This window comes from Macaca thibetana, chromosome 11 (assembly GCF_024542745.1).
Source record: "Macaca thibetana thibetana isolate TM-01 chromosome 11, ASM2454274v1, whole genome shotgun sequence".
Lineage (NCBI taxonomy): Eukaryota > Metazoa > Chordata > Mammalia > Primates > Cercopithecidae > Macaca > Macaca thibetana.
Genome location: NC_065588.1, coordinates 36,405,211 through 36,652,508, shown reverse-complemented (window position 1 = coordinate 36,652,508; position 247,298 = coordinate 36,405,211). Strand labels below are relative to the sequence as shown.

Genomic DNA, 247,298 nt, shown 5'->3' with positions numbered 1-247,298 from the left:
TTGTTGGAATGAGCCAGGGATCCAGCCTTCAAACCCTGCCCTGGCTAAACTCAATCCTATAGGTAAACTTATCAAGTACCATGGTTTTAAGATTATCTAGGGTTCAGAAATGACTCCCCAATGTGTATTTCTAATACAAACCATTCCTTGAACTTCAGACTCAGTTACCCAGCCCTCTCTATGGGATCTCTATTTGATTATTCAGTAAACATCTTTAAGTTAATATATGTAAAGCTCTTCCCCACAAACTCCTCTCCCAGTGTTTCCCATCTCAGAAAATGGTCACGTTTCAATTATTCAGAACCAAAACCTTGGAGCCATCACTATGTCTTTTCTATCCCATCCTTTCCACATCTCACTTCCTCGCTGCTACTGCCATGGCCCTCACCAACATCATCTTTTGCCTGAACTACTAAAACATCCAAATGATCCATCTCCCTACTTTCTCGTTTGTATTCCTCACACTACCATGCATACTACAAGGATTAGTAGTGATCCTTGTAACATTTCAATCTGGTCATGTCAATTTCCTGCTCGAGACTTAAAAATAACTCCAGTGTCCTCCCCATGGCCTTCAATGTCCTCTACAGCTGACCCTTGCCTCCTTTCCATACCGTATTTCCAACCATTTTCCTCTCATCCACTCCTCTAGCAACCATACCCACTTGGGAAAATGTCAACCGTACTCCCAAGTCAGTGCCTTTGAACTCAAGTTTGCATTGTCTGGAATACTTCTTCCCCAGGCATTTATAAGGCATGCCTTCTCATTCTTTTCATGTCTAAAGTCCATAACCGCTTTCTCAGAGAGGCTTGCTCAAAAACTCAATCTAGAATAGTCTTTTCCTGCCTGGTTCCAATTCTGTCTATCCCTTTCCCTGCATTTTTTTGCTGCTTGTATGAGAGTATAATAGTATATTATAGTAGTTTGCTTAACTAAAAGCAGTCTCGCTCATCATAATATAAGCTCCATGAGGGTACAGACTTCAAAAAAAATATTATCTCATCAATACTCAGAACAGTGTCTCCTACATAGTGAGCACTCGATAAATACTTGTTGAAGGAATCAGTGAGGTTCCTCAGGACCCACACTTCTAATACAATACCCTTAACACATAACAGATGAAGTGAACCATTCCGAACCACCTTACCTATTAGATCCCAGGAACATGTATTATAAAGAACTGTGCTGCGTACCCAAATTCCAATGAAGGTACATATTCAAAGTCTCACTTTAGCATATATAGCAACATTGACATATCCAAAGAGCAGAGCTGACACAGGATCACCAGATCACATGGTACCTACAAAAGGAAGAACAGATACAAAATGTGGTCAGTAGCTAAAGCAATCACTTTTCAGTGAAGGAAACATGGGTCACGATTTCAAGTTTCACAATTGCATTGACTGGGTTTTTTTGTGGTGGAAAATACTGTTTCAAGACACCTCAATTCATTTGTTTTGGCACAATACTTCCCAAATAGCGGTTACATTATGGGTTCCCATGAAGCCTGTTTATGATGAGAGACTGATAATCTCGTGAAATAATCTTTATGAAATTTTCTCAACAGTTGATCATTTTTTATTCCATTAGTCAAAATCATACTGTGTTTTTAGAATCTGTCACATGAGGACAATGAAGGACCCATCTCAAAAGGCCCCAATGGGACCAACATGTATAAATAATCACAACATTGAGTAAGGTATATGTGCCTTATTCTCATTATTGGGATTTAACACAGAATTATAAGAAAGTGCAAATCCATTAACAAAGTGTTTATTTAGTTTTAATAGTCTACCATATTCACATCCATGTTTCTCTTTTTGTTGATGACCTGGCACCAGAAATATTGGACTATTACTGGAGTTCTGAGGAGCTAGGCTGGGGCTGGAATGCCTAGGTATGGATGTACGGTCTGCAGCAGGTGGATTTAAGGATGTCCTGAAAAAGGGATTTCAAGGGAATAAAGAAAATTACGTACTGGGCCTGAATACAAAGTGACTATGAGGAGGGTACAGGGTAATGAGAAAAAAACAAAAATCCAAGCAAGAATGTTCAGAGAGGAGGCTAGAGGCAAAACATAGGCATGCTTCTTGGATCGCAAGGGAAAATCTGCTAATCTCTTTTATGGGGTGCTGTTCACCTTGTCTATGCATAATAAGGGGACAGTTAAGGGCCCTGACGTGGCTTCTCATATCTCCTCCTAAAGATATAATAGTTTAACCTATAGAATTTTGAAACCAAGATCAGCCTCGACAGGCTTGTATTAATCAAACATGGGAGGGCAGATATCTTTTCAAGCTACTGGTTTCATTTCCTTAGGATATATGCCCGTTAGTGGAATTTATGCCCAGTAGTGGATTATATGATGGTTCTATTTTTTCCTTTTTTGAGGAATCTCTATACATTTTTCCAGAATGGCTATACCAATTTACATCCCTACCAACAAAGTTTAATAATTCCCCTTTCTCCACATCCTCACCAGCAATTTTTTATAGTAGCAATTCTAACGGGTGAGGTAATATCTCATTGTGGTTTTGATTTGCATTTTCCTGATGATTAGTGGTGTTGAACATTTTTTCCATATACCTGTTGGCCATTTGTATGTCTTCTTTTGAGAAATGTCTATTCATATCTTTTGCCCATTTTTAAATTGAATTATCAGGTTTCTTTGCTATTTAGTTGTTTGATTTCCTTACATAATCTGGATATCAACCTCTTGTCAGATGCAGAATTTGTGAATTTCTCCCATTCTGTAGGTTGTTTCTTCATGCTGCTGTTTGTTTCCTTTGCTGTGCAAAAGTTTTTGAGTTTGATGTGATTTCATTTGTTGATATTTGCTTTTGTTGCCTGTGCTTTTGAGGTCTTATTAAAAAAGAATTCTTTCCCAGACCAATGTCATAAAGTTTTCCCCTACATTTGTTTCTACTAGTTTAGAATTTTCAGGTATTACACTTAAGTTTTCAGTCTATTTTGAGTTTACTTTTTTGTAAGTGATAAGAGATAGGAATCTACTTTCATTCTTCTGGAAATGGATAGGCAGTTTTCTCAGTACCACATATTAAAGGGACTGTCCTTTCCCCAATGTGCATTCTTGGCAACTTTGTAGAAAATCAATTGGCTATAAATACATGAATTTATTTTGGAGTTCTGTATTCTGTTCCATTGGTCTATTTTTATTCCAATACCATACTACTTTGGTTAATATTGCTTTGTAGTATATTTCAAAGTCAGGTAGTGTGATGCCTCCAGCTTTGTTCCTTTTTCTTAATCTTGCTTTGGCTATTCAGGGTCTTTTGTGGTTACACACAAATTTCAGGATTGTTTTTTCTATTTCTGTGAAATATCTCACTGGTATTTTGACATAGATTGCATTGTATCTGTAGACTGCTTTGGGTAGTATGGATATCTTGGCAACATTAATTTTTTAATCTCTAAACATTGGATATCTTTTTATGTATTAGTGTCCTCTTCAATTTCTTTCCTCAGTGTTTTGTAGTTTTCATTATAGAGATCTTGGCTATTTTATTCATGGTTTTTTTTTGGTAGTGACTGTAAGTAAATAGGATTCCTTTCTTTATTTGTTTTTCAGATAGTTTGCTGTTGATATATAGATGATTACTGAATATATTTCCAAGGGAAATGAAATCAGTATGTCAAAGATACATCTTCACTCCCATCACAATAGCTGAGACAGAAAATCAACCTGAGTGGCCACCAACAAATAAATGGATAGATTTTAAAATGTGGTATATACACACAATAGAATACTCTTCAGTTATTAAAAAAAAACATGAAATCCTGTCATTTGCGACAATATGGATTAACCTAGATAACATTATGTTAAGAAAATAAGCCAAGGACAGAAGGACAAATATCACATTGTCTCACTTATATGTGGAATGTCAATTATTGATACTACAGAAGTAGAAAGTAGAATAGTGGTTAACAGAGGGTAGGAGAGCAGGGAGAAGGGTACAAAGGTATAGTTAGGAGAAAGAAATTCTGGTGCTCCATTGCACAGCAGGATACTATAGTCCAAAACAATGTATTGTATAAAATATTTTAAAATACCCAAAAAGGAGGATTTTGAAAATTCTGACCACAAAAAATGACAAGTGTTTGAGGTAATGGATATGGTAATTACTCTGATTTGATCATTACACAATGTATATATGTATCCAAACATCACAATATACCCCATAAATATGTACAACTATTATGTGTCAATTAAAAACAAAATAAAACTTTTAAGAAGAAATAATGGCATAAATCTGTTCATTCTTCTGATAGTTTGAGTGTATATTTTGCTTTTTAGACATTTATATAAAGTAATAGTTGTCTGCCTTAAGAATACTTTCTTGAAATTTATAAATTGCTGTTTTAAAATATATCCTGGCTAACACAGTGAAACCCTGTCTATACTAAAAATACACACACACACACACACACACACACACACAGAAAATTAGCCATGTGCAGTGGCACGTGCCTGTAGTCCCAGCTATTCGGGAGACTGAGGCAGAAGAATAACTTGAATCCGGGAGGCGGAGGTTGCAGTGAGCTGAGATGGCACCACTGTACTCCAGCCTGGGCAACAGACGGAGATTCTTGTCTGGAAAAAAAAAAAAAAAAAGAAAAAAAAAAAGCTAAACAAACAAAAAACATATCATCACTCCTAGTTAATTCCTTACTAATCAGATAAACAAATGAAACTATTTTTCCTTGGCAATTGCATCTCATTCCTATATTCTTTCTTGCATGACAGTTTATAGTTTCCTTCTTGGGTCCCTGAAGGTCTTATTCAGTCTGGCCTAGCCCAAAGCCCATATTTGCCTTCAGTGTTGCTTTTTTATATAAGGCAAGATAAATATTGTAAATTAATTTTTGGTCACAGTTCTCCACTTCTTCCTGTACTCATTTTCATTTTCATGTAACTTTACAATTCCTTCCATAAAAAAAAAAATGAGTATACTCTGCTGCCCCTTGAGTTTGGATTTGGCCATGTAACCTACTTTTGTCAGTGCTTTAACAGACTTGATGCAGGCTATGTGCATGGGTAGTTAGGCATGCCCCCTTAACCTTGTGCCTCTGCCATCACTGCGAGAAGATGCTGAGGACACGTGGAGGAAAGCCATCCAGCTAATATGAAATATGGAGCTAAGCTACCTGGGATGACCTGCAAATGTGTGATCTAGAAAGAATGTTGTTGTTTGCCACTGAAGTTTTGAGTTTGTTATGTAACAATAGTTGTCTGTTACACAGACCAAGAGTTGACTCCTTTCCACTCTCAATTCATTCAATTCATTCATTCATTCATCTATTCAAAATTCTTTTTTTTTTTTTTTTTTTTTTTTTTTTTGACATGGAGTCTCTCTCTGTCACCCAGGCTGGAGTGCAGTGGCATCATCTCGGCTCACTGCAGTCTCTACCTCCCAGGTTCAAGCGATTCTCCTGACTCAGCTTCCCAAGTAGCTAGGACTACAGGTGTGTGCCACCATGCTTAGCTAATTTTTTGTATTTTTAGTATTGACGGGGTTTCTAGCCAGCATGGTCTCGAACTCCTGACCTCCTGATCCGCCCACCTTGGCCTCCCAAATTGCTGAGATTACAGGCATGAGCCACTGTGCCCAGCCTCAAAATTCTTATTTTCTACTCTGTGCCATTCACTGTTTGATTCAGATATTGTGTAAAAATGTGTATAAGCATATATACACACTATATATCTTAATGCATACACACATATATACACACATATATGTATGTGTATAAATTTCATGGTTCATACATCTGTATATCTATATATGTATATATAATATACATATATATGTATTAGTTTCTTATTTTTGCCATAACAAACTACCAAATTACTACCAAAATGGGTCTCACTGGGCAAAAATCAAGGTGTAGGTAGGGCTGTATTTCTTTCTCAAGGTGCTAGAAGAAAACCTTTTTCTTGCCCTTTTTAAGCTTTCAGAGGCTACTTACATTCTTTGGCTTATGTCCCTCTCTCTTCATCTTCAAAGTCAGCCATGTTGGGCTGAGTCTTTCTCACACTGCTGTCTCTGGTTCTCTCTTTTCTGTCTCCATCTTCACTCATAAGAACCCTTGTGATTACATTGGACCCACCCAGTTAATTCAGGATTATCTTTCATCTCAACATGAGCTAATTGGCAACCTTAATTCATCTGCAACCTTAATTCCACCTTGCCATGTAACTTAACATATTCACAGGTTCCAGAGTTTAGGATATGAATATCTTTGGGGAGTCTTTATTTTGCCTACTGCAATACCTAAAGTCATATATTAAATCCTTAGGACCAGATGTATTTTGCAGTTCAGGATTTTTAGGATTTAAAGATAACACTCTCAGTAGTGTCTGCAACAGCATCCCATAATCAAGCACATTAATCTTTCTGCAAGAAACGTGTGAATATTCACCCCAAGTGAAATAAATAAAGACTATAAATAGCCTCATGTCGGTTGAGGTCAGGTTTTGTCACCAAATGATTTCAGTTCAAGTCAGGATTTTGTTGCCAAATAAGCTATAAAAAACACTTGGGTTTTGAACTTTGGGGATTACAAAAGTGCAGATAGTATACATGCATAAAATGTGATGGGAAATATGCAAAAATATTAATACTCATCCTACATTCTAAATATTTCTTAGTCTTGATCCCTGGCTTCTTTTCTTAACTTTCAAGTGAATGCCACTCAAAACCTAAATACTAGTCCAAAAAAGCCATAAACACGTTTTGCCTGTTTTTGAACTTTTAAAAATTAGAATCATGTAGTACATATTATTTTGTGTCTGACTTATTTGCCTTCATAGTATTTTGTGTACAATTCATCCACATTCTTGCATGTAGTTATAGTTTTTTTCATTCCCATCGATTTATTTAGTATTCCATTCTGTGAATGTACCCTAGTGTATTCATCTACTCCAATATTGATGGACATTCAAGTTGTCTCTATTTGAGACTACTATTATTAGTGCTGCTCTGAACATTCTTATTAAACATATGGGCACATTTCTGCTGGGTATATACCTAAGAGTAAAATTTCTGGGCCATAGAGTTCCAGATGCTTTGTTTTAATGAATACTCTAAGCAGTTTTCCAAAACTATTGAATTCATGTACTGTTTGTTTAATCAGGGGTGAGGGGACAAATAAAGATATAAAATAAAGAAAAATTCTGTTTGTTTCCCGGAAAGAACACTGGATTGTATCACCAGTGACTTATGTTTCAGGTCTGACCTTGCCACTAACCAACTGTGTGGCCTTGGACAGTCACCTAATTTCTCAAGGCTGAGTTTTCTTATCTTTAAATTCGACAGTTGGAGTGGAAGGCTGCATGTGAACCTTCCAATCTCTGAATCTAGCTTTAAGGGACAATACAGTAGAGATTCCAAAATAATTTTATTCAGCCGGGCGCGGCGGCTCATGCCTGTAATCCCAGCACTTGGGGAGGCCGAGGCGGGCGGGTCACTAGGTCAGGAGATCAAGACCATCCTGGCTAACACGGTGAAACTCCGTCTCTACTAAAAAAATACAAAAAACTAGCCGGGTGAAGTGGCGGGTGCCTATAGTCCCAGCTACTCCGGAGGCTGAGGCAGGAGTATGGCGTGAACCCGGGAGGCAGAGCTTGCAGTGAGCCGAGATCGCGCCACTGCACTCCAGCCTGGGAGACAGAGCGAGACTTTGTCTCAAAAAAAAAATTATTCACTGTTTCATTCACTCGTTCACTTATTCTACAAATATTTATTAAGTATCCAACATGATGGAGACAGATACAAAAAAGTACATTTAGCAAAGGTTAATGGGGGTTGTAAAAAAAAAAATAAAAAAAAGGCACATATAGGACACATGAGTGTCCTAAAGTTGTTTAATGAAGTTGCTGCCTCAGCATCCACTTTTAGGCCCGACATGAGTGGTTTGAAACCCAGTCCTACCCTGTCACTTTTGGCCTAGTTAAAATTTCTCCCACTGCGGTTGTTTGAGATATAGCCCACCTATTCCTTATCTCACTAACTCAAAACCCAACACACCCCACAGCTGCTACCATGATAAAATCTAATGGTCAACACCGGAGTCATGTAAATAGGTTTCCACACTTGCTCGTCTTTTCTTAAACTAGCCAATCCACAACCTCAAGGAAGTGCCTAAAAGGTAACACCATGGACCTTAATAAAGGCATAGTCCCACAAGTTTCACTCCCTTTCACTCCCCATCCACTGGTTGAGCTCCTTGTCACCTCCAGTCTTCCTGTCAGCCTCCTGCCAGTGCCCCTAGCCTCTCTGGGATCTGTAAGTAATACATTTCTGTTTCATACATTTTGGTTTTACCTGCAAATGTGTCTCACCTGAAGGACACACTGGAACCTAACTTTCCCTCAGTAAGGGCTCTCCTAGAGAGTGTATATCTTGGCTTATGCCCACTCTCGACAGAGAGACCTCAAGACCAAATGAGAAAGGAACTATAACAATGGGAATCACAGCAATGAGGCATCTGAAGACAGAGAGGCCCTTCTACTGGGGGAGGGTAGGAAAAGATAGGCATTCTGGGAGAGAGGCGGCTGTCAAAGAAAACTGCTTCAATTAGCTCAAACTGAAAAAAAAAAAATCCAGTAAAAAGGATGGAAGGAAATCTCTCTCTTTGCAGGAATAAAACAGCTTGGGCTCTGAAAATGGCACATTTGTGGGTTTATTCTCTCTGTGACTCTTTTTCCATAGGAAATCGTCTCTCAGTTCTGCTTCTTTCCAGACTTATTTCTCTTCTTTAATACTCTTAGTTCCTGCTTTCCCATTATTTCCATTTTCATGTGTGCTTGGCTTGCTGGTGTCAATTATGCCCACTGTTATCTGGTCTTTTCATTCCCATCACCACCATTGGTTTGTCCCATTCAGTACAGTATCTGCTTTTGCACTTCCTGAAACTGTTTTGTATAGCCCTTCAGTATTCCAAATCCAAATTCCTGGGAAAGAGAATCTGAGGAGCCTTGGCTGAACCAGTTACTTACCCTGATCCAGTTATCTGTGCCCAGGATGGAGCAGAGATTTTTGATAAGTAACATTTCTTTTCCAGGAGGTAGGCATTCTCATGAGAAAGGGCTTGTGGCACACAAGCAATGATAGGTGAGTTTGCTGGATCTGACCGGCAGACCCTGGCCGAGTGATGGATGGAAAAAAGTACACAGACACAGGCTTTTTGCCTGGCTGCATGTCTAGGGGACTGGGCCACGTACAGACACCCAGGAGGGTGCCATAAAGAGTCACAGCAGCCGCAGCCATGACAATTCAGCACTGCAGGCATTTAGTTAGCACAGATTGAAAGATAAAGGCTTTGAGTCAACACACCTTGTGGGTAATTAACATGGTCGCCCCCTAGCCCCCACCCACCTCCCACTCCACAACCACCCCCTAAGATACCAGTCCTGCTTGCAGATGATTAAAGACCAGGTTCCAAGGCCTAAGTAAACTAATCCAAATCAATTCCTTTACACTTCCTTGTTATCTACCTTTTGCTCTCAGGCTCCGGATAAGAGAATTTGGCTACCTTCAGCCAAATTATCTTTCGAAGCTTTTGCAAAACCTCGGCTTTCCAAAAAGATTTGCATTTTTCCTATAATTTCTCCCACCACCTTGACTGATCTCCTACGTGAGTTCATATTTATCATATGGACAAGGTAGGGAAGAAAAAATTATAAATGATAACACAGATGAGATAGAAGGACATGTTCAAGCAAATGAAAGCACTTGAATATGATTATTTGGAACAAAGCATGCTTAGATATTTAGGGAAATTAAGAAATAGAAGAAAACTGAAAAGATTGAAGACAGTTGTGGTCTCTTCCTTCACATACTGTGACGAGTGAAGACCACCCAGCATAAAGAATCTTTTCACAGAAGGATGAGCACCAAAAGGAGTAGGTTAATGAATTTGCACTGAAACAAAAAATAGAAAGCATAAAAGGTGACATTGAGGGTGAAATCATTTGTATATCCTAGACTAATTCTTTAATTATTTGATTGTGGTTTAGGAGAACTATCTGCTAATTCTACTATTCTTTAATATGCAAAATGTGGTGTGCAGAAAGGCATTGTTTTCTATGCTCCTATCATGATGAAATTTAACCATGGATTATAAATTACCATTGGTACTTGCTAATTTGCTGTTGTGTCTATGTTTTCTTAGTTTTTAATCAAACAAAATAAGTTTCTCGTAACAAGAGAGAAGATCTCTGCAGAAATACATGTCAAATCTTTCAGAGAATGTTGAACAAGTACTGAAGGTTCAAACCTCAGGAGAATTCCTCCTACTTAGCCCTGCCATGGCAATAGACAAAGGTTTCCATAATATTGTATACATTAGTTGCTGGGTCAATGGGAAATAAATTAACCTGCCATACTCTTGCTCTAGAGAATTTATTAACTTGTCCAAGCAGTAGATAAAATAGTTTCTAAAGTCCTTCAAATGTGCATTTACTGGTCTTCTGTCCTTTTATAGAACTGAATGTCATAAAGGAAGAACCTATTTGCCCATACTTACTCTTAATTCTTTTAAACGTCTCTGTTTAAGAATTGAAAATGTATACATTGAAGAAAAAGAACTTGGAAGTACTGACTGTTGTATTGTGTTGTGTGCTGGTTGTTTACTTTTGATTACTAGTAAATATGATTACTAGTCACTCAAGATTTAGATCTGGGATGATTTGGATCCTACTTTCTCTTTACACTACAGTTTAGGTATTATTATGTTCACTTATTCCTTGAAATCCAGTCTCCTTAGGAAAATGTTACCGAGCCTTGATTATTTTAATTGATTTTATTCTGTAAATATTTTCTCCCTTTTCTAATCAATCAAATTTAGAAAATGAATTATTAGCCCTATCTTCAGCATAAAATATTAAACAGTTTTTGACAGTTTGTTCGGATTTAAATTTGATCCACATAATAAAGTAAAATAACTCACATACATACAGGACTAGAGAAATCTAAAATATTATTATTATTTATAGACATTTACAATAATTCATCCTCAGTGGAGCAAACATCAGTTATGCCCCACTGCCCTTGTTCCACATTTCTTCATGACAGAGATCATGACTAATTTGGATTGATTGTGTCAGCTTGAATTATGACCAACTCATCAGCTGGATTACTGACCTAAAGGTAGGTAAATGCAAGTTGAGAGTTTAGAGAAGACAAAAATGTATCTGGATAATTTGACAGTTTTCATATTTAGCTGCAAGCAATCATGACTCAGTTGTGATCTGTATTCAGGAATACTTCATTGAGTAACAATATGAAAAACACATCTGTAAACCAAATGATGCATTTCATAAGTTTCTTCCTTATGAATACATAATATATAAATGCTAAGTTTAACATTTGATGTTTCTTCTCTTACCCTTTTTCCAATCCATTTTCCACACAGCCACCAGTAGGTATGTATATAGGTAGATAGATGAAATTATAATTATAATAAAATTAAAAAGCCATACTTGACATATAACACCTCAAACATTTGGCACCTGCCTGCTCTCCAACCTCATCTCAGGACATTATCTGACTTAATAAATTGAGCAACATGAGCCATTTGCTGTTTTTTGCTTGTTTGTTTGTTTTCTGAAGATGGCAAGCTTTCCTTGTTTCTTCTGCCTGTAATTCTTTTCTCAGTACTCAGCATACCCTGCACTTTCTCATCTTTCAGGTCTTATCTGAAATCTCGTCTCCTTAGAGAGGCCCTGTGTTGTGTGTCATATTTAAAGTAGGTTCCTTTTGATCTCCTTTGTAATCACATCATATAACCATCGATGAATGTAGGAACATGCTCATGGTCCACTTACAGGGCATGAGACACAGATGCTTAACTGAAAGTTGTTGAATAAATGGATATTTAGTAATTATGATGATGCGTAAACAGAATGAGTATTCATCTGCTTTCTTGAGATACATTTATTCCTAGTAAAATGTCAGAATAACTTAAATAAGCACAGTTTTCCCCATTATCTCCTTTATAATATTTACATTCTCCATGCCCCTTTTTTCCCAAAGGTATTAAAATGAACTCTAAAAATCTGACAAAATGTCTCCTCACGGTACAAAACTAGGACAAAGCTTGTCTCTTCTCAGATCCTGTATAATTTTATATCAAATGGTTAGAGCTATAAAATTCATTGTTTATCTTTGGTGAGACAGCCAAGTAACTTAGATGTGAGCATGGGCATAATTATTATCTATTATCATCTATGTCCTGTCTTTCCTGTTCTGTCTTTTGTATTTTGGTTGTTTGGCACTAGTACAGAAATGTCTAAACCAGACCCTGGGTATGGCTTTTCAAAGGTTATGAATGAATGGACAGGGTCCTGACCTCCAAAATTCCCACTTTGGCTCCTAACTCAGTTCACCCACTTGTCAGGCCCTCAGTGTATATGATAGTGTTTTCTTACTCACAGCTGGATACTCTTGGTATTGAAATCTGTTCTTACTCCTTATCCACCCTTTCCAACATTTGCTAGGATCTTACCCAAACCACACATAGGCTTTTTATTGAAAGCTCTTGTAAATAATCTTATTGCAGGAAGATGGGGGTATAATTAAAGTTTTAAAAGAAGAATTATTACTAAAGGATTCATGTATACAACAGTAATTTAGGCTTCTCTCCAAAAAAATATAAAACAACTGAGAAGTAAGTCTCTCCAATATGCATTTATAGATTTAAATATCATATAAAATATTTGTGTCTCCCCAAAATTCATATGTTGGAATCCTGACCTCTACAGTAATGATGTTAGGAGGTGGAGACTTTAGGAGGTGATTAGGTCATGGGAGTGGAACCCTAATTAATGGGATAATCATCCTTATAAAAGACACCAGAGGCCGGGCACGGTGGCTCACACCTGTAATCCTAGCACTTTGGGAGGCCAAGACAGGTGGATTGCTTGAGGCCAGGAGTTCAAAACCAGCCTGGTCAACATGGTGAAACCGTGTCTCTACTAAAAATACAAAAAATTAGCCGGGCGTGGTAGTGGGCGCCTGTAATCCCAGCTACTCAGGAGGCTGAGCCGGGAGAATCGCTTGAACCCAGGAGGTGGAAGTTGCAATGAGTTATGATCATGTCACTGTGCTCCAGCCTCAGCAACAAGAGAGAAACTCCATCTCAAAAAAAAAAAAAAAATCACCAGAGAGAGACTTGTCACCCCTTATACCAGGTGAGGACACAGGGATAAAGTGCTGTCTATAAAAATGGGAAGTTAGCTCTCACAAGACAGCCAATCTGCTAGGACCTTTTTTCATAACTGTAGGCAATAAGTTTCTACTGTTAATAATCCATCCAGGCTGTGGTATTTTGGTACAGGAGCCCAAATGAACTAAGATAGTAGTATTTGACCATTTGACCCACAAAACCAGAAACTTGGTATAACTAAACCAAAGACTTAACACTTCCTCTATGCAAAGTGCTTGCAAGATTATGTTGTGCCCATAGGACATTAACTTCCAATGTATCATGATTTTTAAAGTAAATAACCTACAAACTATTCCAAAGGAATTTTTTGATCCAATTATCATGATCTTACAAAGAAATAGCCTACAGACTATTCCAAAAGAATTTGTTGAGCTTCAACCATGTCACAGACTCATTTCCCTTCAATATTTTGGTGAAAGGGAAATCGAGAAAATATATAAGTAGCTATGTTGTTGGGAATACCTACCAAAACAGGTGCAGTAAATGTGACTGTGGCACTTAACCTGTACATCTCAAACTCCATGGGCAGGCTTGCCCATTTTTGCTCTATGTAAATTAATTGAATATGCCTATTATGACAGCAATGTCAGACAGCGAAACTTTGAAGATGGCACAAAAATAAATCTCATTTGTATTGAAATATGCAAGAACCTTTGACTTGTGAATGTATAAGCACATAATCAGGGCAATAAAGCATTCTACAGTGCTGAAGGACAGTCAAGGCACTGGCGTAGTAACAGTAAGGGTAAGATGCTCTCCTCACCCTGTGAGCTGTTGTCACACTGAGTGTGAATATCCTGCAATGTTAATAGACTCGTTTTGTATCTTCTCGGGTCTTTAAATCCCTTAAAGTGTTCAGATAGTGACTATAATAGTTGAAATATCGAATGTGCACAGAAATATTGAGAACCTAGTATAAGTTTCCTATAAAAAGAAGAAAACACAGTCTGGGCGTTTCTCTGAAATATAAGTGATTTTATTTCAAGTCATTGTGTAGTCAAAGCCTGACATTATTCCCCTTGTACCACATTGTCTCTAGAGAATCCCTTTTGCCAAATTCCACCCAGCATGTGACATAAGAAGCACACAAGAATATCACTGTTTTTTGTCCTAGAGTATTCTAAAGCAAATGATTTTACTACTAAATAGGAAAATGAATATATCTAACAGATAAGGGTTAAAAAAGAAAGCACAATCACAATAGCATCATTACAACCAATGTAATTAATATCAGTTCCTTCATATCACTTAGTATACAATCTATGCTCAATTTTTTTTTGTCTCAAAAATATCTTATTATGGTTGATATATTCAAATCAGGACCCAGACCACAGCTACACACACATTTAATTTGTGATTCTTATGTCCGTTTTAATATATATCATTTCCTCCTCCTTTATAATTCTATTACTGAAAAATCTGGGTCATTATTTCTGGTTTCTTCACTACTTGTAATATGAATACTAAAAAAGTGTAACAGGAGGTGTCAGCCTTTATAAAGTCATTCTCAATCTTTTACACAGTGGTATAAGCAGCCATTGGTGGTCATTGTCTAGATCCATTATTTTACTAGGAGCCTAAAATGCCTATTTTTGCATTCTATCATTTCTCCTATGTGTGTTAGTTTCCATTACAAAGAAATTTCTCTCATCAACTATTCGGTTTCTTACCTGTACGTATAGAACTGACTGTGAAAATACTTGATTCTTTCTGCTTATCAATTTCTAGAAAAACAAATTGATATCCAGAAACTGTTGAAATAGAAACTTTAGATTAGATAAATTTAACAGAGATTTTTGAGCAGCACTCAAAAGTGGAAAAGGTTCAGTGAGCTCTACTTCAGCAGAGTGAGCAGTGGGGCTTTTATGGGTTGAACACAGAAGTAAACAAATTGTCCTATTGGCCACAGCTAGGCATTTGCCTTATTTGGGTACATAACGGGATGAGAGGCATTTGTGATGTTTTTTGCAATCTACCACACCATGCATGGCCAAACCCACTACTCTCATATGGGTGTTTTGCATTAATAATCTGCTTCTCCTTTTGCCTTCATATAAACAATTGTCTTTATATCAGTTCGTTTGTTATTTAAAAAACATAAACCAAAACATGGCACTTCTCTTTTTAAACAAGCTTCAATGGTTTCTAATCATAGTGACGATAAAACCGAACTACTTGCTACATTGTGCCTTACATGGTCAGTTCCTTGACTTCCTCTTTGACAAAAACTCATATCATTATTTCCTTAGTGCACTGATCTTCTTTCTGTTCCCACGTTAGAACCCTTACTGATATGGTTTGGCTGTGTCCTCACCAAAAATCTTATCTTGAATTATAATCCCCATGTGTCAAGAGCGGGACCAGGTGGAGGTAATCGGATCATAGGGGTAGTTCCCTCATGCTGTTCTCATGATAGTGAGTGAGTCTCATGAAATTTGATGGATTTATAAGCATCAGTCATTTCCCCTGCTTGCACCCACTCTGTCCTGCCACTCTGTGATGACGGTGTCTGCTCCGCCTTTGCCTTACACCATGATTACAAGTTTCCTGAGGCCTCGCCAGCAATGTGGAACTGTAAGTCAATTAAGCCTCTTTCCTTTATAAATTACCCAGTCTTGTGTATTTCTTTATAGTAGTGTGAGAATGAACTAATACAGTAATTTGGTATTGAGGTAGTGGGGCATTGCTATAAGATAATTGAGAATGTGAAAGTAGCTTTGGAACTGGGTAACAGGGAGAGGTTGCAACAGTTTGAAGGATGCAGAAGAAGACAGAAATATGTGGGAAAGTTTGGAACTTCCTAGAGATTTGAATGGCTTTGACCAAAATGCTGATAGTTATATGGACAATGAAGTTCAACCTGAGGTGGTCTTAGACAGAGATGAGGAACTTGTTCGGAACTGGAGTAAAGGTCACTTTTGCTATGCTTTAGCAAAGAGACTGGTAGCATTTTGCCACTGCCCTTGAGATCTGTGAAACTTTTAACTTCAGAGAGATGATTTAGCATATATGGTGGAAGAAATTTCTAAGTGGCAAAGTGTTCAAGAGGAAGCAGTACATAAATGTTTGGAAATTTTGCAGCCTGATAATGCAATAGAAAAGAAAAACCCATTTTCTGGGGAGAAATTCAAGCCCACTACAGATATTTACATAAGAAATGAGAAGCATAATGTTAATCACCAAGACAAGGGGGAAAATGTCTCTAGAGCATGTCAGAGACTTCACAGCAGCCACTCCCGTCACAAGCCTGGAGGCTTAGGAGGGAAAAATGGTTTTATGGGCCAAGCCCAGGGCCACACTGCTGCTGATCTGGGCAGCCTCAGGACTTGGCACCCGGCATCCTAGCCATGGCTAAAAGGGGCCAAGGTATAGCTGGGGTCATTGCTTCAGAGAGTGCAAGCTCCAAGCCTTAGTGACTTACACTTGGGTGTTGGGCCTGCAGGTGAACAGAAGTCAAGAACTGAGATTTGAGAACCTCTGCCTAGACATCGGGATGTATGGAAATGCCTTGATGTCCAGGAATAAGTCTGCTGCAGGGGTGGAGCCCTCGTGGGAACCTCTGCTAGGGCAGTGTAGAAGGAAATGTGGGGTTGGAGCCCTCACACAGAGTCCTCACTGAGGCACTGTCTAGTGGAGCTGTGAGAAGAGGGCCACCATCCTCAAGACTCCAAAATGGTAGATCCACTGAAGCATACACTTGGCACTTGGAAAAGCCACAGGTACTCAACACCAGCTGTGAAAGCAGTCAGAAGGAGAGATGTACCCTGCAAAGCCACAGGGGCAGAGCTACCCAAGACCATGGGAGCCCAACTCTTGCATTTGCCTGATCTGGATGTGAGACATGGAGTCAAAGGGGATAATTTTGGAACTTTAAGATTTAATGACTTCCCTACCAGACTTTAGACTTGCATGGGGCCTGTAGCCCCTTCATTTTGGCCAGTTTCTCCCATTTGGAATGGGTGTATTTACCCAATGGCTGTACCCCCATTTTATCTAGGAAGTAACTAACTTGCTTCCAATTTTAAAGGCTCATAGGTGAGAAGGACTTGCCTTGTCTCAGATGAGACTTTGGACTTGGACTTTTGGGTTAATGCTGGAATAAGCTAAGAGTTTGGGGGACTGTTGGAAAGGCATAATTGTGTTTTGAAATGTGAGGAGATTTGAGAGGGGCCAGGGGTGGAATGATATGGTTTGGCTGTGTCCCACCCAAAATCTGATCTTGAAATGTAATTTTCACATGTCATGGAGGTAACCAGATCATAGGGGTGGTTTTACTCATACTGTTCTTGTGATAGTGAGTGAATCTCATGGGATCTGGTGGTTTCATAAGTATCTGGCATTTCTCCTGCTTGCGCTCTCACTCTGTCTTGCCACCTTGTGAAGAAGGTGCGTGCTTCTCCTTGGCCTTCTGCCATGATTGTAAGTTTCCTGAGTCCTCACCAGCAATGCAGAACTGTGAGTCAGTTGAACCTATTTCCTTTGTAAATTACCCAGTCTCAGGTATTTCTTTATAGTAGTGTGAGAACAGACTAATGCGCTTACTCTAGCTTCTTCTACCTGCACTGTTTATCACATTTATCTTCAAATGTCTCCTTTTTTCTTGTTATTCAAGCATCAGGGAGACCTTCTGAGGTGGGGTATATATCACTAATGTTGTGGCTTTTTTGCTCCCATATTTCAGTGAGGGGAGGGAGTGGCACCCAGCAGTTCCTTCATTCCCATAGCTTGGCAAGTGGGCATATGTGGTGCCCAGTGCCTTTTTCAATCCCATATGTCAGCAAGCAGGAGAGAGTGGCACCCAGTGGCTTCTTCCCTCCTGTTGTTTGGCAAGACAGTTACAGTTAATTTATTCCTGCTGTCTGCAGCTTGGCAGTCAGTAGCATTACAGCTCTTTCACTCCCACCATTTGGAAAGTTCCAGGTTCTTGCCCCACAACCGAGAGGAATGAGGTACATGGACACTGTGGAATGAATAATGCCAATAGAGTTTTACTGAGTGAAAGAAAAGCCCTCAACAGTGAGAGTGGACCTGAAGTGAATAGCTGTCTGTGAGCCTGAGTCTGGCGCTTTTATGGGCTTAGAATAGGGAATTGGGTGCTGATTCATCCATGAGTGGTCTTGGAAAAGGGACTAGTTGATTGGTTAAAAGACATCATTCAGAAGGAACCAGTTAAGAGGGAGTAGGTAAGACAGGGAAGTCCTCACTTCAGTTGTGGACTCTATCTGGAATTGGCAGTTTGGTTTTCAGGCTTTCAGCCCTTGACTTGAAGGTTGGGTTTCACTGGAGACCCATTTCTGTCTGCCTAGGAATTTGCCTGTCTCCTGTTGCTATCACTAGCACATACCTCTTTTTGCTAGGCACATGGATGATCATATGTCCAAACTCTGCTGAAAATGACAAGGACATTGGATCAGCTCTGGTTACTAGACTGTGAGCAGAAATAAAATGTGTCATTTCTGGGTTGAGTCACTGGGAATATTCTAATCTCACTTCTTTCTTTCCATCACAACTGGATGGTCTTATATTGAGATGTCAACGAGATTAAAGTGATCTTGATTGCTGAGTCATTACATGGAGGATTACTGTCTTGGAGAGTTTACAAAACTCATAGTAGACTTTGCATAAGTGAGAAACTTTTGTAATAAGCCACTATGATTTTGGAGTTAATTTTTTAATGACAGCATATCCTAGCCTGGCCTGATACATTTAGTACACAGTATTAAGTTGTTTGTTTGTTTGTTTGGAGACAGGGTGTTGCTTTGTCCCTGAGGCTGGAGTGCAATGACCTGATCATGGCTCACTACAGCCTCAAACCCCTAAGCTCAAGCAGTCTTCCTACCTCAGCCTCCCAAGTAGCTGGGACTTCAGGTGTGTGCCACTATGCTTGGCTAATTTTCTTTATTTTTAGTAGAGATGAGGTCTCACTGTGTTGCCCAGCCTGGTCTTGAACTTCTGAGCTCAAGCAATTTCCCACCTTGGCCTCCCAAGGTGCTAAGATAACAGGCATGAGCCACCACACCAGGTCTGTTTTAAGTAACTTCATCATGCTCTCACTTTCTGTCTTAGCAATGTGTTTCATTTTTCTCAGAGCTCCTATTTATTTATTTCCTATTATTCACACTATATGTAAATTACTGGATATATTTATTATATATACTAGTAGCACATAAACTATATGTAAACTGTACTACTATTCTGAACTAGAAGTAAACTCTGTATAAGGAATCTTTGTTTATGAGTCACTGTATTTTCAAGGCCTAGAATAGTAGCTGTTCAGTAAATAATTATTAAACAAATCAATGTGGTGTCTATTACATAATACTCTCTGGTGCAGATTGGATTTTACAACTGGACATGATTTGAAAAGCAAAATTGAACAGTAGGTGAATTCTCAGCCAAATATATTATGGGACATTAATGCTAACTTTAATGATGTCTTTTGATAACTTTCCAATTACAAAGTGTGTCAAGACAACTAGAATGCTCATTTCATTATTAGAAGCAGGTGGATACATAGGCATAATGAAAAACGTAAGAGAAATAGCTACACAAACATGCAGGCAGTATTTCACTGACACTCCATTTATTTCTTTTCTGAGACAGCCATACAATAATTGACCATAGACTTGGTATTCAGTTCACTGAAATAGATTCAAATATAGGGAATTAGGAAGATAGGGAAACACTTTGTTTCCTTGTCTGACCTCTATTACCATCCAAAGAGAAGGGAATATTTCATATATGCCACTGGGACAAGCCTGGCTAACAGTATCAGGGCAGCTTGTATCCCACTCTTATTTTTCCTTAAGCATGTAGCTCTCTCATGACCCTCATAAAAGAAATAGTTGATGCTTCATGAAGATTCTGGCATCAATAAGACCTCAATCTCAAATAGGTTAAATGTAATTCTAACCTACAAACAAAATAGGTCTATTTATGCCTGAAGTCCTTATGGACAGGCTTATATTCTTTGTCACAAGACTTCAGGGCCCCATGCAAATCAAACAATATGGCTGGACAACTCTTTCAATGACCTTCAATAATCTATAACAGAAAAGGTGTTTCGTGAGCATTGTATAATGGGGGAGTTATTGCCCAGGGCAATAGAATTCTTTTGAGGGCAGTATTGCCTAAGTAACGTGCTAGTTTAACAAAATTACCTGAGCCAAAATATGTTGGGAAATCAAGGCACACTACAGGTAAGAGAGAAGAAGAGTGTTTCCTAATAGCAGAATCCAAGACCCAGAGAGTGAGGTGGAGGGGAGAAAAGGAGGAGGAGGAAGGGGAAGGAGGAGGTGAAATAGCAAAATAATAAGGCCAACCCTCTGAGATGGTGCTATTTGGCGAGTGGCCAAGAAAGAGGTTCAGGCTCTAGAAAAATAGAGCCAAGAAAGAGGTTCAGGTTCTCAGAGGTTCTATTTTCCTAGAGGCTGAACCTCTTTCTTGGCCAGTCACCAAAATTGGAGAACAAAATGAGTCTAGATTTCAGGAACAAGATGAAAGTTCAGGTAGCAGAGTTGAGGCACAAAGTCAATGCCAAACTAGCAACAATTGTGTAGAAAGTTGGGTGGGAGCTGGTGCTAGAGGTGGAACTGACCCTGTTGATGCAGGACTGTAACTGGAGGTCGGCATCAAGTAACTCCAGCCCTGGAGAGGGTAAGAGAGAGTGGGAGAACCAGCCAGGGTCTCTGAGAGATGAGAGAAGTAAAGCAGGGAAAGCAGTAAGAATGGCATTACATGTGACTAGCTAGCATTTTCTAAGGAAATCCCAAACATCAAGGATCTCATTTAATCCTTACAACCACCCTATGAATTAGCTGGTGTCTTTATGCCATGGATAAAAAGAGAGAATGAACGATGATGTTGGTCCCTTCCTTTATCCTACACGGTAACAAATTTGGAATTTTCTTGCTGGCAAGTTTGGATTCCTACATATAGGTGAAAGAGAAATTGGCTTTTGATAATTCCAGAAAGATGGCAGTTCTATCTCAATTATTTACCAACCAGCCTAACAATAGAAATAAAATGAACAAAGATGATTTCCAAAACAAATTACTTCAATTTTGAAAATAGAACCATGGAACATTGTTTACAGGGACATAATAAAATTATTATAAAAGTAATTTAAAATTTTTAGATAGTTATTAAAATAGTGATATTAGCAAGACTGTCACATTTAGAGCATAATGAAATTTTGCGTTGACCTGTATTGCTACCATCTTCTCAATTCCCAAAGCTTGACATATTTCTTTATGACAAAACTTGATTATGATAATACCCTTGTCTAATTGTAGATATTCTTACGAATTACTATCATGAAATAGTTATTTCCTATATACTTAAGAATGTTACGTCTATTTCTGTTTTGTCAATTTCTCTAAGTAGAGATAAAGTAAGCAGTACGCAAATCAGTTCATAGAACTGTCGTAAGCTGCTTTGCAAGGTTGAGGAAAAGCAGAATAATCACAGATTGCAAAAATATGATAGCAGATGTTTATACAACCTCAAACCTCAGAAGTAAATATTTTTATTCTGTTTTACAAATAAGAAAATTGGGTATAAAAGGGTTAAATAGCCTATTAGAATGGCTACAATTTAAAAAGACAATAATAAGCATTGATACGGATGTAGAGAAACATTGCTAATGGGAATGTAAAATGGTGCAGTCACTTTGGAAAACAGTTCAGCAGTTCCTCAAAATGTTAAAGATAGAGATACCATATGACCCAGCAATTCTACTGCGAGATATATACCCAGGAGAATTGAAAATATATATCCACATGAACATGAATTTTCATAGAAACATTACTCATAATGGCTAAAATATGGAAACAATGAAATATCTACAAATGAATAAACAAAATATATATCCAAATAATGAAATATTATTTAGCAGTATAAAGGAATGACATACTGATGTATGCAACAAAGATGAACCTGGAAAACATTATGCTAAGTGGAAGAAGCCAGGCACAAAAGGTCGCATATTGTATGATTCCATTTATATAAAATGTCTAGAATTGGCAAATCTGTAGAAATAGAATGTAGCTTAGTGTTTGCCAGAGACTTGGGGTGTGGGAGGATGGGCAGTGCCTGCTAATCAGTATTGGGTTTACTTTTGGAGTGATGAAATATTCTGGAATTATATAGAAGTGAGGGTTGCACAACCTTGTGAATATGCTAACACCCACTGAATGGCACACTTTAAAAGGATGAATTTTATGGTATGTGAGTTACATCTCAGTAAGTATGTTATTTTTTAAGCAAGGCTAAGTTATATAGCATTAGGTAGGGGGAACCGATATTTGGACCAAGGCAGTCTGGCTCCATAGCCTGCATATTTAACTGCTCCACATTCTATATCTCTAGTGAGAAGACATATACTAGGAGATGTCACCTTCTCATTTATTTACTCCAAGAATATAATTTAGTATATGAAGAATGGCCAGCTTGAATGCAGGCAATTTTCCATGAATAGTTTTCTTAAAACAGAGTTTTTAACAATAATTAATTAGTTATAATTAATTTTAATTACTAACAAGAACCTTCAATTTCACTGCAAAAAAAATATTTGATGAGTATATTCCTAGATAAGTAACTGAATTGTTTAACTGGCTGCCTTTGTTAGATTTTTTCATTCAAATCTCAACAAATGTTTATTGATTACCTACTCTATGCCACGTCCTCTTCTAGGTATTAGAGGCAGGGCTGTGGGATAGAGATACAAACCTCCTGCCCTCTGAAAACTTACTTTAAAAGGGATAATAAAAACAAATAAATGTTAACAATAACTGTAATTAAAAGTATATATAGGGCTACCAACTGTAGAAAGGCAGATGATGAAAAGAGAGTGACTAGTATATGGGGGGTGGATTATAGGCAGAGAAAAAGATAGAATAGTCAGAAATATTGAGTTTTCAAAGTGTTTCGACAAAATTACAGTTCTATATTTTGAGTGTCAGTAATTAACTTTACTCCTTGTCATCAATTTTACAGTAGGATCAGTTGTCTTTTGAGCCTATTAAAATAGTCTCATTGTGGGAGGCCGAGACGGGCGGATCACGAGGCCAGGAGATCGAGAGACGATCCCGGCTAACACGGTGAAACCCCATCTCTACTAAAAAATACAAAAAACTAGCCGGGCGAGGTGGCGGGCGCCTGTAGTCCCAGCTACTCGGGAGGCTGAGGCAGGAGAACGGCGTAAACCCGGGAGGCGGAGCTTGCAGTGAGCTGAGATCCGGCCACTGCACTCCAGCCTGGGTGACAGAGCAAGACTCCGTCTCAAAAAAAAAAAAAAAAAAAAAAAAAAAAAAAATAGTCTCATTGGCATATAGGAAAGTAAATATTTTTTATTTGTACAACCGAAGGGGGAAAGGGAATGAGAGATAGGGTAGTAGAGGAGGCTTCACACAATTTAGTTCATTTCGAAGCCACCATCAAAGACTTGAAAGACATAGGTAGGCCGCTTTCTCTACCTTCCCCGTTAAATTCTCAGACTTGAATGCTACAAATAATTGATGGACTCTAGAGAATGATGTTAAATTCCTATAAGCAGCACAGGTTGTGCTCCCTAGGAGCAGATTCTAAGATGGAGATTTACATGCAGGAGCTTCGTTATAAAGTGTTATTGGAATCCAAATTTGTGGAAGAGAAGGAAGGAAACAAGATTGGGAGGAGGGAGAAGTCAAGGCATCGTGCATCTTCAGTGAAAGCCCCAGCAACTTACTGAGTAAAGAATTCGTAGACCAAGTTGGGGAGAGAGTGCTCAGCCTTTCCACTTTCCCCTACCATTCACCTGATGCCCCCTTTTTTCTCCAGAAGGTGGACATATCAGTGGGGGACGTGTCTGTCTTTAGCTGAGGCAAACCCCTAAGGAGGCTGACAACTGAAAGCAGTCTTCTGGCAGCACTCTCAGCAGCTGTGGAATAAACCCTGTTTTTCTGAAGGGGAATCTGAGCAGTGCATCACAATATCCCTCACAATAAACTTAGTCTGATCATGACTCAAACTGTAGCTGTTTTTCTAGATGTTTCTGTTACTAAATGGAACAATATGGCCCCTGGAATTTTACTCGCAAAAACTGATTTAGCTACCTGCTTTCTGATCTACTGAAATGGACCTCTCAGGATGAAATTCATAAATCTGTATTTTTATGAAGATCCCCAATGATTATAGACCCTCATTCTGGAAGCATTTGTTGTGGTTCCAGACAGTTGTGTCTCTCATTCTGGTCAATGGAATGTTAGTGGAAGTACGTGTGCCACTTCTGAGTTTTGCCCTCAGAGGAGGAGGAGCACACACTCACCTCTCCCATTCTACTTTCCTGTTGATTGGAATAAGAATGAGATGGTAGCAGCTAGTGGGAACCATTGTGGGTCAACAAGATGGAAGCTGGACAGTGCATTCTGCAATAAGACTGAAGAGACTAGGCACAGTCATGCCCCTCTGGGTCACCTACCCAGTTTTGTGTATGAGAGAGAAATACCTTTCTTTTTAAAGTCACTGTTATATTGGCTTTTTCTGTAATCAGCTTAAATCTTAGTAATATGAAGATAGTGGGTCCTCATTGAAGTGAAGGACATGCTCTCACACTTTGTTCACCTACATTAGGAAATAGACCCTAGTGGATTTTGGAAACATCAAGATTGATGGATTAGTGGATTTTGGATTTTGGATTTTGGAAACATCAAGAAACCTATACGGATATAAATGTCTTTCTTAGGTCTACTCACTGGATGACCTAAGACCTGATAACTCTAGAGGGACTCAGACAAAATATAAGATCAGTTCAGATTATCGAGGTTTTGGTAAAAGCTACCTCAATGTTTAACTCATAATCTGTGTTGATCCAATGGTTCTAGAAGAATCTGTAACAGAAAAGTAAAACCTAGCAGAGGGGCCAATGACGAGTCGTAAAATGGTCATAGCAATAGCAGCTTCAGAGCTTTGGGAGCAAGACCACGCTACCTCCTGAGGCAGTTCTTCTATTTTCAGCAAATACTAGCTTTCTGCCAATACTAAAATAACAGGTGACTGTGAACCAAAACCCCTCATCCTGGAGGGGGCATTAGCTTTTCTATGTTGCCATAGATTTGGGCATTCTCAGCAGCAATCCATCATCAATCCAAAGTCATATATACAGAATAGAGTCCATTCAGGTCTCAAAGGCACAAGTCAGAAGGTCAGATCCAAGCAATCATTTCTTAAGGCTCACAATGCACTACTATCTGGCTGCCACATTTCTCTGAATTAATGCCTTTTGCTTAGAGGAGGAATTGCTTATAACCATTTAACACAGGATGAAAAGACTCAAAGCTAGATTGCCTACAGACCCAGTGTCAGTGAAAAGTGAGCCTACCTTAGGAGTGCTGTGAACAACAACTGTAAAGGAAAATTCTCTATAGCCACTGTGCTTGGCAGAAGATTGGCCTGAAGTCAGGATTCACACTGATTTCTCAGACACAGCAAATAATTTGTATAGATAGCGCAGGACTTGAGGAGAGAAAAAATGGAGAATGTCAAGAAGGGTTGGGGGAATTGTATGAATAATTCAGAATATATCCATACCTGAACGTAAGTGGATGCTTAAAGAAGAAGGTAGCAATTGTAGCAGGAATGAGGGTCATACATGGGTTCAGCAGCCTAAATTCCCTCCACTGAAGCCACTTGGGATACCACCATGCCAATAATCATGGTACTGTGATATAAATGGAAGACAGTGATCTTCCATTTTCATACTATCATGTCACTCAGATACTTGGTAAAAAGGAGACAACTTTGATCCTTTTCTGGTGGTGGGAAGACAGCATTTATTTTCTCTGAGATACCCAAGTATGGATTGGCATTTCCTTTTTATGTCTAATATGCCTAGACTAGCACTTCTATCTATAGGCTTATTGAATACTTTATTCATGCCGTGAAATGCTGTGCAGCACTGCTTCTAACCAAAGGAATTTATTTTCAAGTGAAGAAAAGTTCATACAGCATCAAATCAAAGAAAAGAAAGTTGCATACATACATCAATAAATGTATTATACTTTATTATTCACAGATGGTAAACCTTAAAGATTAGCCTACTGAGCCCTCCACTCTGATACCAGCTGAGGGATACTACCCTGTGAAGTTGGTGTGCTGTTGGCAGGATGTAATATATTAGCTGGACCAGAAATCAACATTCATTTTATCTCCCTTGTTCTGAAACTCCCAGCTAGCCATTTGGGGTCTCTCATAAGTCTAAAGCAGGCTTACTAAGCAGAAAATGCTGTCAGCTTATTATCTGGGATGATTAATTCTATTAGGTGAAAATAGAGCTGCTACCACGTGGTAAGGACTGTAATGTGGGTATAATGTTGACTCTCTGCTCTATTTACTATTTCCTGAGGTAAAAGCTATTAAAGAAACTCCTGCAACCGCAGCCATTTGGATTTTCAAGGGCTCATGCTCCTCATAATTTTGTGAGATGATGAACTCTGGTATGCATTGAGAGGAAGGAAAACCTGCAACCAGTGATAGACATAGAGGAAAGCCAAAGGCCCTGGGACTGGCTGTAGAAGTGAGACCTGTAATGCCCACTCATAAGGAATTGTTATCCACCTTCGGTGGCAATTACCAATATACTAACACATCTATTTCCTTCTCCACCATTAGACATACAGTGTTTGATGATAGTTAAATTTACCACTAGTCAAAGTGATATAGAAAAGTAAGAACTGGTTCATCAATAGGTTATGATAATTTGGGTTTGCCTTCATGTTAGGAAGGGGGTAAGAGTGTTAATAACTGCACACATTTTACCTATGTAAATCATTTATCCAAGGCACATTTGAATATATATGTTCAGGAAGAAGGAGGTGTGTGAAATAACAAGGCAGTAGAATGTATTAAAGATGACAGCCATAATATTAGTCAACCTCAACCTCTCCCTTTTTTATTTTTTTGGATGGAGACTTGCTCTGTCACCAGGCTGGCATTCAGTGGTGCGATCTTGGCTTACTGCAACCTCTCACCTCCTGGTTCAAGTGATTCTCCTGCCTCAGCCTCCTGAGTAGCTGAGACTACAGGCGCATGCCACCATGCCCAGCTAATTTTTGTATTTTTTAGTAGAGATGGCGTTTTACCATGTTGGCCAGGATGGTCTCGATTTCTTTGACCTCTTGATCTGCCTGCCTCAGTCTAATCTCTCTTTTTAGCTACCTACTTCACTGGTACACAATATACAAGCACAGGACTGAGTTAGATAGAGAAAGATATTTATTTTGGTTTTGGCCTTGCTGAGTTTGTGGTACCTATAGAGCATCCAGTGAGAGGTGTTAAATTCAAAGTTGTATCAATGTGTCTGAAACTCAGAGGTTGAGGTTGGTGATACAGACTGGAAATCCTCAACGTGTAAATACATCTGCTTAAATTGATGAAATTGGACAAGGACTGAGTAAAATGACAAGCAGAACAGGATGCAACTGGAAAACTAAACTTTAGAGGACTGGCAGAAATAAAGCTGTCCACACAATGTAGGAGCATTAATTTTAAATGATGTCACACAAAGAAAAAAGAAATGATGTCATAGAAACAAGGAGAAAAATGTCTCAAGAAAGGAAGAATGGAAACGCTGTCAGACCCTGTAGGCAGAATTATAAGAAGGTCACTAGTGTCCTAGCAGGAGGAGTTGTAGTAGGATGGGAGGAGTGATGCAACTGGCATAGGAAGTGAGAAAAGAAAACCAAGTCTACATTTTCAATAAGTGAAGGAAATGAAACAGGAGAAGGACATAAGAAGCTGAAGGATAAAAGGGAAATATATTGAAGAGTCATGATATGATCCAGTTTCTGCTAGACTTGCAGAATTCGTTTTGCTGTAAAATAAATACCCTTGCTCATGAATTGCTTGTCAGGTTGTTTATTTTTCAGATCCAGTCCACGAGAGAGCAAAATTCCTCATAATGAGAACTCATTGTTTTGAGTGAGATACAAATGTTTAGTTATTCCCACTATTTTAATGATTATTTTTCCTCACTTATAAATACCAGGCCTGTTAAAACTGGGAAGGTGATGTCAGCATTAACTGTACGTGAAAGTCGTATATGGTTGGCATATGTCTAAACAAGAGCAGGTTGTGATATGCCTGTATTGGTAAGGGATTGTACTCCCATCAGGACAGTCAAGTACAATGTCTCTGAGTTCATAGTTTTCTTCTCGGCAGCAAAGGCATGAATGTTCCAAGAGTAAGGTATCATAATTGTACCTAAAAGAAAAATTCAGTAATAAACATTTTTAGAATTTTAAAGATAAACTGACATCATTACTCAAACAGTAATTGTCTAAGTGACTTAGCAAGCCTTGTAACCAATTTATTCTTTTTCTAGACCTTGCATTTCCCCTGTCACTGTAAAGCTCTGATGTTTCTCAGTGATAAGAAATCTGAAAAGAAGTTATAATCTCATAATTGGAGCATTATGGTGAAAAAGTAAACTAAATAAAATGTTAAATATAACTTAATATGAGATTATTATCTCTATATTAATCTATACATAAAAGTGTACATAAAGGAAAAACATACTATCTAAATTTCAAGTGTAAGTAATTCAAGAAATTCACTTCTTTGCTTAAATATTTTCTGTAGTCACTGTATGAAGATGAGTACATTTGTTACAAAGGTATCATGCTTGGCATATTTAGAAAACTACTTCGGAATGACTCATCACTATTTTAAGTGAATATTTTAGTTCTCAGATCTTAATATCTTAGATTCTTCTTTCATTTGGTCCTTATAACAAAATAGTATTGCCCTCACATAAAAGTTTTTCCATGTAATATTTTAAAAGGTTCATTTTCTCCACAAGGTTACAAAGTTAACACACGATACACATTCAAAGAACTCACTTGACAGTCTTTTCACATTCCCCTGCGCATTTTGCCATCTGAACTCTTTTCTTGCAACCACTGTAGATAACAGTCACATTCACAAAGGAAGATCTGCAATTATTCTTACCTAAAACGAAAAGGAAAAGAGAGTCAGAAGAGAGGTTTAACATTAACAATTGCTAACCCTCCATTTTCTTAACCTATAAATAATAGCAACTACTTCACAACATGATTGAGGAGATTAACCATCTCAGCACCATTACAAGGTAGCTGGTTAATACTCAGATTACTGGTATCTTGTTCCTGTTATCACTATCACACTATCACAGGTGAAGGGGTTGAGGGGAGAAGTAAGAGGAAGGGAGAGGGGAAGAAATGGGCAGACGGATTATTTTGACATCCATCAAAAACAGGGGTGGATGAATTATTTTTGACATCCATTTTCTCATCACTGATTATCCTTATGATCTAATACACCATTTACAACACAACTTGCTGATGTCAAAAGAACAAGCTAATCTTTTCCATGAAAATTACATTTGTTCCCTTGTAAACATTGTTTTTTACTGAGAAGAATGTTGCAGTCAACATGAATACATAGCCATAATACATTATGTACAAATATCCAATGGAAGTTTACACAGATAGGCTAGGTTACCTGTTGTGTTAAAAATACAAGATACTTTCTCTTAATGATCTGCCATTTTGTTTTAAAGAAATTAAACTTTTGTCAACAGCTTACATGTTTCTCTGTGCAGAACTTAACTTTACTCACATGTATAGCAACATTTTTTGGAATCATAGATTCTGTCCTCCTGTAGGGGTAAGAAAAAAGATAAAAACGAGAAACGTTGTTCTAAATTTTTCTGTAAATAATACAACACTTCTTAATTGGTTAAAATGCATCACATCACAGAGAGGAAATGGAACAGATGGACAATCTTACCCCAGATCTACTAAGCAAAAGGCAGGAAAGGAGACACACCAGCTTAGTAATAAAAATATGACTAAAATTTTTCAACAATGGGCAAAGGAAAAATAAGCTTTAAACTGAATTCTTGTTAAAGATAACATTAAATAATATTAGATTATTTCTCACTTACTGAAAAATGCTTTAACAATAATATTACTACTACATACTAGAAACTCACAATTAGAAGCTGCACCTTTGAGAAATTGATAGGTTTAAAATTATAACAAAGTAAAAGCATGATAAATACTGAAATCCGGTATTAGAGCTCGAAAATAAAACATTAAACCATATTATCAATTATATCTTCAGAAAGAAAAATGATAACTTAAACCTCCCTTAATAATTGAAACTTAAGCATTCATTAATATAAAACTCAGCCATACTTGGGGAGCACAGAAATGGAGAGCACTGTGACACAAAGAAAGATCTAAAGTACCCAGACATGATTATATAGAAAAATTGGTATCCTTATAGATAATTATTTGAGCTATTTTTAAAAGTTAGTGAGTTTTTTAGTTTAGAAATAGCAAAATGCTTTCTATAATAACTGACTCCTTCTAGATGAGCACTAAATTAAGTTTTATAAAGCCTGCAAAGCATGAGAGCCTTTCTTGATATGAAAAAAACTATATACTTAACAATAAAAGATGAGCATGTCTGGAATCACCTGGGCTCTGGATATAATGCATTTGTTTAAAGAGCTATACGATCTACCAGATATTTATGTCTGATAGCCAGACACAAATATTTTCTAATGAGATTGAAGACAGGTTGATTTTTCTTTTTTTGAGAGGAAGTCTTACTCTTGTTCCCCAGGCTAGAGTGCAGTGCTCGGCTCACTGCAACCTCCGCCTGCTGGGCTCAAGCTATTCTCCTGCCTCAGCCTCCTGAGTAGCTGGGATTACAGGCACCTGCCACCACGCCTGGCTAATTTTTATATTTTTAGTAGACACGAGGTTTCACCATGTTGGCCAGGCTTGTCTCGAACTCCTGACCTCAGGTGATCCGCACGCCTCGGCCTCCCAAAGTGCTGGGATTACAGGTGTGAGCCACTGCACCCAGCCAGAGTTTGATATGAGAACTGAACCTCAGTGTTCATTAGTTAAGATGACTTACTTCTGCACACCAGGTCTGCTCTGGGCAGTCCTGGACTACTGCAGCAAAGCCAGTGTCTTTGCAGGAATAGGAGACACAGGGGTTGCTGGGGTCATCGAATGAAGCACCAATCTGGGAGGAAAAGAGGAGGACAAAAACAAAATAATTATTCACCTTGATTTCTTTTAGAGGTTTGCAAGAATATCAGTTTAAAAATTCAAATTCATGTTTAGTGATTTTCCAGAGGCACTTTGTCATTAGGTTAATAGTAAAGAAAAGATGGTTTGAAAGTCTTTCACTTCCATGAATAAACCAAATTTGTTCATTGAGACACAAAATGTGTCAAGATTCTCAATCCTCAAATGAAGATTCACCAACAGATACTCTATTATATTTTCAAGAAATTTTCAAGACAGGTTTTTTTATAGTGATCAAGCACTTAATTGTTATGTTCTAAGCTTAAGGGGAAACGAGAAATTTAAGTGGGGGAAAAATGGCACAAAATAGGCTTATCATATTAAAACAAATGACAAGTCTCACAAGATGTCTTGCTTCTATCTTGGCCTATATTCCTATACTTTTAAAGCTCTCTGCTGTTACTTTATAATTAGCTTATGTTAAATATTCAAACAACAGTTTGAGAAACTGCGTTTATTTCACGGCCTCAACAAGATGAACTTTCTGATAAATTGGAATTTTACTATAAATGATCAGAAGAAAACTTTCCTTTTGTTTCTTAAATATCATCATATTTTTTGTTAAAAAACTACCACAGGTTTAAGTCAGATCAACTTTGGAAACTAAAAATTTAAGAAGTCCAGGTAGAAATGTGAGTGTGATAAATGGGTTATCAAAGTAAAACTCTCATAGGATGTTTTATCTATTGCCTAATATACCACATATATTTCATTTTAGATTTTTTAATATTTACTATCACCATTTCAAGTGTGTTAATATCAATTTGAGAATCATCTGATTTTTATGGCTTCGTTATACTTTTTTCTAAAAAGTTAAATTACTGTCCAAAATGTCAAATTAGTTGTCAAAATCCAGCCTTGAATATATTGTGTTGCTGTAGCTGCATAATAGAGTTCTAGCCCTTTGGGTTTTCTTATTTGATCTCTGACAGCTTGACCATCTGATCTTTCTGGTTATAATTACAGTTTGACTCTGTTCATTGATTTGAATGTTACAAAGTATGTCTTCTCCATCTGGCAAGGCCCATGGGAAATTTTGTTCAGAAGCTCTACTGCTGAGTAGTTAATGATCAAGAATTATGTTTTCCTCCTTTGAAGAGTCCTGGTGAGTGTTACATTTGATGTTCCTTTGGAAGTGGGTGTGGGGAAAAAAATGAATGGATTCCAATCCGTTGTTACTAGGGTTAAAAAAATATGTATACATACATATATATTTATTATGTAATTTCTTTTATATATATAATATATATACTTACATATATTATATATATAAAATAGGCTAAAAGTCCCTTAATATAGCCGAGTATTAAATTTATTCATATAATTAACAAAAACATTTTAATGAAGAAAAGACCTTACCTCATAGTCAGTATTGTTAAACAAACATGTTCTTGGTTCTGAAAAATAAATATATTGTTTTATTCTAAAATACTATAATTCTATTTATAAAACAGAAATTGTAGATGAGATCATACATAGCAACCAACTGTAATGTTTCTACCCATAATATCATAGTCTTCCTTTAATTTACTGATTATATTCATAACTTAATTCTGGGTGTCCCCCATTCTGAAGATGGTAAGTTTTAAGAACACAAATATTATTATACTAATTCTGTACTATTTATTACACCTGTCTAGTATTATGTTTGACAAAACTGGTAGCTCAAAAAGTATCTCTTGAATATGTTAATAAACAACCAGTGAACATATTCAATTAAAATAATGTATTATGAATACACACCACAGTATCCAATTTCACAGCAGGTGTCATTATATTGGAACTTCACAAGCTTTTCACCGGTTTTGCATGTGGGTGGAGAAGGGCACTCCTCAGGTTTACAGTCTATAGTCTTTGCATCAGTACAGGTACATCTGTGGCAATTGGCAGTCCATATGTCTCCAGGCTACATATACAAACCAAGTTTAGACTTCTATTCAAATACAGGAATTAGAGCACATTTGGATTAAAGTAGAGCAAAACTGTGTACTTACAGATTTCTCTTCTCCCAGTGGACCGTGACAAACTGTTAACATAAATGATAAATGGTAATTAAATTTGGCAAAATATAACCATCTGTTATTTATAGATAACCACCAGGTGGCCAATACTGTAACTGGCATTAGGATTTCAGAGTCACAGAATTATACAAGATTTTATGGTGCCTTAAGGTGAATAAAATCAAGTCCACCTGCTTTAAGCAAACTGTTACCAACAGGCATATCCTATTTTTATAAATCTCAGCAAAGCATAATTCTTCATTTCTCCTGGCAGTGGTCAATCAATCTTATGGCTACTAACTGACTTACTGTTTTGCAGTCTGACTTCTGCTTTTCCAATCCTACAAGTCACCATGGCTTCATAATTACCAGACCCAAGGGCCCTGTCTCAGTTTAAGTTATCTGCCATAGTTGACATTGTTCATTCTTACCTTCTTGAAAAATGTTCTCCTTTCTTCAGATTTAATACTCTGAAATTTTTGTCTTCACTGGCAGTTTGTCTTATTCCCTCTCATTTTGCCTCTAACTCTTTCCTCTATCTCCACAATGTGCACCGTAACATCAAAAGAATGACTCTAAAATGTCCAGCTCCAGCCCAGATCTCTCTCATAGCTTTGGAGCCAGTTCTCTCTCTACCTCTAGACAGAATCCTGGCAGACCTATAGAAACCCAAAACTCGATGTGCACACAACAGATTGTATCATCTTCCCCCCAAAACCAGCTTCTCTTCTAGACTGGCTTCCTTCTCTACAGATAGAACTATACTTTCAATCATTCAAGCTTAAAATCAAGGAGCCATTTGAGTTCTTCTATCACTGGCATCAAATCTACTGCCAAATCCTGTATCTCACATTCATTTCTTCCTTTCCTTATTCTACTTGCTACAATGCCACTCCAAGATCTTACTACGTTTTTGATCTAGCATATTCTACTGGTATTTTTTAGGGGATTACTCTGACTCATATCTCGTTCTGATCCAATCAGGTAACGTGATTTTTCTAAAGCCTAATTCTCATCTCATTACTACTTTGATGGTCCCTTATAGTTGTGTATAAACAAACACTTTATTCTAGCAGTCTAGCTTTCGAGGGCTCTCATATTGTGACTCAAACTGACCTTCTCAACTTTATCTCACTTCTCTCATTTACATGCCCTGGGCTGGTCTGTTTGTGTTCTCAAATATCAATATTGTAAAGAAATTCCTGGAGATACCTTAAAATATACAACACAAGTGACAGACAATATGCACTCTATATATAATACATAGTTTATATTTTTACTTTGAAATTTATTTTCTGCCTGATATTAAATTTGCTATTTCTCTGAAGACCTTCCTTTTCCCACTATGTACTAAGGTCAGAGAATTATTTTTTAGTAATTTTTTTTGAAGATCTGACTACTTTTTTATTTATTTATTTTTATTTTTTTATACTTTAAGTTCTAGGGTACATGTGCACAATGTGCAGGTTTATTACATATGTATACATGTGCCATGTTGGTGTGCTGCACCCATTAACTCGTCATTTACGTTAGGTATAACTCCTAATGTTATCCCTTCCCCCTCGTGCCACCCCACGACAGGCCCCAGTGTGTGATGTTCCCCACCCTGTGTCCAAGCGTTCTCATTGTGCAATTCCCACCTATGAGTGAGAACATGCAGTGTTTTGTTTTTTGTCCTTGCGATAGTTTGCTGGGAATGATGGTTTCCAGCTTCATCCATGTCCCTACAAAGGACATGAACTTATCCTTTTTTTATGGCTGCATATTTTTTAGTAATTTTGTTTATTTGCTACAAAGTTCCTTAAAATTACTTAACTCTGGCTAAACGGATTTTTTCTACTATAGCTCATCCCTCAAGTTGAAATTATCTAGTTTAAAAAGGTGCTTACTATCAAGTGACAATATTTTGGTTAAGGTATCATAATTATATGAAACATTTAGTAGGTAAACCTTGTTTTGATCTGAGTAACAAGGTATATTTGTTTGGTTTGGTTTCATTGGTTTGTGAAGGAGGAAATGAACTATTTACTCACTATTAGGGGAATAAAAGCTAAGTTAATCCAATACATGTTTTCCTATTTTATAACATTTCCATGGCTGGTGACTTTTATTAGCAGGACCTCTGAAATTTGATTGATGAGAGTAGCCATTAATGCAGAGCAATTCTGAAGTCGTGGTACTCTTACCTGGAGCGGGTGGAAGTGAGGCTAGACATTCTGTGTAAAGACAGGAACCTTAAGTTAGTCTCTGAAGTTACTGGAATAGTATTGTGGCAAGTATAGTTATCTAATTCATTATTCCATTGCTGAAAATAATTGTCTACATAGCTAGTCTTACAAATCGATATATTCCCATCTATCTCCCCGTCCTGCTCCTCGCTGCATTTGAAATTCCATTGTACAGTGTTTCCTTTGGACCTCATATTTTAATGAGAGAAAAATATAAGTATCAAAAAGAGAAAACATCAAAGTAAACTCTTCAAAATTTTTTGAAGGCAGTTCTAATGAATAGGACAAAAAGATTTAAAAAGGGAAAATGATAATTCTGCTACAGTATAAAATGAGTATTAATTACCCAGTTTTAGTCATTTAAAAACCTTTATTCTCCTTATCTTCTTGAAATACTTCAATTTTGCTCTATCTTCTCCCCCAACAAATGCTTTAAACTGGCAATATGTATCTTTTTTAGCCTTTACACATCATATATTTTGGTCAATCCAACAATTCACTCATAAATTTCAAACTCTATTCCGAAACTTCTAAAAACAAAATGAATATTTTATGCAATCTGGCCAGTCGCAGTGGCTCACGCCTGTAATTGCAGCACTTTGTGAGGCCGAGGTGGGCAGATCACTTGAGGCCAGGAGTTTGAGACCAGCCTGGCCAACATGGTGAAACTGCATCTCTACTAAAAATACAAAAAGTAGATGGGTATGGTGGTGCTTGTCTGTAGTCCCAGCAACCAGGGAGGCTGAGGCAGGATAATTGCTTGAACCCAAGAGACAGAGCTTGCAGTGAGCCGAGATCACGCCATTGCACTCCAGCCTGGGCAACAGAGCAAGATTCTGTTTAAATATGTATATATATATCTCTCTCTCTTACACACACACACACACACACACGTTTTTCTTGGTAGGTTGAGATATATATGTGTGTGTGTGTATTTATATATATACACACACACGAGATATATATATACACACACACATACACACACGTATATGTATACATATGTGTGTATATGTGTATATATGTGTGTGTGTGTGTGTATATATATATCTCAACCTACCAAGAAAAAGGCTGACCTAGGAGCAACAGAATATTTGAAGAGAACTTAAAATTTCTACATGTTTAGGTAAAGTGATCCCAACAACTAATAGGCCCAAAATATAGATTACAAAATGAATTAAAGGTATGGAAATTTGGGTAATCAAATATTTCCAACTCTTTACGTAGGGAGGCTAAGCCAGGTGCTAATTATGGATGCTTAGCAAAGTAACAGAAACCAGCAACAAGAGAGAAAAAAGATCAGTTAGGCATGAATACAAGAGAAAATATTCCCTGACCAGGATTGCAAGCGTTTGTTGGAGATATTTGTAAGAGGAGCCACAGAGAACAGTCTCCTAATCACCACATTTGTATCAGAGTAATTTCTCAACTATCTGATCATGTCAGGCTCTTGATCAAATCCTTAATGGTATCCCATTACTATAAGGATAAAGCCTTGTTGAAGTTTGGTTCTTCATAAAATTTCCTCTACTTACGTTTTTGCTCTCATTTCTTCCCTGAACCTTACGCAGTCATTGCCAACATCTGGTTGATTCCTGAACTCCCCCATGAGGTCTTATATCTTTATCTTTTCCAGGGCTGTTTGGCAGGAATACCCTCCCCATCCATGCCAATGTTAAACTCAATCATGCCATTTCTCATGCCTTTACTCCACACTACCAATTAATAAGCAGAAATTAACACTACTCTCACTCCACCCCCGGAACCACATATTTTGTGCATATTTTTGGTATCACTAAATATATACTATCTGTGCCCAAAATAATCTCTTCCTCCCACACACACAGAATAAAAAATGGCAAGTGCTGCATCCTGCTGATGTTTTTGCTTTTAATGTCTGCTAGAGAGTTTAGCACATATAAGGTACTAAAGAAATATTAGTTGACATAGTAACAAAGAAATTAGGGCTTTTCCTATACTGACCTGTTTTACTTTCAGTTTCTACTTCTCTGGTTGCCACGACAGTGGTTTCTGAGAGGAAATAAATGGATGGTATTGTGATTTTAAAAATTAGAATAACCTACACATATCAAGTCTGTGTTTATGTACATGCCCAAATGATGGCACAAATTCATACTCAAGGAAAGCTTTGTGTGGAACAGACAATTTATTCCAGTTCATTTGGGTCATCTGATTTTACCTGACTGGGGTACTTGTGGTCTTGTTGGCACTCCAGCTGGAACCAAGGTGGAGCCTCGCAAAAGGAAATATAAGACATTTTAGGACTAGCACCCTTCATAATACCCTGCTCAGAATTCTCAATCTGCATGAAGAAGTCTTTAGGAGGGGAGCCCCAGTGGAAACCTAAACCAAAAACTCCCAGAGGGGGGAAAAAAAAAGTATCCTTAGTATAATTTCAAAGTTGTGTTCTAAGAGGAAGTTGAATGCCATCATCCTGGCCTCGGTCTTTCACTTCTCTCCTACCTCTCTCCTCCTAACTCAACTTCTTATGTATAATCAAAGCCACACTGAATACTCACCTGTTTGCACTCCAGTTCCAGAAGTTATTTTGACTCCTGTGGAAGCAGTGACTGCTTAAAAAGGAACAAAAGTGGTGAGTACAGGGGACTGGAGAAGCTAAAGCTTAACTTCATTTTAAAAAAATGTTTTATTCTTCATGTTTTAGATGGACAGAAAAAAACTATGTATTTTGTACATGATGTTCTGAAGAACTACATTATGCCACCCTCTTAGCACTTTTCAAGAATATATTATTAACTATAGTCACGATCTTGTGCAATAGATCTCTTGAATTTACTCCTCCTGTCTAAATGAAATCTTGTATCCTTTCACCAACGTCTCCCCACCATACCCCTCCCCATATATACAACTACCCCAACCACTGGTAACCATCATCCTACTCTTTACTTCTGTGAGAACTGCAGATAAGCTATCCTGTCTTCTGAGGGGCCACCGAGACAAATGCATTTATTACTATTTGACTTACCTGTGGTAGGAGGTCCAGGAGCAGTGGTTTCGTTAGATGCTTCCTTGGAAGGACCTAAAATGAGCAAGGGAAGAGCAATACACTTTTTCTGATCTCAGAAGAGCATTTACTTAAGACACCTCCACGTGGAACAAGAGTCTCAAAGCAGTTGGAATACACTAACACATCTACTAATGCTAGCTCACGCCCCTGCCGTGGAAACACTAAGAACTTCCTATTGTAGCAATCCCTTGTTCACAGAGGTGAAGTGAAGATTCTTCTTTGACCCTGATACATGTTTCTCTTGTGGGTTTCCTTTCTCTAAGTGATGAGAGCTTTTCTCACACTTTACTCTATACATGTTTCACTTCTGGTGCCCCTTCTCTAAATGACAAGAGTTTTTCTCACGCCTAACTCTTCATGTAACTTGGTTTCTTGGTTCTCCTGTATTAATTTTGGAGGGAGAGAGTGGGAAAAAATGAGAAAATGAGAGACCTAATGTTGCCCTTAGCTTAACTACATTTTAGACAGGTTTGTTCCTAGCTATTGGCTCTTAACCTCCCTTTTCTTATTTACTTTAGAAAACTTGCCTTACTTTTAAATTCTTCCTCTGCCCCTTTGAGATGTAAATCTTCTCCCACTCTCTTGTCAATCTTACAATTCATAAATATCTTTCTCAAGGACCTGACAGCCACTCTTTTGAAATATAATTATCAAGAAAAATAATGTCTCTATCTCCCAATCTCTGTGGGAGGGCAGGGGCCTAACTTTGACCTGATTAAGTGCCAATTACCAAACACAGATGGCCTAATCGTATACGTTGAAGTCTCTCCAAACATTCTTCATTACTTTTCCACTAGCTTAGCCAAGCACTAAACAATTCTCCTGCCTTTTGCTTTATCAGAGCTGAGTTCAGTCTCTCTCCCCTATTGCAATGGTTTTGACACTTACTGTAGTAGTCTTGAACAAAGTCTTCTTTGCCTGTTTAACTACATCTGGTGCAATTTTATTTTGCAGTTGAAGTGTGACATTCATTCATAGAGATAAATACTGCCTATCTGTATTGACTTTGTAAACAGTATTTACTTTGGTGTTAAAGACACAGAAATGTTGAGCATGTAGTCTTCATTTGAGACAATAATTTATATTACCTGTGATGGAAGTTTCTGGGATTCCAGTGATTCCACTTGATATTACAGTGGTGCCTGCAAAGGAAAATGAGGGCAAATTCATATCAGCCACAGCCCTTATTCCTATCCTCGGAGATCAACATGAGGAACAGAAAGCAACTCAGATGACATTCTGGGCCAGTGCTGCAGCTAGCCCACAGGGCACCTTGTGAATTACAGACACACAGATAACTCCTCTGGACAGATGAGAATTCATGGATTTCAGTGTCTGCTCTCTCCTTTAGTGGTGCCCTGTGTGCCTTCACAGCCTGACCTGGGGACTCTGGCATGAGCCTGAGAAACCCCAAAACAAGAAAACAACCATAGATGGCTAGGAAATGTAAATTCCCTAATGGAACTTCCTGAGTCTTATCTTTACCCCCAATATTTCCCTATGCTGAAGCAATGGATAGGAGTCATTAATGAGAACCCAGTGGAGTTAAACAGATTTAACTACTGACATACACTCATTTAACCCTAAGAAAGGCAAAGAAGAATGAGGTAGGAATTGATGTGTGGACGCTACAGTCAGTTCCACAGAAGGGATCTTAGTTTTCCAGCCTTAGGTTCTTGTAGCTACCTACTAAATATTTACATACCTGTGTTTGAACTTCCAGAAATAATAATGCTAGAGGCTACCTCAGTGGTGCCTGTAATAAGAGGGAAGGACACAACGCCTTTCCCATCATCGGAAATGTATGGCTTTTCCACATAACCTGGTTTCTCTGAAGCAACAGAAAACAATTTAACAAGTTTTCTTGCACTAAATGCTAAGCCTAGCATGTTTTCCAATTGACTCTTTCATAATTGTATGTTCAAGGGAAATATGGGAAAGTCACAATTGCCTCATATATCTCATTTCTCTAGATCTAGAATCATCCAGACTTCAATTACTAAATTTGAGAATGTGTTTCTTATACACACATGATTTACCTCCAGTAAAAATTTTCTACAGTAAATGTAAGAAAAGGGACAAGTACTCCATAGAAAGAAAACCAGAAAACAAAGTGTGTGTAAACTTGTGATCAAAGATTAAATATGTAAATCAAAGCCTTAATCAGCACAATTACCTGCATCTATTGAATAATCTCTTAATCCGCAAAATTACCTGCATCCATTATGGTAATCTCACCTTCTTGGCTGCTGGTGACTCCTGTTGATCCTGGGGTATTGCCTGACAAGACCAAGGGAGTAAAGAAAGGATGTGTCTAGATAATTATTAATACATCTACAATATATCTTGGAAAAATCAGATAATTGGTCTAGGTTGGCCTCACGATCTCTTATTAAAGGGAAAGCAACCACCTTCCAGCCACATTCATTTTCATTCAAAATCTGTATGTAGCAAACTCAAATGGAAAAATCGTGGAGAATCTAAAATGTGAAAAAACTCACCTGATGAAATTTCCGCTTCAGTGGTTCCAACATAACCTTTAAAAGTTGTGGCCTCTGTAAGAGCAACTTAAGAAAAGTGGAAAAGATGGAGAGTTTGTCAACATGAAAATGATATGGCAATAGATGATGTTGTTATGAGATAATTTACTAGTTTTATTAATGTTTTTAATTTTTGTGCATACATAGTAGATATATATACTTATGGGGTACATGAGATGTTTTGATACAGGCACGCAATGTGAAATAAGAACATCATTAAGAATGGGGTATCCATCCATTGAGCTACAAACAATCCAATTACACTGCTAACTGAGAGCCATTTAAAGGAGAATTCCTTTCACTACTTGACTTACCTGTTCTGAAACCTCCAGGTAAGGCTGTTGTCCCAGAGCCTGTCACAGTGTAGCCTTGGATGAGAGGGAGAAGGAAGAGGAGGTAATATGAGCAGAGTCTGATAGGATAGAAATCATGGTTTAGAACAAATCCATGTGTTTCTGTGAGATAATGCATTCCTTCTCCAGGATTCCTTTCCCAAGAGGTAAACTAAACATGGTTTTCCCCGTTTTATAGTGTTCATTTTGGTTAGCTTCAGTCCTCTGGGATCTTTCTTTTCCAAGTTAGCATCATGAACGAGGGCCTTTCCCATCCTCACCTTTTTCAATTCCCCATGCTCACCTGTTTTACTTTCAGTAGGTTGGCTTCTCCCTGAAATTATGTTGGTGATCCCTAAAGGTTAAAAAATGAAAAAGATTGAGAATCTTAATATTTTAATTCTTTCAAGAGAGTTTCCCCCCTTCTACTTTCTACTTTCAAAGTTTCATAACTATGAGGCTAGGTTCTCTGAAAAAATGAAATATTAAAAAATATGTCCCCCGCAAATTCTGGCTGATCCTGTTTGAGATTCTGAATCCCAAAATTAGAGGCAATATGGTCTCCTGGTATAACATGGTGTATCCCAGTACTTCAGTACACAGTGCTAAGTCAAACACATTGGAAATTGCTAAACCAGAACTCCTCTCCTTTTCAGGCTCTTTGCCTATGTCCACCCTTTATGTCCTGGAGAGCCCAAGGAACTCTTTGCCTGTTTTCTCTTCTCCCTGTATGTAAATAACATACAGTGGGTTATTTAGGGCTAATATAACCCTAAATAACTCATCAGTACCCATAGTTTCAAATATTATTTGTAAGCAAATGACTGACAAATCTCTATCCCAGTACAGGCTTCTCGTCTGGGCCCCAGTCACCTTCATCAACTCTTCTGGACATCACTACCTGGAAACCTCAGAGTAATTTGAATTCAAATGATCACAATCAGACCTTACTGTATCACTTATCAAATATTTTTATTTCCTCTAGTATATTCACAAACTTGGTAGATGGCACCATCACCTATCCACCCAAGCACTCAAATCATGAACTAGAAGTCAGCTAAATTTATTCCTCTCCTTTATCTCCTCAGCCACACTTGTTGATTCTAACTGGCTAACATATTGTACACTCTTTCTGCCTCTGTATCCCCTTATGACTAGCTTATTTCAGTCCCTAACCATCTGTCATTTCCAAGAGATTTCAAACTATACAACATACCTCCACCCTTACTCTTACTCTCTTTCATATCAATCTTCTACCTGTGAGTAATTAATATTCCCAAAAAATACAACCTGGGCATGATAGTTAACCTATTTTAAAATCCCTTCTCATTGCCCATGAATCAACGTTTTAATTTTTGGTGTTATAATTGAGCCCAATATTATAATAGTCTCATAGAATATAGAATTGATGAGTGATTTTTTTCTTCATTTCATGATATTTCTGTCCCAACTTTGTAATCTAGAAGCTCCAAAAACTTCTCAACATTCCCTCTTTCAATGCTCTCTCAACATCTGGGTTGCGTTCCACAAGTATATTGTATTATTGTATTATAGTTCCCTGAAAATTCCATACTGTTTTACATCCCCCAGACATTTGAATAGAAAAGAGAAAATATTCTTTTCCATCATCATTTTTTCAAGTAAACAAAAGACGCCCAAGATGCCTTAAGTTTATTTCAGTCATCTTTTATTTATCCAGCCTGGAAATCTTGGTTAGTGGTGGCTTTATTTGATATGACAGTAGTATGAGCAAAGACAAGTGTGGAAATATTTTACCTAAAAAGATTCCTGTCCCCATTTAGGTATCTACTTCTGAGAAGCTATGTCCTAACAATGATGTTCCTAATTAAATCTTTAGTCCAGGGTATTCGACAGCATTAATATGACCACCTTCAACGGACTTCAATAAGTCTTCAAATGAAAAGTTTTATCATCTCCTGTCAGGGCCTAAATTTCACTAGTAATTAATGAAATCCTCTGTAATTAATTTCTAGTAGTGGTATTATTTAGTAATTAAGTTGTAGTTCCTGGTAGTAGAGGAAAAAGTTGAGATGACTTAAGTTTGAAATCTGGAAAATATTTCATGTTTTAGTAGAAGACATATTCTCAAAGAAGATGGCCTTTTGCCTGAGGTACTCATAGACAGCTTTCTTTTGTAACTTTGACTAATCCTTGTTGAAATTTCCAGCAAGTGTGATGAAAGAAGATATTCCAGGGGATTTGAAATGAAAATGAAATTGAGGGAAAGATAGTAAAACAGAGAGAGAGAGAGAGACCATAGTAATGACTTTTTTTTTTAACCCAGAGAATAGCATAGACTTGGAAAAATACGCATTTCTTATAAGCCATCCAAGGGCTTCTCTATGCAAAGAAAAACAAAAACCACATTTTCTCCTAGGCTTTCTCATCTCCCAAAACCAACTGTGGCAAAACTGTCATTCTGGAGCCCCTTTGCTGTGGTTAAATACTTTGGAAAGCAGTGCTTTTTCTTTGCTCATCAGTTTTACTTCCTGCGGTGTGGCTCCCTCATGTTTCAATAGGGACTTCTTGGAAGTGTGGGGTGATTTTTTTAAATTAAATTTATTGGAACCTTATTCATGAGGATAAACCCATGAGAATAGGTTTAATACGCAATAGAAGTCCAAGATGGGCAAATTAAACATCTTTGCTAACCAAGATATGGCGTTTTCTAGGCTCCTGAAAACTCCAACTGACCATATGAAGGCAAGATGGATAAAGGATACGGAATAACACATCATTCTTAGTTTCATAAATATCACATCTAAAAAGCTGGTGTGGAGTGGCAAATTGGAATAAAACAAAAACAAACAAACAAAAAACAAGACCCATCCATCTGCTGTCTTCAAGAGCTCCATCTCACATGTAATTATACCCACAGAGTTAAAATAAAGAAACAAGGATCTATGATGCAAAAGGAAAACAAAAAAGATCAGAAGTTGCTATTCTTAGATAAAACAGACTTTAAACCAACAACAGCAAAAAAGGACAAAGAAGGGCATTACATAGTGATAAAGTGTTCAATTCAAGAAGACAAATTAACTATTCTAGACATATATGCACCCAGCATTGGGATATCCAGATTCATAATGCAAGTACTTCTAGACCTGCAAAAAGACAGCTGCACAGTAATAGTGGGGGACTCCAACACCCTATTGACGCATTAGGTAGATCATCAGGGCAGAAAATGAACAAAGAAATTCTTGTGCTCACTTCAGCAGCACATATACTAAAATTGGAATGATACAGAGAATATTAACATGGCCCTGCTTTAAGGATGACACAAAAATTCATGAGGCATTTCATATTTTTCAAAGATACAGCATACCAGAATCTCTGGGTCACAACTAAAGCAGTGTTAAGAGGGAAATTTATAGCGCCAAATGCCCGCATTAAACTGTTAGAAAGATCTCAAAGTAACAATGTAACATCACACCTACAGGTACTAGAGAAACAAAACCAAAGCAACCTCAAAACTATCAGAAAACAAGAAACAACAAAAATCACAGCTGAACTGAAAAAAAAAAATTAAGATGTGAAAAACCATACAAAATATCAATGAATCTAGCAGTTTGTTTCTTGAAAGAATAAATAAAATTGATAGACCACCATCTAGACTAATAAAGAGGATCCAAATAAACGCAATCAGAAATGACAAAGGAAATATTACCAGACTCCATAGAATTACAAAAAAAAAAAAAAAAAAAAAAAACCTCCCAGAAACTACCACAAATGCATCTATGCACACAAACTAGAAAACCTGGAAGAAATGAATTCTTGGAAACATATAACCTCCCAAGATTGAACCAGGAAGAAATTAAATTCCTAGACAGACCAATAAAGCGTTCTGAAATTGAATCAGCAATCAAAAGCCTACCAACCAGAAAAAGCCCAGGACCAGACAGATTCACAGATACATACTACCAGATGAATAAAGAAGAGCTGGTACCATTCCTAATGAAACTATTCCAAAAAATTTAGAAGGAGAAATTCCTCCCTAACTCACTCTATGAAGCCAGCATCATTCTGATACCAAAACCTAATGGAGACACGACAAAAAAAGAAAATTTCAACACAATAATCTTGATGAACATAGATGCAAAAATTCTCAACAAAATACTAGCCAACTAAATCCAGCAGCATATCAAAAAGTTAATGCACCATGATCAAGTAGGCTTTATCCCTGGGATGCAAGTTTGGGTCAACATACACAAATGTATGTACCAATAAATGTGATTTACCATATAAAGCTAAAAACAAAAACCACATGATCATCTCAATAGATGCAGAAAAGGCTTTTGATAATATTGAATATCCCTTTATGTTAAATACTCATGAAACACTAGGTATTGAAGGAATATACCTCCAAATAATAAGAGTCATCTATGACAAATCCTCAGCCAACATCATACTGAATTGGCAAAAGTTGGAAGCATTCCCCTTGAGAACTGGAACAAGACAAGGATGCCAACTCTCCCCACTCATATTCAACACAGTACTAGAAGTCCTAGCCAGAGCAATCAGACCAGAGAAATAAATAAAAGGCATCTGAATAGGAAGGAAATAAGTCAAACTATCTTTGTTGGCAGAAGATATTATTCTATACCTAGAAAACCCCATAGTCTCTGCCCAAAAAACCTAGATCTGATCAACAACTTTAGCAAAGTTTCAAGACACAAAATAAGTGTGCAAAAATTAGTAGCATTTTTATACATCAACAACATCAAGGCTGAGAGCCAAATCAAAAAAGACAATCCTATTCACAATAGCCACAAAAAATAAAATACCTAGGAATACAGCTAACCAGGGAGGCAGAAGAGCCCTACAATAAGAACTACAAAACACTGCTGAAAGAAATCAGAGATGATACAAATAGAAAAACATTTTATGTTCATGGATAGGAAGAATTAATATTATCAAAATGGCCACACTGCCCAAAGCAATTTACAGATTCAATGCTATTTAAATCTACCAATGACATTCTTCACAAAATTAGAAAAAAAAAATCTATTGTAAAATTCATATGGAACCAAAAAGGAGCTTAACTAAGGAAATCCCAAGCAAAAACAGCAAAACTAGAGGTATAACATTACCCAACTTCAAACTATATTACAATGCTACAGTAACCAAAACAGCATGGTATTGGTACAAAAACAGACACACAGACCAATGGAACAGAATACAGAGCCCAGATATTATGTTATACGCCTACAACCATCTGATCTTTGACAAAGCCAACAAAAACAAGCAATGAGGAAATGGCTCCCTATTCAATAAATGGTGCTGGCATAACTGGCTAGCCATGCAGGAGATTGAAGCTGAACCCCTTTCCTTACACCATATAAAAAAATCAACTCAAGATAGATTAAAGGCTTTAATGCAAAACCTAAAATTATGAAAACCCTGGAATATAATCTAGGAAATGTCATTTTGGATATAGGCCCTGGCAGAGATTTCATAACAAAGATGCCAAATACAATTGCAACAAAAACAAAACTTGACAAATGGAACCTAATTCAACTAAAGAATTTCTGCACAGCAAAAGAAACTATCAACAGGTTAACAGACAACCTACAGAATGGAAGAAAATATTTGCAAACTATGCATCTGACAAAGATCTAATATCCAGAACCTACAAGGAATGTAAACAAATTAACCAGCAAAAAACAACCCTATTAAAAAGTGGCCAAAGTACACAAACAGCTCTTTTTCATAAGGCATACACACATATGACAAGCATATGAGAACATTCACATTACTAATCATTAGAGAAGTGCAAATCAAAACCACAATGAAATACCATCTCACACCAGTCAGAATGGCTATTATGAAAAAGTCAAAAACAAAACAAAACAAAAAAAAAAACAGATGCTGGTAAAGCTGCAGAGGAAAGGGAATTGATCGTTGATGTGGATGTAAATTAATCCAGCCACTATGGAAAGCAGTCTGGAGATTTCTCAAAGAACTTAAAACAGAATCACCAATTGACCCAGCAATCCCATTAGTGGGTATCTATCCAAAAGAAAACAAATCGTTCTACCAAAAAGACACATTCATTTGCACATTCATCGCAGGGTTATTCACAATAGCAGAGACATGGAATCGACCTAGGTTCCCATCAATGATGGACTGGATTTTAAAAATGTAGTGTATACACACCATGGAACATTATACAACCATAAGAAAGAACAAAATTATGTCCTTTGCAGCAACACAGATGGAGCTAGAATGCAGCTGGAGGCCATTATCCTATGTGAATTAATGCAGGAACAGAAAAACAAATACTGCATGTTCTTACAAGTGGGAGCTAAACACTGGATACTCATGGATATACGGATAGCAACAATACACACTGGGGACCACTATAAAGGGGAAGAAGAAGGGGGCGTTGAAAAATTGACTATTGGGTACTCTGCTCAGTACCTGGATGACGGGATCATTCATACTCCAAACCTAAGCATCATGCAATACGCTCAGGACATGTAACAAACCTACACATGTACCCCCCTGCCGAATCTAAAATAAAAGTTGAAAAAATTTAAAATATAAAAAAAAGACTAGTGTATGGAGAAAATCCACGTGAAGAGCAAGGTCCCAAGCTTGATTTACCTGACATGTCTCTTCAAGTGAAATACAAAATCCTGTTTCAGCTCATCTTCCCATTCATTCATCACTACCACAAACTCAAGCAAAGAATTGTTGAGAACCCAAAACAAACCACTCACCAGTTGCCATTCCAACTCCAGTGGCAACTCCAATGCCTGTAGAAGTCGTAGCCTCTGAGAAGAAATAGGAGAAAGTGGTATAGAATGCAGACATTTGGAAAAACGAGTAACAGTCTTACTTTATGTAATATCCCTGTGGGAGCCATCAGGTCCCCAGAAGTTCACATAGGCAGGTTTCTTCAACTCTTTTATGACTCACTTGTGTTGGAACTCCCAGATACAATGGTTGTGCCAGTAGTTATCCCAGTGGTAACTGCAATCACAAGAGGAGAGAATCAATTTATGAATTCCTTTTCATCTAAAATTAGGATTTGGTTTAGAAAAAAATAATAGGTTTCTCAAGTGAACTAAAAGGTTTATATCAGGAACTTTTTTGCCTTAAGTGATATATTAGGCATGTTCTCAGGATGTCATTGTATTGCAAATAAGCAGCAATTCACAAGGAGTAAACTATTTATATACCAGTAATTTGTATACAATGATTGAGGAAAACGTCCACTAAGTTCATTATAGCCAATTTGATTTAGTTTAAGATGAAAAGAAAAAAATAATTATTTGATTGCTAGTGCCCACCTATTTTACTTCCAGCCTCAGTGGTTCCACCATTGCCCAAAGAAGTTGTGGCTTCTAAGTGAAGGGAGAAAAGAAGTAAATTCAGAAGAATCCTATAACTGAGAAAATCCCGTGGTATTCCCATGGTACGGTAGAGAGTGTGTATGTTTCTGGGGAGGGACTCAGTCATATTCCATGACTAAAACCCCTCATTCCCTATTAGGTTACCTGTGTTGGAACTTCCAGATGCAACTGTTGTGCCAGAGACTATACCAGTGGTACCTAAAGCAGGGAGAGGGAAAGAGAGACCCCAAATTGTGATGCATTTACCATCCCAAGAAGAACATGGACGCCAATGACTGTCTATGACTTGAAAGCAGCAGAAAGCTTGTGCTATCCTGTCATCATGAAGTGTGTTCTCCATTTTTAAATTCAGAGTCACAGTAAACATATTAGTTTGTAGTCCAGCCTTGATTATTTGGCTCCTTAGAGTTTAATGTCAGAGGTTTCGGGGTATTTTTCACGCTTACCTATTTCACTTCCAGGGTTTGACCTCTCAGATGTGCCGCTGGTAGCTTCTAGTGACAAGAAATGAAAACAATATTTGTGTAAAGGTATTCAACTGCATTCAATAAACTTATAACATCCAAATTCCAAAATATGACAGATCTAAACCTCTAGAGTAACTTCTATCACCTCTGCTGCCTTAAATAGAACAATATGGATTTATATTTCCTCTGTATGTACTGGGTAATAGCTTAAATGTTAAAAGGGGAATCTTTCTGGACTCTGAGCCTCTTTTTCTATAATTGTAGTATAAGGTTTGGCCCCAGGAGAAATGATATGATTTTTATAAATACAAGCTTTGTTTAACAAATATCTCTATGAAAAGGCAAAAGCCCAATGTAGATTTGTAGAAACTCAAGAGTTGCCAATTCTTTGGCCAGGCGCAGTGGCTCACACTTGTTATCCCAGCACATTGGGAGGCCAAGAAAGGCAGATCACTTGAGGCCAGGAGTTCAAGACCAGCCTGGCCAACATGGTGAAACCCCATATCTACTAAAAATACAAAAAAAAAAAAAAAAGATAGCTTGGTGTGGTGGTGCACACCTGTAATCCCAGCTACTTGAGTGGCTGAGGTAAGAGAATTGCTTGAACCCTGGAGGTGGAATTTGCAGTAGGCTGAGGTCATACCACTGCACTCCAGCCTGGGCTGGAGACTATCTCAAGAGTGAGACTATCTCAAGAAAAAAATAATATATACATTTGTCATTTTTTCTCATTTCTCATTTTTTCTCATGTATATTAATGTGTGTGTATATATATATTTATTTGTGTGTGTGTGTGTGTGTGTGTATATATATTTGCCAATTCCACTTTTATTGATTATGCTTCCTTCCATGGAAGTTATATCTTCTGAGAATAAAAAGGAAGAAAGTAGTGAGGGCTAACAGAAAATCATCAAAAGACATAATGTGCCATTGCTGCAGAGTTAGCACCCAACCAAAAAAAAAAAAAAAAAACCAACAGTATCTGTTTCCTCATTGACTCACCTGTGTTGACACTGCTAGGTGAGATGGTGTTGCCAGAGACCACTGCAGTAGTACCTAAAAACAAAATGGAAGGGTACCACTATATCAATTGTTTTCTTATAATAAAAGCCCATTCTATAATAGAATGAAGCAACGACAGAATTCTTTATTATGCAAGAAAAAAACATTTTCAGGGACAGCTTGTTCCAAAGTTATTTTGTATTTTGCAAATGTAATGCTCCATTCTCACTATAAACTTGGTGGGGGAAGGGTGCAATGTGAGGTAGTGGTGGAGTCTCAATGAGAACGTCTCTTTTTCTGGACTCAATGTCAGGAAAACAAAGGTACTTTACTTACCTAGTGGAATGCTAGTGACTTGGCTACCTGATACCCCTAGAAAAAGGAACAAAGCAGGACTGATTACCTGTTGAATTTTCATTTGGGTAAAATATTGGTATCGTAGAAATTGTAGTAGTCTAAAAGAGTTGAGATGTGACAAAAGAGTGTAGCGGTATAGTGTAGTGGTGATTTAGTATCATGGTTAAGAGGATGGATTTTGAAGCCAGAGTGCCTGAGTTGAAATCTGTTGTTTGCTCGCTGTGTGATCTTCATTCAGTTAGTGAATATCTTTGAGCCATAGGTTTTTCTCATCTGGAAAGTCTGTGAGAACAATAATGCTTACCTCACAATTTGGGATGAGGGATAAAAGAAATAATAATGAGAAAAACGTGGAGTAGTGCCTGGAACATAGTTCATGCTAGAAAGTGTTAACTACTATGGCTATTATTTTAAGTGAAAAGTGGACAGGTTAGGAAGCTCGTGTGCTCACCTGTATTCATTCCACTTCCTGTGGTCTCAGTGCCTCTAAAGGACGTCATAGCTTCTTAGAGAGGAAAGGTAGGAAAATATGAAGTGAGAGGAATTAGCATTGTGAGGAAAGTGAAGGATGCACTGTTCTTGATAACAGTGCCACGGGAGGCACTTTACTAGTAAATCATTCTGTGGAGTCTCACCAGCTGGCTGGCTCACCCGTGTTTGAACTCCCAGGTTTAGATGTGTTGCCAGAAGCTACCCTAGTCTTTCTCTGTCACCCAGGCTGGAGTGCAATGGCACAATCTCTCACTGTAACCTCCGCCTCCCAGGTTCAAGTGATCCTCCTGCCTCAGCCTCCTGAGTAGCTGGGATTACAGGCTCATGCCACCACACCTGGCTAATTTTTGTATTTTTAGTAGAGAAGAGGTTTCACCATGTTGGCCAGGCTGGTCTCTAACTACTGACCTCAGGTGATCCACCCACCTCGGCCTCCCAAACTGCTGGGACTACAGGTGTGAGCCATCGTGCCTGGCCTGTGTTTTCTCATGCATAGTTTTATTCTCAAATCAAAAAAAGATACAAATTCCTCAAAAGAGGACTCCATTTGTCTGGAATTCAATGGCAGTAAGAAAAGTGGCCCTCTTTCCTGCCATTTTTACCTATTGTGCTTCCAGTTCCTTGGTTTGCTGACCCTCTAGTGGTAGCTCTTAAAAGGATAAAAATAGAAAAACTTTGGAATATAAATGTAGACTAGAGTTATAGGGATAACTACGGTACATTTCAGTCATTATTGTGCTCAAGGAAAAATATATCGTTCGAGGCAAATCTGTGTGCATTTTGGCCTTCTGTTGACCTGAAATAGAATCCTCTGAGCCAGTAATTCATTTTTCTGATATACCTAAAATGAAGATAACTAAAATGGAAAAAGAAAACTTTTCATACAATTATCACTTTCACTCTCATTTGCAGAGACTTATATATGTGAGGCTTGGCCCTGGAAATGGAAGGAAATTTGCCCAAGTTAATTCAAAATTAAGTAATAAAACGCTGATCTTAGATGAGAGTTCCTCAAAAGCTCCTCCTTGAAAAACTATCCTATTAAGAAGCAAAGTATAATTGTAATTTATTATCACTCAAAAGTCATACATGCATGCACAAATACACACCATTAATTCTCACCTGTCTTCCATCCCACTACAGTGGTTCTATGGACTCCTGTGGAAGTTGTGGCTTCTGGAAGAAAAAGAGAAGCAACGAGTAAAGGATGAGGACTTAGAAGGATGGGGAAATATACTGTGATGCTCTTATAGAAGAAGAGCAATGTGAAAGACATTTTTGCCATCTTATTTCCAGAAAGGGAGCTTTCTTCTCAGCTTGTTAGCCTACCTGTACTGGAACTTCCAGGTGCAACAGCCGTGCTCAAGGCCACACCAGTAGTGCCTGAAATGAGAAGGTTATGGTGTTATAAAGAATCTTTTGCATGGAGGCAGTCTAGGTATAAACTAAATCTGTATTTCCAGGGCCATATCACTCATATTGTACACTGGCCAGCTCCAGGAGGCACCATTCACACAGCCTGCTTTGTCTATTTGGCAGTCCTTTGAGCATGTTCTTCCACTGGCCTTTTTGTTCCTGGATTGAATTATATATTTTTCCTATATTTTAATTATTTCATTCATTCAATAAATATTTATTGGGCCCTGTTTAGTACTAGGGATCATTGAACAGAGACTTTTTTCTCAAGAAGCCTACCTTTTAGTAGGCTTTCCAAGCATATATAATATAAAACCCTCAAATGTGAGACAAAAGAATTTCTTTAACATATTTGCCTGTTTTACTTCCAGTGACTTGATTGTCTGATGCATCAGAGGTGGTTCCTGATGACTGAAAGTAGGAAAAACGATTCTGAGTATGTTTTGACCTATAATCAATCACTGAGGCAACCCTTCAGCAACTTAATACTTAAATCTCAGGATGGAGAGCAAACCATTTCTGAATTCATTTTAGTCATCTGTTCACCTGAGACAGACCTTCTGGGCCAGTCTTGACTCCTGCTGATTCTGTAGTAATATCTATAATATCCACTGGGTTAATTGTCCAGGGAATTACTGCTCCTGCTACCCTCTCCAGAAATCTATGTCCTAAGGCCAGGCATTGGAAAAGGCTGGTTCACAAGTCAGCTCAGGGGTTTGGATGGGAGGACCTGCCCTCCCTATACGATAATCTTTCAGATCCAGAGGCAAACTCATGATACTACTTAATGGCCATGCTAACCTTTGAGACCCCTAGCTCTCAGTGATTTCACAACAGTGACTCTGATTACTTCTAAGGAAGCTTTGGCCTCTGCAAGAGGAAATGAAGCAGAAAGGATGTTTGGGGTTACATATTCCTCCTTGAAATTAAACAAGTGATGACTGCCATTGAAAATATTCACTTACCTATAACAGAACTTCCAGGTGCAACAGTTGTGTGAGAGATGATGCCACTGGAACCTGGAATCACTAAGAGAAGGAAACTTACATCATTTCCTTTACATTAATAGAAGGGCTAAGAAGAAAAACATATGTTTTTTGTTAACTCAGAGGGCGTATTCCATTATTCCTCATACACCTTTCAACAAGGATACTTCATTCAAAAAAAAAAAAAAAAAGCCAAGGCTAAGGACTCACATTAGAAGTATCCTTATTATCTGAATACTGGTAAATATCAGGAAGATATTTATACTTTCCCATGCTCACCTGTTTGACTGCTGGAGAGTTGGCTCCCCAGTGCAGTGGTCATGGATCCTGTCAAAGAGAAAAGAGAGAGAATATTCTGCTATCTATAAATGTAAAAATTTTGGTAAAACACTAATATTCTGAAATTTGGGGGCTTGGACAAAGATTTCCGTAGGAAATCACTCTGTATTTATTTCAATCAATTTGAATTGTTAGAACTATTTTACAAACTTCCCATTTTCACCTGAGACTGTTACTGCTTCAGTGATTTTAGAGAAAGTTATAGCCTCTGAGAAAAAGGGAAAAAGAATAGCGGTGAGGTCAAAGATTTGAAGAATCTGAGAACTCATGGTAGGATCACCCAGGCAGAGACACCTCATTGAGGAGCCCTTCCCAAGCAGTGGTTTCTCCCAGCCTGGTGCTTTACCTGAGTTGGAGCTCCCAGGGGTGACTGTTGTCCCAGAGGGCACTCCAGCTGTGCCTAGGAAGGAAAGAAAGAAAAAAGATCAACAGATTGACACATTTGTAACCCTTAGAAGAATGTGGCCAGCATCATGTCTACCTGGACCTTGGAGCAGCAAAAGATGCTTCCTGGACCTATAACTGACAGGAGGTGGTATTTTCTATGTTTACCGTGTGCCTTTGTAAGGCCAAGGTTAATGCAGTGGCTAATGTGCCTGCTCTGATTATTTTTGCCAAGATTGAAAGTCATATCAAAGATGTTCTCCAAGTTTACCTGTCTTACTTCCTGGTGTTCTGGTGGTGGCTCCTAATGAAAAGGAAAAGAGAGAGGAAGAAGGAGGAGGAGGAGGAAGAGGAAGAAAAGGGAGAAAAGAAAGAAGAAAGGAAAGTTTGAATTTTTACCCCTGAACTAAAATGTGACATCTTAATGATTTCTCTGCTGAATACAAGTCAGTACTGTAATGATACACACACTGAGTTATTTTCAAAGGAAAAACCTTTTCAGAGCCAGAGCTACTGTAACTCTCCTCTCTAGAGGCCTCGAACCCTGAGGCTAGTCCTAGAGAAGAAAAAGCCTTTTGGAAATTTGGGCCCAAGTTGTTCCAAATCTGAAAGGAAATCCTGGTTGCTTTGAAATAGCTTCAAAAGGAAAGGAAAAACTCTATTCCACATTAAAGAGATTATTTGCATAATCTATTCAACCCTTCTATAATTTACAATTATTCCAAAATAAGTTCATTGAAAAAAATGTTTCCTCTAACAAATTTATCAAAATACAACAGTAAATAATGAAACCCCCATAATCTTCACCTGATTTTATTTCTGCTCCAGTGGTGCTACTTCCTCCTAGGAAAATTGTGGTCTCTTAAAGATGGAAAGAAAACTAAAATTAATTGAGTGCTAAGAAAAAGGGATGAGCTAAGCTGATATCATTACATGAGAGAAGCCCAGTTCAAAATGTCTTGCCACCTACTAAGTTAGAAAAGAAAGTTTCCTGACTGTAAAGGTGATGTAAACCTTCAATTCACAGGGGTATTTTTTTAAAATGGGGAATGAAAGAATTTTAACTCATATGGTTATTAGACTTTAGGTAGTTCTTAATTGGAATAAGATATATAAACCTCTTAATAAAAATGGTTATAGAAAGGAACTCATCAATGATAGATAAGCTCACTACTATTATCATCATTTTCATTGATTTAAGTATTAGAATTTCCTTTTTTTAAAATTATACTTTAAGTTCTAGGGTACATGTGCACAACGTGCAGGTTTGTTACATATGTATACATGTGCCATGTTGGTGTGCTGCACCCATTAACTTGTCATTTACATTAGGTATATCACCTAATGCTATCCCTCCCTCCCCACCCCCACCCCATGACAGGCCCTGGTGTGTGATGTTCCCCACCCTGTGTCCAAGTGTTCTTGCTGTTCAATTCCCACCTATGAGTGAGAAACATGCGGTGTTTGGTTTTTTTGTCCTTGCAATAGTTTGCTGAGAATGATGGTTTCCAGCTTCATCTATGTCCTTACAAAGGACATGAACTCATCCTTTTGTATGACTGCATAGTATTCCACGGTGTATATGTGCCACATTTTCTTAATCCAGTCTATCATTGATGGACACTGGGGTTGGTTCCAAGTCTTTGCTATTGTGAATAGTGGTACAATAAACATACATGTGCATGTGTCTTTACAGCAGCATGATTTATAATCCTTTGGGTATATCCCCAGTAATGGGATGGCTCGGTCAAATCGTATTTCTAGTTCTAGATCCTTGAGGAATTGCCACACTGTCTTCCACAATGGTTGAACTAGTTTACAGTCCCACCAACAGTGTAAAAGTGTTCCTATTTCTCCACAACCTCTCCAGCACCTGTTGTTTCCTGACTTTTTAATGATTGCCATTCTAACTGGTGTGAGATGGTATCTCATTGTGGTTTTGATTTGCATTTCTCTGATGGCGAGTGATGATGAACATTTTTTCATGTGTCTGTTGGGTGTATAAATGTCTTCTTTTGAGAAGTGTCTGTTCATATCCTTTGCCCACTTTGGGATGGGGTTGTTTGATTTTTTTCGTGTAAATTTGTTTGAGTTTCTGTAGATTCTGGATATTAGCCTTTTGTCAGATGAGTAGATTGCAAAAATTTTCTCCCATTCTGTAGGCTGCCTGTTCACTCTGATGGTAGTTTCTTTTGCTGTGCAGAAGCTCTTTAGTTTAATGAGATCCCATTTGTCAATTTTGGCTTTTGTTGCCATTGCTTTTGGTGTTTTAGACATGAAGTCCTTGCCCATGCCTATGTCCTGAATGGTATTACCTAGGTTTTCTTCTAGGGTTTTTATGGTTTTAGATCTAACATTTAAGTCTTTACTCCATCTTGAATTATTTTTTTGTCTAAGGTATAAGGAAGGGATCCAGTTTTAGCTTTCTATATATGGTTAGCCAGTTTTCCCAGCACCATTTATTAAATAGGGAATTCTTTCCCCATTTCTTGTTTTCATCAAGTCTATCAAAGATCAGATGGTTGTTGACGTGTGATATTATTTCTGAGGGCTCTGTTCTGTTCCATTGGTCTATATCTCTGTTTTGGTACCAGTACCATGTGCAAGAATTTTGCCAGAGGGAGTGGGGACAATCTCAGGGCTGGCCACAAATTGCCTTTGCTTGGATGTCCTCTCTTCAAAAAAAAACAAAAAAATTGCCAGCACCTACCACATTGGAACTTGGAATTAGAAAGTGACAGGATTCATTATCTTTATTCTTTGCCCAAAATAAGAAAGAAAATGGCTTAGGATGAAGGTGAGGAAACTGTGTTTTCTCAATGTGCCAACAAGCTCTTTTTTAGATGTTTCTAGACCCAGGAGTTGAATCTGTATATGTCTTCCATGCACCATTTCTATCTCAGAAAACTTAATGACAAAATTTCATTATCTCAATTACTTCCTTTAGATATCAATGAGAGAAAGAAAGACATTTCTCTCCAATCACCCAACTGATTCTCTGTGCCTCAGCTCCATGGTGAAGTCTCCCTGAAGCAGAGGAAAGGACGATGAAGGAGGCTGAGTGTCACATTTGGTAATTAGGTAAAATCCTGCCAATATGATAATGCTTGTTCTGATAATACTCTTCACAGGAAGTACAAACATTAGATGTGATTCAGGCAACGTTGTCTACTGAGAAGCAGGTCGTGCTTCATCAGGGCTCACCTGCAGTGGGTCCAGTGCCAGTCACTCTGCTTGCTCCTGGAGAAGTTGTAGCTGCTGAGAGAGTGAAAAAAGTATGGAAAACATTCTGGGATTTAGAAAGGGAATGGTCCGCTTTTGCACAGAGGCAGCAAAAGGAAAGACACATTATTGTAGAAAGCATCCAAGAAATGGCTCTGTGCCAAATTGTGTACTTACCTGTGCTGAAACTTCCAGGAGCAACTGTTGTGCCAGGTGCCACCCCAGAGGTGCCTGAAACACAGAGGGATTGAGGTGACCATGAGTGAGTAAGTCAAATGAACACCTGACTCTAAAAGGTATATACTATATTTATTTCCTATACGAGAAGTCATTTTCCCTGAGGATATGGCAGTTAGTGAACTAGATGCATTTGCTGGTTGTCAGTGCTTCACAACTAGAGCAGATAGACAGTGTCCTCAGCTTCAGGCACTTTTGGAGTTTGATAAGAGGGAAACTAGATGGATTTCCCCAGTGCTTACCTGCTTGCTTTCCTGGTGCTGCAGTGATGCCTGCTGTGAGATAGAAAGGAGGGGGGAAATGTTTTAAATGTGCTGAAACCATCAGATGTAGGAGAAGATAAAAAGCAAGAAAATGTGTAAGCATGCACACACATATAAGCGCATGCGTCCTGGGTCCATGAGGCTCTTTTGTATTTCACACACTTTCATGGAAAACTTTCTGAATTCCACCTCAAGTGCTAGTGACAGTTGTAACATGAATGGAGAAATTCCATTCCATCCTTAGACATAAAGCTGTCAGTCTCCATTCTAGAATTATTATAATTCAAAAAAAATTGTATCTCTACCAGCAAAACTATCTTGAATCATTTCCAGCATCCCTAAATAAAACACAGACTCTCTCATGCAAAGCTTAAGAGACCTAATACTTATGATGCCAAATCAGGGGCTGTTTCTTCTCACCGGTTTTGAATCCAGTTCCAGAAGTACCAGTCTCTTCAATGGAAGTTGTGGCCTCTGAGGGAAGAAAGAGAGTGGTAAAGTCTATGAATGTGGAACACTGGGAGAGGATACTCGGGTGAGATTTTATCATAGCAGCCCTAAAATACATAGAATGACATTTGACATTAAGTACAACACATTAGAACTTCCAGATATAATGGTCATTCTAGAAGATTCTCCCGTGATACCTGAAATGGAAAAAGAAAATGGAAATGGAATAATAGAGCATTGTCTCCCAAATTAAGCTTGGAAGGATCAACATGGCAACCCTAAAGCACTGAAGCCCTTTCCTGAGAACATTCTATTTCTATAATGAATGGAAAATGAACAACTTCCTAGCACTTCATTTTCCAGGCCAACCAGAGATGAATGTGTTGCTACTGGGTTTCTCTTTCACTATGTCACAAGGGTAGAATAGAGTTTAAATCACCCTAATCTGTTTGCCTTCTAGGAGCATATCCCCCTTGTATGACAGAGGTGCCTACGAGGAAACAAAGCATAATTTTATCTTTATAAGTAGAACTCTTTGATACAACTTGGGGCGTTTTATAATCAGTTGTCTTCATGAAGCTTTCTGGTGAGGGGAGAGAGGAAACAAACATCTTGTAAAAGTAAATGAGAAAAATGACAGAAAGTGTCAAGCTGCGGGTGGAAAAGTACACTGGGAAAACAAGGACTGGAAGTTCTGGAAGGTTGGAATACATGCAATAGACTCTCAAGCCTCCTATCAGAAAAAAATGTCTCCATAAGCCAGGATACTGGAGATAGCCTGGCTGAGCCCTTTGGGGTCATGGAATCACAAGCAAAATCACGGGCCAGGTAGATATGACATAATATGGCCCCAGAGAAAATCCCCCTCCCTCAAAAACCTTCATGTTATTGTTCACTGCAGCCACCCAAATAGAGAGATGAGAGCAGGCCTCAGCCTGACAAGCTCACCTGGTGGGCCTGCTCGGGTGGTCCGGTTGCCTCCTGAGAAAGTTGTGACCTCTGAGAGAGAAAGGAATTGGAGGTATAATGACTACACATGACATTCTGTGGCTCTCAGAGACTAGACTGCTCAGCAGGTCGTGATTAGAATTCCTGACCTGTTTGGGCACTTCCAGTTTCCAGAGTTTTGCCAGAGATGCCCTCAGTAGTACCTGAAATAAGAAAAGATTATGGGTGGTCAGTTGGTCAATTTGTCCTCCTTAATGATATGAGAATAAGCTATTAAAGGAAAAAGAAAATACTTATTTGCATTAATATACTAAAAATTTATTTTTCTGGATTTTGTATTTTAGGAGTTAATCCATTTACTGCCCATGGAACATACAGTTTCCTCAGCAAGTTTACAAACATCACAACTGAGGCCCTTTTTTAAGGTTTAGACACAGGAAGATAGATTTGGGCTCAAGTCACCTCTATAACTATCAGGGAATGGGTCCCATGATGCCCTGATCAAGTGCCTTTAAGCCCAAGGCAGATATAAGGAGGGAAAGTTGAAATTTATGAACCATATTTAATGATGTTAAATGTTGAACACCTGCTGAATTTGTGTCTAATATGCCAGATACAGGAATGAATGAGTTCTGCTATATTTCTAGCAACACATGGGAAACTTACAAATTACACTTAGTTCCTTAGGAGAGCTCACCTGTGACTATTTCAGCACTTGTTATTCCACTTTCTCCTACAGAGGTTGTGGTCTCTGAAAAAGATGGAAAGAATAGCAGTGAGGGCAAAGATTAGAAGAATCTGAGAAAAGTATGGTAGAATTGCCCAGGCAGACACCCCACTGAGGAGCCCTTTCCAAGCAGTGGTTCCTCCCAGCCTGGTGCTTTACCTGAGTTGGAGCTCCCAGGGGCAGCTGTTGTAGCAGAGGGCACTCCAGCTGTGCCTAGGTAGGAAAAAAGAGAAAGATGGGCACTCTTTTGTAATGCTTAGAAGAATGTGGTAAGCAACATGCCTGTCTTTGACTTTGCAGCAGGAAAAGACACTTCCTGGACCTATAACTGACAGGAGGACAGACATGTTTTGTGTTTTCTGTGTGCCTTTGCAAGGCCAAGGATAATATGACTGCCCTGATGACTTATTTTTGCCAATGTTGAAGGTCATATAAAAGGCATTTGTGAAATCTACCTGTCTTACTTCCTGGTGCTCCAGTGGTGGCTCCTAACGAAAAGATAAAAAAGAAGAAGAAGGATGAGAAGGAAAGAAAGAGAAAGGAGAAAAAAAGAAAATTTTGAATTTTTATCTCTGAAGTGAAGTGTGACAACCTAATGGTTTCTATGCTGAATACAAGTCAATACTATGATGATAAACAGACTATGCTCTTCTCAAAGGGAAATAATTGCAGAGCTGAAGCTACTGCAACTGTTCTCTCCAGAGGCCTAGAACCCTGAAGTTAGTCTCTAAGAAGGGAAAGCCTTCAGGAAATTTGGGCCCACATGTTTACAAATCCAGATCTAAGAAGAAATTCTGTTTCCCCTGAAATATTACAGCCTTAAAAGAAATTTAGAACTGCAGTCCACATTAAAGTTATTCTTTGCATCATCAATGCAAATTTTCTGTAACTTAAAAACTCATTGTTAAAAAATGTTTCCTCTAAGAAATCTATCAAAATACAACAATAAATAATGAATACTACAACATATTTACCTGATTTTATTTCAGTTCTAGTGGTGCCAATTCCACCTAGGGAAGTTGTAGTCTCTTAAAGATGGAAAGAAAACCAAAATTAATTGAGTATTAAGGAAGAGGGATGAGCTAAGTGGATGTCAAGACATGCAATAAGCCTAAATCAAAATATCTTGTCACCTACTATTAAGTCACAAGAGAAATCTTTCTGACTGTAAACGTGATGGAAACCTTCAATATCCAAGTATAATTGTTAAATGGTGAGGTAAAACATTTTCAAATCATATTGTTCTTAATTGAAATGTAAGTGTTTCTTAATTGGAATAAGTTATTTAAACTCAATTTCAAAAGGTATACGGTCAGAACTCATAAATGATTGATATGCTTATTACTATTATCATCACTATTTATTGCTTTAAATATTAGATTTTTCACGTGCAAGAAGTTTGCCAATGGCTGCCACATTGAAAGTTGGAATTAGAAAGTGATAGGAATCAAAATCTGAATTCTTTACCCATAATAAGAATGAACATGTCATATAATGAAGGTGTGGGAACTATGTGTTTTCTCAAAGTGCCAAGAAGCTCTTTTCAGTGGTTTCTAGAACCAAGATTTAACCTACATATGTTTTCCGTGCACCATTTCTGTCTCACAGAAAATTTAATGACAAAACTTTCCATAACTCAATTATTTCCTCTAGATATCAATGAGAGAAATAAAAACATGTCTCTCCAATCACACAACTGATTCTCAGTGCCTTAGCTTCATGGTGAAGTCTCCTTGGAACAGAAGAAAGAAAAATAAAGGAATTTGAGTGTCGGGCCTTTAGTCATTTAGGTAATATCCTGACTATCTGGTAATCCATGTTCAGAAAAGACTCTTTACACAAAGTACAAATACTGCATGTGATTGAGGCAATGTCTACTGAGAAGGAGGTAGTGGATTGTCCGTGCTTACTCGAAGTGGTTCTAACCCCAGTCATTCCACTTGCTCCAGGAGAAGGTGTGGCTGCTGGCAGAGGAAGGACATGAATAGAAAAGATTCAGAGGGCATGGAATGGAATGGTGATGCTTCTGCATTGAAACACTCAAAGACATTATGGCAAGCACCCATGAAGGGATTCCCCATCACACAGTGGACTCACCTGTGCTGAAACTTCCAGGGGCAACTGTTGTGCCAGGCGCCACCACAGAGGTGCCTGAAACACAAAGGGATTGAGGGGACCATAGTGATTCAGTAAGTTCCAGGAAGGCCCAAATCTTAAAGGGATATGCTGTATTTATGTATTTATTTATTTCCTACAACATACATCTCTCTCTGAGCATGAGACTGATGGTGAACAATATATATTTGCCTGCTTTCAAAAATTCATAACCAAAGCACATAGAAAATGTTTCCAACTTCAAGCACAACTACAAAGTTGATAAAAGGGAAACTAGATGCATTTTCTCGATGCTCACCTGCTTGCCTCCCTGGGACCGAAGTGATGCCTACTGTGAGGTACGTAAGAAGAAAGAAAAAAGATTTAAATGTGTTGAAACTTCAGATGTTGGAGAAAATTTTGGGAAAGCCAATTGTAAGATACATACACACATATGCATGCATGCACCCTGGTTCCATGGGGCTCTTTCCTACCTCACACACATTCACACATGTACACACAGAAAACTATCTGGCTTCCAGCTCAAATGCTGGTGGTAATAGTAACACAATGGGAAAACCCTTCCCATCCTCAGCCTCAATAGAGGGAGACTCAATTTTACAATAAGTAGCCTTTCAAAAAAGATTTCTCCCTAGTAACAAACCTATATTGAATCACTTGCAGTGCCTATAAAAACCACAAACACCCTCAAGGAAAGTTAAAAGACCTAATCTAGATGACCCCAAATTATGCACTTTTTAGTCTCACCAGTTTTGAATACAGTTCTGGAAGGACCAGTCTCTTCAATGGAAGTTGTGGGCTCTGAGGAAAGAAATAGAGTAGGGAAGTCTGTGAATTTGGAATACTGAGAGGAGATACTGGGGCGTTATTTTATCACAGCAACCCTAAAAGAGATATCATTACATCTGACGTTAAATATGAGGCACTTTATTCTTGTTAAGCTATGTGTGTTAGAACTCCCAGATATAATGGTTGTTCCAGAAGATTCTCCTAAAAAGAAAAAGGGGTAAATGCAGCAATATTTTCTTCCCATTTATGCTTGGAAGCATCAATGTGGCCCTAAAGCACTGGAAGCCCTTTCCTGAGGATACTCTGTCTCTACAGTGAATGGAAAATGAACAACTTCTAGCACTTCATTTTCCTTGGCCAAACTGAGATGGATGTGTTGCTGCTGGGTTTCCCTTTTACTATAAGGCAAAGGTAGACAAGGGTTTAAATCACCCTGACCTGTTTCCCTTCCAGGGACATATCCTTCTGATGTGCCAGAAGTGCCTACAGGAGAAATACAGCATGGTTTTAACCTTAAGCAGGACTCTTTGATACAGCTAGGGGCATTTAAATAATCGTTGACTTCACAAAGTTTTCTCATGAGGGGAGAGAGAAAATCAACATCATGTATAGCTAAATGAGAAAAAGGATAGAAAGTGTCCAGCTGTGGGTGGAAAGGTAAATTGGGTAAAGGACAGCTGGACATCCTGGAAGGATGGGATAAGTGTAATAGACTCCCAAGCCTCTTCATATCAGAAAAAAATGTCTCCATAAGTCAAGATACTGAAGACAGCCTGGCTGAGCCATCTGAGATCATGGAATCACAAGCAGAATAACCGACCACATATAGGACACAATATGGCCCCAGAGAAAATCCCCCTCCCTCAAAAGCCTTCACATTATTTGTTCCCTGTATCCACCCAGAGAGAGAGATGATGAGAGCCTCAGGCCTCAGCCTAACAAGCTCACCTCCTGATGGTCCTGCTCGGGTGGTTCCGCTGCCTCCTGAGAAAGTTGTGGCCTCTGAGAAAGAAAGGAATTGGATGTATGAAGACTGCACAGGACATTCTGGGGCCCCATAAGCTGTATTGCCCAGGGTGCCATGTTCAGAATTCCTGACCTGTGTGGGTACTTTCAGCTGCCAGAGTTTTGCCCTCAGTAATACCTGAAATAAGAGAGGATTGTGATTAGTTGGTCAATCTGTTGTCATTAATGAAACGGCTATAGACTCCTATAGAAAAAAACATTTTTTGTTAAACACACCAGAAAATTTATTTCTCTAGAGTTTTTGTCTTGTTTTGTTTTGTTTTGTTTTTAAGAGTTAATCCATATACTGCCCATGGAACATATAGTTCCTTTGGCAAGTTTATAGAGAAAGTCCTCTACCATGGAGTTCCTTATTTAGGGTATTGTTACAGATAGAGAGATTTGGGCCCACATCACCTCTATAACTGTCAGGGAATGGGCTCCATGATGCCCTGATGAAGGGTCCTTAGACCCACAGCACAAGACATAAGGAGGAAATGTTGATGTGTCTGAACTATATTTATTGATGTTAAATATTGATCATCTGCTAAATGTTTTTCTAATATGCCAAATATGGGAAATTCAGATTTTGCCATATTCTAGCAAGACATGGAAAATCATAGCAATGTATACTTAGTTCCTTAACTGAGCTCACCTGTGGTTATTTCAGCCCTTGTTTTTCCACTTTCTCTTAAAGCAGTCATGGCCTCTGCAAAAGAGGGAAAAAGAATAGCAGTGAGGGCAAAGGTTTGAAGAATCTGAGAAAAGCATGGTAGGATCACCCAGGCAGACACCTCACTGGGGAGCCCTTTCCAAGTACTGGTTCCTCCCAGTCTGGTGCTTTACCTGAGTTAGAGGTTCCAGGGGCAACTGTTGTCACAGAGGGCACTCCAGCTGTGCCTAGATAGGAAAGAAAAGAGAAAGATCAACACAGAGACCCTTTTATGACCCTTGAAAGAATGCGGCTGACAGCATGTCCATCTGTGACTTCAGAGCAGGAAAAGATGCTTCCTGGTCCTATAACTGACAGGAGAGGCATTTTTCATGTGTATTGTGTTCCTTGGCAAGGCCGAGGTTAACACAATGGCTAATATGCTTGTCCTTTTTTTTTTTTTTTTTTTTTTTTTTTTTGCCAATGTTGAAGGTCATTTGAAAGGCTTTCCCAAGTTTACCTGTCTTACTTCCTGGTGCTCCGGAGGTGGCTCCTAATGAAAAGAAAAAGAGAAGGAGAAGAAGGAGGAGGAAAGAAAGAGAAATAAGGAAGAAAAAATATTTTTGAATTTTTATCTCCAAACTAAAATATGGGCATCTTAATGATTTCTACACTGATTTGAAGCTAGTACACTAATGTTATATAGACTATGCTCTTTTCAAAGGGAAAACCATTTCAGAGCCAGAGCTGTTATTGTAACCCTCCTCTGCAGAGTCCTAGACCCCTGAGGTTAGTATCTGAAAAAGAAAAAGCCTTTAGGAAATTTGGGCCCACATATTTACAAATCCAAATCCAAGAAGAATCTCTGTTCCCCTTAAAATATTACAGCTTTAAAGGAAATTTAAAACCACTTCCACATTAAGGTGATTTTTGCATTATCAATGCAAATTTTCTGTAACTTAAAATTATTTCAAAATTAAAAGATCATTAAAAATGTTTTTCTCTACAAAATCTATCAAAATACAACAATAAATATAAATACCCTAAAGTCTACCTGATTTTATTTCTGCTCCAGTGGTGCCACCTCCTCCTAGGGAAGTTGTGGTTTCTTAAAGATGAAAAGAAAACTAAAATTAATTCAGTATTAAGGAAGAGGGATGAGCAAGTGGATGTCACTACATGAGATAGGCCCAATTCAAAATGTCTTGTCACCTACTATTAAGTCAGAAAAGAAGACCTACTGACTGTAAAAGTGATGGAAACCTTTAATACACACATTTAATTGTTAAAATGGGGAGATAAAACATTTTAACTCACATGGTTCTTAGTTGGACCTTAGTTATTTCTTAATTGGAATAAGATATGTAAAATTCTTAATAAAAAAGCGTATATAGTAAGGAACGCATAAATGATAGATACGCTCACTATTATCATCATCATTATTTATTGCTTTAAATATTATACTTTTCATGTGCAAGAATTTTGCCAGTGGCTACCAAAAATGTACTTGGTATTAGAGAACAATGGGAATCAATATCTCAATCTTTACCCATAATGAGAAAAAAATGGCCTACGATGGGGTTAGGGAGCCATGTTTTCTCAGCATGTCAACAAGCTCTTTTCAGAGGTTCTAGAATCAAGAGTTAATTTATATATGTTCTTCACACCATTTACATCTCATGGAATATTTAATGACAACCATTCCAAAAACTCAATTACTTCCTTTAGATATCAATGAGAGTAAGATATTTCTTTCTAATCACTCAACTGATTCTCAGTGCCTTAGCTCCATGCTGAAGTCTCTTTGAGGCAGAGGAAAGGAAGATAAAAGAGTCTGAGGATCTGACATTTGGTTATTACGTAAAATCCTGCCTATCCAGTAATCTGTGTTCAGAAAATGCTCTTCACAGGAGGCACAAACAGTAGATGTCATTCAGATAACCTTGTCTACTGGGAAGCAGTTAGTAGTTCATCAGTGGTTACCTTCAGCGGGTCCAGCCCCAGTGGTTCTACTTGCTCCAGGAGAAATTGTGGCTACTGAGAAAGGAGGGACATAAATGAAAAAGATTCAGGGGCCTAGGGATGGAATGGTGGTGCTTCTGCATATAAGCACCAGAGGAAAGACATTATTGTAGCAAGCACTCAAGAAACGATTCCTGTGGAATCAGTAAAGAAACTGTGGACTCACCTGTGCTGAAACTTCCAGGGGCAACTGTTGTGCCAGGTGCCACCACAGAGGTGCCTGAAAACACATTATATCTCTTTTAGAGTCAGGTCTTCATTTGACTTACTGACCATTATGACTCAGTAAGTCAAGTGAAGACCTGACTCTGAAAGGGATATAATGTATTTATTTGCCATAACTGAAATCTCTCTTTTTGAGGTTATGGCAGAGGGTGAACTAAGTGTATTTGCTTGCATTCGACAATTCATAACCAAAGCAAATAGAGAAATACTGTTTGCAACTTCAGGTGCTTCTCCTGGAAATTTAATAAAAGGGAAACTAGATGCATTTCCCTAAGGCTGACAAACTTGCTCCCCTGGCACTGCAGTGATGCCTGCTATGAGATAGAAAGTAGGGGAAATAAGTTTTAATTGTGCTGCAAACTAGATGTAGGACAAAATATTGGCAAAGCAAAGTTTTATCCATATACAGATACACACATATGCATGCATGCATCCTGGTTCCATGGGCTTTTTTTCTATTTCACACACACACACTCACACACACACACGGAAAACATTCTGAATTCCAGCGCCAATTCTGGTGATAGGTGTAATACCGGGGGAGACATCTCAACCCATTCTCAGACCTGAAGCAGTGAGGCTCAATTCTAGAATTAGTAGATTTCCAAAAAAATTTATCTCTATAGCAAATTCATTTTTAATTACTTGCAATGTACCTAAATAAAATATAAACACTCTTAGGAGAAGCTTGATTCCTAATCTTGATGACCCTAAATCATGGACTGTTGATTCTTACCACTTTTGAAGCCAGTTCCAGAAGTACCAGTCCCTTTTGTGGAAGTTGTGGCCTCTGAGGGAAAAAAAAAAAAAGTAGGAGAATAGTGACATCCGGGAATTTGGAATACCACAGAGGATATTGGGGTATTCTTTTATAATAGCAGCCCTAAAAGAGATATCATGACATCTGACATGAAATAAGAGGCATTCCCTTCTTGTTAAGCTACCTGTGTTAGAACTTCCAGATATAATGGTCGTTCCAGACAATTCTCCAGTGGTACCTAAAATGCCAAAAAAGGGAAATGGAGTAATAGATCATTATCTCCCCAGGTTAGCTTGGAAGCATCCGTGTGTGGCCCTAAAGTACTGGAAGCCCTTTCCTGAGGACACTGTATCCCTGTAGAGAATGGAAAATGAGCAATCTCCAAGCACTTGATTTTCCAGGCCAACCTGGGCTGTGTGTGTTGCTACTGGGTTTCCCTTTCTCTATGAGGCAAGGGAAGAATAGGGCTTAAATCACCCTGACCTGTTTCCCTTCCAGGAACATATCCCCCTGGCGTAACAGAGGTGCCTACAGGAGAAACAAAGCACAATTCTATACTTATAAGCAGGACTCTTTGATACAACTTGGAGCATTTTAATAATCAGTTGTTTTCATGAAGTTTTATAGGAGGGGAGAGAGGAAACAAATATCATGTGTAAGTAAAAGAGAAAAATGATAGAAAGTGTCTCAAACCGTGGGTGGAAAGGAAAACTGGGTAAGGAGAGTTGAAAGTCCTGGAAAGTTGGAATATATGCAATATACTCTCAAACAATCAGAAAAAAATTGTTTCCATAAGCCAGGACATCGAAGACAGCCTGACTGAGACACCTGAAGTCATGAATTCACAAGCAGAATAACTGACCAGGTTGATATGACAAACTATGGCCACAGAGAAAACGCAGGACCCTCCCTCAAAAGACTTTCACTGCATTACTATTCATGACTGTTCACTGCAGCCACCCAGATCGAGAGCTGATGAGAGCCCCAGGCCTCAGCCTGACAAGCTCACCTCCTGGTGGTCCTGCTCGGGTGGTCCCGCTGCCTCCTGGGAAAGTTGTGGCCTCTGAGAGAGAAAGGAATTGGAAGTATAAAGATTGGACAGGACATTCTGTTTGTTTCCCAAAGCCGATATTGCCGAAGGGGCCATATGCAGAATTCCTGACCTGTGTGAGCACTTCCAGGTTCCAGAACTTTGCCAGAGGTGCCCTCAGTAGTACCTGAAATAAGAAAGGTGGTCAGCTGATCAATCTGTTGCTTCTCATGAAATGGGCATGGGCTCTTAAAGGAAAGATAATAACTTTGTTTCTTCAATATACCAGTACATTTATTTCTCTGGGCTTTCTAGTTTTAAGAGTTTATCCATATATTGCTCGTGGAACATATAATTCCCTCAACGAGTTTACACTGAAAGTCCTCCACCACTGAGATCCTTTTTTAGGATTTAGTTACAGGGAGATAGATTCAGGCCAAGTCACCTCTATAACTGCAAGGGAATGGGCCCCATGCTAGCCTGATGAAGAGGCCTTTGACACAGGGAACAAGACACAAGGAGGGAACATTGAAGTGTTGGAACCCTATCTATTGATGTTAAATATTGAACATCTGCTAAATATTTGTAATATGCCAAATGTTGAAAAGCCAAAGAATTTTGCTGTATTTCAAGTGAGACATGGGAAGTTATTACAAAGTACACTTAGTTCCTTAACGGAGCTCACCTGTGATTATTTCCCCACTTGTTTTTCCATTTTCTCCTATAGAAGTTGTAGCTTCTGCAAATGAGAGAAGAGGAATAACAATGAGGACAAAGATTTGAAGAATCTGAGAAGAGTATGGTAGGATCACCCAGGCAGACAACTCACTGAGGAGCCCTTCCAAAGCAGTGGTTCCTCCTAGCCTGGTGCTTTACCTGAGTTGGAGCTCCCAGGGGCAACTGTTGTACCAGAGGAACCTGCAGCTGTGCCTAGGTGGGAAAAAAGAAAAAGATCAACACAGGAACAATTTTGTGATCCCTGGAAGAATGGCGGTAACAAGTCTATCTGTGACTTTGAAACAGCAAAAGATACTTTCTGAACCTGTAACTGACAGAAATATAGACGTGTTTCATGTCTACCATTTGCCTTTGTGAAGCCAAGTTTAACACCATGGCCAATATACCTGCCAATCTTTGCCAAGATTAAAGGTCATATCAAAGGCTTTTTCCATATTTACCTGTTTTACTTCCTGGTGCTCCAGTAGTGGCTCCTAACGAAAAGAAAAAGAAGGGAGAAGAGAAGGAGGAGGAAGATAAGAGGAGTAGGAAGAGGAGAAGGAAGAGAAAGAAGAGAAGGACGAGGCAGAGGAGGAAAAAAAGAAGCCGGGGGAGAAGAAGCAAGAGTAGGAAGCAGAGGAGAGGAGGAGAAAGACGAGAAGGAAGAGGAGAAAAAGGATGAAGAAGAGAGAGAAAAAGAAGAAGAAAGAGGATTAGGTAGAGAAGGAGGAGAAGAAAGGAACAGGAGAAAAGGAAGACAGAGGAACAGGAAGACAAGAAAAAGGAGGAGGAGGCAGAGAAGGAAGAAGAAGAAAGATTTAGAATTTTTTCTTTGAACTAAAATGTGACATCTTAATGATTTCTCTGCTGAATAAAAATCAGTACTGTAATGTAACACAGACTAAGCTCCTTTCACAGGAAGAACCATTTCAGAGCCAGAGCTATTATATCTGCTCTCTCAAGAGGCCTAGAACCCAAGGGTTAGTCCCTGAGAAGGGAAAGCCATTAGGAACTTTGGGGCCAAGTAGTTTCAAATCCGAATCCAAAAAGTATTGCTGGTTTCCCCGAAATACTATAGCCCCCAAAGGATATAAAAACTGCATTCCACATGAAAGGATTTTTGCTTTATCTTTGCGTATTTTACATAATGTAATATTTCAAAATAAAAGGCTTGTTTTCCCTAAGAAATCCATGAACTTGGAATCAAACTATAACAATAAATAATGAAAATACCCAAATCTTCACCTGATTTTATTCCTGCTCCGGTGGTACCACTTCCTCCTAGGGAAGCTGTGGTCTCTTAAAGATGGAGAGAAAACCAAAATTAATTGAGTATGGAGGAAGACGGGTGAGTTAAGCTGATGAGACTACGTGAGACAAATACAATTCAAAATGTCTTATCATCTACCACTAAGTCAGAAAAGAAGCCCTTTTCCATGTAAAAGTGTTTATCTTCAAGACACAAGTTTAATTGTCCATTTTGAACTCATGGATCTTCTTTGGACCTTAGGTAGTTGCAATGGTAATAAGGTATATAAAGGCCATATGTGATATGTATATAGCAAGGAAATCAAAATGATCAATATGCTCATTACTATTAACATCATTATTTATTGCTTTAAGAATTAGACTTTTCATGAGAAAAAATTCTGCCACTGACTACCAGTGTATAATAATTCCAGTGTGGGATTAGAAATAGGAATCAATATCTCAATTCTTTACCCATAATGAGAAAGAAAATGGCCTAGGATGGGATAAGAAAACTATGCGTTTCCTCAATGTGTCAACAAGCTCTGTTCAGAGGTTTCTAGAAGCAGGAGTTAATCTGTGTATGTTTTCTACACATCATTTGTATCTCATGGAATATTTAATGAATAAAATGTCAATAACTCAATCACTTCATTTAAATATCAATGAGAGGAAGAAAAATATTTATCTTCAATCTCCTAACTGAATCTCAGTGCCTTGGCTCCATGGTGAAGTCTCCTTGAAGCAGAGGAAAAGAAGGTTAAAAAGTTGAGTGTCTGGCCTTTAGTTATTAGGTAAAATCCTGCCTATGTGATAATCTTTCTTCAGAAAATGTTCTTCACAGAGAGTACAAACAGTAGATGCAATTCAGGCAACGTGGTCCACTGGGAGGCAGGTAGTGGTTCATCAGTGCTTACCTGAGGTGGGGCCAGCCCCTGTTATTCCACTTGCTCCAGAAGAAGTTGTGGCCACTGAGAGAGGAAGAACATAAATTGAAAAGATTTAGGGGACTTAAAATGGAAAGGTAGTTATTCTGCATAAAAGCACCAAAAGGAAAGGCATATTATCATAGCAAGTACCCATGAAAGGATTCCCCACCACACTGTGGACTCACCTGTGCTGAAACTTCCAGGGGCAACTGTTGTGGCAAGAGATACCCCAGAGGTGCCTGAAACACAAAGAGACTGAGGTGATCATGGTGCATGAGTAAGTCAAATGAAGAACCGAATCTAAAAGGAATATGCTCTATGTATGTATATATATATTTATTTATATGCCACCACAGAAATCTCTCTCTGAGCACGAGGCAAATGGTGAACTACATGTATTTGCCTGCTTTCAACAATTCAAACCAAAGCACATAGAAAATATTCCCAACTTCAGGCACACCTGGAAATTTGATAAAACAAAACTAGATGCATTTCCCCAATGCTCACCTGCTTGTTTCCCTGAGGCGGAAGTGATGCCTGCTGTGAGGGAGAAAGAGGAGGGAAAAAATGGCTTAAATGTATTAAAACTTGAGACATAAGAAAAAACATACTGAGTCAGCATTTTTATTCACATATACACTTGTAAATGCATGCGTCCTGGGTCCATGGGACTCTTTACTGTTTCACATACACACACGGAAAACTTTCTGAATTCCTCCTAAACTGCTAGCAATAGTTGTAACACAAATGGAGAAATTCCATCCCATCCTCAGAAATGGAACAGTAATGCTCCATTTTAGAATTAGTAGATTTTTAAAAAATGTATCTCCACCAGCAAATCTATTTTGAATCACTTGCAATGTCCTAAATAAAATAAACACAAACTCTCTCAAGAAAAGCTTGAGACACCTCATAATTATGATGCCATAATTATAATTATGATGCCAGATCATGGGTTGCTTCTTCTCACCAGTTTTGAATCCAGTTCCAGAAGTACCTGTCCCTTCTGTGGAAGTGGTGGCCTCTGACGGAAGAAAGAGGAGAATGAAAAAGGCTGGGAATTTAGAATACTGGAAGAAGAAATTAGGATATTACTGTATCATAGAAGTCATAAAAGAAATATGACATCTGACATTAAATAAGAATTTACTTCTTGTTAAGCTACCTGTGTTAAAACTTCCAGATATAATTGTCATTCCAGACAATTCTCCAGTGGTACCTAAAATGTCAAAAAAAAAAAAAAAAAGTAGGGGGGAAGGAAATAAAGGAATAGAGCATTTTGTTTCCAGTTAAGCTTGAACCATCAACGTAGCCCTAAAGCACTGGAAGCCCTCTCCTGTAGACAGCATTTCTATAGAGAATGGAAAATGATCACCTTCCTAGCACTTGATTTTCCAGGCCCACACGATGGATAGGTTGCTGCTGGGATACACTTTTACTAAGGCAAGGGGGGAATAGGGCTTTAAATCACCCTGACCTGTTTTCTTTCCAGGAACATATCCCTCTGGTGTGACAGAGGTACCTACAGGAAATATAATTCATTGTTTGTATTTATAAGTAGGACTGTGTGATACAACTTGGGGCATTTTAATAATCAGTTGTCTTCCTGAAGCTTTCTAGTGAGGGGAGAGAGGAAATCAACATCATGTGTAAGTATATGAGAAAAATGATAAAAAGTATCAAGCTGTGAGTGGAAAGGCTGGGTAAGGAGAATAGGAAGTCCTGGAAGGTTGGAATATATGAAATATCTTCTAATATGTTTAATTAGAAAAAAATAATGTCTCCATAAACTAGAATAGTGCAGACAGCTTGGCTGACAATCCAAGTCATGAAATTTACAAGTCCAATAACTAACCAAGGTTGATATGATACAATATGGCTGAGGAGAAAATGCAAGCCCTTCCTTCAAATGCCTTCATATTATTTGTTCCCTGTACCCACCCCGACAGAGAGATGATGAGAGCCCCAGGTCTGGGCCTGCCGGGCTCACCTCTGGGTAATCCTGCTCGGGTGGCCCCGCTACTTGCTGAGAAAGTTGTGGCCTCTGAGAGAGAAAGGAATTGGAGGTATGGGGACTGCACAGGATATTCTGGGGTCTCATAAGCTGTACTGGCCAAGGGGCCATGTTCTGAAGGTGCCTGACCTGTGTGGACACTTCCATCTTTCAGAGTTCTGCCAGAAATGCCCTCAGTAGTACCCCAGATAGGAAAGGATCATGGGCAGTTGGTCAATTTGTTGCGCCTTATGATATAAGCATAGGCTCTTAAAGAAAAAAAAAACTTTTTTCTTCAATACAACAGAAAATATATTTCTCTGCTGTTTCTATTTTAAGGGTCAATCCATATATTATTCATATAAACTATAATTCCCTCAGCAAGTTTACAGAGAAAGTCCTCTACCACCAAGTTCCATTTTTTAGGGTTTAGATAGAGAAAGATAGATTTGAGCCCAAGTCACACATATAGCTGTCAGGGAATGAGCCCTATGATATCCTGATAAAGGGACTTTAGAGCCAAGGCACAAGAAACAAGGAGAAAATGTTGAAGTGTCTGACCTATATTTATTAATGTTAAATTTTGAACATCTAAATTTTTGCCTAATATGCCAAATATGGAAAATTCAAAAAATGTCATATTTCAAGCAAGACATGGGAAATTATAACAAAGTACACTTCGTTCCTTAACAGAACTCACCTGTGATTATTTCAGCTCTTGTTATTCCACTTTCTCCCACAGGAGTTGTGGCCTCTGCAAAACAGGGGGAAAGAACAGCAGTGAGGGCAAAGATTAGAAGAATCTGAGAACAGTATGGTAGGATCACGCAGGCAGATACCTCATTGAGGAGCCCTTTCCAAGCAGTGGTTCCTCCCAGCCTGGTGCTTTACCTGAGTTGGAGCTCCCAGGGGAGACTGTTGTAGCAGAGAGCACTCCAGCTGTGCCTAGGTAGGAAAGAAAAGAGAAAGATCTACATGGGAACTCTTTTGTGACCCTTAGAAACATGTGGCCAACAGTAGGTCTATTTGTGACTTTGAAGCAAGAAAAAATACTTCCTGGACTTATAACTGACATAAGGACAACCATGTTTCAGATTTATTGTGTTTCTTTACAAGGCCAAGGTTAATGCAGTAAGCAATATCCCTGCCTTCATCATAATGATTATTATTATGCCAGTGTTGGAGGTCTCATGAAAGGCTTTCCCCAAGTTTACCTCTCCTACTTTCTGGTGCTTTAGTGGTGGTTCTTAATAAAAAGCATAAGAGAGAAGGAGAAAAAAGAGGAGGAGAAAAGAAGAAAGAACAAGAAGGAAGAAAGATAATTTTGACTTTTTATCTCTAAACTAAAATATGACATCTTAGTGATTTCTACACTGTAGAAATCAGTATACTAATGTTATACAGACTATGCCCTTTTCAAAGGGAAAACCTTTTCAAAACCAGAGCTATTATTGCAAGTCTCCTCTCCAGAGACCTAGAACCCTGATGTTAGTCTCTCAGAAGGGAAAGACTTTAGAAGTTTTGGTCTCAAGAGTTTACAAATCCAAATCAAAGAGCAAACTCTGCTCTCTTGAAATATTACAGCCTCAAAGGAAATTTAAACCCACACTCCACATTAAAAAGATTCTCTGCATTATCTGTAATTTAAATTTATTTTCAAATTAAAAGCTCATTAAAAAAGTTTTCTCTAAGAAATCTATCAAAGTACAACAATAAATATAAATACCCCGGAGTCTTTACCTGATTTTATTTCTGCTCCAGTGGTGCTACTTCCTCCTAGGGAAGTTGTGGTCTCTAGAAGATGAAAAGAAACCAAAATTAATTATTAGGAAAGAGGGATGAGCTAAGCTGACGTCATTACATGAGATAACCTCAATTCAAAATGTCTTGACACTTTCTATTAAGTCAGAAAAGAAGGCCTTCTGAATTTAGAAGTAATGAAAACTATAAATATACAAGTTTAATTGTGAAAATGTGAAGATACATCATTTATAAATTTATTTTATGAATTGAACCTTAGATATTTTTTCATTGGAATAAGATATGTAAACCCGTAATTTAAAAAGCAGATAGTGTGGAACTCATAAATGATTGACATGCTCATTACTATTATCATCATTATTTATTGCTTTAAGTATTAGATTTTCGTGTGTAAGAACTTTTCCAGTGGTTACCACATTGGAACCTGGAATTATAGAGGTGTAGGAATCAGTATTTTTACTCTTTGCACATAATGAAAAGAAAATGGCCTTCGATGGGGTGAGGTGAATCTGTGTTGTCTTAATGTGTCAAAAAGCATTTTTTCAGAGGTTTCTAGAACCCAAAGTTGATCTATATTTTTTCATGTACCATTCCTATAGATTATTTAGTGAGAAAAATTTTAATAACTACTATTTTCTTTATATATCACTGAGGGAAAGAAAGACCTTTCTCTCCAATCACACAACTGATGCTCAGTGCCTTAGCTCCATGGTGAAGTCTCCTTGAAGCAGAGGAAAGGAAGACAAAGGCATTTGAGTGTCCAACTTTTACATATTAGATAAAATCTTGCCTATTTGTAAAATTTTTTTAAATGCGCTACACAGGAAGTACAAACGGTAGATGTGATCAAGGCAAAGTGACCTACTGGGAAGGAGGTAGTGGATTGTCAGTTCTTACTTGCAGTTGTTGTAACCCCAGTCATTCCACTTGCTCCAGGAGAAGTTGTGGCTGCTGGGAGAAGAAGGACACAAATGGAAAAGATTCAGGGGGCATGGAATGGAACGGTGGAGCTCCTGCATAGAAGCACCAAAAGGAAAGACAAGTTACTGTAGCAAGCACCCGTGAAAGGATTCCCCACCACAAGGTAGACTCACCTGTGCTGAAACTTCCACGGGCAACTGTTGTGGCAGGAGCTACCGCTGAGATACCTGAAACACAAAGAGGCTGAGGTGATCACAGTGAATGAGTAAGTCAAATGAGGACCTGAATCTAAAAGGGATAAGCTGTATTTCTGTATTTAATTGCCATAACAGAATCCTCTTTCTCTGAGCAGGAGGCAGGTGGAAAACTTGGTGTATCTGCCTGCTTTCAACAATTCATAACAAAAGAAGATACAATGTTTCCAAGAACAAGCACAACTGAAAAGGTGATAAAAGTGAAACTAGATGCGTTTTCCCAATGCTCAGCTGCTTGCTTCCCTGTTGCTGCAGTGATGCCTGCTGTGAGATAGAAAGAGGAGGAAAAATAGTTTAAACGTATTGAAGCTACACAGGCAGGAGAAAATACTGAGTCAGCATTTTTGTTCAAATATACATGTTAAATGTATGTGTCCTGGTTCCATAGAGGTCTTTTCTGTTTCACACACATGCACTGAAAACTTTCTGAATTCCACCTAAACTGCTAGCAGGAGTTGTAACATAAATGGAGAAATGCATCATATCCTCAGAAATGAAGCAGTAATGATCCATTTTAGAATTGGTGGATTTTCAAAAAAAAAACATACCTCCACCAGCAAATCTATTTTGAATCACTTGCAGTGTCCCTAAATAATACAAACACAAACTCTCTCAAGAAAAGCTTGGGGGACCTAATATTTATGACGTCAAATCACGGGATGTTTCTTCTCACCAGTTTTGAATCCAGTTCCAGAAGTACCAGTCTCTTCTGTGGAAGTGGTGGCCTCTGATGGAAGAAAGAGGAAAATGAAAAAGACTGGGAATTTAGAATACTGGAAGAAGATATTGGGATATTACTTTATCAGAGAAGGCTTTAAAAAATCATGACATCTGACATTAAAATAAGAGGCATTTCTTGTTAAGTTACCTGTGTTAGGACTTCCAGATATAAAGGTCATTCCAGACAATTCTCCAGTGGTAACTAAAATGAAAAAAAAAAAAAAAAAAAAGGAAAGGAAATAAAGGAATAGAGCAGTTTGTCTCCAATTAAGCTTGGAAGCATCAATGTAGCACTAAAACCCTCTCCTGTGAACACTCGATTTCTATAGAGAAAGGAAAACGAACAACTTCCTAGCACTTCATTTTCCAGGCCAACATAGGATGGATGTGTTGCTGCTGGGATTCCCTTTCACTGTGAGGCAAGAGAAAAATAGGGCTTAAATCAACCTGACCTGTTTCCCTTCTAGGAATATATCCCCCTGGTGTGACAGAGGTGCATACAGGATGAAAAAATCATTGTTTTATATTTATAAGCAGGACTGTGTGATACAACTTGAGGAATTTTAATAATCAGTTGTCTTCATGAAGCTTTCTAGTGTGAGGAGAGAGAGGAAATCAACATCATGTGTACGTATAAGAGAAAAATGATTAAAAAAGTATCAAGATGTGAGTGGAAAGGCAACCTCGGTAGGGGAATAGGAAGTCCTGAAAGGCTAAAATATATGAAACGTTTTAAAATATCTTTTATGACAAAAAATAATGTCTCCATAAGCTAGAATAGTGCACACAGCCTGGCTGACTATCCAAGGTCATGAAATTCAAAAGCAGAATAACTGACCAGGTTGACAGGACACCATATGACCCAGAATAAAATGCAGGCCCCTACTTCAAATGCCTTCACTATTTGTTCTCTGTAGCTACCAGCTAGAGACATGATGAGACCCTCAGGCCTAAGTCTGACAAGCTCCCCTCCGGTTGGTCCTGCTTGGGTGGTTCCACTTCCTCCTGGGAAAGTTGTGGCCTCTGAGAGAGAAAGGAATTAGAGGTATGAAGACTGCACTGGACATTCTAGAGCCCCATAACCTGTATTTCCCAAAGGGCCACGTTCAGAATTCCTGACCTGTGGGGGCACTTTTAGCCTCCAGAGTTCTGCCAGAGATGCCCTCAGTAGTACCTGAAAAAAGAAAGGATTGAGGTCAGTCGGTCAGTTTATTGCTCCTCAGGATATGGGCAGAGGCTCTTAATGAAAAAAAAAATTCTTTTCTTTAATAAAACAGAAAATTTATTACTCTGGAGTTTCTATTTTTAAGAGTTGATCCATGCATTGTCTATAGAACATATAATTCCCTCAGCAAGTTTACAGAGAAAGTCCTCTGCCACTGAGTTTTTATTTTTAGAATTTCGGTCCAGAAAGATAGATTTGGGCCAAAGTCACCTATATAACCATCAGGGAATAGGCCCCATGATGCCCGGATGAAGGGTTCTGAGACCCAAGGCAAAAGATATAAGGGGAAAATGTTGAAGTATCTGAACTATATTTATTGATATTAAATATTGAATATCTGCTAAATTTTTGCCTAATATGCCAACTATAGAAAATTTAAAAACTTTTGCCATATTTCTATTGAGACATGGGAAATTATAACAAAGTAAACTTAGTTCCTTAGCAGAGCTCACCTGTGATTATTTCAGCTCCTGTTTTTCCACTTTCTCCTATAGAAGTTGTGGCCTCTGCAAAACAGGGACAAAGAACAGCAGTGAGGGCAAAGATTAGAAGCATCTGAAAAAACATGGTAGGATCACCCAGGCAGACACCTCATTGAGGAGCCCTTTCCAAGCAGTGGTTCCTCCCAGCCTGGTGCTTTACCTGAGTTGGAGCTCCCAGGGGAGACTGTTGTAGCAGAGAGTACTCCAGCTGTGCCTAGGTAGGAAAGAAAAGAGAAAGATCTACATGGGAACTCTTTTGTGACCCTTAGAAACATGTGGCCAACAGTAGGTCTATTTGTGACTTTGAAGCAAGAAAAAATACTTCCTGGACTTATAACTGACATAAGGACAACCATGTTTCAGATTTATTGTGTTTCTTTACAAGGCCAAGGTTAATGCAGTAAGCAATATCCCTGCCTTCATCATAATGATTATTATTATGCCAGTGTTGGAGGTCTCATGAAAGGCTTTCCCCAAGTTTACCTCTCCTACTTCCTGGTGCTCCAGTGGTGGCTCCACATGAAAAGAGATTAGGAGAAGAAGGAAAGAGATTAGGAGAAGAAGAGGAGAAGGAAAGAAGAGGAAAGAAGAAAGAAAATCTTAAATTTTCATCTATGAACAGGACATTAATGTTTTACAGACTATGCTCTTTTCAAAGGGAAAACCACTTCAAAGCCAGAGCTATTATTGCAACCCTCCTCTCCAGCAACCTAGAACTCTGAGGTTAGTCTCCCGAAGGGAAAGACTTTAGGAACTTTGGGCTCAAGAGTTTACAAATTCAAATCCAAGAAGAAACTCTGTTTCCTTGAAATATTATAGCCTCAAAGGAAATTTAAAACCACACTCCATACTAAAGGGATTCTCCACATTATCTGTGATAATTTTCTGCAATTTCAATTTATTTCCAAATTAAAAACTCATTAAAAAATTTCCTCTATGAAATTTATCAAAATACAACAATAAACATAAATACCTCAAAGTCTTTACCTGATTTTATTTCTGCTCCAGGGGTGTCACTTCCTCCTAGGGAAGTTGTGGTCTCTTGAAGAAAACCAAAATTAATTGAGTATTAAGAAAGAGGGATGAGCTAAGCTGATGTCATTATATGAGATAACCTCAATTCAAAATGTCTGGACACTTTCTATTAAGTCAGAAAAGAAGGCCTTCTGACTTTAAAAGTAATGAAAAACATAAATATATAAGTTTAATTGTTAAAACCAAGAGATACATCACTTGTAAATTTATCTTCTTAATTGGACCTTAGGTATTTCTTAATTGGAATAAGATATGTAAACCTCTAATTAAAAAAGTAGATATCGTAAGGAACTCATAAATGATCAATGTGCTTATTACTATAATCATCATTATTTATTGCTTTAAGTATTAGACTTTTCATGTGTAAAAGTTTTGCCAGTGGCTACCACATTGGAACTCAGAGTGATAGGAATCAATATTTTTATTCTTTACACACAATGAAAAGAAAACGACCTTTGATGGGCTCAGGGAACTCTGTTTTGTTAATGTGTCGGCAAGCTCTTTCAGAGGTTTCTAGACCAGGAGTTAATCTTTATGTTTTGCACGCACAATTTCTATAGAATATTTAATGAGAAAAATGTTAGTGGCTATTATTTCCTTTATATATCACCGAGGGAAAGAAAGACCTTTCTCTCTAATCACACAACTGATGCTCAGTGCCTTAGCTCCATGGTGAAGTCTCCCTGAAGCAGAGGAAAGGAAGATAAAAGCATTTGAATGTCTGACGTTTACGTATTGGTAAAATCTTGCCTATTTGGAATTGTGTTTTTTCCCCAACAAAAATGCTCTTCACAGGAAGTACAAATGGTAGATGTGATTGAGACAATGTGACCTACTGGGAAGGAGGTAGTGGATTGTCAGTTCTTACTTGCAGTTGTAACGCCAGTCACTCCTGTTGCTTCAGGAGAAGCTGTCACTGCTTGGAGAAGAAAGACACAAATGGAAAAGATTCAGGGGGCATGGAATGCAATGGTGGAGCTCCTGCATAGAAGCACCAAAAGGAAAGACATGTTACTGTAGCAAAGCATCCATGAAAGGATTCCCCACCACAAGGTAGACTCACCTGTGCTGAAACTTCCAGGGGCAACTGTTGTGGCAGGAGCTACCACTGAGATGCCTGAAACACAAAGAAACTGAGGTGATCACAGTGAATGAGTAAGTCAAATGAGGACCCAAATCTAAAAGGGATATGCTGTGTTTCTGTATGCATTTGCCATAACAGAAATCTCTTTCTCTGAGCACAAGGAAGGTGGAAAAATTGATGTATTTACTGCTTTCAACAGTTCATAATAAAGGAGATAGAGAGACAGTGTTTCAAGTACAAACACAACTGAAAATTTGACAAAAGAGAAACTAGATGCATTTTCCTAATGCTCACCTGCTTGCTTCCCTGTTGCTGCAGTGATGCCTGCTGTGAGATAGAAAGAGGAGGGAAGAAAGGTTTAAATGTGTTGAAACTTCAGATATAGGAGAAAATGTTGGACAAGCCAATTGTTAGCTACACAATTATGGATGCATGCTCCCTGTTTCCATGAGGCTCTTTTCTACTTCATGCACATTCACACAGAAAACTTTCTGGTTTCCAGCTCAAATGCTGGTGAGAGTTGTAACTCAATAGAAAAATCCCATCCTGTCATCCGACTTGATGAAGGCAGGCTCAATTCTAGGACTGGTAGTTTTTCCAAATAAATTAACAAATAAATAACAGCAATCCTATTTTGAATTACTTGCAATGTCTCTAAATGAAACACAACTCTCTCAAGGAAAGCTTGAGAGTACTAATCCTTATGAGGCCAAAGTATGGGCTATTTATTGTCACCAGTTTTGAGTTCAGTTCCACTAGTGCCACTCCCTACAATGGAAGTTGTGGCTTCTGAGGGAAAGAGTAGAATAGTGAAGTCTGGGAATTTGGAATACTGGAGGGGATTTGGGGGTGTTATTTTATCATAGCCATCCTAAAAGAGATACTGTGACATGTGACATTAAATAAGAGGCATTTCCTTCTTGTTAAACTACCTGTGGTGGAAGTTTCAGATATAATGGTTGTTCCAGATAATTTTCCAGTGGTACCTAAAATGCAAAAAAGGAAAATGAAACTATAGAGTATTATCTCCCCAACTAAGCTTGGAAGCATCAATGTGGCCCTAAAGCACTGGAAGCCCATTCCTGAGTACACTGTTTCTATAGAATAAAAATGAACAGCTGCTTAGCACTGGGCTTTCCAGGCCAACATGGGATAGATGTGTGGCTACTGGGTTTCCCTTTTACTACAAGGCAAGGGGAGAATAGTCCTTTAAATCTGTTTGCCTTCCAGAGACATAGCCCCCTGCTGTGACAGAAGTGCCTACAGGAGAAACAAAGCATGGTTTTATCTTTATAAGTAGAACTCTTTCATACAACTTGAGGGCATTTTAATAATCACTTGACTTTATGAAGCTTTCTAGTGAGGGGATACAGAAAATAAGCATCATGTATAATTAAAGTAGAAAAATGTCAAGCTGAATAAAAAGGAATGAGATCATGTCCTTTGCAGGGACATGGATGGAGCGGGAGGCCATCATCCTCAGCAAACTATCACAGGAATGGAAAACCAAACACCGCTTCTTCTCACTCTTAAGTGGGGGGTTGAGCAATGAGATCGAATGGACATAGGGAGGGGAACATCACATGCCAAGGCAAATTAAAGGATGGGTCAATAGGTGCAACAAACCACCATGGCACACGTATCCCTATGTAACAAACCTGCACATATCCCGGAACTTAAAGAAAAAGAAAAAGAAAAGAAAATGTCAAGCTGTGGGTGGAAAGGTAAACTGGCTAAGGAAGACTGGAAGTCCTGGAGGGTTGGAATGCATGTAATATACTCTCAATCCTCATATCAGACAAAAATGTCTCCATAGGCCAGGATACTGGAGATAGCCTGGCTGAGACATCTGAGGTCATGGAATTTATAAGCAGAATAACTTTTCAGACTGTTATGACATAATATGGCCTCAGAGAATGCCGACTTCTCCTCAAATGCTTTCATATTATTTGTTACTGCAGCCACCAAAATTGAGAGATGATGAGAGCCTCAGGCCTCTGCCTGAAAAGCTCACCTCCAGGTGGTCCTGCTTGAGTGGTCCCACTGCCTCCTGGGAAAGTTGTGGCCTCTGAGAGAGAAAGGAACAGAATGTAAGAATTAACAGCATTTGCAGTGACCTGGATGAGACTGGAGACTATTATTCTAAGTGAAGTAACTCAGGAATGGAAAACCAAACATCATATGTTCTCACTGATATGTGGGAGCTAAGCTATGAGGACACAAAGGCATAAGAATGATACAATGGACTTTGGGGACTTGGTAGGGAAGAGTGGGAGGGGGCAAGGGATAAAAGACTACAAATAGGGTGCAGTGTATACTGCTCAGGTGATGGGTGCACCAAAATCTCACAAATCCCCATTAAAGAACTTACTCACGTAACCAAATACCACCTGTACCCCAATAACTTATGGAAAAATAAAATAAAAAATAATTTTTTTAAAAAAAAAAAGGCTGCACAGGACATTCTGAGCCTCCCATAAGCTGTATTGCCCAAGAGGCCACATTCAGAATTCCTGACCTGTGTGGGCACTTCCAGCTTCCAGAGATTTCCCAGAGATGCCCTCAGTAGTACCTGAAATTAGAAAGGATTGTAATTGGTTAATTTGTGGTCTTTAATTTAACGGACATGGGCTCTTAATAATAAAACAAATTAAATGTTTGTTTCTTTAATATACCAGGAAATTAATTTTTCTGGACTTTAGTTTTGAGAGTGAATCCACACTTTGCCCATGGAACATATCATTCCCTGAGCAAGTTTACTGTGATTTGTTCTGAGAGAAAGTCTTCCACCACTAGTCCCTTTCTTAGGTTTTAATGATAGCAATGTACACTTGGGCCCAAATCATCGATGTAACTGTCAGGGAATGGGTCTCATGATGCTGTGATGAAGGATCCTTAGACCCACGGTGCAAGACATAAGGAGGAAAATTTGAAAGGTCTGTACTGTATTTATTGATGTCAAATGTTGGACATCTGTTAGATTTTCCTTAATATGCCAATTCTGGGGAATTCAAAAAGTATTTACATATTTCAGGCCAGATTCTTGGGAAGGTTTCAGGAATAGTTACTACCTTAACAGAGCTCACCTGTGATTATTTCAGCTTTTGTTGTTTCTCTTTCTCCTACAGAAGTTGTGGCCTCTGAGAAAGAGGAAAACAGGACAGAAGTGATGAACAATATTTCAACACCATGGAAAACCTATGGTAGTTCTCCTACCCAGGGTAACACTGGAGGAGAATTTGTCATAGATGGACTCGTGGAGGAATGTGCCATCTCAGGGACCCACCTGTGTTGGAACTGCCAGGTGCAACAGTTGTGCCAGGAGCTACCCCAGTGGTGGCTGAAACACAAAGGGTCTGAGATCATCACAGTGACTTGTGTTTGTCTTCTGAAGACCTGCCTCCAGAAGGAATCTGGGCGTATCGTTGTTATATCAAAGAGCCCTTTCACTGCTTCCTGATGAACTGAGAATTGTACGCCTTTGCTGTGACCCATAGCATTAACAAAGCAGTGGAAATAGTAATGTGCCCAAATTGAGGTCCCTCCACTGAATTTCATACATTCACTCCCAGACAAGGAAATGGGGTGGTTTTCTCTCCCCTTCACTGGTCAGGCTCCCAGTTGCTTGGCCTCCTGAGGCTGCCGTGGTGCCTGCCACGGGATGAAAACCAGAACAATGTTTTCATGTGCCAAGAACACTGGAAAATATTTCACATCATTATTGCTTTTTTGAGTGAGAAAACTTTTATATAGGGTATGCCTGCTTCTAGAACTTATATTGTTTTCTTTCCAGAAATACACTGTTTTCCAGCTCCCCTACACCATAGTGGTATGTATGACTTTGCAGGAGAAATCTCTTATGCTGATTGCACCACCAGCCCCTCTTTAGAAAGTTACAGCTGTGGGGCTAGATGTTGGTTTTAAGAGTTTTCCAGAATATGTTCAGTGTGAGAAAACACTGAAAGTAAATGCAAACCACTACCTAGGAAAACACACTCCCAAAAGATGAGCCTACGGAGAGTCACAATGTATGCTAAACCCTAAGCTGTGCTCTGCTCATTCTCACCTGGGCTGGATCCAGATGGAGGAACGCTGCGGCCTTCTATTAAAGTTGTGGCCTCTGGGGGAGGAAGTGATGAATGGTGAGATCAGAATTTGGGATACTGGGAAAAGAATGAGGTTGGTATTTCATCAAAGCAGCTCTAAAACTATATTATATGGTTAAACATGGAGATTTCCTGCTTATCAACCTACCAGTGTGGGACGTTCTAGATATAGCAGTTGTCCCAGATAATTCTTCTGTAGTAACTAACAGTGGAAAAAGAAAGGGATCAACATGGCATTACTTCCTAAATCAGTTGTGGAAGTAGCTATGTGGCTTTAATCCACTGGAAGAACGTTCCTGAAAGCCTCTATTTTGTAAGGAAATAAACTATAAGCGACTACCACTTCATGTTCTGGCCCACCTATCCATCACTGTTGCTACTGGGGTTCCCTTTCCATAGAGCACACTGAATGTGGATGGGAACCCTATCTCCTCCTCACCTGTTTCACTTTCAGATGCTGAGCTCTCTGGTGTGACAGAGGTACCTTCAGGAGAAAAAAAAAAGCAGATGACATTCATCTTTCTGAATTTTACTCATCAATTACCTCAGGCATTTTGATACTGAGAATTTGAAAATAGAACTTGTTAACTCTAATCCTAGCATATGAGGACTGTATTTAGTCCTTCCTACCTGGTCTGGAGCTCTGTGAACTGCTGCTGACTCGAGCTGAAACCACAGTTGTACCTGTTAAAGAAAGTGGAGTGAAAAAATCTTCAAATAAAACATTTCACCTTTCAACTAAGCTTTATTAAGTATCTCTTTCGTGTGATATTGTTTTAGGCCCTTGGGATGTATGAGTGAGCAAAATGTTCAAAGGCCTCTCTCCTAATGCACCTTACATTCTAGTAGCTGGAGGACAACAACGAACAAGAAATGTAACAAAGAAGTCAGTGTGAAAGATGTTAGTAAACACTTTAGGAAAAAGGCAAATTGTATAAAAGGGTCAAGGACCCTGATAAGCAGGGGTTATCCAGCAGCTCACCCTCATCCCTGCTACATAATAACTAGCTCTGCAAACCTGGGCTCCTGGAAATCCAGAGGGATAAGTCAGGTGAGGCCAGTGAATTCCTAGGCACACCCAGGTTTTGACTCTGGCATGTTATCTTCCCAGAGGAAATGCAGGCTCCTTTCCTCTGCCCACTTTCACATCAATGTCTTCACTGCAGAGAACAGGGATTTGATAAAAGCACCAAGGCCTCAGAGTAAAAAACTCACCTCCTGGACGTTCTGCTTGGCTGGTGTCACCCCCTACTATGGAAGTTGTGGCGCCTGAGAAAGAAAAGAAAGGAAGGGGCAAAGATTAAGGTTTGGGAGACCATACACAGTGCTGCAGGCAGACTATGTCAACCAAGGTGCCCATGTCCAGATTTTGCATGTATTTTCAGACTCGCCTGTCTTGTAACTTCCAGGTTTCAGTGTTTTTCCAGAGACTACGCTAGTAATACCTACAATAACAAAGAGATGGTGTCACTAGTTCAACAGTTTGTCCACTGATTTGAATAGGAATCTCAAATCCCCACTTGGAAGCAAACTATTATTCTGACACTTGCAGTGCTAGAAGTAATTCGTATTTGTCCATGCAATACTTCTTTCCACACAGTTTCACTGAGACAGTTCCCAACTATCATGTCCTTCTTTTTGGCGGGGAAATTGGAATTTTCTCCCTATATTACCTATTTTTCTGTCATGGTTTTACGTTACGATGCTTTAATGAAAGCCCTTGTAAGCCCAGGAAATAAGGAGGCAATATAATGATTGTGTAGTCTTTGTCTCTGAATTTTCACAATATAGCATAGACAAATCATGTAGATATTTTCGGAAGACTATTGAAGGTGTCATTAGGAATTACAGGTCTTAGTCTAGCAGCACTCACCTGTGGCTCTTCCAATGCTTGTTATTCCACTTACTCCTAGGAAAGTGGTGGCCTCTAAGGGAGACAAAGGGATAAGAGTTACCTGGAGTATATTTAAGGATTGTGGAGAAGATACGGTGCTACTCCTGCAAAAAATAATATAAAGGAGATATCTAATTATGCGAGGGCACGTGGAAGATTCCATGTCAACCTGTTGACTTACCTGTCTTGGAACGGCCAGGGGCAACAGTTGTGGCAGGAACTACCCCAGTGGTGGCTGAAACACAATGGGAACTGGCATCACCACAGTGACTCCTGTTTGCTGAAGACCTGCCTCTAGAAGGAATCTGTTTACATCTTTAAGATGTCAAAGGTCACTTTCTCTGGCTGCCACTCTGATGTGTTTTCCCATTCATTAATAAACTACCAAGTTGGGGCATTATAGCTGACATCCCATGACAGCGAGACAGACAGTTTTCTCCCATATTTACCTATTTCACTGCCAGGAATAGAAGACAAAAAACATTTGCTTTATAATAATTGTATCTATTTCTAATTACATTTTTAATTGACCTATAATTTTACATATTTCCAGTGCGAGGTTTTGATCTAGATGTACATACATTGCATAATAGTCAAGTCATGGTCTTTAGCATAACCATAATCTCTGACATTTATCATAGCTTTGTGGCAAGTAAATTTAGAATCCTCTTGATCTGCTTTGGCTGTGTCCGCACCCAAATTTCATCTCGAAATGTAGCTCCCACAATTCACATGTGTCATGGGAGGACCCGGTGGGAGATAGTCGAATCATGGGGGTGGGTCTTTCTCCTGCTGTTTTTGTGATAGTGAACAAGTCTCACAAGATCTGATGGTTTTACAAAGGGGAGGTCCCCTGCACAAGCTCTCTCTTGCGTGTTGCCATGTAAGTCATGCCTTTTGCCTTCCACCATGATTGTGAGGCCTCCATAGTTACGTGGAACTGTGAGTCCATTAAACCTCTTTTTCTTTATAAACTATGCAGTCTTAGGTATGTCTTTATCAGCAGCATGAAAATGGACTGATACATCTCTCTTCAAGGTATTTTCAAATATATACTATAATACTGCTTACTGTAGGCACTCCACTACACTATAGACCACCAGAACTAATGCCTGCTATCTAATTGTGATTTTGTCCCCATTGACTTATTACTAATTATTTCTATCACTTTAGGGCAAAAAAATCTATGTAGGCATGACTCCAAGATTCATATACCTCTACTTCCCAGGGTTAAAACTGCTTTTAGTTCCTACTACTATGCTGAAAATATTTCAATATAATGTTATAGGGAAATTTCTCAAAACAATTACATTCCATTTACACCCCAACTAGAAGAGTCAACCCATTTGAAAAGTGTATATTAAAAGGTTAAGGAAAATATTAGATTAAAAAATATATTTGTCCTTAGACAGATTGTCCCTAAATAAATTACTTCATATTCTGTAGGAAAGCCTACTTCCAAACAAGTCATCCTGAAAATCATGATTCTTGGTAACTCCCAAATCTTGAGCTGCCATCCTCACCTGTTTTGGATTCACTTCTGGTACTGCTCCTGTCTCCTGTGAGAGTTGTGGCCTCTGAGGAAAGAAAGAGAAGAATCAAGAGGTCTAGGAAATTTGAGATGCTGGTAAAAAGTACTGAGTTGCTATTTTATTACTGAATTTCTACAAAGTTATCACCCATGCAAGATGATGATATCTTTCTTATTGAACTACCTGTGTTGGAACCTCCTGATGAAATGGTTGTCCCAGAGAATTTACCAGAAGTCCCTAAAATGAGAAAGTAAAGGAGCTAATAGAGCAAGCAGTACTGGAATCAGCAATGTGGTCCTGAAACACTGAAAGACCTTTCTTGAAAACTTGTTTCAGAAAATATGAACCACGAATAATTTTTTGCCAACTTACTAACGTTTTTATACTGACTATCCCTTCCCCTGTACTCTACTGAAAAAGGAAGCTTAACTTCACTTTCTTGATTTTACTTCAAATATTGTGCTTTCCTTGTGCTCCCAGGAAAGAGAAAAAGACTTGAACATTCTAAATGTTCTCATATCGGTAACTGGCGATATTGTGCTTATCAGATGCTGAGCAATGCCCTACTGTGAGATATTTATACCCTCCCCTGCTGATTTTAAGTAGTTCATCCTACCTTGCTTCAGACCCTGTGAACTGCTGCTGACACCAAATGAAACTGTGGTGGTAGCTGCTAAATTAAACATAGTGACACTCTGCATAAGAATATACCAGTCACCCATCTCACATTATGGAAGCATTTTCTCTGTGCCTGACATCCTCTTCTCAGAGAAAAGAATAGACAAATGTCTCTGCCTCATGTGATTTACGTTTATGGGAGAGGGAAAACATGAAATAAACAAGAAGTGTAATAAATATGTTCGAGAGATGGCAGCAGGTGATAGTGCTATGCAGAGTGGTGATGAGCAGAGCAGGGAGAATCAGGGTTCTGGGGAGGCTGCTGCAGGTCAGTGGGCCTCAGACAGGTGTTCAGAGAACTAACACTGTCACACAGGCCATGGGACAATGCCTGACTTAGATAACCCAGTGTCTGAAACTCCTTAGCAGAACTACTCAGGTTGGCCAGAATACATGTTGACCTTCCAGACAAGAATTAAGCCCCTTCCTTGGCCCCGTTTCTCATGTATGTGTTATCCTGAGCACAAAACGGCAATGATGAGAACTCTGAAGGCAGGGACTGATGAAGCTTACTTCCTGGAGCTTCTGATCTGGTGGTCCTGACCCCTCTGGTGGAACTTGTGGCCACCGAGAGAAAAGAAAGCAGGGATGACATCTACAGTATGGGAAGTACAGGGTTATGTAACCCTACGAGCCTGTCACCCGAGCAGCCATGGTGTAGCATTCCCTGTGTGGCTTTGAACTTGCCTGTGTTGTCGTTCCCAGGCTCCAGAGTCTTTCCAGAGAATGCCCCAGTGGTAGCTACTAAGAAAGAGATGGGTAATCGTGGGTCAGTACCTTGTCATCATCAAGTGGGCAGAGAATAACAACCTCAAAGTGGATAAATCTGTATGCTTATTCAATATTTCAGGAAACTGGGCTTTAAATCCCAAAAGGTCATCCATAGACTCCTCATTTAATATCCTTCCCGTGGTATAGTACCAAAGGAACTTTTACTTATTGAGTCTCCATTTCTCCAGGTTTCAGGAACAGGGTCCTAGCAGCTACCACCCTAGATTCTTTATATAACTATCAAATGGCTGCATGATTATCTTGGGAACTAGTGGGAGGGTCGCTTAAAGTATAGAAAGAAATTAAATTTTGAGTTTCTGATTTGCTATTACTGATTTGCTAATTTTGAGTTTCTGATTTGCTCTTACTTTCAATAGCAAAACCACAGTTACTTTTGCAACAACCTAATATAATTAATGAACGAAGGTAAGATTTTACCTAACAATGCTCAATGTTGCAGAAATGGGTAGCATGCATACATTTCAAGCAATAACCTTTAATGGATATTATTAAAAAGTGAGTCCAATGACCCAGCAATGCTCACCGGTGGTTATTCTACCTCTTGTTTTTGTACTTCCACCTAGAGAAGCTGTGGCCCCTGAGAGACAGAAAAATGGAAAGGCATATTAAGAAATATTCAATAAAACTGAAAAGAACATGATACAACTTCTTGAAAGAACAGCTCCAGAGGAGACATCGAACATCGAAATATGGGCAGAGCTCAGAAGGTTTCCTGGCAACCTGCAGACTCACCCGTGTTGGAACTGCCAGGGGCAAGAGTTGTGCCAGGAGCTGCCCTAGCGGTGGCTGAAACAAGGAAAAGTGGGATCACCATGGTGATCAACTTTTCCCTTTCCTGTAGGCCTGCCTCTAAAACTACCCAGATCTACCTTAATTATTTATAAATGGCGCTTTCCATGATCCTCCCTGATGTCATGTCCTGTATATTTTCTCCATATCCATTTTACTAGCAAAACAATCAGAAGGTCCGGTTCCTCAACCTAAGGCAATATTTCTAGTCTTCCATCAGGAGACAGGTGGTGGAGCCCATGTTTACCACTTTACTCCCCAGAATGTGGAAGACAAAAACAATTTTCCTGGGACTCTTACGCATCAAGAATATATTTTACATTTCTGTTGCTTCTGAGGTTTGAAAACCACTATTTCAGTATGTTTCTAAGGCTCATTTCAGTTAATTCTTCTGCCCTAGATAAAAACTGTTTATAGTTCCTAGTAATACCCTTGCAACATTTCCAAGTATCCTCACAGGAGAAACGTCTCAGAACAAATGCAACAGAAATCTCACTTTAAAAGAGGCTACTGGTAAAGTTTTATAAACAGTAAAATCTAAAGAAAATTCTGTGGGACCTAAGATCCATTATACTTAAATAGATGCATAATATTCTGCAGAAAAGTCCACGCCCAAACAAGACATTCTAATGAGAGTCAAGATTCCTGGTAATATGTGAATTATGGGCTGCTCTTCCTCCCCTGCTCTGGATTCAGTTTCTGTACTGCCCCTGCCTCCTGTGAAAGTTGTGACCTCTGAGAAAAGGAAGAATAGGATCAAGAGGTCTGGGAGACACTGGTAAAAAGCATGAGTTGCTATTTTGTGATTGCAGCTCCTCAAAGTCATCATGCATTCAAGATGAGGATTTCCTTCCCATTCAACTACCTGTGTGGGAACCTCCAGATGTAATTGTTGTCCCAGGGAATTCACCAGGAGTACCTAAAATGAGAAGGTAAAGGAGCTAATAGGACAAACAACACTGGAAACAGCAATGCTGCCTTGATCCACTGGAAAACCTTTCCTCAGAATCTCTGTTTCTGAAGATAATGAACCATGAATAGGTTTCCCTGCAATGTATGCACTACTTTTTTTTTGTTTTGTTTTGTTTTGTTTGTTTTGTTTTGTTTGGTTTGGTTTGGTTTGGTACTGACTATTTCTTCCATCACAGCCTATTCAAAAAGAAGGAAGTTTAAACTCACTTTACAGATTTCATGTCCAGTGACTTGGCTCCCTGGTGTTCCAGGAGCAAGAGAAACTCTTGAATATTCTAACTGTTCTCCTTTGTGGAACAGGTAATCCTGTGATTACCATGTTTTTAAGAATAAACACATAGGAGACATTTATAGCTTCCTTTAGTGTTTTTCTGTAGCCTATGCCAACTGGCATGGGATCCTGTGAACTGCTGCTGACAGGAAGGGAAACTGTGGTGGTAGCTACTGAAGTGAACAGACTTGACATTCTACATAAGAATATGCCTATCACGACTGGATTAAGAAAATGTGGCACATATACACCATGGAATACTATGCAGCCATAAAAAAGGATGAGTTCGTGTCCTTTGTAGGGACATGGATGCAGCTGGAAACTATCATTCTCAGCAAACTATCGCAAGAACCAAAAACCAAATACCGCATGTTCTCACTCCTAGGTGGGAATTGAACAATGAGATCACTTGGACACAGGAAGGGGATCATCACACACCAGGTCCTATTGCGAGGGCGGGGGGGGAGGGATAGCATTAGGAGATACACCTAATGTAAATGACGAGTTAATGGGTGCAGCACACCAACATGGCACAGGTATACATATGTAACAAACCTGCACATTGTGCACATGTACCCTAGAACTTAAAGTGTAATAAAAAAAATAAAAAATAAAAAAAAGAACATGCCTGTCACTTCTCTTATATTCTAGATGCATTTCTACTGTGCCTGATAGTCCTGTCAGTGAGAAGAAAGGACTCTGCCTCATGTGATTTACATTTGATTTACGGAAAACAGAAAATTAACAAGAAGGATAATAAATATGTTTGAGTGATGGCATGAGGTTATAGTACTTTGCGGAATCATGATGAGCAGAGCGGGGAGAATCAGTATTCCGGGAAGGCTGCTGCAGGTCAGTGGGCCTCAGACAGGTGTCCAGAGAACTAACACTGTCACACAGGCCATGGAACAATGCCTGACTTAGATGGCCCAGTTTCTGAAACTCGTTAACAGAACTACTCAGGATGGTCAGAATACATATTGTGCTTTCAGACAAGAAGTAACCGCCTTTCCTTGGCCGCCATTCTCATTTATGTGTTCACCTCAGCACAACAGGGCAGTGAGAAGAACCCCAAAGTCTGAAAATGACGAAGCTTACCTCCTGGAGCTTCTGACCCAGTGGCCCTGACCCCTCCTGTGGAACTTGTGGCCTCTGAGAGAAAAGAAAGCAAGAATGAAGTCTGCAGTATGGGGAGTGCAGGGTTATGTAACCCTAGGAGCCTGTCACCCAAGCAGCCATGGTGTAGCATTCCCTGTGTGGCTTTGAACTTGCCTGTGTTGTCGTTCCCAGGCTCCAGAGTCTTTCCAGAGAATGCCCCAGTGGTAGCTATTAAGAAAGAGATGGGTAGTCGTAGGTCAGTACCTTGTCATCATCAAGTGGGCAGAGAATAACAACCTCACAAATGGCCAAATCTGTATGCTTATTCAATATTTCAGGAAACCAGGCTTTAAATCCCAAAAGGTCATCCATAGACTCCTCATATAACATCCTTCCCACAGCATAGTACCAAAGGAATTTAACTTATTGGGTCTCCATTTCTCTAGATTTCAGGAAGAGGCTCCTAGCAGCTATCACTCTAGATTCTCTACATAACTATCCAATGGCTGCATGATTACCTTGGGAACGAGCGGGACGGTCTGCTTAAAGTGTATAAATAAATTAAATTTTGAGTTTGTGATTTGCTATCACTGAATTGCTATTTTTGAGTGTCTGATTTGCTATTAATTTCAATAGCGAACCTGCAGTTACTTTTGCACCAACCTGATATACTTAATAAATTAAGGTAAGATTTTACCTAATAATGTTCCATGTGGAAAAATATGTGACATGCATATATTTCAAGCAATAACCTTTAATGGATATTTTTAAAGAGTGAGTCCAATGACTCAGTAATGCTCACCGGTGGTTATTCTACCTCTTGTCGTTGCACTTCCACCTAGGGAAGCTGTGGCCCCTGAGAGACAGAAAAACAGGGAAGTCATATTAGGAAATATTCAAGGACCATGAAAAGAACATGATGCAACTTCTTGAAAGAACAGCAGCAGAGGAGACATCGAACATCGAAATATGGGAGGAGCTCTGAAGGTTCCCTGGCAACCTGCAGACTCACCCGTGTTGGAACTGCCACGGGCAAGAGTTGTGCCAAGAGCTGCCCTGCTGGTGGCTGAAACACTAGGAAGAGTGTGATCACCATGATGATCAACTTTTCCCTTTCCTGTAGGCCTGCCTCTAAAAACTATCTAGGCCTATCTGAATTATTTATAAATGGTACTTTCACCGATTCTTCCTGAGGTGGTACCCTGTATAATTATCGTTATCCATTTTACTAGCAAAACAATCAGAAGGTCGAGTTCCTCAACCTAAGGCAATATTTCTGGTCTTCCATCAGGAGACAGGTGGTGGTCCCCATGTTTACCATTTTACTTCCCAGAATATGGAAGACAAAAGAATTTTCCTGGGACTCTTACACATCAAGAATATACTAAACATTTCTCTTGCTTCTAAGTCATCAAACCACTCTTTAGGAACGTTTCTAAGGTTCACTTAAGTTTTCTCTTCTTCCCTACAACAAAACTGTTCATAGTTCCTAGTAATACCCTGGCAACGTTTCTATGTAACCTCACAGGAGGAAGTTCTCAGAACAAATGCAATAGATATCCCAGTATAAAAGAGGCTATTGGCAAAGTTTTAGAAACTATAAAATCTAAAGGAAGTTCTACTGGGCCTAAGATTCATTATCCCTAAATAAATGCATAATATTCTGCAGAAAAGTCACTCTCAAACAAGTCATCCTAATGAGTCAAGATTCACAGTAACATGCGAATTATGGGCTGCTCATCCTCATCTGCTCTGGATTCAGTTCCTGTACTGCCCCTGCCTCCTGTGAAAGTTGTGGCCTCTGAGAAAAGAAAGAATAGGATCAAGGGGTCTGGGAGATACTGGTAAAAAGCATTGAGTCACTCTTTCACGACTGCAGCTCTACAAAGTCATCATGCATTCAAGATGCAGATTTCCTTCCCATTCAACTACCTGTGTGGGAACCTCCAGATGTAAATGTTGTCCCTGGGAATTCACCAGAGGTACCTAAAATGAGAAGGTAAAGGAGCTAATAGGACAAACAACACTGGAAACAGCAATGCTGCCTTGATCCACTGGAAGACCTTTCCTCAGATTCTCTGTTTCAGAGGGAAATGAACCATGATGGTTTTCCCTCCAATGCATTGACTATTGTTTTGCTACTGACTACTTCTTCCATCACAGCCTATTTAGAAAGAAGAAAGTTTAATCGCACTTTACAGATTTCATGTCCAGTGACTTGGCTCTCTGGTGATCTAGGAGCAAGAAAAAGTCTTGAACATTCTAAGTGTTTTCCTTTATGGAACAGGTAATCCTGTGATTATCATGTTTTTAAGAATAAACACATAGATGTTTATAGCTTCCTTTAATGTCTTTATGTAGCCTATGCCAACTGGCATGCAATCCTGTGAGCTGCTGCTGACACCAAGGGCAACTGTGTTGGTACCAATTGAAGTAACCAGAGTGACATTCTACATAAGAATATGCCTGTCACTCACCTCATATTCTAGAAGAATTTTCACTGTGTCTGACAGTGAGAAGAAGAAAGTCTCTGCCTCATGTGATTTACATTTGTGGAAGAGGGAACACAGGAAATAAACAAGAAGTATAACAAATATGTTTGAGAGATGGCAGCAGGTGATAGTGCTTTGTGGAATCATGATGAGCAGAGCAGGGACAATCAGGGTTCCAAGAAGACTGCTGCAGGTCAGTGGGCCTCAGCCAGGTGTCCAGAGAACTAACACTGTCACACAGGTCATGGAGCAATGCCTGACATACATAAGCCAGTAAATCAAATTCTTTAGCAGGACTACTCAGGATGGTCAGAATACATGTTGTGCTTCCAGGCAAGAAGTAACCCCCTTTCCTTGGCCCCCATTCTCATTCATGTGTTCACCTTAGCACAACAGGGAAATGAGGAGAACCCTGAGATCTGGTACTGACGAAGCTTACCTCCTGGAGCTTCTGATCCGGTGGCCCTGACCCCTCCTGTGGAACTTGTGGCCTCTGAGAGAAAAGAAAGCAAGAATGAAGTCTGCAGTATGGGGAATACAGAGTTATGTAACCCTAGGAGCCTGTCACCCGAGCAGCCATGGTGTAGCATTCCCTGTGTGCTTGTTGACTTGCCTGTGTTGTCATTCCCAGGTTCCAGAGTCTTTCCAGAGAATGCCCCAGTGGTAGCTACTAAGAAAGAGAAGAGTAGTCACGGGTCAGTACCTCATTACCATGAAGTGGGCAGACAGTATCAGCAAATAAAGAGACACAGTTTGCATACTTATTTATTATTTCAGTAAACTGGGATTTTTTTTTTTTTTTTTTTTTTTTTTGAGACAGAGTCTCACTCTTACCTAGACTAGAGCATAATGGCACAATCTCAGCTCACTGCAACCTCCACCTCCTGGGCTCAAGCCATCCTCCAGCCTTAGCCTCCCGAGTAGCTGGGACTACAAGCACATGCCACCATGCCCAGCTAATTTTTGTATTATTATTATGATTATTATTATTTGTAGAGACAGGGTTTCACCATATCACCCAGGCTGGTCTCAATCTCCTTGGCTTAAGTGATCCTCCCACCTCGGTCTCTCAAAGTTCTGGGATTATAGGCATGAGTCACCATGCCCGGCTATAAACTGGGCTTTTTATGTCTAATAGTAATCTGCATATTCTTCATAAAATATACATGTGACAAAATATTTACCAAGTAATTTTTTACTTATTGGGCTTTCTTTCTTCTAGAGTTCAGGACTAGAGAGGTAGAAGCTAACTCTATCTCACAGCTTCTGTTCAAAGCTGTTCAAAGCAGAGGAAATAAGAACAAAATCTGAGAATCTGAAACCTCAGTCAATGAATAATGGTAAGATTATCTTTAATAATCCTCAGTATTGGAGAAATGATTAGCATGGATACATTTCAGTCTGTAATCCTTTGGGGGTATTAATGGCAGGTGAATGCAATGCTCACCTGTGGCTAATCCACTTCTTGTGGTCCCACTTCGTCTAATGTATGTTGTGGTCTCTAAGAGAGAGAAAAGCAGAGAGGACATATTTGGAAAATATTGAAAGGCCATGAAACAGATATATTATTCATGGATAGAATTGCACCAAATGAGGCGTCTAACTATGTAAAGATCCTTGAAGAGTTTCCTGACAACCTGTAGACTCACTTGTATTGGAACTGCCAGGGGCAAGAATTGTGCCAGAAGTTATCCCAGTGGTGGATGAAACATCAAGAGGACTGTGGTCATTATGGTGAAAGAATCTAAGCATATCATCATTATATCCAAAAAACTCTTTTTCTGGTTCTTCCCTGATGATAGGCCAGATGTATTTTCTCATTAACAAATTTATTATCAAACTAGTAAGAGTGATCAATTTCTCAACATGTGGCAATAGTCTTGGAATTCCATGAGAGGATGATAGGTGGTTTCCTCCCATATTCATTGGCTTTACTTTAAAAAAATTAAGCTTAATGAGAATTTTAGACATTCATAAAATAATTATTATTTGTATTGCTTTGGGTCATAGAAACCTTTACCAGCCATGATTTCAAGGTTCGTTTACCTTGTCTCTACTTCCCAAGAACAAAACTCTTTTAAGCTCATACTAAAACCCTGGAAGTGTTTATAACCTTATAGGAGAAATTTCTCAAAACAAATTCAAGAGGCATTACATTCAAAAGACACTATTGGTAATTTGTGTGTATTTAAAAAAAAAAATGTAAAAAAAAGTTCTTCGGGCTTAGATTCATTTTCCCTAAAAAAAAATAAAATAAAATAAAATAAAAATGCACAATGTTCTGCAGCAAAGTTCACTTCTAAACAAGTCATAATAATAAAAGTCATAATTCAAATAACTCCCAAATCATGGCCTGCTCCTCACCTGCTATGGATTCAGTTCCAATACTGCCCCTGCTTCCTGTCACAGCTGTGGTCTCTGCGGGAAAAAGAGAATCAAGAGGTGTAAGGAATTGAAGATACAAGGAAAAAGTTATTTTATGATTGCAGCTCTAAAAAGTTATCATACATTCAACATGAGGATTTCCTTCTTGTTGAACTACCTGTGTGGGAATCTCCAGATGTAATGGTTGTTCCTGGGAATTCACCAGAAGTATCTAAAATGAGAAGAGTAAAGGTGCTAATAGAGCAAAGAATAGTAAAAGAAGTTATATGATCCTGAACCACTAGAGGCCTTTCCTAAGATCATGTGTTTTGGAAGGAAAGGAACCGTGAATGACTACCCCTTTATTTCTTTGCCCCTCAACTGAACATTGTTGCTTCTGGGATTCCCTTTCCATAGATCCCAGAGAATGTGAAAGGAGACTTTATCTCCCCCTCACCTGTTGAACTTCCAGAAGCTGGGCTCCCTGATGTGACAATGATGTGTTAAGAAGAAAAAAGCAGACTACCTTCTATCTTTATAAATATTTCTCATCAATTACTTGAGGTATTTTGATATTCACATGTTTAAAAAAGAACTCTCTAACTCTAATATTGCCATGTGATGACTTTATTCAATCTATTCTACCTGGCTTGGAATTCTGACTTCCGGTGAAACTATAGTTGTACCAATTAAATAGAATGAACTACTTCAAAATAATTTATTTCATCATTCCACTAATATTTATTAAGCAACTCTTCTGTGCAATATTGTTTAGGACCTTGGGATGTATCAGTCAGCAAAATGTTCAAAGATCTTTCTCCTAATGCACCTTACATTCTAGCAGCTGGAGGCCAGCAATGAACAAGAAACATAATAAATAAGTCAGTGTGAAAGATGTTAGTAAACACTATGGGAAAAAGGCAAATTGTATAAAAGGCAAATTGTATGCCCTGATTGGTGGGGGGTATCCAGCAGCTTGCCTTATCCTTGCTACATAATAACTAGCTTCGCAAGCCTGGGCTGCTAGAAATCCAGAGGGATAAGCCAGATGAGTGCAGGGAATTCCTAGGCACAACCAGCTTTGTGATTCTGGCATGCTGTGTTCCCAGAGGAAATGTGGGCCCCTTTCCTCAGCCCACCTTCACATCAATGTCTTCACTGCAGAGAACAGGGATTTGATAAAAGCACCAAGGCCTCAGAGTAAAAAACTCACCTCCTGGACGTTCTGCTTGGCTGGTGTCACCCCCTACCATGGAAGTTGTGGCCCCTGAGAGAGAGAGAAAAGAAAGGAAGGAGTGAAGACTAGTTTTTGAGAGAGTACACACGGCGCTGTGGGCAGAGTATGTCAACAAAGGTGCCCATGTCCAGATTTTGCATGTATTTTCAGACTTGCCTGTCTTGTAACTTCCAGGTTTCAGTGTTTTTCCAGAGACTACAACGGTAATACCTACAACGAGAAAGAGATGGTGTCACTAGCTGAACTCTATTTCCACTTGGTTTCTATAGGAATCTCAAATCCCCACTTAGAAGCAAACTATTACTCTGAACTCACAGTGCTAGAAGAAATTCATATTTGTCCCACGCAACATTTCTTTCCACAGCAATTTTACTGAGACAGTTATCAACTATCATGTCCTTCTCTTTGGGGGAAAGATAAGAATTTTCTCCCCATATTACTTATTTATCTGTCATTGGTTTGACATCATGATGGTTTAGTGAGGGACTTTGTAAGCTCAGGAAATAAGGAGACTGTCTAGTCTTTTTTATGAATTTTCTCAATATAGCATATACAAATCATGTAGATATTTTCAGAAGACTATTGAAGGTGTCATTAGGAATTACAGGTCTTAGTCTAGCAGCACTCACCTGTGGCTCTTCCAACACTTGTTGTTCCACTTACTCCTAGGAAAGTGGTGGCCTCTAAGGGAGACAAAGGGATAAGAGTTACCTGGAGTGTATTTAAGGATTGTGGAGAAGATATGGTGCTACTCCTGCAAAAATAATACAAAAGAGATGTCTAATTATGGGAGGGCACGTGGAAGATTCCATGTCAACCTGTTGACTTACCTGTCTTGGAACGGCCAGGGGCAACAGTTGTGGCAGGAACTACCCCAGTGGTGGCTGAAACACAAGGGAAAGTGGCATCACCACAGTGACTCCTGTTTGTCTCCTGAAGACCTGCCTCTAGAAGGAATCTGTTTACATCTTTAAGATGTCAAAGGTCACTTTCTCTGGCTGCCACTCTGATGTGTTTTCCCATTCATTAATAAACTACCAATGCAGTCAAAGGGGCAAAATTTGGAGATTACACCTGACATGCCATAACAGCAAAACAGGTGGTTTTCTCTCATACTTACCCATTACACTACCAGAGCTAGAAGACAAAAAATTCTTTATTTCATGATAATTTAATCTATTTTTACTTTTCTTTCTAATTTTTATATAAGTATACATATTTCTGGGGGTTGTATGGGAGGTTTTGATATATGTATATATTATGTAATAATCAAGTCATGATATTTAGCTTATCCATCATCTCACTTATCATTGCTTTGTGGGCAGAACATTCAGAACCTTCTTGTCAAGGATATTTGAATGTACACCATAATATTGTTGACCATAGGCACCTCACTGCTACAAAACACCAGAACTAATTACTCCTAATTGCTCCCCATTGACCTAATACTATAATTATGTCTCTTGCTTTGGAGGCAAGGAAACATCTATACAGGCATGTTTTTAAAGTTCATTTGTGTTATCTCTACCTCCTGGAATCAAAACTGTTTTCTAACCTCTACTATTACACTGGAAATATTTATACATTATATTATGTGGAAATTTCTCAAAACAATTACATCCCATTTACACCTCATCTAGAAGAGTCAACCCATTCAAAAAGAGGATTTTAGGATATTTATAGGGAAATATTAAATTAAAAAATATATTTGGCCTCAGTTACATTGTCTGTAAATCCATATTTCATATTCTGTAGGAAAGCCTACTTCTAAGCAAGTCATCCTCATGAGAGTCATGATTCATGGTAAATCCCAAATTGTGGGCCGCTCTTCCTCACCTGTTCTGAATTCACTTTCAGTGTTGCCCCTGCTACCTGCGAGAGTTGTGGCCTCTGAGGAAAGAAAGAGGAAAATCATGAGGTCTGGGGAATTTGAGATATGAGTAAAAAACATCGAGGCGCTATTTTATGACTGCAGCTCTACAAAGTTATCATGCACGCAAAATGAAGATTTCCTTCTCATTGACCTACCTGTGTGGGAACCTCCAGATGAAATGGTTGTCCCGGAGAATTTACCAGAGGTAGCTAAAATGAGAATATAAAGAGCTAACAGAGCAAGCAGTACTGGAATCAGCACTGTGGTTTTGAACCATTGGAAAATTTTCTTGACAACTTCTATTTTAGAAAAAATAAACACCATAATTTTTTGTGAACTTATTGTTTAATGTTCTCGCACTGACTATTCCTTCCACTGTACCCTAGCAAAAAAAAAAAAAAAAAAAAAGAAGGAAGCTTAATTTCACTTTACTGATTCCACTTCCAGTGATGTGGCTCCCTGCCACTCCAGCGGGAAAAGAAGGAAACATTTTGATATTTCCAATGTTCTTATTTGTATAACTGGTGATAGTGTGATAATCAGGTATTTAAGAATACACTTATGTTGATATTTTTACATTTCCATGGTGTTTTAAGTAGCCTCCTTGACTTCCTTCAGACCTAATAAACTGCTGCTGACACCAAGTGAAACTGTGAAGTAAACAGTGACTCTCTACATGAGAATATGCCTGTCACTCATCTCATATTTTGTAAGCATTTCCTCTGTGCCTGACATCATCCTCTCAGTGAAGAGAACAAAGTATCTGCCTTGTGAGATTTGTGTCTGTGAGAGAGGAAATAGAAAATATGCAAGAAGTGTAATAAACATGTTAGAGAGATGGCAACAGGTGATAGTGCTTTGTGGAATCATGATGGCCTGAGTGGGGAGAATCAGGGTTCTGTGGAGGCTGCTGCAGGTCAGTGGGTCTCAGCTAGGTGTCCAGAGAACTAACACTGTCACACAGGCCGTGGAGCAATGCCTAACTTAGATGACCAAGTGGCAGGAATTCCTTAGCAGGACTACTCAGGATAGTCAGAATATATGTTGTGCTTCTAGACAAGAAGTAACCCCCTTTCCTTAGCCCCCATTCTCATTTATGTGTTCACCTCAGCACAACAGGGCAATGAGGAGAACCCTGAGGTTTGGGACTGGCGAACCTTACCTCCTGGAGCTTCTGTTCCAGTGGCTCTGACCCCTCCTGTGGAACTTGTGGCCTCTGAGAGAAAAGAAAGCAAGCATGAAGTCTGCAGTATGGGGAATACAGGGTTACATTACCCTAGTACCCTAGGAGGTTATGTTACACCTGTGCAGCCACGGTGTAGCATTCCTTGTGTGCTTTTTGACTTGCCTGTGTTACCATTCCCAGGTTCCAGAGTCTTTCCAGAGAATGCCCCATTGGTAGCTATTAAGAAAGGGATGGGGCAATGGGGGGTCATTACCTCATTACTATGACGTGAGAAAAGAGTATTAAGCAAATAAATGGACACAGGCTGTATACTTATTCATTATTTCAATAAACTGGCCTTTAAATGCCAAAAACTAATCTCTACACTTCTCAGATAATATTCTTCCCATGGTCTATTTACCCATTTTTTTTTTAACTTATTAGGCTTCCTTTTCTCAAGATTTCATGAATAGGGAGATAGAAGCTAACTCTAGATTTTCTATGTAACTGTCAGTCAAATGGCTGCATGATTACCTTGGGGGGCAATAGAAGAGTCTGTTCAAGCACAAGAAATAAGAATGAAATTTGAGATTCTGTATTTAGTCAGTGAAAAATGGTAGGAACTTTCCTAACAATGTTAATATGGGAGAAATGAGAGTATGGATACTTTTCAAGCCACAGGCTTTATTGGATCTTATTAGCAAGTGAGTGCAATGAACCAGTAATGCTCACCTGTCGCTATTCCACCTCTTGTCTTTGCACTTTCTTGTAGGGAAGTTGTGGACTCTGAGAAACAGAAAAACAGAAAAGACATATTTGGAAAATATTCAAAGGTCATGAAACAGATAGGGAATTACTCTCATAAACAATAACACCAGAAGAGATATCTAATTATGAGAGGAGCTCTGAAGAGTTCCCTGTCAACCTGCAGAACCATTTAATTCTCAATGCAATCAGAGGGGCCAGTTCTTCAGCTGGAAGCAATATAAATTCCATGAGAGGGAGAGACACAATTTTCCATACTCACCAATTTACTGCCAGGAATGAAAGACAAAAAATTAAGTTTGCTGGCAATTTGAGATGTCAAGAAAGCACTAATAATTATATTGTTTTTAGGGCATGGAAACCTCTATTTACAAGTATTTCTAGGATTCATTTACATTATCTCTCCTTCCCTGGATCACAAATTTTTTTACTCCTACTAATATCCTGGCCATACTTACATATAACATTACAGGAGAAATTTCTCAGAACAATTACAAGAGACATTTCACTTCTAATAGGATATTGGTAAATTTTTGGGAAAATATTTAATTTAAAGGCAGAACTATTTGTGCTAAGATGCATTGTCCAGAAATAAATGCAAAATATTCTGTAGGAAAGCCCACTTCCAAACAAGTCATGCTTATGAGAGTCATGATTCACGGTAAATCCCAAATCATGAGCTGCTCCACCTCACCTGCTCTGGATTCAGTTCCAGTACTGCCCCTACCTCCTGTGAGAGTTGTGGCTTCTGAGAAAAGAAGAAAATAAAGAGGTCTGGGGAATCTGAGATACTGTGGAAAACTATCACAGTGCTAGTTTTTTATTGCAGCTCTGCAAAGTTATCATGCATTCCAGATGAGGAACTCATTCCCATTCAACTACCTGTGTGGAAGCCTCCAGATGAAATGGTTGTCCCAGAGAATTCTCCAGAAGTACCTAAAAAGAGAAAAATAAAGGAGCTAATAGGACAAATAATACTGGAATCATCAGTGGGTTCCTGAACCACTAGAAGACCTTTCCTAAGAGCTCTGGTTTCTGAAGGAAATTAACAATGAATAATTTTTCCCCAACTATTGACAGATGATTTGCTACGGATTATCCTTTCCCCTGCAGCTTATTCAAAAACAGTAATAGCTTAAATTCAATTTAAAAAAGAAGGATACTTAAATTCACTTTACTAACTTCACTTTCAGTGATGTAGTTTCCTGGTGTTCCTGGAGGAGGAAAAATGTCTTGAACATTCTAAATGTTCTTGTTTGTGTAATTGACAATATTGTGATAATCGGATGTATAATAATATACTTCTATGAGATATTTATACCTCCCGCTGGTGATTTTAAGTAGTTCATCTTACCTGGCTTGGGACCCTGTGAACTGCTGCTGGTAACAGGTGAAACCGTGGTCGTAGCTGTTGAAGTAAACAGAGTGACACTCAAAATAAGCATATACTTGTCACTCATCTTATATGCTGTAAGCAATCCTTTGTACCTGACATTCTCTTCTCAGTGAAAAGAACAAACAACGGTCTCTGCCTTGTGAGATTTCCATTTGTGGGAGAGGGAACACAGAAAATAAACAAGTGTAATAAATATGTTCAATAGATGTCAGCAGGTGATAGTACTTTGGAATCATGAGGGGCAGAATGAAAGAATTGGGGGTTCTGAGGAGGCTGCTGCAGGTCAGTGGGCCTCAGCCAGGTGTCCAGAGTACTAAAGTTGTCACACAGGAAATGGAGCAATGCCTGACTTAGATAACTCAGTGATAAGGTTTGACTCTCAGTCCCCACTCAAATCTCAGGTTGAATTATAATCCCCAGTGTTGGGGGAAGGAACCTGGTTGGAGCTGATTGGATCAAAGAGGCTGGATTTCCCCCTTGCTGTTCTTGTGATAGTGAGTTCTCACGAGAACTGCTTCTTTAAAAGTGTGTAGCACTTTCTCTTTCACTCTCTCTCTCCTGTCACCAAGTGAAGATGTACTTGCTACCCCTTTGCCTTCCACCATGATTGTAAGTTTCCTGATGCCTCCCCAGCCACGCCTCCATACAGCCTGTCTCAGGTAGTTCCTTAAAGCACTGTGAGAATAAACTAATACAACCAGTTTCTGAAATTCTTTAGCAGAACAACTCAGAAGATCAGAATACACGTTGTGCTTCCAGTTAAGAAGTAATTGTCTTTCCTTGGCCCTCATTCTCATTTATGTGTTCACCTCAGCACCCCACAACAGGGCAAGGATGAGAATTCTGAAGCCTGGGACTGATGAAGCTTACCTCCTGGAGCTTCTGATCCAGTGGTCCTGACCCCTCTTGAGGAACCTGTGGCTTCTGAGAGAAAATAAAGCAACAATAAAGACTGCAGTATGAAGACATACAGGGTTATGTAGCCCTAGGAGCCTGTCGTCTGAGCAGCCAAGGTGTAGCAGCCCAGTATGCTTTTGGACTATCCTGTGTTGTCATTCCCAAGTTCCAGAGTCTCTCTAAAGAAGCCACCATGGTATTAAGAAAGTGGGTAATGGGCAACAAGCAAATAGATTAATAAAATCTATATTCTTATTCAATATGTCAGTAAACTGGGTTTTGAATGCTAAAAGGACATCTGTGTATTTCTCATATAATATCCTTCCCACAGTATATCTACCAAAGACATTTTTACTTATCGCGTCTCTTTTTTTTCTAGAGTTCTGAAACAGGGAGATGGGGGCTATCTCTAGATCATCTATGTAACTGTCAATCAAATGACTGATGACTGCCTTGGGTGTGGAAAGAGAACCTGCTTACAGCACAGGAAATAAGAATGAAATTTGAGTTTCCGACCTTTCATCAACGAACAACGGTAATTTCTTGATCAGTACTCAATATGGGAGAATCCAGTCACATGGATTCATTTCGCACCACAGTCTTTATTGAATATTACTGGCAAATGAATGCAATGACCCAGCAATGCTCACCTGTGGCTATTCCACCTCTTGTTGATGTACTTCCTCCTATGGAAGTTGTGACTTCTGAGAGACAGAAAAACAGAAAAGACATATTTGAAAAATATTCAATCACTATGAAATGAATAAGATATTACTCTTAAAAAGACAAGCACCAGAGAAGACATCAAATTATGGGAGGAGCTCTGAAGAGTTCCCTGCCAACCTGCAGACTCACCTGTCCTGGAACTGCCAGGGGCAAGGGTTGTGCCAGGAGCCACCCCAGTCGTAGATGAAACACCAAGAGGACTGGGATCACCATGGTGATTAATCTTTCTTTCCTACAGACCTGCCTCTAGAAAGAATCTAAACCTAACTTATATCTAACTAGCACTTTCCCTAGCTCTTCCCTGGTGATGAGCCCTGTGTATTTTCTTACTAACCATTTTATTACCAAAGCAACCAAAGTGACAATGTTCTCAACCTGTGATAATCTTCCTAGTATTCTCGGTCAGGAGGACAATGTGGGTTTCTCCCATGCTCCCCTGTTCTCCTCCCTGTGTCTTGGCTGTCAGATGCAAGAGTGGTGCCTGCTGTGGGGTGGTTGCTGAGAATGCCATGAGTGTGCTGAGAACTCCAGACGTTGTGAAAATATTTAGCTCTTCATTTGTGAAAAGGAAGCACTAACACAGGGCAGGTGTGTTTCCTGGGTTCTTGTAGCTCCTCTGTGTTTCTCAGCAAGTTTTATCACCCCCTCCTCTTCTAAAAGCTTCTAATGTTTGTAATCTCACAGCAGAAGTTACTCAGAACAATCAGTATAATTGTCCTATCTTCCAGGATTAGAAGTATGATTCTGCACTCTGTAATTAGTAGCTTTTCTGGAAAAATGTCTAAACTTATAAAGAATTTGTTGGCCAAAAATGTAGTATATTAGTAAAGTAAATACAAACTGCTTTCCAGAATCCTCCTCTCTCTAGTCTCGCTATGAGTGTCAAAATCAGTGATAACAAGAAAGACATGAGTTGCTCCTTCTCGCCTATTGTGAATGAAGCTTCAGTGGTGCCAATGTGTTCTGCGGAAATTGTGGCCTCTGAGACATGATTTGGAATTGTAAATTCTGGGGACTTGCGATAGAGGGAAGAGAGATTTTGTGTTATTCATCAGAACAACCTACAAAAAACATCATTTCATCTGCGCATCCATAGAGATGGTTTTCTTTCAACTTTACCTGTGTTGGAAATTCCTGTTTCAACAGATGTCTCAGAGTCCTACTCCAGTGATACCTAAAACAAGAAAAGCAAATTTAGCAAATTCATCATGGAAGCAACTAAAAGGGCATTTCTCAGGACTTAATGTTATAAACGGTGCAAATGCTAAATTAAGAGTGTCCTCTCATTTCATCTCCTTGGCCCATTTATTCACAGGCAACTTGCCAGTGAACACCCTTACATTCTAGTCTGCTGACAGAGGGATGGGGGCTCATTTCATGCCTGCCTGTTTCACTTCCTGTTACGTCTTCCTGGTGTACCAGGGATGACTACAGAGGAAGGAAAATGAAAGATAAAGTTCTTTATAAATATCTCTGTGATACTTTTGTGGTTGATTTCATGCATCCCTAAAGCATACCCATGCATACACATACACATGCACAAAACTCATAAACGAGTAAGAGCCAGCCTACATTTTCTTTATGGAATTTTACCTGTGTTGGAAACTTCTGAACTGGTACTGACTTCAGAAGAAATGATAGTGGTGCCTGTGGAAAAAAAAAAAATTGTGTGAACTTTAAAGCAATGACGGTCTCATTCCTGACTTCAGAGAACTAGTTCTGAAAGCCAGGACTCAGGCACACTTGTCGGAGGGTCATGAAAATGTCAGTTCCAGAGGGATTCACAATTTGACTTAGCCTTGCATAAAATGTGTCCTCAACCTTCGTATTCTTCTGTTTTAAGCTGCAATCCCAAACAATGAATCAACAGAACCCAAAGTCTTGGAATGAGAACACTCACCGCCTGACAGTCCTGCTCCAGGAGTCCCTGTAGCAGTTGTAGCCTCTGAGAAAGAAAAGAAAGGAATGAAGTAAGAACATGCTGGACGGTTGGGTCTCGTGGATCACATCTATAATTCCACACTTTGGGAGGCCGAGGCTGGCAGATCACTTGAGTCCAGGAGTTGGAGACCAGACTGGGCAACATAGTGAAACCCTGTCTCTACAAAAAAGAGCCTGTAGTCCCAGCTACTTGGGAGGCTGAGGTGGCAGGATCACCAGAGCCTAAGACGTCAAGGCTGAAGTGAGCCAAGATCATGCCCCTGTACTCCAGCCTAGGGAGCAGAGTGAGACCCTATCTCAAAGAAAGAAAGAAAAAGAAAGAAAGAAAGAAAGAGAGAGAGAGAGAGAGAGAGAGAGAGAGAGAGAGAGAGAAAGAAAGAAAGAAAGAAAGAAAGAAAGAAAGAAAGAAAGAAAGAAAGAAAGAAAGAAAGAAAGAAAGAGAGAAAGAAAGAAAAGAGAGAGGGAGGGAGGGAAGAAGGAAAGAAGAAAGGAAGGAAGGAAGGAAGGAAGAAAGGAAGGAAGGAAGGAAGGAAGGAAGGAAGGAAGGAAGGAAGGAAGGAAGGAAGGAAGGAGAAAGTAAAGAAAGAAAAAGAAAGAAGAAAGAAACAAAGAAACAAAGAAACAAAGAAAGAAAAAAGAAAAGAAAAGAAAAGAAAAGAGAAAAGAAAAGAAAAGGAAAGAAAAGAAAAAGAAAAGCATGCTGGGTCAACTGTATTACCTAAGTGGCTCCCTCCAGGATGTCCTGGTATGTGGTGACTTACTGAGACATAAGTTCCAGGTTTGAGGGTTTTCCCAGAAATACTACCAAAAGTTCCTGAAATAAAGAAATGGTGGTCCACATGCCGTGACTAGGGCATTGCTTTTTCAAAAATGAGTATTTCTTACAATATATTAGGATGCGCTTTCTTTGAGCTTTCCAATGGCAAAAATTTATCTGTGTTTCCAATGTAGCATCTCTTTCTTATAGCAAATTTTCTGACAACATTCTAGATGCTTTAGTGTCTTTGAGATTCAGTGCTTGGAAATGGAAGTTTTCTCAGTACATGTATATCCAGTGGCCAGGGACTTGACTTCTTAGGGCATGGAATGAGCTCCTTGAGGTAGAAGGAAGTCAGGCTCCTCAAGCTTGACATTTATTACCTAGTAACTGTTTTGCATTTTTAAAAGGTTTAGTTTATGGAATAAAGTAGTGTGGCTACATTTTAGGCAACACTGCTTAATGAAAGATGATCAAAAATGCAGTAATGGCTTAGCAGGCTGAGCTGGAGCTATTCCACCTGCAGAGATTCTACTTCCTCCTAGGAACTTGTGGCCTCTGAGGATGAGGAGAAGAACAAAGACACAATTGGGAAGACATTAAGGATTTGGGATTATTATAGTGATAATTTTGCCTAGAAATAAAACCTGAGGAGATAGCTCCTTGAAAGAAGTTCCAATGGGAAGATTCCACTCAGCTTGTTCTCACCTGTGTTAGAACTTCTAGGGGCAAGAGTTGTGCCAGTGGTTACCCCAGTGGTACCTGAAACACAAAAAGTCCAGAGGTCACTGACTCATTCTGCCATGAGAACATCTGAATCTAGATGCCATCTGTGTGTTCTTTGCTATAACAAGTAGCCTTTTCTGGGTACTTAAAAAATCTATAATTCTATGAGTTTTTCTGCTTGAACTATTCCATTTGTAAATCACAGGGAGTGGCAACGTTCTCTACTTGAGACGTCCTTTCCTGGCCTTCCCTGACAAAGATGAAAGATGATCTTCTCTTGTGTTCACCTAGTTTGATCTCAGTATGCCTCAGCTCTCTACTACAAAAGACAGTTTATACTGAGTACCTGAGACAACGAGAAACTGCTGAGCATTACTCCTTAATGGGGTCAAAGAAGGCTTTCTGGAAAAGACAGCATCTAGATCTTTACTATTGCTTAGGATTTGTCTATGTGAAGTCCAGGAAGGGAACATCAGGCAGAAGACATAGTGAGAGCCAAGGTTTAGGGAAACATAGCAATATGTGTTGTATAAACATAGAATGAGTGAAAAATAACTGGAAATTTAGCTCAAATTCAGTGAGAAAACAACTTCCTAGTGATCAGTTTGTAACATTTTATAAAGGAACTTCTAACAGTGCCACCAACTAATTCAAGTGAGGCTAAAAGTTGTTATGTAAAGGGGGCTAATGAGAACTTTGGAAAGTAGATGGAGTCTCCAAAAGCTCTAATATTACACTACAGCACTTAGAATTTACTTGAAGGGAAATGGGTAGCTGCTACCATGGATTGATGACAGAAATGATATGAACAGAGATAACAGTCAATAGAGGACCACTGACTGCTGTTTCAGATAGAACACATCTGAGAATAGAGAAAACTGGAAGAGAGGAAACTTGCCTACAATAGTCTAGACTAAAGGAAATGTAGAGGAGTAGAAAGAGCTCAGGTGTTGGAATCAAAAGAGTTGTGTGGTTTTAAACAGGTTAAAAATCTCTGAACCTCAGTTTCCTTACCAGCAAATTAGGAAAAATAATGCCTACATTATCCAAATGAGATAGTGAATGAAAGCTAAACATATTTCAGCTGTATTGAGTGTTCGTTATATGCAAAGCTCCCCAGGTAAGACATTAATGATACATAAGACTTGGTCCCCTTTCAACAAAGGTAGAATTTAGTGGATCAGGGAGACAAGTATTGAAATCAATCACCTCATCAGATAAGGGCCATAAAGAGGTTTTAAATCAGTGAAAAATAAGACAAAAATGCCTGTTTTCATGGAACTTATATTCCAATGTAAGCGCTAAAAGGATCAGAAGGAGAAATTTTTTTTTTTTCAAAGTGAGATATTCTAAAGAATCAGCTTCTAGGCCATCTGTGGTGGCTTATGCCTGTCATCCCTGCACTCTGGGAGGCCGAGTTGGGCAGATCACCTGAAGTCAGGAGTTTGAGGCCAGCCTGGCCAACATAGTGAAACCTCATCTCTACTAAAAAAAATGCAAAATATTAGCCGGGCATGGTAGCGCACACCTGTAATCCCAGCTACTCAGGATGCTGAGGCAAGAGAATCGCTTGAACCGAGGAGTTGGAGGTTGCAGTGAGCCAAGATCGTGCCACTGCACTCCAACCTGGGCGACAGAGCAAGTCCCTGTCTCCAAAAACGAAACAAAAACAACAAAAAACCCAAAACAACAACAAAAAGTCGGCTACTTTTGCTTATCTTTTAAAACTGTTTTTAAGTTTAAAAAAGAGATACCAGGATACATTAAAAGCTAAATAGTTTTCTTGTAAATAGTAGGTGACTATTAATATGCTGAGAAATATGGTGCTACCTCTTTTTAATAGGGGAGATGTTTTGGGAGTTTTTTTGGTTTGTCTGAGTTTGTATACTTGTATACAATCAGTGTAGAATTTAAGTATTATATAAAGGATTCAATACACCTTTATTATGATTTAAGAAGACATGAGAATAGAAAAATCAAAAGCCCTATGCTACAAAAATCAAATTTGAAGTTCATGTTTTATTAATCAGATAATAAAGACTTCTGGTACCATGTGTTCTATTCCATTAATGTAACATTATTTTTTCAAATGCACATTTGTAATCTCATATTTTCTCACCTGCTACTTCAGGCTGTTTTGATGGCACTGAAATTTAAAAACAAATATATTTATAAATGTATATATTTGATTAATTTCCATTTACAAAGATTAATTTGTATGTTAGGTTATAATTTGAGAAGCATGTCACACACAATCCTTTAAATGTTTTTCAGTGCTCAAATGGAAAAAAATAGAAATTATATTTCAAGCACATTGTACTGAAATAAATTTTCATGTCATTGAATTTCAGCTTACCTACAATGAGTTGTGGTGGAATTCTAACTGAGCTTACTAAAGGATAAATTAAATCCATATTTAAATTAAAGAATTTATTTGAATTTCATTTAAAAAATTTGCTTCAGTGGGTCAAATGCCTTGATAATTAAATTTTGTTTAAAAAACAGATGTTATTTCCCACAGAGGCTTATCTTAGAAATTTAAGTCAGATTAAGTGTTCTCTTGTGAGACATATTGTAAAGTGCTCTTTTAAAGAATCATGTATGATTTCTATGATTACAGATTATCAAACTGAAAAAAAAACCACTGCCTTTTTTCCAAGCAAAATATTTATACACAGGTAATTGTTATTTGGTTACATTTAATTAAAGCTGTCTTGAAATTATAAAATGCCAAAAATGATAAAATACATACTGTGCCTCAATAGTTACACACCGTGTCCCAATGGCTACCTGTTTGTGGCCATGTGTTAACTTATAATTATGTTGCTCAATATATAATATGAATCATGCCAATTTGTTTACATTTGCATAACCATAGATTGAATAAATAATTAATACAAATTTAGTTTGAATTAAATTATTGAATTATTTTCTAGCGATCAGTTGGTAAAATTAATTTACACAGGAGACTTTATAACAGTAGTTACAATAATGTGGCATAAATCTTCATCAGAAAAAAAAAAAAAAGGTAAGCATTCTATTCCTTAAACTATTAATGAACAATGTAGTCATTAGAGTCGGGGTTCTGTTAGGGACTTGCACATTGAGAAATGACGTATTTCTCAAGTACTGTCATACTAAGTATATTACTAGTTGAGAACCTTAAACAATAATATACTGTAGCCTTGAAATAATAATTCTGTCAATTTACTCAGTGTTAGGAAAAAGAAATTGCCCTGTAAGTATTTGTGAATCTTTTTTAAAAAAGGAAAGTTATAAAATTTGGACTTATAAAACAATAATGTTATAGTTTTGTCAAATAAAATTCTCCGAATCTTATTTCAGAATAGGAAGTGCCGTAGTTTATTACATTAAAAAACTTATTTTTCTTACCTGCTGCTCCAATTCTTTTAGTTAGAAATGGGAAACATTTAAGCTTTGTGATTTTAAAAGCGAGCTTTATTGATGATTTTGTTTGTTTGTTTGTTTGTTTGTTTTGAGATGGAGTCTCGCTCTGTTGCCCAGGCTGGAGTGCAGTGACCTGATCTCGGGTCACTGCAACCTCCGCCTTCTGGGTTCAAGCGATTCTCCTGCCTCAGCCTCCTGAGTAGCTGGGACTACAGGCATGCGCCACCATGCCCTGCTAATTTTTATATTTTTAGTAGAGATGGTGTTTCACCATGTTGACCAGGATGGTCTCCATCTCTTGACCTCGTGATCCACCCGTCTCGGCCTCCCAAGGTGCTGGGATTACAGGCATGAGCCACTGCACCCAGCCTATTGAAGGGTAATTAAATATCACTGTATATTTTGCTTTAGCAAAGGAAGGCATCACATTGAAGAGCACAGTTTTGGAATCAATAAACAATCAAGAAAAATATTGATTTCACCATTTGGTGTGCTGTAGAAACCTATCAACTTAGGTAATATCTTTGCCTAAGTTCCTCATGAGCAAAATGAGATAATCATGTTCATTCAAGTAATTTATGAGATAATATATTTAAAGACATTGTAATTAACTGGCATTATTATTATTAATGATATTGCTGTTTTAAAATAAGCAATGAGCATGAAAAAAATCAAAAACACATCTGACATCCCCCTGCTTACTTACCAGTAGTGGTACTTCCTGGTGCAATTGTTGACCCAGGGATGGCTCCCGTGGCAACTGAGATTAAAAAGCGTAAAGTCAGGAGCAGTGTTCTTATTTTATTGAAGCACTATCCAGATATTTATCAACATAACTACTTTGAGCCCAGTTGTGGTTCCAGTACCTGATGTGGAAGCTATGCTTTCACCTTCAGCTCCTAGGGAAGTTGCAGCAGGCACTCCAGTTGTAGCTGAATTTAAAACAAATGAAAAAGAATCTTAGTAGAATAATTCGAAATTTTCATATGGACTTCTCCCTAACATCTCAAATTCAACTTTCAAACATGAACCTATGATCTTCCCACCACAAACTGCTGCTCCTTCACAGTCCCTATTTTAATAATTGATAGAAACACCATCCCAGCAACTAAATATTAACCTGAAAAATACCCTTAACAAAATCCCCATCAAACCACTGCCAAATCCCCTTGATGGTTCTCCAAAAATAGGTTTTGAACTTTTCCCTTTCTTTCCATCCACCACCATAATTTATTTTAAACCATTGCCTCTTACCTTGATTGAGCAATAACTTCCTAACAAATTTCTCTGCTTCCGTTCTCGCCTTACACAATTCTTCACATTTGCAGTCTTACTGATCTTTTAAAAATGGGAATCCTGATCATGTCACTCTTCTGTCTCACACCTTCAGTTAACTTCCCTCAGCTCTTAGCAACAAGTCTACAATCCTTAACGTGTGTGGCAAGGCTCTGTTCTATGTGATCAGGGTCCTTCTGACTTCTCTGGGCTTATTTTGTACACCCTCTGGCTTCCTAACAGGGCGCTGGGAACCCTGGCCTCTTTCCACCTTAAACTTTCTAAGAGCCTGTGATTTCCCCCATGGAGCTCTTCTTAGCATTTCCCTCCCTGTCTTATCCTCTTTGACTACTGCTTCTTCATTCTTTGGGACACCAGGTGGAAAGTCACTTTCCTGGCACCCTCACCTTATTCTTAGCACTTAACATTAATTTTAATACTATTGAGATACTTTTCTCTTACTGGCTAAATCCCCCACTAGACAGGATGTCCTGAGAGCAGTGACCCTGTCAGACTCATTCACTTCTGTGCCCACACACTTATCACAGTGCCTGACACACAGATGACAATAAAAATAATTAAACAACATTTAATTTAACAGTAAATGTGAGACACTGCTGTTATAATAGAAAATGTCCAAATACTTCTGGTATAGTAGACTTTTCATTAATCTGATTTTCTTTGGGAGGTTGGCATTTGGCATATCTGAGACTCCATCGAGATATCCCCTCCAGGGAATATATTTCCTTTCTGCTCTAGTTTATACCCACTGCCACAAGAGGGAGGATGGTGTAGAAGGTAAGGAATAGGCTCTGAGGACAGACCTTCCTGGTGTACATTATCACTTACAGCAGCTAACTAAACTTCTCCTTGACTTCCTCATTTGAAAATGTGAACAAAAATAGCACTTATCTCAGTAGTTGCTGTGAAAATTAGTGACATGTTTACACATCTCATAACAGTTCCTGGCTGCCCAAAAAGTGCTGAAATATTTTCTTGCTTTAAGCTTCTTCATGTAAGGTTTGTTTCCTGATAAAATCAGCACTGTAAAGACAGATAATTTGTTTTCCTTCCATCCTAGTCCTAAAACACCTAACAAAATTTAAGGTCCTAAATACTATTAGGTTGGTGCAAAAGTAATTATGGTTTTTGCCATTACTTTTGCACAAACCTAATAGATGATTTGGATCTGACTTTCTAATTTCCTTATTTACAATATACTCATTACCATAATTACATTGACCAGAAAACCTTATGTTCGGTTTGGGAGGCCAAGGCGGGCAGATCATTTGAGGTCAGGAGTTCGAGACCAGTTTGGCCAACACAGTGAAACTCTGTCTCTACTAAAACTAAAATAAAATAAAAATTAAAAAATAGCCGGGCACAGTGGTGCGTGCCTGTAATCCCAGCTATTTGAGAGACTGACGCATGAGAATTGCTTGAACCTGGGAGGCGGAGATTGTAGTGAGCTGAGATCTTGTCACTGCACTCCAGCCTGGGTGAGAGTGAGACTCTGTCTTAAGAAAAAAAGAAAAAGAAGAAAAAAAAGAAAACCTTACGTTGAGCTACAGTTGCGACCAAATTCTTCCAACCCCACTTGCCTGATTTTCCAGGTGTGGTTAATCTGGTCCTGCTTTCATCTGCTCCAGGGCTGGTTACATATGGTTCTTCAGTTTTGCCTGGTTAAAGCACTACTTGATTATCAGCTTTACATGGTTCATCTTAGTAAATATAATGAACTTACTGCCCCTTATGTAAAATTCGAATTTAGATATCAATAAATCTAGGTCATCTCTTAATCATTTCTCCCCAATTTAGGTCATTGGTTAAATCATAATTGATTCATCTTACAATCATAATTGGAGGTCTTAGCCAGGCTTATGTTGAACCACACCAGAGTACCCAGGTGAGCCATGCCTGCTGGGTTCCCAACTGTAGTGGCCCCAGAGTCTGGTGCTCCAGCTGTGCATCCCTTGCCAACACCTACAGTAGCCCCCATGAAAACATAAACCCAAAAAGTCTAATATTCTGGAAAGCCCCCTCATTGTTCACCAATTTGAGTTCTTAATAACATATTTAATTGTGATAAATTTACACAGATTCAAGTCTGGAAGACCAAAAATTACGTTGTTCATATTAAATGACCTATCTTTAGCTAACTAGACTTGCCTTCAGGGACTGTAACCTCACTTCCTGGCTCTCCTGTTCTTCCTGTTACAGTGGTTGTGCCAACTGATGGTCCAGTTGTCCCTGTCACTTGACCTGAGAGTCCATTTGTACCTGTTATTCCAGCGGATGGTCTAGTTGTCCTTGATTCTTCAACTGATGTTCTGGTTGTTCCTGTTTTTCCAGCTGATGGTATACTTGTCCCAGATTTTGCAGATGATCCAGTTGTCCCTGTCACCCCAGCTAATGATCTGGTAGTCCCTGTCACCTCAGCTAATGATCTGGTAGTCCCTGTCACCCCAGCTGATAGTCCAGTTGTCCCCATCACTCCAGCTGATGGTCCAGTGGTCCCCATCACTCCAGCTGATAGTCCAGTTGTCACCATCACTCCAGCTGATGGTCCAGTTGTCCCCGTCACTCCAGCTGATGGTCCAGTTGACCCTGTCACTTCAGCTGATAGTCCATTTGTACCTGTTATTCCAGCTGATGGTCTAGTGTCCTTGATTCTTCAACTGATGTTCTGGTTGTTCCTGTTTTTCCAGCTGATGGTATACTTGTCCCAGATTTTGCAGATGATCCAGTTGTCCCTGTCACCCCAGCTAATGATCTGGTAGTCCCTGTCACCCCACCTGATAGTCCAGTTGTCCCCGTCACTCCAGCTGATGGTCCAGTGGTCCCCGTCACTCCAGCTGATAGTCCAGTTGTCACTGTCACTCCAGCTGATGGTCCAGTTGTCCCCGTCACTCCAGCTGATGGTCCAGTTGACCCTGTCACTTCAGCTGATAGTCCATTTGTACCTGTTATTCCAGCTGATGGTCTAGTTGTCCTTGATTCTTCAACTGATGTTCTGGTTGTTCCTGTTTTTCCAGCTGATGGTATACTTGTCCCAGATTTTGCAGATAATCCAGTTGTCCCTGTCACCCTGGCTGATGAACCAGTTGTCCCTGTCACCCCACCTGATAGTCCAGTTGTCCCTGTCACTTCAGCAAATGGTCCAGTGATCCCTGTCACTCCAGCCGATAGTCCAGTTTTCCCTGTTGCTTCAGCTGAAGGCCCAGTTCTCCCTGTTACTCCAGCTGATAGCCCTGTTTTCCCTGTCACTCCAGCTGATAGTCCACTTGTCCCTGTCACTCCAGCTGATAGTGCAGTTATTCCTGTCACTCCAACTGATGGTCCAGTTGTCCCTGTCACTCCAGCTGATAGTCCAGTTTTCCCTGTCACTCCAACTGATAGTCCAGTGGTCCCCATCACTCCAGCTGATAGTCCAGTTGTCCCCGTCACTCCAGCTGATAGTCCAGTTGTCCCCGTCACTCCAGCTGATAGTCTTGTTGTCCCTGCCACTACAGCTGATGATCCAATTGTCCTTGTCACCCCAGATGATAGTCCAATTGTCTCTGTCACCCCAGCAGATAGTCCAGTTGTCCCTGTCATTCCAGCTGATAGTCCAGTTATCCCTGTCACTTCATCTGATAGTCCAGTTGTCCCTGTTACTCCAGCTGATACTGTAGTTGCCCCTGTCACTCCAGCTGATGGTCCAGTTATCCCTGTCACCCCAGCCGATAGTCCAGTTATCCCTGTCACCACAGCTGATAGTCCACTTGTCCCTGTCAGTCCAGCTGATAATCCAGTTATCCCTGTCACTCCAGCTGATGATCTAGCTGTCCCTGTCACTTCAACAGATTGTCCAGTTGTCCCTGTCACTTCAGCTGACAGTCCAGTTGTCCCTGTCCCTCCAGCTGATAGTCTTGTTGTCCCTGCCACTCCAGTTGATGATCCAATTGTCCCTGTCACCCCAGTTGATAGACCAATTGTCTCTCTCACCCCAGCAGATAGTCCAGTTGTCCCTGTTACTCCGGCTGATACTGTAGTTGTCCCTGTCACTCCAGCTGATGTTCCAGTTATCCCTGTCACCCCAGTTGATAGTCCAGTTATCTCTGTTACCTCAGCTGATAGTCCAGTTATCCCTGTCACCACAGCTGATAGCCGAGTTGTCCCTGTCACTCCAGCTGGTGATCCAATTGTCCCTGTCACTCCAGCTGATGATCCAATTGTCCCTGTCACTCCAGCTGATGATCTAGTTGCCCCTGTCACTCCAACAGATTGTCCAGTTGTCCCTGTCACTTCAGCTGACTGTCCAGTTGTTCCTCTCACCCCAGCTGGTATTTCATTTGTCCCTGTCGCTTCAGCTGATAGTCCATTTGTACCTGTTATTCCAGCTGATGGTCCAGTTGTCATTGATTCTTCAATTGATGTTCTAGTTGTTACTGTTTTTCCAGTTAATGGTATACTTGTCCCTAATCTTGCAGATGAAATAGTTGCCCCTGTCACTCCAGCTGGTGATCCAATTGTCCCTGTCACTCCAACTGATGATCTAGTTGCCCCTGTCACTCCAACAGATTGTCCAGTTGTCCCTGTCACTTCAGCTGACTGTCCAGTTGTTCCTGTAACCCCAGCTGGTAGTCCAGTTATCCCTGTCACCCCAACTGATAGTCCACTTGTCCCTGTCACTTCCCAACTGATAGTTATCCCTGTCACCCCAACTGATAGTCCACTTGTCCCTGTCACTCCAGTTGATGATCTAGTTGTCCCTGTCACTCCAACAGATTGTCCAGTTGTCCCTGTCACTTCAGCTGACTGTTCAGTTGTCCCTGTCACCCCAGCTGATAGTCCAGTTATCCCTGTCACCCCAGCAGATAGTCCAGTTGTCCTTGTCACCCCAGCTGATGGTCCAGTTATCCCTGAAACTTCAGCTGATAGTTCAGTTGTCCCTGTTACTCCAGCTGATACTATAGTTATCCCTGTCACTCCAGCTGATGGTCCAGTTATCCCTGTCACCCCAGCTGAGAGTCCAGCTATCCCTGTCACCCCAGCTGATAGTCCAGTTGTCCCTGTCACCTCAGTTGATAGTCCAGTTATCCCTGTCACCACAGCTGATAGCTGAGTTGTCCCTGTCACTCCAGCTGGTGATCCAATTGTCCCTGTCACCCCAGCTGATACTACAGGTAGCCCTGTTGCTTCAGCTGATGGGCCAGTTGTCCCTGCCACTGAAGCTGATAGTCCACTTGTCCCTGTCACTCCAGCTGATGGCCCAGTTGTCCCTGTCACTCCAGCTGATGATCCAGTTGTCCCTGTCACTTCAACTGATGGTCCAGTTGTCCCCATCACTCCAGCTGATAGCCCAGTTTTCCGTGTCACTTCTGCTGATGGTCTAGTTATTCCTGTCACTCTTGCTGATGATCCAGTTTTCCCTGTCACCTCAGCTGACAGTCCAGTTGTCCGTGTCACTTCTGCTGATAATTCAGTTGTCTGTGTCACTCCAGCCAATGGTCCAGTTGTCCCTGTCACTTCTGCTGATGGTCCAGTTACCCTTGTCACCCCAGCTGATAGTTCAGTTGTCCCTGTCACCTCAGCTGATGGTCTGGTTGTCCCTGTTGCTTCAGCTGATAGTCCAGTTGTCCCTGTCACTCCAACTGGTGATTCAATTGTCCCTGTCACTGCAGTTGATTGTTCAGTTGTCCTTGTCACCTCAGCTGACTGTCCGGTTGTCCCCACCACCCCAGCTGATGGTCCAGTTGTCCCTGTCACTCCAGCTGATAGTCTACTTGTCCCTGTCACTCCAGTTGATAGTCCAGTTATCCCTGTCACTCCAGTTGATGATCTAGTTGTCCCTGTCACTCCAACAGATTGTCCAGTTGTCCCTGTCACTTCAGCTGACTGTCCAGTTGTCCCTGTCACCTCAGCTGATAGTCCAGTTGACCTTGTCACACCAACTGACTGTCTAGTTGTCCCTGTCACCCTAGCTGATAATCCAGTTGTCCCTGTCACCTCAGCTGATAGTCCAGTTTTCCCTGTCACCACAGCTGATAGTCCACTTGTCCCTGTCAGTCCAGCTGATAGTCCAGTTTTCCCTGTCACTCCAGCTGATGATCTAGCTGTCCCTGTCACCCCAACAGATTGTCCAGTTGTCCCTGTCACTTCAACTGAGTGTCCAGTTGTCCCTGTCACCCCAGCTGATAGTCCAGTTGACCCTGTCACACCAGCTGACTGTCCAGTTGTCCCTGTCATTCCAGCTGACAGTCTTGTTGTCCCTGTCACTCCAGCTGATGATACAATTGTGCCTGTCACCCCAGTTGATAGTCCAATTTTCTCTGTCACCCCAGCAGATAGTCCAGTTGTCCCTGTCAGCCCAGCTGATAGTCCAGTTGTCCCTGTCACCTCAGTTGATAGTCCATTTATACCTGTCACCACAGCTGATAGCCGAGTTGTCCCTGTCACTGCAGCTGGTGATCCAATTATCCCTGTCACACCAGCTGATACTACAGGTAGCCCTGTCGCTTCAGCTGATGGGCCAGTTGTTCCCGTCACTCCAACTGATAGTCCAGTTTCTCCTGTCACTTCTGCTGATGGTCCAGTTGTTCCTGTAACTCCGGCTGATGATCCAGTTTTCCCTGTCTCTTCAGATGATAGTCCAGTTGTCCCTGTCCCTTCTGCTGATAATTCAGTTATCCCTGTCACCCCCACTGATAGTCCACTTGTCCCTGTCACTCCAGCTGATAGTCCAGTTATCCCTGTCACTCCAGCTGATAGTTCAGTTATCCCTGTCACTCCAGCTGATGATCTAGCTGTCCCTGTTACTCCAACAGATTGTCCTATTGTCCCTGTCACTTCAGCTGACTGTCCAGTTTTCCCTGTCACCCCAGTTGACAGTCTAGTCGTCCCTGTCACTTCAGCTGATAGTCCAGTTATCCCTGTCACCACAGCTGATAGTCCACTTGTCCCTGTCAGTCCAGCTGATAGTCCAGTTATCCCTGTCACTCCAGTTGATGATCTAGCTGTCCCTGTGACTCCAATAGATTGTCCAGTTGTCCCTGTCACTTCAGCTGCCTGTCCAGTTGATCCTGTCACACCAGCTGACTGTCCAGTTGTCCCTGTCACTCCAGTTGATGATCCAATTGTCTCTGTCACCCCAGTTGATAGTCCAATTGTCTCTGTCACCCCAGCAGATAGTCCAGTTGTCCCTGTCACCCCAGCTGATAGTCCAGTTATCCCTGTTGCTTTAGCTGATAGTCTAGTTGTCCCTGTTACTCCAGCTGATACTGTAGTTTTTCCTGTCACTCCAGCTGATAATCCAGTTTTCCCTGTCACCCCAGTTGATGATCCAGTTATCTCTGTCACCCCAGCTAATGATCCAGTTGTCCCTTTCACCCCAGCTGTTAGTCCAGTTATCCCTGTCACCCCAGCTGATAGTCTGGTTGTCCCTGTCACTTCAGCTGATGGTCTGGTTGTCCCTGTTGCTTCAGCTGATAGTCCAGTTGTCCCTGTCACTCCAACTGGGGATCCAATTGTCCCTGTCACTGCAGTTGTCCCCGTTACCCCAGCTGATAGTCCAGTTATCCCTGTCACCCCAGCTGATAGTCTGGTTGTCCCTGTCACCTCAGCTGATGGTCCAGTTGCTCCTGTCGCTTCAGCTGATAGTCCAGTTGTCCCTGTCACTCCAGTTGACGATCTAGTTGTCCCTGTCACTCCAACAGATTGTTCAGTTGTCTCTGTCGCTTCAGCTGATAGTTCAGTTGTCCCTGTCACTCCAGCTGGTGATCCAATTGTCCCTGTCACTCCAGCTGATGATCTGGCTGTCCCTGTCACTCCAACAGATTGTCCAGTTGTCCCTGTCACTTCACCTGACTGTCCAGTTGTCCCCCTCACCCCAGCTGATAGCCCAGTTATCCCTGTCACCCCAGCTGATAGTCCACTTGTCCCTGTCACTCCAGCTGATAGTCCAGTTATCCCTGTCACTCCAGCTGATGATCTAGTTGTCCCTGTCACTCCAACAGATTGTTCAGTTGTCCCTGTCACTTCAGCTGACTGTCCAGTTGTCCCTGTCACCCCAGCTGATAGTCCAGTTGACCCTGTCACACCAGCTGACTGTCTAGTTGTCCCTGTGACCCCAGCTGATAGTCCACTTGTCCCTGTCAGTCCAGCTGATAGTCCAATTATCCCTGTCACTCCAGCTGATGATCTAGCTGTCCCTGTCACCCCAACAGATTGTCCTATTGTCCCTGTCACTTCAACTGACTGTGCAGTTGTCCCTGTCACCCCAGGTGACAGTCCAGTTGACCCTGTCACACCATTTGTCTGTCCAGTTGTCCCTGTCACTTCAGCTGATGGTCTGGTTGTCCCTGTTGCTTCAGCTGATAGTCCAGTTGTCCCTGTCACTCCAACTGGGGATCCAATTGTCCCTGTCACTGCAGTTGTCCCCGTTACCCCAGCTGATAGTCCAGTTATCCCTGTCACCCCAGCTGATAGTCCACTTGTCCCTGTCACTCCAGTTGATAGTCCAGTTATCCCTGTCACTCCAATTGATGATCTAGTTGTCCCTGTCACTCCAACAGATTGTCCAGTTGTCCCTGTCACTCTAGCTGATAGTCTGGTTGTCCCTGTCACCTCAGCTGATGGTCCAGTTGTTCCTGTCGCTTCAGCTGATAGTCCCGTTGTCCCTGGCACTCCAGTTGACGATCTAGTTGTCCCTGTCACTCCAACAGATTGTTCAGTTGTCTCCGTCGCTTCAGCTGATAGTACAGTTGTCCCTGTCACTCCAGCTGGTGATCCAATTGTCCCTGTCACTCCAGCTGATGATCTGGCTGTCCCTGTCACTCCAACAGATTGTCCAGTTGTCCCTGTCACTTCACCTGACTGTCCAGTTGTCCCCCTCACCCCAGCTGATAGCCCAGTTATCCCTGTCACCCCAGCTGATAGTCCACTTGTCCCTGTCACTCCCCCTGATAGTCCAGTTATCCCTGTCACTCCAGCTGATGATCTAGTTGTCCCTGTCACTCCAACAGATTGTTCAGTTGTCCCTGTCACTTCAGCTGACTGTCCAGTTGTCCCTGTCACCCCAGCTGATAGTCCAGTTGACCCTGTCACACCAGCTGACTGTCTAGTTGTCCCTGTGACCCCAGCTGATAGTCCACTTGTCCCTGTCAGTCCAGCTGATAGTCCAATTATCCCTGTCACTCCAGCTGATGATCTAGCTGTCCCTGTCACCCCAACAGATTGTCCTATTGTCCCTGTCACTTCAACTGACTGTGCAGTTGTCCCTGTCACCCCAGGTGACAGTCCAGTTGACCCTGTCACACCACTTGTCTGTCCAGTTGTCCCTGTCACTTCAGCTGATAGTCTTCTTGTCCCTGCCACTCCAGCTGATGATCCAATTGTCCCTATCATCCCAGTTGATAGTCCAATTGTCTCTGTCACACCAGCAGATAGTCCAGTTGTCCCTGTCACCCCAGCTGATAGTCCAGTTATCCCTGTTGCTTCAGCTGATAGTCCAGTTGTCCCTGTTACTCCAGCTGATACTGCAGTTGTCCCTGTCACTCCAGCTGGTGATCCAATTGTCCCTGTCACCCCAGTTGATACTACAGGTAGCCCTGTCACTTCAGCTGATGGACCAGTTGTCCCCATCACTCCAGCTGATAGTCCAGTTTTTCCTGTCACTTCTGCTGATGGTCCAGTTGTCCCTGTCATGCCAGCTGATGGTCCAGTTATCCCTGTCACTCCAGGTGATGATCCAGTTGTCCCTGTCACTCCAGCTGATAGTCCATTTGTACCTGTTATTCCAGCTGATGGTCCAGTTGTCCTTGATTCTTCAACTGATGTTCTAGTTGTTCCTGTTTTTCCAGCAGATGGGATACTTGTCCCTGATCTTGCAGATGATCCAGTTATCCCCGTCACTCCAGGTGATGACCCAGTTATCCCTGTCACTCCACCTGATGATGGCCCATTTGTATGTTTCACTCCAGCTGTTGGTCCAGTAGTCCCTGACCTTACAGCTGATGGTTCAGCTGTCCCTGATTCTTCAACTGATGATCCGGTTTTTTCTGTTTGTCCAGATGATGGTCTAACTGTCCCTGATACTGTAAGAGATTGTACAGTGGTTCCTGATATTGCAGCTGATGACCCAGTTGTCTGAGTCACTGTAGGTGATTGTCTAGGTGTCACTGTCACTCCAGCTGATGGACCAGAGTTTTCCGTTAATCCCATAACTGGCCCTGTTGTCGCTGATCCTGAAACTGATTGTCCAGTTGTCTCTGTTCCTCTAACTAATAGACTCGTTGTACCCTGTCCTCCAGATGAAGTTCCAGTTGTCCGTGATTCTGTAACTAATGGTATGGTTGTTCCTGATCCAGTAATAGATGGTCCAGTTTTCTCTAATCCTTCAGTTGATGGTCCAGTTGTCCCTATAGCTTCAGCTGATAATCCAGTTGTTCCTGATCCTACAAGAGATTTTCCAGTTGTCCCTGAGCCATCAACATCTAGTTCTGTTGTTACTACCACTCCAGCTGATTGGACAGATGTCATTGTCACCCCAGCTGATTGTGCAGATGTCCCTGTCAATCCAGTAAATGGTCCTGTTGCCCCTGATATTTCAGGTGATTGTCCAGTGGTCCTTGTTCCTCCAACTGATGATGTGGTTGTACTTAATCCTCCAGATGAAGTTTTTACAGTTGTCTCTACTCCTGTAACTGATGGTCCAGTTGTCACTGATCCTACAACAGATTGTTTAGTGGTTCCTGTTACTCCAGCCAATGGTTCAGTTGCCCCAGTCACTCTATCTGAATATCCAGATGTAACTCTCACTCTAGCTGATGGTACAGTTGTCTCTCCTACAATAGGTGATCCAGTTGTCCCTGATCCTTCAGCTAATGGTTCAGTAGTCTCTAATCCTACAACAGATGGTCTAATTGTCCCTAATCCTTTACTTGCTGGTCCAGTTGTTCCTGTCACTCCTACTGATGGTCGAGTTGCCCCAGTCATTCTAGCTGATTGTCCAGATGTCACTGTTACTCCAGCTGATGGTCCAATTGTCTGTGCTTTTACAACAGGAGGTCCAGTTGTTCCTGATCCTACAGCTGAAGGTCTAGTTGTCTCTAATCCTACAGTAGATGAACCAGTTGTCACTAATCCTTCAACAAAATGACCTGTTAGTGCCACTCCAGCTGATTGTGCAGATGTCCCAGTCATTCCAGCTGATTGCCTAGATGTTCTTGTCAACCCAGTAAATGATTCTGCTGTCCCTGATTTTACAGCTGATTGGCCAGTTGTCTCTGTTTCTCCACCTGATGATCTTGTTGTACCTGATTCTCCAGATGAAGTTACAGTTGTCCTTGTTCCTGTAACAGATGGTCCAGTTGTCCCTGATTTGACAACAGATGATCTCGTTGTTTCTGTAACTCCAGCTGGTGCTCCAGTTGTCCCAGTCTTTCTAGCTGATTGTCCAGATGTCACTGTCACTCCAGGTGATAGTCCAGTTGTTCCTGATCCTTCATCTGATGGTCCAGTTGTTGCTGATTCTCTTGATGATGACTCAGTTGTCCCTGATCCTCCTGATGATGGCCTTGTCCCTGTCACTCCAACTGATGATTCAGTTGTACCTGATTCACCAGCTAATGGTCTAGTTGTTCCTGATCCCACAACGGATGGTCCAGTTGCCCCTGATCCTTCAGTTGATGGTCCAGTTGTTCCTATCACTCCAGCTGATGCTCCAACTGTTTCAGTCACTCTGGCTGATTGTCCAGATGTCACTGTCACTCTACCTGATGATCTAGTTGTCTCTGATTCTAAAAGAAGTGGTCCAGTTGTGACTGATCCTTCAACAAATGATCCTGTTGTCGCTGCAACTCCAGCTGATTTTTCAGATGTCACTGTTACTCCAGCTGATTTTGAAGATGTCCCAGTCACTCCAGCCAATTGCCCAGATGTTCCTGTCAATCCAGAAAGGGGTCCAGTTGTTTCTGATCTTGCAGTTGATTTTCTGGTTGTCCCTGTTGCTCCATCTGATGTTCTTGTTGTACTTGAACCTCCAGATAAAGTTCCAGTTGTCCCTGATCCTATATATAATGGTCTAGTTATTTCTGATCCAGTAATAAATGGTACAGTTGCAATTGATCCTTCAGTTGATGGTCCAGTTGTTCCCGTCTCTCCAGCTGATGGTCCAGTTGCCCCAGTCACTCTGGCTGATTGTCCAGATGTCATTGTCACTCCAGCTGATGATTCAGGTGATTGTCCAGTGGTCCTTGTTCCTCCAACTGATGATGTGGTTGTACTTAATCCTCCAGATGAAGTTTTTACAGTTGTCTCTACTCCTGTAACTGATGGTCCAGTTGTCACTGATCCTACAACAGATTGTTTAGTGGTTCCTGTTACTCCAGCCAATGGTTCAGTTGCCCCAGTCACTCTATCTGAATATCCAGATGTAACTCTCACTCTAGCTGATGGTACAGTTGTCTCTCCTACAATAGGTGATCCAGTTGTCCCTGATCCTTCAGCTAATGGTTCAGTAGTCTCTAATCCTACAACAGATGGTCTAATTGTCCCTAATCCTTTACTTGCTGGTCCAGTTGTTCCTGTCACTCCTACTGATGGTCGAGTTGCCCCAGTCATTCTAGCTGATTGTCCAGATGTCACTGTTACTCCAGCTGATGGTCCAATTGTCTCTGATTCTAAAAGAGGTGGTCGAGTTGTAGCTGACCCTTCAACCAATAGTCCTGTTGTCATTGCCACTCCAGGTGATTCTTCAGATGTTGTTACTCCAGCTGAATTTGAAGATGTCCCAGTCACTGTAGAGGATTGTCCAAATGTTTCTGTCAATCCAAAAAGTGGTCCAGTTGTTTCTGATCTTGCAGTTGATTGTCCAGTTGTCCCCATTCCTCCACCCGATGATCTTGTTGCACCTGAACCTCCAGATGAAGTTCCAGTTGTCCCTGATCCTCTAACTGATAGTCTAGTTGTTTCTGATCCAATGACAGATGGTCCAGTTGCCTCTGATCCTTCCACTGATGGTACAGTTGTACCTGCTGTTTCACCTAGTGGTCTACTTGTACCTGATCCTGTAGCTGATGGTTCAATTCTTCCTGATACTTCAGCTGATGTTGCTGATGTTCCAGTTACATCTGTCACTCTAGCTGATGGTTCAGTTGTTCCTGATTCTGCACCTGATTGTCCAGTTGTCCCAGTTCCTCCAACTGATGGTCTTGTGGTACCTGATCTTCTGGCTGATGGTGCAGTTGTTCCTAATCCTGCAGATGTTGGTCCATTTGTCCCTGATCCTGATTCTATAATAGATTTTCCGGTTGTCCCTGATCCTTGGCCTGATTGTCCAGTTGTTCCTGTCACTAGAACAGATGGTCCAGTTGTTCTGGAGTCTTCAACTGATCGTGTAGTTGTTCCTGTCACTCCAGGTGATGTTTCAGTTGCTCTTGTCACTCCAGCTGATAATCTAGTTGTCCCTGATCTCACAACAAATAGTCCTGACCCATCAGCTGATGGTCCAGTTGTCCCTATTTCTCTAGCAGATGATCTACTTGTACCTAATCCTCCAGTAAAAGACACAGTTGTACCTAGTTCTGTAGCTGATAATCCAGGTGTTCTTGATCCTGTAAACGATTGTCCACTTGTCCCTAAACCTTCAGCTAATGGTCTAGTTGTCACTGATTCTCTTGATGAAGGTCCAGTTGTCCCTGATCCTCCAGCTAATGATACAGTTGTCCTTAATCCTGAAACTAATGGTCTGGTTGTCCCTGATATTTCAGCTAATGGCCCAGTTGTCCCTGATACTCCAAGTGATAGTTCAGATGTCTCTGTGACTCCTGACGATTGTTCAGAAGTCCTTGTCACTGCAACTGATGGTCCAGATGTTATATCTGATGGCCCCAATGTCCCTGAAACATCAGATGATGATTTAGTTGTCCCTGGTATTTCAGATGATTGTCCATAATTCCCTGTTAATTTAGCTGATGCTCTAGTTGTCTCTGTCTCCCCAGTTGATGATCCAGTTGCCCCTGTCACAAACACATAGTCAAAACAGAATGATGTTAATAGCTATCTTGGTCCTTGGTTAACCTTTAAGACTCGTGTGGCTTTGTTTCTCTAGTACAGCTTTTATACCTCTTCATCTCCATAACCACCATATTATTTCATACTTTTCTTTTTGCTACATTGTAACTTCTTTTAACAAAAAGAGTCTCACTTTGTTGCCCAGGCTGATCACAAACTCCTGGGTTCAAGTAATCTTCCTGAGTACCTGGGACCACAGTGATCTTCACTGTGCCAGCTCTAGCATAACTTCTTTCTGTTTGTTTATTTTCATAAAAATAATTTATCCAATATCCCTATTGTGTGTCAAAGAAGTTGTCAGCAACTTATAAGTATCACCTCACTTTACCATTTGAATAATTCTATGAGATACATAGTATTACTTTTTTATAAAATAGAAACTAAAGCAAGATTAAGTTGCTGTTCTAAGGGGATGCAGATAAATGGTTCTCTGCTCCATGGGACATTCTAGTGGGAAGAGAGAGGTTGACATAAATAAAATAACAAGCCAACCAATAACCAAATTCACAAACAAGAAAAGCTTCAGAGCATTAATATAAAGTGAATTGATACTAAGCAAATGGAATATTCTATTTTAGACTGTCTGGATAGTAAAGGCTTCTCTGAGAAGATGCTCTTTATTTTGAAGTCTGATAACAAGAAGCAACTTACTAGTGAAGCTCTAGGCGAATGGCGTTCCAGGCAGAGGTAACAGCCAGTACAAAGGTCATAAGTCTAATGGAGCTATGCTTGCTAGAAAAGCAGAGCTAGAAGTTGAGTATAGCTGGATAATGGGAGCTGAGGTGGGGAATATTATAAGTTAAGGTCAGATATATAGGAGCAAGTGAAATGTTTATGAATCAGGGAGGGAGATTGAAGATTTTTCTAAATGCAAGGGGCTATAATTTTAAACAGGGGAGAAATAGCATAGAATTGATATACATTTAAAATCTCTCTTTACACTTTGTAGAAAATACATGGCAGGGGTGCATTATAGAATTAAGAAGAACAATTATGAGGTAATTTCAGAAGTTCAGATAATTTATGAGTGGCTTGGGTTAAAATTGTGATAAAAGAGACTGAGAATAGTGGATAGGGTCAGGATATGTATTGGAAGTAGCATTAACAGGCCTTGTTTAGATATGGGAGGTACAAAAAAAAAAAAAAGAGAACCATCAAGGATGACTATAATATTTTTACCTGAGTGAATTGAGTCAGTGATGGTAACATTTTCTAATATGGGGAAGACTCAGAGAACAGGTGTGCGCATAAAGGGAAATCCAGTATCACCCAGAAGGCTCTGGTTCTGAAGATCCTAATATATCAAGAATACCACTAAAGAACCAGATAAAGATGGAAACCTTGGATCTGTGGAGACATGGATCTGCACAGCGGTGTGTCTGTGTGTGTATGGGTACATGTTTCCAGCAAAACTCAACTACTTGGGTAGAGCAGAAAAGAGTTCACTAACCCTTGATGGCTCCAATCCTTCCAGAAGGTTCCCTTCCATACGACCTGTTATTTTACCTCATTGATGAGAATAAAACCTCTCTATCCTTTACCAGACTGGGAATTACTATTCACTTATTGAATTATTTACCAGATATCCACCAGATACTTATCAAGTAGCCAAACAGAAACTGAGCTAGGCACTAGGAACACAACTGTAAACAAAGATAGGCAATGTGACAAGATCTTCCTCCAGTTTTAACCGAAATCTACCATGTTGGTGGTCTGTCTAGTAAAAGATAATGACTGGATGAAGAATCAACAATCCAGGCCCTGACTTGGCCTAACAACATACTCATCCTGTGACTTTGGGGTAAACACATGGAGTTTTCCTAGATAAAATGTAAATAATTACTAATATATTATTGACTGCATAGGGTGTCTGTAAGATTTAAGTAAGTTAATACATGTGAAAACATTTGTGCATTTTATACTTTATACAGTTGTTTCCTGATGATCATTTTTACCTTTGTTAAAACAGATTAAGATAACTTATACATGATATTATATAATGGTTAATGACTGCTTCATATGTTTACATTACAAATAATATTGTATTAAATATATCCAGCAGAAACTAAGATATAAGTGGCTTTATCTACTAATATTTTATCCTACTAATTATATTTTTCAGGCATTTTTTGGCTTATTTTCTGAGAAGTATTTAAATATAAATAAATAAATTGATTGGTAATGTATCTCTTTAGTCATTTCAAACAAGTTAAGTCTTATGAGACACAAACATTGTTTAGCAAGGGATCTGCAACACCCACTGTATAGCTTACATATTTCCTCAGCAAGTCAGCTTTGAAAAAATGAGTTATAGACATGCCCTACTTGCAAATTCTAGAAAAGAAGACTTTTTAAAAACGCACGTGTAGAGGTTTTAGGAAGAAAACTGATTTCTGAATTTTTAAACAATTCAGAAGGCAGTGTTACTTTCTAAATTGTTCTTAGAAATGGGGAAAGCTGTTCATTAAGGTTCTAGATCTCTGTTCAATAAAGAACATATGGGAAAATATGCTAATACTTTAAACCACAATAATTTCTAATACTAAAGACAGTGGGGTTTTGCAAAAGATTGCAAAAAAAGAATTCTAGTTTGAAATTTGAATAATCTGCTGATCTAAGACAATCTTTTAATGCCCAACAGCATATTATATTATTCGTGGCAGAGAATTTATTGAACTCTTAAATATTTGTATTATGGGAAAATCATATAATCAATGATTTGCAAAAATAACTAGCATATTATTTTTTAATTATTTATTACTGTTAGCCTATATTGAATTATGTTAGCTTGTTGCATAAGTTATTTTGTGTGGAAAAATGCAGAACTTAGACAATGAAATTGTAACTAAATGAACAAATACACCCTAAGAAGCCCTTAACTCAAAAACAACAATTATGGACCAACCGTGAGATAGTGTTAGAGGGTCACTATTGCTTTTTTTTTTTTTCTAATTTAACTCCATTATGGTTTTATCAAGTAACATTCCAGTGGTTTCTAAATTGGCCATGTGACAACATCAGATTTAAAATGCTGCACTAGTTTAGTTTAATAATGGAAAATATCTAAACTATCAGATCATTTTTATTATCTGTGATTTGAGATAATGCACTAATTGATACCTCCATAGTGCATAAATACTGAATAACAAAGCATGCAATGGCAACATCTTTAATGGATTCACAGAATATTTAAATAACAGTGCTCTAAGTTTCAAGCAGGAAAGATTTTCAACAGAATTAATGCCCTACTGAATAAGCTTTTTATAAACAAGTTTCTACATTGACTCCCATTTTTGTGACCTTTTAGTGCTTTGCGAATCTCACCTGGTGTATTTGAAGAGCCTGTGGTGGTACCACTGCTGGACCGCCCAGATGTAATTTCACCTCCACTAGTCGTACCACCCGGTGTTCCAGGTGTACCTGTGGCAATGGCAGAAATGGAAAGGACACATTCACAGAATTTCTTAAGCTATGAGATAACCAATTCTCACTTAAATTAACTTCCACCTAAAAATTACAGAAATCTTCAGTTTTCTGTATCGATAAAAATAATGATCCTTTCCACATTTAAAAAACATACTTTGATGTACACTATTCATTATTTCCTTGGCTCCTCATCCCAAGCTCACAAAGTAGATCACTTTGACCCACATTTTACAGATAAGAAAACAGAGGTTACAGAGCTTAAGTGATTTACTTGCTTAACAGCATGACATTGATTCTGAGGAACAGTATTACACGAATATCCCATATTGCCCCTTGGCAAGTGCTGGGTCCCCCATTTTACCTACCTGGTTTGCTTCCAGAGATTGTCACTGCTGTGGCTGAGGCTGCATTGGTGTGTTTATTCACAGGGCTACTGGTAGTTGAAGCAGCAGATACTGTCGGGGTCCCTGGTTATCAACAACAATGGTTCAGGCTCACTGCTGCAAATATACTGGTCCCTACTCCATGCTGATAGCACAGAACTGAGATTTCTAAAGTATAGTGGATTAACGGCATCTTCTCTACGCTTTCCCTTTGTTCTGACATTTAATGTCGGTTATAGCCTGACCAATAGTCCACATCACACACTGCTGAGGAAGGTAGGATTGAGAACTGTTAAGGAGTCACGTCCAGACTTGCCTGATTTTCCAAAACTGGTGGCCCCAGTGCCTGCTTCCCCAGGGGTGCTGCTACCTGGAGCTCCAGGAGTTGCTCCAGGTGATACCACAGGTGGGCCTGAGACTTTCAGAGAAAACAAACAGTTTAAGAAACTCACTTTTATTCAATCACTGTGACCTGAAACAACTTGGAAATCTCTTCCAGCATATTTATACTCATAATATTTACACAGTTTAGTGATATTAGGACTTCTTGCTCAGGAAGGGTATACATGTTAATCTGATAAGGCACTATTACACCATCACAATCCTTGTTTGCCTTTGACACTGAATGTGCCTCTTTCTAGAATTACCTACAAGTTATAATTCCAGAGTAAATTCTTCTCCAAACTGCACCATTTACCCATTGCTATATTCCTTAACTTTTTGCTTTTTGCATGTGTTTAAATATTACTTTCTTCTAAAAAATTCTAAGCTTTGTAAGTATAAGAGCATCTTCTGGTACCTAACACATTACTAAGCTCTCAATAAATATTGTCTCGTCAAAATACAATGGCTTGTGTTAAGGTAGGCAGATAGCCAGAAACGAGCAGGCAAGGGAACCCCCTGGGAAAACAAGTCCTGGAGATGCTGTCACCTCATAGTCAGTGCCACCCATTGACAGGCAGCAAAAAGACAACAGCTACACTGGCTACTTCTGGCCTTGTGGTTGAGCTCCTCTTGCCTTGAAGGGGACTTACCAGGCCCTAGCTGGAGATAATCAGGTTAGGGATTTTCCCTCCTGACGAGCACACACACTCCTCCAAAAAATTGTCCTGGAGTAGACTTTTGCTCATTATAATAGTAAAAAGCACATCCCTGGGTGGAGATTTTAAATGCTAATGAGACATGCAGTGTGTGTACTGGCATGTACAACAACAGAGCATGGGCACCGAAAAGGACATCTTGAAACATGCATGCAAGTAACACCCCCCTCACGCCCCTTCATGAATAATCAGGTAAGATTCTCATAAAAGCAGTCCCCCAGCACTAGCTGCTGCTGGCTCATTCTTTCAAGCAGTCCACTCTGTCTTGTGTTTCAGAGTGCACTACATATTTAAATAAACCCTGCTACTACTATTTTTTCAACCCCACAAGCTCAGAACTGTTTTCCACTCCTCTCTAAGAATGTACTGCATCAGGATTCCCGCACTTTCCGGTAACATTTGCATGTATCTGTTTACAAGTACTAAATTCTTCATAATCTCTTGATAAATTAAATTTTGATACCAGAGCTCACACTTCTGCTAATTAAACATAACTTTAGATATAAATAATATTTCAAATGCGACTTCACAGGAGGCTAAAGAGGTTGTGGTATCTGATCTTCCAATTGTGTCCAATTTGAAAAATAACGAGGTTCTGCCTATAGATTGCTGCAAATGCTTTTTGACAAAAGTTCATTATTAAACTTATTATTGCTAGAATTTTCCTCATTCTCTTATAATTAACTTGTTTTTTAAAAACTCACTTGGACTTGCACTAATTATATATAAGACCTTTGTGTTTGACCATTGCTCTGACAACAAGATGTGCTTTGTCTTACCTGCTGTGTTTCCAGGACCAGTGGCCCTAGTACCTGATGTTCCAGCTGTGTTTCCACTGCCTGCTCTGGTGGCGGCTTCCACGGACCCTTCTGTTGAACCTGGTCAACATACAAAGGCAGCTAGGATTACATTAATTTCCAAAGTTTCTAGGAAATTAAGGCAATTGTTAAATATTCTTAGACATCCCCATTATTCATCCTTTTGTCTGAGTATTTCAATAGCCTTGTTTCTGATCAATGCAATTGATTTGAATGAATAAGCTTCTGTGATTATTTAGCTATTTACTCAATACGAAATCCCAACTCACTGCCTGGCATCCCAGTCATTCTTCCTGCCAGTGTAGTCAATTCACCCGATATTCTGGTTGTTCCTGTTTTGTTTTGTTTTGTTTTGCTTTGTTTTGTTTTGAAGAAGAGGGAGGATGAGGAGGAAGAGAAGGAGGAGAAAGAGGAGGATAAAAGTAATATGAAAAAATTTTTAAACTCAACTTCATGATTTATGAATGATGTTTCTATGGCTGCTTCCACCACCCAAATTCATGTCTTCCTTCCTCCTACCTAAAATATTGCAATTGTTTCCTCTTTACCCAATTAACAGGTCAATATTCTTCATCACAAATACCTTCTCTGCTTAAGAATATGGAATGTAGTAATTCTTCAACATTAATGTGTGTAAGAATCATCTGGTGAGCCTATTAAAAATGTAAATTCCCTATCTCTCCCAGCAGAAATTCTAATTCTATTTTATAACATTGAAAAGGTTGGTCTTGTATTGCAATTAAACTCTTATATTCATTTTCAGTTCGCAGAGCATCCAGAGGATAAAAGAATAAGTTAATTGACATCATGGATACGAGCTAAATTTAGAATATCTAGAAAGGGATATAAGAACTTGATTCGTTTCAGGTTCATCATTTTGGGCAGGAATAATTTCTAGGATCACAAAAGGAGACACATAACATCAAGCCCCCACTATCAGGGATGCTATGTTTGATCAGTAGGTTTAGGTGGTGACAGCCAGAACTCTCCAGTATAAAGCATTTTTCGATTCTGCAATTAGCAAGTAATCTGTTGGGTGATACTTTGACATCAGGCAAACATCCAAGTCCTAGTCAACCTTTCACCCAATGTTTTCAGCATTTATTTATGCTCCTTGTCTATTTTATTCAGGGTTTCAAAACAGCAATTTTTCCAATTGTGTCTTTTTTCAACATTTATTAGTTGGAATTTTTCTTTAAATAGATTTCTCAGATCAACTGGAACTATTTGAATATCTTGATCCATAGTTTCTAATAAAAATAGGTGATAATTGATTAATTTTTCTCTTTAATTACCAATCTCCAGAATAAGGACTCGACATGATAGTCACCACCAACATTATCAAATGTTGCTGTGGTGGTTTCTTTTTATTAATTATCATTGGGGGTATGTATGTTTCAATATTATCAACAGGTCTCAATCTATTACAAATAATTATTTTTTCAGTGCTCAAAATTCTCCAAATTTGGTCAACAAAAACTCATGCAGTTTAGTGCCCTTGTCATTTAGGCAGAGCTCCCTTAGTCCTTGAATGCTTCCTCATTTTCTGACTCAAGAAGTCCCAAGCCTACCTTGTACTTTTCTTGTCCAAGACCTGGAATTAACCATTTTTCCAAGCAAGAGTGAACACAGAAATTTATGACTGCAAACTAGCTGACAAGGGGTGCACACTACTGTTAGGGTACCACTGCTTTTAGGCCATTTCAGTGGCCAGAGGTGGAAGATACAAAGATTAATAAATATATAGATAATAAATGTATTATATTGGAAGACATATATTTCCATATGTTAGAAGTATATATATTTATACCTATATTTAAGTATATCACACATATTTGTGATGTTTGTATATATTTCTAGTATACAAAAATATACATTTTCTATATATATCATATATTTAGATTTATATAAATGATATATAGATCGTAAGTTTATATTTCCCACTCAAATGGAACATTACAGAAATGTACTTATTATTTGATCTCTTTTTTTCTTTTTTTTTTTTTTTTGAGACAGGATCTCACTCCTTCTCCCAAGGTGGAGTGCAGTGGTGCAATCACTGCTCATTACAGCCTCGACTTCTGGGCTCAGGTGATTTTCCACTTCAACCTCCCAAGTAGCTAGGATACAGGCATGTGCCACCATGTGTAGTTAATCTTTTGTATTTTTTATTTTGTAGAGATGGGGGTCTCACTATGTTGCCCAGGCTGCTCTTAAGCTCCAGGGCTCAAGCAGTCTGCTGGCCTCAGCCTCCCAAAGTACTGGGATCACAGGCGTGAGCACTTTGTCCAGCCCTGATTTAATTATTGTATTTCTTTTCTCTTACATTTAAAATCTTGATTTCTAATAACACTTATATAACTACTAATTGTTTTATTCTGTAATATATAAAAAACCATTTCAAAGTGAGAACACTCATATAACTACTGAGAAGAAAATTACTGAATGAAGTTTAAAATTTCCTAGCAGTCTTTTTGCCATTAAAATACATGACACTAGCATATACTGTCTGATTACTGTGTTTTAAAGTCATGTGAAATAATTATTTTCTCCATGTGATTATAATTTGATATTCAATTAGGTTCACTTGTTTTGGTTGGTTTTCAGTTTTAGGGTTTGCTTTTTTTATTTTGATTTAATTGTGTTTTTAAAAATACATATGACATTTTCCTTTTCAAAAGCCAAAATTCTATCTAAAAGAATACTCTGAGAACTCAAAATTCTGCTGTTTTGGTTTATTCCCTATAAGTAATGACTTTCACTAGTTTTTAGTTTATCTTCTGTGTTTTTTGTATGCATATTTGCATATGTATATATAATTCATATCCTTACAAAACATATATACATATATGTACACATACATACACACACCCCTCTTTTTTCATAAAGGTATAAATGGTATATACAATTCTGATTTCTTTTTTTCCTTTACAATAAATTCTGGAAATAACTAGATCAGTACATAGAGATCTTTCTCACTCTTCTATTACGATGGCCTAGTGCTGCTTTTTGTCATCTTTTATTCAATGTGTATTTGATGAGTTGTTTCCAGGCTCTTTCTATTAAAAAAATGCCAGTATGAAAAGTTTATGTATGTTATTTTATATTTTGGTTGCCTAGCTTCAGGAGTACTAAAAGTGGGATTTCTGGGTCAAAGGATAAACAAGTCTGTAATTTTGTTAGATTTTGCCAAGTTACCCTCGTTGGAGCTGTAACATTTTGTGCTCCCACCAGCAGTGCGCAGAGCACCACCTGTTTCTTTCCAGAACTGTCAACAGGGCTGTTGTCACACTTTTGGATTTCTGCCAATCTAAAAAGTGAGAAATGGTATCTCAGTGTAGTTTTGGTTTACATTTTTCTTGTGTGAAGTTGATCATTTTCTCAGAGGGTTAAGAATCACTTATAGAGCACTTTGGGAGGCCGAGACGGGTGGATCACGAGGTCAGGAGATCGAGACCATCCTGGCTAACACAGTGAAACCCCATCTCTACTAAAAATACAAAAAAAACTTAGCCGGGGGAGGTGGCAGGCGCCTGTAGTCCCAGCTACTCGGGAGGCTGAGGCAGGAGAATGGCGTGAACCCGGGAGGCGGAGCTTGCAGTGAGCTGAGATCCGGCCACTGCACTCCAGCCTGGGTGACAGAGCGAGACTCCGTCTCAAAAAAAAAAAAAAAAAAAAAAAAAAAAAAAAAAAAGAATCACTTATAGTTCTTGTTCTCTGTAATTGAATTCGCATCTTCTATTATTCTAGTTTTTGATTTGCTTTATGCACTTTTTCCCTTTGCTGATTTTGCTTGACAATAAATCACAGCCATGAGTATGATTCTATGTTGAGTCTTGTGAGTCCTTCTAGCGAGTCCCAAAACTTGAAGGGGTCTTGTGCACACTGATACATATTGCCTTTCCATTTGGTCAAAACTGCTTTTGTGTCTTTAAGTAGAGTTTTAATGTTTTCCTCATGTAAGTTTTATCTTGTTTGGATTATTCCAGGTAATTTATCTTATTTGTTGTTTATATAAATTGGACTTTGCCCTTCAAATATATATTTTAACTTGTTATTTGTATTTATGTAGACTTAATTTTTATAGATTAATCTTGTGTCTTGGTACCTTATTAAATTATCTTACTGCTTATAGCTTTTCCATTGATTCTCTAGGGTTCTGCAGGTACACTATTATGCCATCTGTCAATAGAAATAGTTTAATATTTTCTGTTTCAAATTCTATGCTTTCAATTCCTACATAATTCAATTTATTAATAACCAGAAAATATTAAATAGTAGTATGATTGTATGTCTCTTTATCTTGTTCCTGAAGATAGTGGAATAAGTTTAGAAATTCCTTATTAAGATGCTACATGTGTGGCTGAGGTATATGTACTTTACATTTATTTATTTATTTATTTATTTATTTATTTATTTATTTATTTTTGTGAGACGGAGTCTCGCTCTGTTGCCCAGGCTGGAGTGCAGTGGTGCGATCTCGGCTCACTGCAACCTCCGTCTCCCAGGTTCAAGCAATTCTCCTGCCTGAGCCTCCCGAGTAGCTGGGATTACAGGCGCCTGCCACCACACCTAACTAATTTTCATATTTTTAGTAGAGACGGGGTTTTGCCATGTTGGCCAGGCTGGTTTCAAACTCCTGACCTCGGGTGATCTGCCTGCCTCGGCCTCCCAAAGTGCTTACAGGCATGAGCCACCAAGTCTGGCCCTGTTTTAAGGAAATATCCATTCATTCCTATTATTTTAAGTGGTCTTTTTTCCCATCAGAAATGATTAGGCAATGTTTATCAAATACCATTTTAGCTTCTGTGGGTTTTTTTTTCCCCTTAGATCTACTATTAATATTATGAATTACATTAAAAGATGCCTTAATTTTGAAAAAGTCACTAAAAATCAGTATTAATAAAAATAATCGAGCATTAGTTTCTTCCTGATAGCTCATTCTTCCTTTTTTGTAAACTGATGCTTCTTGTACTTAGCTCATGAGATTTAAACAATTCACTTGACTACTTACTACCTGTTATCTATGAGTAAAGCGAGTCCAATTGTTTTTCCGAATACTTTACAGAATTGACTCTTCAGGATTAATTCTTCCAGGTATATGGTAGGTTCTTTCACTACATAGATTTAGGGTTTTTTTCTAAATTAAGACTATTTTTCCTTATTTATAATTTTAAATATTAGCTCTGCTTCATTGCTTTTTCCTCTCCAGATATGGCAATAATATGTCTTCGATATTTTTGTTTGTTTCCTAAAACTATATCCTTCTCTAGCCCATTATACCTTTTTTGAAAGTATCTGCAATATTTCAGGGGTAGGGTACCTCTTCTCCGTTCTATCCTCTAATAGCCTTGCTGTATTTTCAGTGTTATTTATTCTCAGTGGAGCAATTTGCTATTTGGTCTTTTGAGATAATTTTTCTTTTTCTTCCATTTTCTCCTGGGTTTTCACCAATTCCAATGTAACATTCCTGCTGTTTATCTATTTCCACTCTTAATTTTTAATCTATAATTTTGATGTCTCTTTGTAGCTGCAGTTGTTTCCTTAGTTGTTTTTTGTTTGTTTGTTTGTTTTTTTTTTTTTTGAGACGAAGTCTCACTCTGTCGCCCAGGCTGGAGTGCAGTGGCGCGATCTCCGCTCACTGCAAGCCCCGCCGCCTCCCGGGTTAACGCCATTCGCCTGCCTCAGCCGCCCTAGAAGTTGGGACTACAGGCGCCCGCCACCATTCCCGGCTAATTTTTTTGTATTTTCAGTAGAGACGGGGTTTCACCGTGTTCGCCAGGATGGTCTCGATCTCCTGACCTCGTGATCCGCCCGCCTCGGCCTCCCAAAGTGCTGGGATTACAGGCGTGAGCAACCACGCCCGGCCAGTTGTTTTATGTTGTTATGTTTTTGTATTCTTTAGCTTCATGACTAGATTTTTACAATTTGCTTGCTACTGCTGCAAAGTTTTTGAAAATGTATACAAAGGAATAACTGTGTATCAATATTGGAATTTCTTTTTTTTTCTTTATTATTATTATTTTTTTCAATGTTTTGTGGGCCAGTAATAGTAGGAGATTCTATGCAGGGGGCAGCAGAGAGGCTTCCATATGCTTCCCAGATTCCTCAGATAAAGGGCTCCCCTCTTATGTTCTTACAGTGAGGAAGCTTTGTTTATAAGTGGCACTTTTTCCTTGTCTGTCTTCTGATGCTTTCATTATTATCCTGTTTTACTGAGACCTTTATTTTCACATACTTATTTTTTTCCTTTGACACCCAGGTTCCAAGGGTTGCTCCCCCTTCCAAAAACTTCCATGCACTCTCCAATACTCTTTCAACTCCATTCATGAGGGCTCTCTGACCTGCCAGGTCCCAGATTTTCTCTCAGCATTTTCCACTCAAGTTGGGGATCTTTCCTTTTGAGGCTCAACTCTACTTGATTGAACCACTAGAATCATAGTGTTCTACCACTCTTAGGACCTCTCTATACTTCTCTATTTTCTATGACGCCCTTACCTATATCTCAGCCCCACGGTGAGCCTCAGAGCCATCATTCCCAGTTTTTGGAGTCTGGCTCTTCTCTGTCTCCACTAAACACCGTAAGTGTGGGCTCTGTTTTGATCTTTATGATTTGAAGAAAGAGGTACCTATAGACTCCAATTTATGCAGCCACCATTTTCCTGTTTTTGTTTTTGTGTTTTTCCATTGGTTTCTTGAGCTTAAATCCTATTCGAATCTACTAGTGTCAGTGCAAATTAAGGATCAGGTTGATACTATGACTAATTAAATTACATTCTGCTTGTGATAAAAGGATTTTTGGTGTGTTTGAATATTTAACCAGGTCATCAGATTATTTACAGCAGAGATACAATATGTAAGAAATTCGGTTAAGGAAGGCTATTCACTGATTCAGCTGTGAACAACTTACTTGCTTCATTTCCAGAGACGAATTTAGGATGAACTATGTGTAATAAATGTTGCTCTCAAGTCCTGCTACTTGAAGACTATAATCATTTATATTGAGAACATGTGTGTAGTAGGTCATATCTGCTTGGCTATATATTATAAAAGAGTGATATATTGCTTTGATTTTGCAATCTCTTAACAGACTGCCTCTGATGTGCATCACATTCTGTTTTAATGCTTATTCAATAGTTAACCTATATTTTATTCTGTACTACTTTTGTGCAGGGGGTTCTGGATTTGAAGAATATTTTGTTTTTAATCCTCCTTCCCCAAAACCTGAATAACTGCTTTTTATTCCCTTGCAGTTAAATAGATTCTTAAAATTTCACTCAGCTTCCTTGTATTTTGAGTTTTTGTTCAAGTTGGGGCATATAGACATAGCTCGTAGTGCACTGATTATATTATTTTCAAAATAGAATAATTCCATTGTTTTAAACAAATTAATCAGTCACTTTACTAGAGTTGACTCTCAAGTCTTACTCCAATGCGTGTTATTGAACAATTCCTCCACTTTGATTATCTTTTGCCTTTGTGTGTATTATAAATATTAATTTCTTTTGCTCAGAAATGAAGTTCTATGAGAACAAATGCCTTACTCTACTCCTCTTTTATGTTGTCTGTATCCCCCAGGATGATATTGAACACACAACAAATATTTCTCGATTTATTTCTGATCTTCTGCAGTTTTGACATTACACAAATAATAATTAAATTCCCCAGGCAACCTTGTCTCTGACAACATTTTAAGTAAAAAAAAATTATACTTCTACTGTCTGGATTTATTCTAATTATGCTCTTTCCATACCCGATGCTCCAGAAGTGTTTTCACCAGCAGCTCCAGTGGTGGCTACATTTCCCCCTTCAGTTGTTCCTAATTGAAAAGAGCAACAGTGCTCAGTCTGCATCAGAGTTTTCAAAATCACGAAATAAAAATACAGGACACCCAGTTAAATATGAATCCCAGACAAACAATCAACACTGTGTTTTGATCATTGCATGGGACATACTCATCCAAAAAAAAAAGAAAATTGTTCCTGATTTGTGTGAAATTCAAATTAACTGGTATCCTATATTTTCTCTGGCAAGCCTAGTCTACATAAATGGTTATAATGAAGTACTCTTCGAACAAATTTCAGGGTTTCTTTAAAGAGGTAGGGGGTCTACTTAAACTATCCATGATCATTTGTTGTAAAATTAGATCCCTTCTAAATTCGCTTAAATTTATAAGAATTTGAGGTTCCAACTAGGTTTGTGACTCACCACCACTAAAGTGACCAGGTGAGCCTGGGCTTGGCCTGGTGAGTTTCCCAGGTAAGCTGGAACCAGTGAAAGATGTTCTCGCTGTGATTTCACTGTCAGATCCAGCGGTAGATCCAAGAGGCTGTCCTGTTCCACCTGGCAAACACAGTGTTGGGAGAGCACATATATTATTGTGACAACCCAGTGCCATAGCAGTTTTGAAGGAAATACTTGGAGAAAACCTAAATTAAAACTTTTCTTGAAAATGTTAATAACTTAGATACCTTTCTATCTTCTGTTGGATGGCATTTATACTTAGTGAAATTTGCAGAGGTCTGATGAAAGATTGTCCTTTTCACCAAAAGCCATGGCCTCGGAATGACATCCTCTACTCACCTGACACACCTTCAGATGATGTCGCTTCACTGCTTGTGGCTCTAGTTTTTCCACCTACTGAGGGTCCAGTAGTTCCTTTCAAAATAGACAATAAATATGTATCGTGATCTTTGATTTAGCAGAACAGAGGGTGCTACTCTCTGCTTTCAAAATATCTTTTGTTTACACTTCTTCATTTCCAGGAATGGTTCACTCTTTCCAAAAATTCATTATGAGAATCATATACAATTGTTGGCATCCCTGAGAGTGCTTATTTACCTCTTCCTTGTAAATAAGCTTGTTTATTATTTACTTGTTTAATATTCAGATATTTGAACCTAGTGGTTCTCAACCCAGGTTGCATGTGGGACCCGTGAGGCTTTTTAAAAATACTTAATGCCTGGTCCCTTCTTCCAGGGACAGATTCAATTAGTCTGTGATGGATTCTTCAATATGTATTTTCAAACATTTATCTAGTTGATTCTAATTTGTAGTTAGGATTGCAAACTATGACCCTAGCCCCACTCCAGACTCACAGACTCAGAAGTTCCAGAACAGGAACCTCTGTCTGAATCTGTATGGCCGATTACTACCTGCAATACCGGTGGTCAGTAACTGGGCTTCCTAACTCCAGTTCTTTTCGTTCTTTACAGCACTACTAAATAGAGAAAATGTGGAGATCCACACGCTCCATTTTACTCCTGCATACTCACTGACTTTTCCCTTTTACTTACCTGATTTGCTGCTTTCAGAGGTTGTGACTGAGGCTTCAGGGCTGGCAGTGGTGGAGCCTGCAGAAACTCCTGTGCTTCCTGAAACCAAGAGAGGAGCAGGTATATATGTTATTACTTCTGTTACTATGACTACTTGGAAGGTTCCAGACAAAGGAAGTGAAAGAAACTATCCCTCCAACTTTCCTCAGCCCTGCATCCTAATACTAGTTCTAGCCTGAATTTACAGAGCATCACTTAGTGTAGGAGGTATGGTTGGGAACTTCTGAGACATCATGTCCAGCTTGGTCAATCTTACCAGAAACTGTGGCTCCAGGGCCTGCTTCCCCCAGGGTACTGCCACCTCCGACTACAGGGGTTGCTCCAGATACCCGCAGTGTGCCTAATTTTTTATCATGGAAAAAAACAATGTCTGCTAAGAAAGTTAAATCCTTATAAAAGTGACCTAAAATATACATTTTTTTTCTTTAAAAAATGAATCTATCTCATATAAATACACACTTTTTTCTTTAAAAAAATGAATCTATCTCATAAATGTCATGACAAGTTCTTGTTCAAGGTAAATCAAATAAATCAGGAAACTCTGATATTGTACTGATTACAATAAAGGAGTTTTTCTTCGTAAAATAGAGTAATCGTGCAGATAATTCACTGTTCAACACTGAATAGTTCAACATTGAATTATCTTGTCTCTTCTTACTAGAATTGCCTTATGCTCCAGCATGCACCTTTTATTTGCTTGATTAACTCCTGCCTTTCTTAGTCTTTATCATCTATGTCTGTAGGAATATTTATTCCTTCCTCTCCAAAGTGAAGTAGAGTGAGAACAAGTATATGGCCCTATTCTTTTCCTGTATCCCACAGAGCATCTATCACAGTATTAGGTATACAGCATATGCTTGTTGGTATAGTTCTGATCTTCTGCACACACAGCCTTACGTAATGTTTGGATTCCCCAACAAACCTTGTTTCTGACTAAATTTTGAGCAGAAAGCTCACGTGTCCACAGGACAGCATCATGATGTTTTTGCTCTTCCAGTACCTGCTCTCTCAGATGTATTTTCACCAGCAGCTCCAGTGGTGGCTGCATCCACTCCTCCAGTTCTTCCTACTCGGAAGAATAATGGTGCTTAATGTATATGGATAGTTACCAAAAAAATTATTTCAGGATATTCAGTTTCATGTTGTTTTCCTAAAATATTGCCCTTGGTTATATTTACTTAATCTCATTATCGTATTCTGGGGTCTTGGCAAAGCTTGTGTTGGACCCCAATTACAGTCCCCAAAAGAGTCTTTGTCTTGCCTGCTGGGTTCCCAGGGCTGGTGGCCCCACTGCCTGATGCTCCCGGTGTGCTTCCCCTGCCTGCTCCTGTGGTTGCGCCCAGGAATCCTCCAGTCGTACCTAACAAACACAGTAGCAGTAATTTCAACATATGATGCTTCTAAAGGAAAAGACTGGGAGATTCTAGTCACATTTCAAGCTTCTTGAGCAGCTTACATGTTTTGATTATGCCCATATATCAGGCGCTAAAGCATGTTTTGACTACGCCCATTTAACAGGAGCTAAAGCACATGTCCTAACTTGCCTGATTGTCCAGGGCTTGCAGCTCCTTTGCTTGGTTCCCTGGGTGTGGGCAGGAAGGCCTCCGGTTACTTTTGATTAAAAAAAAAAAAAAAAGTATTTAAAAAAATGCCCTCGCCGGGCATGGTGGCTCATGCCTGTAATCCCAGCACTTTTGGAGGCAGAGGCGGGTAGATCACCTGAGGTCAGGAGTTCGAGACCAGCCTGGCAAACATGGCAAAACCCTGTCTCTATTAAAAATACAAAAATTAACCAGGCCTGGTGGCAGGTGCCTGTAATCCCAGCTACTCGGGAGTCTGAAGCAGGAAAATCGCTTGAACCCAGGAGGCAGAGGTAGCAGTGAACTGAGATCGCACCACTACACTCCAGTCTGGGCAACAAGAATGAAACTCCATCTCAAAAAAAAAAAAAAAAAAAAAAAAAAAAAAAAAAAAAAAAAAACGCCCTACACATAAACCAACTCATTTACTCTTATTAAATTCCTCTGAAACAAGTCATATTATTATTCTTATTTATTAGATGTGATTAAATGACTTGCTCCAGGTCACCAAGTTGGTCGTCAGCAGATCCAGGAGCCAAATTCAAGCAGTCTAACTACAGTTAATACTCTAACCTGTGTTTCTCAAACAATATGTAGCAAAAGATCAATTTTGTAAAATTTCCAAACTATGCTAGATTAATACTTTGAAAAAGGCCATAAAATAGAGAAATGAAATTTTTAAAAGTAAAACCTTACAAAACACAAGTCTTTATTTAATAGACATAAAAATCATCCTGTGAAATTGCTATGTTTTTAAATACTTACTCTCTGTTTTAGTTCTTAATACATCAAAAACTGGTAACAGTCTGGCGAGTATCCATCTGTCGACCAAACTTTGAGTAGCCCTGCTCAAAATCCTTATACATACTGCCTCATAACCAAAAGAGATAGCTGATTGGCTTATCATTATTATCCAAGTAATTTCCATGCAGGTTTTAAGAAATGTAAGCAAATGGTCATCACTCTAAAATTTAAGTTTACTGACCTGATTGGAACCAACCACTTTCTTAATTTGTGCTATTGTACATTGATTATATCCTTTAAACCATTAATTTCTATGTAAACTATATCTTATTCCATAAAGTGTTTAAGTTATAATGTTTAAATCAGGAAAATTGCTAGGGGATAGTAACTGTAGAAAAAATAAAATTAGGCCATGGATTAGTTAGCAAGTGCATAAAGAGAAATAGTTCCATGTATACACTAAAGAAATGGCTTTTAACCCAGTATATATGTAAAGAAGTTTTGATTTATCTTAAAAGCAATCAGAACAATTGAAGAATTGTAAGTAGTGGAGTGACATGATGATAGTTGAGATTTTGGAAGTCCATTCTGCCATGGTATTGACTGCAGCGTGGATTGGGAGGGAAGTGAGGAAGGAGTGGAAATGTTAGAGCAGTAGTTTTCCACTTTGATGAGCATCAGATGCATGGGCTTGCTAGTAAAATGCTGGGCTCCACTCCAATAGCTTCTGATTTTAGGCAGGTGGGCCCAGACATTTACATTTCTAACAAGTTCCCAGAAGATGCTGATGCTGCTGTTCCAGAAACCACACTTTAAACACCATTGTGTTGGAGGAAGGTGAGCAAGGTGGAGGCTAGGTGGAAAATGTTTAACACCTGAACAAAAGCAGAGGCAAATTGATGCAGAGAAGAAACTTAAGAGATACTTGAAATTAGTAGCTGATAGCATGGTGGACAGGGGTGAACTTACGCTTTTTTGTTTTCTATCAAAATGATGTCTCGTTAAGGAAACCAATAATATTTTATTCATGAAACCAACAGTAGTTAAAATTCAGTCAATGATATGTAGGGCAAGCATATTCTCATTGGCTTTTGTTGGATCTACGTTTTTATACACACACAGAGCTGTGGAGCTAGCTATTCCACACCAGACTTAGGATTATGTGTTCTAATCCTGCCTCTTCCAGCTTGGAGACCTTTTATTATTTTCTCACCTAATGGGAATAACGACAGATAACTACCATGGTGTAATTGTTGATTAAATTACATACTATCTATTTGTAGACAATTCAGAAATATTCCTGTGCCATAGAAACGTATCATTAGTATTTTATTAAATATTAATCATTGAATTTTTCCCCGAGGTCATTTAGCTGACTTCAATATCTCTGAAGTCAGCTATTGTACTCAGGGTAAAGTTGTTGCCAAGTTGAAACAGAGGATTCCTAGTAGAAATAGGCTGTGGAAGAGACAGCATTTGACTCATTTCTTTGTCTCACCTGTTCTGAAGTCACTTAAATTTCCATGTTCAGCTCCTGTGGTTATACCAGGTAACACTCCAGTTGTCCCTGACAAAGGTAAAGAAAAAACAAATATCTGGCTAAAAAAATGCATAGGCACCACCAACTATCAAGGTCATCAGCACATATAATTTTAACATTATACTTTAAGGAAGCAACTTGTGAAAAGACTAAAGATACGATATTTCAATTACATATAAGGAATAATCACCTAGCTCTAATACTTTTATTTTGCAAAATATTGTTCTGAGTAACATCACCTAAAATGAGTTTCTTAGCTGAGACTGGTATACTTTGTTCTGAATTTAATTTACCTGCCACGCCTGCAGCATCAATGACAGTGGGGCTCACTACTCCTGTCGTGCCTGCATTTCCAGATGTTGAGATGATGGGAACTGAAGTTTCAGTAATGCCTGAGAAAAACATAAAATAAACGTCTCATCTAAAGTCTATTAGGACTTTATCACCATGGAGTGAGTTAACTGTTTAATCAATTTTACCATAGAAAATAGAATCAATAAAGCCAGTGACTTTCTGCCTAGAGTTCCCTAAGAAATTGTTTTAATATCATTGCCTTTTTTTCTTTTTTACAAATACAGCTTTCTGCATCTTGAACTGAGCCACACTAGGTCTTCATATATTTTTCTAAATAAGTGTTTTAAAATAAGCAGAACCTACAGCCACTGTGGAGAAAAGTTTGGAGGTTCCTCAGGAAACTAAAAATTGAGCTACCGTATGATCCAGCAATCCCACTGCTGAGCATATACCCAAAAGAAAGAAAATCAGTGTATCAAAGAGATATCTGCACTCCTACATTTGTGACAGCACCGTTTACAATAGTTAAGATCTGGAAGCAAGCTAAGTGTCCAGCAACAGATGAATGGATAAACGATACATGAAATGGAGTACTATTCAGCCATAAAAAAGAATGGGATCCAGTCATTTGCAAAAACATGGATGGAATGGGAGATCATTATGTTAAGTGAAATAAGCCAGGTACAGAAAGACAAACATCACATGTTCTTATTTTATGGGATCTAAAAAAATCAGATCCATTGAACTCATGAACATAGAATGTAAATGGATGGTTAGCAGAGCTAAGAAGGGTAGTCAGGGGTTAGGGAGAGGTGGGGATGGTTAATGGGTATAAAAACATTTAAAAGAATGAATAATACCTACTATTTGATAGCACAATGGGGTGACTATAGCCAATAATAATTATACATTTTTAAATAACTTAAAGAATATAATTGGATTATTTAGAACACAAAGGGTAAATGCTTAAGGGGATGGATTCCCCATTCTCCATGATGTGCTTATTTCACATTGCATGCCTGTATCAAAACATCTCATGTATGCCATATATGTATATATCTACTATGTATCCACATTTTAAAAAATAATTTTTAAAATTTAAAAATAAAATAAAATAAGCAGATCCTTATGCCTTAATCACTGTGGCCTGGGGCTGATAATAACAATAAAGAAACACTATCATGAAATAGTTAATTGCTACATTTAGGCTTAGAACAGCTAAGAGAGCTGTTATTAGATGTGCACATGTTTAAACTTTAAACATCTAAGACAGTAACGTATGTTATTAGATGTGCAACCCATAGTCTTTAAAAAAATTTAAAGATATTTACTACTGTTGCAGATATTATGTTAATAGTTAATGATAAAGAAGAAAATCAAACTAGAAACCATGTTTCTATAGCCAGTCAATATAGACTGATCAAAAACAAGTAAAATTCAAGGTTTTTAAAGAAAAATTTAAAGTCAGCGGTAAAAACCTAGTAAACTACTTGTTTGAAATATTTTTTCTAAAGCCAAACTGTCCTATACATTCTTTCTTTAAAACCCAAAGTGACTAATAATTTAAACTATTGAATATTTTTATTTAACATATAAAACCAGGAATTAATATACTGGCCTGTAGTAAAAGGCTCGGTGAGAAGACCTAGAGTTGTTCCTGAAAAGGAAAAAAGAAATGATGTGAATTTTTCCAACCTCAAGGAAAAAATACTAGAGAGATTGTTCAGCTGTTGTGTAGTTTTCAATATAGAGTAATTTGTAATATAGTGTTTAGAGTTAATAAAAAATTTGTATTTCATTTTTAAAATAGTGACATACATGGTGTACTTTCCAATGTATACATACACACACATACACATATGCTGAATTCTACTAAATACAAAGTAAATGGAATGTATATCAACAACGGCAATACATCCTCTGATAAGCAGAGGCTGATTCTGCAGTTTATGGTTTCTTCAACTTTTCTCAGCTTCTGGTTGTCTGCAGCTTGGATATTTTTATATTGAGTAACACTTAGTCTATAAGGACTTGGAGGGAAAAGGATAATGTTTACGATTTGACATAGCAGGTTTATAAAAATAAATTTGAATTTACCCTAAACAGCTGTTGTGGATTATCAGTGAACTCCTGAAGGAAAAGGCCATGTTTTACCTTTGTATTCTCAATGTCTGCCCATTGCTAGGGATGTGATAAAAGCTCATCACATGTTTACTGAGGACCTGTGCACTTAAAAATAAGCCTTTATTAATTTGGGGTTTTCATAAATAAAAAAATAGTCAGGCATTTTCTCTATTTCAATGTTAATTTTCATTGAAAATCCATGGAAATCCACTGCTTACTTTATGTAAACAATACTACTTTGCAATTTTATAGTGTTTTGGAACTTCAAAAAAAGAAGGAGAGAAACAAACTTCTCACACAATCTATTTGATCCTCACTCCTCGTCCAGCCACACTTGCCTTTCTATCTTTTCTACCTGCTGTTTGCAGTTCTCTGTACTTGGAACATGGTTCTTTCCTCCTCTTCTCCTACTCGAGCTTTCATTGGTCAGTTCTCAACTCAATCATCTTTTCTTCAGTCCTTCCTGAGCTCCTTGACTGGATTAAATCCCCTGCCTCTCATCCCAGGCCCTTTTAGATACCCCATAGCTCTTGTGTTGATGTAAGTTTCCATTTGTTTTTGTAATTACTTAATTGATATCCACATTCCTGACTAGGCTGTAGGCTTTATAAAGGCAGAAACCATGTAAATTTTAATTCACTTTAGTATCTCCAAGGCCTATAAGAGTGCCTAGCACATAATAAGAGCTTGAGAAATATTTGTCCATAGAATGAATGAATGAATGAATGGAGTAAAAATATTTTACCCATTTTCCTATAAAGAATGGGGCTCAGAAAAGTTGAGTGATTTGTTCAAGATCATACTGCTGGTTAGCGACAAAACTAGGACTCAAATGTAAGTCCCCCAGTATCTAGGACTGTGACCCATACTGCTTTTTATGTTATTCTGCCTGTATGTATAACACATCACCTCCTGCAGTTTTCAAGTTTTCTTAATTACCCATTCACCATGTTAATGGAAATATTAAAAATTAGACTAGAAATTATAGAACACAATATCAAGTAAAGAATAAAATATCCTGTCTCCCTGAATTACTTTACAGAATGTATATTTAAATAAGTATGGTAACTAGTTTCAGAGAAAATTTTTGTGACAGTTATCAAGAGCTGACAAGGTTTAGTTGAGAAGAATTTTCAAAATCGGTATTACACAGACTCCACCAACTGACCAGCTCAGATCTTGATCTTTTCTCACTAATGAGCACAATAGTTGGACATTTGAATCAAAATATCTTGCTGATCTAATTGTAAGAATAGCATGGAAAGACTGTTATGCCATGAACCCCAGAGACGATCAAGATTAGAATGATGTGGAAGAATAGATAGACCCTGATATTCCCAAAGATTTTGGTGCAGATTCCATTTCCTAGTATTGATTTAACCTTTATGGAATTCCAGTGATCCAATTTGAGCACTTTCAAACTGAAGACAATTGCATTTAATTAAAAGCAGCATTATCATATGGAATAAAATCAAATCTCCAAAATTTACACATCTAAATAAATATGCTCTAATCAACATGGATTCAAGAACATAGTTGCACATCATAGGTGGTAGTGCTCTGATCATCACTATTTTTGCCATATGCACAAGAGAACATATTTATAGGCCTTTCCTTATAATTGATGTTGCTGAGATGGCAACATGCCCATGTGCATCTCAAGGACCGATCTTTAATCAGGGTCATAGAGTTATTTAAACTAGGCACAGATTGGAGTACAGACCAGTCAGGCTACTATGATACAGCTCCCTTTCCCCATGAATGAACTTCAGAAGATGTAAGTCTGAAATTATTGATACAGCAATAAAAGTAGGGATAAGCCTTTACTAACAGGAATACGTGAGAACTCACTTTTCTTCTGGGTTTAATTACCAAAACTGATAGAGACTGCATTCTCATTCTCATTAATTCTGACATCCATAACCATTACAGTTTCAACTGATTTTTCTGTTACTTGCAAATGAACACACATGCTGGAAGTACTTGATACTGTCAATTATTATGCGTCAGCTTCTTTGTGTACGAGACATAAATAGTAATAGGAGGAGCTGCCTTCACCAAAACACTAACTCCTAAAACATTTTTTCAAGTGGCTTTGTCCACTTGGGTTTCACCTCGCTACAAACTTAATATAAAGTCTTTTAATTAATTTTCTAGCTACCACTAAGTTTTTAAATTAATTCTAAGAATCATTTTAATTTTTACAAGGAAAAAATATTTTGGCATTTTTTTAATGAAGTTTATTTTACTTAAAATATATGTCTGAAAGATAAACTTCAGGAGTATCCATAACATTTCCCCTCATAAACAACAAATTCAGTACTGCAGAGTCTACAGCTTTTGCAAAATATCTTATTCTGAAAAAGTTTAAAAATTCATAAAATTGGCTTTAATTCAAGAAGCAGTATGTTTCTGATTAGTAACCTATAAAGTATTAAACTCCCCAACTAAAATATAAACTCATTCACCTAGTTAATCATTCCTTATAAAATTCACTAATAATAAAGTTGCCTTTACTGAATCCTTCCTATGTATTACACTAAGCTGCACTATCACATTTACTGTTTTCTCAAATCTTTCCATGTAGAGATTATTTTTAGTTCCCACTTCACAGATGAGAACACTAAACCTCAGGCTGCTTGAGGGACTTAAAACAGGGTCAAACCTTAAGGGGAGGGATTCAAATTCTTATTTTTCTAATTCCACATTCCACTATACTCATCTACCTCCCTTTGCCTGATGCGATTTTTTTTATGATTGATGCTATTTTATAATAAGCACATTGTATAAACAAAATTTATACATAACTTACAGTTGTAACATTCTAAGTTTTTAAATTTTTGAGTAAATATGCATTTTAACAGATTATATGGTTGTGTAACAGAAACTCACTTTTAAATTATATGTCAGTATCCCACGTATTCATTCACAGGGGGGATTTTTTTGTTGTTGTTTTAATATAAACCTACTAAACAACCTATGATTTTATCATAAGTTCCAATTTGAAATCAGAATCTGTAATTACATGTTGCTTCTTCAATAACTGATGTAAATTAAATTCAACTTCATCCTCTTCTTTAAACATGGAAACACAGGGGCATTAGGACTGGAGTCTAGAAAATATGTTCTGAATTTTAATTATCTCTGCAACTTATTAGCAAGTAACCTTGAATGTATAACTTAACCTCTTTGTGTTTCCATTTACTCATTTGTAAATAGGGGGAAATGATGGCACCACTTCAGGGAATTTTCTGTATCAAATCACATAATATATGTCATATAGGTAGAGTAGTGCTCAGTAAATATTAGCTCTGTATCAAGATCAGTCAATCTAAAAAGGAAAAGCCCCATAACTGCATAATGTTTCTTCTAAAAATAGCATGCTTATTAGAATGGTTAGCTAGGCATCTCTCAGGGTATTTTAGCCCTCTGAAAGCATTCACTGTATGGAAAAGACGATAGATACAGAAAGCACGTGGAGAAATTAAAGTCTGCACACTGCTTCCCTTTCACTTTAGAGTTTTCCGCAATGTTTTTCTAAACTGCTCAAAAGTACCCTTTACTTCTATGCTATTTACCTCAACAAAAAAGTTAAGGTCTATTCAACAATGAAGTCATACCTTGTCTTCTATGCAGTACTTGGTCAAAAGTACTTTATCCAGAGAACAAGTCAGTGGCAAAAGCCTGCAGCCCCTACCCCACTGCCCCGCCGAGACTCTTTTTAAAATAAACGTTATCTTTGTGTTCAATAATTATAGGTTTTTATGTTAAAATGATTTATTTTTAAGACAAAGCAAAAAGTAAAAGTAGGAAAGTTTTAACCAAGTTAATTCATCCCACTTATCATATTGGTTCTGCTCAAAAGCACTAATACATTATCCACAATGAAATGGGTTTCCATGTCCAAGAAACAAATCCTTTCATTTATTATAGATAGTTCATGGAGAGGAAATACATATTTGAAATAAAGTGTCTTCTTAGCTATATTATATCTGAAATATAATCTTTTACTTTTCAATCTCTAAGTATCTTCGGTTGATGCATACTATATTTTGAAAGAAACAGAAAAAAACACCCTTTGCTAGTGATGGTGTCAAAACACTTATTTTAAAATAAAACAAATATGGGATTCATTGTTCTCATAACTGATCAAGTGAGGCTTACCACCAGAAAACTTAAAAACAAAAATCATTTTGTAGTTAGGGATTCATCACAATTTGAAAATGCCACTTTTAAACCACCAATGTCAGTGAAAGAAATAGGATGCATCTTTCAAGCCTACAATTTGTGCAAGACAATTGCTCTACAAAAGACCTTTTTTTTTTTAATTCTAAAAGCAAACAACTTAAACTGTTTCGTTTTCACAATGACATAATGTTTATTGGATGAATTTAGAAAGAAAAAGAGTGTGAAAAGAAAAAATAAGTTGGTGTCTCTTAAAGGAAAATGTTTTATTCTTACATGAAAAATGAAAAATAATAGATGTGACTTTTTTTCCTTTGGAGCTCCAAAATAAAAATACCAGTAAACCCTTATCTAGCACTTTCTGGGTTTCTTCTGATTACCATCCTCACTTTATATAAATTATTATGATTCCTCAGCCAGAAGAAAATTGGCATATCATCTCTTAGTTGTTAAAATTCAGAAATATCACATTTTATTTTGAATAGTGTACTCAGTCCAAGTCCCTAGCACAAGTTGAAGTATACTATTTATGATTTCCACTTAATCGAATGAACAAAGATGACCAACTGGCATGCGCCAAGCCCTCAAGTCACAGGTTTTAAGGAAAACTAAGTTAACCATTATTTGAATGATTTCTAAATTCCCATCTGTATAGTGTGATATGGTCATAGCCTCAGAAAAGATAAGGAACTAAGAATTACCTCTAATTCTTACCACTAATTGTTATTTTTTAATTGAAATTTGATACATTTAACTAAAATTTAATTAAAGTTTTGTATGCTTCAGTTTATCTGGAAAATTAGCACTTCCTAATCTGTTCCAGCAACAAGATAAGCTATACATACACTATTAATAAATGCTGGGAATATATTATTAATTTGATAATCAATGTTTTCTGCACATTGGGATTACTTGACTAACTTTATTTGAAACACACACATTTTGTGGCACAATTGGAAAATTTTAATATGAGGGAAAAAATAAACATTTTTATACTTCTTTGTCTCCTGATTTTATAATGATGTTGACTACAGTTTCTGGCATGGATAACAAGAAAAAGAAAACCAATCCTGACTTCTCTCTAGATCATGCCAGAAAGTCCTTTTCTTTCTGATCCTTATAACCCTGAAAATGTTAGTTAAGCTCTTTGCATTTCCTCACCTTTAAAATGATGAGGTGAGGAAGACTGTGGAGAATAACAATCAGAGGACTAAGATTTAATGAGATACTGAATGAAAAATATTTAATATAATGACTAGAATAAGGTAAATCCTCAATAAAAGTCATTTTTAGCATATTTTTCAATAAAATAGTAACATAGCATTTGGTTAATTATTAATATTATACTTACAGAGCATGAAATATCTACCAGAATTTCAGGGAAATTAAATAAAACATTAGGATTCAGTAAGGCAAAGCACAAAAGTCATAAATAATACCAAATGAATTCAAGGAAAAAATCACCCAGGTAATCTTTCCTATAATTCAACTCTGCATTTGATTTATAATTTTTAAAATGCTACCATGAAGATAATTGATAAGTTTTTTTAGTGTTTTACGGTAAATGGGACAAAATATTACATCTAAAACTTAATCAGTTGCTCACAAAAACCTTATCAGGGTAATCTACTCATGATGTTCTGTTTTCCATGGACAGTTAACTTACTACAGTACAAAGTGTTGACAAAATAAAATTGAATATTACATTCAAAACCAGGTGTTTGAAAAGGAAATTATATATTTTATATATTTATATACATAAAATTTATATATTTTATATATATGTATATAAGCTAGAAAAATTAAACCACTTTTAATGGTTCTAGGTAAGTATTGTGATATAGGATATAGATATCATCATCATGATACTGAAGAAATAGAAATAGTTATCTAAGCTGCTTATGATTCATGCGTATCTATGCAGTTCATCAAATCAAGGAAAAAATTATTTCTTTAAATGATCACAAGATACGAAAGTTTTAATAGCTGATGAACAACTTTGACTAAAGGAAAGCTTAGTAACTGAACCAAATTAATCATCTTAGAAACAGAGCCAGGCTGAAAATTAGGGATTCAGTCCACTGCTTGCAACTGAGGTAACACGTAGCTAGAAAGTTACTCTGCGGTGCATGAGAAATAATTCAAAAAACTATTGGGATGAAATTGTTATTAGTCCTGGGAAATGAATTTATGATTACAGACTGCAGAAGAACATTTTTGAAATGTGTCAGGCTTTCTGAGATTTACATTGAAAGAGCCAGTAATGCTTTGTGTCACGAATGGTATCCAACATAAGAGAAAGTTTGACAGGAAGTAGCATGTTGTTTTCGGTATTTTTAATAATATTGTGCACTATGATAGCTGATGCTTTAAGATATACATATGTATTTACTCCTTTAATATAAAAATATATTAATTTAAAAATAGACAACACTAAGATTTACAAAATGTTCAAAATTATAGTCGCAATTCTATATTATGATATCAATTTATAATCCAATAATAGCCTTGGTTTTACACTGTATCTTTGTATTGAAGATTAGCTCTAATGAGTGAAATGTATGAACTGTTGGATTGATCAGTATAACTAATATTTAACAAATAGTTTAACCTTCACCAGAAATTCTGAGCTAAAGTTCTAAACCTGAGTTCTAAATTTTTGACAGGGAAAAAGAAAAGTCATTCATTCACTCTGTAACTACTTACTGAATACAAACTAATCTGTACCTTAACATTAGGTACAATTGGGAATTCAAGGATGGCGAAGCATGGCCTGTGACTTGAAGTAATGTATTCATTTAAGACTTGATAAGTTAATAAATAATAAAGAAAGAGAATTAGTGCTAAGTTGGGGGTAAAGACTGTAAGTATAGAAAAGTGAGTATATGAAAGATAGTGCAGAGTTGGAAGGTTGAAATCTATGGATGATTTTCTCAGACACATAGATTCTAGAAAGAAATGACATACACTATGCATGTGAATCTTCAATTAAGTAAAAATGACATCTTTTTAATTGTATAATTAATTAGTTTAAAGAAAAGAAGGTGACTATTATATATTACAAACAACAACAACATGTAGAGTCACAATGCTAAACTGTCTGCTAGCCATTTTTTGTGAATTTTTTAATCATATTTTCATATACATTAAAGACACTGAAACATACTGAATACATTTTTAAATTTAGGTGGAAAGATAAAATAGCAAACTAAATTAGGGAAACTGGATGGTCAGAGGGAAAATTCAACCCCAAATATTTTAATGTGTAATCAAACTGATGTTGATTCTAATATTTAAGTTGTTCAAGGTTTCAGATACAAACCTTTATTCAAAACTTTATTCGTCACTTATGGATTTTCTGATTTACCTACCTGTTGTTTCACTGCTTGATGTTGTAATCGCTGGAATGGATGCTGCTGAATTTGAGAAAACAATGGAAAAAATAAGTTTTATATGCAGGGGAAATTATACTTCCAAGAACATCTATAGTCACATGCAAAATGGATCAACTTGAAATGACTGTATCAGACAAAAAATCATCATATAGGTGAAAAGAAGCCCAAATATTAGTTTTAGAATGTATAGGCCCCAAGTAAAAGGTCAAAAAACCTTATCATTTGGTATAATGCTTTTTTTCCCCAAAAGCTTTCTCTAAAAAATTCTTTTTTAAAAAAGAAACTTCGTCTATTTCTTCTAAAAATGTCATTACAAAGATATAATACTGCAAAGGAAGTTTTGGGTGTTTTTAAAAATCCGCCATTGATTAAGTTGTGGCTTAGAGGTTACAGCTTACCTATGCCTGGGCTACTGGTAACCAGTGTAATTGCTATGCAAAGAAGAAGACAAATATTTGGAAATATACATTAAACTGGTATTGAAAGATGAGGTTAACCATACCTATTTAAACATGTTTCAAGATCTCCAGAATGCAAATAAATGATTAAATGTAACAGTTAAGTTCACTTATCAGATGTTTACACATTTCAATATACTTTTGTACTCCGCTAGCTACTGTTTTAATGACAAAGCATCCAATTAAAGTTAAAGATTTCTTGGTGTTAATAAAAGAAATTGTAAATTACTTTCAAGGAATTTAACATAGAATTTTCTGACATAGCCACTTTCTCCAAATCAGTAGAATGTAGAATGTTCTTCTTAGGACAGACAACCTTTGAAAAGGGAAGATGTTCTTTAATAATGTTACAATTACGTACAGACCTGCTATTTGGCATGGGCCTTTAGCAAATACATAAATGGAGAATGAAAACTTTGAAAAAAGTACCATGATTCCCAAACTATCAATTATCTTTGCTGCTCATTTAGGAGCTATAAAAATAGTTAGCACTTTTTAATTTATATACCTGCTCCGGTGCTTAATATGGCGGTAGCTGTTGTAGTGGAAACTGTTTAGGAAACACAATATTTATGAAAATAAATTAATTGAATAATTTTTGCTGGGAAATATAGTTCAAGAAACCAGTTGTCATCAACTAAAAGTAAAATTTCTGAAACATGTGCAGAGGTTAAGTGACAAAATAATTTTTTATTTACATCTACACAAATAACACCATATATTTATATATGTCCACCAAAAATAACTATTTCCTGTTATTATCACTTAACCAAAATCTCATGGGAACTTTATAAGGTCTCTTTATGGGCCAATAACGACTTTAAAGGAATGTGGTTCAGAACCTTGACATGAAAACTTCACTTCAGGTAAGTGACCAAAAATAACTAAAATTTAACTAGCATTTTACAGCAGATTGCATAATTTTAAATAAATTGTCAAAGCCTCGCTGTTGGAAGCTCACTGTTGGAAGCAGTGAGCCCTGATTGTGCCACTGCACTCTAGCCTGGGCAGCAGAACAAGACCATCTCTCTAAAATAAAAAATTAGCCAGGCATGGCAGTGCATGCCTTTGGTTCAAGCTACTCAGGAGGCTGAGATGGGAGGATCACATGAGCCAAGGCAATAGCGGCTGCAGTGCACTGTGATTGCACCATTGCACTCCAGCCTGGGCAACAAAGTGAGACCCTGCCTCAAAACAAGAAAGCAAGCAAAACAGGAAGCAAGAAAGCAGGCAAGGAAAGAAGGAGGGAGGGAGGTAAGGAAGGAGAAGGAGGGAGGGAGGGAGGGAGGGAGGGAGGAAGGAAAGAAGGAAGGAAGGAAGGAAGGAAGGAAGGAAGGAAGGAAGGAAGGAAGGAAGGAAGGAAGGAAGGAAGGAAGGAAGGAAGGAAATAATTTTTTATTTCTGTTTTCAAATCATCCTCTAGCATGATGATGGTTTTAAAATATTTACTTCACAGAAGGCAACATTTACTTCTACTTCATTCACTTATTCAATTATTATCTAAAAATATCAAGCTTTGGATGATGATATTTAACTAATGTGCAGAGTTAAAATATTAATGAATTAATAACATAAATATTAACTAATAATATCTATTGTATGTTTAATCATATTCCTAACTTAATTCATATGAATATAATGAAATGGTATTCTGACATATTTCTAGTAACTGTTCATTTTAATTCACAATTTTTGTATCAGCAGATTTACCATCATACCTTTTACTGGCACAGATTCAAGTGAAACCATAAAGGATTAGCTACACGAAGAAATCAGAGATACAACATTTAAAATATAATGATGATTTTACCTGCAAATGTTGAATTGGTAGGAGCAGTTTCTGAAATAATCACACATCACTGTTATTGACAGGAACTTTTATATCTTGAAAAAATTCTACATCTCAATTTGTCTATAAGTCACATCTCTTTTTATTTTACTTCTTGCAATTTCTAATATAAAAAGGAGTAGCTAACATATTCTTTTGAAGGTTTTTGGGATTTATTTTTTTAAGATGTGTGTTGTGGCTGGGCACGGTGGCTCATGCCTGTAATCCCAACACTTTGGGAGGCCAAAGCAGGTGGATCACCTGAGGTCAGGAGTTCGAGACCAGCCCAGCCAACACAGTGAAACCCCATTTCCACTAAAAATATAAAAATTAGCCAGGTGTGGTGGCTCACGCCTGTAATCTCAGCTGCCCGGGAGGCTGAGGCAGGAGAATCACTTGAACCAGGGAGGTGGAGGTTGCAGTGAGAGATATGTGTTGCTCACGAACAATCCTTCAGTTATTTAATTCTTTTTATATTGATTCTCATCTTCTATTCCTCCCTTTCATTATTAGTGGGGAGGAATCATCCTTTCACTGATGCCTCACTCCCTCAATTCCCAGAACCTACAGTTAGGCAGGGGCACGTATGCAGTAGGTGCACCCCCTGAGTATCAGCCATGGCCCCATCTGACAGTCGTTCAGCATATCTTGGCAGCACTGGTTTCCAACAGCAACTCATCATGGACAATCGCTCTGGGATGGAATTGTGCCAGTCCTCTGAGGGACAGCCTAATGCATTTAAGTCCCTGCCCCTCTGGTGATTAGCCTAAAAATGATTCCCAACCCCTCCTCTGATTTTTCCTAAATCAATTAGTGTAAAATTTAATGACTTACCACTGCACTCCAACTGCCCTGCAATACAGTAGCTGAAAGTTAAATGTAAAAAGAAAAAAAGAATGAATTGGAAAATTTGACTCTTAATTGCATACAGCTCACAAATTTAAAACAACAAATTGTCTGATTGAAAACAAGCAGAACCAAATAGAAGTAAATATTTGTTTCCCCAAGAGAATACTATTCAAATTGCTTGTTTTTCCATGTGCTGCTATACCCAATCATTTCACTGAGGAGCTCCGGGCACCTGAAGAAATGGTGTGCAGGAAACCCTTAAAGGTAGTTCTTACATAGTCAATTTCAAACACGATGTTATTTGATGGCCGTGGTGACCTACTATGAACCCGTCAATTTGCTTCCATGTAACTGTTTGAAAACCTGTGAACATAATCTTACATTTAAAGAATTAAAATTCTTTTCCTCTACAACTACACAATGACATTTTCTGTCCTGTGTTCTGCGTTATTAAGTATAAAATTCCACAAACCATTTGTTGACATGCGAATTATCTGAAAATAAAAATAACTAACATAACTGATATAAAATGAACCTAAAGCTGGCCTTCTCATTCAGAAATGGCAGGATCAAAAATTATAGATATATATACATGTATACATGACATATATATTATTAACATAATATATTCATACACGTATTTAGTTTTCCTCCTAAATGAAAAGGCAAAAGTCAAAATTGCTTATTGAAAAGTTAGTAGAGAATATACCATGTTCTTCCACAATTATCTTCAATCACTTCCCCTGCTGGTATGATATCATTATAGAAGCAGCTGCACTCAGATAAACTGACACATTTCATGGTGTTCTCATCCAGGTAAGGAGCACTATCTGGGCACTTAGCATAACAACCTGTGTGTAAAAATGACCCACAGTTCATCTCTATCTACTGAAACTCATTATACTGAATATTATATATTTGTAAAATTACTTAAATGACTCCATGAAGTGAAGTAGACAATAGCAAAACAATATCACACTCATAATGAAAATATATAAATAAAACAAGGTTCAGATCTTCTTGCAGTGAAATGTCAGACTAAGAACTTAAAGATTTTGGTTGATTTATTTTTTTCTAAAATGATTCTTGAAGTAATTTTAAATGATTTGCTACTTTCATAATGGGCATGATGCTGTAACATAAAATAGGCTCTGGTAAATACATATCCTGAAATGTGAATGCCAGTTTCAAATATCTGTCTTTGCAACAGTAGGTAAAGATAAAGTCATAGCAAAATAAGCTGAAAATACACCAAAGGATTTAACACAGTTGTGACTTTTGGAAGAGTTTCATGTTATACTGTTTTCTTGCCTGTTTTTTGTTTATCTCTGAAATAAATAATGCTAAGAATAAAATGCTGCTTAAGTGTAAGATATAGTTCATTACTACAGTAATTATACTACTCAAGCAAGATTGTATTATATGTTGCATTCTGAAACTGCATTCACACTGAACAACATTGTCTAATCAAAGATATAAAAGTGACAATAGAATCAGAGTGCTGTCCCCATCCCCCACTAAGCTTATGTTTAGAGAAAGTGTTTCTAATGTAGAAACATTAATGACATAATAAAGATAACTATTCATTAAATAACCAAGTGTTAGACACTAAATTGGGAGAAGCAATCCTTTCCAGTTAAGATGAATAGCATTTGCACTACTTTATGGATATTCTTAAAGTATGTGTTACCTTCTAAAAGTGAAGAAAATTTCTGGCCAATGACCTGATCTTTGCATGTTTTTGCAGTCACTGTGCCACAAGGTTCATAATGCCATCTGCATTCCCCAGGTGCATTGTAATAATCACAGTAGACAGCTATAATTGAATTATATCAAATTACTTTCATTCATTATATGACAATTTTCACCTTTCATTTTCCAAAGCATTTTAATAAGGGATTTGGGATGATATTAATAATAAACATATCTAAACTATATCAGGTCTTATCAAGTTCCTTTGGCTTTATCTAAACTGTCATATAAGCCAAAATAGGTCACAAGGGGAGTAGACATATAAACTCAAAATAGAACTTTGTTTTGCCATCTCACACTCTGGTTAGTTTGAGATTTAACAGGTAAACTTTCATTTTATCATTTGGAGATATTTTAGGTCATAGCCTAGATTCATGGTTTCAATTTCAACTTTAAATTGGAAAACTAAATCCTAGACAATTAAGCTCTTTAATATGTAAATAACAGTTCCTAAATGAAGTAACTAAAGATGTCAATATAATCTAATCCTGTGCATAAAAAACTGAATAAAATGAGGGTTCTGTTTTAACACTTCTCATATTTTCTCTCATAATACTTAGAAGAAAAAGAGTTGACTCATTTCTATTAAGGTTATTACATTCTATATGTATCCAGATTCAGTCTATACTCAATGTACAGTTCATCTTCAATAGGGCTCTATGAAAGTTTTCAAGGAAACGTGTGAGCACTTTAAGCAAAAGTAATATATTCGGTAAATATTGAAGGATATGTAAATATACCAAGATAGGTAAACAGTTCATCATCGAAGTATGAATGAGAAATATTCTCCATCAGTATTCATTTTTCCCCCTGTGAACACATGAATTTTTAAACTAAAATTGAACTTGAAGCGCTGGGCCAGGTGCTTTCTTTTTTAAGTTAGGTATTTTTGCACACCATAAACAAAAATATCAACATGTTTCTAGGTACACAAACATGTGTTTTATAGAAAATATGAGAGGAAGACTGAGGGTCTAACAAAATATTTCTATCTAATTACATTTTGAAAGAACAACAACATACGGACTTCACTTACGACACAGATTTGGTTTTCTCCATGAGACACAAACTCCAACTGCACTACACGCCTCTGCGTACATAGCCACGGCAGTGCAGAATCCCAGGTACTTCCCCTCCATGTCACATGCGCAGGCTTCTTCAATGCATGCATCATAGTAAGCACTGGGGTCAACCTAGGCAGAGCACAGCACATGAGTCTCTGGGAGGAAACCCTGTGTAAGTTTCTGCTTTCAGAACAATGCTACCTTGCTGTGGCAGTCTCTGAAGGTGCTGTCTCTGAGGATCTCACATTTTCGCACAGCCCAGGCTTTACAGTATGGGTTTGAATCACATGGGAAAGTCTCAGCCACTGTATCTGAACACTCTTGGCTTGTTTTCCAACTATTCCCAAATTCCAGTGCTCCAGAAGCTACTGAAGAGTATCTTGTTGTGAAATCATCCTTGAGATCACCATTGTTATTTCCACAGAGACCACACACCTTGCTCTGTATTGATCGGAAAGGGAAATTTAAAAATTAGTTGTTCTAGGGACATTGAGATAGATAAACAGATGATAGATGAACAGATAGATATCATGATTATGTATATTGGAGCATGAATCTATGTAAAATTCCAATTTTCATGGATAAGATTCCAGAATTTGTGGATAAGAGTATTCTCTCATTTAAGGTACCCCATGTCACAAAATGATCTAGTACCACACAGAATAAATGTCTAAAGAACCAAAACAGGTATGTCTGCTAGTTTCAAATTACACATGAGACTACTTTGGCTTCTTAAAATATTTGCTCCAAGGAACACATTTAGTTCAAAATATATCAAATACCTGAAAATCACATCATGTGATAATCTCAAGTAACCAAATATAGGTAAACTACAATGCCTCAGGTTATTGCATTTACTTTTTTTTTTTTTTTTTTTTTTTTTGAGACAGAGTCTCGCTCTGTCACCCAGGCTGGAGTGCAGTGGCCGGATCTCAGCTCACTGCAAGCTCCGCCTCCCGGGTTCACGCCATTCTCCTGCCTCAGCCTCCCGAGTAGCTGGGACTACAGGCACCCGCCACCACGCCCGGCTAGTTTTTTTGTACTTTTTAGTAGAGACGGGGTTTCACCGTGTTAGCCGGGTGGTCTCGCTCTCCTGACCTCATGATCCGCCTGTCTCGGCCTCCCAAAGTACTGGGATTACAGGCTTGAGCCACCACGCCCGGCCTTGCATTTACTTTTTAACCAGATTTTGTTATCTTTGATTACATTTCATATTTCATAAGAAGGTTGAAGAAAGGTGGAGGGCTTGTTACTCTAACAGAGACCCTGCCATTCCCCTATACTCTGCCTATCAATACCTGTCTTTAATTTTTAGTAACAGAAATGATTTTGCTTCCCCGTTATTCAGTTGTTAGCGATATACATACATTCCAGTTTGGATCCAGAATAACAGACAGTCTTGTATTTTTGTCCCAAATCATGATTATTCCATTTTGAAATTTCAGAATTAAGTACAGGCCAACAGTATGTATGGAGTATGCATTTGTATTGAGTTCACATTTCTTACTTTCTGTAGATTTGACTGCTGTTACTTTACCATCTTGCAAGACAATATTCTGATCCTGTAAATTCAGACAGATTTATAATAACAGTTTTATTTGGCTGTCACAATGTAAGAGGAAAAAATAAAGAAAATAGTACTGTACCTGAAAAGAAACTATAATTTTTCTTGAGCATGTTAGTCCATCTTCACAGCATGGAACACTCTCCGTTAAAATACGAAATGTGCCATTTTCATGACCACAATAATCCTTTAAAATAAAAATTATAATAGTTTGTAAATATTAGAGACACAGAACTCAACTACAGTATTTGTGTCAGACAAATATTCTTAGAGAAAATATTTGCCTTAAACTCAATAAATTGCCGTATGTTGTGTTACAGAATTTCCAAAAAAAACAATAGTTTAACACATTTACAGATAGTTAGCCTTGACTAAGTCCACTCTAGCTAATTTGTTTTGACTCAGTTATTTTCCCATTACTTCTGCACAAGTTCAGAATTATTCCATAAACATGTAAGTATTTAAAGTATAGACGTTTGTAATCACAGATTTATTTCTAGACTAGCTAGGTAAATTTGGCCTTATTTCCTCAAAGACTTACATGAAACTTGATATTCAAACAAAACTAATGCATAAATACAACAAATTTTACCCCTTAAATGTTAGTTAGGAAGCTTGCAGCTTGATAAGATGAACTCTGGAATGTATGTAACAAGCATGAACTCTGTAATCAGACAGGTCTAGGTTTACTATGACATTTTCTATTTGGTAGCTTAAGTTGCTTAACCTCTCTAAACTTCAATTTCTTCATCTGCATCATAGGAATAATAATATCAGTCTTATAGTATTATAATTATTAAATGCAATGAAATATATAAATTTGCTTGACAAAGAAGCACTCATAAATGTTAGTTGTAATTTTTGCTGCCAGCGCTGTTGTTGGAAGAATCATATCTAGCATTTATTTATTGAGCACTAGTATGTCCTCCAGTGTGTGCTCTAGTGTGGTTTCAAGTAGGGGCTATTTTCATGCCCATTTTGTAAATACAAAAACTGAGACACTGAGAGGTTAAGGAATGTCCCCAAAGACATGCATCTGATAAAAGATGGAGCCAGCATTGAAATCTAGTCCTAGTCTCCAGAGCCAGCAGTACACAATATAACATTTTACTGCCTTCTGGAAACATATAAGGGACCTTTTAAAAATATTTCCCATTTGAAAATAAAAGTATTTGGAACTAATCTACAAATGAACAATTAAGAATTATAGAAAAATTTTAGTAAGACATATTCATAATTACCTCAAGAAATGAATACTGGCAGAGACCGTCAAAACTGTAACTTTTCCCATCAAAAGTTCTAACATGACCTTCCCCATAGATGTGGCAGATGGTTTGACATTCATTTTGGGTACAACTCCAAGACCCTTTAATGCAGGTACTAAAAGGAAAAGATGACACAGCGTAGTGATTATATTATGCCGGGATTCATACACTAATATTGCTTTTGTAAAGAAGCACAAAATTATGTTTCATATTGATTTAAATTTTGTAGTAGTCTTCGTTATAATGTAGGATGTTCAATATATACAATGCTACATAAACTTCTGTTTTAAAAATAGCATCTTGGCCGGGCACGGTGGCTCATGCCTCTAATCCCAGCATTTTGGGAGGCCAAGGCGGGCAGATCACGTGATCAGGAGATCAAGACCATCCTGGCTAACACGGTGAAACCCTGTCTCTACCAAAAATACAAAAGATTAGCCAGGTGTGGTGATGAGCGCCTATAGTCCCAGCTACTCTGGAGGCTGAGGCAGGAGAATGGCATGAACCCGGGAGGCCAGCTTGCAGTGAACCGAGACCATGCCACTGCACTCCTGCCTGGGTGACAGTGCAAGACTCTGTCTCAAAATAAATAAATAAATAAATAAATAAATAAATAACTAAATAAAATAGCATCTTTTTCTAACTGTATTTGGTCATTTTTTTCCCAAATATCCCAAAGTGTGAATTCTTTCCTATGAAAATAAGAACAGACTGCATTTTCTAATATCTAAAACAAATAAAATAAAAATCCATTATTAAGCACCATTCATTGCAGCCAACAGAAGTGACACTTCCTTCGTCATATTCTCGTCCACCAAAAGAGCACGGACAGTCATCAGGAAGGATGCATATCCCTTTAGAATTTCGAACCATTCCTTCTGGACAAAAGCACCCACGTTTGCAAGGCAAGTTCTCCTACAAGAATAAATATAAAATATACACCATGAGGCATCATTCTAATCATGTCATATTATCAGCATTAATTTAAATGCTTAAATATATCATGTATGTATTTGGAGTCAATCTTTGACAACTGAAAATAACACGCAAAAAGAGTATGACCTTCTAATTATTTTTCATTAAAATTATAGCTTTCCTAGGCCCCAAAACAAAACCTTTAAATGGCTAAACTCTAATACTATGTTACTTACATCAAAAACAGGTATGTTCCGAGTACTGCATGTTCTGTCGGTTCTTCTCTGTGCTTTGGGATCCCTACAGTCTACATACTCAGCCCCTCCAGAACAATTTTCTGCAGAATAAGAAGAATTGTCACTGATCAAGAGCCTGTCGATCTGTTTTCTTTAGCAAAAGTGGATATTTTAAATTTGCACCGTGATTTTAACACTTACGTAGGGTTAAATCAATGGGAATCTGGCAAAGAAGAATTCCATCCCGACAGACACTGGAAATAAAACAAAATTATAAATTTAGACATAAGTTTCAAGGACAATTAGTTAAATGAGTGAGACACCATCCCCAGAAGAGGCATAAAATATACCAAAGGATAAGATATCATCTTGTAAATATTACAAGAATGTACAAACAAGGTTTTATGGGCATCAGAGAAAACCTTGTGGAAAGGATGGCTGGATCTTGATGAGAAGTGAAATTTAATACTTCTGATAAGATGCCAAACTGTGGTGTAGGAGAGAACAAGATATGTTCCAGTGACTCAAATGATTCATGTTTGGATGGAAAGAAGGGAAAATGGGGGAAGCAGTATATGTAGATTGGGGCCAGACTTTAGATGGTCTTAAATGACTTGCAAGTTTGTATTTGTTCTCCAGGTAACTGTCAGTCACTAAAGTTTCTGAGCAGGGAGGTGGCCCTATCAAATAGTGCTTTAGGCTACATAGTCTTTATTGTTGTTGTTATTATTATTATTATACTTTAAGTTCTGGGATACATGTGCAGAACGTGCAGGTTCGTTACATAGGTATGCACGTGGCTTTAAGCTACACATTCTTGCAGTAGTGCAGGAAACAGGAGACAGAGAGACAGAGCAACAATGAGCAACCAAGTTAGCTATCACAGTGGTGCCAGCTGAGGAAAGTCTCAAATATGGTGAAGGGAACATAATTTGGAGGTACTGGCCTGATTCACTGAAAAGTTAATGTATTGATTCCCATGAAAATAAGAGCAGACTGCGTATTTTCTAATGTCCAAAACAGATAAATTAGTAATTCTTTATTAAGCACCATTAAAAAGGTAATCTATTGATTCCCCAAAACTACAGAGAAAAAGAAATTATCATTATCAAACCCCAGCCAAAGGCTCATGGGCTTTGATATAAAGGGGTTACCTAGGCTTTCCTTTTGAATGATCAAGAAAAATTACTTATTGCTAAATGATAGCCTCATGAAACCAAAGAAAAGAGAGGAGGTGTATTCAAAGTATTTTTGAATGGCTATTTCATTTTGGCAATTATGTTGTCAAGAATTCCTACATCTCTCTATGGAATTAGAAACATGCTTAAATTACTTTGCTCCAGGCTGAGCACAGTGGCTCATGCCTGTAATCTCAGCACTCTGGGAAGCCAAGGCAGGTGAATTGCTTAAGTCCAAGAGTTTAAGACCAGCCTGGGCAACATGGCAAAATACTGTATCTACTAAAAATACAAAACATTAGCTGGACATGGTGGCATGCACCTGTAGTCCCAGCTACTCAGGAGGCTGAGGTGGGAGAATCACTTGAGCCCAGGGAGGTTGGAGCTGCAGTGAGCCAAACCTGTGCCACTGAACTGCAGCCTGGGCAATTGAAGTGAGACCCCATCTAAGAAAGAAAGAAAGAAGAAAGAAAGAAAAGAAAGAAAAAGAAAGAAAGAAAAAGAAAGAAAGAAAGAAAGAAAGAAAGAAAGAAAGAAAGAAAGAAAGAAAGAAAGAAAGAAAGAAAGAAAGAAAGAAAGAAAGAAAGAAAGAAAGAAAGAAAGAAAGGAAAGAAAGGAAAGAAAGGAAAGAAAGGAAAGAAAGGAAAGAAAGGAAAGAAAGGAAAGAAAGGAAAGAAGGAGAGGAAGGAAAGAAGGAGAGGAAGGGAGGAAGGGAGGAAGGGAGGAAAAGGAAAAAGGAAAGAAGGAAAAAAAGAAAGAGAAAAATTACTTTGTTCCAAACTGTAGAAATCATAGCCTCCTTGGCCAAAATAGTCAAAATTCTTCAATTCTTCAGAAACTAATTCCAAATTCTTGGTTATGATCTGACCACTGTCAGTGTTTCTAACCCAATCTTGTACAAAACAACCCACATGTGTAGTTTTTTTCTAACATTTCCTACATCTGTGCATTCTGTTTACAGGAAATCATCCTCTACATTTCATTTTTGTCTGGAAAAAGATTCATTCCCTCGTACAATTTATTTGCCTGTCTTCTCTGAGAAGTTTTCCTTAATCTCCTTAGGTAGTACCTGGCTCTTTCTGCTACCATATTCTAGTATACAAAGCTCCTTCTAATAGTTTGTGCCCTGCTTACTTGAAGTCCAAGACAATGTTCCTTCAGCTTTGCAACTCCAGCACTCAGCACAAGGCCTGGCACACTGCAGACACTTAATAAGTGTTTGTTGAATGATGACTACAGAGAGACAGCTAGAGAGCATCTTCTGAATATGAAATCATTTCACATTGTCTGTATATAGAATTTACCAGAATATTTTTCTACTGGTGTTTAAAACAAAACCAGAGTGGGATAATCTATATCCATTAGGATGCAATGAGCCTTCCAGAATAAAAGAGATTTATATTAAGAAATAAGAATCATAAGTATGACCAGTCTAAAAAGACTTCATACTGACAAAAGACCATTTCTCTGAAAAGAACACAGTCTGTTGATTTCAGTGTCATAGCAAGTATACATGTAATTTCCATACCATTTATTGTCATCAATATGGATGAGTTTGCCTGGTTGCATGACCTCGTCATTTATGTAGCAGTCACACTGAGATTTCAGTACACAGTTTCCTTCATTATTCTGGTACATTTCATCAGGGCAGGTGCATCCATCAACTGGAACATCTTCTACATCACAGCTCCTATCTCTCTCTGACAATGATCGGCAAGAACTATTACAGGCTTTTACATTGTACTTGAAAACTAGTCCACTTGGACAAGAATGTTCTGTTGGTACAGAGACAAAAGAAACAATGAATATGTACATATTCAGGGAAATAAACAATTTTATTTCAGCTCGATGTTTATAGATATCGTGAATTTTCATAAGAGAGATTATGAATTTTTTAAGTCCTTGTTCATTGGGTTTTTAAAATTCTTTTTTGTTTTCAGTCAATACTGAATTCCTATTAATGTGTTTAAAAACTTTGCTGGGGGTTAAGCCCATAAACAGGAGAAGCAATACATTGCTTTCACGTGGCTTATATTCCCAGTGAAAGGACAATCATGGTACGTGCTATGAAGAAACAAGAGGGGAAGCACTAACTGTGTACAGATGAGGATCTACACTTAGTGAAGAGCGTGAGTAGATGAAGAGCAAGAAGACAGTCCAGGGAGAGGTGATTCTGTCTGGAGAATAGCCTAAATCAGAGGGAGAATGAGTCTTTCAAAGAGTACATAGAAGAGTAGAAACTATATGGCCAGAGACAGAATGAATCAGTGGTTAAAATTTACAGGGCCCCCTTAAGGAGTTTGGTATTTAGCCTTAGAGCAATGAGACACCATTAACTTATTTTAGCCTGGAGTGTCACATGATATGCTTAGTTCCATTTGGCTTGGTTTTAAAGATTACCCTGGTTTTTCTGTAGAAAATGGATTAGAGGAAGCCAAGAATAAATATTGAAGGAGGCTGCTGAAATCACCCAGGAGAAAAAACAATGGTAGTTTCTTGAACCTGGTTGGTGGCAATATAGATGGAGAGATGTGAATAAATTTAAGAGAGATTTTGGAGGTGAAATGGACAGATCTTATTGATTAACTAGATACAAGCAATGTGGTGTTAAATATGATCTACAAGAGGTTTGTTTCTACAAAGTTTGTTGTTTGTTTTTGTTTTTCTCTTGGTAAATCAAGTGTTTTTGTGAAGTCATAGTCAAACAGTGCAATAAACATTTTAAAACAAAGCAAGATTTTAAAAATATCATAGTTGAGCCCTTAATTTATTGGTTCATTTTTGTTTTTTCTCAACATAAATTATTCATATTAAAATGTCATTTACAAATGCATTAGCAGTCAGAACATTATTTAAATTTCAGCACACAATAATTGAACAGAAACATATATTTATATATAAATACATATATATTCTGGTTTTTCTCTATATGTGAATATATTAAATCAAGATCAATAAATCAAGAAATAAAATATGTAAGGATTGCACAAGGATATTAAAAATAAAACAAAAAAATCATCTTTGAAAGAACTAGTTAAAAATTTGTAAACACATATGCCTACACACGCACACAACACACACACACACACACACAATAGCAAAACTGGGAAGGAAGTAGTTATTGCAAGCTTCTCTGCGGCTTACCACATAGGCCAGTTCTCCATTCTACTATGTATGTTTCCTTCTCAGCACACGCTTTCACATAGTTACCTAAAATTGTACATAGGCAGTCTTGACTGTTTTCACAAGAGCAAGTATATTTTTTGCATTCCTTGAAAATAAGAAACAAATTTATATTACATTATGAAGTTACTCAGAAGAACAGGTAAACTGAGTATAATTTAGTTCCTAACCACTCTTCTACTCCAAAAAAAGCTTTTTTGAAATGTTTGAAAACATTTTTAAATATTCAAAATAGTGAATGAATTATTAGCCTGCTTGTCAAAACATTTTTAAAAAGGCAGAAAGAGAAACTTATTCAAGATTTTTCTCATTTGGGGTTATTTTCCGCACCACTTTTCTTCTGAAGTTGGCATATCTAACACAAGAATGAATTAATAGAATCTAATACATATCGAAGGATATACTCTAATCTACTGACAATGGCTGTTATTCGAAAATATTTAATATCTACATGCTTTTGTCAATATCAGCAAAGTATTTGTCAACAAGAGGTGTTAATGTTAGAGCCTCACATACCTCATGATAGTGTTTAGGGTTCACAATTGGGTGGCAGGAAGCAAAAGGCCCACTTGAATCAAGAAGAATTCCACAGTGCCTTTCAGCAAACTTTTCTGGAAGAAAATCAGTGCACTCAAAATTAGTTTCAATAATGTCATAATCCTTTCCTTTTTTTTTTTTTTTTTTTTTTTTTTGAGATGGAGTCTTACTCTTTCGCCCAGGCTGGAGTGCAGTGGCATGATCTCGGCTCACTGCAACCTCTGCCTACTGCGTTCAAGTGATTCTCCTGCCTCAGCCTCCTGTATAGCTGGGATTACAGGTGTGTGTCACCAAGCCCAGCTAATTTTTTGTATTTTTAGTAGAGATGGGGTTTCACCGTGTTGGCCAGGGTGGTCTCGATCTCCTGACCTCATGATTCGCCCACCTCGGCCTCCCAAAGTGCTAGGATGACAGACGTGAGCCACCGCACCCGGCCATAATTCTTTAATTGAAAGAAAAGATGTACAATTTTAACTGTTCTCTCTATTAAAACAATTTTTAAAGTGTTCTGCTGTAATACATCTAACTTGTCACTATATGCAAAGATGGCATGCTATAATTAAAAAATCTTACACTAAGAGGCAAAGTCTTTGTTAGCTTTGGAATTTTGGATTAAATCAATTTACCTTTCTCTGAAATGCAGTTTCTATATAAAAATGGAATTAGGGGATCGTATTATATCTTTAGATTCCTTTTAACTTTAAAATATATATTAATATATAGCTAAATTGTGATGAGTTGGTAAATAAAGCAACCACAACAACGCCCCGCCCGCCCAACCACCACATGATCCCAGTCACCTCAGAAGATTATAGAAGATTATATCAGTTTTCCTGAAGGTCATATATTAGCACAACCAGTATCAATAATTCCAACACACCAATTTTGTTTTGTTTTTTAATTGATATTTCATTGGCCTATAAATAACTAGCATAGTATTAAATTAACAAAAATAAAAATCATAACAATAGCATCTGAGTAATAAGTGCTTGGCCTAAAGATTTTTGGTAATAGAGGAAGCTGTCTCTATTAAAAACAAACTGAGACCAATTATTTCCAAAATTTTAACAAATTGGCAACCCAGTATCATCACTTTTTATCTAAATATTACTAACAGCTTATTAAAATACAGTTTAATTTTCTGTATTTTACGTTAAGTTAAATGTAAAGCACTGAAAATTAAATTTAATTAATTTCTATATCTCTCCAAAGTGGTGGCATATAGTCTGCTTAACATAAATTGACTTGGTATCTTATGAGATATACATTCTCATTATAACTGTTTTCATTGCAACACTCCAAAATCAAAATAATGTGATAATCAAAACCCTGAAATATGCATTATGATGTTTACATTAATGCTTCTACCAACTCTTTTAAATCAAAATTAGTAGACAAGGCTTTCAAAAGGAATTGCCTTAGTAATGTTAAAATATTATTATAATCTGATAAGACTATTTCAAGTATATATTCATTTAGAAACAACTAATTAACATGTCAATGTAATATATTTTAACTTAGCTTCCATTGCACTCTTTTTTTTAATGAAAGAAGCAACACAAAATGAAGCATTTATTAGTATCAGCAATACCAGAGGAGCGACCAAAGCATGACTTGGATTCAAAATACTTGAATTTCTCATCTGTCATCCTTATTCACTAGGGATCTTTATTAACCCTCTCTGTGCTCCATTATCCCCACTATCTACATTAGTGGGGATAATAGTCCTGCCCATGCTGCTCATGAGTTTTGGTAGAAATAAATTGAACTAATATTTTAAAAGCCTTTTGGTAAGCATAAATGTAAGCTGAATCATACCAGTGTAAAGTTTAATTAATGTCTGTATTGGGGCTTGCACAGCAGTAGTTAGGACACCTGGACCCAACCACAGCTCTATCATCAAGTGGCTTCACCAGTTTGGGCGAGTCTTGCTAGTTCAACCAATGACTATTTTTATAACTAAGTTAAAGGAGGGAATAATTGAAGAACTAAATGTGCCCCAAATCTCTTCTAATCTTGTTATTCTATAGTGACAGTGAAAATTGTGTAAGAAGGAAAGGAGTAGGTATAGAAAAGCAAACAACCAAGATGAACTCCCATGAACTATTTGTTTTGTAGGAATAAGATCAGCCAACCAGACTGCTTCTCTGCTGTGTCCTCCAAAATTCAGACAGTACAACAAAAACTAACTAAAGCCAGGATTATCTGACGTGTTCATATTATTACCAAAATAAGTACATAATATGTAATTACACCAAATATGTAATTACAGATTTCAATAGTCAATTAACATTACCTTTTTCTATACTAATACATGAAGAGGGGTTTCCTTTAGGACAGGACATCATTTCCCAAGAATTAGCAAATGCTTGAGATGTCTTCTCCAATATATTCTGACTTGACATGAAATCATCCTCTGCTTTGTTGTTGTAGGAACCACAGAGTCCTGTATAAAAGCACACAGCAAAGTTTCACACCTCACCTACTCAATTTTTTGGATTCACATCCTCACTGCACATTCAGTTCTTTGCCCAAGAGAAAACCTGTAGAAGCTACCTGAGAATATGCCTTGTTTAGCCTTCATACATTAAGTAAAATGTCATGGCATTTCAGATTTCACCCAAATTCCCTTTCATTCGCATTCCAGGAGCACTGAAACACCATTTGCCATGAATACTGTCTTTTTCCTATTTGTCGCTGTAACTTGTATCTCTTTGGAGGAGCCAACAGAAAGTGTGCTTCTAAGTAGGAACTTATGACTCACATTTGCACGATTTCAGTGTGGATAGCTGAATCATATTGAGTGCTATATGCCTTTTTAACCCAGACCCTTCTGACCTATGAGTTACATCTATTCCTTTGTGTAAATAAGTTACCTTCTCAAGTACAGGTGTGTTACAAAAGCTTCTGCTGTTTATTAGGTACTAGTCTTTGTGGCACTTGCCATAATCTTTGTTTGTTTTGCTCAACATTTATGGCTGTAGTTAATAACTGATTTATAAGACAGAAAACATCAGTGACAGAAATGACCATATGATCTCCCAGAAAGACAAGTCACAGTGTAGCTTTCATATAAACTGTGATGTTCAAAAGATTTATATCCATAATATTTTCATTTATTCAACTACGGTTTAAAGCCTTAGTAGCACACACTAGCAAAGTGATACATTTACACATATATTATCAAATCTCATTTAAATAAAAGCGTTAATTTAAAATGTTTAAAAATTTAAATTGTTAAAATCTTTAGGGAATAGATTTTGTAATAAGTAAAGCCATCTTTACTATGACGAGTAAGTTGGAATTATTTTACTACAATGTGGAAGGAAAGATTAAGTCAAAATGGTTTATTGGCTTACTGTTATTAATTAATTATCTAATTAAGAAATTAGAATAAGTGATGGTAATATTTCAGCCTTGGGAATAAAACTTAATCCAGAGGACTTACCCACAGTGTCTGTGAATTGGTTGGGTGGCATAGAAACATATAATTGCATCACAGGAACAATTTGTATTTGTAGTTTTACGTGAAAGTATGTTTCTACTTGAAGGTATGAGGAAGATGCATTGAAAATCTGTATTTTATCTGTTAAAATAATTAAGAACATTAATTACATGTTCAACAGTTCTTACTTTCTTAAAATACTTTAATATTTTGATATCTGTTAAAAATCAGAAATGTAATAGCTTTAAAAATTGAAAAAATGACTGCATCTTACACTTATTTTAAAATGTTGTTATTAAACTTACCTGAATAGTAATAACCTTGATTTCTAATCTTGTCATTTGTGACTGTTCCATCACTGCTGAATATGTATTTGTCAACTGGAACAGACTAATATTTAAAACACTTTGTTAGTTAATATTAACTTACAGTATTAATTTTAATGTAATATATGAACCCAAATTTTTATGTCATAAGATGTTTAATGCTATGGGATTAATTAATAAATATCTAAAATACATTTTTAAAGCATTTTTAAGGCACACTTTGCTTCATTGTTTCTCATACCAACTCTGTGTACCAGATTGTAAATAAATCTTCATCCCCAACATGTGGATGCAGAAATGGAAACCCAAGACGGTAACTTGGGTATCCAAAGGTTAAACAGCCTGTGAAAGTCAAAGTCCAAACTACTCATCCTCCCTTCCCATTTAGGTCTATTTCCACTTATAATGTCAATTCCAAATAAATAAAGCTCTAAACAAATGCTATTGCCTTCCTTCATAAATGGTCTGCAAAGTTTAACATTTCAATGAACACATAAATTTGATCCATAATCAACATATTAATTGTATATCTATGGTGATTTTGATATACTTCAGGACTTTTGCAACTAGCTGGCACTTCCAGAGACTTTATCAATTTTCTATGCAATTTTACTTAAGCTTTGAGTATACATAGTAAAGCTTCTCTTCTTCAACCTCAAAAATCCTGAATTTATAAAATAAGTGACATGATTTGACTCTGAATAAGCCTTAGGAAGCTGATTACTTACAGAATTCAAAAGAAGTGTAACGCTATTTAAGCATGTTCCTGTCTGACCACTTGGGCATGGACGGAGCTCAACACTAATAGACCAATCTTCATTCTGTAAAAAATACATTTCATTAAAATGTTTATTAGAATGTCATTTAATGCTATTTATGGTATGCTATTACTATGTAATTCATTCACAATGAGTGTTTGAATTTTAAATATGTACAATTCCTACTACAATCAGAGTGCTCTAAGAATAGAAACCAAGTTCAGCCCATAGTACAACCTCAGGACTGGCCAAGAGCTTAGTATCTTGCATAAACTATATCCATGTAGTTTACCATTGATGAATTTTCATAGTCATCATTTTTTAATTTTATTTTTACTTTTTGTCTTCCCAAAGGGAATGTACTGCCATATAAGGACTCTTAGGAATTAGCAGTAACACAGTTTGCTTCTTCTCTGGACAGTTCACAATGTCTATTTAAATCCAATGTGAGAGTCATTTAATTTGTTAAACTGTAATATAAGTCATATCAAACATAGACTTCCAGATCTCATTTCAATGTCTGGAAATCTGTAATCTATAAGAAGCAAATGTTCCCTATGCTTTGTCATTTTCCCCTCTTACTTTCCCCATCCTGTATCCTAATGGATTTAGAGGAGCATAAAAAGAAGGAATGGCAGGCCTGGCACAGTGGCTCACGCCTGTAATCCTAACACTTTGGGAGGCCAAAGTGGGCAGATCACCTGAGGTCAGGAGTTCGAGACCAACCTGGCCAACACGGTGAAACCCCGTCTCTACTAAAAATACAAAAATTAGCCAGGCATGGTGGTAAGCGCCTGTAATCCCAGCTACTCAGGAGGCTGAGGCAGGAGAATCACTTGAACCCAGGAGGCAGAGGTTACAGTGAGCTGAGATCAAGCTATTGCACTCCAGCCTGGGCGGCAAGAGTAAAACTCCATCTCAAATAAATTAAAAAAAAAAAAAAAAAAAAAAGAAGAAGAAGGAAAGGCAGATTATGTTGGTAGGCAATCAAGAAGCTTTATTTTGGAAGAGTGACTTTTAGTAGCAGCAACTACATTTTGTAGCTTACAGGACATTAACCAACATTTATCACTTCAGGATTCACAAATTCTGTTCATCTTCATTTCTTACCAAAAAGATAATATAAAATCACTAACTCTCAGGTGGACTAGATTGCTAGTTCTTTGTAGCACAAACTACAAAACGGAATCACTCTTTTACTGAAATTCTAGTGACTTAAAATTTTAGTACTGAAAAGAATGTAAATGTAAGAATAGCTTCTATCATAGTGATACTGTTGTATTATAAAAACTAAAAATAAATTTAAGGAAATAATAATGAAAGCAGAAGATGCTTCATGGAATGTAAAATATTATTTTATTTGAAACAGTAGTGACCACACACAAAGAAAAGTAGAAGAATGAAATAAATTCCCAGTGTATTCATATGATTATGAGTGAATGAAAAGGGTTCTATTTGTTAGGTTGTTTTTTTGCAAGGAATTTCCAAGGAGGACAGGTAATGTTAATTTAATACTGACAGGTAATACCATCAGTGCCAGTATGTGATAGAAAACATACTGACATACATAACCAGTAATTGAAGGATTGTTCATTTTTTATTTCTTTAAATACTAATTCAAGATGAAGACTGTGTTTTAAATTGGTTGAAGAATAGCTTTGTTTGTATATCAGTTTGCTCAAATATTGCAGGCTATTACATACGTGAATGGCCAGGAAGTGGCAGTTTCCAGGAAGGTTGTACTTAACACCATCAAAGGTGGTAAGGGAACTTCCTTCCACCTTACATCTTCCAGGGCATAATGCTTCAGTGCAAGACCATTTTGCATCTTGGCATGTGCTGTTAAAATGTAATGGTTATATTAAGGGTTATCAATTGTATTTTCTCTATGGTTCAGATAAAATTTCACACTAAAAATTCATCACAAGTTAAGACATTTGGTTAAGCTTTATTCGACCATTTTTATTTTCCACCCAATATCTCAGCTCTAATAAAACATCTCATTGATGGTGGTATCCTAATATTTTAGAAGTCTTGACTATAATGATAACTTCTCATGAATTAAGTATATAAAACTTATAATCTGGATTTCAGAGATTTTTTTAAATGGAACACAGTTCATTATCAGTGTTAAAATACCTGCTACAAACCACATTGTAGAGTTGCACTGCACAATACATCGAGCGAGATTTTGGAATGTGTCTCATCTCAATTGAGACCCACTATAAATGTAAAACACATACAGATTTTGAAGACTTATAGGAAAAAAATATTGTAAAATCCCTCACTAACTTGATTTCATATTAATGTTATGTTTAAATAATAGTATTCTAGATATATTGGGTTATATAAAATACATGACTAAAACTAATTTCACCTGTTTCTTCAAGTCTTTTAAAAATTTGTCAACTAAAAACTGTTAAATGATATATGTGGATCATTTTTGTAGCCTAAATTATATTTCTCTTGAACAGTACTGTTATAGACATTCAATAAATTACAGGTACTATTATTTATAATTCTTCATACAAATTAAAATTAATTATTAATATAAACATAATATAAATTAATATTGATTATTACTACCAAAATAAAACATTTTCCATTTGTAGAGAAAATGCATTTTGTATTGAGCCAAATTATGTCCCCACAGAGACACAATACATTTCAGGAAAAGGAAGAAAACCAATATTGTGAAAATGGCCATACTGCCCAAGGTAATTTATAGATTCAATGTCATCCCCATTAAGCTACCAATGACTGTCTTCATAGAATTGGAAAAAACTGCTTTAAAGTTCATATGGAACCAAAAAAGAGCCCGCATTGCCAAGAAAATCCTAAGCCAAAAGAACAAAGCTGGAGGCATCATGCTACCTGACTTCAAACTATATTACAAGGCTACAGTAACCAAAACAGCATGATACTGGTACCAAAACAGAGATACAGACCAATGGAACAGAACAGAGCCCTCAGAAATAATACCACACATCTACAGACATCTGATCTTTGACACAAACCTGACAAAAACAAGAAATGGGCAAAGGATTCCCTATTGAATAAATTGTGCTGGAAAAATTGGCTGGCCATAAGTAGAAAGCTGAAACTGGATCCTTTCCTTATGCCTTATACAAAAGGAATTCAAGATGGATTAGAGACTTAAATGTTAAACCTAAAACCACAAAAACCCTGGAAGAAAACCTAGGTAATACCATTCAGGACATAGGCATGGGCAAGGACTTCATGTCTAAAACACCAAAAGCAATGGCAACAAAAGCCAAAATTGACAAATGGGATCTCATTAAACTAAAGAGCTTCTGCACAGCAAAAGAAACTACCATCAGAGTGAACAGGCAACCTACAGAATGGGAGAAAATTTTTGCAATCTACTCATCTGACAAAGGGCTAATATCCAGAACCTATAAAGAACTCAATCAAATTTACAAGAAAAAAACAAACAACCCCATCAAAAAGTGGGCAAAGGATATGAACAGACACTTCTCAAAAGAAGACATTCATACAGCCAACAGACACATGAAAAAATGCTCATCATCACTGGCCATCAGAGAAATGAAAATCAAAACCACAATGAGATACCATCTCACACCAGTTAGAATGGCAATCATTAAAAAAATCAGGAAACAACAGGTGCTGGAGAGGATGTGGAGAAATAGGAACACTTTTACACTGTTTGTGGGACTGTAAACTAGTTCAACCATTGTGGAAAACAGAGTGGCAATTCCTCAAGGATCTAGAACTAGAAATACCATTTGACCCTGCCATCCCATTACTGGGGATATACCAAAAGGATTATAAGTCATGTTGCTATAAAGACACATGCACACATATGCTTATCGTGGCACTGTTCACAATAGCAAAGCCTTGGAATCAACCCAAATGTCCATCAGTGACAGACTGGATTAAGAAAATGTGGCACATATTCACCATGGAATACTATGCAGTCATAAAAAAGGATGAGTTCGTGTCCTCTGTAGGGACATGGATGCAGCTGGAAACCATCATTCTCAGCAAACTATCGCAAGAACAGAAAACCAAATACCGCATGTTCTCACTCCTAGGTGAGAATTGAACAATGAGATCACTTGGACACAGGAAGGGGAACATCACACACCGGGTCCTATTGTGGGGAGGGAGTGGCAGGGAGGGATGGCATTAGGATATATACCTAATGTAAATGACGAGTTAATGGGTGCAGCACACCAACATGGCCCATGTATACATATGTAACAAACCTGCACGTTGTGTACATGTACCCTAGAACTTAAAGTATAATAAAAAAAAAAAAAAGAAAAGTATTTTGTAGTATTGCAGAAATTTAGAGCTTCAGAGAAAAGCCATAATGAAGAATGGGGAAATCTCAATGGTCATTACATTGTTGTAGAACTTAGAAGGAAGACTCAAGCTGAGTATTCAATTAATAGTGAAATAATCTACAATAACTTTTGGTACATTAGAATTTACTGCTGAATAGATATATTATTCATCTTCACCAATCTCGCCACATATAAAACCTATTTGAACAGTATTTGGCTCTTTCTAACTGTATGTTTTATTAAATATTCTTGGCAGAATTAGCATCACCATTGTTTCATTATTATAACCAAAATCTTATACTATACTTTGCTCTATATTTGCAACTACCAAGTGGTTTACTATTGAAAACACTGTTTCTGTTAGTGAGCATTATCTTCTAAAGATACACAGAAAGATCATATATTTTATAATAAAAAACACACTGAGTCTAAAAACAAAACACCAACAACACAGAAAATGCAGTGATATTGCTTTTGATTTCTTAAAGGTTTATTTTAAGGGTGCATTTAGGAATCTTTCCAAATTATGTAAAAATATTGGTATTATTTTACCATCAATAATATGTGAACAAAAAGCACACACGTACCACTGAGAACCACAAGGACCTTCTCGGACTTCTCCTGGCTGATACACGTTTCCACTGGATTCACAGGGACATTCAGCCTTTAATACACATTTTCCTTTCTCTCCAATATCATCCAACAGATAACCTAGAATACATTGTATAAAGTTGACCTCAAAACTCTACAAACATCAGTAAATTGTTCAGCAGCGTATTGTGAAATCACTCTTGAGATAGTTCTTTCAAGCGTAACATGCACCGAAAATGATAATTTCTTATTAAAGCTATTACTCCTAATTTGAGAACTGGCAAGAGGATAGAAAACAATTTTCTGAGTCTGAGTTACTGCTACACAGTGCACAGTCCCATTGCACTCAATTTGGGACTAAAGCATATTCTGTGTAATACAGAAGCCCTCAGGTATTGTAGAGATGGAAATACACATTAGCTTTAAAATTCTCTCTAACCCTCCTCTGCAGTTTGCTAAGAGAATATATTAGAAATAGTTAAATTGTTGGAATGTCATGCTATAAATAAGATATCACTCTGACATGACTTGAGTCCCACTTTCTTTTTAGCTCTTGTTTTGTTTTAGTGTAAATACTCTCATTGGTGTACTACCTTCTGGGCACGTGCAGCCGCTCACACAGTCACTGTCTTGAAAAGGAGCCACATTAGAACAAGTTGCAGGGTTGGAGGGTCCACATTCTTTGTAGATATGTTGTTCTTCTGGACATCTATGTGTTTCTGAAGAAATATAAAAATATGTATACACGGATATTAGAGGAAACTAAATATAAGAAATACATACTCTTCTAAGGAGGAGCTTCTCAAATGGAACTCTTTGAGTCTGAGTTACAAGGTACAAGTCAGTCTTTAAAGATACTCAATACGACTAAATTATGCCAATTTCCTGTGCATTATTTATGACACAATATTTAATTTAGAGGAAATATATTTTTTCTGTAATTTCATTTCATCTTAAGTTGATATTTATATTCTACTTGTATTATGAGGATTGACTTAAGCATATGTGGAAAGTATGTTTGCATATGAACCTCATATTTACATTTTTTATTAATCTTTTTGAAAAATGATAGTACTAATCAGTATACATTTGATAAACTTTCCAGTTATTTTCTATAGAACTGACTCATCGTTTTCTGTGACTTTAACTGATTGTAACAAGTACAACATTTTAAATTAAGATCTTAACACAAAGCACTGCAACTTGAGGCGAGTCACATCACCTAAACAAATCTATTTCCTTATAAGTATATGTGACAAACAAGACTTCATCATCTCTACGATCCCCTTCCAGGGCTTAGAATCATTTGAGATTACATTGCAATACAGCTTAACTTTAAAGTACTGTATACCTATGTATCAAACCTGCACGTTGTGCACATGTACCCTAGAACTTAAAGTATGATTAAAAAAAAAAAAAGATAAATAAGAAAAAAAATAAAAAATAAAGTGCTGTAGAAACTTACAGAGTTGTAACCTACAATGAAGGTAAAAACCTACCACAAACCACATCAGAATCGCTTCGCCAGGATTCAAAGGTGCCAGGACCATCTGAGGCACAGAGGCGGGACAGTTCTGAGTAAGTGTCACATGTAGATGTTTTGTCTCTAGTTTGGCAGTATTCATCAATGCAGATCATTTTGTAGTCATCGGCTAGAGCGGCAACCTTTCCACATTTCTCAAAGTAGGTTCCAATAATTTTGTTACAGTGCTACAAAATAAAGCATGATATTTTATTAAAATGGGCAACAAAAGTAAGAAAAATGGGCAGTAAGATGAATTTTTAAAGCATAAATACAGAAGTTTTTGGTTTTGTTTTTGTTTTGCATCATATCCTGTAGCTTTGACAAGGAAAGTTCTTGGATGCTGTTTGAAATAGAGCTTTTTGAAGTATTATAGTTGGTAAAATGACTCCTAAAATGAATACTGTTGGATTCTCGGCATTTTGGATTGTTGTATAATGACGTTGGTTGAAATTGAGGTTTTTGAAGTATTACAGCTAGTAAAGTGACTCCCAAGAGAATACTTCTGGATACTTGGCATCTTGAATTGCTATGTAATGACTTCAAAATTTATTGTACTTAAACTTATCCAGACTGTCTTTAAAGGTGACGTGAATTTTAGAACAGAGAAAATGGAAGGGGCGAGAAGAGAGTTGATTAATGCCAAAGACTGGGATGGTACCTGATAGAATACCATAATAGACAGAAGGGATATTGTCCCTTTAACTGTTAATCTGCCCATAGTTTATAATCAAACAGATGACCATAAAATAAAGTGACTCTGTCCTTTCTTAGTCAGAGTCATGTGTATTTGCTCTGGGAACAACATACTCTGTTTTAGTAAAAGAAGTAATGACATGTATTATTGAATGAAAAAAAGCTCAAATTTCAACACAGTTCAACCACCATATAGCTGTTTTCTATTTTAACAATTTGTTTATTTTTAGAGAAGCAAAAAAGCTACTATAGAACAAATGTACAATTTTTTAAATTATTGTTATTTTTGAGATGGAGTCTCGCACTGTCTCCGGGGCTGGAGTGCAGTGGCATGATCTCGGCTCACTGCAACCTCTACCTCCTGGTTCAAGCAATTCTCCTGCCTCAGCCTCCCAAGCAGCTGGGATTACAGGCACCCACCACCACGCCCAGCTAATTTTTTGTGTTTTTAGTATAGACAGGGTTTTACCATGTTGGCCAGGCTGGTCTTGAACTCCCGACCTTGTGATCACCCACCTTGGCCTCCCAAAGTCCTGGGATTACAGGTGTAAGCCACCGCGCCCGGCCCAAGTGTACAATTTGTACCAACTAGGCTGGAGGCAGGCTGATGACATTCTCCAAATGACGTATAAAATTAAGTGAAATAAAATCTTCAAATATTACTCTTCATCTATTATTTTTTGTACATTTTTCTCACTATATTACAGATTTCTCTAGAGTAAGAAATACAACTTTTTATGCTCTGGGCTTAACACAGTATCTTGCACATAAGTTGGTCCTTAGTAAATATACATTGGTTTGAATGTAAATTGATGTAATCATTTAACTAACACTTTTGAGCAACAAGGAATAAGTTTTCAACATATTATGCAACTACCACAATGCATAATCTCTATTATCATGGAACATCTAATTTTATAGGGAACATATGAGAAAAACTTGGGCAATTTTTATAGATGGTATCTTATCAGAAGTACCAATGAGAGCCATAAGGTAACAAAAGATAGAGAAAGCAATTCCAACTGCAAAGATCAAGTAAGATTTCACAACGAAGATGGTAGATGATCTTGTATAATGCCATGGTGTGATTTGCTTTGCTGTAAGATGACAGGATGGCTGTAATTGCAACACCCTCTTCCAATAAAACAAAAACATATTTTATTAATGCTATCCACACATTTCTTGATCTTGAGAATTCTATTCTAGTTGAAACAGGAATGTGTGAACCTTCATTCAGTCACCAAATGGATGATGCAGTCAATCAAATTCAACATAATAGCTTACATAAGTGCAGAAAATGCACAAAGTAAATGATAACTATCTGCAAATGCTGTTGTCAAAAATATTATCTGTAACTTTCTCAAAAAGAAAGTAAAAGATATGAGGGATGACAATTCAGAAAGGATATCTGGGGCAAAAGTAAGGGACTGGGACATAGTACATGGATTTCCAAACTGTAAGAGAGGAATCAAGACAGTACCCATCAAGAGATGATAGTGGAAAGGTAAAGCATGTCAGTTTCCATACAGACAAACTAAAACACTATGCAAAGGAAATTATAATTGTTACACTAATATATGGTAAATATCATAGTATTTGGGGGGAAATTATTTTGGCATGTGCAGCTAGACCAAAGCTGAAAAACAGAAAATAGGAACATTGGAGAGGAAGTAGTTGCAGAATTCTAAGAAGAAGGTATGAGTGCTTAGGAGAATATGGAACCAAGGGCTTAAATTGGAACCAAGGGTTACAAAGCCATGTTAATAAGAACAGCATAATAATGGCGTAAATACAGACACACAGACCAGTGGAACAGAATAGAGAACCCAGAAATAAATCCAAACATACACTGCCAACTATCTTTCACAAAGACACAAAGAAGACACAATGGTGGAAAGGATGGGTTCTTCACTAAATGGTGCTGAAAAAACTGGTTTTCCATAAACAAAAGAATAAAATTAAACCCATATATTATACCATACACAAAAATCAATTCAAAATTAATCAAAGACCTAAATTGAAGACCAGAAAATATAAAATCTCAAAAGGAACATAGGAGAAAAGATCCTGCACATTGGCCTTGGCAGTGATGTTTTGGATATCACACCAAAAGCTCAGGCCACAAAAGCAATAATAAACAAGTGGGACTGCATCAAAACAGTGCTTCTGCATAGCAATGAAACAATTAACAAAATTAAAGCGTAGCCTAAAAATTAGGGGTGAAATTGTAGACCATATATCTGATTGAGGATTAATATCCAAAATTTATATAGAACATATAAAACTCAAAAGTGGAAAAAGAAATAACCCAACTTAAAAATCAGCGAAAGACTTAAATAGACATTTCTCAAAAGAAGACATACAAATGGCCGACAGGTATATGAAAGGTGCTCAACATCATTAATCGTCAGGGAAATGCAGCTCAAAACCACCAAGAGCTATCACCTCACACCTGTTAGGATGGCTATTATCAAAAAGTTAAAAGATAACAGAACTGGCAAGAGTGTGGAGAAAAGGCAAGGCTTACACACTGTTGGTGGAAATGTAGATTGGTACAGCCATCATGAAAAACATCATGGAGGTTTCTAAAGAGATTACAAATAGAACTACCTGCCAGGCACAGTGGCTCACGCCTGTAATCCCAGCACTTTGGGATGCCAAGGCGGGCAGATCACTGGAGGTCAGGAGTTTGAGACCAGCCTGGCCAACATGGTGAAACCCCATCTCTACAAAAAATACAAAAATTAGCCAGGCCTGGTGATATGCAACTCTAACCTTAGCTACTCGGGAGGCTGAAGCAGGAGAATTCCTTGAACCAGGAAGGCGAAGGTTGCAGTGAGCAGAGATCACGCCACTGCACTCCAGCCTGGGCGACACAGTGAGACACTGTCTCAAAAAAAAAAAAAAAAAAAAAAAAAGGAACTACTATATGACCCAGCAATCACTCTTTTGGGCATATATCCAAAGGAAATGAAATACCACCTTGTAAAGATATTTGCACTCCTGTGTTCATTGCAGCATTAATCATAATAACTAAGATATGGAAACAACCTAAGTGTTCACAAATAAACAAATGGAAAAAGAAACTGTGGCTCATATATGCACAATGGAATATTATTCAGCCCTAAAAAACAACAAGATCTTGCCATTTATCATAACATGGATAAGCATGGATGACATTATACTAGTGAAATAAGCCAGAAACAGGAAGAAAGATGTTGCATGACCTCACCTATATGTGTAATCTTTTTTAAAAAATTAAGTCTGTAGAAATAGAGAACAAAACAATGGTTACAGGGGCTGGAAGAATCTTGAGATCTAATGTACAATCTGAAGACTATAAGTAATAAGATTGTACTGTATCTGTGATTCATGCTAAATGAGCAGATTTCAGCTGCTCTTACCACAGAAACAAACAAACCAACAAAAAAAAGTTGAAGTATCTTTCAGATGAGATGATGGATATGTTAATTTGTTTCCCTGTAGTAAATATTTTACTATCCATATGTATCACATACCAGACAAACACGTACACATGTTGTGTACCCTAAATATACACACTAACATTTATTTTAAAAAAGAAACCAAGGGAACTATTGCTAGAATTTGCTACACAATGAAATATAAATTTCTTACCTGTATTCCATCTTCACAAACTTCATAGCTTTTACCAACAGCATTGGGACAATCACCAGGAATTTTACTATTGGCAATGTGCTCATTAATATCTTGCCCTTAAAAAGAAAGCATTGTTTAGTTTCAGTTATTCTTTTTATGTGTGCATTATTTTCAAGCTACATATGGACTTGGCAATGTAAAATGTTTTCATTTTAACAAGTTCTCATTCTTTAGACAAAGGCAAAATTGAAAATGATTTGAGTTTTTAGTTTCATTTTGGAAAGCAGGTTCTTAGGAATTATACTTTGGAATGTTACCTGGAGTGCTGTTGAAGTTACCACAAAGACCACAAGTTGGATACTGCTTGTGAAGAGTGAGCTTTAAAAATAAATTACATGTATTATATGTTCATGAAATGTTAAACACATCTCAAAACAAAATGTACCCAAACCAAAGGGCCATGCCTCCTCAATTCAATTCTATCTAAGCTGCTTACTTAGAGGTGGTAGAGGGCTTTTTCTTAAGGACCTGGTTCTGGAATTTGAATAGGTCCTAACTCCACCATTTACTATGTGTCTGAAAATATTATTTGGTGCAAAAGTAATTGCGGTATTTGCCATTTCAAAGTAACGGTCAAAACTGCAATTATTTTTGCACCAACCTAATAACTTTTTTTACTTTGCATTTCCTGAGTTTCATCATCTGCAAAATATGATTATTAATAGCATGTATTTTAAGATGTTTTGAATACTAAATGAGATAATATTTAGTATAATGACTAATACATAGAGATTTCTCAGTAAGCCTTAGCTCTTACTTCCCTAATAGTGTATTGTTTTTGTAACTTAACTAAAGGACAAAAAGCACAGGATTACATGAAAATCATAGATAGACTTACTGAGAGTTTGTTATTTTTGTCCCACATTAAAGTCAGGATTCCTCTACGGCTATTCAGAACATTATATTCTCCATATTTTTTAATGTGAATCAACTTATTGTTATATGGTATCTGTATGCTGAAAAATACAAAATATAAGTATATGTAAAAAGGTAAGAATCATACTATTATAATATGTTTTCTGATAATTCATGTCACCTAACAATTTAGTATCCTATAGATAGAATACTTGCTGGTAAATACTAAAGTTTTTTTTATCAATTCAGAAAAAGAGAAACAGTGGCTTTTTTGAACACTGGAAGAACTTCTAAAAAACAACTAATAGATCCTTGGCGCTTTGGAGAAATTAACAGGATGAAACATTGGTTTGGTGTCAGAAAAAAATAAATTGAAATGTTCCCAAGTAGAATATCATGCCTCATTTTCTTATTCTGGAAAGTATTCAAATATGCCATCCCTTCCAAATCTGAATTGCTCCCTCTAAAAATCATGGACTAACAGTTTTAATCTCAATTTCTAACTTATAAAATCTTAAATTTATACTTGGTGTTAAACTTGCAAATGAAAACTGAAATATCCTGAAACATTCAACAAAAATAATCGGATTTGTTGAATACACACAATTCCCATAATCTAGATAGTCAGTATACTCAAACAACAGAATTTTTTTCCATCTTGTTATGGGAATAAATACAATGTCTTACAATCCCAAATATGTCAAAGTCTTACACATTTATCAAACTCTTGGCCAATAATCAATTAAAATATCAATATGAGCATCAAAATGGGAAGAAAGTATCATCTCCCTTTTTGTCTTTTTTTTCTTTCTTTCTTTTTTTGCTCAGGTCACTTTAAATAATTTTATATCATTTACCCAAAACACTACAGTATTTACCTTTCTCCATTAACTAAAATGGTGTCACCAAAAATAGAGATGTCGTTATTGTCAATTAGAACTGTTATTTTTTCAGTCTCACTATCATTGTTTCGTTTGATTTCAATATTGAAATCCCCTCCAGATTCAACGCAGTGACGGCAGAAAGTGTACGGGCATGAAGATTCGAACAAAAAGATGCGGCCGTTGAAAGATTTATATGCTCCTTTGCTCCAGGTAGATGCTTCACCTACAAAATATTCAGAGGAACATATACATAATTATTTAGAACAATTAGCATACCTTCTAGGTCTGTTTTAAAGCATTTTTGTCCTAAGGGAAATAAAATCACTGAAAGGTTCAATTCTCACAGCCACCACCTTAAATCAGTGCTTGCTTGCTTTCACTACTGCAAAGACTCACTAAAACTAGTACATGAGTACTTCTTTAGTGTACCCTAAGTTGGCTATTCCAGCTAAAATAAAGCAAGATTGAAAACATCTTGCTTCCCATAGGAAAACAAAAATTGTCTCTAATATGGGATGGAATATATGGAAGGAAGCAGTGGTTTGTATGCTTTCTTGCTTTGCTTTTTTGGTAGAGATAGTTTTTCTAAGTCTGAATGAAGTCCCATTTATATTGAATGACGATAAAGAATTATATCATTTATCTCTATACATATAAATGTGTGTATATATGACTGTGTATAGGTATATGCGTGTGTGTGTGTGTGTGTGTATACATGTTTTCTGGAGAAAAAAATAGTACAAATGTGGTATCATTCAAACATACAATGATTAAACAGACAGATGATGGGGACATTTTCAAAACTAGTTTCAGGTTGGGCTCATGCCCGTCATTTCAGCATTTTGCAAAGCTGAGGTGGGAGGATCATTCGAGGCCAGAAGTTCAAGACCTGACTGGGCAACATAGCAAGACTCTGCCTCTACCAAGAAAAAGGAATATCCAGGCATGGTGGTGCCTTCCTATAGTCTCAGTTACCCAAGAGGCTAAGGCAGGAGGATTGCTTGAGCCTAGGAGTCAGAGGTTACAGAGAGCTATGATTTTACCACTGCCCTCCAGCCTGGATGACAGAGTGAGACCTTGTAAATAAATAAATAAACAAAACTAGTTTCAAATTTTGTAAATTTGTTTCTGTGATCTCATTAGGTACTGGCGTGGGTGTAAATATATGAATGAATATCATAACCATTTTTACTTACCAATAATTGCATTTGTTTCTGAGTATTTTGGAGTTGCTTCTGGAATGTGGGATCCTTTTTCTATTCAACACAATGCATAGATTATTTCAATGTTAAGACATATATTCATTTTAAATATACAAGATATTGGAACTTCTACATGGGAACTTAAAAGTTGGCATTGAAGGCCATCAATGAATTTTTTATACTGTATATTATATAACATATATAATGGATAACTCTGTGAGAGCTGGGACTTGCCAAAGTCACATACATGATTAACTCTGCAGTCCACACTTTTTCAGTATGTTCATGAATCATTAAGAGCTTATGTATTGGGGGTCCTGTACAATTACTAACATATGCTGCACCCCTTACAGAAATATTTTTCAACTTTAGAAATAAAACATTGCATGTTCATTTCTATCAGGAGCTGTGGCACAAATAGGACAGAGGTACATTTTAGTCAATCAGTCTATTATCTAATACTAATAATTTATCTATATATGAGGAAAAGTCAGTTCTCCCACTCACAGGGAAAAATCTGTATACTTTAAAACTTTACATTTCCCATGATGGTTTATATCTAATGACCCTGGTATGTAACCAAGTAAATTTATATTCAATTGTAGGGTAAAGCCTAAAAACAAGCAACAACAATAACAAAAGTGGATGTTCTGATAGAATTGTAAACTCTTTTCCGAAATGCTCTTTATCATCTATCTTGAAGTTTCTTCTCTTTACTACAGGTTGTATTTACTCAGACTGAGTGGAAACAGATTGAACTCCTAATTTGTTTATGAAGGCATTTTAAAAATACTATGTCTAAAATAGTAAAGGAGTTGTAATATGTTTTATTCAAATTCCCTTAAAATGTGGTTTAATCTCTCTTATTCATGAAATTGTTTCAAATACTTAGTTGGCCATCTAAACTTTAGTATCCAAAGAGAAGTAGCACTTAAGAGCTCAATATGAGAAAAAATAGTAACAAGTCCTAGTAAATCAATAATCAGCAGAACATTACAACATTGTAAGTGTATGTGTGTGTGTGTGTATGTATATCTTTTTAAACACTCAAAGTCATAAATCAGATTACCTGGAGTATTGAGTGGTCCAGATGTATTGTATTCAGACGAGTTTGTGACACCTATTTCAATACAAAATGATTAAGCTATTTTGTGTGTATAATTTTACTTGGTAAAGTGATTTTTAAAGAAAATCTGATGGATAGACCATAGATCCTAGTCCAGCAATGCTAATGCTAGCAGACTAAGACCGTGTAAAGCTGTACAAGAAAAAAAAATGTCAACTCAAAACTTTGCTGGAGTAAGAAAATTAAATGCCTTGCCTCTAAATTAACTGACACCAAATCAATTTTTTTCTAGATCATTTGTCTTAAAACTTGTCAAGGGTAAGAGAAAAAGGTTCATTAGACAAAGTTCTAGGTCTCCTATCCCACTGTCAACCAAACTATTTCCCTTTCTGAATTGTTTTACTTTTAGGAAACCTGGGTACTATTTCAAGAGGTCAATTAAGCAAAAGATTCTGCACTCACAGAAACTAGAAATATGAAAAACACTAATCTAAATGAACTGACACCTTCATTAATGTCAAGAGATTCAGACTTCCCATTGCAAAGCCACTGGATTTACTGCCATTAGAAACACTACCAAAAGTAACACTTCTTAATAAAGTCTATCTCACATGGAAAAATCAAAGCAGTTAAAGTCTAACATCCAAATAGCAAAAAAAAAAAAAAAAAAAAAATCAAATCGGTAACCACTCCACACTAAGAAACATAAAATGTAATTATTCTGAATACATTTCTCAGGAAGAAAACCTAAATTTGAATACCTGAGCTAATGGCAGCCTAGCTGGAGTTCCTAAATTAGATGTCTTTGAAACCGTTTGTAACAACTGTGATTTTTTAAAAATCCATGTCAATAAATAATAAACGAATTTCTTAGTTCTTTGGAAGTGTTGACTTCAAAATTGACGACCAAAGTTTAAGAACAACCAAAATTAAAATTATTATTTCTGTATGACCAGGCCTTTCTTGGAATAGGTTCATTGATAGTCAATCCCGTGTCAGGTCAACTGTTACTACACTACACTGTATCTCTTGCTAATTACATTTCACTTTTTAAGAAAAAGATATTAATCCTGAAGCTGAATTCTAAAGATGAATCCTGAATATTTTCCAGAACCTCCATTTTACTGTAAGTGATCCACTGTCCCCAGTTCTATTGTCATCTACTCTAATGGTTCCCAGGTCGTTCCAGCCCTGGTAACAGCATCAAAACAGTTTCTGCATCAAGAGTACATATTATTTTAAAAATTTTTAATACAAATTCCAAGACCATGCAATCAAATGTTTTCATTAAGTGGAAATATTAAAATGTATAAGGATTTCAAAAGTGGATGCAAGTCTTAGTCTTCTCAGCAATGGGCTTGCAAAGAAAACTAAAGCCGCCAAGTCCAGATTCGGGATACAAAGTTTGAGACCAACAGTTCAGCTGCTACTTTATCTCTTCAACTGACTCCAAATCAATTTTACATAATGGCAACAAAAAGAATTCTACATTGATATGTTCACAGCCATAAAACCAGTTCCACATCTTATGCCAACAAATGTTAAACATCATTTGCCTGATTATATCTAAGAATATTTCAACATTTGAGAATGCAGAATTCCTTTTAAATTACTATTAATAATGTTTACAATTTTCATTGTCATTGTAAGATGTTTCTTAGAATTCTGATTTTCTGATAATCAGAAATCTCAATGCCTATGCCATAGGAATAAGATCCAGTAACATTGCTTCCATTATCACAGGTACCTGAACCACTAAGGCCAGTTTCACCAAATGCACTTAGTCCAGAAGCACCAACACCAAGGCCATCTGCACCCTTACTTCCTCCACCACTTCCAGAACCAGAAGACCAAGTGTTTCCTCCTAATCGAAAATCAAAATATGATTAAAAGAAATAAAGAAGAAAGAAATTTATTGTAATTTCTTGGAAATAGAGTCCAGGTTAGGATACCTGAGTCACGGACATCAGATCCAGGACTCAAGTTTCCAGCCTCAGCAGGTTCACTGCTTCTCTTTCTATTCCCACCAGTTCTACTGACTTCAAATCCATGTTGATCAGATGACCCCAATATGACTCCTGAATCTTCAGAGATATCACTAGAATTTTCAAACCCATTTCTTGCACTTGAGTCACCTGTTGAATACAAAATTATGATCACTAGAATTACTTTCAATGCATACCATGATTCAGAATTGTCCATGCACAGAAATTAACAATCAGTACCTAGCACTATAGCCTCTAGAACTACCTACTCCATTTCCATCAAAATCTTTACTACTATTGCCATTGTCACCAAATTGATTTAAACCAGAATCTCTAAAGTCAAATTCAGCTCCACCCTTCATTTATCCAAGCCCAAATTCAAATAACCATGACTTTCCCACTGGTGAAGAAGTAAAATGTTAGTAAAATAATGGATGAAAGGTTGAAATCAATTTAGATTTCACCAGAGCATAGTCCAGGACTAAACCACCTGTGCCACTGACATGAGATTTACTGCTGCTCTGCTCATTCCAACCAGAGCCACTTCTTCCAAATCCCTTTTGACCAAATTTCTCCAAACCAAAACCCAAATTTTCTCTCATATCACACACAAAAAAATCCCTTTTTTATTGTTCTGGTACCAATTACATTATATAAAATGATTATCATCGGAATGCATTTCAATAAGTTTATGATTCAAACTTTTATGCAAAGAAATTAAATATTGATACCTAACCACCGGAACTAGATTCTCTAGTAACTTTTATTCCATTTTCACTAAGCTCATTATCACCAAATTTCCTTGAATCAGAATACCTAAAATCAAATCCAGCTCCAAGTTTTTTTCTTCCAAGTCCAAATTCAAGAGACTCAAGCATTCCCACTAACAGAAAATCAAAATAGTTTTAAATAAATGAATATTTGGAATTCAGTTGTATATCTCAGGAACAGAAACTGGCTAGAATACCTGAGCTACTGGCATCAGATCCAAAACCTTTGAATCCAGCCTCAGCAGATACACTGTCACTCAATCCATTCCCTCCAATTTCATTGATTCCAAATCCCTCTTGACCAGAATCCCATAAATTGGATATCGAATTTCGAGAGCCACCACCAACAAATTGATTCTCACTTCTTAAACTGGTATCACCTGCAGAATATAAAATAATTTTCATGGTATATTGAAACTATTTTATGATTCAGACATTTTTATGCACAAAAGTCGGATATTAATACCTAAATCAATGGAAACAGATCCTCCAGAACTACTCATTTGATTTCCTTCAACTGTTTTGCTACTAATGCCACTGTCACCAAATGAATTCGAATCAGAAACTTCAAAACCAAATGCAGCGTCACCTTTCCCTGCTCCAAGTTTCAAACCAGAATAACCAGTTCCAACTAATGGAAAAAATCAAAATATGATTAAAGTTAATATTAATTAATTAATCTCTTTGCTATTAAGTGACATTAAAATAAAAGTATTTTAACCAGTTAATTAATTGAATCAATCTAAAATTTTGAGGAGTGAGTCTTGTTGGAATACCTGAGCTACCTGTATCAGATCCAAAGACTATGGTTTCACCCCCAGCAGATCCGCTGCCTCTAGTTTCACTCCCATCAGCTCTACCGACTTCCAAGCCCTTTTCATCAGACGTCCCCCAACCAAATCCCACATTCAGAGAAGCACCACTGCTACTAACGCCAGCACCAGATCTTGTGTTGGTGCTATCTGCTGAAAACAAAAAAAGAAAGAAAAATAGAAAAAAAATCATTGTGGCCAAGGGAGTATTTTAACACATCTTATGATTCTTTATTTTGATGCAAAAATCTGAATAGTAATATCCACATCACTGGAACTTGATTTCCAGTGTTCTGTATTTCATTTTCACCATAGCCTTTTGTTGAAGACCACTGACAACAACTGAGCCAGAATTTCCAAAACCAAATCCCAATTCATTCTTCCTTTCACCACCAACTCCAAAATCAAAAGCCAAAATGTTTCTGCCTAATGAAAAATTAAACTGTTATTGAGAGTAATATACAAAGAATAAGAATTATTTGTATTTTGTATTAATAGTCTCTCAATCAGAATTCCTTAGTCACTGACATGAGCACCAAGGTCTGTGGATTTACCACCAGTGAACTCCTTGTTCTTCCTGTTTCTACCAATGTCCACATCTTTTATGGTAAATTGTTCTAAATCAAAAATACCTAGAGTTACTATACTTTCTTGACACTCACTTCCTTCATTGGCTCTAGTTTCCGAATATGAAATGCTATTCATCCATACTTTTGTAAATTTATTTTCTCCAGCCTACTTTTTCAAGAAAACTAGTTCAAATATGAGTAATGGAATTTTAAAAGTTAATGTGGTAGATGTCATTCAAACCCAAGAGCACAAGATTTATCTGTTCCAGATGACAAAACTTGTGAACAAGAGAGGTTAAATGGTTTCCCCAAAGGTTAGTGTGAAAGACTGGGGATCGAAACTCCTTGTCCCAGGTCTAAGCTCCTGGGAAGCCTCAAACCTACTTGCCTCTTCACTAAATTGTTTAAATTGCTGATTTCTGTTGAAGTTAATATAGATTTTTGATGAACCAGACAAAGAGTTTACAAATTTTTTTCATGAATTCCTCTAATATTAAATCTGTATTTGTCAAAGAAAACCACCAATTCCTGCTTTGCTAATTAAATCAGTCAATTAATTGATTATTCTGACAAAAGCATAAACTAAGAAACAACATAGAATGCCTGTTTCCCTGGCAGCAGAATCAGAGTCAGCTAATCCATTTACTGCACCTACATCTAATCCATTTTGATCGGGGACCCCTACCAATTTTATTTTGATTTGAAGCAGTATCACCAAACAGTACCACCTGCTGAACTGATTTCATCCACCAAAATACAATCATTACCACAGAAAAGTTGTATTCATTCATACAACACAAGAAAGTAATCCCTGCACACTGCTTGAATCAGAGCTGCATTTTAGTTTCTGATATATTCCTTGATCTCCCTTATTCCATATCTTTCCATATATATTTCTATGTAGTAGAATCAGGAGTAAGAATGGCAACCAATTTATCATGAGATTTGAAAGATTCCATAAGAATGATGAAGCTTTGGGGTCGTTGATGATAAGCTTTTATTGTGCTCTATGGAACATGAGAAAATGACTAACACCTAATGTAAACAAGAGTAGATGGATCTGTCTTATCTCCGTAGTCCTACTGAGTTTGTCAGTCCCAAAACAGGTGAGTGGAAAATAAAAACTTGGTATCCTTCATAAAGATACTACATCCAAAGCTGTTTCTGCCTTTTCACCTCAGAGACAAAACTACTAATTTTTAATGTAAAATATAGAACTTATTTTCCTCACTGGGACTGCTTCCTTCCCATTTTGTAGAGGTACAAACTATAGAGATTTCAGGGGTCAGGCAAATATAGTAAAAATGTGAGTAGAACAGTAGGAAAAATTGTACTGAACCAGCAAGACCTCAACTCACCTAAAGAAATTTAAATTTTTTCCCCCAAAAAACAAAATCGCAGGCCACAAACTGCTTAGGAACTCTTCCTTATCATATCACTCAGCAAACCGGGTATGTAAGTTCAGTAGAGAATCTTGATATAGAAAATCAATTGTGGTTAGATACAGAAACATGAGTGGAGAGAACCTACTCTACATTTGGGCCCAGGAATCATTTTTTATTACTTATACAGTAAAAAATGTCAGAAAAATAATTCATCATTAGAATAATAGTACCAAGTATGAAGAGCACATATGAAAATAATTATCAGGAGAACAATTAATTTAATGTATACATCTTTACCAAAATCCTCTAAAGACAGAATTTATCACTCTCATTGGCCCTGAAATCAGTGCTTTTAGAGTAGCTATGACTATTAAAGCCATGTGCTGCAAACAAAAGAAAGATTCTCAGATTATCCAAAATGACAACCAAAAGCATTTGTTTGCTAGGTACATATTTTTTCTGGAACAGTACCTGCTGGGCTGTCTTCTGACCTTGAATTCCCAGCATCCCGACGTTCTCTGGACTTGTCTTCAGCCTCTCCTGTAGCACCAAATTCAAAGCTAAAGAGTGACTTTTTTCTGTCTGAGTCACCAGAGGATGGACTACCATAAAAAAAGCCACCTACAGTGAAGAAAAAAACATTTACATTGCTAGCACAGACTAAAAAGGTAGTCTAATTATGACACCATGAAGAGCCACATTTTATTTTCAGTAGGTCTCATTATCCTGACAACACTTGGAACAACATACACCACTGGTTGACTTAATCACCTTATCTGTACCTTTTGGTCATGTTTCTGAAACTTCAATCGAGGAGAATCGAGCTATGAAGATTCAATAATTGATGTGTACTAGATACTCTTCTCCTGGGCAGAGCAGAAACTCCCCAGTCTGCTTCCTTCCCCATTCCTAAGCTCCAAGTTCCAGCATCCCACTTCCCCCAATCAAAATTTTCTGCCTTGTTGAATCCACATTGTCCTTGGCTACTGTTCATTATAGCTGCTTTTCTGTATTTCTGCAAGGAAGAAAGCATGTAAACACTTACTCATGAATTAATTGTACTATCCACCTCAAGTTTCATCTCAATGAGGCACACTCTGACAACTTAAAATTGCAACCTCACTCCATTGTTACACTCCCAGTTACCATTATATTATTCTATTTTATCCCACAGATTTGTCATCTTGTAATATACAAGGTAAAATATATCCCCTTGTGATACACCTTTTATCACTGTCTTTAATACTTATGGAGTATTGACTGTATCCTTCTTCCACATTTTAAGCTCCATAAACTCAAGTTTTCTTTGCCTGTTCTATTGAGAGAGGGATTTCAGGTGTCCAGACCAGTACGTCAACAATAGAGGGCACTCAGTATTTATTTAATAAATGTAGTCACCAACAAAGACCACTTCTTAAGGTAATAAACACCTTGTTACATGAAGTATATATGCTTTCTATCATGCCATTTGTATATTTTTTGAAATCTCTATATAAAATTTAAATATTTCAGAATTATTAACATCTTAACTGTAATATTCCTGTAGAGTTGTGGAAGACATAAATTTTGGTCACCAAATAGACAAAAACATGAAGTGAATGATTTGTAAGTAACACTTGAAGACTATGTAATCACAAATACAAATAAAATAAGTGGCTTAATTCTGCATTAAAATAAGGAAAGAGACTTCTCCCTCCACAAATACCTTTTCTTTGATCATTTCCTAAAGAAAACTTGTGAGTACTTTCTCTAGCTCTCTGAAATGTACATAGACATTTTTAAAGACTAAATAAACACCCTGAGAATGTTTCTTCAAGGGGCGGGGGCCAACACTTTGAAATATACTCAGGAAGGAAGATGCTTCCCTATATCCTAAATTCCTGGGAGGTAGGAGCCTAACTTCCACTGGTGTTTGGCTACAAATCACAAACCTACCTCCGGTCATAATACACAAGAAACTTCTTTTTTCTTTTAAAAGCAATCAGCAAACACAGGTGGTTACCCAAACCACCATGCAAATGTAGGATGAACCCTATGGCTAATGATGCTGTCAAATCCACTTGAGAACTAGTTATTTCTTATATTCATAACTTACATGTAATGGGTTTTATCTGCGTGTTTTATAAAAGAGAAATATTTCTGTGTGTCTGCAATCTTTTTAGTGAGATGCCTGTCAGGACAGGTTTTCAAAGGGGGCAGGAGACCATTTTTAAAGACATTTCCCCAACAACCTCTCTTGGAATTCTTAGCCATTTTCCAAGTTTCTAGCAAGTGTATCTCTACTTTTCTAAAGCAAATAGTAAAAATAAAATATGTCTGTGATTATGAGAATAGTCAAAATAATAATCTATTATGTAGTATTAGGGAAAGGCATTCAACATTTAAGAGATTTTGAAATTATAAAATGTGCATGTAGGCATTTGTTTTAGGACTAAAACAATGTTTAAATTATGAATAGCCAATATATACTATTGTTTAATTACCTAACCCTTCAACCACTGCTACCTGTACTACTCTTCCTATATACAGTATTTCACCTCTTTCTCTCCTCTTTCCCTCTATCTACCCTTCTTCACTATACACTCTTCTTCTTTTTCTCTTTTACCATCTTTCTCATTGTCTTTTTCAATGTCATGTAGTTTCAGAGCTGCACCTTAATATATAAATATTTTAGTTTGCTGGCAAAGCAGAAGGAAGCAAAGCAGTATTCAGTCACAACAAAAGTATAAACTCTTAATGCAAACCCATCTGGTTCCTCCATTTGCAATTGGTAGCCTTGGATAGTAGCTCTCTTGCTCTCAGGCAACAGGGATTCTTGTTCTGTTCTACCCACATCTTCCTCTGGCCTTCCTGGGGTCATGGCACTCATCAGAGAGCACAGAATACAGGCCAAGAGTGAAGGGATTATGCCTACCCAGGGCCTGTGCTATCCCAGTCTCCCTTTCTGGATCACATTTTAGGGCCGCAGGGCTGCAGTCCCTAGTTTGCTACATGGGCATGCATGGGCATGTTTCCTAAGACCTTCTTCTCCAGGTGAGACCACATTGCAAATACGATCCCCTAGGTCTGAGGGATGGGGAAGGAGTGGTTAGTGCACAGAAGGAGATGGACTGAGATAGAAAAGCTGGGATGTCCCTCCCAGTATGCGAATAAGCCAGAGACGGAAGGAGCATGACTGTGGGGACCTCAGCTAGGGCACAGTCAACATTGATCTTGCATTGAATTCCAATAAACCCGAAAATCCTGCATTGGATCCTGCCTTCCAGGTTGTCACAAGTGTACTTTTGTCAAGGTAGAAAAAGCAACACATTTTATGTCCTATTATGTTTCTTTATTGGTAACTTTTAATTATGTATATACCTGCATTTATACTCTTGACCATGACTGTGCCCTTGGCCTGTCCTTGGCTAACCAAATTAACATTTCTAAAACAAAGTTTCCTTAAACAAAGTTTATTTCACCATTAAATGGACACTACATAATGTATGAGGATAAAATATTGCCAAACTCATGAAAAGAGTTTTTTATGTCCTGCCTAAAGATATTACAACCACACCCCTACACCCAAAGCTTTTTCTGCCTTTTTATTACATGGACTCAGATATCAACTTTTCATATAAAATATTGAAGTTGTTTATTTCACTGAACCTCTTTCTTTCCCATGTAGAGGTATAAACTCTAAAGATTTCAGAGACGAGGCAAGTACATTGAAAGTTTAAATAGGCCAGCAGGGAAAGATATGTCAAACGAGATTAAATGTCTCACCTAAAGATACTTAAAATTTTTCTTTAAAAAAATAAATAAATAAAAATAAATTGCAGTCTACACACTGTTTAGAAACTCAGCTTTATGTTACTATTTAGTAAACTAAGTGTGTAAGAGAGAATCCTAGTGTAGAAAATGAATGGTGATGAGATTATAGAAATGTGAATGGAGAGATTCTACAGTACATTTGGGTCCAGGAAGCATTTTAAATAATTAATTTATATACTGAAATTGGTCATAATAACAATAAAGATACTAAATATAAAGATAGAATTAAAAATAAATTTTATCAGGACCATAATTAATTTAATGTAAACTTTTTTACCACAATTCTCTAAAGACAGAATTTATCACTCTCATTGGCCCTGGAAATAGTGTCTTTAGGGTTTCCACTATTTCTATGCAGGCTTTGTCTTCAATAAAACATAGGGTATCAGATTATCCAAAATGAAAATCAAGAGTACTTGCTTGCTAAGTACATATGTTTTTCTGGAACAGTACCTGGTGGGGTGTCTTCTGACTTTGAACTTCCAGCATCCTGACGGTCTCTGAACTTGTCTTCAGCCTTTCCTGGAGCACCAAGTCCTAAGCTAAAGAGTGGCTTTTTCCTGTCTGAGTCATCAGAGGATGAACTACTGTAAAAAAAGCCACCTACAGCAAATGACAGAAGATGTTATTTGAAAACAGCATTATCAGCACAGAATATAAAAGTCATTTGATTATGACATTATGAAAAGCCACATTTTATTTTGTATAAATCCCATCATCCTAGCAGCACTTGAAACAACATATACCACTGGGACTTAATCATCTAATCCAAACATTTTGGAAGTTCCTAATCTGATCTATGCAAGTCTCACTCTGGCCTTCCTTGGGTCATGATGCTCCCCAGAGAGCAGAGGCTACAGGCTGAGGGTGAAGAAGACATGCCTACCTAGAGTCTGTGTCATCCCCTACCCCATTTCTGGACCATGTCCTAAGTCCCTAGGGCTACAGACAAACCCACGATCTGGGCCTACATGAGCATCTTTCCCAAGACCTTCTTTTCCAGGTGAGACCACATTACACTGATTGAAACCCTAGGTCTGAAGGATGGACAGAGGATGGCCAGTGTGTGGAAGAAGATGGACTGAAATAGTAAAACTAGGGCATCCCTCTCAGTATGGGAGTAAGCAGGAGATAGAAACAGAGAGGCTGTAGGGACCTTGCCTAGGGCACAGCCAAACTTATTCTCTTATTGAATTCCAATAAACATGAAAATTCTACATTGGAACCTGCCTTCCAGGTTGTCATAAATATATTGTTGTCAAGGAAGGGAAAAAAAGTATTTTATGTACTATTTTGTTCTTTTATTTATAACTTTTAATTTTGTGTATACCTGCATTTATACTCTTGACCCCTGACTGTGCCCTTGGCCTGTTAAACAAAGTAACACTTCTAAAACAAAGTTCCCTTAAACAAAATTTATTTTACTATTAAATGAAGACTACATAATGAATGTGCATAAAATAGTATCAACCTCATGGAAAGATATACAATTTTATGTCCTGCCTAAAGGTATCATAACCACACCCCCACACCCAAAGCGGTTACTGCCTTTTCATTACATGAACTCAAATATTAAATTTTCATATAAAACATTGAAAGTATTTATTTCATTGGACTTCCTTCTTTCTCTTTTTTGTAGAGGTACAAACCAAACAGATTTCAGGACCAGGAAAATAAAGAAAAAGTTTGGACTGGCCAGGGGGAAGAAATGTGTTAAACAAGTGATATGGTTTGGCTCTGTTGCCACTCAGATCTCATCTTGAGTTGTAGTTCCCATAATCCCCATATGTGGTGGGAGGGACCAAGTGGGAGGTAACTGAATCATGGGTGCAGTTTCCCCCATGCTATTCTTGTGATAACGAGTAAGTTCTCAAGATCTGATGGTTTTATAAGGGGCTTGCCCCTTCACTCAGCTCTCATTCTTCTCTCTCCTGTTGCCACGTGAAGAAGGATGTGTTTGTTTGCCCTTCTGCCATGCTTGTAACTTTCCTGAGGCCTCCTCAGCCGTGCAGAATTGTGAGTCAATTAAACCTCTTTTATTTATAAATTACCCAGTCTTGGATATTTCTTCATAGCAGCATGAGAATAAACTAACACAAAAAGAGATGAAATACCTCACCTAAAGACATTTAAAATTTTATACAACAAGAGATGAAATACCTCACGTAAGGACACTAAAAATTTTTCCTCCCCAAAAAATTGCAGGCCATGAACTTTTTAGAAACTGCTTTAAAATATTGTTTAGCAAATTAAGGGTGTAATTTAAAAAGAGAATCCTAATGTAGGAAATGAATGGTGGTTAGATTACAGAAATGTGAATAGAGAGATCTTATACTACATTTGGGTCCAGGAAGCACTTTAAATTATTAATGTATATGCTGAAATATATTATAATAACAATTAAGATACTACATATAAAGATAGCATACAAAATAAATATTACCAGGACAATAATTATTGTAAACCTCTTTGCCAGAATTCTCTAAAGACAGAATTTAGCACTCTCTTTGGAGCTAGCATTAGTGCCTATAGGGTCTTCACATTTCTATTAAGGCTACGTCTTCAATAAAACAAAGGTTATCATATTATCCAAAAAAAAAAAAAAAAATGCTTGCTAGGTAAGTGTATTCTCTGTAACAGTACCTGCTGGGGTGTCTTCTGACCTTGAACTCCCAGCATCCTGACGTTGTCTGGACTTGTCTTCAGCTTCTCCTGGAGAACCAAATTCCAAGCTAAAGAGTGGCTTTTTTCTGTCCAAGTCACCAGAGGATGAACTACCATAAGAGAAGCCACCTACAGCAAATAACAGAAGATTTTATTTGAAAACAGCATTGTTAGCACAGACTATAAAAGCGGTCTGATTATGACACTAAGAAAAGCCACTTTTTTATTTTATACAAGTCTTATTATTCTGGTGGCACTTGAACAACATATACCACCTATCCATGTCTTTTTGTCATGGTTCTAAGACCTTAAGAAAGAGAGGAGAATCGAGCTGTGGAAATTCAATCATTGATGTGTGCTAGAGACTCTTCTTCTCCTGGACAGAGCAGAAACTCCCCAATCTGCTTTCTTCCCCATTCATAAGTCCCAAGTTCCAGCATCCCACCTCTTCCCACTGCTATTGTTTAGGAGTTTGTCTCCCCACAACCCATGTTGAAATTTGATCCCTGTGATGGAGGTAGGGCCTGTTGGGAAGTGTTTGGGTCACGTGGGCAAACACCTCAGGAATAGCTTGGTGTTGTCCTCCTGGTAATGAATGAGCTATTGCTCTGTTAGTTCCCACAGAACTGTCATTCCTCATCTCTCTCTCTTTTTCTTGCTCTCTCATGGTGCACCGGCTAGCTGCCCTTGGCTGTTGCCATGAGCGGAAGCACCCAGAGACCCTCACCAGAAGTAAAGGCTGGTGCCATGCTTCTTATACAGCCTTCAAATACAGGAGATGAATAACCCCCATTCTTCATAAATTACCCAGCCTCAGATATTTCCTTATGGATAGCAAGGCAAATAAACTTAGATGCCCAGCAAAATACTCTGCTATGTTGAATCCACTCTGTCCTTGGCTACTGTTCCTTATAACTGACAAAATTAAGATAACATATCTGACTCTCTTTTCTGTATTCCTGCAAAGACGTAACCATTTACTCATAAATTAATTGTAGAGTTAGCCTCTTTCAAGTCTCAGCTTAAATTTCATCTCAATGAGGCACACTCTGACCAGTTAAAACTGCAACTCCACCCCCACCATTATACTCCCAATTACCACTATATTTAATATTACTCTATTTTATCCCACAGATTTTATCACCTTGTAATATAACATGTTTACTGCTTATAATGTTTTTTGTTTATTGACTGTATCCTTCCAGGTTTTAAGCTGCAAAAACTCAATGTTTCTTTGCCTGTTTAATTCACTCAAGTATCCCAGGTGATGAGAGCAGTGCCTGAACTACAGAGGACACCCAATTCATATTTATTTAGTAAATACATTCACCAACAAGATTACTTTTAAGAGAAGAAATACTGTCTTACATGATGCATATGTGCTTTCCGTCATTCCCTTTATTTTTTTAATCTTTACAATAAAATTGAAATGCTTTAGAATTAATGTCATAATAATGATGATATTCCTGTAAAGTTGTGGAAGACATACATTTTGATCAATGAATAGAGAAGAGAATGAAGCACATTACTTGTAAGTAAAATTTGAAGAATAAGTAAGAGCAAATGCAAGTAAAACTAAGTAGTTTAATTCTCCATATTCAAAATAGGAGATGAGATTTCTCTCCCTACACACTTTTGATTAGATTATTTACTTTAGAAAACTTGTGTTTTCAGCCAGGCACGGTGGCTTATGCCTGTAATCCCAGCACTTTGGGAGGCTGAGGCGGGCAGATCACAAGGTCAGGAATTCAAGACCAGCCTGGCCAACATGGTGAAACCCCGTCTCTACCAAAAATACAAAAATTAGCTGGGTGTGGTGGTGCATGCCTGTAGTCCCAGCTACCAGGGAGGCATGAGAATCGCTTGAACCCAGGAGGTGGAGTTTGCAGTGAGCCAAGATTGCACCACCCTACCCCAACCCGGCAACAGAGTGAGACTCCCTCTCAAAAAAAAAAAAAAAAAGAAAAGAAAGAAAGAAAAGAAAACTTGTGACTTATTTCTCTACCTCTCTGAAATGTATATAAATATTTTTAAAGACTGGATAAGCACCCCAAGAATGTTTCCCCAAGGGCCTGGCACCATCACTTTGACATGTCATCACAGAGGAAGATAACTTCCCATCCCCTAGGTTCCTGGGAGGTAGGAGCCTAACTTCAGCTGGTGCCTGGTTACAAATTGCAAACCTACCTCCAGTCATAAGATACAAGAAATTTATTTTTTTTTCTTTTAAAGACAATCAGCAGACACAGGTGGCCACCCCAACTACCCCGTAAATTTAAATTGAACTGTATGGCTAACGCTGCTATGAAATTCACTTGAGAACTACTTGTTAATCTTGAGAACATGTATGTCATAGATTACATCTGCTTGGCTATGTCTTTCTGTTTTGATAGTCTCCTTAACCTGTATGTGCATCACATTCTGCTTTAATGTTTATTCCATAATAAAACTTTTTATTGTAGGAATACAAGTGCTTAAATCATGTATAGTCTATTTATATTATTACCTATATTAGGTAACCTTCCAATGACTACACTACCTTTCTCCACAGACAGCATTGCCTCTCATTGTCTCCTCTTTCCCTCTATCAACCCATGTTTTCCACATACTCTTCTTCCTTTCCTCTTTTACCCTCTCTCTCTCATTGTCTTTCTTCGATGCCATGTAGTTTCAGAACCGCACTTTAATATATAAATATCTTAGTTTGATGACAAAGCAGAAGGAAGAAAAGAAGTATTCAGTTGTGTGTAAAGTATGCACTTTTCAGCAAACCCATCTGGGCTCACCCTCTTGCAATCAGTGTGGTCTTGGCCACTACCTCTCTTAGACCTAGCAACAGAGGTTGCTGCTCTGATCTATGTCAGTTTCATGTGGCCTTCCTGGGTCATGGCCTTCCTCAGAGAACACAGAATACAGGGCGAGGGTGAAGAGCCTTTGTCTACTCAGAGGGTGTGCTTGCCCCTCCCCATTACTGGACAATATTCTAAGTCCCCTGGGCTGCAGCTCCAAGCCTGCTACTTGGACCTTCATGGGCATCTTTCCTGAGACCTTCTGCCCCAGGTGAGACCACACTGCAAAAATTGAAGCCCAGGCCGGGCGCGGTGGCTCACGCCTGTAATCCCAGCACTTTGGGAGGCCGAGGCGGGCGGATCACAAGGTCAGGAGATCGAGACCACGGTGAAACCCCGTCTCTACTAAAAATACAAAAAATTAGCCGGGCGCGGTTGTGGGCGCCTGTAGTCCCAGCTACTCGGGAGGCTGAGGCAGGAGAATGGCGTGAACCCGGGAGGCGGAGCTTGCAGTGAGCCGAGATCGCGCCACTGCACTCCAGCCTAGGCGACAGAGCGAGACTCGGTCTCAAAAAAAAAAAAAAAAAAAAATTGAAGCCCAAGGTGTGAGGAATGAACAGAGGGTGGTCAGTTTGCAGAAAGAGGTGGACTGAGATAGGAAAGCTGGCCTGTCTCTCCCAGTGTGACCAAGCCAGAGAGAGAAGGAGCAGGGCTACTTCTTGGATAGGGCACAGGCAACCCTGTTCTTGCATTGATTTCCAATGAATCTAAAAATTCTGCATAGGAAATATCATTCCAGCTTACACATTTTATTTGCTACTTTGTTCCTGTTATTTGTAACTTTTTTATTATTTACACACTTGCATTTGTACTTTTGCCCCTGGCTGTGTTTTGTGTTCTTGACTTGTCCTTGGATAGACAATTTAACATTTCTAAAACAAAGTTTTCTTATCTACTAAATGGGGAGTACATCATAAACAAGGATAAGATCATGTCTACTTCATAATAGAAGTATTAATTAAATGACAGTGTTAAGTGAGGTGAGTGTACCTAGTCCAGTGTCTTACACACAGCATTCAACTGGAATAAACCCTGTCCTTTAATACATTTGACTTGTCTCAGCAAACTTACTGCATCAAACTCGTTTAGATGCATTTTATTTCACTTATTTAATTCATGATGTGTTTGTTCACCATACTCATCATACCTCTCCTGAGCTCAACCCCGGAGACATATTAGATTCTTCATTTTATTAGACCAGTATTTCTTCATTCTAATGTTGACATGAGTAGACCTGGCATCCTAGATATTCAATGTGCCACATTTGTCTTCACTAACTTTATTAACTTTATTTTATCCCTTTTGTTTTTATTATATAAAACTTGCTCAGAAATACTTGCTGCTGAAGTTATGGTCAGTATGTTTTTCAAATGTACAACATCTGTATAACAGTACTTTATATACCTTATCACTTTAGTAGCCTCAATTCTATGGGATAGGTGCCATTAAACTACTTAATTTGTAGATGAGAAAATAGATATTTAGAAGAGACTGAATAATTTGTCCAAGATCACGTGGTTAGAAAAATCTGCCAAGAAATCCTTTGCTCTTAACTGCAGTGTACACTGCCTTCATCTTGCTTAAAGACAGATTGCTTATACAATGCTCAAAGATAAATAAAATGTTTACTTTATAGCTTAAGGATAAATGAAAATGTTTATATTTTCATAATAAAGTCATATTAGATTTTGAATACATTTTGCACAAAATTTTGGAAGGTTTAGCTTATACTTTAAACCATAGAATGGAGTTGAAAATAAAAATAGACATAATTCTGCTTCTTCATCCCTACCTCATGGAGAGAAAGGGCTGGATAAGAGAGGTGAACATGATTCCGCTGTGTGGATAGGAAGATTTTTAAAGTAATGGGAACAAATGAATTATGTTTCTGACATCAGTAAAAATCAGTGGATATCAAAAAACATGAAGCCCTGTATTGACCTATAATCCTTTTTCTCAAATGTAGGAGTCTTGATCTCATTAAATGAAGAGTTTGAGGGATAACAATGCCCTGAAGTTTGTCCAGTTTTTTTGTTTGTTTGTTGTTTGTTTGTTTGCTTTTTGAGATGGGGTCTTGCTTTGTTGCCAGGCTGGAGTGCAGTGGCGCAATCTCGGCTCACTGCAAGCTCTACCACCCGGGTTCAAGCAATTCTCCTGCCTCAGCCTCCTGAGTATCTGGGACTACAGGCCCCCACCACCATGCCCGGCTAATTTTTCTCTTCTTTGGAAGAGACGGGCTTTCACCATGTTGGCCAGGATGGTCTCAGTCTCTTGACCTCGTGATCTGCCTGCCTCAGCCTCCCAAAGTGCTGGGATTACAGGCCTGAACCACCGTGCCTGGTCAGTTTGTCCAGTTTTATGTTGACTGGTTGAGTGGTTGATGGGGACTTTCTTGCTTGCCATTTTTATTCACTTAAGACAGCTCTAGCCTTGGAGAACCTCATGTCCCTCCTAAATAATACCCAGACCTGGAAGTTCTCTGAGACACATGGGAATAAATTCAATTCCTCAGAATTTTAAGGAACTTTCATAGAACTATAAAATCCCAAGCATACCCTTACCTCCCTCTCATTTGTGAATGGGGGCTTCTAAAGGAATGCTGAAGACTCGTATACCCCCATTTACAAAAGTAACAACCAGATTTTGTAGAGAAACTCTTACTATATCACTATGATGGAATTTAATGAGTCTCGTCCATAGTTGTGAAAAATAATCTTGCTGTCTTCCTGACTCAACTGAGCTGCTGCTTAATCTCAGTTTATATTTTCCCTCAAAGAAGACTTTTTGAAATTACATTTTATTTATGTTGTAGAATGAAGTAGGGATGTAAAATGCCTATAAGAAAAGCACAGGAAAGTATATTGGGCTATTTTGATTGCTGTGTACAATAGATCAGAATAAAATTGAATCTAAGTTGATATTAGCAATAATCTTAATGCTGGATTTCAGAAAAACTTCATTAAGCAGTCTTGTTGATTTGCTATGGCTCATTTTTCCATTTCAGTGGGTAGAGAAACAAAAAACAGTAAAGGATAATGGTGATATTCAATCACCTGATGGGATCTAGTAAAACTGCTGAAACTAGATTGATTTTAAAGCAGATCACTAAGGAATCAATCTTGGAAGAGAAAAGCAACAGCATGTCCTGCCAATGAAAATATAGGAAAGTAAAGTCTTAAATTTGCATACACATTTCTATCACAGGTTTAAGATATTTTAGGTTAAGCAAATAACCAGAGCAATTTTCCATTTTAAATTTCACCACCTTTAAAAGTATTGATCAAAGATTAAAATGTCTGGCCCAGATTATACGAAAACACATTAAAGCATGTCTGTAATAATAAGAGAGATTATATTTTAAGCATTTGAAGGATTTTTCCAGGGGAGATACGCCCTAGGTCCAAAGCAAAGCACTACCATTCTATTGCTTTTGAGTATAAACAGTATAAGAAAAGAGAATAAAGTAATTTACCTGATCTGCTTGCTGCTATTTTACCATCTGAACAAAGAAAGGAAGAATTGCTGTCATTAGTGGTGTCTCTAAATGATAGATTTGCCAGTAGAAAGTGAATATTGATTACAGTCATTTCTTGTCTTTGGGAGGTGCTCCCAAAGAGATATATTCATTGAATTTAATACTCAGGCATAAATACGGTAATTAGCCATTGCCCATGGTACATTTCTGCATCTTCAGAACACTGCCATAAAGGAGAAAGTCTGGGCTAATCTTCCAGTCACTCTCATGCCCAGTCTAAATGCATAAATTAGAATGCAGCAAAACTCAATAATTTTTAGACGCCTGAACAGGTGCTTCAAAAGACTAATTATTCTTTTGGTAAAATGCAGAAGTTTTAGTTAAAAGATATTTTCATGTGACAAAGGTACTGAATAAACTACAATTACTTAATCTGAATCAAATGTCTACAATTTCTAGTTTACAGCTGAATACTAAAATTTACGTATACACAACTTAAAAATTATTTGTCATTATTGTAAATCAAGGTAAACTTTCTCCATACTTAAATAAATGGCATGTAAATGTACAACCTTGTCAAGCTATTGTAAGTACAGCTGAGTCAAAAACACAATAAGAATGGGTACTTTACAACAAAAAGTATAATTTACATATACACGCACTTATTAAGATTTACAAATATAAAAATATTTGTATTAAATACATCAAGTCATTGGTTTCCAAAATAATTTTCTCAATAATTCTGTGAAATAAAACACTTAACAATGGTAATCGAATTTTGCATAAAGTTGCATGTTGATTGCATATTAAAGAAACTTCAAAGATGTTTTCGGTAACATTTTTATTTGGAGATTTACAGGATTGTGGTTTGTTTTAAATGCTTCTCCATGCTCTATAACCTTTAAATTTTCTAAACCCAAACTGACTGCATTATTCAAATAAAGAGTCAAGGCACATGGTCTGATACTAAGATAAACTTTTAGAAATTTGAACTAAAATCCAATTCAGGATAATCCAGGACTTATGGTTAGTAAACCTATCCCAGAGATGAAGGGGTAAATTAAGACAAACAGTAAATAGCACATTTAAAAGATAAAGTATTTCCCATATGTTCTCATAAATTTGTTGTCAAAACCAAATCTTATGTATTGCACAAACAAATGCACACACACATGTCTAGCCAAAGGCTAAGAAGAAATGGTTTATAGATGTGGCTTGGAGACACTTAATATAAATGCTTCAAAAGAAAACTGCACAGTAATATTCTCTGTGTAAGTTAAACACCTGGAAAATTCTAACTATCTGAAATGTAGATTGCAGTTAAGAAGTTGTCCCGAAATCCTCTTGTGGCAAATAGAGATATCATCGAGCCCACGTATAAATTCTTGCTTATTCAATGTACCCATCAGGAGAAATCTTTTGAGGCCTCACTCAGAGTGCACATCCTTACCACAGGTACAAGGCTAATGAGCTTGGATCGATGGTGTTCTCAGCCCAGTGGACTGAAAACAATGAGTAAGAATTGGAACTGACTGCTAAAAGTAGACATGATGATCCTATGAATATAGAGTTAGTTGTTGAACAGAAAAGAGAGGACAGAAAGGCAAATCAAAAGCAGACACAGAAACTCAGAAACAATCTCCGGAACAGGGACAAACTGTTTACACAAGTCAGTAGATTCCAAGGGCATCATTGTATAGAATATAATATGATAATGGACATGCATTTTCATGCCCTTAAAAAAGATTAAGCTATTTTCAGAAGTTCCTCGTCTTCTTTGGTAAGAAGTTAGGGCATCCTTGGTTTATTTCAGAAAGTTTACCTTGCAAAGCATTTGGTTACTTTCAAGTAGAAAATTCTTGTAGGCAAAATAAATCTTATATTGATAATCCCAATTTATTTTATTCATTTAAAACAAAGATGTACTGAGGACCTACTCCATTGCAGCCACTGCTCTTGGCATTATGAATACAGGGTGAGCAGCATAGACCAAAATCTGTCCTTAAGGAGTTCAGAGTCACGTGGAGTAAACAGGGTGGCATGGGAGCTCATTCACAAAACCAAGTGTGTAGGACACACATTAATTTTCTGATTCCAAAAGCAACCTCACAATGCAGCATAATGTTTCAAAGCAAAGATTAATTCCTGAAAGATACTGACCTGATTTTTGTCGGTAAAGTAGGGCTTCCACATCTATTTTTAAATGAAAAAAAAAACAAAACAAGTCATTTTATAATTCTCTATAACATATTTTAAGACAATGAAAAAGATGTTCTTTTTGTTTTCATTCTTCCTTAAAATTCAATATAAGCAATCCACTGTTTTTATCTGGTAAGTGTAATATTTTAATGGTAATTTACTATTTTGCAGCTTTTCTATTTAATAGGAAATGATCTATGTAACACAGACCTACCAGCATACTTGATATCAAAATTTTCAATGCCAACTCAGACTTGAAAATATGCATGACCAAATAGATTAAGTTCACAAATTAATATTAGCCAGTACTTTATATCTTTTTCACACAACTACAGCTGTTTATCTAAAGTATGTTTTCTGATCTAAATTTCACATGCTTTTATTTCCCCTAAACATTTTCTGGGTAATGTGTTCATAAGCAGTGAATTATACAAAAAAGAAACAAGAATAAAAGAACAGAATCAATTATATGGACTTTAATGAGAATATAGGATAGCCTGAGGAAAAAAAAATAAAAGTAGATTATGCATATTCACGCCTGAACTATGTCTCTTATAACTGTTTTTATCTACTTAACCAGAAAAATTGTTTTTCAAATTTTTTTCTTTCTATATAGTTATGCTTGATTAAACAATGCAAATGTTTCTTCCAATTGATTATATGGATACTGACTAAATATTTGCCTTCAGCAACTTCCAGGCCCCAAGATTTATCATCCTATAACCTGCTGAAAACTATGAGAATCTGTATATGAAACATAAATCAGACTAACAGCAACAAAAATTCATTTCAAATAAGGCACCTAGGATTTCTGCAAAGAGCAGTTTTCCAAGTATGTTTCTCATTTCCCACAATGACATCTTGAATAAATACATAAAATCTTTGAATTTTGTTGATAAGTCGCCTGTCTATGGAAAGCCCGTTGAAATAATCATTTTCCAGATCTACAATGGATGGATATATAGGAATTTACCTTAGAAACATGAGCCAATTCTTCAGGAAATTTAATATACTTACAAAAAGTACTTTTAAAATTATGTTTATGGTGATACGACGTATAATAAATGCTTTGAAAATAATGTACTCGGGCCGGGCACGGTGGCTTACGCCTGTAATCCCAGCACTTTGGGAGGCCGAGGCAGGCAATCACGAGGTCAAGAAATCGAGACCATCCTGGCGAAAAAACACGGTGAAACCCCGTCTCTACTAAAAATACAAAAAACTTAACTGGGCGAGGTGGTGGCGCCTGTAGTCCCAGCTACTCGGGAGGCTGAGGCAGCAGAATGGCGTGAGCCCGGGAGGCGGAGCTTGCAGTGAGCTGAGATCACGCCACTGCACTCCAACCTGGGCAACAGAGCGAGACTCTGTCTCAAAAAAAAAAAAAAAAAAAAAAGAAAGAAAAGAATGTGTTCTGTGCTCCATTACTTAGGAAACAAGAAACACATTTATGCAACAGGAAAAAAAGAATATAACAAAGCACTATGTAAGATTTTGAGGCCGGGCGCGGTGGCTCAAGCCTGTAATCCCAGCACTGTGGGAGGCCGAGATGGGCGGATCACGAGGTCAGGAGATCGAGACCATCCTGGCTAACACGGTGAAACCCCGTCTCTACTAAAAAATACAAAAAACTAGCCGGGCGCGGTGGCGGGCGCCTGTAGTCCCAGCTACTCCGGAGGCTGAGGCAGGAGAATGGCGTGAACCCGGGAGGCGGAGCTTGCAGTGAGCTGAGATCCAGCCACTGCACTCCAGCCTGGGAGGCAGAGCGAGACTCCGTCTCAAAAAAAAAAAAAAAAAAAAAAAAAAAAAAAAAAAAAAAAAAAAGATTTTGAAAATCACTGTTACACAAAGTAATCATTTTCTAATGGTTCATCAATTTCCCAGAGTTGGATTAAACGTAGAAACATTTTATCTTAATTATAACAAATAATTGCAGTTCTCTATATTCTGGCATCTCAGAGAAAAGTAAGATGTATGTTTTGTGTTCTACTTTCAGATTTAGAGAATAGATTTTTAAGTTTAGATATGGAAAAAAATCTCCTGCTCTTTGCAGACTTTTCCCCTTACGTTTGGATAATGTTATCTTTTCTGCCCTTTTCAGGAACAGAACAACGTTTGTTTCTAGGCACTTTTTCATTTTGCTTAATGTTTAATTTTCTCAAAATGAATGACATCTTACCTTTAATTTGTGAAAGTAATTAATGAACTTTCTAAAATATCCAGGAAAGTCGTTAGTTTAAAAGTGTTGTTTTTGATGATGACCCTGTTTTTAATTGGTGATAATTTCTCGATTTGTGAAAAACATGATTACCTGTTTGTGTCTTTAGTCTTAGTAGGGATATGCATTCAAGATAGAAACATCAAAGCATAAACTGTGATGAAAATCAGTAACAAACAACACTGAATGTATGTTGCGTGATCTTCTTAGTAATAGTTCTAGGCAGTTGCTAAACAAATATATCTAAATGTGTATACATATATTTAAAAGCATCCTTCATTTTATTGTGCTTTACTTTACTGATGTTTACATATATTGTGTGCTTTACAAATTGAAGATTTGTGGCAACCCTGTGACTAGCAACTCTGCTGACACCATTTCTCCAACAGCACGTGCTCACTTCAGGTCTTTGTAACATATTTTCATAATTCTCCCAATATTTCCAATTTATTATTATTGTTATACCTGTTATGGTGATCTATGATCAGTGATTTTTTGATGTTGCTCCTGTAATTGTTTTCGGGCATCACAAGCCATGCTCAATAACATGGCCAACTTAATATAGACTTACGTTCTGACCTCTCTACCAATAGGTCATTGCCCCCATCTGTCTCCCTCTCTTTGGGCCTCCCTTTTCCCTGAGACACAACAATATTGAAATTAGGCCAATTAATAACCCTACAATGGCCTCTAAGTGTTCACATGAAAAGAAGAGTGGCAGATCTTGCATTTAATATCAAAAGTTCAAAATGATTAAGCTTAGTGAGGAAGGCACGTGGAAAGCCAAGACAGGCTGAAAGCTGAGTCTCTTGTGCTGAACACTCAGCCAATTTGTGAATGCAAAAGAAAAATTCTTGAGGGAAATTAAAAGTGCTACTCCAGCGAACACATGAATGATAAGAAAGCAAAACAGCCTTATTTCTGATATGGAGAAAGTTTGAGTAGCCTGGAAATATCAAGCCAGCCACAGTATTCCCTTAAGCCAAACCGTAATCCAGAAAAAAGGCTTTAACTCTTTTCAGTTCTCTGAAGCCTGAGAGAGGTGAGGGAGCTACAGAAGAGAAGTTTTAAGTTAGCAGAGTTTAGCTCATGAAATTTAAGGAAACAAGCAGTCTCCATAAGATGAAAGTGCAAAGTGAAGTAGCAAGGGCTGATGGAGAAGCTGCAGCAAGTTCAGAACAGAAGATGTAGCTAAGATAATTCATGAAGGTGGCTGCACCAAACAATAGATTTTCACTGTAAACAAAACAGTTTTCGATTGGCAGAAGATGCCATCTAGGACTTTCGTAGCTAGAGAGGAGAACTCAATGCCTGGTTTCCAAGCTCCAAAGGACAGACTGATTCTCTTTTTTAGGGTCTAGTGCAGCTTCTGACTTGAGGTTAAAACCACTGGTCATTGACCATTCTGAAAGTCCTAGGTCCCTTAAGAATTACGCTAAATCTATTCTTCCCATGCTCTATATATGAAATAACTCAGCCTGGATGATAGTACGTCTGTTTACAACAGGACTTATTGAATATTTTAAGCCCATTGCTGAGATCTAGTGCTCAGTACAAAAGATGCCTTTCAAAGAGTTGATTCCGGCCGGGCGCGGTGGCTCAAGCCTGTAATCCCAGCACTTTGACTGCTCATTGATAAGAGAGGCTGAGGCAGGAGAATGGCGTAAACCCAGGAGGCGGAGCTTGCAGTGAGCTCTGATGGGCGACACAGCGAGACTGTAAAAAAAAAAAAAAAAAAAAAAAAAAAAAAGAGTTGAAGAGACATAGAGATTAATGTTGTTTTCAGGCTGCTAACACAACATCCATTCGGCAGCCGACAGGTAAAGGAGTAATTTTGACTTTCACATCTTCTTACTGAAGAAATAAATACATTTCTTAAGGTTATAGCTTGCCCTAAATAATGATCCCTCTGATGAATATAATCCAAGTAAACTGAAAATCTTCTGGAAAGGATTCACCTTTCTAGATGCACATTCATGATTCATGAGAGGAAGCCAAAATATCAACATTAAAATAATTTGGAAGAAGCTGACTTTTAGGGGTTCAAGACTTCGGTAGAAGAAGCAACTGTGGATGTGGCAGAAAGAACAAGAGAACTAGAATTAAAAGTGGAGCCTGAAGATGTGACCGAATTGCTGCAATCTCATGAGAAAACTTGAACAGATGATGAGTTGCCCCTTGTGAATGAGCAAGGAAAGTGATTTCTTTAATTGAGAGCTACTTCTGGTGAAGATGCTGTGAACATAGTTGAAATGACAACAAAGGATTTAGAATATTAGACAAAGTTAGATGCTAAAGCAGTAGCAGGATTTAAGAAATCTGACTGCAACTTTGAAAGAAGTTCTACTGTGGGTAAAATGTTGTCAAGCAGCATTGCATGCTACAGAGAAATCTTTCATGAATTGAAGAGTCTATCAATGTGGCAAATGTCATAGCTTTCTTATTTTGAGAAATTGCCACAGCTCCCCCCTCTCCACCTTCAGTAGCCACCACGTTGGGTACTCAGCAGCAGTCAACATCAAGGCAAGACCCTTCACCAGCCAAAAGACTACAACTCAGTGAAAACTCAAATGATCATAGCATTGCTTAGCAATAAAGGATTTTTAACTGAGGTATATATACATTGTTTTTTGTACATAATGCTATTGTACACTTAGTCTACAGTAGAGGGTAAACATAACTTTTATACATGTTGGGAAGCAAAAAAACTGTGTGTGACCTGCTTTATCACAATATTCACTTTATTACAGTAATCTAGAAGCAAACTCGAGATATCTCCAAGGTGTGCTTGTATCCACACCCTTAAGACAGGATTGTTAAAGCTGAGGTAATACACAGTAAGATGAGAAATCCAGTTTTCTTATCCTACTCTAAAGCGTAGTCTAAGAAAAATTGCTAGGAAGAAAAATGTTTGATGTACAGAACACTAAACATTTAAACAAATATATACTTGGGGTCATCACATTTGAAAGAATTCTTTAAATTAGTTTCTTACCTTTGCAGAAGCACCAAAGAGCCACAACCAAGTACCATAGTATCAACTTCATGGTTGTGATTTGAGACCTAGAAATGGAGCATAGTCATTCTGGAGAGACAAGTCCACAAGGGCCCCTGTAACTTTGGTTTTTATACCCACTCATCCCACTGTCTGCCATCATGGGCTAGGTGTGGTAAACTTGGTGACGAGAGAGCAAAGGTAAATGTCATAGCCTGCCAAAGATGAAATCCATTTTCCGCCAGTTTAGTGCCTTACTCCTATGACATCTTCTATCTTGGACCAAATCCAGCTCGTACCAAACCCAGAACATGCCTTCTTGCCGCCCTGTGCAAACAGCAAAGCCAGGAACTAAAAGCCCCAGGATTAAAAACTAAATAAGCTGAGGATACACACATTTATCTGTCCTCCATTAATCACTGCAGAAGTCTTAATACCTCAAGAAACTCAAATATTGTGATTAAATATTGTAATTGTCTTTCCCTTAACAACAAAATGTGTTTTAAACATTAACCTACTTTGAAACAAAGAACTCTTTACTTACCAATATGTTAGATAAATGCATTGCGTAAGTATAGGTATAGATGCACTAAGATGTATAAATATACAGTAATAGCTTTATAATTCAAAAGGATATGTAAAACTCTAATGATATGTTTTTATTTTACAATAAGATATATAAATAAGTAGAAAATATATTAAAATGAAAACAACATAAAAAGAATGTTTTAGGACAAACACAAATTTAAATAGAAAATGTCATTCATCAATACATATCTAGATATCCTGGGTAAAGAGATAAGTTCAAGTTAGAATCTCAGAGAAGTTCTGATCTGGTCTATGATGAACAGGGTAGAGAGGATTGACAAGGGAGGAATCTCTTGGGCCAGTCAGGTGGACCTGGAAAATGGAAGGCCAACTCCACAGCTTCAATGATGCCATTTGCTCCTCATCTGCTCCCAGCTGCTCCCAAGGAAAGACTTCAGCAGCTAAAGTGAAAGCAGTCCTTAGTTTATTCTCCCCAGAAAAGCAGAAGAATCCAGGAAAGGGGGAAAAGGTATGGCCCAACATCCTTTTTCTTCCCCTTTATTCACTCATGACTCAACTAACTTAGAACAAATAAATAATTCCTACCTTTTCAGAGGGCCTCACCAATGCATATTGAATGCTTTTACACATGCTCCTTGGCTGGCCAAATCTGTTTAGTCTATTTGTTGAGTCTTAAATTATTTCCAAAGGGGACAGAATTTAACAGATTTAAACATTTTAATTGCATTTGCCTGATCAAGGTGGCACATTTACTGAAGGCCGTGCAATATTAAATCTGACACCAGTATAAGTATCAGAGCTTTTTCTGAGTCAGGCTTTTAGAGATGGTAAACAATAGATATTTTAGTGCTGGAGAAGAGGACTCACTCCAAGAACAAAGAAAGAGGTAACAAATGGAGGTTAAAGAGACTAACAACTGACTCACTGACTTTGTCATTTTTCCAAAACCCAGCCTTGTTTCTTTCAATGATTCACAAATTTATTAAGATGGTACATAAAGGACTTTTCTCCAATATAGAAAAAAATATAGTTCAGAGGGAACTATATTATACACTGAGACATGTGACTCACAGTAACACTGCCATTGATGATGTTCTTTTCTTTATCATACATGACTTCATTGTGAAGAAGATTTAATCCCAGGAAAGCCATTTTTTTAGATTATCATTATGACATAATTATTCTGCTATACGCTTCACAGTAGGCTTAGACATGTAAGAGACTAGAATGATACAAAGTTATCAGGGGCTGTTAAGCAACTAAGAATATATGCAAGATAGAACATTTCAATAAGCAAGATTGAATGGAAACGGTATGGAAGCTCCAAGGAAGGTGAGATTACTTTTAGCTTAGAAGAATCAGGGAACATTTCATTACACTTGCTTGGCACAACCCTAACCATGGCTTAAATTAAACTCTTTCCTGTTCCCAACTACACTATGCAGATGAACACAACTTGTTCATCTACGAACCACATGCTAACTTGCCTCTCTTAAATCCATTACCCCAAATTGACCCTTAAGACAGCTAGGCAATTATATTTTCTAGTCCATTTGCTGTCACACTCTTCCATTTCATATCTTCTCTCCTCTCAACATCCAACACCTCTTTCCCATCATCCCTTTCTGTTAATAGCATTATCTCCAGTTTTACTGAGAAAACAAAAGCTATCAAAAGAAAACTCTACCAGATTTCTACTCAATTTCCTACCTTCTTATTTATCCAGATGAACTCTCTGTGCCACTATCAAAGGCCAACTCTTTCATTTGTATACTGGATTCCATCCAAGAATATTATGCCAGCAATTCATTCATCTCTAGTTTGTCCCCCCTTTTGGATTATTCTCAACAGTATAAATGCATGAGCTTATTTCTCCTAACTCAAAATAAATAAATACGTACATGAAACAGTGCTATGAAATGTGAATTATATCTCAATAAAGCTGTTTAAAAAAAAACTGTGGAACTCACTTCCTTTCTGGCTCTCTTCCCATTTCTCTGTTCCCTTTAATGATTAAATATCACAAAAGAGGTATTTGTGCTCATGGATTCACTCATGAACTTTGTTCCTTCAAGTTTTCACTCCATCACTCCACAAGATGTGCCCTTGTCAAGGACACTGGTGATTGATCCCCTTTTGTGAATCTAATGCCTTTTATTAACCTCTCAACAACAGCATTGAACACAGTTGATCAATTCCTGCTTTTCAGTACACCTTATGTCACTTCTGCAAATTCCAAGCTTTTTTCTATTTCCTTTGTTGCTCCTTTTTATCCTCTGTTGATTCCTTCTCATATCCCAAGGCCTGTTAACATGAGGACCCTGAGGTTCAAATTTGCATCTCTCTTTTTGTTATTCACTCCTTGGGAGGGATTCTATTCAAATTCTATGAATTTAAATACCATGCATATGCTCCTTACTTTCAAGTTTATATATCTAGCCTGGCCTTTTCCTCTGAGCTCCAGGCTCATATTAATCATCTTCACTTGAATGTCTGCTAAGCAGCTGAAACTCAGTGTGTCCAACATGAAACTCCAGTGCTATGTTCCATCCCTTCCACAGATGTGCTTTGCCTAATGTCTTTTCATCTCAGTTGATGGAGCCTCTGTTCTTCCAGTTACCTCTACCCACAATTTGGAGCCATCCTTGACTCCTCTTTTTCTTTCACCCATCCCCTACTCATTCCATTGGAAGATCGTCTTAATTTTCACTTTCATCTTGAGTTCAACCTCTTCTCAGCACCCCCACTACCACTACCCTGATACCCCTCATTTATGCTGCCATCACCTCTGGCCTAGATTACCATAATGGACTTTCAACTAGTCTCTCTACTTCTCTACTTATTCACTGTGGCTAATCTCAGGACATCAGCCAGATGGTCCTGTGCAAACTGACTCTTATGCTGTGTTTCTCCACTCAAAACTCTCATGGCCTTATTTCATTCAAAATAAAATCAACACCATTAACATGGCTTACAAGGTCCTGCTCCATCAGCCCCAACTCTCTCATCTCACCTTCTACCTACCTACTCTTACTGTCTCCACTCCAGTCCCAGAGGCCTCCCTTCTATTGGTGGAACTTACCAGGTACAATCATACCTCAGAATCACACTCAGAATCTGATGTGGTTTGGCTGTGTCCCCACCCAAATCTCATCTTGAAATGTAGTTCCCATAATCCCCCTGTGTTGTAGGAGGGATCCAGGGGGAGGTAATTTAATCACGTGGGTGGTTACCTCCATGCTGTTCTTGTGATAGTGAATGAATTATCATGATATCTGATGGTTTTATAAGGGCCTTTACCCCTTTGCTAGGCACTTCTCCTTCCTGCCACCATGTGGAGAAGGATATGTTTGTGTCTCCTTTTGTTACCAGTGGGTCTTTGCTCCTAGGGCTCTCAAGGTGGTGGCAGGCTGCTCCCAAGATGGGGTGGGCCGTTCCCAAGATGGGAGCAAGCCTTTTGTTCTCTGACCTGGGATTCTTGGCCTCACAGATTCCAAGGAATGGAACTTTGGGCCATGCGGTGAGTGTTATAGCTCTACTAGAAGCTGTGGGTCACAGAAGAGAACCGTGGAACCCAGTGACTAGTGTTCAGCTTGATTAGGATGAATCCGTGCACTTAGCTGCACAGGAACAATGGTGAGCCTCTAGTGTGATAGGGAGTGGCAATGATGCCTTGCTAAATCAGAAGCACAGAGGACACCCTGCCGGATCTGGAGGGGTGGGAGTCAATGGCGGGTCTGCGACAGCGGCATTCAACAATGGTTGACAGTGAGCGAAAGCTTAGCTTGAGCTGGAACAAACATGGACCAGAAGAGTGTGCAGTTGCTAGATTTAATGGCGTGAAAACAGAGCTCCCATTCAATGGGAGGGAACCCAAAGGGGGTTGCCACTGCTGGCTCAAATGCCCTGGGTTTGTATCCCTATCATTGTCCCTCCCCTTGTGCTCTCAGGCAATAGATGATTTGACTATTTCTTTACCTCCTGCTCTCAGCCTAATTTGTATTTTAGTGACCACTCTTTACTATCTGATTGGTTGGATGTGAGCTGAGTTACCATCCTTGTGTTTAAAGGTGGGTGCCGTCACCTTCCCCAGCTAGGCTTAGGAATTCTTATAGGAAATTCAGCTAGTCCTGTCTCTCAGTACTCCCTTTCAACAGGAAAACCCAAGTGCTGTTGGAGAGGTTGGCTGACGACCACTCTAACTGCTTCCTGCTGAATTAGAGCATAGCAGGGGTCATGCAGTTGACATTTCCTTGAGAGGGGTACCTTCAACGTTATCAACATTGGAGCATGGGCTATCAGGCTGGCCCAGGGGTCCACAGTAGATCTTAGTCATAGACTGCATCTGGGGCTCCATTTGAAGAGCCATTTGTACTTTTACAGCTTTGATTCTGGAAGACACAAACTTAACAAGGAGGTTAAAGATACAGGGATGCAGAAAAAGACATCCATAAGGTCCGGGACTGTAAACCACTCTCTTTCTCTGGTATTTGGGAAAGCAGGGTATAAGGGTTAGGTACAGTTGGGTATAGAGGGACATCGGCCTTACTGATAATCCTGAGACCTTGCACTAACCTCCACTGTCGTTTGGGTTTCTGTACTCCTAAAATTGGAGTATTGCAGGGGCTATTGCATGGTTTTACTAGGCCTTGGGCTTTTAGGTCTTTAACAATCTTTTGGAGCCCTTGTTGGGTCTCTGCCTTTGTAGGAAAAGGAGGTGGAATCCTTCAGTTTAGCTTGAACAGGACGGGCATACTTCGCTTGTCCATATTGTCCTTCTGTTGCCCAGACTTCAGGATTAATTTCTTCCTCAAGTAGGGGACAACAAATGGGTGTTCCTTCTCCTATGCTCGGGTGTATAATGGACCTTGCTTTTGCTAGGATGTCTCTCCCTAACAAATGAGTGGTGCTTTCAGGCATAATTAGAAAGGCATGTGAAAAGAGTAAAGTTCCCCAGTCACAACTTAGTGGCTGGGAGAAGTATCTAGTGACTGCCTGTCCTAGGACCCCTCGGATAGTGACAGATGTAGAGGACAGTTGTCCAGAACAAGATAGTAAGACTGAGAAAGGGGTGCCAGTGTCCAGGAGACAATTAACCCCATGGAGCCCAATGGTCAAGCATACCCAGGGCTCTGTGAGGGTAATGGCATGGCCTGGCACTTGCCCCAAGCACCCTCAGTCCTGCTGCTGGATTATCTGGTTAGTGGCTTCTGACTCAGAGGACCTTAGTCCCCTGGGGCAGTGGGCCTTCCAGTGATTCCCTTGACATAAGGAGCATGGACGATGGGGGCATCTTATTTCTATTCGGACAATCTTTTTTAAAGTGTCCTTGTAGACTGCACTGGAAGCAACCCCTATTAGGTATTTGATTTGCCCAGCCTTTCCCTGTTCCAGAGCCTGTAAAGTCCACTTGCCTGAGGGCCATACCTAAAGCAGTGGCCTTTTTCTTATACTGTTTGTCCCATTCTGCCTGCTCCTTCTGATCTCTATGATAAAAAAACTGAGGTTGCCAAGTTCAATAGGGTTTCCAAGTTTTGTTCCAAGCCTACGGTGGACTTCGGAAGTTTTTTTCTCATGTCTGCAGCTGACTGAGTGATAAACTTATACTTTAAGATTAGTTGGCCTTCAGTAGAGTCAGGTGACAGAGAGGTATGCTTCCTCAATGCCTCCCTTAGTCTCTCCAGAAAGGCATTAGGATTTTCTTCCTTTCCCTGTGTTATAGTGGACATCATTGAATAATTCATAGGCTTCTTCCTAGTTTTCCTTAGTGCTTCTAGCACATAAGTTAGCAAATGTCTGTGGCAGCAATCTCCATGTTTTGATTCTGCGTCCCAGTGAAGGTCTACACTGGGAACTGTCTGCTGGCCTGTGGGGAATTTTTCTCTTTCCTCTGCTGTCATCCTATTATTGACCTGACTGAGATACCAGAGACTGCCAAACTCTTGGGCTGCAGGTATGGCAGCACTTTTCTCATTTGGGGTTAGTGTCTGATGTAGCAGTAACATTATATCTCTCCATGTCAGATCAAAGGATTGTCCTAACCCTTGTAAAACATAAATATAGCCATCAGGGTTATCTGAGAATTTACCTAGGTCTATTTTCATTTGCTTCAAGTCTGAAAAGCAAATGAAAATTGGCACTCTGACTGGGCCAGATTCTCCAGAATACAACTTAGGGGCTCTTTTGCCTTGGGGGGAATGTTTCCCATCTGAAAAAGTAACATAGGAATGCCAGCACCCTTAGTCATTTTCCAATGAACATCAGTCTGAGAGCATCCTCTGTGGTCCTAATGCTTATTCCTGTCCAGGGTGCATAACCACCCATGGACCTCTGCTTATCAGATTAGTTATGCTCACTGATGTAGCAGTCCTGCACCTGTTTTTCTGCCTTTCTTGACCACAAAGAAAGGGGTCCAGGCTGCTGGATTCTAGTGGTCCTTTACCTGCATGCCCAACATTGCCTTTGTGCTCAGGGGTGACTTCTAGAGCTGGGCTGGGTTTCTGAGTATTTCATAACAACCCAGTTGCCCCATCAAGATGCATTCCCATAAACAACAGTTTTATGCAAATTTGCTTCAGAGATTGTGTAGGTAACCTTTTGAGTCAGGATTGAGATAAAGTTTTTGCCCACCAGGGCTTTTGTCCTTCTTTTCCTTTGTAGGAATATGCCCTAATTATCGATCTTAAACTTTTTGTTGTCCTGGGTTAAGTCCTTTTGGGTACAAAATATGAGAGATGGATCCTGTTTATCCTATGCCTTTTTCCTATGAGAAGGAGAGTGAGGAGAAAAAGATGGGTTTGCGGGTTTTGTAAGCACTTTAAGGCTTGGCTGAGTGCAAACAGCTCGCACATTTGAGCAGACCAATTATCAGGCAATTTTCCTAACTCTACTTTTACAAGAGTTTCCCCCAATTACTGAATACCAATTGTGTTCTTTTCCTCAATCACCCAGGAGGAACCATCTATTGCCCTGTTCTGAAGGGAGTTCCTCCTAGGTCTGGTTGGACCTTTGCATGATAATTAAGATTTAAATCCCCTGTTAGGAAATTTGCTGGGTTAAGGGAATTATCAGTGGTTAGTGTTAAATCACCTTTTTCTAACAGAATAGTCCTATACTTTAAGATTTTTTAGTTAGTAAGCTACCTTTTTGCTTTTTTTGACTTAGAATAGCTCTGAATTGGTGAGGTATGCTCACAATGAGGTTTCCTCTAAAAGTTATTTTTCGACTTTCTTCTGTTAGCAAAGCAGTTGCTGCTACAGATTGAATGCATTTGGTCCATCCATGGGTTACTGGGTGAAGGATTTTTTATAGGACGGCTACGGGTTGTCAGTGGTCTCAGTGTTTTTGGGCTATGTCCTTGTTTACACTGACAGCAAGGTAATATTGGAGTGTTATAGGGTCACGGAGAAGACCTTCAATTATCAATTATAGGTTTTAAATCTACTCTGGCTTTTAAAGGAATAGGGCACACTTTTTATTCTTTACTACTTCTATCTTTCTCTCTCCTCCCACCTCCCCCGCTTTTCCCTTTTTTCTCTCTCTTTTCTCTCTTTCTTTCTTTTCTCTGTCTTTCTGCCTTTCTCTCTTTCTCTCTCTCCCTTTTTCTCTCTTACTCTCTTTTCTCTCTCCCTCTCTCTGCCTTCTCTCTTTTTCCTTTAATTTACTCAATTTGCTTTCATCCTGATCTATTATGTTGTTGTAGACCCAATTCCAGCTGCTAAAGTACTGGGTCATCAGTTCTAAGGCCCTAGCCAAGGAGCCAAGACTTGGAGATTGTATTGGGAAAGGGGGTAAGCTGGGTAGAAACTGGGGAGGAGAGCATCTTGCACAATGAGAGAGCAATTCTCCTAGCCATTTACAAACTTAGGGCCCTGGCAAGGGTGATGGGGAACGGGTCCCACATAGCTGCCCATGTCGAGAGCTGTATACCTAAATTAGGAGGGACACGAGGGGCAAGACTCCCTGGATTCATAGCCTAGATGCCTAAGGATGCAGCATTGAGCTTCCTTAGATCACTTTGGCGATACAACTTGCTCTAGTACTTGGGATAGGAAATGAAAGTCTGAAGCATTAGTACCTAGGAGGCAGGGATCAGAGGAAGTAGATTCAGAGGTAAGGAGAATTTTGGGGCTACACTTTCAAGAAAATCATGGTCAGGACCAAGGAGGTATGGGTCAGAGGAGAGGTAGGGGCACACGCATGGGCGACTGTGGAGTAGAGACTTCTGTCTGTGCCATGAAAGTGTTCGGAACGACAGCTTTCTGCCTCTAGTTGGCCCTCGGCTTCCCCCAGGAAATTGGGAAAGCAGAAGCTGGTTCCAGGCAGACCAATGCTCCCAACCCAGAAGGGTTGAGGGTTGTTAGAAAGCCTTTTTCCAGGAAGCCTCACACCTGAGTCTTAAGTCTGGTGGCCATGCTAATACAGGTGCCTGGTATTTCCTCCAATTCTGTGGAAGAATAGGACAGAATAGCAAGCGAAAGTGGTCCAATATTACTCACCGCTTTGGAGAATCCCCGTACAGGCCACCAGATGTTACCAGAGGGTCTTTGTTCTTAGAGCTCCCAAGATGGTGGTGGGCTGCTCCCAAGATGGTGGCAGCTGCTCCCAAGACGGCAGCAAGTCTTTTGTTCTCTGACCTGGGGTTCTTGGCCTCATGAATTCCAAGGAATGGAACCTTGGACCGTGTGGTGTTATAGCTGTATTAGAAGCTGTGGATCATGGAAGAGAACCTGGAACCCAGCGACTAGTGTTCAGCTCAATTATGATGAACCTGGGCACTTAGCCACACAGGAACAATGGTGAGCCTCTAGCCTGATCAGGAGCAGCAATGGGCACCTCGTTGGATCAGAAGCACAGCGGACACCCTGCCAGATCGGGGTGGGATTTAACTGTGGGTCTGTGACAGCAGCATTCAGCAGCGGTTGGCAGCAAGCAAAAGCTCAGCTCCAGCCGGAACAACACGGACCAGAAGAGTGTGGAGTTGCAAGATTTAATAGAGTGAAAACAGAGCTACCATACAACGGGAGGGAACCCAAAGGGGGTTGCCACTGCTGGATCAAATGCCCTGGGTTTATATCCCAAACATTGTCCCTCCCCTTGTGCTCTCAGGCAATAGATGATTTGACTATTTCTTTACCTCCTGCTCTTAGCTTAATTTGTATTTTAGTGAGCCCTCTTTACTACCTGATTGTTTGGGTGTGAGTTGAGTTACAAGCCTCATGTTTAAAGGTGGCTGTAGTCACCTTCCTCAGATAGGCTTAGGAATTCTTATAGGAAATTCAGCTAGTCCTGTCTCTCACTTTCGCCATGATTGTAAGTTTCCTGAGGTCTCCCCAGCCTAGCTGAACTGTAAGTCAATTAAACCTCTTTCCTTTATAAATAACTCAGTCTCAGTTATGTATTTATTAACAGTGAAAGAACAGACTACTATACCATCCCACCTTTATACTGCTGCTTCTGCTCCTTAGAATACCCTCTTCAGATATCCACACAATATGCTCCCTTACTTCACTAAAACTCAGATTTTTATGACATATTTTACAAATAGCTAGTACTTACTTCTGTTCCCAGATCAAACTGAGGATTGGGCTGCTGTTTCTCATGGCCCAATAATGAAATGCAGATGAACTGGGGAGGAAGAGAGTTTTAATTTCTGCAACCAGTTACAGGGAGAAGGCCTGGAAACTATCACCAGGCCAACTCCAAATTACAAATTTTTCAAGAGCTTATATACCTTAATCTATATGCTATATAAACTATATGTGTAAGTGTGTATTCATCTAAAGACAAGTGATTAACCTCCTTTTTTTTTTTTTTTTTCAAGATGATGTCTTGCTCTGTCGCCCAGGCTGGAGTGCAGTGGCACAATCTCAGCTTAATGCAACCTCCACCTCCTGGGTTCAAGCAATTCTGCCTCAGCCTCCTGAGTAGCTGGGACTACAGGCATGTGCCACTATGCCCAGCTAATTTTTTGTATTTTTAGTAGAGATGGGGTTTCACTATGTTGGCCAGGATGGTGTCAATCTCCTGACTTCGTGATCTGCGTGCCTTGGCCTCCCAAAGTGACGGGATTAGAGGCATGAGCCACCACACCCAGCCAAATTTATTTTAATCTCTAACTAACATCTGAGTCCTGAAGGCGTTCCTGTGAAGCCTCAGTAAATTTACTTAATCTGAATGGGTCCAGGAGCTGGGGTGATTACTCTTGTCTCCTGATAAATCTCAGAGGTTTGAGGAGTTCCTTCAGACTCCCAATAAACTTGTTTATGGAGGCCTGGGGAGTTTCTTTAGACCCACAATAAAACTTATTTAGTCTTCAGTGGTCCTGTTAAGAATTCCTTCCTTGTTTTGTCATGCTTTAAGGCCCAGGAAACCCCTAGGCAAAACTAATGATGGGCTTTTGTTACATCTTGGCCTTTGTCTAAGGGCACTGGCTTTTAATATTGAACTTCACCGATCAGTCAGCACTGAAATAGTTGTTTTGGAGGCCTGCGTTAGTGAGACCTGGCCTGCTACACTTCTGCGTACTATAATTAGTTCTTCCTCCAAAATAACTTTTTCAGAGTTATAATTAGACTTTAGCTTTAATGAGGTAAAACCTCTCCATATGTAAGTGATTTAAAATGTGGATAATTTGCATATGTTTTAAGCAGATGTCTAAGAAGATGGATAGATAACATAATAAGATTATATTATCAATATTCTGGCTGGGCACCGTGGCTCACACCTGTAATCCCAGCACTTTGGGAGGCCGAGGTGGGTGGATCACGAAGTCAGGAGTTCAACACCAGCCTGGCCAAGATGGTGAAACTCCGTCTCTACTAAAAATACAAAAATTAGCCGGGCGTGGTGGCACGTGCCTGTAATCCCTGCTACTCAGGAGGCTGAGGCACAGAATTGCTTGACCCCGGGAGGCGGAGGTTGCAGTGAGCCGAGATCGTGCCATTGCACTCCAGCCTGGGCGACAGAGCGAGACTCCATCTCAAAAAAAAAAAAAAAATATATATATATATATATATATATAACACACACACACTATACCAAATTCTGAAATAAATTAAAAGACTTAAATTTCTTGCCGACCCTTTTATACTTTTGTGTAATTGCTAATTCTCCCAGATTTCACTTCCTCACCTCATTTATGTCTTTGCTCAAATACTAATTTCACATGAAGACCTTTCCTGAATACCTTACTTTCAACTATAAATATCACCCCACTCCACTCCTTCCCTATACCTATTTTCTGTTTTGTTTCTCTGTAGCACTCACCACCAGTTGATGTATACATCTTAATGTAATCTATTTACTACACGTGTTTATTATCTGTCTTTAGCAGTAGAATATAAGTTTGATTAGGGTAGGGATTTCTGCATGTTTGTTCACTCCTGAGTCTCAATGCCCAGAAGAGAACCTGGCACAAATAAGTGCTTAATAAATATTGAATGATTGACTTAGTGAATAATTTTATTGGGCTCAAAAATAGGTTACATTAAGGTTGGGCACAGTGGCTCACACCTGTAATCCCAGAACTTTGAGAGGCCAAGGGAAGGCAGATCCTGAGGTCAGGAGTTTGAGACAAGCCTGTCCAACATGGTGAAACCCCGTCTCCACTAAAAAAATTCCAAATATTAGCTGGGCTTAGTGGCAGGAACCTGTAATCCCAGCTTCTCCGGAGGCTGAGGCAGGAGAATTGCTTGCACCCGGGAGGCAGAGGTTGCAGTGAGCTGAGATTGCGCCACTGCGCTCTAGCCAGGGTGACAGAGTGAGACTCTATCTCAAAAAAAAAAGTTACATTAAATAACAATGGCAATAGTAATAGTCATAATAGTCATTTAGTCTTAAATCGACTTAAATAATCTATTCAAAAAACCAATTCTTAAATAGGTTTTATTATTGCAGATATTTACATTGAGACATGACTCAGTTTAATACAACTTGCAGTTATTTCACACAGCACTTAAACTGGGAATACATGATGGATAAGAAGAGGTTCCCACCATTAGAAACTTCTAGCCTAGATTCACCCTCAATGAGTTATCACAAAGGACAAATATACTGGTGGTGTTAACAGTCTTTGTTTGATTTTAACAGTTCAAAATTGTCTAGTAGTGAAAAATAATCACTAAATTTTAATGATGCTTTCTAGAACTTCTATACTGCAATGTTAATAACCATAGATAAAATTTGGTTTACATTGGAACTGAAAGTCAAGATAATAATAAAATGGCAGCATATTATATTTATATTTGTTGCTTTTCTATGAGTATTTTAAAACTTTTATGAAGACCCTGATAATTTGATGATATGTGTGAAAGCTTTATCTCTCAGATTTCAAAGCACATGTAATTGATAACATAATCGAAAAAGTATATAATATATATACATGAATTAATACTATCAACTTAGCAAATGGTAAATAGGGTGCTTTAAAATATTTTTTTTTAGGAAATGATTCATTTTGTTCAGGAACTTCTCACTAGGTAGCTTGTTTTACAAGGACATTAAGCATTTACCTCTTTTGTAACAATATATCAATTGGATAAAGTCATCTAATAATATGAAAACATATACCGCATAACTTCTATACATAGATTAAAAGCATATCCATCAGAAAGAACAATATTCAAACATCTCCTTCTTGTTTTAAAATGATGTGGCTTAAGTGTTTGCACACTTAAAAATATAATGCCAGACAAAAGGTCAACTGTTGAAAGAACAATAGCATCAGTATGTACAAGGCATTTTTTAAATTTTATTTTATTTTATTTTAAGTTCCTGGAAACATGTGCAGGTTGTGTAGGCTTATTACGTAGGTAAATGTGTGCCATAGTGGTTTGCTGCACCTATCAACCCATTACCTAGGTATTAGCTATTTATCCTAATGCTCTCCCTCCCTCCGCCCCACAACAGGCCCAGTGTGTGTTGTTCCCCTCCCTGTAAGTCAGTTTATTTTTGTGAAACGTTTTTGACAGGAGAAAATACAGAAAATGCTAAATAATATCTATTTGGATTGTGAGAAAGAAGCTCCCCATTTTCTATACGTTATGAGCTGAAATTACATTTGAAAACGGATTGTCTGAAAATTTAAAAAATTTTTGTTATATGGAAAGTTTCATTCCAAGAGAAGTAAAAGTACAATTAAATTTTAAAATAAATATTATTTAAATTGACATTAATTATGTAAAACATAAATAATAGTTATTAGATGTAAACAATAAATAATTTTCTAAAGTGATTTATCTCCTCCAATTTAAATTTTCAGCATTTTCCTAGAGTAGTATTTAGTATGCAGAAGAAATTCACAATGTTGGAATGGACTTTCAGATAGTGATTTTATAAAAGCATAAATGAGAAATGTTGTCAGTGTTCTGAATAGAATATTATAGTGGTATTGATACTTGCAGTTGCCATGTGAACTCCCCTTAATAACATTTTAAGAGGAATTTGAACACTGGCCTTCCCCTGGTAAATAGGTCTATAGTAAGCTGTATTCCTGACAAAAGTTCTATACCTGCATCTTCTGTCTGCATTTGTATCATTGAAATGATTTCTTGTGCTCAATCATAAGCCATATTTTAATGGTCACTCTATCATTTGTTCTACACAATCACCCACACAGTTATTATATCAGCTCCTTCTTTCTAAATCTCCTCTTCTAGTTCTTAACGTTCATTGCTGTTTTTCCATTCTCATTGTGCCTTTTTAAATGTACTCTTTTACCCACTTCAATCTTTCTTCCACTCCTTCCCACTCCATAAACTCTGTTGTACCAATGGTCACCACATATAGCGTCATCAAGTTCATCTGCTTTACTAAGTCCAGATAGATCCTCATTGAGTGTCCTGCCATTTTTCACTTCACTGATTATCTCTTTAAACGATCTCCTTCTCAGCCTCTGTCCTCTTCTGTCTCTTCCGAATATGGCTTTTTTCAGAGCTCTTTTCTCAATGTGCTCTGCACATTGGCCACGGTCATCTTGTCCGAGGGTTTAATTGATGGCGTTAAGGGCTAAATTTCCTCGTACATTGAAAAAAAATTCCTATGTTGAAGTCGAAATGCCTAGTGCCTCAGAATGTACCTCTGTTTGTGGATAGGATCTTTAAAGAAATAATTAAAGTAAGGCCATTAGGGTGGACCCTAATCCAATAGATTGGTGCCTTATAAGAGGAGAAAGTTTGGACAAAGACAGGTGCAGGGGGAAGATGATGTGGAGACACAGGAAGAAGACAGCCACCTACAAGCCAAGGAGAGAGGCCTGGAACAAATAGTTCCCTCACAACCCTCAGAAGGAGCCAACACTGACAATACCTTGATCTCAGACTTCTAGCCAAAATAAATTTCAGTGTTTAAGCCATCCAGTCTGTGGTTTTGGCAGTCCTAGAAAACAAATACAGATGGCCTCTCAACAGATGACTTACAAATCTGTTTCTGACCCCCCAGTCTCTTCTGAGATTTGAATCAGTATTCGCAACCATCTATTGAACATTTCCATCTGTACGTTTTACAAGAAGTTTAAATAAATATGTCAAACTTTAAATACTTATCTGCACCAGACCTACTGATCTTCTTTACTTCTCAGTGTATCTCTGTGTCCAACAATCTAAGCTTAAAATCTCATAATTTTATTGAATGTGTAGTCTTAATTGTGATGTTAAAACTGAAAAGGCGTGATGTAGCAATGTTAAGTGGAAATGAATGGCTTATTCATTATCTGTGAACCATTTATATTTATTAAACCATATGCCCTAGTTGACAGGCTGGAGAAAATCAACAATTAAAACTGAGATGAGAAATTCAGACATTTGGGAAATGTATTACCAAATGTTTTCAGGACAATTTTAGTTCATTCAGTGAAAGTAAACTACTTTGTTTCATCTTTAAATTTAGAGACATAGTGTACTAAATAAATATATAAAACACAAATGTATAGTTTAAAGAATTATTATACAAGAAATACCCATTTACCCACCAGCTGGGTCAGGAAATAGAATATTTTCCAGCATCTTAGAATCCTTTACCTGCCTACTTCTCAATTATAATTTTTTCCCTTCTTTATAGAAATAACCACTCTCGATGTTTCTATTTATCATTTTCTTACTTGCTTTATAATTTTACCACTTATTTGTACATCCTTAAACAATGAAGTTCAGTTTTGATTTTTAATTTTATGTGAATGGATGCATAATATGTAAATTCTTTGCATTGTGTTTCTCTCAGCCAACATTGTTTGTGGGAGTCATCCATGCCTTTTCTTTTTATGTTCTGAATTTTCACTTTGGTATGTCAATGTGGGGATGCCCAATTTATCTTCATTTGGAGTCTGTTTCTTGCATGTATACAAATTGGTATCTTTCATCAGTTCTAGTTATATCCTAGTCATTATCTCTTCAAACATATTTCTCCTCTATATTCCCCTTCTCTGGCATTCCAATCAGACATAAGTTAGACATTATTACTCCACCTTGAAGAGTCTTGACTATTTGGTTTACATTGTTCATCTCTGTTTCTATCCATGTTGCATTCTAGAAAATCCCTTTTGCCTTATCTTTCAGTTAATTAATTTTTCCTTCATCTGTATCTAAAATGCTATTAACTCCATATATGATATTTTAAATTATAAGTATTATATTTTTTCTTTTTAGAAGTTCTACTTGACTCCTTTTCGAATCCTCTTAATCATATTTATAGCTTCCTGCCCCCTGAAGAAACATTCAAGTGTATCTTTATTTCAGATTCTATGTTTCACCTTCTAATATTTGGATTCTTACCTTTCTTCTGCTCTTAGTTGATCCTAAAGCGTCTCTTTCACATTTTCATTTCTCTCTTAAGCTTCATTTATTTGAACTGTACATTGTATACTGCTTATTATCTTTAGAAAGTATATTATTTGAGAAATATTAATAGGATAAATATATATTTCATTAGAGAAGATTTAGATTTTCTTATCCCAGGCACCTAACTACTAATGGAACTGCTTTCAATAATAAACCTCTCAATGTGTTTGGAAGCATCTGTGTCATAATTTGACCTGTAAATCTCTTGTGATTTCAGAGTTACAATGACTCTGATGCTTTTCTTACCACTTTGCTATGCTTGACACCAAGACTATTTTACTTTGTGGAGTGAGGGACTGTAAAAGCACGGCATGGGTGAAATGTGGTCTACCATGCTAAGAGTAGCAGTTATGCATCACTTAACAACAAGGGCACTTTCTGAGAAATGTGTCATTAGGCAAATCCATCTTTACACAAACATCATAGAGTGTACTTACACAAATCTAGAGGGTATAACTTACTACACACTTAGGCTATATGGAATAAGCTTTTGCTCCTAAGTTGCAAATCAATACAGGGTGTTGCTGTACTGAATACTATAGGCAATTGTAACACACTGGTATTTGTGTGTCTAAGCATATCTAAACATAGAAAAGGTACAGTAAAAATTTGATATCAAAGATTAAATATGGTATGCTAATATAGGGCACCATAAATGGAGCTTGCAGGACTGGAAGTTTCTCTAGGTGAGTCAGTGAGTGAGTGCTGAGTGAATGTGAAGGCCTAGGAAATTACTGTACACTACTGTAGGCCTTATAAACATTGTATACTCAGGTTACACTAAATGTATTTTAAAACAATTTTTTTTTCTTTTTTCTTTCCATTTTCATTTTTGGAGACAGAGTTCTGCTCTGTCATCCAGGCTGGAATCACAATCACAGTTCACCGCAACCTCTGCCCTTCACCTCTTGGCCATAAGAAATCTTCCCACCTCAGTCTCCCAAGTAGCTGGGACTACAGGCGTGTGCCAACACATTCAGCTAATGTTTTGCATTTTTAGTAGAGATGAGGTTTCACCATGTTGCCAAGGCTGGTCACGAACTCCTGGACTCAATCAATCCTCTTTTCTAAGCCTCCCAAATTGTTCGGCTTAAAAGTGTGAGCCACTGCACCCATCCTATTTTTTCCCCTTAAATAATAAATTTAACTTAGCTTACCATAACTTTTTTCTTTATAAACTTTTTAATTTTAAAACTTTTTGATTCTTTTGTAAAAACACTTAGCTTAAAACAGAAACATATTTTACAGCTGTAAAAATATTTTTTTCTTTAGATTCTTATTCTATAAGCTTTTGTCTATTTTAATTTTTTTTAACTATATTTGGTTAAAAAGTTATATATATAGCTTAAGTTATGCCTATATATATATAAAATCTGCCTGATTTTATAGTAACTTTATATATATATATATATACACACACACACGCTGTAAAATAGGCCAGGCACCACGTGGTGGCTTGTGTCTGTAGTCTCAGCACTTTCAGAGGCCGAGGCAGGCAGATCACTTGAGATCAGGAGTTTGAGACCAGCCCGACCAACAAGGCGAAACCCCATCTCTACTAAAAATACAAAAATTAGCCGGATGTGATGGTGCATGCCTGTAAATCCAGTTACTCAGGAGGTTGAGGCAGGAGAATCCCTTGAACCTGGGAGTTGGAGGTGCAGTGAGCCGAGATCATGCCACTTCACTCCAGCCTGGGTGACAGAGTGAGATCCTGTCTCAAAAAAACAAAAACAAAAACAAAAACAAAAAACAGAGAGCACACTCTAAAAATAATGATTAAAAGTATACTGTAAGGGGGGGGCGGAGCAAGATGGACGAATAGGAACAGCTCCAGTGTCCAGCTCCCAGCGCGAGCGACACAGAAGACCAGTGATTTCTGCATTTTCAACTGAGGTACTGGGTTAATCTCACTAGGGAGTGCCGGACAATCGGTGCTGGTCAGCTGCTGCAGCCCGACCAGCGAGAGCTGAAGCAGGGCGAGGCATCGCCTCACCTGGGAAGCTCAAGGGGGAAGGGAATCCCTTTTCCTAGTCAGGGGAACTGAGACACACAACACCTGGAATATCGGGTAACTCCCACCCCAACACTGTGCTTTAAGCAAACGGGCACACCAGGAGATTATATCCCACACCTGGCCCGGAGGGTCCCACGCCCACGGAGCCTCCCTCATTGCTAGCACAGCAGTCTGCGATCTAACCGCAAGGCCACAGCGAGGCTGGGGGAGGGGCGTCCACCATTGCTGAGGCTTAAGTAGGTAAACAAAGCCGCTGGGAAGCTCGAACTGGGTGGAGCTCACAGCAGCTCAAGGAGTCCTGCCTGTCTCTGTAGATTCCACCTCTGGGGACAGGGCACAGTAAACAACAACAAAAGCAGCAGAAACCTCTGCAGACGCAAACGACTCTGTCTGACAGCTTTGAAGAGAGCAGTGGATCTCCCAACACAGAGGTTGAGATCTGAGAACAGACAGACTGCCTGCTCAAGTGGGTCCCTGACCCCTGAGTAGCCTAACTGAGAGACATCCCCCACTAGGGGCAGGCTGACACCCCACACCACACAGGGTGGAGTACACCCCTGAGAGGAAGCTTCCAAAGCAAGAATCAGACAGGTACACTCGCTGTTCAGCAATATTCTATCTTCTGCAGCCCCTGCTGCTGATACCCAGGCAAACAGGGTCTGGAGTGGACCTCAAGCAATCTCCAACAGACCTACAGCTGAGGGTCCTGACTGTTAGAAGGAAAACTATCAAACAGGAAGGACACCTACACCAAAACCCCATCAGTACGTCACCATCATCAAAGACCAGAGGCAGATAAAATCACAAAGATGGGGAAAAAGCAGGGCAGAAAAGCTGGAAATTCAAAAAATAAGAGCGCATCTCCCTCGGCAAAGGAGCGCAGCTCATCACCAGCAAGGGATCAAAGCTGGACGGAGAATGACTTTGACGAGATGAGAGAAGAAGTCTTCAGTCCATCAAACTTCTCAAAGCTAAAGGAGGAATTATGTACCCAGCGTAAAGAAACTAAAAATCTTGAAAAAAAGTGGAAGAATTGATAGCTAGAGTAATTAATGCAGAGAAGGTCATAAACGAAATGAAAGAGATGAAAACCATGACTCGAGAAACACGTGACAAATGCACAAGCTTCAGTAACAGACTCGATCAACTGGAAGAAAAGAGTATCAGCGATTGAGGATCAAATGAATGAAATGAAGCGAGAAGAGAAACCAAAAGAAAAAAAGAAGAAAAAGAAATGAACAAAGCCTGCAAGAAGTATGGGATTATGTAAAAAGACCAAATCTACGTCTGATTGGGGTGCCTGAAAGTGAGGGGGAAAATGGAACCAAGTTGGAAAACACTCTGCAGGATATCATCCAGGAGAACTTCCCCAACCTAGTAGGGCAGGCCAACATTCAAATCCAGGAAATACAGAGAACGCCACAAAGATACTCCTCGAGAAGAGCAACTCCAAGACACATAATTGCCAGATTCACCAAAGTTGAAATGAAGGAAAAAATCTTAAGGGCAGCCAGAGAGAAAGATCGGGTTAACCACAAAGGGAAGCTCATCAGACTAACAGCAGATCTCTCAGCAGAAACTCTACAAGCCAGAAGAGAGTGAGGGCCCATATTCAACATTCTTAACGAAAAGAATTTTCAACCCAGAATTTCATATCCAGCCAAACTAAGTTTCATAAGTGAAGGAGAAATAAAATCCTTTACAGATAAGCAAATGCTAGAGATTTTGTCACCACTAGGCCTGCCTTACAAGAGACCCTGAAGGAAGCACTAAACATGGAAAGGAACAACCGGTACCAGCCATTGCAAAAACATGCCAAAATGTAAAGACCATCGAAGCTAGGAAGAAACTGCATCAACTAACGAGCAAAATAACCAGTTAATATCATAATGGCAGGATCAAGTTCACACATAACATTATTAACCTTAAATGTAAATGGACTAAATGCTCCAATTAAAAGACACAGACTGGCAAATTGGATAAAGTATCAAGACCCATCAGTCTGCTGTATTCAGGAGACCCATCTCACATGCAGAGACACACATAGGCTCAAAATAAAGGGATGGAGGAAGATTTACCAAGCAAATGGAGAACAAAAAAAAGCAGGGGTTGCAATACTAGTCTCTGATAAAACAGACTTTAAACCTTCAAAGATCAAAAGAGACAAAGAAGGCCATTACATAATGGTAAAGGCATCAATTCAACAGGAAGAGCTAACTATCCTAAATATATATGCACCAATACAGGAGCACCCAGATTCATAAAGCAAGTCCTTAGAGACTTACAAAGAGACTTAGACCCCCATACAATAATAATGGGAGACTTCAACACTCCACTGTCAACATTAGACAGATCAACGAGACAGAAAGTTAACAAGGATATCCAGGAATTGAACTCATCTCTGCAGTAAGCAGACCTAATAGACATCTATAGAACTCTCCACCCCAAATCAACAGAACATACATTCTTCTCAGCACCACATCGCACTTATTCCAAAATTGACCACATAATTGAAAGTAAAACACTCCTCAGCAAATGTACAAGAACAGAAATTATAACAAACTGTCTCTCAGACCACAGTGCAATCAAACTAGAACTCAGGACTAAGAAACTCAATCAAAACTGCTCAACTACATGGAAACTGAACAACCTGCTCCTGAATGACTACTGGGTACATAACGAAATGAAGGCAGAAATAAAGATATTCTTTGAAACCAATGAGAACAAAGATACAACATACCAGGATCTCTGGGACACATTTAAAGCAGTGTGTAGAGGGAAATTTATAGCACTAAATGCCCACAAGAGAAAGCAGGAAAGATCTAAAATTGACACTCTAACATCACAATTAAAAGAACTAGAGAAGCAAGAGGAAACACATTCAAAAGCTAGCAGATGGCAAGAAATAACTAAGATCAGAGCAGAACAAAGGAGATAGAGACACAAAAAACCCTGCAAAAAATCAATGAATCCAGGAGTTGGTTTTTTGAAAAGATCAACAAAATTGACAGACCGCTAGCAAGACTAATAAAGAAGAAAAGAGAGAAGAATCATATAGACGCAATAAAAAATGATAAAGGGGATATCACCACCGACCCCACAAAAATACAAACTACCATCAGAGAATACTATAAAAACACCTCTATGCAAATAAACTGGAAAATCTACAAGAAATGGATAATTTCCTGGACGCTTACACTCTTCCAAGACTAAACCAGGAAGAAGTTGAATCCCTGAATAGACCGATAGCAGGCTCTGAAATTGAGGCAATAATTAATAGCCTACCAACCAAAAAAAGTCCAGGACCAGATGGATTCACAGATGAATTCTACCAGAGGTACAAGAAGGAGCTGGTACCATTCCTTCTGAAACTATTCCAATCAATAGAAAAAGAGGGAATCCTCCCTAACTCATTTTATGAGGCCAACATCATCCTGATACCAAAGGCTGGCAGAGACACAACAAAAAAAGAGAATTTTAGACCAATATCCCTGATGAACATCGATGCAAAAATCCTCAATAAAATCCTGGCAAACCGGATTCAGCAGCACATCTAAAAGCTTATCCACCATGATCAAGTGGGCTTCATCCCTGGGATGGAAGGCTGGTTCAACATTCACAAATCAATAAACATAATCCTGGCCGGGCGCGGTGGCTCAAGCCTGCAATCCCAGCACTTTGGGAGGCCAAGACGGGTGGATCACAAGGTCAGGAGATCGAGAGACGATCCCAGCTAACACGGTGAAACCCCGTCTCTACTAAAAAAATACAAAAAAATACCCGGGCGAGGTGGTGGGCACCTGTAGTCCCAGCTACTCGGGAGGCTGAGGCAGGAGAATGGCGTAAACCCGGGAGGCGGAGCTTGCAGTGAGCTGAGATCCGGCCACTGCACTCCAGCCTGGGTGACAGAGCAAGACTCCGTCTCAAAAAAAAAAAAAAACATAATCCAGCATATAAACAGAACCAAAGACAAGAACCATATGATTATCTCAATAGATGCAGAAAAGGCTTTTGACAAAATTCAACAGCCCTTCATGCTAAAAACGCTCAATAAATTCGGTATTGATGGAACGTACCTCAAAATAATAAGAGCTATTTATGACAAACCCACAGCCAATATCATACTGAATGGGCAAAAACTGGAAAAATTCGCTTTGAAAACTGGCACAAAACAGGGATGCCCTCTCTCACCACTCCTATTCAACATAGTGTTGGAAGTTCTGGCTAGGGCAATCAGGCAAGAGAAAGAAATCAAGGGTATTCAGTTAGGAAAAGAAGAAATCAAATTGTCCCTGTTAGCAGATGACATGATTGTATATATAGAAAACCCCATTGTCTCATCCCAAAATCTCCTTAAGCTGATAAGTAACTTCAGCAAAGTCTCAGGATACAAAATAAATGTGCAAAAATCACAAGCATTCTTATACACCAGTAAAAGACAAACAGAGAGCCAAATCATGAAGGAATTTCCATTCACAATTGCTTCAAAGAGAATAAAATACCTAGGAATCCAACTCACAAGGGATGTAAAGGACCTCTTCAAGGAGAACTACAAACCACTGCTCAGTGAAATAAAAGAGGACACAAACAAATGGAAGAACATACCATGGTCGTGGATAGGAAGAATCAATATCGTGAAAATGGCCATACTGCCCAAGGTTATTTATAGATTTAATGCCATCCCCATCAAGCTACCAATGAGTTTCTTCACAGAATTGGAAAAAACTGCTTTAAAGTTCATATGGAACCAAAAAAGAGCCCGCATCTCCAAGACAATCCTAAGTCAAAAGAACAAAGCTGGAGGCATCACGCTACCTGACTCCAAACTATACTACAAGGCTACAGTAACCAAAACAGCATGGTACTGGTACCAAAACAGAGATATAGACCAATGGAACAGAACAGAGTCCTCAGAAATAATACCACACATCTACAACCATCTGATCTTTGACAAACCTGAGAAAAACAAGAAATGGGGAAAGGATTCCCTATTTAATAAATGGTGTGGGAAAATTGGCTAGCCATAAGTAGAAAGCTGAAACTGGATCCTTTCCTTACTCCTTATACAAAAATTAATTCAAGATGGATTAGAGACTTAAATGTTAGACCTAATACCATAAAAACCCTAGAGGAAAACCTAGGTAGTACCATTCAGGACATAGGCATGGGCAAGGACTTCATGTCTAAAACACCAAAAGCAATGGCAACAAAAGCCAAAATTGACAAATGGTATCTCATTAAACTAAAGAGCTTCTGCACAGCAAAAGAAACTACCATCAGAGTGAACAGTCAACCTACAGAATGGGAGAAAATTTTTGCAATCTACTCATCTGACAAAGGCCTAATATCCAGAACCTACAAAGAACTCAAACAAATTGACAAGAAAAAAACAAACAACCCCATCAAAAAGTGGGCAAAGGATGTGAACAGACATTTTTCAAAAGAAGACATTCATACAGCCAACAGACACATGAAAAAATGCTCATCATCACTGGCCATCAGAGAAATGCAAATCAAAACCACAATGAGATACCATCTCACACCAGTTAGAATGGTGATCATTAAAAAGTCAGGAAACAACAGGTGCTGGAGAGGATGTGGAGAAATAGGAACACTTTTACACTGTTGGTGGGATTGTAAACTAGTTCAACCATTATGGAAAACAGTATGGTCATTCCTCAAGGATCTAGAACTAGATGTACCTTATGACCCAGCCATCCCATTACTGGGTATATACCCAAAGGATTATAAATCATGCTGCTATAAAGACACATGCACACGTATGTTTATTGCGACACTATTCACAATAGCAAAGACTTGGAATCAACCCAAATGTCCATCAGTGACAGACTAGATTAAGAAAATGTGCAGGTTTGTTACATATAGAACTTAAAGTACAATAATAATAAAAAATAAATTAAAAAAAAAAACAAAAACAAACAACCAAAAAGAAAATGTGGCACATATACACCATGGAATACTATGCAGCCATAAAAAACGATGAGTTTGTGTCCTTTGTAGGGACATGGATGCAGCTGGAAACCATCATTCTTAGCAAATTATCACAAGAACAGAAAACCAAACACCGCATGTTCTCACTCATAGGTGGGAACTGAACAATGAGATCACTTGGACTCGGGAAGGGGAGCATCACACACCGGGGCCTATCATGGGGAGGGGGATTGGGGGGAGGGATGTATACCTGATGTAAATCACGAGTTGATGGGTGCTGACGAGTTGATGGGTGCAGCACAGCAACATGGCACAAGTATACATATGTAACAAACCTGCATGTTATGCACATGTACCCTAGAACTTAAAGTATAATAATAATAATTTTTTAAAAATTATATTGTAGTAAATATGTAAACCAGTAATATCACGTTTGTTATCAAGTCTTAGGTAATTCACATAATTGTAGGTGCTAAACTTGAAAAGACTGGCAGTACAGTAGGTTTGTTTATGTCAGCATCACCACAGGCACATGAGTTATGCATTGTGCTACAATACTAAGTCACTAGGGGACAGGAATTTTTCAGCTTCATTATAATCTTATGGGACCACCATTGTATATGCAGTTCATCATTGACCAAAATGTTATGCAGCACATGACTGTAGTTATTTTGGGTTTCAGCTTTTACTGAAGAGTCAATCTGTAATTAGTATCTCCATGTTTTATGTCTTCCATTCCACATATACCTTAAGTCCTTTGAAACCTCATCTCAATTTCAGTAGAATCAATAAATACCTTCACCAAAGCAATTATTTACACATGCATTTATTAATTTATTAATTGAGTTTTCTTTCATAAATACTGTTCAATGCCACCCAGACCTGACCAGTGCTTCCCAGTTGCTAGGCAAGTGGTCAACTTACCTTACAGCCTTCTCCTAGAAATACCTCTGCTGAAAATGTGGCCATGCCCAAGCTCACTCTGCCTTCTCCCGGCATCCCCCATCCAACAACTGGTCTATGTGGGTATAAAGACACTTCTATGATTACACAATGCCTTTCTTTTCCCTGATAAATTTCCTTGCTTGAAGTCTTCTCTGTCTGAAATTTTCATTTAATTAAAAGGCTTGAGTAATTTTTTTAAAAAAATAACATAGATGATGTGAATTTGGGCAACTCCAGGAGGAATTGCTTATGAGCTTTTTCAGGATCTTGTCAGTGAGTAGAAGGTGGACAGTTATACTTCTGATTGTCACACTGACTTGTATTCCTTTGGTGCCCCAGTCTAACGGAAACACCCATGTGTTTGACTGCTGACCTTGAGATGTGATCCAATCCTTTCAAGGCTGGGGAAACTAAAGGTCAGATTCACTAGGTTAAGCAAATGCTCACAAGAAAACATAGCTTTAGTGCTCTGCTTACAATTCACTTTGATTTTGGCCAGATAGTTCCATACCATCTCATCAGATCTTTGGTAATTTTAGATGTTCATTTTAATATTCTTCCTTTCCTTTTAAGCTAACCTTTTTAGTTTTCAGCAGGTGGACTTCTCCAAATCATTATCTTGTTACTGGAAATGAAACCAAAGCCAATTTGTTTTCATGTTATTTTTATTGACACAAAGTCAGTTTCTCCCAGGTCCAACTAAACAAATGCTAAACACAAAGTATGAGTTTGATAGGATGCCAAATTACCAGCTTTCCTGGTCACTGATATTCATACTCTATAATCTAGGGATCTTAATCTTCCACTCACTCAAGTAACTCAGTTGAATGAATAATCACCAGAATATCGGCTCCATCTACCAGCTTCAAACTTTAAAACTCTCCTTTTTCTTATCAACAAATAGAAAGCACCTAAGAGTCCTTTTAGGCTTGGGGATAAGGAGAATCTGAGAACAACATGCTCCTCACAACAACTGTCTATTTTTATATCTTTTTGCACATGAGGACATTGGTACAAAGAGAGATTGAGCAACAAAGTGGCATAAGTAAGAGAGGGGCCCAGGCCCAACAGCCCAGGGCCCATGTCTCTAACCTCTATGATGTCTTTAATTCTGACTCACAAGATGAAAAAAAAAATAATAATTCTTCTGCTTGTGTAGATTTGCAAGGGAGATTTTTTTTCATCAGTTTTTGATACACAAGATTCCAATTAGTGATTAAAGATTTAGGTTGACTATTTCTTCTCATTTTCCATAATTTATAATTGTGCTATAAAAATCTTCTTCAGTCAGTGTTTCAAATTATGTGTTTTCTTTCTTCCTGTTTACATTACCTGGAAAGCATAAAAGCTACTTGAGAGAGCAATTAAATAATTTATGCCTCAGTTTATATGATGACATTTAGAAAATAACACCTGGAAAACCATTTTCTTTAAAGAAAGTAACACAAAAGGAAGAAGTAAGAAGCAAAACATCAGCAACCCTGGATGAAGGACAGCTTGTTTCTCAGTAATTGACACATACTAATTATCTTCATGGAAGACCAAAGTGTATAAAATAATTGAGAGCATTTAGAGAAGAGGTGATTGAATTTACTTAAAAGCTTAACATAATATTTAACTTATGGTATTACAACATATTGCTACCACTTATGTTTACTTTTGAAATAAATATATATCAATGAAGACATTCTATTGTATGTGGCAAAAACATATTTATCTTTTAAATAAAATCCTTCTTGCTAAACACACAGTTTATTGAGAGCCAAAGATACTCCCATCTTTACCTAAGCGCAATGACACATAATAATTATTTCATTTATTTTATAATTTTCCACTCTAAGAATAAAGAACTGTCCAAAATTATCAGAGCTGTGTAGGTGGTTTTTAATGTGAAATTTAATTCTCATGTAAAATTATCTGCTACATGCATTGTACTAGTTAGTAATGTTACTCAGACACAGTGGACACGAAATGGGTAAATAGTAAAATCCTATATTGTAGGTGGGGAAGGGAGGAGCACGGAGGGAAGTAGAGATTGTTTGTAATGTGTGTAAGTTACATCAAAAATATAATTCTGGCTATAGCAAAAGAGTTGTCACCCAATGATCTTCAACCTCAGTGTTGCTCTTTTCTCCCACACCATCCACCAAAATCAACAGAAAGAGCAAACTTGCTCTCCTTCTTGTTGCACAAAACATTATCCCACTCAGAATGGATGATGTATACAATCCAGAAATCAACAGCTTCAGGCAATTCATTGGAGTGAATTGTTTAAAGAAAAAAAATCATAGATGTTATCAACTGTTATCAAGTGACAATGGAAACAGAAGAGAAGGCAATCATAAGGACATCATGAGGCAGAGATCATTTTTCTAGCTGTATCTGGTCACTAAAAGCATAAAAACATAATGTAATAAGTCAATATCTTGACAGTAGTTTCTTTTCACACTTTAAATTAATTGTTTGGCAAATTCGATTAAAACCCTTGGCGCCTTGAACTTATTATTAGTGGTTACCAGGAGCAACTTCCAAATATCCAAAGCGTATAGTATGTGTGCTTTATTGGAGAAATGAATTTTTAGTGACACTGATGTCTAATATGAATTCCCTCATAAGGTGGTGCTTGTGTGTGACTTGCCTGGGAATTAATTGCACAATTCCTTAATTTACACTCATCCTTCTAGAAGGTGGGTATACTACTGTTGCCATTTTACAGAAAAAAAAAAAAAATGATTCTCTGGCCATTTGTGCAACTTGCTCCAGTTCAGATTACTAAGTAAACGTCAAATCTAGAATTTAGACCAAGGTCTTTTTCAATTCTAAATGTATGTTCTTTCTGGCTGCTTTCTTTTGCAACTGTTTCTCTTTTTTTTTCTGTTTTTTAAAGTGAATGCAGGTAATTAAGAAAAACTGAACAATAATGCCAACATTCATGGAATAAATGCAGAGCCCTTAAAAATGTCATTATTAAAGAAAATGTTCCGTTTGAACGTATAAGTTTATTTTAAATTTCTTTATAGGCATACTTTGTCTACCCTGAATTGTATAGTCTCATCAAAGAGGTCCACATCCCAAGCTATATTAATAAGCGTATACTCTTTCTTTTCCTAAAAGCAGGTATTTCAGCCAAAGCAGAAAGTTTTTATTTATCTGCTTGTGGCAGAGATTTCCTGATTCAATACTAGCACAGATTTATTAATTTAGTGATTGCAGCAAGGATCCAACTAAACTAAGCTTATGATCAGAGAACACTCTTTTGCCTGCATGCAGCTTCTATCAGTGGTTGCCTTATTACTCTAACGTACGATCTCATTTGTGTTACATAACATAGTAGGAAATCAAAACAGTGCCAACATGGGAGAATCAGTTTGCAAATATTTTATCCCCTGGACCCCCATTATAGTATATCACATTTCTGCTATGTACTAACCTTTTAAACTTTTATCATAATAGCACAAGCTTTGAGTTCGTTAATTTGTGCTTATTTTGCAAGGAGATAGGGAAATCTCTTGTCATATATTGTACATATACATAAAGTCATGGATTCCTTCTAGGATTTCTTAACCTATAAGATAAACTTGGTGTTTGAAACATCTCTCCCCATTTCATCCTAACAAATACTCCCTCTGCAAAGAACAGCTCATTAACTTTTAATCTCCCAATTAATGATAAAAGTGCTATATCCATACACAAATATATACTTCTCTTGCATCTTCAGTCACTTAAGTGTATCCCGTAAGTACTGTAAGGAATGGGAACTTGTCACAAATTTCAGCATGTATTTGATAGGGATGCTTTCAAAATAAGCTCAAGTTCCTAAGACAGCACATGTGTCATCATCTGCCTAGAATGTTATTTCACTCTGGAAATTGTTGAATGCCATTTGTCCTAAGTCTCTGTTTAAATATTTGTACTTTTTTTGTGATCAGGATCCTCTATTCTCTGGCCAGGTAGACATATGCTCTACTTTTCCATAATACTTCTAATAGAGTATGTATCGGAGTTTGGTATTTTCATAAATAAATGGTAACAACCTTCTCTTGGGAGTGTTCAGTGGGTAAATGTGGCGAAGCCCAGGTCAGAATGATACCTCTTGTTTACTCTGTAACATCCAGTTTTGTAGGCCCTGATTGCTGTGAAACAGTGGATTCTCATAGAGGCCAAGAAGCAGCCCCATGATCCAGATGCTAATACTCATTCCCTTTCTCTTCTCTTTTTCTTAGCCTGAGACAGACATCAAGTAGAGACTTCCCAGGTAAGGGTAGAAATCAAGAGCAGTGTGGCGGCAGCACATAGAGAGAACCACCACATCTCTGCTCACTCACTCAGAGTGTGTTCAGACAGCAGGCCTTTGGGTCAGGTGACTGTCTCTTGCTTGAAATCAGGGTGATAGGATCACTCCAAATTCCTTGACAAATTAGAAAGAACCAAGTACCTAGGTGCCTTTAAGCAGCCAGATTCTGAATTGTTATTAGAAACAATGATACCCTGGATCAGCAACTGGCTAGCATGGAGAATGAGGATGTCAGTTTCTCCCAAGTTGACATAGTTTACTATTTTACTGAATTGCTGATGAGCCTCCATGAAAAACATTCAATTTACCAGGTTAGGTGTTAAGCTATTCAAAGTGATGGATAAAGAAGCAAAGTCCCAACGGTTTTGAATTTTATCTCCCCTCAATATTAGAACATTTGCATCCTTACATTTAACTTAGGAAAGTTCACAATCTTCTTTTGTTAATTCTGCTATGTTTCATCAATATATTTCACTGCTTTGATGAAAAATAAGTTGCATTTTAGTTA

The 247,298-nt window shown here is 38.1% G+C and overlaps 1 protein-coding gene and 1 non-coding gene across 2 annotated transcripts; one reads left to right on the top strand and one right to left on the bottom strand.

The window, feature by feature from the left end:
- Positions 1-28,129: 28,129 nt before the first annotated feature.
- Positions 28,130-217,305, bottom strand: MUC19 (mucin 19, oligomeric). Its single transcript, XM_050749984.1, is given in 186 exon segments — positions 28,130-28,483; positions 29,122-29,230; positions 29,879-29,918; positions 31,193-31,303; positions 32,728-32,765; positions 33,112-33,274; positions 33,363-33,394; positions 35,555-35,584; positions 37,580-37,627; positions 37,797-37,850; positions 38,137-38,187; positions 38,604-38,657; positions 39,734-39,787; positions 40,884-40,925; positions 41,500-41,553; positions 41,822-41,872; positions 48,261-48,314; positions 48,460-48,513; positions 48,834-48,887; positions 49,041-49,094; positions 49,343-49,390; positions 50,366-50,419; positions 51,174-51,227; positions 51,817-51,863; positions 52,324-52,390; positions 52,544-52,597; positions 52,987-53,034; positions 53,596-53,658; positions 53,896-53,943; positions 54,119-54,163; positions 54,302-54,355; positions 54,611-54,643; positions 55,147-55,200; positions 57,544-57,597; positions 57,739-57,792; positions 58,041-58,073; positions 58,482-58,533; positions 58,659-58,708; positions 60,642-60,674; positions 61,161-61,214; positions 62,097-62,150; positions 62,284-62,337; positions 62,600-62,632; positions 63,049-63,102; positions 63,529-63,573; positions 64,039-64,092; positions 64,190-64,234; positions 64,751-64,804; positions 64,942-64,995; positions 65,268-65,300; positions 65,802-65,855; positions 66,731-66,781; positions 66,936-66,989; positions 67,731-67,784; positions 67,939-67,992; positions 68,764-68,817; positions 68,918-68,971; positions 69,470-69,523; positions 69,661-69,708; positions 70,747-70,800; positions 71,667-71,720; positions 71,864-71,917; positions 72,186-72,218; positions 72,649-72,702; positions 72,844-72,897; positions 73,669-73,722; positions 74,372-74,425; positions 74,563-74,610; positions 74,886-74,925; positions 75,416-75,465; positions 76,330-76,383; positions 76,527-76,580; positions 77,281-77,334; positions 79,005-79,058; positions 79,195-79,248; positions 79,518-79,547; positions 80,022-80,075; positions 80,938-80,988; positions 81,133-81,186; positions 81,448-81,480; positions 82,086-82,139; positions 84,240-84,293; positions 84,440-84,493; positions 84,760-84,804; positions 85,408-85,461; positions 85,699-85,743; positions 85,890-85,943; positions 86,475-86,528; positions 87,133-87,186; positions 87,335-87,388; positions 88,677-88,730; positions 89,877-89,933; positions 90,054-90,104; positions 90,679-90,732; positions 90,888-90,941; positions 91,810-91,863; positions 93,286-93,339; positions 93,460-93,513; positions 94,088-94,141; positions 94,298-94,354; positions 95,036-95,086; positions 95,218-95,271; positions 96,217-96,270; positions 96,391-96,444; positions 97,225-97,278; positions 98,142-98,195; positions 98,320-98,373; positions 99,355-99,408; positions 100,008-100,061; positions 100,209-100,262; positions 101,215-101,268; positions 101,407-101,460; positions 102,414-102,467; positions 103,149-103,202; positions 103,876-103,929; positions 104,064-104,117; positions 105,448-105,501; positions 106,125-106,178; positions 106,330-106,383; positions 107,320-107,356; positions 107,358-107,374; positions 107,794-107,847; positions 108,101-108,145; positions 108,899-108,955; positions 109,607-109,660; positions 113,739-113,792; positions 113,899-113,964; positions 116,588-116,972; positions 117,098-120,208; positions 123,365-126,525; positions 126,958-128,307; positions 131,687-131,782; positions 132,154-132,255; positions 132,488-132,589; positions 134,051-134,149; positions 141,843-141,908; positions 142,298-142,432; positions 142,673-142,747; positions 143,386-143,463; positions 143,681-143,764; positions 144,425-144,490; positions 147,582-147,680; positions 149,201-149,239; positions 157,263-157,307; positions 157,685-157,717; positions 158,253-158,294; positions 159,555-159,584; positions 160,407-160,438; positions 161,131-161,272; positions 162,112-162,237; positions 163,210-163,366; positions 163,439-163,678; positions 164,605-164,799; positions 164,884-164,988; positions 166,043-166,181; positions 166,830-166,981; positions 167,218-167,318; positions 167,419-167,471; positions 169,924-170,170; positions 171,540-171,666; positions 172,095-172,189; positions 174,412-174,561; positions 175,564-175,701; positions 175,866-175,950; positions 176,615-176,707; positions 178,348-178,483; positions 181,563-181,686; positions 182,160-182,285; positions 183,066-183,276; positions 187,421-187,518; positions 187,720-187,780; positions 188,301-188,418; positions 189,196-189,424; positions 190,398-190,457; positions 191,473-191,523; positions 193,292-193,333; positions 193,422-193,604; positions 194,422-194,604; positions 194,691-194,855; positions 195,001-195,186; positions 197,462-197,611; positions 201,257-201,406; positions 203,447-203,596; positions 209,789-209,815; positions 211,952-211,984; positions 217,201-217,305. Coding segments are annotated over 186 exon segments (20,910 nt in total). The 5' UTR covers positions 217,253-217,305; the 3' UTR covers positions 28,130-28,299.
- LOC126931972 (U6 spliceosomal RNA) lies at positions 44,741-44,847 on the top strand. Its single transcript, XR_007718067.1, has one exon. It is a non-coding gene; the product is annotated as a U6 spliceosomal RNA (small nuclear RNA).
- Positions 217,306-247,298: the final 29,993 nt, after the last annotated feature.